The 227,063-nt window shown below is 40.4% G+C and overlaps 72 protein-coding genes across 72 annotated transcripts; 32 read left to right on the top strand and 40 right to left on the bottom strand.

The window, feature by feature from the left end:
- Positions 1-12,284: 12,284 nt before the first annotated feature.
- Positions 12,285-13,716, bottom strand: BGW36DRAFT_384747 (uncharacterized protein). The gene is made up of 4 exons (XM_046216837.1): positions 13,106-13,716; positions 12,817-13,028; positions 12,570-12,747; positions 12,285-12,474 (listed from the first exon to the last, which is right to left on the bottom strand). The coding sequence occupies exons 1-3, from the start codon at positions 13,515-13,517 to the stop codon at positions 12,577-12,579; spliced, it is 795 nt and encodes a 264-aa protein (XP_046069992.1). The 5' UTR covers positions 13,518-13,716; the 3' UTR covers positions 12,285-12,474; positions 12,570-12,576.
- A 3,125-nt stretch (positions 13,717-16,841) lies between these two features.
- BGW36DRAFT_430331 (uncharacterized protein) lies at positions 16,842-17,339 on the top strand (the record flags this gene model as incomplete). The annotated part of the gene is made up of 2 exons (XM_046220832.1): positions 16,842-16,929; positions 16,987-17,339. The coding sequence occupies 2 exons, from the start codon at positions 16,842-16,844 to the stop codon at positions 17,337-17,339; spliced, it is 441 nt and encodes a 146-aa protein (XP_046069991.1).
- Positions 17,340-17,387: 48 nt separating this feature from the next.
- BGW36DRAFT_384743 (uncharacterized protein) lies at positions 17,388-18,768 on the bottom strand. Its single transcript, XM_046216836.1, has one exon. The coding sequence runs from the start codon at positions 18,658-18,660 to the stop codon at positions 17,446-17,448; it is 1,215 nt and encodes a 404-aa protein (XP_046069990.1). The 5' UTR covers positions 18,661-18,768; the 3' UTR covers positions 17,388-17,445.
- Positions 18,769-32,757: 13,989 nt separating this feature from the next.
- BGW36DRAFT_454936 (putative serine peptidase) lies at positions 32,758-34,837 on the top strand (the record flags this gene model as incomplete). The annotated part of the gene is made up of 9 exons (XM_046221917.1): positions 32,758-32,976; positions 33,056-33,158; positions 33,214-33,368; positions 33,420-33,542; positions 33,594-33,763; positions 33,816-34,060; positions 34,109-34,268; positions 34,328-34,522; positions 34,576-34,837. The coding sequence occupies 9 exons, from the start codon at positions 32,758-32,760 to the stop codon at positions 34,835-34,837; spliced, it is 1,632 nt and encodes a 543-aa protein (XP_046069989.1).
- Positions 34,838-35,117: 280 nt separating this feature from the next.
- Positions 35,118-36,233, bottom strand: BGW36DRAFT_274303 (DOPA-like domain-containing protein; the record flags this gene model as incomplete). The annotated part of the gene is made up of 3 exons (XM_046210172.1): positions 35,118-35,251; positions 35,930-35,965; positions 36,044-36,233. Coding segments are annotated over 3 exons (360 nt in total), but the record flags the coding sequence as incomplete, so codon positions are not given.
- Positions 36,234-37,976: 1,743 nt separating this feature from the next.
- Positions 37,977-38,345, bottom strand: BGW36DRAFT_300480 (GPR1/FUN34/yaaH family-domain-containing protein; the record flags this gene model as incomplete). Its single annotated transcript, XM_046211631.1, has 2 exons — positions 37,977-38,211; positions 38,266-38,345. Coding segments are annotated over 2 exons (315 nt in total), but the record flags the coding sequence as incomplete, so codon positions are not given.
- A 1,341-nt stretch (positions 38,346-39,686) lies between these two features.
- BGW36DRAFT_346369 (putative MFS maltose transporter) lies at positions 39,687-41,559 on the bottom strand. Its single transcript, XM_046213221.1, has 4 exons — positions 41,335-41,559; positions 40,807-41,285; positions 40,414-40,751; positions 39,687-40,364 (listed from the first exon to the last, which is right to left on the bottom strand). Exons 1-4 carry the CDS (start codon positions 41,551-41,553, stop codon positions 39,784-39,786), a joined length of 1,617 nt encoding a protein of 538 aa, XP_046069986.1. The 5' UTR covers positions 41,554-41,559; the 3' UTR covers positions 39,687-39,783.
- A 4,056-nt stretch (positions 41,560-45,615) lies between these two features.
- Positions 45,616-46,142, top strand: BGW36DRAFT_346366 (uncharacterized protein). The gene is made up of 3 exons (XM_046213220.1): positions 45,616-45,798; positions 45,849-46,030; positions 46,105-46,142. Exons 1-2 carry the CDS (start codon positions 45,688-45,690, stop codon positions 46,002-46,004), a joined length of 267 nt encoding a protein of 88 aa, XP_046069985.1. The 5' UTR covers positions 45,616-45,687; the 3' UTR covers positions 46,005-46,030; positions 46,105-46,142.
- Positions 46,143-46,605: 463 nt separating this feature from the next.
- On the bottom strand, positions 46,606-47,869 carry BGW36DRAFT_454928 (putative disulfide oxidoreductase; the record flags this gene model as incomplete). The annotated part of the gene is made up of 1 exon (XM_046221916.1): positions 46,606-47,869. A coding segment is annotated over one exon (1,264 nt), but the record flags the coding sequence as incomplete, so codon positions are not given.
- Positions 47,870-48,433: 564 nt separating this feature from the next.
- Positions 48,434-51,044, top strand: BGW36DRAFT_324777 (3-hydroxyacyl-CoA dehydrogenase-like protein). The gene is made up of 6 exons (XM_046212709.1): positions 48,434-48,640; positions 48,707-49,214; positions 49,266-49,362; positions 49,441-50,145; positions 50,189-50,509; positions 50,579-51,044. The coding sequence occupies exons 1-6, from the start codon at positions 48,574-48,576 to the stop codon at positions 50,732-50,734; spliced, it is 1,854 nt and encodes a 617-aa protein (XP_046069983.1). The 5' UTR covers positions 48,434-48,573; the 3' UTR covers positions 50,735-51,044.
- Positions 51,045-64,947: 13,903 nt separating this feature from the next.
- Positions 64,948-66,800, bottom strand: BGW36DRAFT_399405 (membrane transporter; the record flags this gene model as incomplete). The annotated part of the gene is made up of 8 exons (XM_046218516.1): positions 64,948-65,170; positions 65,224-65,739; positions 65,793-65,912; positions 65,966-66,157; positions 66,220-66,356; positions 66,452-66,591; positions 66,641-66,711; positions 66,766-66,800. 8 exons carry the CDS (start codon positions 66,798-66,800, stop codon positions 64,948-64,950), a joined length of 1,434 nt encoding a protein of 477 aa, XP_046069982.1.
- A 421-nt stretch (positions 66,801-67,221) lies between these two features.
- On the bottom strand, positions 67,222-68,754 carry BGW36DRAFT_362118 (beta-lactamase/transpeptidase-like protein; the record flags this gene model as incomplete). Its single annotated transcript, XM_046214338.1, has 5 exons — positions 67,222-67,286; positions 67,353-67,670; positions 67,695-67,772; positions 67,835-68,272; positions 68,355-68,754. 5 exons carry the CDS (start codon positions 68,752-68,754, stop codon positions 67,222-67,224), a joined length of 1,299 nt encoding a protein of 432 aa, XP_046069981.1.
- A 779-nt stretch (positions 68,755-69,533) lies between these two features.
- On the bottom strand, positions 69,534-70,597 carry BGW36DRAFT_300515 (uncharacterized protein; the record flags this gene model as incomplete). The annotated part of the gene is made up of 5 exons (XM_046211638.1): positions 69,534-69,651; positions 69,706-69,774; positions 69,844-70,217; positions 70,291-70,419; positions 70,502-70,597. 5 exons carry the CDS (start codon positions 70,595-70,597, stop codon positions 69,534-69,536), a joined length of 786 nt encoding a protein of 261 aa, XP_046069980.1.
- A 662-nt stretch (positions 70,598-71,259) lies between these two features.
- BGW36DRAFT_430319 (uncharacterized protein) lies at positions 71,260-73,529 on the bottom strand (the record flags this gene model as incomplete). The annotated part of the gene is made up of 5 exons (XM_046220831.1): positions 71,260-72,043; positions 72,116-72,295; positions 72,359-72,984; positions 73,039-73,119; positions 73,179-73,529. The coding sequence occupies 5 exons, from the start codon at positions 73,527-73,529 to the stop codon at positions 71,260-71,262; spliced, it is 2,022 nt and encodes a 673-aa protein (XP_046069979.1).
- A 5,357-nt stretch (positions 73,530-78,886) lies between these two features.
- BGW36DRAFT_384726 (uncharacterized protein) lies at positions 78,887-80,887 on the bottom strand. The gene is made up of 2 exons (XM_046216835.1): positions 80,773-80,887; positions 78,887-80,676 (listed from the first exon to the last, which is right to left on the bottom strand). The coding sequence occupies exons 1-2, from the start codon at positions 80,800-80,802 to the stop codon at positions 78,979-78,981; spliced, it is 1,728 nt and encodes a 575-aa protein (XP_046069978.1). The 5' UTR covers positions 80,803-80,887; the 3' UTR covers positions 78,887-78,978.
- A 2,756-nt stretch (positions 80,888-83,643) lies between these two features.
- On the bottom strand, positions 83,644-85,668 carry BGW36DRAFT_384723 (uncharacterized protein). The gene is made up of 7 exons (XM_046216834.1): positions 85,362-85,668; positions 85,200-85,291; positions 84,895-85,144; positions 84,719-84,847; positions 84,633-84,669; positions 84,450-84,568; positions 83,644-84,396 (listed from the first exon to the last, which is right to left on the bottom strand). Exons 1-7 carry the CDS (start codon positions 85,533-85,535, stop codon positions 83,827-83,829), a joined length of 1,371 nt encoding a protein of 456 aa, XP_046069977.1. The 5' UTR covers positions 85,536-85,668; the 3' UTR covers positions 83,644-83,826.
- A 134-nt stretch (positions 85,669-85,802) lies between these two features.
- Positions 85,803-86,164, bottom strand: BGW36DRAFT_384722 (uncharacterized protein). Its single transcript, XM_046216833.1, has one exon. It carries the CDS (start codon positions 86,153-86,155, stop codon positions 85,928-85,930), a length of 228 nt encoding a protein of 75 aa, XP_046069976.1. The 5' UTR covers positions 86,156-86,164; the 3' UTR covers positions 85,803-85,927.
- A 15-nt stretch (positions 86,165-86,179) lies between these two features.
- BGW36DRAFT_409813 (allantoate permease) lies at positions 86,180-88,553 on the top strand. The gene is made up of 11 exons (XM_046219121.1): positions 86,180-86,459; positions 86,535-86,707; positions 86,769-87,031; positions 87,080-87,245; positions 87,316-87,526; positions 87,576-87,642; positions 87,700-87,902; positions 87,954-87,989; positions 88,051-88,253; positions 88,308-88,376; positions 88,435-88,553. Exons 1-10 carry the CDS (start codon positions 86,217-86,219, stop codon positions 88,321-88,323), a joined length of 1,581 nt encoding a protein of 526 aa, XP_046069975.1. The 5' UTR covers positions 86,180-86,216; the 3' UTR covers positions 88,324-88,376; positions 88,435-88,553.
- A 600-nt stretch (positions 88,554-89,153) lies between these two features.
- BGW36DRAFT_430315 (cytochrome P450) lies at positions 89,154-91,081 on the top strand (the record flags this gene model as incomplete). The annotated part of the gene is made up of 8 exons (XM_046220830.1): positions 89,154-89,207; positions 89,263-89,407; positions 89,463-89,613; positions 89,668-89,851; positions 89,906-90,022; positions 90,232-90,624; positions 90,677-90,849; positions 90,901-91,081. 8 exons carry the CDS (start codon positions 89,154-89,156, stop codon positions 91,079-91,081), a joined length of 1,398 nt encoding a protein of 465 aa, XP_046069974.1.
- A 1,189-nt stretch (positions 91,082-92,270) lies between these two features.
- Positions 92,271-93,264, top strand: BGW36DRAFT_384719 (uncharacterized protein). The gene is made up of 2 exons (XM_046216832.1): positions 92,271-92,661; positions 92,714-93,264. Exons 1-2 carry the CDS (start codon positions 92,493-92,495, stop codon positions 92,956-92,958), a joined length of 414 nt encoding a protein of 137 aa, XP_046069973.1. The 5' UTR covers positions 92,271-92,492; the 3' UTR covers positions 92,959-93,264.
- A 1,438-nt stretch (positions 93,265-94,702) lies between these two features.
- Positions 94,703-96,176, top strand: BGW36DRAFT_384715 (putative glycosyl hydrolase). Its single transcript, XM_046216831.1, has 3 exons — positions 94,703-95,192; positions 95,258-95,517; positions 95,590-96,176. Exons 1-3 carry the CDS (start codon positions 94,746-94,748, stop codon positions 95,999-96,001), a joined length of 1,119 nt encoding a protein of 372 aa, XP_046069972.1. The 5' UTR covers positions 94,703-94,745; the 3' UTR covers positions 96,002-96,176.
- A 1,529-nt stretch (positions 96,177-97,705) lies between these two features.
- BGW36DRAFT_454918 (putative endo-1,3(4)-beta-glucanase) lies at positions 97,706-98,885 on the top strand (the record flags this gene model as incomplete). Its single annotated transcript, XM_046221915.1, has 3 exons — positions 97,706-98,137; positions 98,206-98,629; positions 98,721-98,885. The coding sequence occupies exons 1-3, from the start codon at positions 97,941-97,943 to the stop codon at positions 98,883-98,885; spliced, it is 786 nt and encodes a 261-aa protein (XP_046069971.1). The 5' UTR covers positions 97,706-97,940.
- A 1,031-nt stretch (positions 98,886-99,916) lies between these two features.
- Positions 99,917-102,138, bottom strand: BGW36DRAFT_399398 (uncharacterized protein; the record flags this gene model as incomplete). The annotated part of the gene is made up of 9 exons (XM_046218515.1): positions 99,917-99,973; positions 100,654-100,869; positions 101,031-101,165; positions 101,202-101,310; positions 101,424-101,520; positions 101,571-101,630; positions 101,669-101,720; positions 101,810-101,995; positions 102,121-102,138. The coding sequence occupies 9 exons, from the start codon at positions 102,136-102,138 to the stop codon at positions 99,917-99,919; spliced, it is 930 nt and encodes a 309-aa protein (XP_046069970.1).
- Positions 102,139-103,207: 1,069 nt separating this feature from the next.
- Positions 103,208-105,801, bottom strand: BGW36DRAFT_454912 (putative MFS lactose permease; the record flags this gene model as incomplete). The annotated part of the gene is made up of 9 exons (XM_046221914.1): positions 105,361-105,801; positions 105,225-105,294; positions 105,107-105,154; positions 104,915-105,017; positions 104,610-104,851; positions 104,232-104,552; positions 103,918-104,175; positions 103,443-103,794; positions 103,208-103,349 (listed from the first exon to the last, which is right to left on the bottom strand). Exons 1-9 carry the CDS (start codon positions 105,493-105,495, stop codon positions 103,208-103,210), a joined length of 1,671 nt encoding a protein of 556 aa, XP_046069969.1. The 5' UTR covers positions 105,496-105,801.
- A 3,644-nt stretch (positions 105,802-109,445) lies between these two features.
- Positions 109,446-111,797, top strand: BGW36DRAFT_384708 (putative sugar transporter). The gene is made up of 4 exons (XM_046216830.1): positions 109,446-109,745; positions 109,803-109,864; positions 109,934-110,301; positions 110,364-111,797. Exons 1-4 carry the CDS (start codon positions 109,572-109,574, stop codon positions 111,398-111,400), a joined length of 1,641 nt encoding a protein of 546 aa, XP_046069968.1. The 5' UTR covers positions 109,446-109,571; the 3' UTR covers positions 111,401-111,797.
- A 389-nt stretch (positions 111,798-112,186) lies between these two features.
- BGW36DRAFT_430309 (fungal-specific transcription factor domain-containing protein) lies at positions 112,187-114,506 on the top strand (the record flags this gene model as incomplete). Its single annotated transcript, XM_046220829.1, has 3 exons — positions 112,187-112,326; positions 112,379-114,172; positions 114,230-114,506. 3 exons carry the CDS (start codon positions 112,187-112,189, stop codon positions 114,504-114,506), a joined length of 2,211 nt encoding a protein of 736 aa, XP_046069967.1.
- A 238-nt stretch (positions 114,507-114,744) lies between these two features.
- BGW36DRAFT_301557 (glycerol-3-phosphate dehydrogenase) lies at positions 114,745-116,699 on the bottom strand (the record flags this gene model as incomplete). Its single annotated transcript, XM_046211701.1, has 2 exons — positions 114,745-115,433; positions 115,490-116,699. The coding sequence occupies 2 exons, from the start codon at positions 116,697-116,699 to the stop codon at positions 114,745-114,747; spliced, it is 1,899 nt and encodes a 632-aa protein (XP_046069966.1).
- Positions 116,700-117,642: 943 nt separating this feature from the next.
- BGW36DRAFT_399393 (major facilitator superfamily domain-containing protein) lies at positions 117,643-119,367 on the bottom strand (the record flags this gene model as incomplete). The annotated part of the gene is made up of 7 exons (XM_046218514.1): positions 117,643-117,743; positions 117,812-117,943; positions 118,026-118,422; positions 118,473-118,714; positions 118,770-118,830; positions 118,879-119,274; positions 119,308-119,367. The coding sequence occupies 7 exons, from the start codon at positions 119,365-119,367 to the stop codon at positions 117,643-117,645; spliced, it is 1,389 nt and encodes a 462-aa protein (XP_046069965.1).
- Positions 119,368-119,938: 571 nt separating this feature from the next.
- Positions 119,939-122,383, bottom strand: BGW36DRAFT_430305 (putative phosphoketolase; the record flags this gene model as incomplete). The annotated part of the gene is made up of 1 exon (XM_046220828.1): positions 119,939-122,383. One exon carries the CDS (start codon positions 122,381-122,383, stop codon positions 119,939-119,941), a length of 2,445 nt encoding a protein of 814 aa, XP_046069964.1.
- Positions 122,384-124,175: 1,792 nt separating this feature from the next.
- Positions 124,176-126,880, bottom strand: BGW36DRAFT_300505 (diacylglycerol acyltransferase family; the record flags this gene model as incomplete). The annotated part of the gene is made up of 3 exons (XM_046211635.1): positions 124,176-125,562; positions 125,613-126,251; positions 126,330-126,880. 3 exons carry the CDS (start codon positions 126,878-126,880, stop codon positions 124,176-124,178), a joined length of 2,577 nt encoding a protein of 858 aa, XP_046069963.1.
- Positions 126,881-127,950: 1,070 nt separating this feature from the next.
- On the top strand, positions 127,951-129,820 carry BGW36DRAFT_324746 (benzoate 4-monooxygenase cytochrome P450). Its single transcript, XM_046212708.1, has 5 exons — positions 127,951-128,048; positions 128,117-128,212; positions 128,267-128,880; positions 128,933-129,314; positions 129,363-129,820. The coding sequence occupies exons 1-5, from the start codon at positions 127,980-127,982 to the stop codon at positions 129,684-129,686; spliced, it is 1,485 nt and encodes a 494-aa protein (XP_046069962.1). The 5' UTR covers positions 127,951-127,979; the 3' UTR covers positions 129,687-129,820.
- A 4,758-nt stretch (positions 129,821-134,578) lies between these two features.
- Positions 134,579-135,646, top strand: BGW36DRAFT_454900 (uncharacterized protein). Its single transcript, XM_046221913.1, has 4 exons — positions 134,579-134,973; positions 135,029-135,136; positions 135,225-135,354; positions 135,429-135,646. Exons 1-4 carry the CDS (start codon positions 134,663-134,665, stop codon positions 135,612-135,614), a joined length of 735 nt encoding a protein of 244 aa, XP_046069961.1. The 5' UTR covers positions 134,579-134,662; the 3' UTR covers positions 135,615-135,646.
- BGW36DRAFT_384678 (uncharacterized protein) lies at positions 135,249-137,751 on the bottom strand. The gene is made up of 6 exons (XM_046216829.1): positions 137,663-137,751; positions 137,402-137,609; positions 136,433-137,307; positions 136,234-136,368; positions 136,044-136,150; positions 135,249-135,987 (listed from the first exon to the last, which is right to left on the bottom strand). The coding sequence occupies exons 2-6, from the start codon at positions 137,484-137,486 to the stop codon at positions 135,678-135,680; spliced, it is 1,512 nt and encodes a 503-aa protein (XP_046069960.1). The 5' UTR covers positions 137,487-137,609; positions 137,663-137,751; the 3' UTR covers positions 135,249-135,677.
- A 19-nt stretch (positions 137,752-137,770) lies between these two features.
- Positions 137,771-138,847, bottom strand: BGW36DRAFT_454896 (uncharacterized protein; the record flags this gene model as incomplete). The annotated part of the gene is made up of 2 exons (XM_046221912.1): positions 137,771-138,797; positions 138,836-138,847. 2 exons carry the CDS (start codon positions 138,845-138,847, stop codon positions 137,988-137,990), a joined length of 822 nt encoding a protein of 273 aa, XP_046069959.1. The 3' UTR covers positions 137,771-137,987.
- Positions 138,848-141,683: 2,836 nt separating this feature from the next.
- BGW36DRAFT_384672 (uncharacterized protein) lies at positions 141,684-142,796 on the top strand. The gene is made up of 4 exons (XM_046216828.1): positions 141,684-141,885; positions 141,951-142,103; positions 142,163-142,243; positions 142,315-142,796. The coding sequence occupies exons 1-4, from the start codon at positions 141,724-141,726 to the stop codon at positions 142,726-142,728; spliced, it is 810 nt and encodes a 269-aa protein (XP_046069958.1). The 5' UTR covers positions 141,684-141,723; the 3' UTR covers positions 142,729-142,796.
- Positions 142,797-143,535, top strand: BGW36DRAFT_384666 (uncharacterized protein). Its single transcript, XM_046216827.1, has 2 exons — positions 142,797-142,933; positions 142,987-143,535. Exons 1-2 carry the CDS (start codon positions 142,821-142,823, stop codon positions 143,084-143,086), a joined length of 213 nt encoding a protein of 70 aa, XP_046069957.1. The 5' UTR covers positions 142,797-142,820; the 3' UTR covers positions 143,087-143,535.
- A 75-nt stretch (positions 143,536-143,610) lies between these two features.
- On the top strand, positions 143,611-145,582 carry BGW36DRAFT_324735 (Metallo-dependent phosphatase-like protein). The gene is made up of 2 exons (XM_046212707.1): positions 143,611-144,002; positions 144,061-145,582. Exons 1-2 carry the CDS (start codon positions 143,870-143,872, stop codon positions 145,419-145,421), a joined length of 1,494 nt encoding a protein of 497 aa, XP_046069956.1. The 5' UTR covers positions 143,611-143,869; the 3' UTR covers positions 145,422-145,582.
- Positions 145,583-145,630: 48 nt separating this feature from the next.
- BGW36DRAFT_384664 (SNARE domain protein) lies at positions 145,631-147,008 on the bottom strand. The gene is made up of 4 exons (XM_046216826.1): positions 146,823-147,008; positions 146,278-146,768; positions 145,943-146,225; positions 145,631-145,891 (listed from the first exon to the last, which is right to left on the bottom strand). Exons 1-4 carry the CDS (start codon positions 146,878-146,880, stop codon positions 145,818-145,820), a joined length of 906 nt encoding a protein of 301 aa, XP_046069955.1. The 5' UTR covers positions 146,881-147,008; the 3' UTR covers positions 145,631-145,817.
- A 269-nt stretch (positions 147,009-147,277) lies between these two features.
- BGW36DRAFT_362096 (uncharacterized protein) lies at positions 147,278-148,900 on the bottom strand (the record flags this gene model as incomplete). Its single annotated transcript, XM_046214337.1, has 1 exon — positions 147,278-148,900. The coding sequence occupies one exon, from the start codon at positions 148,898-148,900 to the stop codon at positions 147,278-147,280; it is 1,623 nt and encodes a 540-aa protein (XP_046069954.1).
- A 1,179-nt stretch (positions 148,901-150,079) lies between these two features.
- On the top strand, positions 150,080-150,726 carry BGW36DRAFT_430297 (putative ubiquinol-cytochrome c reductase complex ubiquinone-binding protein QP-C precursor; the record flags this gene model as incomplete). Its single annotated transcript, XM_046220827.1, has 4 exons — positions 150,080-150,111; positions 150,212-150,237; positions 150,408-150,585; positions 150,678-150,726. The coding sequence occupies 4 exons, from the start codon at positions 150,080-150,082 to the stop codon at positions 150,724-150,726; spliced, it is 285 nt and encodes a 94-aa protein (XP_046069953.1).
- A 511-nt stretch (positions 150,727-151,237) lies between these two features.
- On the bottom strand, positions 151,238-153,421 carry BGW36DRAFT_384658 (major facilitator superfamily). The gene has a single exon (XM_046216825.1). The coding sequence runs from the start codon at positions 152,924-152,926 to the stop codon at positions 151,421-151,423; it is 1,506 nt and encodes a 501-aa protein (XP_046069952.1). The 5' UTR covers positions 152,927-153,421; the 3' UTR covers positions 151,238-151,420.
- A 997-nt stretch (positions 153,422-154,418) lies between these two features.
- BGW36DRAFT_430295 (uncharacterized protein) lies at positions 154,419-156,707 on the bottom strand (the record flags this gene model as incomplete). The annotated part of the gene is made up of 2 exons (XM_046220826.1): positions 154,419-156,115; positions 156,188-156,707. 2 exons carry the CDS (start codon positions 156,705-156,707, stop codon positions 154,419-154,421), a joined length of 2,217 nt encoding a protein of 738 aa, XP_046069951.1.
- A 1,004-nt stretch (positions 156,708-157,711) lies between these two features.
- BGW36DRAFT_384655 (uncharacterized protein) lies at positions 157,712-159,343 on the top strand. Its single transcript, XM_046216824.1, has 3 exons — positions 157,712-158,059; positions 158,137-158,592; positions 158,654-159,343. Exons 1-3 carry the CDS (start codon positions 157,922-157,924, stop codon positions 159,080-159,082), a joined length of 1,023 nt encoding a protein of 340 aa, XP_046069950.1. The 5' UTR covers positions 157,712-157,921; the 3' UTR covers positions 159,083-159,343.
- A 570-nt stretch (positions 159,344-159,913) lies between these two features.
- Positions 159,914-161,880, top strand: BGW36DRAFT_384653 (putative methyltransferase). Its single transcript, XM_046216823.1, has 5 exons — positions 159,914-160,400; positions 160,459-160,521; positions 160,575-161,195; positions 161,245-161,520; positions 161,575-161,880. Exons 1-5 carry the CDS (start codon positions 160,182-160,184, stop codon positions 161,701-161,703), a joined length of 1,308 nt encoding a protein of 435 aa, XP_046069949.1. The 5' UTR covers positions 159,914-160,181; the 3' UTR covers positions 161,704-161,880.
- Positions 161,881-162,428: 548 nt separating this feature from the next.
- BGW36DRAFT_430292 (uncharacterized protein) lies at positions 162,429-162,923 on the top strand (the record flags this gene model as incomplete). Its single annotated transcript, XM_046220825.1, has 2 exons — positions 162,429-162,648; positions 162,709-162,923. The coding sequence occupies 2 exons, from the start codon at positions 162,429-162,431 to the stop codon at positions 162,921-162,923; spliced, it is 435 nt and encodes a 144-aa protein (XP_046069948.1).
- Positions 162,924-163,934: 1,011 nt separating this feature from the next.
- Positions 163,935-164,526, top strand: BGW36DRAFT_384651 (uncharacterized protein). Its single transcript, XM_046216822.1, has 2 exons — positions 163,935-164,045; positions 164,108-164,526. Exons 1-2 carry the CDS (start codon positions 164,004-164,006, stop codon positions 164,237-164,239), a joined length of 174 nt encoding a protein of 57 aa, XP_046069947.1. The 5' UTR covers positions 163,935-164,003; the 3' UTR covers positions 164,240-164,526.
- A 178-nt stretch (positions 164,527-164,704) lies between these two features.
- Positions 164,705-166,340, bottom strand: BGW36DRAFT_384650 (uncharacterized protein). Its single transcript, XM_046216821.1, has 2 exons — positions 166,145-166,340; positions 164,705-166,011 (listed from the first exon to the last, which is right to left on the bottom strand). The coding sequence occupies exons 1-2, from the start codon at positions 166,248-166,250 to the stop codon at positions 165,002-165,004; spliced, it is 1,116 nt and encodes a 371-aa protein (XP_046069946.1). The 5' UTR covers positions 166,251-166,340; the 3' UTR covers positions 164,705-165,001.
- Positions 166,341-166,486: 146 nt separating this feature from the next.
- Positions 166,487-168,015, bottom strand: BGW36DRAFT_218894 (Alpha/Beta hydrolase protein). Its single transcript, XM_046209993.1, has 2 exons — positions 167,481-168,015; positions 166,487-167,430 (listed from the first exon to the last, which is right to left on the bottom strand). Exons 1-2 carry the CDS (start codon positions 167,612-167,614, stop codon positions 166,677-166,679), a joined length of 888 nt encoding a protein of 295 aa, XP_046069945.1. The 5' UTR covers positions 167,615-168,015; the 3' UTR covers positions 166,487-166,676.
- Positions 168,016-168,516: 501 nt separating this feature from the next.
- On the bottom strand, positions 168,517-170,996 carry BGW36DRAFT_384637 (fungal-specific transcription factor domain-containing protein). Its single transcript, XM_046216820.1, has 7 exons — positions 170,772-170,996; positions 170,689-170,713; positions 170,555-170,637; positions 169,756-170,495; positions 169,568-169,697; positions 169,131-169,511; positions 168,517-169,080 (listed from the first exon to the last, which is right to left on the bottom strand). Exons 1-7 carry the CDS (start codon positions 170,831-170,833, stop codon positions 168,645-168,647), a joined length of 1,857 nt encoding a protein of 618 aa, XP_046069944.1. The 5' UTR covers positions 170,834-170,996; the 3' UTR covers positions 168,517-168,644.
- Positions 170,997-171,116: 120 nt separating this feature from the next.
- BGW36DRAFT_463828 (uncharacterized protein) lies at positions 171,117-174,236 on the top strand. Its single transcript, XM_046222234.1, has 7 exons — positions 171,117-171,492; positions 171,547-172,086; positions 172,146-172,661; positions 172,720-172,864; positions 172,915-172,991; positions 173,042-173,112; positions 173,166-174,236. Exons 1-7 carry the CDS (start codon positions 171,305-171,307, stop codon positions 173,942-173,944), a joined length of 2,316 nt encoding a protein of 771 aa, XP_046069943.1. The 5' UTR covers positions 171,117-171,304; the 3' UTR covers positions 173,945-174,236.
- A 4-nt stretch (positions 174,237-174,240) lies between these two features.
- On the top strand, positions 174,241-176,328 carry BGW36DRAFT_384633 (putative coenzyme A transferase). The gene is made up of 5 exons (XM_046216819.1): positions 174,241-175,102; positions 175,167-175,580; positions 175,627-175,744; positions 175,799-176,020; positions 176,076-176,328. Exons 1-5 carry the CDS (start codon positions 174,324-174,326, stop codon positions 176,208-176,210), a joined length of 1,668 nt encoding a protein of 555 aa, XP_046069942.1. The 5' UTR covers positions 174,241-174,323; the 3' UTR covers positions 176,211-176,328.
- A 140-nt stretch (positions 176,329-176,468) lies between these two features.
- On the top strand, positions 176,469-178,867 carry BGW36DRAFT_384631 (putative MFS transporter). Its single transcript, XM_046216818.1, has 8 exons — positions 176,469-176,913; positions 176,989-177,144; positions 177,197-177,371; positions 177,431-177,610; positions 177,664-177,800; positions 177,858-178,075; positions 178,146-178,500; positions 178,564-178,867. Exons 1-8 carry the CDS (start codon positions 176,789-176,791, stop codon positions 178,679-178,681), a joined length of 1,464 nt encoding a protein of 487 aa, XP_046069941.1. The 5' UTR covers positions 176,469-176,788; the 3' UTR covers positions 178,682-178,867.
- A 1,403-nt stretch (positions 178,868-180,270) lies between these two features.
- On the bottom strand, positions 180,271-182,541 carry BGW36DRAFT_218740 (putative benzoate 4-monooxygenase cytochrome P450). Its single transcript, XM_046209992.1, has 4 exons — positions 182,072-182,541; positions 181,399-181,937; positions 180,760-181,340; positions 180,271-180,707 (listed from the first exon to the last, which is right to left on the bottom strand). The coding sequence occupies exons 1-4, from the start codon at positions 182,268-182,270 to the stop codon at positions 180,539-180,541; spliced, it is 1,488 nt and encodes a 495-aa protein (XP_046069940.1). The 5' UTR covers positions 182,271-182,541; the 3' UTR covers positions 180,271-180,538.
- A 45-nt stretch (positions 182,542-182,586) lies between these two features.
- On the top strand, positions 182,587-184,117 carry BGW36DRAFT_218731 (S-adenosyl-L-methionine-dependent methyltransferase). The gene is made up of 4 exons (XM_046209991.1): positions 182,587-182,985; positions 183,041-183,734; positions 183,788-183,870; positions 183,928-184,117. Exons 1-4 carry the CDS (start codon positions 182,813-182,815, stop codon positions 183,974-183,976), a joined length of 999 nt encoding a protein of 332 aa, XP_046069939.1. The 5' UTR covers positions 182,587-182,812; the 3' UTR covers positions 183,977-184,117.
- A 141-nt stretch (positions 184,118-184,258) lies between these two features.
- Positions 184,259-186,131, bottom strand: BGW36DRAFT_301513 (FAD binding domain protein; the record flags this gene model as incomplete). Its single annotated transcript, XM_046211691.1, has 3 exons — positions 184,259-185,265; positions 185,317-185,740; positions 185,931-186,131. The coding sequence occupies 3 exons, from the start codon at positions 186,129-186,131 to the stop codon at positions 184,259-184,261; spliced, it is 1,632 nt and encodes a 543-aa protein (XP_046069938.1).
- A 1,327-nt stretch (positions 186,132-187,458) lies between these two features.
- Positions 187,459-189,220, top strand: BGW36DRAFT_384622 (uncharacterized protein). Its single transcript, XM_046216817.1, has 5 exons — positions 187,459-188,166; positions 188,238-188,304; positions 188,362-188,652; positions 188,706-188,941; positions 188,997-189,220. The coding sequence occupies exons 1-5, from the start codon at positions 187,732-187,734 to the stop codon at positions 189,063-189,065; spliced, it is 1,098 nt and encodes a 365-aa protein (XP_046069937.1). The 5' UTR covers positions 187,459-187,731; the 3' UTR covers positions 189,066-189,220.
- A 1,420-nt stretch (positions 189,221-190,640) lies between these two features.
- On the bottom strand, positions 190,641-192,667 carry BGW36DRAFT_430281 (ankyrin repeat-containing domain protein; the record flags this gene model as incomplete). The annotated part of the gene is made up of 2 exons (XM_046220824.1): positions 190,641-191,193; positions 191,247-192,667. 2 exons carry the CDS (start codon positions 192,665-192,667, stop codon positions 190,641-190,643), a joined length of 1,974 nt encoding a protein of 657 aa, XP_046069936.1.
- Positions 192,668-193,646: 979 nt separating this feature from the next.
- On the bottom strand, positions 193,647-195,185 carry BGW36DRAFT_463821 (uncharacterized protein; the record flags this gene model as incomplete). The annotated part of the gene is made up of 1 exon (XM_046222233.1): positions 193,647-195,185. The coding sequence occupies exon 1, from the start codon at positions 195,117-195,119 to the stop codon at positions 193,647-193,649; it is 1,473 nt and encodes a 490-aa protein (XP_046069935.1). The 5' UTR covers positions 195,120-195,185.
- A 545-nt stretch (positions 195,186-195,730) lies between these two features.
- On the bottom strand, positions 195,731-197,022 carry BGW36DRAFT_399373 (putative alcohol dehydrogenase; the record flags this gene model as incomplete). Its single annotated transcript, XM_046218513.1, has 4 exons — positions 195,731-196,500; positions 196,566-196,722; positions 196,804-196,852; positions 196,907-197,022. 4 exons carry the CDS (start codon positions 197,020-197,022, stop codon positions 195,731-195,733), a joined length of 1,092 nt encoding a protein of 363 aa, XP_046069934.1.
- A 1,590-nt stretch (positions 197,023-198,612) lies between these two features.
- On the bottom strand, positions 198,613-199,913 carry BGW36DRAFT_384618 (uncharacterized protein). Its single transcript, XM_046216816.1, has 4 exons — positions 199,750-199,913; positions 199,458-199,697; positions 199,202-199,404; positions 198,613-199,150 (listed from the first exon to the last, which is right to left on the bottom strand). Exons 1-4 carry the CDS (start codon positions 199,777-199,779, stop codon positions 198,751-198,753), a joined length of 873 nt encoding a protein of 290 aa, XP_046069933.1. The 5' UTR covers positions 199,780-199,913; the 3' UTR covers positions 198,613-198,750.
- Positions 199,914-202,333: 2,420 nt separating this feature from the next.
- Positions 202,334-203,992, top strand: BGW36DRAFT_430278 (fungal-specific transcription factor domain-containing protein; the record flags this gene model as incomplete). The annotated part of the gene is made up of 2 exons (XM_046220823.1): positions 202,334-203,020; positions 203,147-203,992. The coding sequence occupies 2 exons, from the start codon at positions 202,334-202,336 to the stop codon at positions 203,990-203,992; spliced, it is 1,533 nt and encodes a 510-aa protein (XP_046069932.1).
- A 211-nt stretch (positions 203,993-204,203) lies between these two features.
- BGW36DRAFT_301199 (putative amino acid transporter) lies at positions 204,204-205,785 on the bottom strand (the record flags this gene model as incomplete). Its single annotated transcript, XM_046211670.1, has 2 exons — positions 204,204-205,429; positions 205,491-205,785. 2 exons carry the CDS (start codon positions 205,783-205,785, stop codon positions 204,204-204,206), a joined length of 1,521 nt encoding a protein of 506 aa, XP_046069931.1.
- A 786-nt stretch (positions 205,786-206,571) lies between these two features.
- Positions 206,572-208,184, bottom strand: BGW36DRAFT_409780 (ergosterol biosynthesis ERG4/ERG24; the record flags this gene model as incomplete). The annotated part of the gene is made up of 4 exons (XM_046219120.1): positions 206,572-206,613; positions 206,668-206,809; positions 206,867-207,274; positions 207,331-208,184. 4 exons carry the CDS (start codon positions 208,182-208,184, stop codon positions 206,602-206,604), a joined length of 1,416 nt encoding a protein of 471 aa, XP_046069930.1. The 3' UTR covers positions 206,572-206,601.
- A 669-nt stretch (positions 208,185-208,853) lies between these two features.
- BGW36DRAFT_300741 (cytochrome P450 CYP52T1) lies at positions 208,854-210,505 on the top strand (the record flags this gene model as incomplete). The annotated part of the gene is made up of 2 exons (XM_046211648.1): positions 208,854-209,275; positions 209,329-210,505. The coding sequence occupies 2 exons, from the start codon at positions 208,854-208,856 to the stop codon at positions 210,503-210,505; spliced, it is 1,599 nt and encodes a 532-aa protein (XP_046069929.1).
- Positions 210,506-210,662: 157 nt separating this feature from the next.
- Positions 210,663-211,613, bottom strand: BGW36DRAFT_384614 (uncharacterized protein). The gene is made up of 3 exons (XM_046216815.1): positions 211,345-211,613; positions 211,182-211,282; positions 210,663-211,100 (listed from the first exon to the last, which is right to left on the bottom strand). The coding sequence occupies exon 1, from the start codon at positions 211,604-211,606 to the stop codon at positions 211,451-211,453; it is 156 nt and encodes a 51-aa protein (XP_046069928.1). The 5' UTR covers positions 211,607-211,613; the 3' UTR covers positions 210,663-211,100; positions 211,182-211,282; positions 211,345-211,450.
- A 31-nt stretch (positions 211,614-211,644) lies between these two features.
- BGW36DRAFT_384613 (phytanoyl-CoA dioxygenase) lies at positions 211,645-213,356 on the top strand. Its single transcript, XM_046216814.1, has one exon. The coding sequence runs from the start codon at positions 212,018-212,020 to the stop codon at positions 212,924-212,926; it is 909 nt and encodes a 302-aa protein (XP_046069927.1). The 5' UTR covers positions 211,645-212,017; the 3' UTR covers positions 212,927-213,356.
- Positions 213,357-213,402: 46 nt separating this feature from the next.
- BGW36DRAFT_384612 (D-amino-acid oxidase) lies at positions 213,403-214,803 on the bottom strand. Its single transcript, XM_046216813.1, has 5 exons — positions 214,771-214,803; positions 214,557-214,694; positions 214,392-214,495; positions 214,229-214,332; positions 213,403-214,159 (listed from the first exon to the last, which is right to left on the bottom strand). Exons 1-5 carry the CDS (start codon positions 214,797-214,799, stop codon positions 213,446-213,448), a joined length of 1,089 nt encoding a protein of 362 aa, XP_046069926.1. The 5' UTR covers positions 214,800-214,803; the 3' UTR covers positions 213,403-213,445.
- Positions 214,804-215,318: 515 nt separating this feature from the next.
- On the top strand, positions 215,319-216,299 carry BGW36DRAFT_301422 (aminotransferase; the record flags this gene model as incomplete). Its single annotated transcript, XM_046211684.1, has 1 exon — positions 215,319-216,299. The coding sequence occupies one exon, from the start codon at positions 215,319-215,321 to the stop codon at positions 216,297-216,299; it is 981 nt and encodes a 326-aa protein (XP_046069925.1).
- A 1,287-nt stretch (positions 216,300-217,586) lies between these two features.
- BGW36DRAFT_454869 (uncharacterized protein) lies at positions 217,587-218,096 on the top strand (the record flags this gene model as incomplete). The annotated part of the gene is made up of 1 exon (XM_046221911.1): positions 217,587-218,096. The coding sequence occupies one exon, from the start codon at positions 217,587-217,589 to the stop codon at positions 218,037-218,039; it is 453 nt and encodes a 150-aa protein (XP_046069924.1). The 3' UTR covers positions 218,040-218,096.
- A 2,283-nt stretch (positions 218,097-220,379) lies between these two features.
- Positions 220,380-220,873, top strand: BGW36DRAFT_384608 (uncharacterized protein). The gene has a single exon (XM_046216812.1). The coding sequence runs from the start codon at positions 220,406-220,408 to the stop codon at positions 220,715-220,717; it is 312 nt and encodes a 103-aa protein (XP_046069923.1). The 5' UTR covers positions 220,380-220,405; the 3' UTR covers positions 220,718-220,873.
- Positions 220,874-221,205: 332 nt separating this feature from the next.
- On the bottom strand, positions 221,206-223,278 carry BGW36DRAFT_463813 (putative MFS sugar transporter). Its single transcript, XM_046222232.1, has 2 exons — positions 222,680-223,278; positions 221,206-222,629 (listed from the first exon to the last, which is right to left on the bottom strand). Exons 1-2 carry the CDS (start codon positions 222,873-222,875, stop codon positions 221,302-221,304), a joined length of 1,524 nt encoding a protein of 507 aa, XP_046069922.1. The 5' UTR covers positions 222,876-223,278; the 3' UTR covers positions 221,206-221,301.
- On the bottom strand, positions 223,279-226,299 carry BGW36DRAFT_384604 (mycelial catalase Cat1). The gene is made up of 6 exons (XM_046216811.1): positions 225,943-226,299; positions 225,662-225,887; positions 225,196-225,611; positions 224,963-225,127; positions 224,767-224,910; positions 223,279-224,690 (listed from the first exon to the last, which is right to left on the bottom strand). Exons 1-6 carry the CDS (start codon positions 226,267-226,269, stop codon positions 223,779-223,781), a joined length of 2,190 nt encoding a protein of 729 aa, XP_046069921.1. The 5' UTR covers positions 226,270-226,299; the 3' UTR covers positions 223,279-223,778.
- Positions 226,300-227,063: the final 764 nt, after the last annotated feature.

Here is a 227,063-nt window from a genome sequence, read left to right as displayed (position 1 = left end):
TTTTATTTTTCTTATTAATATTTAAATTTTTAATTTAATTTTTTTTTTAATTTTTTATTTATTTTTATAATAAAGAATTCTTAATTTAATATTAGATTATAAAACTTGATAGAATTCTATATTTTAAATGTTAAAATATATATTTAAATTATATTAGTTTATTAATCATTCTATTAATTATACTATAAAGAATTTAGATTTATTTAAAATTAATAAATTTAGATAGATAGTAATTTAATATCTTTTAATTTTATTTTATTTTTTCTGACTTATAATATATATTATCTTTAAATATAATGGCATTAGAATTTATAGAGTATATATTATTAATTTTCTTATATTTTTTAAAAAAATTATTATATTAATATATAAATTTAGACATTTATTATCTATAAAATTTTATTTAATTATATTAAAGATAATAAAGCTTTTATTAGTAAAAAGAAAATAGATAGAATAATCTATTTATATCTATATTAATTGCTATTAAAATAAATTAAAATTCTACTATTAATCAATCTATTCTTTTTATAATATACTCTTTATTATTGCTATTATTTAGATTCTAGAAAAAAGCTATTAATATTTATAATAAAGATATAAATTAATAATAAATAAAATTAGATAAATTTATATTATTAAAATCTTATATTTATCTTTACTTATTATAAAAATTCTTATCTAATCTTTTAAACTGAATTATATAGATTTAATAACTTATTTAATTAACTAGATCATATTCTATAATTTTAAAATATTATTAAATTTAATCTAATATAAAAACTTCTATTTTATATTTATTAAAGAATTTTAAAATAATAAAGATCTATATAAATTAGAATTATATCTATTAACATATATATATAAAATTAATATTATATTTAAATAAAAACTAATTATAGCTTTATTTTATTAGCTTTTTATCTTTTAAATTTAAAGATTTCTATTTTTAATTTCTAAAAGAAAATTCTTATTAATTTTCTATTTTTATATTAATTATTTATAATATTCCTATAATACCTCTAAATAAAGTTAGAATAGAATCTTTATTTAATATAAATATAATTAAAGCTATTATATTTTAATTATATACTAATAATCTTTATATTATTAAGTTTTTTAAATTTTAAAAGAAGTTAATATAAAGATTAATCTATTATAAAAATTAGATTATTTTAATAATTTTAAATTAAAAGTTACTTTTATTCTAAAATATATTAATATAATAGATAAAGATTTTATTTTTAATAAAAATCTTAATTTTAATAAAGACTTTATAAGAAATTTATATAATAATAATAATCTAAATAATAAAAGATTTAAATTATCTAAAATAGATAATTATATTTTATTTTTATTATTATATATTATATATTAATAGAATTTTTAAAATTCTATATTAGTTACTATAAAGTATAAATTAATATTAATTTAAAGAAAATAAAACTATAATTTGATTTTATTATTTAAAGATATAATCATGATCTTAATTTATTTTATAATTATAAATTTGAAATATTTGATTTATTATAATTTATTAATATTATTAAAGGAAATATATTAGTATTCAGATTAGGCTGTCATTTGGTTCGGTTCGAACCGAACCAAAACCGATCTGAAACCCGAATGGTCCAGTTCTGGTCCTATATACAGTGAACTGATGTGTGTCAAAACATATTGCAACGATTCGTCTGAGATCGGAGAGAGTCACTCAGAATATTCTGCTAACATAGTAAAAAGATTATAAACAATGTTAATAGAGCTATTTTATTATAAGATAAAAATAGTAAAATAAATCATTAAGATACTAATAATAATATACTATTTAAATATAAATATAAAACACAATTAACTAAATACATAATAATAAACGAGTATCTATATATATTAATTAGAACATATCTATAAATATACCCTTTAGAGCCCTTAATATGAAATATCATATTAAAGAATATAACCATATTATATCTTAATTCTGATAGATTATATATTTAACATATACTAGAATAAAGCTTTATTATACAATACTTATATTACTACATCAATAACTAGGCTGTCATTTGGTTCGGTTCGAACCGAACCAAAACCGATCTGAAACCCGAATGGTCCGGTTCTGGTCCTATATACAGTGAACCAATGTGGTTCAGTTCACTAAGTCCAGGATCATATGGTTTTTTGGGCCCATTTAAGTCTGGTTCGATTTGGGTTTTTAATTTAATTTTATCTAAATATCTAAATACTAATGGATTTCCATTAATAATACTAAAACATTTAAGGCTAATCCTAATTCTTTATAATTATTATTGATTATATAATCATTTCCGAAACAGCTTTTTATGAATTAAATTCTTATTTTTTAAATTAGGATTTTATTTTAGATATTTTTATAAATATTATAATAAATTCTTAATATTTAGATTATAATCTAAAAATTATCTAGATGGTGATAATATCTTTTCTATTTTTATTTATATTTTTTAGATTATATTATATAGTTAATCTCTCTATTAAAGAAAAAATATATATATTTCTATATCTATTTTATAATATAATTGATATTCATCATTATCTATCTATTTTTTGAGTATATTTCAATAATTAGATAGAAAATTATAATTTAAATAATTAATTCTAATTTTTATATTATTTATCTATTAAATTCACTAAAATTTAGAAAGATTTTAATATATTTTTAAGGATAAAATTTAATTATAATTAAAAATTCTTTGATACAGTTTAGTTATCTAAATAAAAATCAGACTAGATTTGCACTAATCTAACTATAATTAGTAATTCTTTTTAGTATGGTTTGGTTTCAGTTTAAAAAGCTAGAACTGTTCGATTTTTGGTTCTGGTTCCAATATTAAAGACCAAACCGAACCGACCCACTTTTGGGTTTGGTCCAGAAACTCAGGACCAGAACCGAACCAAATGACAGCCTATCAATAACCATAGCTAAAGAAAAAACATAGCTGCTTTCAGCCTTGCTTTTACAATACCTAATTATATTATATAACAATCATGATTATTGCTATTCCAACCTCATTAAATACTTATATAATAGCGTCTGCCATAATATTCATTAGTTATGATTTATTAATTCTTATAATAATCCCCTCTTTTAAAGGCTAGCATCCCAACAGCACAATAAATAGTCAGCTGTGTCCATATTCTTAAATAAATATCTCTATTTCATAAATCCTCATACTTATAATGATAATCTAACCATATCTTCAAAGTCTTCAATAAAGAAAAATAAACTCTCACATCATATCAAGAAGAAAGATTTCATAATAATCATTCTTTACACTCACTATACTCATCTCAATAAATCATATATTAAATACAAAAATTCCAATCACTATAGCAAATATATTTATACTAAAAATTCAAAATATATCAATTCAAAAACATCCTTTTCCAATAAAGAATGAAAACGGCTTCTAGCCGTTTAAAACAAACTTTAAAAAAAGAAAAAAGTTATAATGACTAAAATCCTTCATCTTCAAAAATAGCAGCATCTTCTCCAGAAATATGCTGACAACTTTATTATTCATAATATAAAAAAAATAAAGGAGTTAGAGCGATTAAAAAAAAAAAAGATAAACAAAAAAAATCGAAGAAAGAGGAATAAAAAAGAATAGCTAATCAATAAACTAATAAAATAGCCATTATTACCTTCTAGGCTTATTCTAAATTATCTAAAAATAACCCTCTCAACCCCTTACTCTTTGAGTTCCTTAATAATAAAAAGCTTGAATTTTTCTAAATAATTTAAATATCTAACTAATTTCTATAAATCATACTTAGATTTATATTCTATCTATCTAATTAAATAAAAGATTCTTCTTTATTCTAATTTCTATTTCCTAATAAAATCAACTTTAAATTTATTATTATCTACTTTATCTTTATTATTCTTTAAATTTTCTATAAATTCTAATAATAAGATATAAAATACTGAATATATTTTTATTTTTATTAATAATTAAAATTTATAATTATTATTAATAAGTTTTTTTTTAATTTTAAAAGATCTATATTTAATTATATCAAGTTTATTACTTAATCTTTTATTTAAAATATTAAAATTCTTCTATTTTATGATTTATTATAAAAGATAAACTTTCTTTCTTTTTTTAAAGATTAATATATTTTTATATTTTTTATTATAATAAGTTTTTATTCTTTATTTTATCTATTTAATATTTTATAAGATTATTTAATAAAATATCTAAAGATTTTTAGTTTATATTATTATAATTTTTAATAATTTTTCTCTTAATATATCAGACCATATCATTCTTAAATAGTATTTAAGATTTATAAAATATGATACTTATTTTATAATTATATTTATTATATTATTCATTATAAACTATATCATTAATAGTATCTATATTTAATCATTCTATTTTCAATCTATATAGTTCTATAAATATTACTTAACCAATTAAATCATTCTTTTAAACTATTTATTAATCTATTAATAATTTACTATTAATAATTTATACTCTATTCTATATATTTTTATAATTATTTATTAATAGTTTATTATAAATAACTTATTTTAATCTATAATAATTTCTTTTAATAAACTAATCTATAAAAATATTTCTTATAATATAAGACTTATATATTACTTTACAATCATATTCTTTAATACTAATTATAAGATTATATATTTAATTAATCTATTAACTACTATTATAATATCAGTATAAATTATTCTAAAGATAAATTTCTTTAATTCTAATAATCCTTAAATAAAATCAATAATAATATTTTACCACACTTCCTTTAATACTTCAGATATTTATATTTTTCTATAAAATTTATATATTAATAATTTATTCTAATTACAATCTTTATAATATTTAATATAATCCTTAATCTTTTTCCTAAAATATAAAAAGTAATATAATTAATTTATTATTTTAACTATTTTATTAATTCCTTAATATCTTTAGCTAAATAAATTATAATATCTCATAATGACTTTTATAATCATTTTTTATAATATTCTAATTATACTATTTCATATTATAAATTCTTCTTACAGTATAACTATCTTATCTTATAGTTCTTATTAAATTTATTTATCTTTAATTATTTTATTCCTTAATCTATTTATAAATTCTAATTCTTTAATTCTAATAGTAACTATTAATACTGTTTTATAATTATATTATAACATATTAGATTTCTACTATAAAATATTTATTCTTAGTGCTTTAATATTAATTATATAATCTAGTCATTAACTTAATATATCTATAATAATATTTTACTTTCCTAATATATATTCAATTTTATAGATATATTATAATAGCTCTTTATATTATTATATTTATTTTTCTAATAATTCTTTAATGATTATAAAGTATTTTAGATTATAATAATTACTCTTTATAATTATTTTATATCTTAATCCTTAGAGATAATATCACTATTATTAAAATACTATAATAATAACTAATAGTTCCTTATCATATATATTATAATTGATTTCTATATTAATATATTTTCTTAAATAAAATATAATAATATACAATTCTTCTTTATTATTAATTTATTCTAAGATCACTCTTAATCTGTATTCTAATATATCCATTTATATAACATTCTATAGTTCTGAATTATATAATTTTAAAATTAGTATATATACAATAAATTCTTTAACTTTCTTAAATATTTATTACTATGCCATTATTCATTCAAATGATTCATCCTTCTTTATCAATTCTACTAATAGAATTATGATTTTTATATATCTTTTTATAAATCTTTAAACATAGCTGATGACTCTTAAAAATAATTATATAGCTATAACATCTATTAAAATAAGCTATATTAAGATAATATCTAATTTCTTATTTAATATCTTAAATCTGTCTAGCATATAAATCATTTCTAGATATTTAATTTATATTATATTAAATTTATATTTTTTAATTTTTAATATCAATTTTATTTTTATAAATTTTATTATAACTTTTCATACATATTCATCATATTAGTTAGAATCTTTAGAATATATAATAATATCATTAAAGTATACTACTATAAATTTATTTAAATATTCTTATAATATATATATAATATATCATATAAATTCTATAGATAATCTTTTTAATTCTATTAAAGCAATTAGCTATTTATATAGATCTAAATCTATCAAAAAAACTATTTTATAGATATCATCTTTATAAACTTATAAATTATAATATCTCTATTCAATATTAAACATTATTATATATTTTATTTCTTATAATAGATCTCTTTTCTATTCTTAATATAATACTTTATTTATATCATCCTCTATTTTTATATTTAAATCTTAATAATTAATTATTATTCATTTACTTTTATCTTTTTTATTAATAAATATATTAGCTATTGAATTTCTTATTTTTAACTTATAAATATATCTTATTTATAGAAATTTTTTAATAAATTCCTACTTAATTCTTAATTTATCTTACAATTTCTATTATTATTTAATTTATTTTAGAACTGCTCTTAATTTCAATAATATTCTAATTTTATATTTTTTTATATATATTAATAATTAATAAACTTTCTTTATAAATAATTCAATAAAATTATAATATCTTTTTAATAATTTCTTAAGTATCTCTTTAAGCTCCTATTCATAAACCTTCTTAAATTTTGATTAAACTTACTCAGTTTATTACTCTATTTTATTGATTTCTTTAGCAATTATTACTTTTAATTACTACTTCCTTATTTCTCTATCAATATATATTATACTATTATCTATAATTATCATTCTTTTTCTTCAATTAATTATTAAATTCTATATCTTTAACTATATCATTCTAAAGATTATATTATATTATCTATAGTTTAGTAATAAAACTCTAAATATAGTATTAGTAATATATTTTCTGATTATACAATTATATTTTTAACTATCTTCAAATATCCTTCATTAAATATTATTCTGTCTATTATAGATATAATTTATTATTATATAATCTACTTTATTAATATTTTATATTTTTATATATATTCTTTATTAATAAAATTTATAGATACTTTAAAATCAATAAATACTCTAGCTAATTTTCTATTAATTATTACTTACATTATCATTATTTCTTTTAACTAAAATTTTATAACTATAATAATAATTACTATAATCACTTCTATTTTATAATATATATAGTATTCTTTTTATATTTAATAATATTTTTATCATTTATTTTTAATTCATTATAATATTTTTTAATATATTAAATATTTAATAGCTTTATATTTCTTTTTCTTAAGATATTAATAGAATAGATATCATATTTCTTCATATAGATATTAACAATCCTTATCTTTAATTAAACACTTAAATATTAATTAATAAAAGATAGCTAATATTTTTAAAAACTATCTATAAATATTTTTATCTTTTCAATAATAGATATATATATCATTAAAATATAATATTCAGTATATTTCTAAGTGATTAAATCTATTTATCTTTAAATAATAATGATATATATAGTTCTATATATATTTAAATTATCCACTATATAATTACATTCCTTTACTATAAGATAATTATTCTATTTCTTCTATAATTATAAGATTTTTATAGTTATACATCAAACTAGGCTGTCATTTGGTTCGGTTCGAACCGAACCAAAACCGATCTGAAACCCGAATGGTCCGGTTCTGGTCCTATATACAGTGAACCGATGTGGTTCGGTTCACCAAGTCCAGGACCATATGGTTTTTTGGGGCCCATTTGGGTCTGGTTCGGTTTAGGTTTTCGGTTCGGTTTTATCTGAATATCTGAATACTAGTGGATTTCCATTAATAATACTAAAACATTTAGAGCTAACCCTAATTCTTTATAATTATTATTGATTATATAATCATTTCCGAAACAGCTTTTCATGAATTGAATTCTTATTTTTTGAATTAGGATTTTATTTTAGATATTTTTATAAATATTATAATAAATTCTTAATATTTAGATTATAATCTAAGAATTATCCGGATGGCGATAATATCTTTTCTATTTTTTATTTATATTTTTTAGATTATATTATACGGCCAATCTCTCTATTAGAGAAAAAATATATATATTTCTATACCCATTCTATGGTATAATTGGTATTCATCATTACCTATCTATTTTTTGAGTATATTTCAATAATTAGATAGAAAATTATAATTTAAATAATTAATTCTAATTTTTATATTATTTATCTATTAAATTCACTAAAATTTAGAAAGATTTTAATATATTTTTAAAGATAAAATCTAACTATAGTTAAAAATTCTTTGATACGGTTCGGTTATCTAAATGAAAACCAGATCAGACTCGCACCGATCTAACCATAATTAGTAATTCTTTTTTAGCGTGGTTCGGTTTCGGTTTGGAGAGCCAGAACCGTTCGGTTTTCAGTTCTGGTTCCAATATTAAAGACCAAACCGAACCGACCCACTTTTGGGTTTGGTCCAGAAACTCAGGACCAGAACTGAACCAAATGACAGCCTACATCAAACATATATAAAATATCTATTATTAATACTTTTTATATTTATTAATATAATCTTATTATATTTAATTAATAACTTCTTAATATATTATTTATAAAGATATATAACTATATAGTTTATCTTCTTTTTATTCATCTTTTATAGATTTATCTTAACTTTTTAGAATTTTATAGTTAACTTTTAAAAACTTTAAAATTATTTCTAAAATCTTATTTTTTATTTTTAAAATTTCTTATATTATTCTTAGATATTATTCTTATTTTTTTTTCTATATATAATAAATCTTTGTAAAAACCATTTTTAAAATAATTAATTGATAGATTCTGCTAATTTTAATTTTTAGAAAATATCTAATTCTTAATCTAAATCCTTATAAATTACCTTCTATTTATTATCTTAAAATATTAGATTATGTTGGATTTCACTTTCTAATAAAGAATTATTAATATTCTATTCAGCAGTATACTAATCTATTGATAATATCTTTTACTATTCTTCACTTTTCTAATAACTATGTATTTTTTCTAGTTTAACAATTTTTTCCTAAGCTATACCTTCCTTGAGCATCGTTCTAATACATCTATTAAATTTCTTAGAGCTTCCTTATTACATTATAACTAGTCTATATTTTCGTTTAAATCCTTATTCTATAATTCTGCTCTATACCTTTTTGAGATCTTCTTTTTCTTCATTATTATCTACTACAATAGTTTCCTGATATAGAATAGAAAGTTATAAATTAAAAGCTACTGCTTTATAATAGTTAATATTATTAAGTTTTTATCCTTATCAATAATCTTTTATAAAGTGTCTTTTTCAATTATACTAATAACAAACCTTTTCCTTATGTCTTCAGTCCCATTCTTTTTTATTAATAATAGCATTCATCTACATCCTAATATCATTATCTCAATCATATTGAGATTATTTTAACTATTAACTATATAATTATTTATAAATTATCAATCCTCTATATTATCACTAATATTAAATCTCTCTTTAATATTATCTAATCTTATAAAATTTGTTATTAATTTTAATTATCATTTTAATATACTTATTAATGTTTATTGATCAATCTAGTTTAATAAATTCAATCTATAGTTTAATTTTTAATATATTTTTAAATATTATAATTTATATATCATTGCTATATTTTAAAATTATAATGATTTACTTGAATTAAGTAGCTAACTGTTATATAGATTTAATTTATCTTATTTATTATAACTATCATTCTATAATTTATACTTTATTATAATCTTTAAATATTAGATTAAATTATTTCTTAAAGCTAATATAGTTTCAAAAAATTTCTTTTATAACTATATCTTAGTCTGCTTTTTATTCATTATAATAATCATTAAGAATTAATTGTATTCACTTTAATACTTTATTATAGAGACAGTTTAAGATATAAATAATCTTATTAATATCATTTCTAATCTTATTAATTTTTATCTATATATCTATATATATAAGGAAGTTTTTAATTTCTGAATAGTTCTTATTTTAAGTTATAAATATTAATATCTTTAATAACTTTAGTTTAGCACTTATAAGAAGCTAAGCTTTTAATTAATTAATATATTCTTATATAGATATTATAATATCATAAATACTTATTATTAATTTATTTATTGATAATTCAGCTATTATTAATACTAGATAGTATTACTTATCTAATAACTTCTAAACCTTCATTATAAGAGTGTTTTATTATCAAAATATATTACAATAATTTATCTAAGATTAGAAAGAGTCACTCAGAATATTCTATTAATATAGTGAAGAGATTATAAATAATATTAATAAAGCTATTTTATCATAAAATAAAAATAATAAAATAAGTTATTAAAATATTAATAATAATATACTATTTAAATATAAATATAAAATATAATCAACTAAATATATAATAATAAACAAGTATCTATATATATTAATTAGAATATATCTATAAATATGCCTCTTTAGAGCCTTTAATATAAAATATCATATTAAAAAGTATGACCATATCATACCCTAGCTTTGATAGATCATGTGTTTAGTATATACTGAAATAAGGCTTCATTACACAATACTCATATTACTACATCAATGGCCATGGCTAGAGAGAAAGTGTAGCCACTTTCAGCCTTACTTTCACAATACCTAATTATACTATATAACAATCACAATTACTGCCATTCCAACCTCATTGGATGCTTATGTAATAGCGTCCGCCATAACATTCATTGGTTGTGGTTTATCGATTCTTGTGACAATGTGGTTTAATTCACTAAGTCCAGGACTATATGGTTTTTTGAGATCTATTTAGATCTGGTTTGATTTGGATTTTCAATTCAGTTTTATCTGAATATCTAAATATTAGTAGATTTCTATTAATAATACTAATATATTTAGAGTTAATCCTAATTCTTTATAATTATTATTGATTATATAATTATTTCTGAAGCAGCTTTTCATAAATTGAATTCTTATTTTTTAAATTAGAACTTTATTTTGAATATTTTTATAAATATTATAATAAATTCTTAATATTTAAATTATAATATAAAAATTATCTAGATGATAATAATATCTTTTCTACTTTTTATTTATATTTTTTAGATTATATTATATAGAAGAAAATATATATATATATTTCTATATTTATTTTATAATATTCACTATTATCTATCTATTTTTTTAGTATATTTTAATAATTAGATAGAAAATTATAATTTAAATAATTAATTCTAATTTTTATATTATTTATCTATCTAATTTATTAAAATTTAGAGAGATTTTAATATATTTTTAAAGATAAAATCTAACTATAGTTAAAAATTCTTTAATATAATTTAATTATTTGAATGAAAATTAGATTAGACTTAGACTGATTTAATTATAATTAGTAATTCTTCTTTAATATGGTTCGATTTTAATTTAGAGAGCTAGAACTATTTAATTTTCAGTTCTAGTTTCAATATTAGGGACCAAACTGAACCGACCCACTTTTAGGTTTGGTTCAGAAACTCAGGACCAGAACCGAACCAAATGACAGCCTAATTCAGATATTTAGATAAAATTAAATTAAAAATCTAAATTAAATCAGAACTAAATGAGTCTTAAAAATCTATATGGTCCTAGACTTAGTGAATTGAACCACATTGGTTCACTGTATATAGGACCAGAACCGAACCATTTGGGTTTCAGATCAGTTTTGGTTCGGTCCGAACCGAACCAAATGACAGCCTAATTGATACTTTTTCTATTAATAATCTTATATAATTTTTTTATACTTATATATATATTGATATAATTAAAAAGATAATTAATATTACTATCCAAAAATGAAATTAATTAACTAGGAAATAACTTTTAATTAGATTAAAGGAATATCTTATTCTATAGGCTCTATAGAAAAATTCAATTAGTTATAAATCTTTTCAGTTATTTAATTACAAATAATACATAAAATATAATAATAAAAACATTATAAATAATCTTTAATCTTATAAACTTTCTTACCATGTTAGCAGAATATCCTGAGTGACTTTTTTTCTGATCTTAGACGAATCGTTGTATACGTTTTGACAGGTATTAGCTGTTTTAATAGGTGCTTGTCCTGAGGTAGTCTAAGTTATTCTAATCTGTTCTTAGCCTTGCATATGTTGGTTTTATAACATGGTAGCGTTGGATGCTATATATAGAAAGCTAATAATATGCTCTGTATCCATTGGCGCGCGAACTTTTTCATAAATACGTAGCTCGTCAGAGATCCGCTCTCTACCCACAGCCAATCAGATTAATTGACGAATTTAGCGTGAAACATCTAGAATCATTGATAGTATGATTCGTCAATTTTTCCGTTGCTGCCTATATTCTCCACCTGTACGGTTCTACATGGTAAGGCTCCTTGACATATTCTATTATTGCATCACTATATATAGTCATTATAATCTGCTTTTAAGTCAGAAAAGCATGAATGCTTATATCACTATTGTGATTAATTTTATTTTGAGGTCAGCAACAAGAACGATTTTTACGTCACTTACACATGGTCTAGGTGGTCACATACGGGCCTGGCGGTTGACGGTTGATTTCATGCAGATTATTTCCCGGCTCCGCCATTCGATCCTTAATAGTCCTGTGCCATTCCTGCAGGGCATCACGACATTCACGACGACGAAAATTATCCGGCCATCCGTGATCACGGTAAATTTGGCGGACCTCCTGTATAAGAGCATATATGGATTAGTATCTCACCTCACACGTAAGGCTTTTGGGAGGATCCAAACTTACATCCGTCGCATTGTCGTATCGTAACAGCATGCCCTCTTCGTCGTCGAATGGATCAACGGTCCATTCTAGAGTGCGGAACCGCTCTTCCCACAGGCTGAAAAACTCAGCCACAGGCCGAGTCTCTCTAGAGTGCCAGAAGTCGTCGGGGTTAGTTTCTGCATTAGTCTCGGAAGCTTTCGAAGGTCCTCCGGGCTGATAGTCGCTAAATGTGTCTACATAGTAAGATAAAGTTAGCAAGAATCTCCAATAATAGCCAAGACAGGAACAAAAGTTGAACTACAGCACTCACTTTTCTCCGTGTCTAGTAGAACTTGACTCCCGTAAGATCCTGGGCCGTCATCTGCGGTCAAGACAACAACATGAGGGGCGAATTCGAGGTTTCCATGGGGAATCCATCTGTTTTTGTCACCGACCGCAACCTCCGCGCCCCTGTAGTCAAGAGCTTCGGTTGCAAAAGCGATCTGAACATTGAACCCGTTGCTATATTTGATGTACGGTAGATGGCGTAGAACGTCAACGACTTCCTTGGTTTTTTCCAGACCAGCAAGCGACTCCTCGGAAATGTTTGACCAGCCTTCCTCCGGAGGGTATTCCACACAGTCCGCTGGAATGGCTCCCAGTTCCTCGACTAAGAAATTGTAGTATTTCCGCACAGCATCGACAGCCGGCTTCCAGGATGGTTCGTCAGTACTGCCACTCATTTTGCTTAATGGTTGTTTCCACTGCGATGAGCTGTACGGAAATTGGTAACGAAAAATGCACAGAACTTGTCCTGAGAGAACAAAGAACGATGTCTGACAAGCAACCTGGTCAAGTTGGAGCTCGTCTTGGCAAGCCCTTTGCGTCAATTGCAATCGATTGATTGAGGGGAGGGGGGCCCTGGCGCACTGGAAGGCCCAGATAATGAATCGTAACCGTAGAAGTGGCCAACTTGTAGAATTGCATAAAAGAATGTACCTCACCTAGAATAGCTTAGTGCAGCATAATAAAATGGGTAATCCGAATTTAGCGGCACCAGACCCCTGCGTGCAATGTAAATTGAATTGAATTGAATTGAACAACAGCGGCTCAGAGCAAATTTTTTAAATCGCGTAACTTTTGTCAATTTGATTTGATTGATTGATTGATTTTATTTAACGTCTATGGAGGAGCCCTGGTTTAGGCAAAAAGACGCGCCAGTTGACCGTCAACAACAGGTTCTATTCTAGCAAGGTCAAGTATGCCGGCCTAAGCTCGGTGGCCTAACCACGGTTTTATCAGTGACCGCCTTCTAGAGTTCCCATAGAATCAGTCTCGTGGAAGTGGCAGCTGCGCGTTGACCCATCTAGAGTGCACTATACTGATCAACAGAAAAGTCGTAGGAACAGCTTCCGTCAGCGGATAGCTGCTGTGCTATAGAAATAGCTTGCTTGTATGGTTTTCCCTAGTCAGAATTCTCTTACCTCTCATTTTTAACCTAGCCTGCCCTCCAGTAACCAAGAAGCAGAAATAACAAGAGGCAGTGGTTGGGAAAAAACCTTTGGAAAGAATCAGAGGCTCCGAAAAGCTTACTTTTAAGGTGAAAAAGCCCCTCACAACTAGCCATATAGAAATCAGTGCGTCCCCGGTTCCGAAAGACACATTGATTTTATAGTAATATCAATAATCAAAGGCCTTGCACTCCCTTGATCGTTGATACTGTTTGCCTTCGTGGTTCGCAACATGAGGTCAACTCTCCCAAATTCCTGAAGTTAGCGCAAAACTACCGTGTTCGCCAAAATTCTTAGGTGCGGGGAAACGTCGGTTAACAGGACCCGGCGGTGAAGAATTTTTACAGGAGAGAGTTGGCTTAACGTATTCCACGGGCATTTGGAACACATGGGTATTTGAAACACCCCACTAAATTTAATCAACTTTTCAACTTTAAAATATATTTAATAAATTAATAAAGTCTTATATAGTTAGAAGATATTAATTATTGATATTAAATAGGTATAACAGTTATTTAATATCTAAATAAGATTAATATTATTACAATAATGATATTATCTTTATATATATATATCTCTATATTTTTTATATCTATTATAATCACTTAGGCTGTCATTTGGTTCAGTTCTGATCCTGAGTTTCTGGACCAAACCCAAAAGTGGGTCAGTTCGATTTAGTCTTTTAATATTAGAATTAGAATTAAAAATTAAATAGTTCTAGCTTTCTAAATTAAAACTAAATTATATTAAAAAAGAATTACTAATTTATAATTAAATCAATCTAGGTCTAATCTAGTTTTCATTTAAATAATTAAATTATATAAAAGAATTTTTAATTATAATTAAATTTTATTCTTAAAAATATATTAAAATCTTTTTAAATTTTAATAAATTAGATAGATAAATAGAGGCTGTCATTTGGTTCGGTTCGAACCGAACCAAAATCGATCTAAAACCTGAATGGTCTAGTTCTGGTTCTATATACAGTGAACCGAAGCGGTTCAGTTTATTAAGTCTAAGATCATATAGTTTTTTGAGACCTATTTAGATCTGATTCAATTTAGATTTTTAGTTCAGTTTTATCTGAATATTTGAATACTAATAGATTTCTATTAATAATATTAATATATTTAGAGTTAATATTAATCTTTTATAATTATTATTAATTATATAATCATTTTTAAAGCAGCTTTTTATAAATTAAATTTATATTTTTTAAATTAGGATTTTATTTTAGATATTTTTATAAATATTATAATAAATTCTTAATATTTAGATTATAATTTAAGAATTATTTAGATAGTGATAATATCTTTTCTATTTTTTATTTATATTTTTAGATTATATTATATAGCTATAGCTAATAATCAATCTATTTATTAGAGAAAATATATATATATATTTCTATATCTATTTTATAATATTTATTATTATCTATTTATTTTTTTAGTATATTTCAATAATCAGATAGAAAATTATAATTTAAATAATTAATTCTAATTTTTATATTATTTATCTATCTAATTTACTAAAATTTAGAGAGATTTTAATATATTTTTAAGAATAAAATCTAATTATAATTAAAAATTCTTTGATATAGTTTAGTTATCTGAATAAAAATCAGACTAGATTTGAATTAATCTAATTATAATTAGTAATTCTTCTTTAGCATAATTTGATTTCAGTTTAAAGAGTTAGAATTATTCATTTTTTAGTTCTAGTTCCAATATTAGGGACCAAACCGAACTAATCCACTTTTGGGTTTGGTTTAGAAACTCAGGACCAGAACCGAACCAAATGACAGCCTAGATAAATAATATAAAAATTAGAATTAATTATTTAAATTATAATTTTCTATCTAATTATTAAGATATATTAAAAAAGAAATAAATAATAATAAATATATAAAATAAATAAGAATTTAATTTATAAAAAGTTGCTTTAGAAATAATTATAAAGAATTAGAATTAACTTTAAATATATTAATATTATTACTGGAAATCTATTAATATTTAGATATTTAGATAAAAATTGAATTAAAAATCTAAACTGAATTAGATCTAAATGAGCCTTAAAAAATCATATAATTCTGGGCTTAATAAACTAAACCACTTCAGTTCACTGGATATAGGACCAGAACCAGACCATTCAGGTTTCAGTTCGGTTTTGGTTCGGTTCGAACCGAACCAAATGACAGCCTAATCTGATATCTCTTGCCGAAATCGTCCTGCCAAACCCTAACATGTTGCTGGTTCCCGAGAAAGAGAAGCTGCCTTTGTTGGGGGATACATGTTGCAGGTTGATTGATCCCGGGGGAAAAAATGAGGTCTACAAGTTTCGGGGACAGCCTCGGGATAGGTATAAGGCGGAGATTCGCCGTGATTGGCCCGGTGTATGGCCGATAAAACCGGGGCCTTATAATGCCAGCCTGGCATCGATTTTAATAAATGAAGAGATCCCACTGTCTATTCAATCATAGTCCTTGTTCCCCTTTTCACTTTAACTGTTTTAGATCGGACGAACAAGAGCAAAAGTTTTGTAAGCAAGCCTGTCAAAATGGCACATCGGATCCCTATCATCCTATGCGGCAAGACGGTAAATATTGGCGCGCATGTCACGCATCTGCTAAAACCTGAATTTGAAGGTACGCACCACGCCTTTTAAATTTATTTCCTATAGCCCCTATTAACCATGGCTACAGTTATTCATTTCATCACATCAACCGAGGCTGCAAAGGCTGAATTGGCGGACCTTCTCACTGGTCAGGCGCCTAAGATACCAAATACTAACAACGTCGGTACCAATGACTACAGCAAGCCACCGCAAGCCATCGTATTTGGCCGAGGGTATCTGCATACCGAAATTGTGGAGCTCAACAAGGAACATCGTGGAATAAGCAGTTCTCCCGTGGCGTGGATAGTCGGGGATCCAGATGTTCGAGCTCCAGCTCCACTCCCGCCAGATTATGCGGTACAGGCAGCGCACAATGTTAAGAGAGCATTCGAAAGGTGGAAAGCCGCGGGAGGTACAAGCGAAATCATTGTTCTATATTGAAGAATGGTGTCGATAGTGACCATACGATTTGGTACATTTAATGTATGTCCTTGAGAAGAGCTTGATTTTCTGCAGTATAAATATACAAGCCATTTGAGCACTAGCGTTATTGAATTTCCTTGACAACTTGTATCACATCCTGTAGCTGCTTTGAAATTTGCGGGATACCAGCAAGGGATACTTTCACAATTCCTCGTACGCTCTCATCTGCTTTCTCCTCTATAACCTTGCGATCCACTTCCATGAGCTCGTGAATTGCCTTTTCTGTCCTACGTAAGTCACGAAGTAAGAGAACACGCCGCAAGCTAGCCTGGTCTTCAGGGTCCAGGTTCAATACCCCAACCTGTACCGTCGTCGGTTCAACACCGAATTTTTCAAACATCGACCTTTCACCAGAAGAATGTTCCATCGTATTGTCGCCGCTGCTTGGGGTACTATGGGACTCTTTTACATCTGCTAACGCAGACGGAACCTTCTCCATCGCGGCTATACGGTACCAAAAGAGTATCTTGCACAATATTGACATATAGAGAAGCGTAAGATGAGGACATTGCGCGCAAGAACACTTCATGAGCGAGGCCCAGTCACTGAGAGCTGCTTTATTGACAGCAAGCACGCGGTCAAATCCTGGTGTGAAGTCTAGGTCCGCAAATACACGTGTCGGGTCAGTCGAGCACGTTGTCAGTCCTTCACACAATTCTCCGTGCTGCAGTGAGCTTAGAATAGAGATGGCGCGAGCTTCACAGTCGTGCGTGCTATTTGTCGTGGCCGATGATATGATATTTTGAGTTCCTGCGGATCTCGATTCTTCTGATGTAGCATCGCCACGGCTTGGTCCCTGTGTGGATAGGTTGTTGTTTTGCGGAGAAGCAGTTGGTGCTAAATTGGTCATATCCCAGTTTGCACAGTTACCAATGTCCATATCAGTGCCCAGTCCATCGCCAGCCAACCACGAGGGCAGAAGAGCTGTGGGCTCCTGTTGCCCATAATTTTCCAATGGAGAATTCCAATCTTGGTTCCCCGTCAGCTGTGTTGGCGTCAAGGTCAACAAGGATTCATCCCATGTCACTCCTTGGACGGGCGGAACCGTTGCTGTCGATGTAGTGGTAGCTTCTATCGTTGCTAAAGGTAAAGCTACACGCCCGGCAGTCTTATGCCGCTTCTGGGAAATTCTCTTTCGCCACAATTGCTCTCCGTGTTTACGTGACGCGCTATAACAACAATGCAATTTCATCTGTAGGCATCGGCCACATGATGGGTGTGTCTTGTCGCACCGGACTTTGGCCTTGGAACATGGGTCGCATGCTGTGCGAAGGTGCATGTTCCCAGGTTAGGGCTAGTGCAAATACAGATATCGACTTAATCTGGGTATATTCGATCTTTGTATCCGCCTGTCCAGATCATGGCGAATGATATCGCCAGAGATACCGGCGATATTCGTATCCGCTGCGGATATCGTCTGTCGGAATTTTTAATGCTAAGATCATTTAGGCATCGCCTCAACACTATGCCAAAACCGACCAAACGATCAGATACTAACTAATTACCCCTGAGAACAAATTAGTGCGGATTTGCCATATAAATAAGTCTTAATAGATAAGTTATTTAGATAGTAAGCTTGTTTTTGAAAAAGTTCAATCAGATTTATACTGGAGCTTAATTTGTTTGTTGAGTAATCTCATTAGTATATATAAAGTCTGACATTTTTCTAGTGGCATGTGATTGCTGGAAAAATGTCAGATCTGGTAATACAATCCACATGCGAGCTACTACCACAAGCGAACTGCCACTTCCGCTGAAAATGCGTCTTCTAACAATTCCCTATAATTCAACGCGCCAATATGCCGCCAATTCGCGATAAAAACCATAAGAATTCTTAAGAACAACAAGGCCGAACCTTATTAGCGATTTTCGATTAAAAAATGGAAAAATTCCAAATATTGGATGAGCTGCAAAGATCTACAATGTTCCTCGAACAACTCTACGAGATCGACTAAGGGCACCCAATAAAGATCTTAAACACGCGCTAATAATCATAAATTAACTAAATATAAAGAGGAATCGCTTATTAAAGAGATCTTAGATCTAGATAAATAAGGATTATCTCCCCAATCATCTCTTATATAAGAAATAGCTAACTATCTTCTATCTCAATATTGAAATCAATAGATTAAAAATAATTAGATATATAGTCTAGTTTGATATAATCTAAAGCTTAAATCATAATTTTTATAGAGATACAACTATAAATATGCTAAATATAAAGATTTAAAGATAATAAGAAAAATATTTTAATTATATATAAGAAGGTATTATTGATTTAGAGAGATTTAGGAACTATAAGAAAGCCTTAGATACTGTTAAATAGTGTTTGTTATATTTTAAAAGGTTGATTTTTGATTTTCTAGGCGGATATAGGCTGTCATTTGGTTTGGTTCAGTCTGAACCAAACCCAAACTGAAATCCAATGGTTTAGTTCTGGTTCTAATATAGTGAACTGAAATAATTTAATTTACTAAATTTAGAACTATATGGTTTTTTTAAAATCTATTTAGATCTAATTTAATTTAGATTTTTAGTTTAATTCTATCTAAATATTTAAATATTAATAAACTTAAGATTAATCTTAATCTTTTATAATTTTATATCTATATAATTAATTATTTCTAAAGCAATTTTTTATAAGTTAAATTTTTATTTTTAAAATTAAAACTTTAGGGTTATTAGGGTTAAAAATAAAAAAAATAAAAAAAAATACATATTATAATAAATATTTAATATTTAAATTATATTATTGTCAAACCGTACTCAACGATTCGTCTGAGATCGAGAGTCACTCAGGATATTCTGCTAATAAAGTAGAAGGAGGGCTGTAGGCAATATACGATCAAGGGCTATTTATCGTGAAGATAATAATAGTAAAAGAGTAAGTAGTTTGAATACTGAATAGTAGTATGCTATTCTGAGATGAAAATAAAACACGATCAATTAAGTACATGATGGTAAATAAGTGTCTATATATACTAGAGATATTGAAGCCTATGCTTCAATATCTAGAATCGCTTGCTTTGTTATATAGAAGTGTATGCTTCTATATCTAGAAGCACCCGCTTCATTTGGTCACGTGCTGAGGTGTAGGTGTTACGAAATCAACATATGCGAAGCTAAGGACAGAGTAAAATTAGGCTGTCATTTTCGGTTCTTTGGTTCTGAAATGGTTCTGATATGCGATGTTTTTAAATTAATATTGCTCTATAATTATATAATATTTCTAGATTATTATTATTTAATATAGTAATTTATTAATTAAATTTTAGTTTTCTATTTTTATAATTTCCTAATTAGGCTTAGTTACTTTATTATTTAAGATATAAGTCAAGTTTTTAAATGGTTCAGTTCTGGTTCCATGTCATGCACCAGGACCCACTCTAGTTGTCACTGGCTGTATCAAGAAGCGATATGATGGATTGAACCACACAGAGGTTTCTTAAGGATTGTCAGGGTGCGGCAGGCGGATGGGATCGAGGATTGACCATTGACTGGTCGGACCAGGCGGACGGGCAGACAGACAGGGCTGGGTGCAGAATTAAGGATAAGACGTAGCTCAAAGAGCTACAATAAGATTCTTATAGCTAGATAGCTTTTATTGGAGTCGCACTAAAATGCAACTATGGTTACATTTAGTTAGACCAGGGGAGTAGGGCGGCAGGTTGGACAGGCGAGCTGGCACCGTAACAAGGATAACTAATAACAATATATAAAAATTACTAAAAGATTAAATAAAAATAATATTACAAAATACTATAATATTTTAAATAAGATTATCTTACTAACCTTTATAATATAACTAATAATAATAATTATAATAACTTATATTAAAGAATTATATTAAAATAAACTAGATATCGTGAGGCCTGGCAGCAGCGAGAGCGCTACATGCTTATAGAGGCTTATAAGTATGCTAATCCTGGGATTAGGCAATGACCTAATTACCTTAGTATTACTTTTTGATATTTAGAGATTAACAGTGTTAAGGAGCCTTATAATATAATTAGACTATTAAGGAATATTAAAGACTCTTAATTCAATTTCTATAGATATAGGATTACATAATAGAGTTTAGGCTGTCATTTGGTTTGGTTCTGGTCCTGAGTTTCTGAACCAAACCCAAAAGTGGGTCAGTTCAGTTTAATCTCTAATATTGGAAATAGAATCAAAAATTGAATAATTCTAGCTCTCTAAATTAAAATTGAATTATATTAAAAAAGAATTATTAATTATAATTAGATTAGTTTAAGTTTAATCTAGTTTTTATTTAGATAATTAAATTATATAAAAGAATTTTTAATTATAGTTAAATTTTTGTGAGGCCTGGCAGCGGTGAGACGTACTGCAGGCTCACAGAGGCTTATAAGTGTGCCAACCCTGGAATTAAACAATGGCCCAATTACTTTAGTATTACTTTTTGGCATTTAGAGGTTGGCAGTATTAAGGAGCCTTACAGTGTAATTAAGCTATTAAGGACGTTAGAGGCCCCTAATTCGATTCTCACAAGTGTGAAACTACGCGATAGGGTTGTTAAAGCTTAATCTTGCTCAATAAGTCTAGCACTTTTGCCCTCTATAAAAGACAGTTCTAAGGAAACATATAAAGCAGTGTTCCTAGAGAGAGGCGCCTCTTAAGAGAAGAGCCTTTTAGGGAGGGTAGAGTGTGAGGCCTAGCAGTGGTGAGACGCATTATAGGCTCATAGAGGCTTATAGGTGTGCCAACCCTGGAATTAGGCAATGGCCTAATTAGGCTGTCATTTGGTTCGGTTCGAACCGAACCAAAACCGATCTGAAACCTGAATGGTCCAGTTCTGGTCCTATATATAGTGAACTGATGTGGTTCGATTTATCAAGTCTAGAATCATATAGTTTTTTAAGGCCTATTTAGATCTAATTCAGTTTAGATTTTTAATTCAGTTTTATCTAAATATCTAAATACTAATAGATTTCCATTAATAATACTAAAATATTTAGGATTAACCTTAATTCTTTATAATTATTATTAATTATATAATTATTTTCAAAACACCTTTTTATAAATTAAATTTTTATTTTTTGAATTAGGACTTTATTTTAGATATTTTTATAAATATTATAATAAATTCTTAATATTTAGATTATAATTTAAGAATTATTTAGATAGTGATAATATCTTTTCTATTTTTTATTTATATTTTTAGATTATATTATATAGCTAATCTATTTATTAAAAAAAATATATATATATTTCTATATTTATTCTATAATATTTATTATTATCTATTTATTTTTTAAGTATATTTTAATAATTAGATAAAAAATTATAATTTAAATAATTAATTTTAATTTTTATATTATTTATCTATTAAATTCATTAAAATTTAGAAAGATTTTAATATATTTTTAAAGATAAAATCTAACTATAGTTAAAAATTCTTTGATATAATTTGATTATTTAAATGAAAATTGGATTAGACTTACATTGATCTAATTATAATCAGTAATTCTTTTTTAATATAATTTAGTTTTAATTTAGAGAGCTAGAATTATTCAGTTTTCAGTTCTAATTCTAATATTAAAGATCAAACCGAACCAACCCACTTTTGGGTTTAGTCCAGAAACTCAGGACCAGAACCGAACCAAATGACAGCCTAGGCCTAATTACCTCAGTATTACTTTTTGGCATTTAGAGGTTGGCAGTGTCAAGGAGCCTTACAATTTTATCTTTAAAAATATAGAAATATATATATATATATATTTTTAATAAATAGATTAGTTATATAATATAATTAAAAAATATAAATAAAAAATAAAAAAGATATTATTATTATTTAAATAATTCTTAAATTATAATCTATATATTAAGAATTTATTATAATACTAATAAAAATATTACAAAATAAAATTCTAATTTAAAAAAATAAGAACTTAATTTATAAAAAACTGCTTTAGAAATAATTATCTAATCAGTAAAAACTATTAATAATAAGAGTTAATTCTAAATTTATTAATATTATTAATAGTAATCTATTAATATTCAAATATTCAAATAAAATTAAATTAAAAATCTAAATTAAATTAGACTTAAATAGGTCTCAAAAAACTATATAGTCCTAGATTTAGTAAATCAAACTACTTCAGTTCACTGTATATAGGACCAGAACCGGACCATTCGGGTTTCAGTTTGGGTTTGGTTCGGTCCGAACCGAACCAAATGACAGCCTAATAGAGTTATTAAAGTCTAATCTTATTTAGTAAATTTAATATTTCTATTTCTTATAAAAGACAGTTTTAAAGAATCTTTTAAGTATAAGCTTATAAGATCTTTTTCTAGGAAGTTTTAAAATATAGTTCACTTTTGTCAAAAGTTGTCAACAACTCGTCTCAAGATTGGAGATCTTAGAGGATATTCTGCTAACACAAGATAAAAGAATAATATAAGATCAATATTAGATAGCTACCTATCAAGAATAATAATAATAGTAAAAAGATTTATTAAATATTAAATAGTAATATACTATTTAAAATAAAGATAAAAGATAATTAATTAAATATATAATAATAAATAAGTATCTATATATATTAAAAGATATTAAAACTATACTTTAATATCTAAAATCATTATTTCATTATATAAAAATTATATTTCTATATATTGAAATCCTGCTTTATTAGATTATATATTTAATATATACTAGAATAAGGTATTAATATATAATAATTATATTACTATATCAATAACTATAGCTAAACTAAAAGCATAGCTATTTTTAGCATTATTTCTATAATACATAATTATACTTAATAATAATTTTGCTTATTATTATTTAAATCTTATTAAATACTTATATAATAGTATCCACTATAATATTCATTAACTATAATTTATCAATTCTTATAATAATCTTCTTTTCTAAAGGCTAATATTCTAATAATACAATAAATAGTTAGCTGTGTCCACATTCTTAAATAAATATTCTTATTTTATAATTTTTTATGCTTATAGTGATGATCTAACCATATCTTCAAAGAAATCTTTTTATATCTGAAAATCGAAATTTGCTAATCATTTAAAGGATAAAGATTTTAAGATAATCATTCTCTGTATTCATTATACAAATTTAAACAAGTTTTATACAATGGTTGAAGGATCTTCTTATTATAATAAATATACTCATTCAAATTAGAAATATACTAAATTAAAAACTTCTTTTTCTAATAAAAAGTAGTAGTGGCTTATAACTGTCCAAAATCAAATTTATATTCAGAAAAAAAAGGTCTTTAAGAAACTTTATTATTTAAAGCTATAAGATAATCTTTTTTAGAAATATGCTAGTAATTTTATAGTAAAAGATATACAGAATATTGCTGAGCTAGAAAGATTAGAGAAAGAAGAGCAAAAAAAAGAAGAAAAAAAAAAATAGAAAGAAAAATAAAAATTGATTAAATAGTAAACCAATAAAATAGCTACTGTTATCTTTTAGGCTTATTCTAAGTTATTTAAAAATAATTCTTTTAATCTTTTACTCTTTAAGTTTCTTAATGATAGAAGGCTTAAATCTTTTTTAGATAATTTAAATGCCTGACTGATTTCTATAAATTATAATTAGATCTATATTCTATCTATCTAATTAAATAAAAGATTCTTCTCTATTCTATCTTCTATTTTTTAATGAAGTTAACTTTGAATTTATTATTATTAGCTTTATTTTTATTATTTTTTAGATTTTTTATAAATTCTAATAATAAGATATAAAATACTGAATATATTTTTATTCTTACTGATAATTAGAGTTTATAATTATTATTAATAAATTTTTTCTTAATTTTAAAAGATTTATATTTAACTATATTAAGTTTATTACTTAATCTTTTATTTAGAATATTAAAATTCTTTTATTTTATAGTTTATTATAAAAAGTAAACTTTTTCTCTTTTTTAAAGATTAGTGTATCTTTATGCTTTCTATTATAATAGATTTTTATTCTTTATTCTGTCTATTCAATATCTTATAAGATTGTCTGATAAAGTGTTTAAAGATTCTTAGCTTATATTATCATTATCTTTAATAATCTTTCTCTTAATATATTAGACTATATTATTCTTAAGTAATATCTAAGATTTATAAAATATAGTACTTATTTCATGATTATATTTATTATATTATTCATTATAAATTATATTATTGATAATATCTATATCTAATCATTTTATTCTTAATCTATATAGTTCTATAAGTATTATTTAACTAATTAAATCATTCTTTTAGACTGATTATTAGTCTATTAATGATTTATTATTAATAATTTATACTTTATTCTATATGCTTTTATAATTATTTACTAATAGTTTATTATAAATAGCTTATTTCAGTCTATAATAATTTCCTTTAGTAAATCAGTCTATAAAAATATTTCTTATAATATAAAGCTTATATATTATTTTATAGTTATATTTTTTAATACTAATTATAAGATTATATATTTAGTTAGTTTATTAATAATTATTATAATATTAGTATAGATTATTCTAAAGATAGATTTTTTTAATTCTAGTAATCCTTAAATAAAATCAATAGTAATATTTTATTATACTTTCTTTAATACTTTAGATATCTGTATCTTTCTATAAGATTTATATATTGATAGTTTATTCTAATTATAGTCTTTATAATGTTTAATATAATTTTTAATTTTTTTTCTAAGATATAAGAAGTAATATAATTAATTTATTATTTTAACTATTTTATTAATTCTTTGATGTTTTTAGCTGAATAGATTATGATATTATTTAATAATTTTTATAATTATTATCTATAGTATTCTAATTATATTATTCTATATTGTTAATCTATCTTATGGTATTATTACTCTATTATATAGTTTCTATTAAATTTATTCATTATTTTTTATTTTTTTTTTTAGTTATTTTTTAAATTCTGATTCTTTAATTCTAATAGCTACTATTAGAATAGTATTATAGTTATATTATAATACTTTTAAATTCTATTTTAGAATATTTATCTTTAATATTTTAATACTAATTATATAGTCTGATTATCTACTTAATATATCTATAATGATATTCTATTTTCTTAATATATATTTAATTGCATACTTATATTATAATAATTCTTTATATCATTATATCTATCTCTCTAATAATTCCTTAGTTATTATAAAGTATTTTAGATTCTTATAGTTAGTTTTTATAATAATTTTATATTTAGATTCTTAAAAATAATATCATTATTATTAAAATATTTTAATAATTATTAATAGTTCTCTATTATATATATTATAATTAAATTTAATCTTTATACATTTTTTTAAGTAGAATACGACAGTATATATTTCTTTATTATCAATCTATTCTAGAATTACTCTGATTGCATATCCTAATATATCTATTTATATAATATTCTATAATTCTGGATTGTATAATTTTAAAATTAGTATATGCTTAATAAATTCTTTAATTTTTTTAAATACTTACTAATATGTTATTATCTATTTAAATAATTTATTCTTTTTTATTAATTCTATTAATAAGATTATAATAACAGTATATTTTTTTATAAATCTTTATATATAGTTAATAACTTCTAGAAATAATTATATATCTATAATATTCATTAGAACTAGCTATTTTAGAATAATATCTAGCTTTTCTTTTAGTATCTTAAGCCTATTTAGTATATAAATTATTCCTAAATATTTGACTTATATTATATCAAATTTATATTTCTTAATTTCTAGGATGAGTTCTATATTCTTAAATCTTATTATGATCTTTCAAATATATTCATTATATTGATAAGAATCCTTTAAAAATACTATTATATCATTAAAATATACTATGATAAAATTATTTAGATATTTTTTAAATATATATGTTATATACTACATAAACTATACTAATAGATTTTTTAGTCTTATTAGAATGATAATCTATTCATAGAGTTCTTTATCTATTAAGAATACCATTTTATAGATATTTTTTTCATATATTCTTAGATTGTAATATCTTTATTTAATATTAAATATTATTATAATTTTTATTCTTTATAATAAATTCTTTTTCTATTTTTAATATAATACTTTGTTTATATTATTTATTATTTGATTATTAACTGATCAATAATTATATATTATCTATAATATTAAATCTTTCTTTAATATAAAGAGATTTAATACTGAATTTACTATTTTAAATTCTTAAATATATCTAGCTAAATAAAATTTATTAATAAATTTATCTTTAACTTTAAGTTTCTATATTAATTTCTATTTTTATTTAACTTGCTTTAATATTAATCCTAGCTTTAGATCTATTATTACTTTATATTTAAATAGATATATTAGTAATTAATATTCTTTTTTTATAAATAATTCAATATAATTATAATACTTCTTTAATAACTTTTTAAATATTTTTATAAGTTCTTTTTTATATATTTTTTTTAGCTTTAATTAAATTAATATTATTCTTTATTCTATTTTATTAATTTCAGTAATATTTATCTTAAATTGCTTTTCTATATCTCTATTTATTTGTAATATTATATTGTTAATCTTTAATATTTATCTTTTTTAGTTAATAATTAGATTCTATTTTTATAATTAGATTATTCTAAGAATTGTGTTATAATAACTATGATTTAAAGATAAGATTTTAAATATTGTGTTTATAATATATTTTTCTAACTTTAAGATTATATTCTTAATTATCCATAGATATCCTTTATTAAAAATAATTTCATTTACAGTAATAGTTATCTGCCATCATTATATTTATTTTATTAGTACCTTATATTTCTTAATGAATTCTTCATTAATGAAGTTTATTAATATTCTAAAATCAATAAACACTCTTACTAACTTTCTATAAATTATAACTTATATAATAGATATATATTCTACTAATTCATTATTAATAGCTATTATAATAATAACTTTCTCTATATATTATAAATAATATCTTTTTTATACTTCTTAAAATTACATCTATTTTTCTTCAGTTATCTTTATCTTTTCTTAATATATATAATAATTGTCTGTTCTATATTTAATACTCTTAAAATAATTATGATTTAAATATCTTATCTCTTTATATATATATTAGCAATCTTTATATTCTTTAAAATATTTAAATATTAATTAATAGAAAACTTTTAATAATATAGAAAACCATCTATATAAGTTTTTATTCATTTAATGATATATATATATTTTATTAAAATATAACATTTAATATATTTCTAAATAGTTAAATCTACTTAATTTAGAATAATAATAATAAATATAATTATATATATATTCTAATATTCTACTATATAAATATATTCCTTTTAAATAAAATAACTATTCTATTTCTTTAGTTAATTTAAAGTTATCTTTACTATAAATTAGATATTCCTTAAATATTTATTCTTAATATCTTTTATATATATCAATATATTATTATTATATCTAAAATGATTCTTTTTAATATATTATCTTAAAAGATATATAATAATATAATTCTTTATCTTTTATATCTTTTATAAATTTATCTTAAGTTTCTATAATCTTATATTTTATTTCTAGAAACTTCTTTAAGATTTCTAAAATCTTTTTTTTTATTTCTAAAATTTCTTAATTTAATTCTAGATTTATTATTCTATTTTCTAGAATCTTTTTCTAGTCTTTTCTACTAATATTGATAGATCTCTATATTAGCCATTTTTAAAATAATTAATTAATAGATTTTACTAATTTTAATTTCTATAAGATATCTAATTCTTAATCTAAATCCTTATAGTTTATCATTTTTTAATTATTATTTTAAAATATTAGATTATATTAGATTTTATTTTTTAATAAAAAATTATTAGTATTCTAATTTATATTATATTATTCTATTAATAGCTTTTATCTATAGATAGATTAATATCTAGTTTTACTTTTCTAATAAGAATATACTTCTTCTAGATTAATATCTTCTTTCTAAGTTATACTTTCTTTAAATATCTTTTTAATATATCTATTAGATTTTTTAAAGCTTCTTTATTACTTTATAATCAATTTATATTTCTATTTAAATCTCTATTTAATTAACTTTTTTTATATTTTCTTAAAATCCTCTCTTTCTTTTTTACTATCTATTTTAGTAATTTCTTAATATAGAATAAAGAATTATAAATTGATAGCTATTACTTTCTAATAGCTAACATTATTAAATTTTTATCTTTATCAACATTCTTTTATAAAGTATTCTTTTTATTTATATTTATAGTAAGCCCTTTCTTTATATCTTTATTCTTTCTCTTTTTTATTAATTACAATATTAAGCTGCATTTTAATATCTCTATTATAATTATAATAAGGTTTTCTTAATTATAGAATATTTACTTATTAATTTCTTCAATATTAATCTTTCTTTTCTATAAGCTAATTATATTATTAAAAATCAATCTATAATATTATTTTTATTATTTCATAAAAGGTCTTTGATTAAGAATTTATCATTAAAATCATATCTTTGATATTTTTCTTAAGTTTATTATAGTATTAATTATAATATATTTAATCTTTATAATAAAGATTATTTATAATTTAAAAATATATTAATATATATTCTTCTATAGATTAAATTTATTGAATATTTTAAATTTTATAGATTATTATAAGCTCTTCATTAATAATTTTATAAAATTATTTAAATTTAATAATAAAATATCTATAATTTATAAATATTAAAATTATTTTTAGATTCTTTTATTTAATACTTATTTTAAGTTAATTTTTAATATATAGTATAAATCATTTTATAATATCTTTAATTAAGAAATTAGATATTATTAATACTTTTATTTCTTTAATATTAATCTTTATAGTATTATTAAAAAAGTAGATTTTTATTTAAATAAAAAATATATTAAATATTCTAAATTTTTCTAAGAATAGTTCTACTTTATTAATCTTTAATCTTTATTTTAAGCTATTAATATATTATTAAATTATAATATTTTTAAGTTTAATAATTTTAATAAAAGTATCTCTAAGCTTAGTTATTAAAATTTATTTAATTTTATTAGAAAATGAATAACTATTATCTATTATTATTAAAGATAATATTATTTATTTATAATTCTTTAAATATTATAAAGATCTTTTATTATTAAAAATTGTCAATAACTTATCTTAAGATTAAAAATCTTAGAGAATATTCTGTTAATATAAGATAAAAGAATAATATAAAATTAATATTAGATAATTATCTATTAAGAATAATAGTAGTAGTAAGAGAATTTATTAAATACTAAATAATAATATATTATTTAAGATGAAGATAAAAGATAATCAATTAAATATATAATAATAAACAAATATCTATATATATTAAAGGATATTGAAGCCATACTTCAATATCTAAAATTATTATTTTATTATATAGAAGCTATGCTTCTATATATTAAAATCTTACTTTGTTAGATCATATGCTTAATGTATGCTAGAATAAAGCATTAATACACAATAATCATATTATTATATCAATAGCTGTAGCTAGACTGAAAGCATAGCTATTTTTAACATCGTTCTCATAATACATAATTGTACTCAATAACAATTTCATTCATTATTGCTTAAATCTCGTTGGGTGCTTATATAATAGCGTCCGCTATAACATTCATTGGCTGTGACTTATCGATTCTTATGACAACTTTGTGGAAGTAATCTCTAGAAAGCATATAAAATAATGTTCAGAAAGGATATCTTTTAAGAAAAAGAGTCTTTTAGGGAGGGTAGAATGTAAGATCTGACAGTAGTAAGAGCTCTGTAGGAGACTTATAAATGTGCCAATTCTGGGATTAGGCAATGGCCTAATTACCTCAGTATTACTTTTTAGCATTTAGAGGTTGGCAGTGTCAAGAAGCCTTATAGACATATAAAACTAAATATATTTATATAAATAAATATTTTTATAATTCCTCTATAATCTATATATATTTAATATATATTAATTATCTATTATTTATATATTTAGTCATTCTATTCTCTATACTTTATTATATACTAAGTATAGATACTTATATAAGATATAATTCTATATAAATAGTATATTAACAGTGTCTAGTCGTAGTAATTGATTAATTATAGTATTACCTGCTTTAAGAGCTACTTATCTTAAAGTAGCTTAAGACATCCTAATCTGTATCTAGCTTCGCATATATTGGTTTCGTAACACCCTGTTACAATGTCTTTATTTGTACATGATTTTCCGGGAGGATCTTCCAACTGGCGCAAGGCCCACGTGGCGTACTATAGGACTTGTATTATGAATACAAGAAATGAAACGCACTTAGTCATGAAACACTTTGTAACTACTACCTCGTTACTGAAATCTAAGACAGGGCATCTCGGCATTGTAAATATTACAATCATGGATGCATTATTTAGTATGACTTGGCAGGGCAGTTTTGGTTCCTATGTTATTTCTTGCTCTCTCGTTTCTAACTGTGAGAGAAGATGCATTTGAGCAAAGAGCCTCATGGCAATAATAATAACAATTAAATAAATAATTTACCACCACTTTGGTTGATTATTAAATGCAAACAATGCTCTGCTCTCTCCCGCTTTAGAAATAGCAATTACTTCAAACAGGCCGCGCTGGACTTTACCTTTCAAAAATAGATAAAAACGGGGGCTTTCAATTACACGTTGCGAGCATTGATGATTTTGATCGGCACTTTTCGTGAAGCCCCATGGATCTTCCTTGTTGGGATAGCGGGTTGATATCATTGATTTTCGCTGGTGCCTAAAACACGCGACAATATTAAATTAATAATATGTTTGGTTGACAGTCTTTTCTCTGAGAACTACTATTATATACTGTAGCAAGATGAATTTAGATGCGTAAACACAGAGAACTAAGGCATCTTTCCATCATGAGCTTGGATAAGCGATCTTCTTTTAGCTGGTCGTTTATCAGGAATACCCGTGATTGGTCCTATCCACTACGACCCCGCGATATTACGCCAAGTGACATCTGTATCCTTGCTGATCAGCGGAGATACAGATGAGGCCTGTTCTGGACCGCTTGTTTGGACAGTTTAATTAGAGTACCTTTATGCAAATTGGCTAAGCCGCGCCACCATGTGCTCTTATCTTTGTGCTAGCCTTTAAGCTTCCTGCGATATGTGGAGCAAGTATTGATGAAACAACCAGGGGCACGAGTTTCAGATGGCTACTAGCTGCGGTTATGGTGTATCTCGCCGGCGATACCCTAGTGATGTTGTACTCGATCATTTATAAAGTAGCTAAGAATCAGCCTCCTTGTCGCTAGGTGGTCATTGATCGTCTGCTATTTTCTCTCATTTGTTGGTGGACAATTGCTTCGCCCGTTCAAAAATGCTCTCCATTCTGTCTCTTGCAACTATTTGCGCCTCATGGACCTCAGTCGCAACTGCTCTGCCGAAGATTCCCTTGGCTCGAGAAGCGTTGTCTGATGATGTCAACCTGGGATCAAGTTTTTTTACGCAGTTGCTTGACCATGATCATCCCGAGTTGGGAACGTTCTCCCAGCGCTGGTGGTGGAATGACCAGTACTGGAAGGGTCCTGGGTCGCCGGTAAGCTCAAAAACAAAACCAATTCCCATGATACTTGGCACGGGCTAATTCAGGCTGGGTGTAGATCATCGTCTTTCAGATTGGAGAAAGTGACGCTTCTAAGAATACGGGATACTTGACCAATGAAACCTTAAGCGGTCTTTACGCACAGGAAATGGGAGGTGCTGTTCTTATGCTTGAGCGTGGGTAACCCTCCCCTTTCTGATGGAACTTCATACTAACGTCTTAAACATGCAGACCGTTACTATGGGGAATCTTCTCCTGTTCAGGAGTTAACCCCGAAGACAATGCAACACCTCACTTTTAAGAATGCGCTCGCTGATACCGTGAATTTTGCGAAAAATGTTAAATTACCTTTCGACAAGACAACTGGAAGCTCACCAGAGAATGCTGTATGACAATTCCATCATCAATTAGGTCTATAAATTAATAATGTATTCCAGCCTTGGATTCTTGTCGGCGGTTCATACAGTGGCGCTCAAGCTGGCTGGACTGCAGCAACCTTGCCAGGTACCTTTTGGGCCTACCACGCCTCGAGCGCGCCAGTTGAGGCGATCTGGGATTACGTATATTGCCCTTAATCTACCATGGAAAAAAAATCTTGCTGATATTTTCAGTGGCAATACTTTGTTCCTATCCAGGAGCGTCTGCCCAAGAACTGCAGTACCGATTTAGTCAATGTCATTGATTACATCGATAGCGTGCTTTTAGGATCCGATGAAGCCGCTAAACTAAGCTTGAAGAACAAATTCCAACTGGGCGATCTACATGACGATGATTTTGCTCAGTATGCTAATGAAAGAGAAGAACTGTGCTGTGGAAAATTAACATTTCACTAGGGCTATTGCCAGCGGCGGACCTTCCTATGGACAGAGCACAACATGGGACGAATCGGCCGCATTGTACAGCTTCTGTGACTACATTGAAGTATGGAATATGAAATGTCAATCCTTGAATTCACCTAGACTGACTGTATCTCAGAACGTATACGCGAGTCCCCCAGCGAATGCCAGTGCCCATGGTGTCGGTGTGCAAAAAGCTCTCGCAGGCTATGCACAATGGTGGAACTTCATTTTCCCTGGATGTCAGTATAGCCTTAATAAATCTTACCATGAAAACTGACCATCCATAGCCTGCGCATCCAGAGGATACTGGAGCTCCAATTACACAACAGAGTGCTACAACTCGTACAACTCATCGAACCCCTGGTATGCCGACAAAACTATTGGTAACAGGGCCAATAAACAGTGGGAGTGGCTATGTTGCAATGAGCCTTTTGGGGCTTGGCACAAGTAAGATTTTCTTTCTCAGAAAGTTTGAATAGACGAATTATGCTAAAATTCAATAATAGTGGTGCTCCCAAAGGGACCAAGTCCATAGTATCACGCCTTGTGACTTCCGACTACTCCGTCCGTACCTGTGGGACATACTTCCAACCAGATGATGGGTATACCTATGCTAGTGCTAAAGGCAAGCGTTCTGATGCTGTGAACGCCTGGTCTAAGGGCTGGTTTGGAACAACTGAACGAGTTATTTGGACTCAAGGGTATTTTCTTTTCTCTCTTCATGAAGGAATTTGGCATTAACGTTTTTCTCTAGACAATACGACCCCTGGCGTGAAGAAACTGTGTCGTCTGACTTCCGTCCTGGGGGTCCTTTATCCTCTTCCGACCCCAACCCCATCTTTGTCATGGAGAATGCTAGCCATTGCTATGATTTGTTGCTCGAAAACGCCCGAAGTAATGCTGGCATCCAGCAAGTAGTCAATGAAGCGATTAAGCAGATGAAGACCTGGATTGCCGAGTTCAAGCCCAATGGAAATGGCACTTCGATTGTGCGCCGCAGGTTGCGGCAATATTAGAAAAACATTGTCAATTTTGCTAAAATCACTATACTTTTATGTTTGAACTTACGGTAGCTCAAATAAATCTTAAATCTGCTTATGACCACAATTTGACCACCAATCAGTCATCAAGAAGTACCATCCTCGTCAAATATCGAACCATATTTTCTGAAAAGGAAAAAAAAAAGGATACCGATTATAACCCCTTTAACAGCTCCGAATTCAACGAAAACCTTTCCCCAATTCATATCGCTCTTTGCGAATGATTTCTCAATTATTCACCTTTATTTACTATTTTTGGATGAATTAACACACTCAATAGGCCCCTATTGATCACCAACCACGGAACAAAAGCACCAAGCTCAGTAGGACTAAGTATATTTACTTCAAACATGACGACTGGATGGGGGCTAACAGGCTTATTGTTATAATCTAAGGCATGTGTGCATTCTGAGTGTGTGTGGAAGATTGTTCTATCGTAAATAAAAGGGATCTAAGGCTCATATATATAGCTAAAAATATATAAAGAATATCTATCTATAACTTGAAGGGTTTTACTATAATAAAAGCTTGTCAATTATAATATTACTACTCTTTTTTTAAAAGTTAATATCCTTATTAATATATATAATAAGTGATTAAAGATTAAAATTAATTAATAAATATAGAGCTTTTAAATTAATAGTAATCTATAAATAAAATTAATTATTATATTTATAGAGATAAAAAAATATTTTAATAAAGTTATTAAAACTTAATAAAGCCTTAAAAAAGTATTAAAAAAGAAAAAAGAAAAAAAGAAAGGAAAAAAGATAGAAAAAAACTAAAAATAATAAAATAAATAAAGATCTTTTAATCTAAAAGATTTAATAATTAATTAATTATATAGTAGTTAAACTACTATAAAATATCAATATCTTTTAAGACTAAATATTGGATATATTATTAATGTTATAATCTAAGGTATATATGTATTCTGAGTATATATGAAAAATTGTTCTATTGTATATAAGAAAGATCTAGGGCTCATATATATAGTTAAAGGTATACAAAGAGCATCTATCTATATCCTGAAGGGTTTCACTATGGTGAAAGCCCTTTGATCATGACACTTGTCCCAGAGCGGATATATGCGTAGTTCAGGAACTTTTTCATTAATATTAGCATTAAAACATCATTATGGTTCGTATAGATAAGTTGATCAATATGGAGAAATGTACATACACTCCCGATGAATCCGTTCATGGAGCTCTCTGGCAAAGTTGGTTTGTCCAGCATTGTTTTGCATATAGTATATATGCACATCGAAGCCACCGCGGCGGCTGTTGTCGAGCGGTTTAGGGAAAGAGGTATATGCGGAAGATTTCGTACCGGTTTGCGGGTTTACGAGTGACTTGCCATCTGCTGATTTCTCCCTTTGAACAAGATGTTACTGTAGGTACGCAGATTGTATACTTTTCGTCTAACACACACATCCTACCCCCACCTGGGTTCTACGATCCGTACCGCGCCAAAACCTACGACTCCAACCACACTGGAGCAGGAAACCGTCAAGAGCCTCAATCCAGGCTCTTCGACTTGGTGCATGTGCACCGAGCGTATTTGCTGTTGAAGATCCTGGTGGCTGTGCGTGTGGCTGATGATATTGGGATGTAGGTCTGTACATCTGTGGGTATATAAACAGTCCACCTACCCCTAATTTTAATTCGTAAGTTTATTGAATGCTCTTTTTGAAACACCAATAAAATGCTTTGTTAAGAGATCTACTACCATAACAAACAGCTCACTAGACAGAATTATGACATCTTATCGCTAATCTATAAGAGATATCACAATTGATCATGGAATATATCATGGCTTCTATTTACAAAGTTGAAGCAATGATTTTGTGAACCATAGTAGAATTAAGAGTATTCATTTTACCTATAATCCTGATTACTTCTTCTTAAAAATTCACTGATCTTTAACAATATGAAAGGCGAACACTTCAAAGATAAAGCAGCATTATCTAGATCTAATATAGATCAGAAGACATCTACCTCCAAAGCTCTAAAGAATAAGAGAAAATAAAGAAGATAATACTGAGACCAACACAGTCAAACCCTTATTAGAAAAGCGTATGAAAATAAGTCATCTCAGTAATGCTGATTAGGCTGTCATTTGGTTCGGTTCTGGTCCTGAGTTTCTGAACCAAACCCAAAAGCGGGTTAGTTTGGTTTGATCTTTAATATTAAAATTAAAACTGAAAATTAAATAACTTTAACTCTTTAAATTAAAAATAAATTATATAAAAATTTTTTTAATTATAATTAGATTTAGGCTGTCATTTGGTTCGGTTCGGACTGAACCAAACCTGAACTGAAACCCGAATGGTCCAGTTCTAGTCCTATATGCAGTGAACCGAAGTGATTCAGTTTATTAAGTCCAGAATTATATAGTTTTTTAGAGCCTATTTAAATCTAGTTCAGTTTGATTTTTTAATTCAGTTTTATCTGAATATCTAAATACTAATAGATTTCCATTAATAATATTAATAAATTTAAGATTACTTCTAACTCTTTATAGTTTTCATTGATTAGATAATCATTTCTAAAGCAGCTTTTTATAAATTAAATTTATATTTTTTTTAATTAAGACTTTGTTTTTAATAATTTTATAAATATTATAATAAATTCTCAATATTTAAGTTATAATCTAAAAATTATCTAAATAATAATAATATCTTTTCTATTTTTATATATATTTTAATAATCAAATAAAAAATTATAATTTAAATAATTAATTCTAATTTTCATATTATCTATCTATCTATTTCATTAAAATTTAGAGAGATTTTAATACATTTTTAAAAAGAAAATCTAACTATAGTTAAAAATTCTTTTATATAATTCAGTTATCTGAATGAAAATCGGATTAGACTCAGATTGATCTAACTATAATTAGTAATTCTCTATTAACATGATTCAGTTTTAGTTTAAAAAGTCAGAATTGTTTAGTTTTTGGTTCTGATTTCAATATTAAAGATCAAACCAAACCAACCCACTTTTAGGTTTAGTCCAGAAACTCAGAACCAGAACCGAACCAAACCCGATCTGAAACCCGAATGGTGCGGTTCTGGTCCTAATACAATGAACTGAAGTGGTTCAATTCGAGTCAACTACTCACCGAATGAGGCTTGAAATCCACCAGTTTGCAGCCCTGCCGCCGGATTGTTCTCGTCTTGGGGAGCATAATATGCATATGCTGCAAAGGAAGGGACTAACGTGCCGGCAAAGGACAGCCAAAATCCGCCATATGTAGCAAACACTACATAATTGAACGCGTTACCCATAACCCACTCGAGTACGGCCGCTAGGATCATGAGCAGCCCTCCCATGAAGAAGTAAACCCCTCTTTTGTCACTATGTCAGCGCTATTCGTTTCCCATAGGATCCAAAAGAACATACATTGTGGCAGCCCCAAGAGCTCCCGATCCTCGCCAACCCATCAAAGAGCAAGAAAGAGGGGAAAGTGACAAGATAAATCCGATTACTCCACTGGAAAGGGATAAATTTCAATTTTTGCGGCATGCGGATAGAGGAAGCTCTTACATAGCAGTTGCACTGCCGGACGTCTTTATGTACGTAAGCGACTGATGTGGCGACATCCATGACGCTCCATAGAGGTTATTGCCCGAAGGACAATGTGACGCACCTGAAGTTTCACTATGATCAGGGATACCTGCTCCCCGTGGCTGGTATGTGGGTGACTGGAGAGACATCTCTTTGTGGGCTTTAGTTATATTGAAATGCAGAAGTGAGAACGATTATATTGCGTAGAAAAACACGGAGACCATTTTAAGGGTGAAGCCACATACTTATATTGCAAGTGTTAGATTAAGGAACATTCTCTACAATGAACGGAAATGCTTTAGAGTGCGTTTGCAGCAGGAGAATGTAGTAACAAAGTTCCTAACGAAGCATGAAAACGGAGGATCCATTACAAAATGCGATTTAACTTTATACATACTGTGGTGCTAACATTTCTTTATCAATTCTGACAGCACCTTAGAACAATCTAAAATACTAATTATGCTTAACCGTGTGGGTACGTACCGGTATGTGGGGCGTCAATCTCTAATTGATTCGCTTAAAACGGATTTTATTACTTCTGAGACATAGAACGATTGTTTGGATGATGCGTAGCATAGTTACAGTAGTAACAGTAAGCCATCCCAATACCCAGCAATATTTAGGTGGAGATATTGAGCTTGATGGTAAGTTAGGGTATATTGACGAGTTAATTATATATGCTGCTGTGTGTGAATGCCGCGAAGTGACCCAACTACATGTACAGTATCTAATCTTATCGATGTCACTCAGAAGCAATAGATTAAGGGAAACCAGTGGGTACGAAAGTTTATATTCATTGTTGATGCCCATAAGAACCAGAACCACGAAACGATGTGGACAAAGATAGGACTCAATCTAGCTGAGCACCAAGCATACCTATAGATAAAGACAGCTGAGGTAGAGAGCATGGAAGAGGATATATTTTTTTTAAAACATATAGACACCATACTAGATACCTTTGAATTCATTGATACAGTTGACTATAAAACCAATGTACGCTTTTACTCAGTCCATTTTATTTAATATGTTTCATTCTAATCTATATCTGGTAAATCTCCGGAATAACGATATTCTAAATGTTTTACTTGATTGTAATTTACTGTTAAATAACACAAAGCCCCAATACTAAAGAGGTTAGGCAGAGTAGGCATAGTCTCTGACTGAAAAATGCTCTATAATATGGAATCATAATAATCATAATAATAATATATACTTAGTTAAGTATTAGGGATAGGGAGGAGTATATCATTGATTAGCTATTTTGTATTAAAAATATCCAGTAAGAAACTCATCCCTACCAACCATTCCTGCACAAGCAGTGCCACTCAGGCTTCTCCGAACAGCAATTTCCATCTACTCGTCGTCGTTGATATCGATGACCGTTTTCTTCCATTTGCGAGCCGGAACACCTCGCCGGAATAGAATGTCGATCTCACGGAAGGACCTGTTCTTCATCTCTGGAATCCAGATCCAAGCCATTAAGGTGCAGATAAAGGCGGTGCCAGCCCAGACATAGCCGCTCTTGCCGCCAAGCTTCCACTTATCATCGTTGAGCATGTAGCTGGAAAGGAAGATGCAAGGAATATTGACCACGTAGTAGGCACCTCGTCCAATACCGGTTGTCAGTGGCCTGAGACGAACGGAGGATGTCTCGCCAATGATAACCCATGAGGCAGGGGCGGGTCCCAAGCAGAACAGGACGGAGACGATCAAGCCAAGTGATGCTTGCGCATTGCTAGCCGCATTACTAAGGCCAACCGAACCCGCAATACCGAGCGCGATCAAGAATGCACAGTTGATGAATTGACCATAGACATAGATGGTGCGTCGGCCGAGGTATGTGGTGAGGATCCAAGAGAGCATGACCATGATGCACTGGAGGCCAGAAGTGATGAGACCAAGTGCAAATGCGGTGTTGTCTGCCATACCGGCCTCTGAGCTGGTGTTAGTCTGCTATAAATTGCAAGAAATGGTTGGACTCACGTTTGAAGAAGTAAACCGCTTGGTTAGCGATCAGATTGCCCGTCAGATTCTGAGATGCGTACACACCGCACACAATCAATGTGCGGTAGCGATCGGTACCTTTCCACAGTTCAACAAGACTGGGCTTCTTCTGGGTCTCCTCAAGCTCGATCGTGCGACGCATCATTGCGACTGCGTCAGCGGGATTATCATTTGCACTCGCGCGTCCAAGGCGTTTGACAGCCTTCTCTGCCGCAGCCAGACGGCCCTTTCGTACGAGCCACCAGGGTGATTCAGGCGCAAAGAAGAGTAGGATAGCGAGAGGAGTAGGAAACATCCACTGGAGTGCAATGGGAATTCTGGTATGACTGTTAGTACAGTGCTCCTCGGTGGCATCTATGGGAGCGGACGAACCTGTACGCTGTGGAGTTAGGCTTGGATTGGTAGTGGTAAGTGATACCGCCGACAATGATGGACCCAATACCCCAGAACATCTGTAACATCTGCGTCGCTGGAGCTCTTAATCTCATTGGCACAATTTCGGCACAGTAGGCGGGTGCATTGGCGATAAAAATGCCCCACGGGATGCCTTCCAGGATCTGAGCCGCGAAAAACATCCCCTGGCTGTTGCCGAAATAAAAAATGAAGATGAAGCCGTTCAGGAACATGAGACCGCCAATGGTTGCCCATCGATATCCAATCCAACTGGTAATGGGACCTGCGATGAATACACCGATGAAGGCACCGACTGGTCCGCTACACTGGAATGCTGACTGCCATGAAGCTTCGATAATATAATCGTTTTTTATGTTGCTCCATACACCAAAATCCTTGGCGAATTCATGTGTGGCTATGAACTGTCCCATCAAGAAAACGCAGTATGACTCCATGATCTATCGCAGCGTTAGAGTAATGATCTGCCTATCGAGGGCAAGAGCTTACAATGGTGCATGACATGACGAATGCCCACCAACTGGCAGCGGGATAGGCCTTGACAGCCTGGAGCACAGTCATCTTATGTTCGATATCCTCAGCATTGATGGCGCCCGCTCTGTCAAAGTTGACCTTCTCGCCGACATCGTAGACAGGTCCGCCATTGGAGGTGGGCTGCTCCTCGAGCTCCAACGCGGAGGTCGGCTTCTCTGTGACGACGTTATTCATGTTCACGATCTTTGAGAGAAATGTGAGAGCAAAAAAGAAGAAGGCATGACTGGGCTTTCAGCTCCTTATCCCTGCGACAACAGGCTCGTGATGGTAATCCTGATCTAAGCTCAATTGAGTGAAGCTTGCTCCGGACTGTGACCTCCACAACCCAACATCTCCACTCATTAGGGCCATTTTTCCGGGCGCCAAGGTAGCAGCGTTGCATTCGCGTCGCCGTGGCTTCGATCAACCCTTTTTATTAGCCGTAGCGGACGTCGGTGCATCTTCTCCCGAGTTGCTCTAGGGCCCGCGTGTAATGGTGTGGTTTTAATTATGGTGGATGGCTCGTTTGTTCAGCGGAGTAATCTGACACTAGTCGGGAGTAGATGCACCGATCCTACACGCCATGTTTCCCCCGCAATGTCAGTTGCGGGGCGATTTCCTGTCGGTTTTCCTCACCCAGTTAGTTCCCCAGTGTGCAGGGGTCCGACCCCTTGGGCTACCTCCTATTAGCCGGAGATAGTGGTGCACAGTCCTGCCTTCGCACGGCGCGGCTACACTGTAATATGCCGGGGTAAAGCGGGGGAAGGGCCACCAGCATCGCCTTGCGTCTTCTCCGCTTCCTCTTTATCTGGGGCCTTGGACTTCTGGAGGCCCTTGCCTTGCTCGTATCCTATCCTATTGTATCCGCCTCTCAGGTCTAAGCCGCTATTGGTATCCCTTGTATAGCCTGATCGCATCGCCAGCAGCGCTGCCTCTTGCCCCTGATTCTAATCTTGGCCATAGTCCTGCCTTCCTATCTGACGTTGCAGGAGGACCTAAGGACGTAGCTATATTTTTGGAGCAAGGAAGTGCTAGTGGGCGCCACTAAGCGCTACGGTCACCTTCGGTTAATTAACCTCAAGGTTCGGTTAATTGAGACTATAGATAAGATGCACTAAATGTGACGGTTGAGAGCTTACTGGCTAGGCTTAGCGCTGCTCAGTGCAGGATTCAGCAAGAAGGAACACGCCTTGTAAAGCTAGAATAGGGTTAAGATTGCAAGATCATAGAATCATGGGTAAATAGTAGGTCCTGTGAAGGTGCTCATTCCTATCTAAGGGTAGCTAATCGACAAAAAACTAAGCATGGAGAGAAGAAGGAAAGGAACTATATTATATAGCTTGCTACAACGCTTCTTATACGTGTCTAGTTGCCTGGGCAGTTCCATATTAGAAGATTATAAAAATAAAGAGGATATCTCTATTAATAGTATCTAGCTGAGAATTTTAAGAATATATTATAATAGCTCTATGAATTCTATGATAAGTATCTATCAAAGGATAAACTGCTTGAATAACTAGAGGATTGGCTTTATGAAGGTGCTAAATCTAGTATGTAAGAGTAAATGCCTAGTAAAGAGGGAAGTAATATAATAGTTATAAGTAGGCTGTCATTTGGTTCAGTTCTGGTCCTGAGTTTCTGGACCAAACCCAAAAGTAGACCAATTCGATCTAATCCTTAAATTAAAACTAAAAACTGAATAGTTCTAACTCTCTAAATTAAAAATGAATTATGCTAATAAAGAACTACTAATTATAATTAAATTAGTATAAGTTTAATCCAGTTTTTATTTAGATAATTAAATTTTATGAAAGAATTTTTTAATTATAATTAGATTTTATCTTTAAAAATATATTAAAATTTCTCTAAATTTTAATAAAATAGATAGATAAATAATTTTTAAATTATAATTTAAATATTAAGAATTTATTATAATATTTATAAAAATATCTAAAATGAAGTTGTAATTCAAAAAATAAGAATTTAATTTATGAAAAGCTGCTTTATTGAAATAGCTTTGGAAATAATTATCTAAGCAATAATACACACGGGTCAACTGTGCATCCGCGTATCCAGGCATATATTGAAGTAATTTGGATTTGTACTTAATAATAAAAATCACTCATATTTCTATATATAGAACTATTCCTATATAATATATATTTATATCTTATTTATCTATAATTTATATATTTAGATAATATATACTTATAAAGCTAAAAAAATCTTAGCTTAATTAATTAATTAATTAACTAAATTATCTTCTTGAAGTGCTATCAATAATTAGATTAACTCAGTGATCTGCTAGGAATAATAATATTTAATAGATTAGTGTCAAATGTTGTCAACAACTCGTCTCAAGATCAGAGATCTTAGAGGATATTCTATTAATACAAGATAAAAGAGTACTTGCAAGATCAATATTAGAGAGTTATCTATTAAAAATAATAGTAATAGTAAGAAGTTTATTAAATATTAAATAGTAATATATTATTTAATATAAAGATAAAAGATAATTAACTAAATATATAATAGTAAATAAGTGTTTATATATATTAAAGGATATTGAAATAATACTTTAATATCTAGAATTATTATTTTGTTATATAGAAGTTATAGTTTTATATATTAAAGCTTTACTTTATTAAGTTATGTATTTAATATATACTAGAATAAGGTATTAATTCATAATACTAATTATTCTTATATTAATAGTTATGGTATACTGAAAGTATAGCTATTTTCAGCTTTGTTTTTATAATATCTAATTATACTTTATAATAATTATGATCACTGTTATTCTTTAAGTAGTCTTCACTTAGTATCTATCTTCTATACTAGGCTGTCATTTGGTTCGGTTCGGACCGAACCAAAACCGATCTGAAACCTGAATGGTCTGGTTCTGATCCTATATACAGCGAACTGAAGCGGTTTAATTTATCAAGTCCAGGACCATATGATTTTTTGGAGCCTATTTGGGTCTGATTTGATTTGGATTTTTGATTCAGTTTTATCTAAATATCTGAATACTAATAGATTTCTATTAATAATACTAATATATTTAGAGTTAATCTTAATTCTTTATAATTATTATTAATTATATAATCATTTCTGAAACAGCTTTTCATGAATTAAATTCTTATTTTTTGAATTAGAACTTTATTTTAAATATTTTTATAAAGATTATAATAAATTCTTAATATTTAAATTATAATTTAAGAATTATTTAGATAGTGATAATATCTTTTCTATTTTTTATTTATATTTTTTAGTAATCTATTTATCAGAGAAAATATATATATATATTTCTATATCTATTTCTTAGTATTTATCATTATCTATCTATTTTTTCAGTATATTTCAATAATTAAATAGAAAATTATAATTTAAATAATTAATTCTAATTTTTATATTATTTATCTATCTAATTTACTAAAATTTAGAAAGATTTTAATATATTTTTATAGATAAAATCTAACTATAATTAAAAATTCTTTGATATAGTTTAATTATTTAAATAAAAATTGGATCAAACTTATATCAATCTAATTATAATTAGTAATTCTTCTTTAATATGATTTAGTTTCGATTTATAAAGCTAGAATTATTCAATTTTTAGTTCTGATTCCAATATTAGGGATCAAACCGAACCAATCCATTTTTGGGTTTGGTTCAGAAACTCAGAACCAGAACTGAACCAAATGACAGCCTAGTTGAATCTATATATAAAGTGATTCTTCTTTAATAAATGATAATTTTTATTGATTTTAAGTAATAAATAATCTTTTAATATTTTTATTAACTTGCTTATAAAGTATTAACTCAGACATATTATAAAGGTATGCTGCTTTACAAAAATTTATAAAATTTTATTTTTTAATATATTAATAATAAGTAGAAGTCGCCTATTATAATTTGAAAATTTTTTCTATGATTTTAGACCATTTTTGGATGATAACGATGTTTTGAAGTGAGCGGTGGATTGAAAAATTGAAGGAATTTGGTGGGGTGCGCAGTTGACCTGGTGCGCGCTTGACCCGTGAATACGTTAATTATATAGATATTAAACTATAATAGATTAGGATTAACTTGAAATTTATTGATATTATTAAAGGAAATCTACTGGTATGTAGATATTTAGATAAAATTAAATTAAAAAATTAAATTAAACTAGATCCAAATGGGCTCTAAAAAATTATATGGTTCTAGATTATTCGAATTGGTTCGAGGTCGAGAGATGTTTGATGGTGGAAAGGCTTCTGGCTACTCTTTATAGGCCTCATCAGCTTGCTATTTGCTATTTGCGCCGCGAGGACAAATTTCGTATTCATGATCTTGTTCTCCGGCGTAACGCTTGCATTCCTTCTCTTGACTGGTGCTTTCTGGGCGGTTGCCGAGGATTTCACAGGAAATGCTCGCGTGGCTCATCGCTGCGAAGTAGTACGTAATAAGCTATCCCACCAAGTCCAGGCGTGCTAATAGAAATATAGGCTGCTGGAGCATGTGTCTTTGTATCTTCAATAGCTGGATGGTATCTTCTAACTTCGATTACACTTGAGACGGTCGATTTCCCAATAGCTCTTCCGCTTGGCGATCTTAGCATGCTCATCAGAGGAAGGAACTGGCAGAACCAGAACAAGATTTAAAGAGGGCTAGCAAGAACATGGCAATTGTAAGTGAAATGATGACGTCATTTTTGACATATCTTGTTTTTTCTGGTCGGGCATTGAGATGTTCTGTAAATAGGCATTCGTAAATTAAAGGACTTTTAAGCCTATATAACCCAGCATGGTTGGTTAAATGGATCACAACATCGGTAATCTACACTAATTTCTTGCCTAAAAACGGTTCCAATTGTATGAGAAGCTTGAGATCCAGCCTAACTTACCTTGAGCCTTTACTCTTTTTTCATAAATGCTATGTAACGTGCGCTTCATGATTTGAATTACTTGCATCATGTGCGCAAGGCTGCAGATTATATTTGTCTATGTAAAGACTGATCAGACCTGTCCACCAGACCTTTATGACCAGTATCCACTCTGCCTATCCCAGATGTGCCGGATATAGCATACACCTCATATCATATATAGTATTTTAAATGATCAAAGGGCCCAGCTAGTTGAAATGGGACATTGTCCCTTCGACCAGCTGTTAGTTTTTTTTCCCTTATGTTAATAAGGTAACATAAGGAAAAAACTGAAAAATACTTCATCTTTTACAGTGGCTATATGACCAGTACGGAAATCATTAAAAACGAGCCAACTCACGTCCATCAATCCAATCCATGAACCACGCCAAACAAATCATGAATTTCCGCTTCCAGGACCGCGTCCAGAAGAAATTGCCTGACCGCCAACTCAACCAAGCCCCATGCCCGGTATACTCATCGCCACGTTTTCCAGCCATGACACCGTCTCCTGCCCCAGTGTACGTGACGAGCGCACGCTGCTGGTACTGAAACGGCTTAGTGCGACAACTAGCGTTCAATTGCCGAGACAAATACATAGCTTTCTGGACGGCGACCTCAGCTGTAGTGGGCAGACTCGCACCATCGATATCAGCCGCATCGCCAATAGCATATACATCTGGGATGGCGGTGCCGTTGATATCTAGGACCTGAAGTCCGTCATCGGTGAGAATTCGCTTCAGACCGTGGTTGGTCTTCATCACGTTCATCGTGTCCACAATCGGACGATTCTTATTTCCTGTTGCCCAGATCAGAATACCATAGGCGATCTTGCCGTCTTCTCGTGTCTCAATGATATCGCTCGTGACGTTCGTAATATGTGAGTTTGTCTTGATCTCGACTTTGTGCTTCTGAAGGGAATCCTTAGCGTATTCGGAGAGCTTACGGTCAAAAGGTGCTAATATTTGTGGTGCAACATCGTGGACCGTCACTGAAGCCTTTCCCTGGAGATTCGGGTATAATTTCATCAGATCACCCTGGAACAAATCCGTCAATTCGGCGGCGATTTCGATACCTGTAGGTCCACCGCCAACAATGGCAATATGCAGGAGCTGCCGTTGCTGCTCTTCCGCGGTGCACGGCAACGAAGCCATCTCCAGGTTTTGATTGATCTTGTCACGGATAGCATCAGCATCGTTGACGTTCTTCACCATGAAGGCGTACTCGTCCACACCGGGGGTATTAAAGGTGTTAGTGGAGCACCCGGGAGAGATGACCACCTTGTCGTAGGAAATCTTAAACTGCTTGTCCTTGAGGGAATCAAACGCTGGCTGACACAACAGGGTCTTGTCACTAAATTCAATGCCCAGCACATTGGCCTTGATATATTGGACTTCAAGATTTTTGCGTCGGATAGGCTCCTGAGCCAATTGCGAATAGAAAAGACCACATGCTGCACTGGCTAGTAGTGGCGTAATGGAAGAAGTGGCTTCAGGCGAGATTACTAACACGTTATATTTACGGGTATCGAGAGCATGTGCCAGGTTATAACCGCCCCAGCCACTGCCAATAATGGCGACTGTTTGTTTTGAATTCTGAGACATGTCCGTAATAATGCAAGGAACTTTTTTCTGGAAAAAAGAAAATTCAATTAGGTATGAGAACTTAAAGAGAGAAGTAATTGATGTCGATTTATGTCTCTGGCTTAAGCACCCTTTCTAGCCTTTCCTCCCCGCAATATATACTACAGCCCAAAGTTCTTATGACCAATCGACTGTCTTGAGAAACCTTTGCCACTGAATGCGGACTCCTGGGCTTGTTCTATTCATGACATCATGACGTTGACTTTAATTAAAATCCGCTACCAGGGCATAGTGTATTATTAGAGTGGTAAAATTAAATAAGCTAAACTGAATGGGGTGTTCGTTTACAATAGTAATAGAGTGAGAAACATTGACTGTACTGTGGGCGAAGAGTAAAGATGCCGGAAGAGAACCCTTTACTAACGTCTTCTGGAAATCTGTCCGATCGAGGATCGATGATCGTCGATCGATTTGGCCCGGATCCATCAAATAGGGTTCTTAATTTTATGCCTACTCCTGCTTTCATAACTAATACATACCTGATGACGTAGTCTGTTGACCTCTATCCGGATTTCCCGATTGCGGCCAATTATAGGTTGTAAGATCACCGTTCTCGTCATCCGTATTATTTCTATTATATAAAGCCACTCAAGGAACTATTGATTGTATTGTTAAGAAACACCTCAATTCAAATTTCCTGAAGAAACCCCAAAAGAACATTCCGTAATGACTTGGCAACCACCTGTTATTGATTCAAAACGCACTGTTGCAGTTCTGGGAGCTGGCGTGCTCGGTAGGGAATTTTCTTGATGAATGAACGAATGAGTTCTGACAACCATATACTCATCTCTTGCTCTAGGCCGTCGAATTGCCTGCGTTTGGGCGGCAGGAGGATACAATGTTGCGATCCGAGACCCAAGTGCGGATCAGCGTAATGCGGCGATTCATTTCATCGACAATAACATTGCGGCTTTTGCCAAAGAGTTTAAGAATACCAATCCCCGACCGGGGGATTATGCCGCATATGAGGACCTGGATTCGGCCGTCAAAAATGCCTGGTTTGTCGTCGAGGCCGTTCCAGAAAAGCTCGACCTCAAGATCTCAACCTTTGCCGAGCTGGCACAAAAGGCACCAAAAGATTGCATCCTCGGCTCCAATTCATCTTCATACAAATCGCGCTTGATGGTGGGGAAGCTGGACGAACAGGCCAAGGAGCGCGTCTTGAATGTCCATTATACCATGCCCCCCGTCCGTGTCGTAGAACTCATGACGAGCACTTTTACTCATCCGGAGATTTTCCCCTTCCTAGAGAACAAGCATCGCGAAGTTGGATTACTACCCGGCACGGCACGCGTGGAGTCTACTGGGTAAGCCTTTTCTTGACAGAACACGTCTATTTAAATGGTTAACCTGTATAGCTTCATCATTAACCGCCTTTGGGCGGCCATGAAGAGGGAGACGATGATGATTTTGGCAGAGGGCGTCACGACTCCGCAGGAGATCGACATGTTATTTGTACTGCTTTATTCTCTCAAATCTTCTTTCTTTTCCTTTTTTTTTGCAGGACTTCCGCTGAATTATACATGTGAATAGGTCGAGCTGTTTGGCGCTAGAGCAGGGCCCTGTGCTGCAATGGATGCCGTTGGTCTAGATACCGTTGCCTTCATTGAGGACAATTATATTAAGGAGCGTCACTTAGACGGAAAAAACACAGTTGATTGGCTGCGAGAAAACTACGTTAATAAAGGACTTCTGGGGGCCAAGTCTGGAAAAGGCGGTCTTTATCCAGCGGGCTACACCACCAAACCCTCGACCGACAATCCTAGCCAGCTTGACAACCTGGCTGCTCCGACCCTATATGTCCTGGATATTGGGGTGGGTGAGAATGTGACCAGCAACTTCCTCTCGTCTGGAACGATCTACACCGCATCCGGAAATGGAGAGAACGTGAGAAAGCTCGTGGATGGCCTTCACTTTCCGGATGGCATTGATATCAGTGTACCTCAAGGTCGCATATTCTGGACGAACATGGGCGTTCCATCTGAAAATAACGGATCCATCCAGTCGGCTAATCTTGATGGCTCAGACCTTAGGACCATAGTCCCTCTGGGTGCTGTGCACACCCCCAAGCAGCTATGTATAGATCATATAAACAAGAAGATCTACTTCTCTGACCGGGAGGGTATGCGAGTACACCGGACCAACTTCGATGGAAGTCAGCATGAGATCCTGGTTAAGACTGGCGACTTTGATAAACCTACCGATAAGGACGATCAGACCAAACATGCAAGTCCCCAAGTTCCTTTCCATTAGAATAAACATGTTAACTTGCAAATGCTAGTGTGTCGGAATTGCCGTCGACCCGAAGCATGGTCGATTCTACTGGACTCAGAAGGGTGCCAGCAAAGCCGGTCAAGGACGTATCTTCCGTGCCAATATCGAGGCACCCGCCGGCGCAACACCCTCCACTCGCTCGGACATCGAGCTGCTCTTTCAAAACCTGCCTGAACCCATCGATCTGGAAATTGACCCTGAGACTGAACTTCTTTACTGGACGGACCGTGGCGAACATCCCGTCGGCAACTCGGTCAATCGTGGCTATGTCGGAAGTGACAGCAAAGCGGTTGGTAAATTCGACATTTTGACCCGGCACTTACATGAGGTATGTATCCATCAAATTTGAGAGAACGGTATGTATGGATGCGTAAATTAACCGACGTACCATGAATAGGCTATTGGCATCCGCTTAGACAAAGTGAACAAGCACATCTATTTCGTTGATATGGGCGGGTCGTTGTACCGGTCCGATCTTGACGGACATAACAAGACCGTCATCTACAGTGGCAAGGCAGCTCTCACCGGTCTGGCTTTGGCTTACATCAACTGAGAGCTTCATCTCGGTTAGCAAAGAGGAGTCAGATGACGATGATATCATTTAATCCAAATCTTACAATTCCCTGCTGTTTGATATCTAGGAGTGAATATCGGGAAGTCATGGCAGAGAATTCAACAACACTGTAGACAGGGTATGGAAGTTGCAGCGAAGCGCCGTTCAGAAAATATGGTCACTTGAGTCGATTCATCAGGTTATCTTTGCCAAGTAGTGAATTTTCTGGTAAGAACTCTACTAGAAGACATCTGGAAGGTATCATCATCTAGTTTACTATTTAGTAGAAACTTTTGGGTATATGTATTTTGATAGCAAGAATAAATATAATTAGCCGTATCTTATATAAGAGAAAGCTGAGAACTGCTTTGTATCTTGTATGTTTTAAGAACGCATTCACTATATTGTCACAAGAATCGATAACTAACAGCCAATGAATGAAATAGCAGACGCTATTATATAAACGCTCATTGAATATATATAGACACCATATGCAGAATGGATATATGCGGGAAATAAGCACTAAGGACTTTTTATAGAATAATATTGAGCTACAACTATTAGTACAATAATAGTTAATACTGTAAAATAATGCTTAATTTCAGTATATATCTTAATATATGATTCAGTAAAGTAGGATTTCAGTATATAAAAGTATAGCTTCTATATAATAAAATAGTTTTATATTGATATTGCTTATAGCCTTTCTTATTTTATTAGTAGAATATTCTAAATAATTATCAATCTCAGATGAATTGTTGATTATATTTTAATAAAAATATTTTTATAATGAAGATTTAGAAGTTACTAGATAAATAATAATGTTTAATATTAATAATAGCTGAATTATTAGTAAATGAATTAGCATTAAGTGTTTATAAAGTTATAATAGCTATATAAGAATATATTAATTAACTAGAGACTTAACTCTTTATAAGTGCTAAGTTAAAGATATTAAAGATATTAATATCTATAATCTAAAATAGCATTTGATTAGAGATTAAGGATTTCTTTATATATATAGATATATAGATAAAAATCAATAAAATTTAAAATAATATTAATAAAATTATCTTTATAATAAAATATTACAGTAAATATAATTAATTCTTAATGATTATTATAATAAAAACTAGGAGGTTAAGATATAATTATAAAGAAAACCTTTTAAAACTATATTAACTTTAAGAAATAACTTAATCTAGTATTTAAAGACTATGATAAGATATAAATTATAGAATAATAATTATGATAAATAAAATAAACTAGATTTATATAATAATTAGTTATATAATTCAAGCAAATCATTATAATTTTAAAATATAATAAATTATAAATAATTATATAGTTACTAGCTAAGATAACTATAATATGATTGAGATAGAGATATTAAGATGTAAATAAATGCTATTATTAGTAAAGAAAAATGAGATTAGAGATGTAAGAAAAAGACTTATTATGAATATAGAAGAAAAGGATACTTTGTAAAAGACTGCTGATAAGAATAAAAAACTGGTAATATTAATCAGTAGGCTGTCATTTGGTTCGGTTCTGGTCCTAAATTTCTGAACCAAACCCAAAAGTAGGTCGGTTCGGTTTGGTCCCTAATATTGAAACCAGAACCAAAAATTAAATAATTCTAACTCTCTAAATCAAAACTAAACCATGCTAAAGAAGAATTACTAATTATAATTAAATTAGTCCAAGTCTGATCCAGTTTTCATTCAGATAACCGAACCATATTAAAGAATTTTTAACTATAGTTAGATTTTATTCTTAAAAATATATTAAAATCTTTCTAAATTTTAGTGAATTAGATAGATAAATAATATTAAAATTAAAATTAATTATTTAAATTATAATTTTCTATCTAATTGTTAAAATATACTGAAAAAATAAATAGATAATAGTGAATACTATAGAATGGGTATAGAAATATATATATATATTTTTTTTAATAGATAGATTGACCGTTGGCCGTACAATATAATCTAAAAAATATAAATAAAAAATAGAAAAGGTATCATCGCTATCCGGATAATTCTTAGATAATGATCTAAATATTAAGAATTTATTATAATATTTATAAAAATATCCAAAACAAAGTCCTAATTCAAAAAATATGAATTCAGTTCATGAAGAAAAGCTGCTTCGGAAATGATTATATAATCAATAATAATTAACATATTCCACAAGCACCCTGCGCACTCTACCAAATTTCTTAACTTTCTTAATTTATCACTCGCTTCAAAACATCATTTACATCCCAAAATGCTTAAAACATATATAAAAAAGGGCCCTAAATATAAAAGAAGACTTATACTTATTATAGACACGTTAAAAAATTAAAAAATCATGAGTATTCACAAAACAGCGTATCTTTATAAAGTGATAGAGTTAACGCTCTATAATCATCTCAATGATTATATTGAGATCTCAGTAATAGACTTAAAATATTAAAAATTAATCTTTATTAAGAAGAAATCACTTTATATATGAATATTTTTAATAGAATTATATGGATATTCTATTTGATTTTAAATGCTTCAAGTTATAACTAATATTTTATTTTTAAAATAAGAAAATATAACTATATTAATTACTATTAATATAAATTAGATAAACGATTTTTAAAACATTAATCTAATCTTAAAATATAATTCATATATTAATTAATATATTTCTATACTAAATATAAAGATCTAAAGCTTATAAATAAATATTTTATTAATTTATAGTATATTTAAAGCGAATATAATATTATAAATAAAGATATTTATAACTTTAATAAGATTAGATTTACTTTAGAGATTATTATTATAGCAAAAGTTATATATAGTTATAATTGATTAAATAAATTAAGCTTTATTTAATCTAAAATTATAAATAGGTTACTATAATAGAGTATATAAATATTTAAAGCTTTATTTTATCTTTATTAATTATATTTAAATCTAGCATCAAATAGGCTAATTAATATATATATCTAAGTTTATTATTAAATTAATTAATAATATAATCATTAAATAACTAAATATTAAATGAAATTAGCTTACTTTAACTTTAAAATATATTTAATAAATTAATAAAGTCTTATATAGTTAAAAGATATTAATTATTGATATTAGATAATTGTAATAACTATTTAATATTTAAATAAAATCAATATTATTATAATAATAATATTGTCTTTATATGTATATTTCTATATTCTTTATATCTATTATAATTATTTAATATAGATATTTTTACTGTTTTTAAATGCTGTTTTGAATATATTATTAAGAATTAGATGTACTATAATATTAATTATATTAATAAATATGATTTTTTATTATGTTATTAATAATATGTATAGAGATCTATTTTATAGAAAATATTATAAATAACTTCTTTTATATAAATATTTTACTATTTAACTCTAAATCTATTCTATTTTAATTAAAAATTATTATTAAAATCTCTACTTTAAAGATTATAAGGCTAGATATTTTATTAATAAATAATACTTTGCTTACAATATCTTATAATATTTAAAATTTATAATGTTAAATTAAATTAATAAAATAATTTTTAAAATTATATATTATAAGCTCTTTTTTATCTATAAATTAGATTTTTAATCAATTAATAAAAGGATATTTATTAGTAATACACTCTATAATAATTTTAATAAAAAAAAATCATAATCTATAAGCTGTAAATAAATATAAAATTAAGAAAAAAAATATTGATTAAAACTACTTTATAATGAGAATATTTTAATAATTATTAAAAACTAGAAGCTTGCTGTAGCACTTCTAGAAGCCAATTTATCTAATAAAGTGATTAATTAAGCTAAGGCTTCTCAGCCTTATAAGTGTGCATTATCTAAGTATACAAATTACAAGCAAATAGAGTATAATTGTACATTATATAGAAATAATTCTATATAGAAATATAAGCGATTTTTTGGTATTAAATAGAAATCTGAAATGCTTCAAATTGTATGAAATGGTGGAATGCACAGGGTGCTTATATGCGCAGAGCGCTTGTGGAATACATTATAAAGGATTAGGATTAACCCTAAATATATTAATATTATTAATAGAAATCCACTAGTATTCAGATATTCAGATAAAACCGAACTAAAAATCTAAATTGAATCAGATCTAAATGGGCCTCAAAAAACCATATGGTTCTGGACTTGATGAATCAAACCGCTTCGGTTCGCTGTATATAGGACCAGAACCGGACCATTTGGGTTTCAGATCGGTTTTGGTTCGGTTCTGGTCCTCAGTTTCTAGACCAAACCCAAAAGTGGGTCAGTTCAGTTTAATCTTTAATATTAGAATCAGAACTGAAAATTAAACAATTCTAGCTTTTTAAACTAAAATCAAATCATACTAAAAAGAATTACTAATTATAATTAGATTAGTTTAAATTTAATTCAATTTTTATTTAGATAATCAAATTATATTAAAGAATTTTTAATTATAGTTAGATTTTATCTATAAAAATATATTAAAATCTTTCTAAATTTTAATAAATTTAATAAATAAATAATATAAAAATTAGAATTAATTATTTAAATTAGAATTTTCTATCTAATTATTGAAATATGTTTAAAAAATGAATAAGTAATAATAAATATTATAAAATAGATATAGAAATATATATATATATTTTTTAATAGATAGATTAATTATATAATATAATCCAAAAAATAGAAAAGATATTATTACTATCTAGATAATTCTTAAATTATAATCTAAATATTAAGAATTCATTATAATGTTTATAAAAATATCTAAAATAAAGTCCTAATTCAAAAAGTAAGAATTTAATTTATAAAAAACTATTTTAGAAATGATTATATAATCAATAATAATTATAAAGAATTAGAATTAACTCTAAATATTTTAGTATTATTAATGGAAATCTATTAGTATTCAGATATTCAGATAAAACTGAACTAAAAATCTAAATCGAACTAGACCCAAATGGGCCCCAAAAAACCATATGGTCCTGGACTTGGTGAACTGAACCATATTGGTTCACTGTATATAGGACCAGAACTGGACCATTCGGGTTTCAGATCGGTTTTGGTTCGGTCCGAACCGAACCAAATGACAGCCTATATACTCTAATCTAATTTATTATAAGTTTATTATATATATCTTAATCACTTCAATTTAGTTTAAAATTACTTCAAAATCGAAGAATTAAAAATTTCTATAGGAGCCAAACAGCGACCAAATTTATTAGTATTTTACTAAGAAAATTGATTTCCAGCTAGACTCAAAAAAATTAGTTCGGGTGTACACTGTAAAAATCGGGAGCACGAATCAACTCCCTTCCTTATTGATATAATTTAATTTCAGTTTAGAGAGTTAAAATTATTTAATTTTCAGTTCTAATTTCAATATTAAGGACTAAACTGAATCGATCCACTTTTGGATTTGGTCTAGAAACTCAGGACCAGAACTGCACCAAATGATAGCCTAGAAAAGAGATTAAAGCCTTGTTAGCTTTATAAGATTTCTAGATTATCCTATATATATAAGTAACTTAAAATAAAGAATTTCATTATACATTGAAATATTAGGTACTTGTCTGGGATAGGTAATAGAAAGAATTAGGAATCTAGACTTCTATAATGCCTCTTAGTGTCCACTGAATTGAGATCTTCATAGTTTATATCTAAGTAAAGTCTTTGAATATGAATAAATTAATAAATAAATATAGGAAATTGTAACGCCCCTATTCGAATGTACAGAGGTTGATGTTGATTCTATATAGTGCACGTGACGCGGGCGCTAGTGAGTCACATGTCTAAAGACATCGCTCATAAACACTAGACCGAATCCTCATAGTAAAAAGAGGTAGTGAATAGCTATCTATACACAGGGCATATACTAGTGAAGCCTCATTCAACATAAAAATCAATATATTCATGCTCTACCAATCCTAGCCTTTACAGTCTATTCGCTCGCATATTAGAAAGGGCCTATTTATATTGATTACTATATCTAAACGTCAACTTTGGTCTCATTCAACTCGCCTAAATCCTCTATCTCAAATTAGCAATTTAATCGATATATTTATAGCTAAAGAAAGATCTACTAAGACTTAGAAGATGAGGGATAGCAAGATTAAATAAGATAATCTTATAAATATATATCTAGCTAATATTGTCAAGAGTATAACTAGATAATCAATTGAACTCAAATAAGACTTTAATAAGTATATACCGGATAAATTGTCCATTATAATATCTGAATAACTAGATCAACTGGAAGCAGACCTCGTAGTTTAAAAAACATAATAAGTGAAACAACTATGTATTAAAGCTCTTCTTCGGAGAGCTAAAACACTAAGAAATACCCTAAACAGTGACTCTTTGAAGCAGAAAGAACAACTTATAGGGATAAAATTAGTTCCTTAAGAACTGTCAGATGCCCCAAGCGTAGATCAAAAAAGACCCCATATAAAGACATACAGTGATGATAAGCCCCTAAAAGCGGATCTTCTAATCTTTAAGAAGAAATCGCACCACAAATAATAGATATTCAAGAACTGTCTAAACATATATTTCTAAAGAAATCATTAGTTCTTTAATAGAGAAAATATCTATAAATAAAAGATTCTAACAGCTATCAGTACTTTTAAAGATAATATATTAAAAAAGTAGACTATTTACTAAAAGAATAATATAAAACTTGAAGACATAATATGGGAACAATTCTAAAGGTTTATAACAAACTTAGTCAAACCCATGATCTTAATTTAACAAAAGACGAATTCCAAATTCCTAATGGCTTAATAATAGAAGAATCAGATAGTAGCTAAATTTAATACTATCCTTTATAGATAAGAGAATTATTTAGATTAGCAATATACTAAATTCCAAAGATAAATGCATCTTCATAATAAAATTCTCCCAGTGATTCATAGAGAATTAGATAAACACCTAAATACTTCAAAGAATTATGAAGACTTCGTACTCTATATTCAGGCCATTAAAGATGGCATACTAAAAAAGTAAGTAGCTCTAAAATAGAATAAAAAAAAGGATAAGTTATTTAAATAAAGATATAATTTATTAGACTGTAATGTAAGCTCAAAGCTAGTATGAAAGAAGTGGTGTAAAAAAGAAAAAGTATCTTCTTTAAACTAAAGAAGATCTTTAGAGTAATAAAGATCTTATAAAAAGTCTAAAAAAAAAGGTACTAATCTAAAGAAAAAAGAAGTCAAATATAATCATTACTATAGAAAAAAACATTTAAAGGATAAATGCTAGACTAAAAATCTACATCTAAGACTGAAGCACTAGAAATAACTCTTTAAACCAATACTACTAGCTGTTACAGTGTTAAGCATTTATAGAAGTCAGATTAAAGTAGAGCTCTATATCAAAATATACATATATATAAAGATGACAAAGGGGACCTAACAAGTGTTAGTCTTAATAGATAGTAGTACATAAAAGAACTTTATAAGCTAAGAATAGGCTGCGAAGCATTCATATCATAATATTAAAGGCGCAGTCTAGACATAAGTAATTGACAGTTATACAATTAATATCTTCAATAAGACACTATTAAACATCATTATCCTCAATTTAAAAGATAGAATGAAGTCTTTTATACAAACATTTAATATTATAAATATAAAGAAATATAACTTTATACTAGGAATACCCTAGCATGAAGAGGTGGATCTAGACATTCAATACATAATTAAATAGTAATACTATTGTCAGCATAATTCAGACAGTAAAAATTCTATATATCACTATCATATTTTAAGGGATAAGATCCAAAAATGGAGTTTAAAGATAATCTCACCTCTAAACCTAATAAAGATCAAACTACCAAGACTAAAGATCAAAAAGATCTTAGCCCAGAAAGCAATATAAGAAATCAAAATAGAATACTCAGCATTCATAGTATATATATTGCTTAGAAGATCATAAAGAGAATTAATTCTATTAGTTTCAGCCTAGGATTCAGAACTACCGTCTTACATATAACAATATTCGAACATCTTTTCAAAAGAAGCCATAGGCACACTGCTATCAAATGCAGAACATAATCATACTATCAATCTTATTAATAGAAAGAAGCTATCTTACCATTTGATATACCGACTCAGTCTAAAGAAATAAGAAATTCTACAAGAATATCTCATAACGAATATCACCAAAAGATGGATTTAAGAGTTAAAGAACCCAGCTGGAGCCTTAATTCTTTTCATATCTAAGAAAGATAGGACTCTAAGGCTATACATAGATTATAAAGATCTTAATATAATTACTATTAAGAATCAGTACCCATTACCTCTTATAGAAGAAATACTAGATCAATTAATAGGTATAAGAGTCTTCACCTAGCTAGACCTACGCAATATATATTATTGAATTCGTATCAAGCAGAGGGATGAATGAAAAATAGTCTTTTATATCTATTATGGATATTATAAATATATTATAATGCCATTTGGCCTAGTAAATGCCCCCATAATATTCCAATCCTATATTAATAAGGCGCTTAACAATCTACTAAATATATATTGTATGGCTTATCTTAATGATATTATTATCTACTTGCAAGACCTAAATAAATATGGAAAACATGTCTCAGAGGTCCTAAGCCATCTATATTAATATAAGTTATATACTAAACTGAGCAAGTGCGCATTCAAAGTACAGACCATTTCATTCCTAGAATTCATAGTGAGCCCTAAAAAGGTTAGTATAGAGAAAGACTATATAAGGATCATCAAAAAATAGCCCAAACCAATAAATGTAAAAGAGATATTCCAATTCCTAGGGTTTACCAACTTTTATCGGAGATTTATTGAAGGATATTTAAAGATAATAGCACCTTTTACAAACCTAACAAAAAAGATTAAATAGAAGAAAAAGAATTCAATAATAGACCAAAAGATGAATAAAAACTTCATTTTTAATAGTAAAGCTAAGGCTGCATTCAAACACCTAAAGAAGCTCTTTTACACTACACCAATATTATACTATTATAATCCAGATCTATTAATTTAGATAGAGACTAATACATCAAATTTTACAATTAGGGCTATTCTATATTAGCTTTAAGAGCACGATAAACAATAATATCCAATCACATTCTTCTTCCAAAAGCTAACAGGAGCTAAAGCTAACTATAAAACTTATAATAGCGAATTATTAGCTATTATAGAGGCATTTATGCACTGGCAATACTATTTAAAAGATAGTAAAAAGCCAGCGCTTATTCTTTCAGATTATAAAAATCTAAAGTACTTTATAACTATAAAGATTCTTAACCAAAGACAAACATGTTAAGCTAAAAAGCTTTCAGCATTCAATTTTAATATTAAACACCAGCTTAGAGTATAAAATTTCATAGATGCATTGAGCTGTAGATCTAATTATGCAAATAGAACTATAAACCCATGCACCCTACTACTAATCTTACAGGAGAAGCTTAGACACGGACTCTTTATAAATCAAAATCATACCTTAGAAAAGAATATTGGACCCAAATTAATAGCTAGTATCATATATCTAAAAAAGTAAATAAGAGCTTTTCATATTAATAAAAAAAAGACTTAAAGCGTTTGAAACACCACTTTAAAGAATAAATGAGTTACTAATAATATAGAAGGTCGAGAACTCTTAGTATCATAGATCATATTAATAGTAGCCACATGGTCCAAGACAGCCTATTCAGATATAAATGAAGATCTCACAACTATTATCTATTGCTGCCAGCTTTCAGACGTGCAAGTAATAGCTATTAAAAAATAATTAATTAATCTGAATTCAAAGATTAATCATTCAGAATAGTCAGTTAGAGAAGACGATCTTTTTAGATTCAGAGATATAATTCATATCCTTTCTAATTATACTTTAAAGCAAGAAATACTACATATAAATCATAATAATGCCCAAGGTGGTCATTTTAGGATTAAATAAATCCATAAAGTAGTACGACACAAATATACATAAAGTAGAATATATACTAACATTAAGTACTATGTTCGCATATATAAAATATATTAACACATATATATCCCCCAACATCAGGAATTCAGATACATGGTATCCCTCCTAAAGATCAAGGTTCTATAAGAAATTACCACTATGGATTTTATCACCAGTCTACTAAATTTGGTATGAAAAGGTCAGACATATAATGCTATCCTAATAATAATTAATCCATTGACAAAATATATTATCTATAAATCTATAAAGATTAAGACTTCAATAGAGGATTTAGCAACCTTACTATATAATAATTTAATTTGTTATTTCACTATACTAAAGCATATAATAACTGACCAAAGCACTATTTTCATCTCTTAATTCTAGAAAATACTTTATTAGTATCTAAGGATTTAAAGAAGACTTTCAATGGCCTATTATCCCTAAACAGATGGACAGACTGAATGATAAAATCAGATCTTAGAGTGTTATCTTCGTACCTATATTAACTTTGACCAGAATGATTAAGCGAGATAGCTTCCTATAGCACAGCATATTTATAATAACAATATGTATAGTATAACAGGCATCACTTTAAACAAAGCCTTTATAGGATTTTGAGGAGACGTTCAGATCAATGTAGATGATTATTCAAATCTTATAGAGAGTGAGGCTTCAAAAGATCTAAAGAAAATAGCTATAGTTAAAGAATGCACTTCAAAAATAATAAATAAGCACAAACTTCTTTAGGATATACTAAAGAAGGCTTTTAAGGCTTAAATGGATTAATTTAATAAAACGCGAATTAATATAGTCTTCAGAATTAGGGACTAGGTTATATTTTGTACCAAGAATCTGCAACCCATTCAAGAGAAACAAAAGCTGGATAATAAGTAGATTAGCCCCTTCTAGATTATTATAATCTGAGGTACAAATACATATAAATTATATCTACCCTTATAATTTCAGAAGCTATATCCTATCTTTTATATCTCCCTACTCGAACCATATCAAGGTACAGCTAGAAACGTCACACCCCTAAATATAGTCCTCGTAGATGACAAAGAAGAGTACAAAGTAGAAAAGATTCAATAGAAGAGAAAACCTTCAAATAGAAAAAAGTATTATATTAAATAGACCAATTATCTTAAAGAAAACTACATTTAAGAACCATTTAATAATATACAAGATATTATTACTTTCAAGCGATACTTACAAAAATCTATAAAAGAACCCCAAAAGTGAATAAGAAAATAACTATTTTTTATTTCTATCTAAACCTATCTTAATATAGGGCCTAACGCATCTATTCATACCAATAAACTGAGACAAATAAGGACTGAAGCCACTTTCATACTCAAAAAAAAAGAGATTCAATAGACTAATCAGTTTTCATAATAGGATTATTAGAAAGAACCTAGCCTATTACCATATAAATCCAACCTATAATCATAGAATCTGAAAGAGCAGACTCAGAAATAAAACTTATAATAAGATTAAGAGTTGGATTCACCAAGGCCAAAGACATAGAAGAAATAGAATCCAAAGAAGGTTTCAAGAAGATAGTAATCACCACTACCAGATAAAATAAATAAAAAGCTCTATAAGAATTATTATTATCATCTAACTCTAATGAATTCATACTGTGACGAGCCTTTTTTCATTCTTTTAAAGGAGTAGCATTACTATCAGAGGAATAAGAGCAATAATATACACAGTACTTACTCTTCTTAACCTTTAACTTATTAGTCTTTACAGCTTCCAACTCAGAGGAACTATTCTTAGAGATATTATTAATCTTTATATTTTACATCTCTAGATCAAGTCTTCCAATCATCTGAAGGCTAGTAGTCATATTATTAAAAAAATATAGCTAAACAGCCTTCTAAGCATGAATCACGAACTAAAAAAAACCTTTAATACATTAATATAAAATACTATATAAATATAAGAATCTACTCTTAGACATTAACAACACTTTTATTTACATAGAATACACATCTTCTATACTGTATTATCAGAGTAGAGATTATTAATACAAAATTTAAAAGCTTTAGTCGCCAAACTTTAAATATAGATTTAACACTAGATAAGACATTCAGGCATCTTATTACATTCGTAAGAAGGCTAGATATGAACAGAGAAAGATTTAATACTATTAAATATATCATAGGAATATCAATCATAGAAGGATAAACCTCTACAGCTGCTAGTCAGAATACGCTTCGTATAAATAACTTTAGTGAGTGAGAAAATATAAAAGATAACGCGAGAAAATAGTACATCTGAATTTAAAAGATCTTTAAACTTTAAAAAACATTCATCAAACCCCTAAAGGCTAAATATGTCTCAATAAATCTGATTAACGCACTTTTTCTCTTTATTCTCTAATAAAAGCTTCACACCTTTCAAAGATTCATCTATAAGAATAAAAGCAGTTAGTATATTAACAGAAGTAAATACATGAATTGAAATCTTGAGATTCGCTAGTATATTGGGATAGTCAGAAAGATAAGGCTGATAATCAGTAGCTATAAGAGCTTGCTCAACAGTATATGTGATATATTCTGAATCAATATATAACATCGATTTAGACCCAAGAGTGGCAGCCTATGAATTATCAGTTTATCCCAGCATTCAAGGCCAAATATTCCTTTTAGAGGAGAATAGAGGCATAAAAGAAAGATTCTGAACCACAAAGAAAGATTCAGGGGATGAATCTAATATTAAAATAAACAAAACTTCTAAAACATCATGAACTAATGCCAAAATCAAAACACCCTTAAATATCATTCTAAAGCTCATTCGAATCCATTCAAACGTGAGGAACAATAGCCTAAGTATTGATATATCGAATACTCTGGGTAATAAACAAAGCAGACGTGGCAGAGGTGCAGAGGATAGCCAGAGGGATAAAGCAACATATAGCAACCGCCCACAAGCGCTTTAAAACACTAATACCCCCAAATATCGCCCAAAAATGGCGCTGAAAACGTAAGGAACGTAATAAATAGCTGCTTAGAGATCAAAAATTAAGAAAATCCACTTATAACAGTAGTAACAACCCCAGAAAGGCCGGGAGGCGAGGATATAAAATTCAAAGCCATATTAGAAGAGGAAAATTATGAGACAGTAGAAAGGCAAGATTTATACGCTGTCTAATAGGATGCAAACGCATCAAATCATACTTTCCACTATCAGAGGAAGCAAATTCGATATCATAGAGTATATCACTTCGCATACAAATATCTTCATCACTATACCGAATTAACATCTGCAATTTGTACAGACTATAGCAGCTAAAGAGGTCTATCTAATGATACTAAGCAAGGCGTGAGGCCACGCCCTTTAGAGAAGAGAGATAGCTGTAACGCCTCTATTCAAATGTATAGAGATTGGTGTTGATTCTATATAGTACACGTGACGCGGGCGCTAGTGAGTTATGTGTCTAAAGACACCACTCATAAACACTGGACCGAATCCTTATAGTAAAAGGGGGTAGCGAATAGCTACCCATACGCAGGGCACATACTAGTGAAGCCTCATTCGACATAGGAATCAATATATTCACGCTCTACCAACCCTAGCCCTTACAGAAATTTAATTATTAAGAAAGAAATTCAAAGTTAATATATTATATTAATAATTTTAATCTTATTTTTGTTAATACGCAATAGTTTAATCTCATATATAGGGGCTTAACTCACTCCCCTGTCTAGAGTTAGGATTAATTAGCCTCAGAGGAGTGCGAGGCATCACCGCGGGGCGAGATTGAAAAAGATGAAGAAATTGAGCGTGTCGCGCGGGTGCGGGGAAAAACGCGAATATTTTTTTAGCTCGACTGTACTCATTCAGATACTTTATCCCCGTTCATTTTTGCCTGTTAGTTCCCGATAGCTCAATCTGTGGGCATCTAGACTACTGATGTGCTTCTTACCGTAAGTATAGGAGAGATTAAGAGAAGAACGCAGTATTAGCACTACCCACATGAAGGAAGACATGGATTAGATTAATATCCCACTGGTCCTATTAGCACACAGTGAAAATTAAGTCATACTCATTATAATCTTTTCTCAATGCCATATAACGTGCACATTCTTAATTCCTGCCTTCATTTTGACTAACATGACAACAAGATCACGTATTTCTAAGAACCGACAAAGGCTATGTATTTTGACAGTAATGGACCACCATTCCGGAGAACCGCAGCAGCCCTCTACTTTCGGCGGTTCAAATTCTCCGAGCCCTAGTCCAGGTTGATTACTTCGTCGTCAGCTTTTCCCTCCGAGTGAGTTCTGTGGTCCAAGTTCTCATTATTCAGTATTTGGGCTTTCTCACTTCCCACATGCTGGGGTGGGATAACATTATCCTCGCTGAAGTAGTTAGTATCAGGAACACATTTCATGACAATATAATACAGAATCGGGAAGGAAATAATCATCAAAACACTCTGGGTAATTGTTTGGTTCCTAGTCGGCCGGTCAACAAAGTAAAGTAGCAAGATATGGGGTAGAAGACATACAGGTAAGAAACCTTTCCAGACTCCATTCCAAAGGCAATACACAAACCTGCGCTCAACATTCCCTTGAAAAATCCACCATACCTAGCAAGCAATCTAGGCTCATTACTGAAAGCGCTAATGACCCACATGACGACCATTTGATCAATCGCATACGCAATTCCGGTGAATATGACCATGATACTGAATTCCACGAAGGCGGAGTCTGTCCAGTCCCAAGCAGGAGAAGGGAGGTCACGTTTCAGATGGTATTTTACCTGAATAATGAATGACAATGTCCAGCTGATAATAACCATGACCAGGGCAATACTGAGTGCTGTCAAGCCCCGGACACGTCTTCGAAACCGTGAATTGTCTAACACAAGCCCGTAGAGAAAGGTTGCCGGTATTTGAATGGCCCAGAAAAGGACACCATTCAATGATCGCGTGCGGAGGTTAAAGGAATAAGCGCTCAGCGTGGGAATCAATGCTGAAGACATCTCCGTAGCTATCATCGGGACAATAAGAGCAACAATCCTCCTGTATATCCAATCAGTGTCCATTCCTCTCTGTACCTAGGGTGAAGCACACACCAGTCTTTCAATAACTTAACACATCCTTTAAATTCGGATCTGAATTCAGTCGCAGTGAATATCGCAAGATGAGTTCCATCGTCTCGGATAATCTTCCGAGGCGATACAATCATTGTAGCCCTAGTATGCTAAGTCTTAAACGAGGATTCAAGGGTTCCAGTGGCTAAACTCACGAGACAAGAATGGCTGAGGACATAATAATGATAAATGTCAGGTAGACAGAAGTTGGTACTCCTGTTAAACCAGCCTCGTCAACACTGATTCCAAATGCTACGAGTGCGCCCACTGTTGATCCGAGGGCAAGAAGGAACAGCTGCCATGCAATATATGTTCCCTTGTCTTGTTCCTCTGCATAGGCAAACTGTCTATGTTCAAAAGAGCATTAGTCTTGAAGTAAATAGTTGGAAACTTTGTTCTTCAGTCTTACATGAAACCAGAAACTGTCCAGAGGAGGCCGGCACCAGCACCTCCGAGTATGCCAGCCATAAGTGGAAACCATTCATTCCCGGTTACATCATAGTACCAAAGACTCGCGATGTAGAGAGGATATCCCAGTGAACCTATCTATCAATCGGTTAGATTATACCCTATAGGGTGTACAACAACGGAATTTGCACAAGGGTTCATCAATATAAGATAATCCGGAACATGGCACTAACCGTCATTGTCCATCTCGGTCCGAGCGTGTTCATAATACTGCCACCAAAGAAGCCGGTAACAGCAAAGATGGCGTATATGGAAGTATATGTAATGGTTGCAACATGAGCGGAACTTGGTTTCCCTCCTCCTGCGCCGAGACCTATTACAAGTTAAAATTTTTGGCAAGCAGTGGTTCGCTTTTAACATACCAATGACCGCCAGATAGATGCCGACAGTGAGAAACAGGATAACACCAGAGATAAAATTCTGGGTCCATGGGCTAAATAATATTTTAAACGACAGTTGGCTTATGGTTTAGAATTAGTGTACGTACTTATTCAGCCGTAATTTTTCTTTCAATGACAGCATGGTGAATGGTGCTGTAGGTTTTTCAACAGGTTGATTTTGAAACTTCTCAATTTGGGATTTCTACTCAGATGTTACACTTGACCTTTTAAAAGGCCTTGAACTTTTTAAACTCCATGCGTATTCCGCGTCTATAGGCCTTTCCCCAACTAAAGAATCCCCAGATTATCAGCATGTGCAAGAAGCCGGGGGTTCTCGGCGTACTTGTCGCGCTAAACCTTAAAGCACGCCTGAGCCGAAAAACTTCGGCTTGAAGTGTCCTCGGTTCCAATGATGCAGGTCTAGACCCGCGCTAGACTTGAAATATACGCTCTGACCTCGGATCCTCAAAACAAAAAAGAGTATTCTTGGCGTTCTTGTAGGTACATTTTAATGATTTACTAGGTTTGCTTGCCGGCCATGCTATTGCTTCCCGGCTCCTTTCTCAGTGAGATAGATTTTGGTACAAAATATGCTCCACCTCTGATTCACATTTCCAAACGTCATGATCTGTTATGAGTTAAGACTACACGGGGCGATTCGAGGGGATATCCCATGGTAGATTAAATGACTTACCACCAAAAGGCAGCATCTGACTAGCTATCAAGCCCCCAACGCCTTGTGTCCTGTCGACCCACCAGATGAGATTGGCGAGGCCACTCCAAAATCCCGACCCAGCCGACCGACCGGTGGGAGATGAGTGAACTAAATAGAAAAATGAGAGACCCCAGCCCTGTGGTTGCTGATGGGGTTGAGGATATAGCTCTGCTTCGGCGTGTGTGAGATATGGCTTTGGAGATGAGATGGGTAGTGCTCGTCCAAAGTCAGGGAATTGAGGTATCTGGTTTGAGAACATCTCTAAATGACAGCCCTCGTCAGAATATAGCATGGCGTCTACGGAAGTACAAGCAGACTTACCATCAACCGTACCCGACCGAAGAATGCGATTTCCCGTTTTATGGTGGAAGCCATCATTGATAAGAGTAGCTATGATCTCTAATAAAAGCGTTAGTATCAGATGGGTTAATTTGGTGTTTGGGATTTTCAATATTGTATACCACAGAAATCCTCTGGATTGCTGAATAGCCCAGCTCCCCCTGAGTTTACAATATCTTTCATGTCCTCCTTCCCTTGAGCAACTAATGGGCGACGGTAAAGATGCCCATCTTGACGAATATCCACTTTCCCATCCGACAACCGGTCGTGTAGGTATACTAGCTTTTCCTTCATAGCTGTAGTGGGAAAAAAGCCAATATTTTGAATTCCAAGAGGATCAAAAATGAACTTTCGAAAGTAATCGCCCAGAGACATTCGAGTCACTCGCTCAACCAGGAGGCCGACCCAATCCAAGTTAACACCATATTCCCAGCGCTCACCAGGATGATTCACTAGCGGTTGTGTGAAAATATCATAATTTAAACAAGAATATTCTGCAAGGCCAATAGGCTCACTCCATTTCTTCAACTTAGGATTCAGGAAACTGTATCCAAACCCAGCTGAAGGACACAATCAGCATCATGCTCCCCATTCATTCATTCCTCTTCCACTATGCTTCATCACCCAAAAGCTCTAACATACCAGTATGAGTTAAAAGCATTCGCAGCGTAATTCTTCCCCTCTTCTCGACTAGGTGCAGGGACCCATCTAGTGTCAACTCTAACACTTGAATTTTTTTGAGCTCCGGTGCAATGGTTTCCACGATGTCGGCGTCATCCAAAGAAAGCTTCTTTGCTTCAACAAGTTGCATTGCGGCAATACTTGTGACCAATTTCGTACATGATGCCATCCAGAACGTAGAATCCGTGGTCATAGATTCAACACTTCCTAACCCTCGCAATCCCGATGCATGATTGACCAAGCGCTCGCCGTTTCGATTCACTGCTATGAAAACCAATCCTGGGATTCCATTTTCTTTCGTTGTATAGGAGTCAATCTTTGTCTCAATTAATGAGAGGCCAGCTGCAGATAGAGAAGCCATTGTTGGATTCGGAACTATTTCGTAGTAATCTAAACTCACTTTTGCAAAAGAGTAGCGGAGAAATAGTATCAGTTTGATAGCACCGTAAAGGATAAATGTATACGGTCAACATCCCGAGTATAAATATTAATTATCTTGTTTAGCTCCGTCCTTCAAACCTCGGTTAACTGTATTACTACCTTCCCTCGCTTCTAGCACTTGAACCTGGTCATGCTTCCAACCTTACTCGCCGTTGGAATGTGCCCCACTTTCAGGATTCGGCATTCGTCTTAACCTTCCGGAATCTACAGAGTGGAATATAATAGCAGGTCTGAACGGGAGAAAGGGATAGATTCTTATTATCCGCAGACAGCAAGACAGCTCTGAAGAGAAGGAGGCCAACATTGGCAAACAGAATGAGGTCAACTATAATAAATATAAACACGCCGGACTTTTCAACCATCCTACAAAAGAGAAAAGGTCCTAACCAAATTAGGATTATTAACTGAGTATATTCGTCTAGTAGCCCAAATCCTTTAAGTCAATATCCTGTGTATCTTCTGATCGTGAAAGAGTGATAAGACTATCCCTAATATGGCTGGAACCACTGCATCTACTTTCCGAGCCCCGTTTTCACTGTAATATATAGTCGTGGTTTGTATATGGTGAACTTTGGGTTGGGTAACAATTGATTCATGAGCTCCTGCATCATCGGCACGACTTCTAACTATGCCAGGAATCTGAGACATTGTAATGGTCCTCCAATTGTAGTCATTCATTTCTTGATTCCTATGATTTCTTCAGTTTGTGTTAAGGCTTAAGGCCGCTCGAAAGCATGGCCTAAGAGTAGCAATGCAACCAGCGGAGATTTCGAGTCCTACTTTCACCTTAGACCAGATTGCTATTCCAGCCGTTGAACTCATCAGACAACTGAAACAAGAACTTATTGTTCCGAGAGATATGGGAGCATACAGAGGAAGTCTGGCTGGCTGGCGAAACCTAGCGACGTAAGGTATCCGGCCAATAACGGCCACGCTTGCTCTAGACTTTGTGAGTATCATATAATTGATCTCAAGGGCAGAACATCATGATAACACAGAGGATACTCACATACAAGCTAGTCCTATAATGCACATGAGAGCAATCTTCTCCATTCGTTTCATCTGACACTTGCGGAGAATGAAGAGCTGGAGAAGTCCCGTGGTGAAATCGCTTATGGTACTAAATACGCTGCAGGCATATGTTACAGCAATAGTGATCTCGATATCTATACAATGGGCCATCACCTGCTTATTCCAAAACTTTGATGGCGGTGAACATTGGATGAGAACGACAACCAGCCCTATAAATCCGGCGGCCAGCGATATTGCCATACAGACATAGGGCGTCCAGATGTGGAGGTTCTCCGTTGTGATCTGTAGCAACAACACACCAGCTGCTAATTTTGTCAATGGTATCGAGAGGCCATACATCAATTCACAAAGCTAAAAGTACTATACGCTCCTCGATAGTTAGAAAGAGGCAAGAAGTACCATAAATCTAAGTGGTTTGCATTACTTTGAGCGCCACTGCTTCGTCAAACTTTTTGGTAGGCGTCCTCTGTGCCACCCCATAGAGCATCCCTGTAATGGGGCAGGTACAGAAGGCGCAATAAACCATCTGTGATATGGACTGATTAAGTTTAAACTTCCTTATTCCCATAGGGATTTGAGACATGCTAGTGCTAGAATAGAGAGAAAGCCATCCCACTAGAACTTTTAATAATGACTAGACGCCGATAACAGCGTAGGGAAACGCTAATGAAGGTAAAGGCAAAGAAAACTGCGCTCATAGCTTGGATATATGAGCTCCGATTATCCGCCATCAGGGCTATAACTTCAAGTGCGTATCGAATGCTCAGCAAAACTGCAAGGTCTAATACCATGAGCTCTAGAGGGATTCATATAACTTAACAACTAGATTTGTTTGCTCAGCTAGGTTCAGATACAAAAGGCCGATTTGATGCCTCGCATTCTCGGTTCGGCACTGACAAGCTAAATTCTGTGGAGGGTTCACGAGAATGACGCCTCCATTACGGTTTAGGTTGGTACACAAATGTAAACAAGACTTTGGCGGTTCAAGGTGACGCTATTGACTAATGGCAAGTCAAATGAATTTGAGTTGCCGATGAATTTCGGCTATTGGCCCCACTAAGGAGCAAATGTGCCGAATTATATCCACCAAACCGTCCAGTTATACATACTCCATACTCCATACTCCATACATATAAATATATATATATATTTTTTTGCTTGTTTTTCGGTCGAATTTAATTTGATTCTGGAGAAGAATCTGAGATGCCAAGGCTGGCCGTGATGTCCTTAGAACGGCAGAAAAACTAAGGCCGAGATGAACGACACGTAGACTGTCTCAGTAACAATAGAGCATTGATCTCAATCAGGGGTAGATAAAATATGACAGGTGTGCAATGGGAGAGCCAAGTCCACTAGTGAAGGGCTCTGATCAGCCGATTGGATATTTTCAATGTCAAATATGTACATCATCCCAAATATTCGAGACAATAGGTGGAAAATCCGAAGTACAATTGTCCAGGGATGTTTGTGACTGCAAGAGGTCATTTGTCATGATATTAGAAGGGGAGATGCAACCAGTCTCCGAAAATTCAATGTCTAAGGGGCGGAGGCTCAACCAATCAGAGTTCTGAGGGACTCTCTCAAGCTCTAATACCGAGTTCATAGGTCGGGGAGCCTGCGTTGTCACAGATTCTGTTTGATTGGTGCTCAAGCTGCTGGATGACTTGTCTGGTAAAATAGTGCCAACAGGCATGTCAGACACCTGCGGGGTGTCAGACAGTCGTAGTCTCTTCCAGAGGCGTTCGATGTCATCTTGCCGAGGGTATTGACCTCTAGAGAGGGCATGATCTAGAAGTAGAGCTAGACGGAGATATGAGCGAGGCTGGCGAAAGAAAAACTCGCAAATGGTCTTCATTCGTCGTCCTGGTACTTGATATCGCTCGCGCAACCTAGAGGCGATATCGCTATTCCTATTAAAGTTGTGTAAAGACTTGTTATCGACACCAGAGCCAGTGACCATCCAAGTAGAGTTCAAGTCGAGTTTTAATTTAGAATAGGAAATAATATCGTCGACGAACGAACAAACCTTATCAGCAGCTTCATAGCGTGATTGAAGGACTCGCATTATTTGTTTATAAAAATGCAGCCGGCGTTGCCGTGCTACTAGTTGCAGTCTAGTTGAGGAGAGTTCTGAGTCGAGGGCGCTAAGCACGAGCGGAAGGGCGGCATGCGCAATACTAGGGTAAAAGAGTGAATAATTCGCTTAAAGGCATATAAAACGACCGGCAAGGCGTTGATAAATGACTTACGCGCTGATCGGAAGATAGCATGCCAGCCCCTGAGTGATTAACTCTTCAACATTCTGATTCATGTTTAACATCACTTCTTCGATTTCTGCCTTGATGGGTTGTATGCTACTTGGGTAATGGTACCCGTATTGTGTCTCCCATATTAGCGCTTCATAATGATATACTGCAAGTCGGGCAGAGCTGTGACAGGAAGAGTTAGTTTTGAGAGGAATGAATACACAAATCACCACTATCCCAACTTACTCATAGTACATGTATGTTAATTTAGTAAACATGATAGCACTGGCAGATGTGGATGATGTTTCCAGGGTCTTCGCAGCTACTTCAGCCCATTTTTGGAGGGAATACTTCATTTGGTCAATTTCATTTTGAGTGTTGATAGCATTTTTTGCCGAAATATATTCCGGATGAGTGCTCCAAAGGGGAGAATATACAATTGTGATGAGGTCAGTAATAGTGACAGCTAATTGGCACTGGAGGCGGAAGATATGAACCAATTGTCGTTTCTCATCGGCACTGTAGACTTTTGAATGTTCAATCTCATCCTCCATATCTGTTTCGTGCAAATATTCACAAGTAATGTGAGCTTGGTCTGGCCGGAGCTGAATTGGTCGTCTGAGGGCCAGAGAATGTATTCTATCACGAAGGATGATACACCACCACAGCCTTTTCTTTGCTAGAGTCTCTGGGTTTTTATCTCCCAATTCATAATCAGAGATGTCAGCCTCTGCTGACTTGGCCAATTGGATTGCTACTGACAGCCAGTGCGTTCCAGAAAAGAGGTCTGAAGCTGTAGTTTGGAATGTTAACAGAATGGCTCCTTGGCCACGTGATAAAATATCTGTCTCTGCGTCTAGGTTAAACAAGAGCTGTAATACCAGATTAACACCGTCTCAGCAAGAAGTAGATAGCATAGCTCCTACCTTTGTTCGATGATACAAGGCGGTTCGAGCACTCCTTGCATCGCGGAATCCCATGTCGGTGAGCGTTTTCAAAGGAACAAACTACTCATTTAGCTTTTGTGAATATGTCCTTAAGAAAATTTGAGCATGTGGAGACGTACAACACTGCTAGCAAAGAATATAGCTTGTAGAACCAAGAGCGACAGCTTCTGTGGAGACCTGTTTTGAGAATAGTTACCGTCGTACATCCGCCAGATTTCTGCTTCATCTAACACCGGAAGACAAGGATGAACATGTAAGAAATATCTCCTAAGCAGCACATCTAGAATTGGTCGATTCGGAACATGAAGGCACCCTTTCAGCTCTAAGAAGCTGATATCCTCGGGAGGTAGCCGGTTGAGGCTGTCCAAGGATACGAAGTCATATGATGAGAAAGGGATATTTGTTGTAGAGATAAGATGGTCTGGGTATGAAAACGAAAACGTTGACGGTAGCCTATTGTCTTCGACCATTGTTAGTACCTCCAGTTGAAAGTGAGCAGCAGTGAAAATACGCGAAATAAAGGTCACTCACCAGTTTCCCATGGATAGGTAAGATGGCTGTCAAATGTTGGAAAACTCGGTATATTGCAGAATCGTTGAGTGGCCACCAATTCCGGGCCACCAAGGTTGGTAGGTTCAATAGCTATGCTCTGTTCGCTTGTATTTCCACGCGTCGGTGATGTCAAGGCTCTACTTTGAGGCGATAGAGAGCGAGCAGCACTATCATGCAGTATCGGGATCAGGGCCGATTTCAGGGGGAATTATAAATGAAATGCTTACCTTCTATATCGCTTTGTGTTAACTGAACATTCATGACAGTCAAGCAAGCAGTTTGTACAGGGAATTCCTTGAACTGAGACATCACATCGTATCTTGCGATCATGGCACCATGAGCAGGCAACACGTGCCCTTTTGTGAGATTGCCGCCTTTTTGCGACACTGTGACTCATCGTAGTGGAAGGGCTATAAGAATCTAATATTTTCAATAATATTATAGGTGATGGAATCTTGTGAGGTTGCTGAAATTCTATCTCAGCTATGCCCAGGCAAATGAAGAGGTTTGAAATGCGGAGGAAATAAAGTACTTTAAGCGCGGATTGGGCGGTGAACCTGGGGTTCTGGTGGATACTCATTAACCTAAACGGGCTACTAATACACGTACAAAACTGGCAATTTTAGCTTTCAATATTTCACTAATTGTATAAAAAAATATTATCTAAAGTTAAGTTTATATTATACCTCATTTTTAGATAATATTCTCCAATGAAAATGACGAAATATTGAGGGCCTAAAAATGCCCTGTTTTATACGTATATCGAAGGTGGCTGACCCACTTAGGGCCCGTTCACAGATGAAATACGTTACTCACTAATCGGTCCTGCTTACCGTGTGAGATTACTATTGGCGACGAAGTTAGCGTGGAGGCGCCAGGGACAATTATTTTAGGCGCTGATTCAGCCAAAAGACCCTACGGTTGTTCAGCTTTATCTCAGGAGCTCAGACCCAAGACGAGGAACGCTTTCACCGCCTTTACTGCCGCCTACGCTAAGTCTTCTAATGTCTTATTGATCAATAAGATCACATAGCTTCGTTCCTTATTAAAAGATCTGAACATCTAATACTAACATTTATAAGTAACTCCTTTCTTTTCTATATAAATATCAACAATTAAATTTTTAAGATTATATTTTATCTTTTAATATATATTTTTTATCTTTAATATAATCTTAATTAATTTAGAAATTATTAACTTTATCTATTTATTTATACGCAATTTTATCTAAATATTAATAAATCTTATTATATATAATATTATAAAATTAGTAATTAAAATAAATTAAAATTACTTTAAGATATAACTAAGCTTAAAAAATTAACTTAATAACTCGTAAGAATTCAGTATAATGAGGTCTTTTGGTGGCCAATGAGAGTGGCAGTATGTTTTCTGCCGCTTTGGCATTTCTCGCGGAGCAGTCTGAGCCTGCTGAGATAAGTTCAGCTACAAAATCCGATTCCGAGCAGCTCAACGCTACCTCTTCCTCACCAAATTGTCTTCATTTCATTACAGAATTAGATTTTGCAGGTTATAGTATTTGCTAGCCGCCCACCGCGGAGATCCAGGTCTAATAGCACCAAGGTAATTTTGGAATGTCTTAGATTTCTCACTAAGACCTTTCGTGATAGAATCGCAGTACTAGGCTTGAAGTTTGATAATTTATTTCATCTGAAAATTGCAAATAATAGTAGGGACACAGGCTTTTACGTCAACTAGTTGTTAGAAGGGGAAATTATGTTCATCTGAGAGAAACAGTTCTATTCTGTGATCATCATCTTAAGGAATAAGAGTATATTGAATTATTTATTCGACAATAATTTACAAAAGCCAGCCAAGATTTTCCGTCACCCAAATTCGTCCTCCCAAGTGACATTCTATTGCCCTTGCACTCTTAGCCGGGCAGCCCACTAACAACGAGGGTAAACTATAAGCTGAACCAATAAAAAGCACGAAAATGCTTGACACGCCAGTCACATTTAACTGTGCTATATAAGGGTTCGGAGTAGATATAGGATATTTGAATGTGATGACTGCACAATTAGCTATATCACTTAGCTATTTTTTAAATAGTTCTCTTTGATGTCTGTAATATTAAAGGTCAAGCATTCTGTACTAGTTGTAATTGTTAATAGGACGAGTAGTAGGCGAGGATAGTGATGATGGTAAATATTGACGAGGCTGTTATTGAAGGGTCTAGGCTCTCCAGGGAAGTATAATCGCACTCACCCCCATTCTGCTTACTATTTACTCCGACTATCAGTCCCATAGCCAGGTAGTGCTAACCTCAACCTCATTGCTTCCGAAATGAGCTGTCTAGAGCGAGGGCATCTTCCGCATCTCGGGAATTATTTAGAAATGCTAGATTTGTGGGTACTGTAATTCGCGTCCAGTTATCGCGATAGTGTAGTAGTGCATACCCATTTAAAATAACTCGGGTACTTGTTGGACTTGAGGGTTGCTCTCAATCGACACACACCACCTATTATGTTCGTTTGCGATAGAAATAGGATCAAGTTTTTTATCTATTAACTCGGCCATCTTATAAAACCAAGCGTGACTTTTTGAGAGGTGTCACAGTATGTTGGGAGGACAATCTACCGTAAATTCTATATACAAAGATAAATCATAACCTGGGGGATTGCCATTATTGCCAATCTAACCTCCAATATAAGATATAATTCCAGATCCAGCTCCGATTGGCAGATAGGCAAGCGGCAAAAACTGTACATTGCATCACAAGTGCCTTATGATCGTTATAATCATGATTGTATAGGGTCTTTATTCGATGGACCGCAGACCGAAGACGATGATGTTATGGTCACCAATTACGTTCACCTCGTGACTTATATATAATGTTGACTCATCTCAAATTTAGATTGAAAGTCCCGTCTGTCGTGCACAGAGAGGCTGATATAGTTTATTTTGCCGCCAGGGGGATGAGAGACTGACCAATTAGAAATTGAATTTCGACAAATCGAGCCATGCGTGAGCTCTATAGAGAAGGAAGTACCAGATATCGAGAAAAGCACAGATGTGTAGTTATCTTCGTCTATTGATGATGGAAACGAAGTGTCATTGTCTTGAATCTTCCCACTATGCATACCCATAGCTCTGATTTCCTTTCTGGTCTGGGTGGATGAGGCTATCCTGCTACGGCTATCGCAAAAGTTTCTAACGAGTTCGACTCTTTTAGCCTAATTAGATAGTATGGCCCGGCAAATGTCTTCAATCTATGTACCTGCCAGTTACTGTTCAGTTGGTTTCACAAGGACTTTCCACCGCGGGCCACGTACCTAGCCTCCCTCCTTATTTTCGAAGCTGTATACACTTTGCAGGCTGCAGCACCACTATCAGCGACATTCATTGTTGGCTGCGTGTTTGCGGGAATCGGTGGCTGAAGTGTGCTTTCTGGAAGACTTACACTCTTCTCTGAGGAAATCCCGAAATCAAGACTCCTGTATGTAATGGGACCTTTTAGCTGGATTCATATAGTAGGCGCTATAACAACCACTTCCACGACATGGAGATGGTACAACTTGTGTTTACTACTTTATTTGCAGAGATACTGAATTTTACAGGTGCTTTAATTTAAACCCAATCACATCCGCGGCAGTAATTGTCCCCGGTATCATTCTCTGAAGAAAGAGATTGACAAAAATGACCAAGCACAAAAGAGACGTTCAGACCATCTCAAGCCTGACAGGGGCGCATGTGTAGACTGATTTCCTCGGTATGATTGTATTTCTAGAGCAGTCACTGCCCTATTACTCAGAATGCAATTCGGTGGATTAGTTTACTCCTAGTCTGATGGAAGGACTATCACATTTGTAGCAATTGGAATCATTTTACTGGCTTTATGGTGATTGAGTGGTGAATAGGGGATTGTCTCAGAAGGTTATTAAAGATTGGATTGTAATTCTTGCGTCTATCTTCCCAATACTAAGCTTATTTCATCGTAACTTACCTAGTATCCTCCTCCCACAGTCGTATGCTATTAAATCGCCCAAAATATTGTTAACCTTTCACCCTAAACAATATTCGTAACTTGCAGTAAAGTGACATGGAACCTATAGTTCAAAGAATGTGTTCAGTAGAACATCTTGAATTAAAAAAAGGAATAAGTAGGAGAGAGATACTTACATTTCACGAGCATGGCACACGAGCATGGCACACGGTAGTCTCAACGCATGTGTTAGTGGTCAAACCTGCCGAGACAATATAAGTGATATCTCGCAGCTAGAACTGATATTCCAGGTCGGTATTTAAGAAAGGACTGTTATTTTATATGTCAGCATTCAGAAATAATGTAGAATTAGTGCTTAATTCGGATTTATATTTAGTACTAACCTGTTTTTCCAGTGTCAGGAGATAACTACCTCGCCATTCCTAGGCTGAGATGCAAATTCTCTTAAAATCTGCCTATCAAATGCTTCGTCAAATGATCTATTATCTTTAATCCAAATATGCGACGCATTCATGTGGTTTGTGCCAGAATAAGTTCCATCTTTAGTGGTGTAATGCAGACCATAGAAGATAAAAATATGAGTTTGTCTCGCCTCTGCAACTAGCTCTTTCAGGTGTATGAAAGAATTAGAAAACTTAAGCAAGCCTTCATACGGTGATACAACCACAATGTGCGGTTTATTTGATCATATTAGTGGCTTTACTTGGCCCTGCCACCCTGAGCTCTAGACACGGATCGTTAATGCTCAGAATAGGAAACCTCGAACACTGGAATTAGGAATACCTGTGATATTCGTAGAACTGAAAAGCAACTACTACCTAGCAAATTACACTTACAGCTTGAATTCTGATATCATTCAGACTTCCTATTGGTCTATACTGTTTTACCTGATAATGAATAAATGAAATATCGCGGGGTACACTCATGAACGTTTCGCAAATTCTCTGAAATGCTGGGAGAAAGAAAGAGGGACAGTCTGGGATTTACGCCTTCCAACAGCATATATAGCATCATACACACCCTTGAGAACAAAGGGAAATTTTCTGTTATGTTGAGTTCTTTGGGGCAATCTGCGCGGACAGGATAATAGCCCAATTCCGACAGACGCTGTTCCCGCTGCTACATTAGTCTGTTACCGATCCATGTCTACGTTTGACTCCGTTATTCCCTTTCTTATTTCATACGTCGATTCATAGGCAGATTATATGATTTTAATATGTTAATGGTATTTTCTTACTCTATATAATGACAATATTATCTTAAGGGGGCCATTTACTTAGGAAAATGGCTATGAAGTTTAGAAATGCCTTCCATATGACATCTATTGCTGGGGATTTGCTTGATGACGTACTAGAGGTAGGTTTATCACAACTGTCAATTTAATAGTTAATCCACTACATCTATTCATATTGTCTCCAACAGGCCCCTAATTGTGACATCTCTGCCATATCACCGGTGGGAGCAATATTCATGTTCAGTGCCTGCTGAAACTGCATTGCACCCTGTGCGCCTGCAGCTGTTGCCCAATGATATCCAATCTGCGAATTGCCGTAGTCATGCGTACGATGGGACTGTGACGCCGATACAATATTATCAGCTCCTTGTAGCAAAGTCGAGGACATAAAGAGCGTTGCTTGAGTATTCATTCGCATTTTAGCCATTTCCAGAATCATCCTCATCCGAGGCATAGTTGCCTGGTAGACTTGCCTGCGTTCACGAAGCGCAACGTTGAAGGATTGGATGTTATTTTTGGCACAAGCTTCATCCCATAGGCGGCGCATGCGGGGCGAGTACGCATCACAGATAAATTCCTCTGTGCGTTTTTGCAATGTTAAAGTACCGGCCAGGCTAGTGTTTCGAATTGCTTCTTCATAGCAGCTTTCGCAAATAGTGGCTTCTTCACCGCAATACCATAGACGATTTGTCCATGGGCCGTCTTTTGGACATGGAGGAAGAGGGGCCAGCCTCGCGACGAAGTTGTGGAATATGGAAAAATCATTGACCCCTACTGCTTCATCTATCTTTAAGAAATAGCTCTGTGCCCTTGGAAACCCGGGGAAGAGGTCGCAGATGTATGCTGAACCGTCTGCAGGACCACCAGTGTGTTGGAAATACCTACCGAGTCCGAAGGGTTGTATGATTCCCACAAAACAGCGACCACAGATTTTGAAATCAGGGCAGCCACTGAGTGTATACCAGACCCCATTAGTAATGCCATCTTTTGTGCAGGGTGGCAAGTTTTGAATTATTGATGCCGCATTATGCCAAAGAGCAACGTTTTTCTTATCGCATGCCTCGTTCCAAGCCACGACCATACCCAATACCGTGTTTGAGTTTGCGCAATCCCAAATTTCGCCTTTTCTATTTTCCGGTACCTGAACTTGTGAGAAACTCGGTGCCATTGGAGTTAGATCAGCCCCATCATGAAAACAAGCACCACAAATAAGTATCCGATTCATGGGTGGATTCGGCATGTACCAAAGCGTAGAGGAACATGGCGCACCTTTTAAAGAATTACAGGCCGGAATTCTCATTCTTGCAGCTGCTGATTGGATGAACAAAGGCCAGTTTTGTGTGATAGAGTTATCTAAAAGACTCTTTTTTATGAAACTGATAGCCATATCGCAGGTGACCGATTGACCATTGACACCACCGTTTTCGAGGACAAATTTGTCCGCGAAAGCTGTTGCGCGGACTGTATCACTGTAACATGCTTCACAGCAGACGAAACCAGAAATTTCCTTGTTTCTAAGACTATACCAGGAATACCCACCAGTTGCTGTAGACGCCGTTAAACCAATAGTTGGTCCTGTACAATTCTGAATTTTTCCTCGGTCAATCATATATTGGCGGATCAATTCCCAGGCACGGTCATTCAGGGTAGCCGCTCCCAAGCGATTCATTTTCTCACTATTCCAGAGACAGAATCTTCTTGGATCTGCTGAAAACCTTTCCGCTTGGAACTGTCCGGCGAATTGTGTAGTCCGAATTTTATCCTCCCAGCATTTTGAGCAGACGGTGAAGGCTGGACTGTTGATGGGGACATACCATGTCGTCGTAAACACCACGGCAGAAGTTTTAGGGCATTGGACCAGAATCTAGATAATTATGAAATGCAATAAGAAAATGGCATTTCCATGAGCTTGCGCTGGCTCTTCGATAACAATATATAGGTAAATTAAGGAACAACCCACATTGTGTGTATTGCTTGAGTTATAGCTCATCTCGATTTTTTTTCCTTTTTTTGGCTGGATTCAATTATATTGCTTTTTCACCAAACACATCAGCCGAAGCTTAATTACTTATACCATTTATACCATTAAAATTCTGGGGACTCTCAATGCGACGAAATTTGCGGCTCTCAGTCCGCCGCTCGTTTATGATTACCCGATCTGGACATTAGGCTGCTAGCACTGCCACAAAGAAGAGTGAGGCTTTGCGTCCTCAGCGTGTACCCTCTTCGGTCCAATACTATTAACTAACTTTACCTAGACTCTGTCTGCTCTAAGACTAAGCATAAAAGGCAGAAACTGAAGATATTTATAACATTACAGATATTATTTCATTTGTGAATTGAAGGCCTTAATTCTCTTTAAGTTTGACTAAAAAGTATCTGCTTAACTAGTTTCCAACCAGGTAATTCACTTACTAATCCTGCATTTACCACACTAGCCCGGCTCAAGTTAATTAATAGACCCTGCGCACCGATAGGCTAACTCGTTATATATTAGACTTTTGCCCATATAACTAACAGTCAATATATAATTCGCCAGGCGCCCTACGAATGTCAAGTCTCTGGTACATATAAGATTTATGGATCAAGTTCATGTATGTCAATTGATGTGATGCACCAGATAATTGATGCTCTACTATTCAATAATAATATTATTATGGATGGTCGCAAACTACTCTCCGGATTGTCCGATCGATTGCAAAAATCATTTTTATTATACTCGCTTATTTAATCACTGGTAGCTTGCGAAATTTATTGACGACTTGAACGGTTGCATAGTAGCGGAAAGCGATGTGAGGCTGCAAACCAAAATCCGAAATTAATGCTCGCTGTGGCGAACAAGGCTATTGGGATAGCTTGAACCCCTAAAGAGGCAGCCACACCTGCCATTTTATTAACTCTCAGCAAGGAGCTATATTAGATCTAATCCCTGGAGGAATTAGACAAGCTTCCTATACACTAATAGATATAGTTCTTGGCCATGGAAAGACGTACCTGTTCAAACATATAAGCATGTACTGTAAATACATTCCAATAAAAACAAAAAAAAAAAAAACAAAACAGATTTATGCACCAGGTTTAATACCAGCCTAATATCAATTGATATCAATCTTGATTATAAAATACACTACCCGAATCTATATTATATGTATATTATACTATTAGGCATTGTAAAAATAGTTATCTAAACTCTTCAATTACTATGTTATAATACGACGACGAAGATATTAACAAGCTAGATTGTCATAGTACCTATACATGTAGTAGCAGATAGAAAACGTCTTGATACATATATTCGAATAATGAATGCTTCCCTAAGTGTATTTCCAGATATATTTACGCGCAGATAAGATACCAAACGGCGGTGTAAATAACAATATAAATTTGATACATGCCAGTTGCAACATTGTCTGAATTTCTGTCAGATGATTGATTCCTCTCTGCGCTTGAATTGCAGTGCTGTCATTACGCTGCACCCTCTCTAGGTTCGAAAAAACAAACACCAAAACAGGCCTACATACTGTATTGCCATAAATCTACGACAGGTTTGGCACCCGGCTGCCTCTTTCTTTGGAACGTTATGATTGATAGCGAGTGGGATGGAACCACTAATCAAATTACCCATGTTGCTGAATGAAACCATATCACAATGTAACTCCCTTTTTTATGCTACTCTAGATACCCAGTCACGGTTACCCCATCAACAGACCAGGAGAACCCCGCTGATACATCTCATGCGATGGCGCCCACGTATACTATCCAAGTTGTCCCGAATCTGTTGTTTATGTACAGATTCACTGCATATAACGGATATTCAACCAATGGGAGAGCGACAGTCAATTGAAACCCTAACTTATTGGTGATGAAAGGACTAGTAAAACAGGTTTCTGGTATAAAAGCGTATGACTGTGTTGGGAGCGTTGACAAGATTGGGGCTTTGCGAGCCGTCTACGCCGAGTCCGCTCATTGCTAACCAAAGCGCCAAGGCGTACTACCAGCAGTCGAAACAAGGTTGAACGGAAAAATTGTGTTTTGCTTCTTCTTGTTGCGTGACGGGGTTGTTATCCTTCGGCGCATATATTGTTAGAGCCACAAAATCTCCATTGATTTCATTAGATGTAGACATCTTAAGCCAACGCGATAACCCGAGCCCCTGCCACGGAGAAACTATCTGCACCACATCCAACTCTCGGCCACGCAATATCAACCTATCAAATCTTTTCAAATAAAACATGGCGGATGATCACAGTTAACCAGCCACTTCTGGCACCTAATGTTGCCTCGGTCAATAAGGCGCCTAAGGATGTGGTCATATCTAACCATGACAAATCTCCACAGGTTCCTCATCCCTCAGAATATATATTCTTCTATGCTCACAAGGTCACTACAAAGGATAACGGCGGCGATAGCGATATCTTCAAGTCTTAAATCGTTCAATCGCACCACTAGAGAAATGCCTTATTTCATCAACCAGCTAGCTCGGAAAGGCACTTCAAGCCAGGTAGCATGTAAGGCAGAGAAGCGGAACAATAGTGGTTCTACTCTAGGTCGGGCTTTTGGAAAGGAAATCATGGATAGAGATAGTTTCATGTTACAGAAGGAGAAGATGGAGAGCCAGATAAGGCGATATGGAAGGGGCGAATATACAAGTTGGAACCGGGAAGATAATGATCAAACATTGGTTGCAGAGCATCGTCTACTAGCGATTGGTGCTCACAACAAACATGTCTCCATTGGCTAGTCGGTTGACTGGGAGTTTTGATAGGAGATTAGAAGTGCTCTATTATTAGGGTGTTATCAAGGCATTCTGCCGGCGATCTATGTTGCAGCGTCAAATAGTAGCCAGTTTATTGCTATACAGAAAGATTGAATACTTGACTAAATATGCATATGATATATCCGGTCTTCAATCAAGGCCTGGTAACAATAAACATCAATGGACGTCATTATTGTGAAACCGTCACTCCCCCTAGCCTCATTCGATTGAAGGCATTAGCATCACTCTAAAATGGAGTCATAGTTTTTCTCTAAGACCAATACTGTCATTCCGCCCCCCCACCTTTTTTCGACCATTTGTCCTGTTGGCCTGGGAAGCGTCGACGGCGAATTCTTGTGAAGCGGCGACAATGGCAAATGCCTTCTCAACATCATGCTCGGTCATCCATTCTGTATTCGGTCTGTTCTTTAATCTGGATATCAGAACCGTCTCCCCTACCTCCGGCGCTATGGATAAAGGTGTTTGGTTGTTGAGTTGATGATGTACGATACTCAACAACTCTTCGGTATGCTGTCTTCTTGTACGATCATATAAGCTGAGAGACCTGCGAATATTCGAGGCTGAAAACGGGATATTGGATTCAGGCGATGCAAAGGTATGCTTAAATCCCAGCGCAAGTGCGAGACTATCGTCAAGAGCCAACGAACCTCCAGCTGCGAACGCTCCTCCATGGGCATGCGCCGCATCGCCTATTAGTGTCACCCGCGATGCGAGAACCCACGTTGGAAGGGGATCACCGACATAGTTAGGGTATAGGCGAGAGTATGGGGTCAGCTCAGATAGTGCTTTGACAACCGGGTTCCAGTTCTTTTTACCGGAGTTACTTAACTGCCAGGGTTTGGAAGCAAATGGGACAATACCTTATATTTTTCTTTCAAAAATTGAACGTCGCCAGGCTGGTCCCAAGAAATGCTCTTCTCCAATTCCTCCAGACTCCGTCCATCTTCATATGCCCCTACCGTAGTGTACTGACCTTTGCCTTTGTCTATTAGCCCAAGATTCACGTCCAATCGACGGATCAATTTGAATTAATTGAAACATACCCAGCTTGGAAGCGAAGAAATTGTCTTTAGGACCCCACTGTGGCAATTTGTCAATATTTCTCTATAAATGACTATGATATTCATACCCAGTGTGTTGAATCTGCTGGCAAGTTCGGAACTTTGCCCTCAACCAAGTTGGCGTCGAACGTTGCCCTCATGAAAATCTTGCCACCAAATCTAAGTCTATAGTTAGGGAAGTACGCTTGCCGCACTTTCTATTAGGATATTAGCAACGGGGCTCGGAAGAGACTAATCAACGCACTGATTTTATTCCGTCTGCCCCTATTAGAACGTCACCATAGGTGCTAGTACCATCAATGAAGTGCAGCGATACTCTATCCTCGGTTGCTTCTGCATGTGAAACCCTTTTACCCAAGTGAATTGCTTCTCTTGGAACATGTTTCAATAGTGCAGCGTGAAGATGGCCACGATGGAAACGTGTTGTCTGGTGACGACGGTCCGGAACATTGATATGTGTATCCACAGAGACGACTTGGTTGGACTTCCAATGCCTTTCCCCGTCATTAAGCATACTACAGGGGTGTAGTGGTCACTCTCAGAGCTTACCGGAAAATATGTGGTATGTCACTAGGTCCTCGAAACCCGATCTCGTCGCTAAGGGCATTATCTACACCAAGCTTTTCCAGAGTTCGCATTCCCTGGATTTGAAAATTCGGTACACTGATCAGGCCTAAGTCCAAACATGATTTCTGTGCTAAGGGTGGATACATTTGGACTCAACGCAATACTAGCCCCAATCTCAAGCAGCTCCGGGGCCTGCTCGTAAAGCTGAATATCCAGATTTGATATGCCAGAGATGCGTGTCAACGCGATTGCTGTCGCGAGGCCTGCAATTCCAGCTCCGGCAATGAGGACGCGTAGTTGGGCGTCTTGTACTGCCATACTTGCGATCAAGTCGAGAATATCCACCTACTGTCAATAATTGATTTTTTTGCGAGGCAAGGTATAATCTCTCCGGGCTTATAGCTCGTAGTATTATACTGTTATATCTTCGGTATAGTTAGTTCATAAATTCGGATGGCATATCATGATTAACAGTTGATACGAAGACTTAGTTGACAATCGGCATGGTGCGGGACACCTTGGCCCTTATCTATAAATCGTGATTGGCCGCTTCCGACAGCACGTCAAACTCGCATGCTTGACGTGAGGCGATGATGGCAGAAATGGCGAATAAGACACCATCAGCAGACAGCCCAGAGTTTGCCTTCTGCTATTCACCATAAGTTTTTGTGAGGGCTGATTTTGATTCCCAAGAACCTTCAAGATCTGTATTACACATATGTTGTCCGCTCACGTCCAATTAGCAGACCCAGTGGGCAATGCGCCGTACTACCACCTGGGTTATCCCCTAATTCGGTAATATCAATCGGTACAAGGCCGACGTCCATCAGACTATGTATGCACCTAGGACTACAACCCGGACAATAGTTATAGTATTGCGCCATAGCTGGCTCAACATGGAGAAGGATCATCAGAGGAGAACGTCTTAAATAACGCATCAATCTTCAGGCAAATCGTGGATACGCCGCCCCTGTTGGTGTTCAATAAAAAACGCGGAAAATGGCGACGACACAGCAGACAGCTGTTGTGGCAACCGCGACCGGACCGGAAAGCGATGAAGAGCTCGCCCTCGCCGCAAAACTGCCAGATCGATTCGCTGACGAGAGCTACAAACTATTCTCCAGAGTCGACGTTAAGGAGCCAACAGATGATGAAGCCAGGCGAATCCGAAACAAATGTCTCTGGCGCATTTTGCCATTTTTGTGCATTGGATACCACCTAATGTACGTGGATAAGCAAACGGTATGGACATTCTATGCAGGAGTACCAGGACATGATGGCCTCATTTCTAATATCTCTGTGTCTCATGGTAATTAGTTGGGCAGTTCTGCAATTCTTGGTATCATGGAGGATGCCCGTCTAAGTTCCAACCAGTACAACTGGCTATCCTCGGTATTCTATTTCGGCTACCTTGTCGCAGAGTGGCCTCAAAATTGGGCGCTACAGAAGTTCCCTGTGGCTAAATGGTTGGCAGGTAACCTTGTGATTTGGTATGTTCCGTTGAAATCTTTATTTCGACGGGGCTTTGTTTGACCTTTCTGTTTCGTACAGGGGCGGTATAACTCTTCTTCACATCCCATGTCAAAGCTTTGGTTCTCTCTTTGCCGTTCGTCTGTTGCTTGGATTGGCAGAAGCAAGCATTGTGCCTGCGTTTCTTCTCTCCATGTCAATGTTCTTCACATATCAAGAACAGGCGGTTCTCATGCCGATCATGTGGTCGATTGGAAATGCAAGCCCGATAACTTCGGGCCTTTTGTCATACGGTGTTCTATGGATAGAGACCGGTAGCTTTGCTCCATGGAAATGGTTTATGGGTTCGTGTCTCTTCCCGTAGAAGGATGACTGCTAACGGCATTCAAAAGTCGTTACCGGTATTATCACTATTATCTTCGGGGGCTTGGTATACCTTTTCTTTCCTGACAGCCCTTTGAATGCGACTTTCTTGACATACGAAGAACGGGGACAGGCGATCTTACGAATCAAGGAGAATAATTCCGGCATTGAACAAAAACAATTTAAAAAATACCAGTATGTCATCTTGCAATCCTCTCATTTGGCTTCGGTATATTAGTGAACAGTGACATATTGATTATTTCAGATTCATTGAAGCTATCAAGGACCCAAAATCATGGCTATTCGCTTTGCATGCTTGGGCCCAGGAAATGGCTAATGGCATCACAAATCAGTACTCATTGATTATAAACTCGTTCGGCTTTACAGTTTTGCAAACAACACTATTAGGCACGGTCACGGGAGCAGTTTCATTTGTGTCTCTTATAACAGCTGCATTTGCATTAAATAGGACAAAGGTAAACTACTCACCGAGCTCTTTGCTGAATTCCCATACTGACGAGCCAGAACTGCCGTGCATGGATATCTGTACTTGCCTATATTCCTGCCAGTCTCTCGAGTATCATTTTACTGGGTAGACTCTCTTCCGCAGATCACGTATCTAGAGGCTATCGCTGATTCGTTCTACCAGCTCTCCCTTGGTCAAACCGTTGGGGCCTCATCATAGGTATATGGATTCGTTCCACAACGGGAATATCTTACGCCATTGTCATGATTTGGGCCGCAAATGTTTCCGCTGGCCACACCAAGAAAACCACCGTTATTGCTCTCTATCACATTGGGTACGGGTTAGGAAATATCATTTCCCCTCAACTTTTTCGACCGCAATGGAAAGTAAGTGATTAGTCGTTGACTTCTTTCTTGACAGGGGCTAAAACCTCATAGCCACGTTATCGACCCACCTGGATTATTTTACTTGTGGTATGTTTATTAAGAACAACATCATATGCGGGAATATTTATTGAGATCAGCATATTTGTAGGTTGCCGCAATACTCCCTGCAACAATAGTATTGTTTTTAAGATTCTACCTTAATCAGGAGAACAATCGTCGGGACAGCCTCCAATCAGAAAGTCAAGTCATTGACAACGGACTCGTTGAAACGGTCAAAGAAGACGGGACTGTGGAGACCCATATCGTCGATAATAATCAATTAGATTTGACAGACAGAGAAAACCTCAAATTGTAAGTCCAATTGAACATCGACCATCCTAGCCGTATTAATTAATGATGATTTAGCCGATATGTTCTCTGAGATACCAATTCAAAGTATGAGCGACGAACTGCTTCAGACCATAACCGGAAAAAGTAAGATCATTGACGTGTCTCAATTTTTGTTCGTCATGTTGTTAACTATTCAACATAGTCAGTAATACCTAGCTCAGATATAATAGCCCGTAGTAGCCTGTGCAATTGGAGTGGAGGAGAGTATTTCGTAGTCTGCGGTCCTTCAATGTTGAATTTCTTCCATATCTAGTTCCAATATTTATACAACCATATTCCTATACAGATACACTATGCTTTCATATTGACTTCCTCACCTTTGACATAATCAGGAAAGTTGAAGAATTTTCAAACAGTGAATTGATACGGCGGAACAATGCTTTGTTCAACGTGTCATCAAAGTATTTCGAATATAAATGGAAAAGTTCCGCCGGCACACCCATTCAGTGTTGATGCTGTCCAACCAAAGGTTTTTTTGGGGTGTCGCACATTAAGTCGTAAACTACAGTAAAACTACTCTATGCGGCATCCAATTATATATGGATATGAATTTTTTACGTTTATCTAATCATGAAAAGTACATAATAACCAATTGATGCCCCGAAATCCTGTGTCATTTAATCTCATGGCTCATAAAATGGCGTATGGCATCATGCGGGACCAATTTGAGCAATCATGGCGTGACTCACTTGTCTAGATCTGAGACGCAAGGTCCAGCCGAGTAACCCTAATTTCGAGGAACACTGACGGAGAAATTCTCAATTACGTATTAATCTGAGAGTGACATCTGTTGTCATCAACCTCATTCCCATACGTTAAAGTTCTATTTTACAAGATCTCGGAATTCAGAACACAATAAAAATGACGACTTTTGCAGCTATTTGTCTTTGGGTTATATTCTTCACTGTTTCTTGGGTATGTTAATACCATCAAGCTTTCGACTGATAAATAAGTTAATATAGTACTCAAGATAGTTTACACCTACCTCTTTTCCCCTCTTGCTTCTATCCCCAATGCCGGAGTTCTATCACCAATATCACGTCTATTGTGGGAGTTTCCCATGGAGTATCGCGGAAGGATTAGTCTTGTGCTACCTGAACTTCATAAAAAGCATGGTAGGGACAGGAAATGGAAAAATGCACATTTAGGGAATTAACATGGTCCTACTAGGTCCTTTGGTAAGAATAGGACCGAACCAAGTCTCTTTTTACTCATTAGAGGCGTACAAGGCCATTCATTCCCCAACAAGCCTCTTTGTCAAGGATCCAAGAGTGTACAATCATTTCGTGCAGGATGGACACCCAGCACTATTTTCTATTATGTGCGCCCCCTTTCATAACGAACATATATTTTTAGGCTTAACCTTTCTGGTTAGAGACCCCAAGAAACATGCATTACGTCGCCGTAAGATGGGAATCTTATTCAACAGAAGTAAAGTCCCTAGCCAGACACCCATGATGCTTGAGAAAATATCGGAATTCTGTACTGTCCTGCATCACTTAGGTCAGAAAGGGCCGATCAATCTAATATCTTCGTGCCGTGCCTTGGAGGCTGACATAGTTGGTGACAAGCCTCTTTGCTAATGTTACAATATAATATGCTAACCATTAAAGTTAACAGCACGATTTGCGTTCGGCAATGAAATTGGCGCAATTGAGTCATTAAGACAATCCGGAGACTTACTGAGTGTTGTGCATAACAATGACTTGAAGTCTTCTATGATGCCAATTGTGAGTGCTAATGGTTCATCGTCAACAGCTAAAAGACTAAGCTTTTAGTACGTAAATTTTCCCACTGCTGTCATTATTTGGGAATATATCGAAAGCCTCCTTTTTTCAATTTTACGTCTGCAGTCCAGTTCTACAGCAAACACAAAACTCTTTAACAAGGCACATCTCTTGGTACCATGTATTCATCGATCTATGCTAATACCTCACAGTGGGCGGATAAACAACTCCAACCTCTTGTAAATAAAGAGATGGCTGCGGGATGCAACCATTCCTTTATGAGTACCATGGTCAAATTCCAAATGCCTCCGCAATCGGCGCTATCGGAAGCAAAAGAAATGCTAGGCCCCGGGACCGATACTACTTCATCCACACTCGCACATATCCTGTGGGCATTATCTGTTCTTCAATCATTCCAGAAAGAGCTAGTGCTAGATTTGACGAAGGCAGGATGGCCCACTGAGCTGGATCAACTTGAAGCCATTCCCAAACTAAAGGCTTGCGTTAAAGAAGGCATCAGATGGACCGGTGCCGCGGCGGCCATGCTCCCTAGAATCGTACCATCCGGGGGATCAATTGTCGCAGGGAAAAAAATTCCAGGCGGGGTACGTGCCAATTACTATTCATCGGACATCTGCTAAGACATTATTCGTTTAGACTATGGTTTGCAGTTCCCCTATCTGGTATCTGCGGGATGAGAATGCCTTCTCGGATCCAGATACCTACCGACCTAGTCGGTGGCTTGACGATACCAGTGGCCAGTCAACAGCACAACGAGATGACTACTACATTCCGTTCTCCAAAGGATCATCGACATGTATAGGCATACAGTAAGTTTCAGTCGGTTCGGTTTTCCTTTATTAATATCTAATGGAAGCCAGTTTCTCATATCTAGAGCTTTACCTCTCATTGATTCAAATTTTGAAAAACTTTGTTTTGAAACCCAGCTGTCATACTTCTACCGATATTGACATCGAACCTATACTCCCACCACGATTGGAGTGGGTGGCGGCCGTGCCTAAATTAAAGATGGAAATACATATGGAGAGCAGAGTATACTGAGTACATATTCCTGATCACGAATACTCGCATGTTTCTTGGTAAATGACGATAAAATATACAATTACCCATTAATATCTGTTGATTGAACCTTGTTGCTGCACCTTGGACCGTTGGTTTTGATCTATAGCAAAGACTTCGAGATGACATTTTTAGGATGTAGATTATTCGATTTTTACCATGTCTCCGTCGTCTCTTCCTTTTCACGGTGTTAACTCAGTCTCTAGCCTCCCCGTATTTTAATTGAACCCAGCGATTGCTAACAACACTACATGAGTGTTGCATTGCAATGCAACCAAGGTAGCATCTTCCAACCTATCAACAGCATTCCTCGTGCTCAGCAGCCAAGCTAAACAAAATATCACTAGTGCATACTTCAATCTAGACAAGTTCATAGTCCGCCCCGAACATTTCTTGTTTTGCTTATTTTCCTCCTCTTTGCGGGCTCGGTGCTGATCAAAAACGTTTGACCAGGATAGACACAGTGACCCGCGCCAGTATTCAATGCGGCCATATACCGGATTCAAATGACATTAACCAACGTTTTTTTATAATTGCCATTTCTTCATAATGTGGTGTGCATAGTCTGTTGAAACTCTACGTCGTATTTCCAGTGTTTTGACTTTATTACATATAAGGAAGTCTCCATTATCCTTATCAATCGATATCAAAGGAACTCCGATTAAGGGGCTAGGGTTACCAATTTCTTTCTGTTTGCAATTGGAAAACTTTACATTGCCAGACATATCCAATCATGTATTGGGTCATCATTAAACCAACATATTTGCCTTTTTTGTTTTCGTTTACTTACTTTTAATGGATCATGGGTATGTCAGCATTTGAAATAGTCTTTTTTAGAAGCCATTATTGGCAGAAACAATTGAACATGTACTACTAGTGTTACATTGATTCTAATTTGATGTTTGTCGGGGATGGACACATTCAGCATTTCAGCTGTGGGTGATTGGCTATGGCTCTGATTCTGGACTGTGAGTGGGCCGCTAAACATACTACTCAATATGCATGGCCCATTTACTGGCCATTAATAGGATGATAAGGGATCAGATCGCTTATCCCGTTATCGTATGGTGGAACTCTCAGGTTGGTTGGTCCAAGCGGAGAGGCTTGTCACAAACAAGCTTCACGCTATCTTAGCCAACCTTTTCCACGATACGATTTCAAAAATGAGATCAAGCCTACTCCACCCATCGCAGCCAACGACGCCACTCCATCGAGACATGGGAGGGGTAGATTTGCCAGGCATAAATAGAGCCGTTCCTCCGTCGCTGTTTGCCCGGTCAGAGTAAACCGCTTTTTCCCTTGTACTGAGTGGAAGCACAATTCTTTTCACTAACCGATCACTTCTTCACCCTTCCTTGAAACACATATACTGGAAGCTATCTTATTGATCACTATGAGCTTCAACAACAAAGACAACGATTTCAGTGGAAATCAAGGCAATGATGGGCTTGGAGGTAACCAAAATTACGACCAAGGCCAGGGTAACAACAACAACGACTACTCGGGTGGATCGGGTGCAACCGGATCTGGAGGAATTGGTGGCCTATTAAATAAAGCAGAAGGCATATGAATTGTTCTATCATCCGCGATTACTGTCGCTAATAGATACAACAGGCTTCCTCAACCAGGGTGGTTTTGACGGTACGAGTAACAACAACAACAACAACAACAACAACAACAACAACAACCAGCAGCAGCAGCAGCAGGGTGGTTCGGGAAACTCCAACAGCGCCTTTGACCAGGGAATTGACAACGCTGTGGATAAGTTCGCCGATCAGTATGCTCCACAAGGCACCGACGGAATTTTGGATAAGAGCCTGAACGATGCTGTCAACAATGAGGTGAACAAATTTATTTAGACCAGACACTTCGTTTGGTTTTTCGGGGAGTCCTTAACATTGGGGCATAGTCCAATTCTAGGGTTACGGTTTTGTGGCTGTGATTTTGCGTGTGGTGAATGAATTAAGCTGCAATCATACATAACTTTACTCAAATCATAAGAAACTTTTGTTTGACCGATTAAAAAGAATATTACATTAATCACTATAGCTTTCCGGCTGTATGCATGATCATTCTCGTCTATTTGATATTGGTATTGATCACGGTCTTAACAAAACAACACAATGAATCTTAGCGAATCTTAGAATGGTTAAAAATGCATGCATTCCTTGAATGATATCTATACATACTCCTTCGGATCTCCTAATAATCCGGCGATTTGAATGCGGATAACATAAATCGCTGATTTATCGACCCACTCCGAAGGATTTTAGCATCAAAGGGACATATGGATAGTTTTAATATTATTGAATATTAAAAATGCCTTCCCAAGATATATCTTGAATAGATTTAGTCGCATTGCTGTGCCTCATCTAAAACATCTGAATCTTAGAACAATGTACGAGGACGATCAAAGACACAATTCGATCTAACGCATCGATCCGTATAGAAAATACCGTTTTAAAGGTCAATCTCAGTCGACTCTTGAATTTTACTGTAAAGCTGGGAGATTCGCCGCGAGATGACGTGAGTAGAAGAAACTCCTCTTCTATAAAATAAAGGTCATTAGGGGCTCAATAATTCGTGTCCTAACTTAAACTCCAACTTATTTATTAATGCCACAAGGTGACGCCCACGTGTTTGACCTCCAGGAGGGTGGCCGGGGTTGGGGCCCTGCCGGCCCCTATAAGGCCCCCAAATCGCCCTCCCCATATAAGTGGCGTGGGGCAAGGCATTTGTAAGGGCATTTGAATGTTTCGACACCAGTTCGGGATAGGTGGCGGAGGATAGGGAGCTTAGGCCCCAAAGGAATCCCCTAGTGCCCACCAAAAAGAGACCTTCATAGCGTGAAGTCGGGTAAGGTCGTTAAAATTGACTATAATAATAATAATAATTCTGCATCGGGCCGAATAATAAAGCCAAATTATTAGCACAAGAATCCGTCTTTCAGTGGACGCCTTTATGTAGTACTCCGGGGTCCTGTTGGGGGCCTTGTTCTGGCATGAGGGAGATCCACAAGGAACTGTAGGGCTTTCGGGGGGTGTAGAAAACACTCACCCAGTTTCATATAGAGACTTTTCTTCTTTTTTTTAGTTTTTAATAATTCCTCATGTCGTACTTAGATAATGCACTTAATAATTAACATTTCAAATATTTGATGAAATGCAAAGCAACCATTCTCTTAAACACGGTCACAATAGCATCTAACAACTCTTACAGCTTACCGCTCAAGGGTTAATGAAATCAAGTAACTATTCCCATCACGCGACAGAGCCGCGAATGCTTATATATTATTGCAATAGAATTTCCCTCTCACATAAAATAAATACGATAAATACTGAATCCCAATTCCAACCATGTGGCCCATCAATGCATTCTTTTTATTTGGTGTACTCCGTAGTGGCCTGTAGGTGGATGTAACCTGGTGACTAGTTCCAACTATCGCCGTTGCTGACAATGCGCTGTCAGCAGTGGCGTTGAATGCACTATGAGACAGCTAGTAGAAGCCATGGCGGCCTTCGTAGTATAAATATGATTATGACCCAACATATAATTTTCTAATGATAATCGAATAGGTTTTTGTACACTCGCTAACTTCAGATACTCCTCAAGTCTTCCCACTTTTTGTCTTTCATTTGACTACGAGATGATTTTAAAAGCTGCTCTAGTCAACTCGGCACTGCTTCTCGCTGCAGGAAGCTCTGCACAGATCACTAATGTCAAGCAAGCTTTCTACACCCTTCAAAGTTGGTATAACCCAGGCTCTGGTATTTGGGACGGAGATGGATGGTGGAATGGTGCAAATGCCTTCACCGTCGTGGCTGAGCTTGCACTAGCTGCACAAACCAAGAATGACTCGTCTATCCTTCAATCAGCAACAAACATATTTGCAAACACGTGGATTGTCGGTCCCTCATCGAACGGAAACATACCCCAACAATCTGGTGGTAACTATGACTCGAGTAATGCAACGGCTTGGGGTGGCCCTGCGTATGACGACAACGGATGGTGGGCTCTAGCATGGATTGCCGCATATGATGCTACTAAAAATGATACCTATTTGCAATTGGCTCAAGGAATGTTCGACGATCTCGTAAGTTCTTTTTTTGCGTTGGTTATATATCGCAATTCAGGTGATTAACGGCAGTCATCGCGCAGGTTACTGATGCTTGGGGAACGAGATGTGGCAATGGTGGAGTGTATTGGAACTCCGATCATTCATACGTAAACGCAATCACCAACGAGCTTTTCCTTTCCATTGCTGCCCATCTGGCCAATCGTGTATCCGATAACTCGTCGTACTACATCTCATGGGCTGAGAAGGAATGGAATTGGTTCGCTACCAGTGGCATGATTAACGAGAACAACACCATCAACGATGGACTTACCGATCCTTGCACAAACAATGGCCAGACAGCGTAAGTATTGAATGTCTTTCAAAATTCTCAAATGTAGATTGACCGATAGGTAATGCTAACACTATTCATTAGCTGGTCATATAATCAGGGCGTTGTTCTTGGTGGCCTTGTTGAACTAAACAAAGCCTCTCCCAATCAATCCTACATTGACTCAGCCAATACGATTGCTCAAGCTGCCATAAAACTTCTTGCGGACTCAAATAACATCATTCACGAGACCTGCGAATCATCCGGCGACTGCTTTCCTAATGCTACTCAGTTCAAGGGAATTTTTATGCGCAACTTGTTGCTTTTACAACAAGCTTCGCCAAATGATCTATACGCGAAGGTGATTCAGTCATGCGCTCAGAGCATATGGGCCAATGACCGGGATAATACTACGAACCAGTTAAGCATTAACTGGGCAGGTCCATTTGTTAGCCCGGCCAATTCGTCTACGCACAGCTCAGCAATGGACGCGCTGGTGGCTGCAATCTACCTATAGATGTTTACCACATTTTCTAGTGTTTGGGCAACAGACAACTTTTTTTTAGCTATATACAGGACTCTCACCACCCCATACCTCTTTTATTTGTATGTACATGTTTTCCCGAGCTGTGCTCGGTTGAATATGTAAAAGCTATATACCTTAAGTGCTGTACTGGCCATTGATTCGAATCTATGCACTGGTGTTTCATAGTGGCTGAGCCTTCTTCCACAAGCAAAGGCTTGCGTCGTCGACATCTTGTAAAGTGGGAATTATTGTAGAAATAAGGTATACGACGCACATGGCCAACGCGTTTCAGATAGAATGGTACTCAAAATATCGATCTATTCTCGGTTTTCTTACACCATGCTATTAAAATGTTACAGTAGTAGCGAAATGATATTGCAGACAGCTGGCCCCTCTAGGGCGCGATGAATAATTACCCAGGATCATGTAGCATTGGCGCACCGATGACCGATAAATACCAACAATTTTAGTGGGGGGACTAGTAGGGTTGTGCTCATCAGACCCTTTTTGATGCAAGATCGCCGAGCTCTCCAGCCGCCTTTCCAAATTAGTAGGTCAGCAACCAGTTTGCTAATCATCACTTGCGCGTTCAGGTATATCAATAGCAAAAACCTACGATCAGGCGGTAAGTGACACGAAAACAAGTACTACAACTGCCATTGAGGGGTTAGTAGCATTAGATGGCACTGTAATCCGTACTTTGTTTTCTGTAAAAAGGAGGTGCGGCCCCCAACATCAAAGTCAAACGCATCAATTGATAGGTCAGCCCGCAATCAATGTCGGTGGAGTTAGAAATCTATATTTACAGCCACTAGCAAAAGTTTCAGCCCAAAACTCACAACGCGACGCGTACGCGTTTTTACCCTCACCTTTTAACCACTTCTCAATGCCTCTACGAACACCTCTACAGGCGATATCTATTAATTTTAAAGTTAGAAAAGAGCTGTCTTCATTTTTTTGAGATTATTATTCTTTCATAAATTAGCTTAGAAAATTATAAGATATTATAATAAGTACGAATTCTTCATAAAACCATCCAGTATATAGTTGTGGTTATTGCCCTTTATAACTCTCAAAGTAATCAACCATTCTTCCAGGACCAAGAGTCACTCAGGATATTCTGCTAACAAGAGGAAAGCTGTAAGGCAATAGACAATAAAGGGCTATTTATCACAGTGAAAATAGTAAAGAATAATCATTGGAGTATAAATAGTAGTATGCTATTTAATATGAAAATATAACACAATCTTCTAAATATATGATGGTAAATAAGTATCTATACACTCTCCGCAGAAAGTCTCAGCCTAAATGCCTTTTGTAAAAACTAACCCTTAATTATCAATGTAAATATTCTACTGTAACAATATAATATTTAAATAAAAATAAGATTGTAACTTTTGTACTAAATCAGCATTAGGCCGAAGCTTTCGCTAGTGGCTGTATGGAAAGTTATATAGCTTGTATAGAAGTCACCCAGCTATCAGGGAAGAATTGTGCTTTTGAATGTTAATACCATACAAGACGTCCAAGTTGGAATGTTGAAATGATGGATGTACCTTACACACGTAACTGATAATAGGCAATTTACCAAACACTGGTTGAAGGGTTATTCTATTTTTCTCCGGCCCCATACCTCGGCTGAATTTGAGTGTCGGAAAAATGAGAAATTCCACGGTACGACAATAGCGGAATAATAAATTCTACATAGCAAAATACAGTGGTTGGTCACGAGGCATCTCGCAGATTGTATTTTGGAGCTGCACGCCTGTTACACGTGAGTTTTGCCTCACACCACACCACATGGCCATAAGAACCGATCGAACTCCATTCGCGATCACAAGAGTGCCAAAAGGCAAGCGAATGAAACTCGAAATTGAAGGCAAATTAGGGGAATGCAAAGGGTAAAAACAGTAGCGACTTGCAATAAACAATGCAATATGAAAGTGCTGGTCTTATCTCTGCTGGTAGCGATGATTCCACATACATCGGAGTAGACACTAAAAATAACGCTGAGGGGACTGGTCGTCAAAGTGTGCGTCTTACTAGCACTGCGAGCTACACACACGGCTTATTTATCCTCAACTTAGCTCATATGCCAGGTTCTATATGTGGAACCTGGCCGGCTTTGTATGTATCACGATCGTTACATTATTGATATTTTTAATGTTTTTATTTCTTTTGAACTAATTGTACAGCTGGACTCTTGGCTCGGACTGGCCAAATCACGGTAAGATTGACATCATTGAAGGCGTTAATCTACAGACAAACGATGCTATGACACTTCATACTAGCAACGATTGTACTGTCAGAGATTCGGGGTTTACGGGGACGCTCTCGATATCTAACTGTTACGTTAATGCAACCGGTCAAAGTAGCAACGCTGGTTGCGCCATAACGTCGGCATCAGCCTCTTCATACGGAACCGGATTCAACAACGCTAGTGGAGGCGTGTATGCAATGGAATGGACCAGAAGCTATATCCGAACTTTTTTCTTCTCTCGCGACAGTGTTCCTGCTGATATTTCCGGTGGAGGCCCCAATCCAAGTGGGTGGGGAACGCCTGCTGCACTCTTCGAAGGGGACTGCCATATTGATAGTCACTTTGGTTCTCATCAGATCGTAAGCATTTGCTTTTTATTAGAGTCTTCATTCCTTCTTTTGCACCTTTATTCGATGGAGAAACCATAATATTGACATATGTCATCTTTAGGTTTTCGACATTACATTTTGCGGTTATTGGACTGGTAGCGTTTGGGAATCAAGTGGCTGCTCTAGTAAGGCTAGTACTTGTATCACTTACGTTCAAAATAACCCTTTTGCCTTTGCCGATACATACTGGCGGGTGAACTCACTGAAGATATATGAGAGTAATTAAATTTGGCTATGATACCACACTCAACTAGCTAGGTTTCATGAGAAGGGTCTTTTCTTTTATTCTTCTTGTTCAGTTTGTCACCGATATTCAAAATGTAGAGATACTCCGACCTTTGCTTTTGTCTAGTTTTAAGAGATACATTGAAAAACCATTATTTAACTATCAAGCATGTCATGGTTCATTCCGTTTCTTGTATTCTCCGAAAGCTTGGATGCTATGTTAGGTCTTCTAGGTCATTGGTGATAGATGCAGCTAGTTGTGAAATAGGTCTCTTTTGGCAAGTGATGGGAGTAACACGATAAATCGGATCCAAAGAGACTCGTATTGGTGGGGTATCATGCCGCGACAACAAGGAAACAAACATTAACGAAGATAATCAACTACCATTCAGATAAGAATAACGAACGGCGGGACATTGAATAGTAAATTAGCCCAACGAGAAGTATAGGTAACTGGAAATTGTTGCAATCTTTATGGAAAGTTCGATTTCAGGCATACATGACCTTCGTCGTTGCGCCTAGGAACTGTATTTTACCTAAGTTGTTGCTACCTTTTGAATCAGAGTACATATACGTACCAATGATAGGACTCATAAATCTAAGAAGTCAAGCTTGGACCTATCAAATTTTACGCCCGGCAAATATAGTACGACGACCATGGTCACACAGAGATTGAGATGTTTTGACACAAACCTCTCTAAAAAGTTTGAACATTTCATGCACTAGTATAAAAACACATGGCCATTGGTAGGTTAGATTTATGTGAATATTCGATTAAGTATGTCAGAAATATTGATAAATGTACTATTATTACAGATTTAATGCTAGCGGATGGTTATCCAAAAGATAGTATTGATCGGTTACGATATCACGAAGTATACAGATCTCCAAATGGAATTGTACATGGTGGCAAATCTAATGTATTTTTAACATGCCGCCTTTTAGGCAATTCTCCCCTAGGTATTAAAACTTTCTAGGTTCACACATACTTCTTGCCTGATAGACTTGATCCGGGTAAACAGCGCACCCAATTCAAGCTTCGCGTACAATACGGGCAGATGCAGGGACGTGGAAACGGTTGTACAAGCACTGCCAGTATGAAAATTGTTAAATAACATTTCGTAATGGTTGCAAGCCGTAATTTGGTGTTGCCACATTCAGAATGTTTGAAATATTATTATCAAAGTTATGTTTCCAAATCATCTACTAAAATCTTTGTTGACACTGGGTAATAAGAGAAATATTTCTAAATCTTAAACCATTTCTATACTTATATAACTATATAGATATGTGTCTTTCTAATTAAGCGCCGACAAGGTTTGTTTATCTACGGGTATAATAGCTCTCTTACACTCCCTCTCATGCTTTCTTATATATATATAATTAGGTGTGCATTTAACTTTATACTACTCATCGCACTACTGACCTCCAACGCTCAGGAACGCACTCAGGCAGACAAGGCAGTGAGGAAGCAAGGCGCATTGGCACACATTCATATAAATAGCTTCAATAATAACAAAACACTTTGGAAACATGCCGCAAATAATTGATGCGCTTGTAACCTTTGACAAACTTGTAACAGTACTACAACGTTGCCGCAGCATTGCCAATTTAGGAAATATTTCTAAATTTGACAACATATCATTAATGTTTGGTAATGGCGGGATGTGTATAAGTTTTTGCAAAACATCTCAAACTAGAAACGTTACACAATAGTTCACAACGGTTGCAAGGCAGTTTTCGGGACCCAGCATTTTCCCATATTGTACAGTAAAAGCATACGACCAAATTATATACAAAATAGTCGTGGAGAAGAAACCGAGCAACCCACTGAACTGGTATGGACAAGCACCGACGCCAACATCAACAGGAATTCTCACTGAGTTGATTAAACCAGGTAGGCTACTCGCAATACCAACGCCAAATGATATCCAAGCGCACCAGTTGACTCTCCATTCCGAGTGTTTATAGATGCCATTAGGCTGCTATAATGCCAAGGAATCATACTTGACTTTTTTTATCAGCCAAACTCTAATAATATGATTGCGGCGACGGAGCCTAGAAATATTGTGTAGGTGGACATAAAGCCCAAAAAGCTACCAGCAGATTCCAGGATTTTCCATGGTACAAGAGTCTAGGCAAAGACGGTGCACGGTATTAAGCTACGTCGAATATTGAGATATTGCGGTGCAAGACCGGCAGAATCATTGGCGGCTGAGAGAAAATTTGCAGATATGTATACTCCCAAAGATGCTAGAGCGAATGTTGGCGCCCCGAAGCACTGGCATGTATGGCTACCCTAGAAACCAATTAGGACGTTGTGGTCCCCCGGGATTTCTTCAAGGGGATAGACATTATTCCCTGCCGAAGATGACGCGACACCGATGAAAGCAATGAAAGTAAAGGAAAATAGGCAACATGAGAATCTACACTAGCCGCCACTTCACATTCATGCGGGAGTATCGAGAGAAGTCAGACCGTTTGAAACGTTAAAAATTCACATTTCAAAAGGTCTTTTTGCGGCGCTTTGGCACGTTACTTAGTTGCCATTGACTGATGGTTTCTGGTCAAATAGCGTCCTATCCCGGTTGATTTGAATGCCCAAATAAAAATGGTGATCCAGGCAACTGGAAAGACTATAGATTTTGCCCCAAATAGGCACCGAGTTTTATTAGGGTTTATACACAAAAAGGAAATTGCACCACTGAAAATACGCAGAAACTGATCAATTCATTGGTCTTGATGCCTGAGAAGCTAGTATATAGTTTAGTAGTCTCGCATAACTAGGCCAGACATTGGTAACCATAACGGTCACGAATTTGCTGCCGTTGTAAATCTGAATCACAAACCAGAATTCAGTTAGAATTATTCGAACACAATTGCAATATATAATCCGCAGAATCCTCAGCTAGCGCGAGCTAGGACAGGAAATGGAGAGTGATACAATACACCGATAGCTCCATTAGCTGAGATGACCACGGGTATAATCAGGAATGTGGTGGCAACAATAGCTAGAGACTCTCTGTAGGTCATGCCAACTGCAATCATACAGCTTACAAACTTCCATGTCGCTTCATGGAATGCATCCGATATCCAGTATGCTGCCACGTGCTATCATTGGCTTCGAAATTAGGGTTATGCGCTCTCAGACAAAACTAGCAATACCCCACTTTCGTAGTTGAAGAGGAATTAGATCCAAGTTACGAGTAGTCCGCCGTCCAGTATTTTCAGCGAACAGGGAGGGCGGATTTCATGCTACTTACCTATTAAAGCATAGATATCAATAGATATATGATAGCTATAAATGCTTGTCGCTCTATATTAAAAAGACACTTTACATCATTTTGCGAAGTAGAAATCAAAATGAACGATAAATTATTAGCAAATGAACAAGTTAGGATAAAACAACAAGTTACGGCGGACGCGTGGCGATCATGCTTGTCAAGTTAGCCTATCACCACAGAATCAGGATGATAAGGGGATGATAACCACCCTCTTAGAAATATGCCGACTGCAGATAGGTCTCCTTCCAGCATCGCAAAGGTGCCGCTAAAAAAAGAGTACTAAATAGATTCTGCATATAGCCGGAAGTACAGTGCAACTCAAGAATGTGAGCCGGCATAAGCCACGACATTTTGACGCCGCGTCGCGTGCTACCCGACCGTCAAAGGCTGGAGCTCGGTACAGTCGTTAGACGATAATAATCATCATCATTAACCTTTCCGCCTAAGTGTCTAATGATATTACTGTAAATCTGACGGCTGGTATGTGCACGTGAATAATTCCATGATGGTACAAACCTATTGAGGTGGTGCTCAAAACACAATATGTTCCTATGTTTCTCTCGGAAACCCCTCGGTTTTACTGAACCAAATGATAAATTATATAACATAATGATGCAATATCATCATTTTCAGTAAAAGATAGATGAAATTCGAACAACTATTCGTTTTGGAAAGCATACCTTAGAAGCGGTTTCTCAACACTTGGGTGGACTCCAGTAATTACGAAGCCTTCTCATTGTATCAGTTGCAGTTATACGCCAACACATTCACGGCACGGTTCAAATTTGCTATTGTAAATGAAGTTAATACATATAGAAAATCACACCAGTATCAAATCGATTTTCTGGAGAAGATCAATAAACTAGCGAGAAGATACACGCTCGCTAAATTCGCAATAATACTACCTCCACCTCTTATCAGCATTTAGGACGAACAAGTAAACGAGGAATATCTCTTGGCTTTCAATGTTAATACTTGTAATGTGATATAGAGAAAGGCGCATCGCACGTGACGATGTTCCTGGTTGGATTGGTAGAAATTAATTCTCATCATCGATTTTCTCCGTCACACGGCCATCCGATTGAACGACAACTCTATCCAGGTTCTGAGACGCCTTGACTGGGTTTGGCTGCTGATAGATCCACTCTAATTCTTCAAGGGTACGACCCTGGGCTTCCACACTATACCGTTATATTAGCACAATCAATAATAAGAAAAATTGAAGAATCCAAAACAAGGTAACAGAAAACAGAAGGGTAGTTGTTATATCTTACCCAAATAAATACCAACACAGCGCTTCGAAAACATCCCAACCAACGAAAATCCAGAAATAATTCGTGGAAATATTTGCCAAGCCAATTGGCGAGGCAAACTGGCTAATAAAGCCAATGCAGTTGACCATAAAACCAGACAGAGCCAAACCTTTGGCACGAGTTGTTGTTTCAAGGGCCTCGGCGGGAATGACACCCTGCAGTGGAGTATACGTAAAAGAGAAAACTACGTTGAAGAGGTAGTAAAATGCCAGTGCTACCTGGCCGTAGGTGTTGTTGATAGTTCCCGTGGTCGCCTTTTCGGAGATCAATGGTTCAGAGACACCGGCGTTGATTGCCATTGTCACTGCGCAGGCTATTTATTTTTAATGTGTTAGTTCATACTGACTAAATTGCTAAATAATCACAAATTTCGTAAACTTTTTGACGGGGAAGGAAAATGGGGAAGGATATGTAGAATGCAAGTTGCGACACTTACCCAAGGTGCCCCAGACTAAAACTGGACGACGTGGCATGCGATCTGTAAAGTACACAGCAGTAAGAGCCCCTATGGCCGACACAATAGAGTTCACCAAATTCAACAATAGTTGCATGGAGCTTGATGTATAACCGAGTGACTCATATATCGTTGGGTTAAAGTATCCAAGACCATTTCCAGACCACTGCCCAAAAACAGAGATCATAATTACTTGTAGAAAGCGCCAACGACCGCTGTGGCTAAAGATGAATGGCCGGTCTGTTGTATTAATATCAGCATCGGTCTTTTAAGCCACAAAGAGAGTGTCAACATACAGTCCCACCATCTCTTATCAATGCCATCAATTCTAATACCTTCGCGCATTTCCTCAACTTCAAGACGTACAAGTCTGGCGTTGGGGTCGCCGTTTCCGTGATACTTTACCAAGAAGGCAACGGCCTCATCATGGCGGTCATGGGCCATTAACCAACGAGGCGATTCAGGAATAAACCAAACAGCAAATATGACAATGACACACGCGAAGCATTGACAAATGAAAGGTATTCTCCATGACCAGTTACTGTCGATATAATTTGTTCCAAATGTAATCGCAGCAGCAGGAATTGAGCCCCCAAACCAGCCGCAGTTGTAAAATCCTGCCTAGGTCAGTGCTCCCTCTATGTCCATAAGGTTCTTTTAGTTAGAAGACCTACCCACAGCACGGCCACGCCAGTGAGGTGGAGCTATCTCAACAGCGTATGCAGGGGCTGAGACAATCATAACTTGAATACCCACGCCGAGGACCCAGCGGCCTACAACGAACTGCGCAAGAGAGTGGGAACTGGCGACAAGGATAGAACCAATAATGATCACCCATGCACCAACAAACATACATTTACGCCGCCCCAGTTTGTCCGATACCACGGCACTTAGTGGTGCAGCAACCATAGAACCACTAGAATGATAAATGTGGTGTGAGCTGGGTTATATCGTACGGCCAGATATGATAGATACGTACACCGTATATAGTGCAGTCACCACGGAGACTTTCTCTCCTGACAGACCAGTATGAAATGTGTTCTGAAAATATTTCATGGCCAACGCCGCTCCCATAAGTGAGCCTAGATAGTGGTATCAACAGCCATTTAACTCCTGGGGATATAATAGAGATACGGAAACACGGAAACTCTGCAAGTAAATGAAGACTCACCATCATAGCCATTGGCGCAGGCACAACAGAAGGAAACGAAAATGGCAACTATTTTTAATAATACTCATTAGGCTTCATCGAATCCGTGTGAGATATAGTACTCTTCGAGTACACTTACAGTACAGGTGAATTGAGGTCTTGCTCCATCGCTCGATATCTGTCTCCTCGATTGCGGCATAGAGTAAAGCCTAGTATGGAGATAAAGACCCATATCAGTAATTCTTGAATCACGATAAACAGGAGAATAAACGAACGTTGAAGACTTTCTTAGTCTTAGCACCCTCAGGCTTTGCAGTCTCGCCGTATCCAGGGACGACGTATGTCGTATCTTCGCCAACACCGTGAACGCCTTCCTCATGAGTGGTAGTTAGATCTTGTTTCTCTACCATTTTTGGTACCTTGGCGCCAGCTTATTGTCAAGTGTTTCTGGCTCAGTGTGAACTGTGTCTGTTTGTTGGTGCTAAAGATTGCAATGCAAAGGAAACATCGGGTTGGGAAACACGGTTACATAGGAGTTATTATACTTATTTGCGGTTCTCAAAAGGATTTCCCTAGTCTTGCACATATCCTTCTTTAGTAGCTCGCTTGAATTCTCCACAAAGGAGTGCAACAGATGGCTGCACGGTCCTTGGTAACGCCAGGTTTGACAATCTCCAATAAGAACGAGACACTATAATGCTGTAGGCTATTTCGCCTCCGAGAAAGGTGCTGAATCTTGACAAAACGAACCAGGATACCCATCCCCGCTCTCTTCTTCGGCATCTAGTCACCGAACTAATTCATGGGAAATGCAAGTTCCAGCTTGAGTAAGATGGGGTTCCACTTTAAGTTTCGCGTATAGTATCTCGCCTTTGACAGTGCTGGGCGATATTCCGCTGCCGCTGGATGGCTGCGGCTCCCCTGAGTGGCCCGCGCTAATTCAACATTGACACCCTTGTTCTTAGTCGTGGTATTAAAAGTCCTTTTTAATCGCCTATTTCATACTTATCGTTCTTCCGCCATTCCAGATGCCTCCATTCCCCGCGCTTTCTCCACAGTTCCAACTACTTACATAAAGGCAAAGATAGTTAATGAAATGTGTGAGAACAAAAACAAAAACATGGATAATTGTGGAATTGATGACTGGGTTGAACCGTTTCTCTTTCGCTTTGTCCCTCAGTTCTATTCCCTTTTTCTTCCTTTTTCTCAGTAGATATGACTCTCGTAGTGTACGCCTAGAACAACTTCGACTGTAACATTGTACATTGGAATGGAAATTGCTCTGCGTCTGAATATACGCAATTGCGATGGAACTGAAAAAATACTTGGGATTCCCTATATGTATATTTATGAATTAGACTCGAGACTCATTCAGCTTGAATGTCGTCGCAAGGCTTAGGTCAATCGTGGTCAGCTTCTCCGCGGTTCATTATTCTACTAATACAAACGGCGAAGCAGGCTTCAATAATATCTAGTGATGCGCCAACACCATGTGTACAGCCAAGTGGTAGCTAATTAGTCAGTCGGTGCTGGTGGATAAAAAAACTAATATCTATTACCGTTTTTTAAACGTAAACGATATCGACGGTTGAAAATGTTAGCGAATCAAGAATGCCAACTCGTATAGAGAAGGCATGGTAGACTAAAAGTCAATATCTATCAATCTTTTCATAGATATGGAAAATGCAGGAATTCGGATTCGCCACGTAAAGTATAATTCGTCACTGTCCGGCGTATCGGTTCTAGTGCATACGAGTTACAGTGTGACTAGCTTAATTAGCTAACCTCACGGGAGACATTTACTTATTCGAAAAAAACGAATCAATAACCATGAAATGATAGGATATGAGACGTTGGGCATACGGAACGGTGCCGAAACTTTCTGTTGCATGATATTTGACCACGCATATGACCAAGATTCCAATTAAATTGTCAAATCATTATTCTGGAGTCAGTACTAGCCTAGCCTGGGCCCTTTGGGGTGTGAGCAGATTTTAGCCAACAGATGCATGCGCAAACTCTCGGCCGTGGCGACCCTCCTTGGCAATTTGGGCACGGAGACGTCGCCCGAAGCAGGCAAGTGACATTCCAGTGTCAGCTCCCTTGTAGTCACTATTGACCATTCCAATATCTGCGCTGCTAACCTGTTTCAACAATGAGCACAGACAGTCCCAAAATTCTTAGCAACGCAAGCAAAAGTTGTAATTACAGAGTGAAAAACTCGAGGCCGAGGATCATAATGAGCATGTGTTATGAGATCTAAGATTCCGTCGTAAAATTGCTATTAGTGTGTTAGTAGCAACTAGCAATGATTGCTGGGAAACTGAACCTCAGTTGATTGTGTGCAGTTAACGAATGTCAATAAATGAATCAAAAGCGTTGATAGAAGGATTCTATGTTCGGTGATTGGGTGCAATAATGTCAATCCGCTGGCATTCTTTTGCTTGTTAATAAAGGCTACATTTATGTATGGTATAAGTGTTTACAAGAGATATACTTGAGGCAGTCTGGTGCATTCATGTTTCCGTTTCTCCATGACTCTTTGAATTCTCTACATACTGTTCGAGGCTTCTTATCAAGTGCTTTAAGCATTTTCTTGATCCCCTCTTTACCTCAATTCCAATATAATTGTTTGTCTTGTGTGTCAACTACAGTTCGATCCTGATGGGGTACATAATTATTGTATCGAAGAACTCTCTCTATTCTGGAAATATTAGGTCATTTTATCTTCATGGAGATCTCGATATTTGATTTTCATACAACAACGGGAAAGGGGTTGAAAGATGAGGCATTTGAAAGGTAAACTACTTCTTGCAGGATACAGTCGGTGCGGTCTAGTGTTTGCGAGATATATCTAACACAGCTAATTCTAACGTGCTGCATCCAATGGCCAAAAACTTCATGGGCGGGTCCATTTGTGAAATATGAAAGGTGCTCACCAGCGGTATTCAGCTGCAAATTTGGCTGAATATTTGTCATTTAGGTATCACCCGACATCCTTAAACGCCTACGTGAAGTAAATAGAGAATATTGACGGCCAGTGTCTCCTTCGTCTTATCGGGTGCATGTTTCTCTGCTGTAATCAATAAGAAGGGCCACCATGGCCATGTAAGGGTCTCAGCCTACTTACCCATAATATGTATCAAGGATGAATCCATGTCATTCATCCGGTTCTACTAAAATACAGCCATGTATTTAGTTTTACGAAGTTTCTGTGATCTTGAACTCAGTGTCTTAAGGGATTGAGGTTTCAAATGTTAGTAAAAGATTGTCAGCTATAGCAGGCTCTACGTAATCTCGTGGATACTTTAGGTGGTGATAGATCTGTTATCTATATATTATCTCCTGGTTAGGGAATCATGGCTGTCTTACTTGACTACTTTCGTTGGAACCTCTTCAAAAATGGCCTTCGATCAGTAGAATAGTGGGATATAATGATAATGATGATGGTGATTTTTGATTGAGATGTCAACTTCACTCTTTGTTGAATATCCATGTCTACAAACATTCAATGTTAGCACCATACAAGAGCCTGCATATGTAGTTACCAGGCACAAGGCATTGCTGTTGGCAGAAAATGATGAAACAGAGGTTTTGGGCAGGTTGACAGCGGTATTTTATCGGTAGCTCACCCATCAAATTATTGATATTGAACTTCCAATACCTCCTCCAGATCGGTTCAGGGCGAATTCTCTGACGTGAAGTTTGTTTATATATCTACAACCGGTCGCTTTTGACCACACTGATACTGATACGACATCGATTTTATTGACCCATTCTACCCCAATGCTCTTGAACTATTCCCAGCCCAATACGGTGCCAAAGCTGCTTAGTTCATCTAAAGATGCAGGTAGCATTTACCATGTCCAGCAAAATGGCACGCCAGGCAATTAAGGGTTTGGACCCGTGCTTAAGATTTAGGCTGACAATGCCATCTTTTCCAGCAGTAATGCCAACATACGACGAACAATGATCATCATCATTTTATATTTAATCCTAATTTTATTTGCTACTGGCTGTTAGGGCCTCAGGCACGGATTGTGTGCCTTCCATGCGCCTTCATACCCCACCTTCTTACTACCAACCAATAGAATAGCTTTGATTGTGCTGTGGAGGAATGTAGCCCATTGCGCTAGTGGGAAATAGGCAGTGCCGCCACCCACTCAGCCAATAGTTTTGGCCATGGCCGGCACGCGACAGCTCAGACTCCACCTCAGCAATTCAGTGGGGCGAAACTTTCCTGAGGGTGACAACCAATTGCGGCCTTGGTAAGGCCACTAGTGCCTGGGCTAAGGCGAATTCGGAAGGAACTGTCTATCTCTGCATGCGAGCGATACTCGCAAACGAGAGAAAGCGCAGGCCGCCCTCCTGATGCTACGCAGTCAAATTATGAAATAATGGCAACGTCGCACACTCGCCATGTCACTATGCCTCTTCCCCCCACGCAGGCCCTGTTTGCAGAACTCAATCCGATCGAAAACAAGCCATGGAGGATTTGTCCGCCCCTGCCATCCTCGAGAACCCCTCTGTCGATTTCCAGACTGTCAAAAAGGACGGCGATGACGGCGAGGTGCGCTCCGTGCATCACGGAGAAAATGACCTCCTTCGCGGTGAGGTAGTCGATCAGGTTTTGGCAGCCAAAATGAATTTGATCAATGATGTAAGTTATGTGGAGGTGTTTGTCGCAAAGGTCTAAAATATTGATACCAACCGCAAGGCGATTGACGAAATTGGTTTTACGCCATATCACTGGAAGCTTTTCTGCCTCAATGGATTTGGGTATGTCCACCATCCTGTTGCGAGTGTTACGGGGTAGCTGATGATGATGATGGTTTTTCCGCCCTTTAGTTATGCGGTTGATTCGTTAATTCTGCTCCTACAATCAATTATTGCGACTCAAGCCGTTCTCGAGTTCCACCCGTCGTATTCTACGGGACTCACTATCGCCGTATACGTGGGAATGCTTGTCGGCGCCCTATTCTGGGGTCTCTCTGCCGACATAATCGGTCGTCGCTTCGCCTTCAACGTCTCGCTATTTATCTCCTCAATCTTTGCAATCGTTGCAGGTGCGTCGCCAAACTGGGTTGTCTTGGGTTTGTTCATTTGCCTCAGTGCATTTGGCGCCGGTGGAAATCTAGTTTTAGACACAGCCGTATTCTTGGAGTACCTGCCTAGTCAAGACCAATGGCTGATTACGCTTATGGCTGCTTGGTGGGGTTCGTCAATCACATTCGAGGTCCTGCCGAAGGAAAACGGGAACTGATATTTTGGTATATAGGAATCGGCCAGCTCATAGCTGGTCTGTTTGCATGGGCATATATTCCAGCTCATCATTGCTCCGACACAGGTCCCTGCACGTATGACAATAACATAGGCTGGCGCTATGTATGGTACACTTCTGGCGCTTTTGTCTTCTTCCTGTCGGTGCTCCGTATTACAATCATTCGTTTGCAGGAAACGCCCAAATTCTTAGTCGCAGAGGGCCGTGATGAGCAGGCAGTTCGCGTTCTTCAGGATATTGCAAAAAAATATAACCGACCCTGCAGGCTCAGTTTGCAAATGCTGGAACGCCTCGGTGCAACACAGCGACCGAACCAAGATGGCAAGAAATATCGCGTCTCCTTTACCGAGTTAACTTTTCACTTCAAGGGTCTGTTTGCAACCCGCAAGATGGGCCTATCAACTACGCTTGTTTGGTTTTCATGGCTGCTTATTGGCCTAGCCTATCCTCTATACAATGTCTTTCTACCTACTTATCTCTACTCGCGTGGTGCCAGTTTTGGAGTTTTGAGTGAATACATTACTTGGCGCAACTATGCGCTGGTGAACGTGTCTGGGATCCCAGGGCCTATAGTAGCCGGCTTTATGTGTCGGTCGCAGTGGTTCTGGGGTCGCCGTGGGACAATGGTTATCGGTGCGCTTGTTACTATGGTCTTCTTCTTTTGCTACACCCAGGTACGAACTGAAAGCCAGAATATTGGCTTCTCCTGCACCGTCAACTTCTGTCTGAATATATACTACGGAACACTTTATGCGTACACACCTGAAGTCTTCCCGTCCGCGCACCGTGGAACTGGCAACGGGGTAGCCATCGGATTAAATCGAATCATGGGTATCGTAAGCGCCGTGGTCGGCAAGGCTGCCAATGTTCGTTCTCTTGTGGCGTCGATTTTTGTGATACATAAAACGAGAAATACTGATAAGTTGACTTCAGACGAATACACCGGTTCCCATCTACATATGCGCAGCTCTCTACGCCGTTATGGCCATTGTTGCAGCCATCTTCCCCTTCGAGCCCTATGGCAAACGAAGTAGTTAGGTCGACGATGGGCCGTAGCCATCCTCCAGTATACACAAGCTCATGTGCATCTTCAATTCAATGTTCTAAAGATCGGCGCTAAACGCTAGGGAGCGTGCAGAGTACATTTCGTATCACCCTTTGATGCAGTCAGTGTATGGGTCCGAGATACGTGCAAGGAATGGCATGTGCGAAACCTGTGGCGGCCTCGAATAAATAGCCGTTCATGGCGCTTCTCAGAGCTGTTGTGTGCTGCTGTTCAGTTAACTGGAATCTTGGAGGCATATGCCGAACACTTCGGAATAGATCTCAAATTAGATGACGAACAATTAGACAGGAAACAATATAGGAATAAGGAGAATGTTGAGAAGCTTACGAGGGTGAATGTCCCCCCATTGAGCACGAACACGTGACATCGGTTGCCAAGTCTGGGTCAAAGCCTAATCATGCCCTAGTACGTAAATGGTAAAGGACCGAGAATGCAACTGCCAACCCCACTTCCGACAGAGGGATAACCACAGCCAACCAATCAACGCGGTACCTGGCAAGACTTGGTTTCCCCCCAGCTTACTCACCCTCTCTTTGGATCTCTTCAAGCCAAGGACTTAGAGGCGTCTGAGGGAGCAGCTGGGAAGAGTGACCATCGATTCTGTATTCAACACACACAGTTTTGTCCAGATCTATCCGGGGTTGAGTGCGCCCCTTGATTTCCGCCTCCTAGTTTTCCAATGTGGCATGCAGACCTAGCGATATACTCGGCGTAATAATTGCTGATGGCCTAGGCGAGCGATCATCGAATAACAATGGAAGAGAATGCAGAAAGTGCCGCAGAAAGTGAACAGTCGCCACTTCATGGCACCCACGCAGAAGAGAATACGAATGGGTCAGTCGAATTTGGGCAAACACGACGAACAGAGTCCAGGAAGCTTCCCGCGATCACTGCGTGCGTCATCCTCTCTTTATTCTATATCATTCATTGACGATTGTCCATATAGGTGTGAGCTGTGCAAAACCAGAAAAGTACGATGTGATCGTGTAGAGCCCTCGTGTGGATGGTGTTCTAGAAATGGGCGATTGTGTGTTTACAGAGATCGACAAAAGCCAGGTTTTCGTGCCGGGTATGTGCGTGAGCTTGAGACAAAAGTCAGTCGTCTCGAATCGATTCTGCAGACGCTAGGTCATGGAGGGGAAATCTATTTAAATGTACACGACTCTGGCAGAGAACTAGCTGGTCCGACGGCCTCCAAATTATTGAGAGCCGATGACGATCACCAAGCGCCACAGTCATCCAAAAAGATGATAAGAACTGAGATGCAGGACGCCAGTTTTGGAAAATATGACCGAGTTCGTTCCGACCGTACATCGGAGCTGATGTCCGTTCAGTCGATGATGAACACGATCAGGCCTGTTACAGCACCGAAAGCGATGCCCGACTTACCATCAGGCGAGTTACTATATAGCCTTGTCGATCTATACTTTAAGCATGTCAACACATGGTGTCCGATATTAGATCGCAAGATTACTGTCGACAGCTTCTTTGGGCCCTCCGTTCCAGACGAGGCTGATCGTATTATCCTGTATGCGATTGTGGCAATTGCACTGCGGTTCAGTCATGATCCATCACTGACACCCGAGTCCCGCAAGCAGTATCATTCTACAGCGAAGGATAATGTATTGCTCTATAGTTTACAGTATCCATCCATTAAATCACTACAGGCTCTCGTTATTCTCACCTGGGATTTCTTAGGCTCGTCTGATGGCCCACCAAGTGTCAACATACTAGCAATAATTGTTCGCACTGTTTTACAGCTGAATCTGCAGGTTGAGTCTGGCTTATCTCTGTCAACTACTGATCGCTCAAATGCGCCTCATGGCCGTTTGCGGGACAGTATTCTTCCTAAACCTAACTCTTGGATTGAGGAAGAAGGTCGCCGGCGACTTTTCTGGATGGTTTACATTATTGAGCGCTATACTGTCGTAGCCACGGCTACAGACCCTACTCTAAATGAAGATTATATTGACCGTTCTCTTCCATGTCGCTACGACCTATTCTCAAAGAATGAGGCTGTCGAGACGCGATGGTTCTCGGGACCAGGACAGTCGATGATTATTGATCAGCCGGAAAATCTTGGAAGTTTCTCATACCACTGTGAAGTGATGCGTACTCTGAGTCGTGTTCAAATCTTTCTCCAGAACCCCATTGACATCTGCTCTCTGGTAGAAGTAGAGCGGTGGCAACTGACATATCGTGAACTTGACGATGAGTTGAATTCCTGGCTTAGCCGTCTTCCTGATGATTATGGTAGGGTTTCTCAACTCTGTCACTCAGATCCTACCAGTAAGATTTCGAATTGGATAATCCTACATGCCGCATTTGTTACCTCAGTTTTGCGCTTACACTCCTGCGCCGCGTATCCCCCTGTTAGGTCTCACATCTTTACCCCTTCCTTCAATGCCTCCCAACGATGTCTTGCCGCAGTACAAAGCCTTCGAGAAATCGCTCAGGACGTTTTAAACACGGGAATGCTCGATCTTCTTGGCCCTCACTTTGCTTTTTCTTTGTATGTTGCAGCCAGACTCCTGCTTGTTGATTCGGCTTGCACCGGCGTCGAAATGGACCCAAATTGCCGCTTTTTCATATATATACTCGACAAGATGGGCCATTATTGGGGAATCGCTAGCCAATATGCTCAGACATTGGATCGAATTTGTAAACAATCGCACATGGGCTGGCCATATAGCAACGGAGCAGCGTCATCTGCTCCAAGAGCCCTCGCCACGATGAGAAGGTAAAATAGCCTTTTCTTTTGTTTTTCAAACCTTCTACTAATCTGTTAAATTTGTAGAAGAGCGTATGAAATCCATATCTCAGCTACTCATCGTCCTTCTACCGCAACCAAACCCCTACCCACCAAGTCTGTGACCGCAGACGATCTCGAGTACCTTGAAGTATTTCACTTTTTCAACTATCCACGCCTTCCAACTGCCATGATTAGTAGCCCGGGCCTTTACCATCCTTTCTTGAACTTAGATGGGGACATGATAGGAAAGAATTATTTTATGGCGGAAACAGGCTTTTCTACTAGGGCCATGAATACAAGATGGTCGTACGGCCCAACATGACACTGTCGAATCTCTTGGTATGAATTATACATCTATTTCTATATGAGATATTTTACAAGAACATACAGTTTGAGAGTATTGACCGGGCGTTGTTCTCCAGTCCTTAAAAATAATAACACTGGCAATAGTCTATAACAATTCATGCGATGCAATGCAAAGAAGGAAGGAAGGAAAGTAAAAAGAGGACCAAGAGACCCATCGCATGCCAGCAGCAGAAGATATACAATGTCAAACCATCTTACACGGCTACTTCTTCTCGCAATCCCATAGATCGCAAGAATCTGACTCCTTCTTTAAACTCCTGCTGTTTCCTCTTTTCATTCCACCTCAATTCATCTCCCATGATGGAAATCACAGTAGGAAGGGCCTTCAGCGCCGCCTGCACATCTATGAAAGCTAGACGCATGCGTCGGCCTATAATATCCGCTGCCGTCATTGCGTACTCGTTGCGGATTGCGTAGCGCACCTCACCATCTACAAACGGGAGGTCGTCCCCTGCAATGCGTTGGGTCAAATTAGATGATGATGAGAGTGATGCAACTTCCCAGGCACGGTCTCCATAAGAGTGTGCCAGATGATCAGCTACATCGGAAGTTAATTCAAAACGCTGGAGTAAATCATCACGAAGTTTCGGGGAATAGCCGTGAGCACCAATGACTCGCAGATGTTGAGTCTGGCAAGAACCATCTAGAATCTTTTCAGCAGTCGCTTCAAATCCACCAACGTGAGGAACTGAGCCTAGTCCTTGCGGCCTTAGTCCAAATGCTTTGATAGCGGTATCGACGGCGTCTTCGGCCATTTCGCGGTATGTTGTCCATTTTCCGCCTACACAGGTCAACAAACCGGAGTCAGAGACGGTAATCAGATGGCTACGGGTAAGGGACTCCGTATTTTTTGCCGTAGGATCGCGAACAAGGGGGCGAATTCCTGAAGGTTCATTAAAATCAACGATGTCTCGTATACGCAATAGTATCACGACTCACCTGACCATGTAGCTAGCACGTCGGACCGTTTGAGGGTAACACCTGGAGCTAAAAGTCGGTTGACCTCCCCGACAATCCAGTTTACTTCCTCCTCCTCGGGAATTGGCTCTTGCTCGATCTTGCACGCCTGGTCGGTGGTTCCAGCCACCATTTTTCCCTGCCATGGCAATAAGAATATGACACGCCCATCTGACGAAGGATCAATGAGCCCGAGACTTTTGGGTCCAACCCAGTCAGGTAGCACAATATGCACGCCACTGCTAGGCATAATTATCTCCTTCATGGAGGGCTGGTCTTTCTGTAGGATTGAATCTGCAAACGGCCCAGTAGCGTTGATGACGCCTCGTGCTTTGACCAGAAACTCCTCGTCATCAGAAAGACAGTCTTTCACCTTAACACCACATATAATTCCATCTGCATCCTTCTCCAAAGCAGTCACCTCCATATGATTGGCCACCGTCGCGCCGTACACGGCAGCCGTCATTGCTAGTGATACGTTCATCCGCGAATCATTATGCTGGCCGTCGTAATAAATCAGACCCCCTACAATCCTACTCGCATCTAGCGTGGGAAACTCCTGGATGGCTTTCCCACGTGGCATGAAATACGAGGAGTGCAATCCTTCAGAGCCGGCCAACAGATCATACAGCTGCGTCCCGATCCAAAGATACGGTGCCTCCCACCAGTGTTTGATTGGTAGTAGCATTGGCAGAGATTGCGATAGATGTGGTGCAATATCGAGGAAGTACCGCCGCTCTTTGAGTGCCGTACAAACCAGCTTATACTGTTCATAGTCCAGGTCTTTGACGGCCTTCTCCAAGTACCTCACGCCACCATGCACAAGTTTTGTGCTCTTGCTGCTCGTACCACTGCTGAAATCATCGCGCTCAACCAAAGCGACTTTGAAGCCACGGGTTGCTGCATCTAGAGCAATACCTGTCCCGGTAGCACCGCCGCCAATCACTAATAAATCGTAAACAGCATCCGGATTAGCACTGCTGCTCTTTTTCAGGGCCGCGATCTGCTCGTTCCGAGGTGTTATTTTCGGGAATCGCGGCGGATTTGCGAGGAAGGATGGCACGATGGAATAATCTATCTCGAGCGGTCGCCGGCTCCGGAAGTTGTACAATGCCACTGACCCAACAACCGTGACCGCGGAGGCAGTGGCAGCGTATCGCAGAAACCGATGCGATGTCGACCGGGACGCCATGCTATTTTATTTTAAATTTTTTCTTTTGCCCTTTTCTATAGAGTGGAAAATTCTCCTGTTTGACTGTCTTAGAATCAAAGTGAATACGCTGCTGCAGCGCGTTGGAGGAGAGGGGTTTTGTGAGTGTCCTGGGACTCGAGGAAAAATCAGACAATCACGAGGCAGGGTGTATTATTTATTTTGAGATTCGTTATCGGCCATGAATCAATAATTAATGACTATTATTTTCACCGCGAACTAACGGGGCCAAGTGACCCCTGCAGTAATTCCACCAGTCGTGGTGTGCTCTGGGCCGGCGTGTCCACTCCTTGTTAAAGTTGTTCATCGCTGACTGTCGCATACTTTCGAATCGGGACGGCAGCAGTGGGCATTCGGTGCATGTCTGAGCCGAGTCTAGTCCATATCGGGCATCTCAGACCCAAATCTTCGGACTTGCCGCCGAGGCTAGTCCCTAGACGTCTAATTTCAGAGCTTACGGTGGCTACGTCATAGCAAAGGGTGCGCTTGGGGTTGGAAAAGCCATTATTGAGCCTGTGAATAATATCAGAACATCCCTCGTATCGCTATATTAATGATGCTAGATACTAGTGGAATGTTCTACCAGCCATAGCTCTCTGAGGTCTGTAGCACAGCTAACGACATTTTGGACTTTTGTGGATTGTGGTCGTGTGTTTTCTGTTTCTGATTATGCATGACTGGTCAACCAGCTGGCACATATACATGTGCATTTAGCAGCAATCTTATGAATAAAATGGCTCTGTCCCGTATCCGTTTGGTCAGTATTCAGGTACATCCATCAAATGTTGATAATATATTTACAATGAATTGAATGCTTCATAGCGCCCCAACTCTAGATCCGCTTATTTCAAACAGTGCTTGGCACTTGCAGTCATCAATAAGAGTTAACACCCTCCCATGCAAATACTAAACTATACCAAGCGCATCAATCCTTTCCTAATTTACGAACCGCCCATTCTTGCATGTCTATACCTTTCCGACTTATGAGAAGAGTAAGAATACCACCAAACATGCACATAATCATTGCTGCGTCGATGAATAGTTATTAATTGTATCTTTATCAAGTATGAACACAAACTTCTAGGAATACATACATATAGTGAACGTCCAACCGACCCCAATTGCGTTTATGAGAGGTACAATAGTACCAGTCGTACCTGCACCAAAGAGATACTGCACTAGGTATTTGCTGCTAATGACTTCGGTCTTTTCTGCTGGGAGCACCTCTGTATAACATTAGATCGATGCTTCTACCCCTTTCCTTTCACCAGGCACTATTTTGGAATCTGCAGATACAGTTGTACCTACCTGCTGTGTATGTGTTCAAACTATTGAATATCCCCATCAAGCCAAGCCCTGCAAAAAATGCACTGATGATTGGAACTGCCATACCACCGATTTCTTTCTGCAATGTCCATGCATATATGAGCGTCGACAAAGGTAAGACGCCTAAGATCATGAACAGCCCACTGTTTAGTCGGTCCTGCGGAAGTCGCAGCCCATCGCGACGTTTGATGTACCTTTTGACAGTACGGTCAGAGAGTCTCCCTCCGGCAACGCTTCCGACCAAAAAGCCGGTGCCTGGTGCAATATAAAACAATCCACTAACGAGAGCTGTGGTCAAGTGAAAGCGAGGGTTGAAAATGCTGCGAGCTGAGGTCAACAGGCCGTACTGAAACCAAGCTAACAGACCGCAAGTCAAGTCCTACCTCGTTAGCTTTGGATTTTCTTGGGACCAGAGGGAACTTTTCTTACAGCAAGAAAGACATTTGGATAAACCAAGAGCACGAATACTCGAAAAGGATTGAATTGACAATTGATTGATTCCTTTTGTTTCAACCTGTTTTCCGGTCCAGATGCAGAAGAGCTATTCATCTTGTCCAAATTGGGAATGAAGAGCAATGATGTCACGAGTCCAATGGCACCCATCCCAACTTGCACCCAGAATATGTAGCGCCAATGAGTGAAAGTGACGAGAATTCCACCGATACATGGTGCTATCATCAAATTAACTTTCATTTTTAAGGTTTCTTTTCCTATTTAAAACCATACCGAATGCTGGACCACTGACTGATCCGACCATGAAAAACCCGACTGCTCTACCTCGCACAACCTTTTGCTTGTTAGAATCGAAAAGCTCATAATGTTATAGGAAACTGACGGGCTCAAAGATATCAGCTAACATTGTCTGCCCAGCCACCATAAAATAAGTCCCGGTCAAGCCAGCTAACACACGCATAGTTGTGAAAATTGCCATTTTCGTTGCAACAGCTGCTCCGCATGAACAACCACACAGAATGAAGATGGCAAGATTGTACGCTCGTTGCCGCCCGATTAAGTGACCGACGGGGATCCAGATAAAGGATGAAAAGCCCATGGCAAGGAAAACGCCTGCATTAGTAATGGCGATAGACTCCTGCGTGGTTGATAGTTCATTGCTGATCTCGGGAAGTGCTGGAAGCAACGCGGTGCTTGAATATGTTATTACGAGGGTCATCCAACTGACGGAGAAGAGAATTAAGTTTTTGCGCCATGCAGGTAGAGACAAAGAGGGTCTCTGAATTATTTTATCATGATTGCTGTGTTGCACGGGTTGGTCAAGTCCAGCGGGTTGTTCGGTCGAAGCTAATTTGGCCTTTGTCTGCGCCATAGTTGATATAGAAATATGTGTAACCAGTGGCAGTACAAATACAACCCGCGGTTTAGCATCCTCATCACCTGCGACCAGGAACTGCGCATTACTGATGATCGTTTTAATTATAAGGTGCATCGGGCAAATGCCCGGATACCGATTAAATTATTCTCGGTGTTTCTTGTGGTAGCAATTAAAACAATCGACGGCATTTTGCCTAGTGCCCAATGCAGAGAAATGGGCTGCGTGCATTAGCCAGCCCCACAGAAATCGGGAAACGGACTTTTCGCCGAAGTCTAGGCGAGTCACGACACTGTCTGGTCAATATTTGTTGCAACACCTATCATTAGCATGTAGGAGCAGTTGATCTACAAACTAAATTACGGCTTGTATATGATGTCCACGTCCAACGGAATAAAAGGTTTCACACAGCGAGGCTGCCCGTGTCGATTGGTAGCAGGTTTGTGAAACCTCCAGGCACTCTTTTTGTAACGTAATAATTCGTCTGAAATGATTCCCCGGGTTATATTTGCCATTTGAACTATAAAAAGCTGAGACTATATTAGAAAAGAAAGAAGAAAAGAAAGGTCTAGCTTTTGCTCGGAAAAGCCCATCGCCAATTTCGAATGTGTTCTGGGTCGATTCCCTTGTCATATGCTACAGAAATAGCTGATAATTGGAGCTTAATGAACCTTTCTCGAACTGCGGAGGCAGTATTTCCCAGAGATTCGATGCGATCGATAGCTTCGATTGCAAGGCTATATCTGTCAGTTTGGTTCCGAACAGCCAGCTCGAACGGCGTATCAATGTTCCCTTTCTCTTTGTAGCCTCTCACGTGCAGATTGTATTGACCAGGTCGTTTGTAGGTAAGGCGGTGTACGAGCCAAGGATACGAATGGAAGTTGAAGATGATGGGTTTGTCCACAGTAAAAATGGCACCCCACTCTTTATCGGACATTCCGTGAGGATGCTCGGTTCCAGATATAAGTCTGAATAAATCTACCACGTTAACAAATCGGATCTTCAAATTCGGCAAGTATTCTCGAAGAAGGGCGGTCGCTGCTAGAGCTTCATTTGTGGCCACGTCACCGCATCCAGCCAATACCACGTCCGGTTCCTTGCCCTGGTCATTGCTTGCCCAGTCCCAGATGCCCACACCCTTAGCACAGTGTTCGATGGCATCTTGTGGGCCAAGGAATTGAATATGCTCCTGTTTGTCGGCTACTATGACATTGACGTAGTTCATACTTCGAAGGCAATGGTCCATAACGGACAAGAGACAGTTACCATCAGGCGGTAGGTAGATGCGGACGACCTCGGGACTTTTGTTTGCGATAACATCCAAAAATCCGGGATCTTGATGAGTAAAGCCATTGTGATCTTGTCTCCAAACGGTCGCAGTAAGTAAAATATTGAGGGACGCCACTTTAGCGCGCCACTCAATTTCGAGACATTTTTCAAGCCATTTGCAATGTTGGTTCACCATAGAATCAATAATATGAATGAAAGGTTCGTAACTATTCAGCAACCCATGACGTCCGGAGAGAATGTATCCTTCCAGCCACCCCTCGACCGTGTGTTCGCTGAGCATTTCCATAACACGTCCCGATGTAGCCAAATTTCCTCCGTCTTTATCCTCCTCAAAATACTGACCAAGCCACACTTTCTGGGTTGCCTTGTAGACTTCACCGAGTTTGTTAGACTCTGTCTCATCGGGCCCAAAAAGCCGAAAATTAGTCATGTTCGCTGAAATCACATCTCGCAAAAACTTTGCCATATTAGTCATGCTGCCAGCGACTGAGATTCCAGCCTCAATATCTGGAAGCATATATTTGCGGAAGTCAGGCAGATTCAGTGGTTTGCGTAGAATACCGCCATTCCCGACCGGGTTTGCACTGATACGTGCATTGCCAATTGGTGCCAGCGCCTTGAGCTCAGAATTCAGCTCACCACTCTCATCAAAAAGTTTCTCTGGGTTGTAACTTCGCATCCACGATTCTAGTATTTTCAAATGGTTGGGATTGACAGCGACATCTGGTATAGGCACCTGATGTGCCCTCCAGAAGCCTTCAAGTTTTTTGCCATCAAGATCATGCGGGGCAGTCCATCCTTTGAGGGTTCTCAGGACAATCATCGGCCAGAGAGGCCGGAATGGGGTTTGAGATTCTCGTGCTTGCTTCTGGAATTTCCTGATCTGCAAAATACAGTGCTCAACGGTTGCAGCCATTGCTTGGTGCATGCTATGACGATCGCTACCTTCCACAAAATACGGTGTCCAGCCATATCCTTTGAACAAAGATGCCAGTTCTTCATGGCTAATCCGAGCTAGGATAGTTGGGTTGTTAATCTTGTACCCATTTAAATGCAATACCGGAAGAACAGCGCCATCTGTTATGGGATTCAGAAACTTCGTACTATGCCAGCTTGTAGCTAATGGCCCTGTCTCGGCCTCGCCATCGCCCACAACAGCAATAGTTATGAGGTCTGGACGGTCAAAGACGGATCCAAAAGCATGAGAAATTGAATATCCCAGCTCGCCACCTTCATGAATGCTCCCGGGTGTCTCTGGAGTAGCGTGGCTACCGATTCCTCCGGGAAACGAGAATTGTTTGAAAAATCTCCGCATTCCATCCTCATCCTGGGTCTTATCTGGGTACACTTCTGTATATACTCCCTCAAGATATGACTGTGACAGAATTCCAGGGGCTCCATGCCCAGGACCTGATATATAAAGAATTTCGAGGCCATACTTGATTATCACGCGGTTCAGGTGAATCCACGTGAAAGATTGGCCTGCATCAGACCCCCAGTGCCCCAGAACTCTAGCTTTGATATGCTCTTTTTTGAGTGGCTCCTTGAGCAAGGGATTGTCACGCAAATAGAGCATGCCGAGGCACAAGTATAAACTTGCCTGGAAATAAGCGTCTATCTTGCGAATTTCATCCTGATCAAGTAGCTTTTCTGGCTTGATAGTCGACCGAGCTACGCCGTAGGCGGAGATGCTCTTGGCCTCAGGACTATCACTAGGCGCCATGGTTGACCAACTAATATAAGCTGATGATAGGAAATAAAGAAACCTCTTCCAAACTCAAGTCTAGCTTAATCGCGAAGTGGATAAATCTAGGATGAGAGGCACAGGTACGTGAAGCGCGTCAGCGTCTGGGGTATAAATACTGTGTAAGGTTTATACATCAATCTCAAATTGATGTAGGAAAGTCAGGTGCAAGAGTCACATTTTCAATATTCTTTTATCTTTCAGAAACTAGACGGTTGCGTCGTGCAATGCGAAACCCAAGAGACTATCCGTTGTCGGTGCGTCATGCCACCTTCAGACGGATGCATGCGGAAGCCTGTTCCAGAACGACTGTGACGTCGTTGACTTAGAACTAAGTTAGTGACGTTATTTTCAGCAAGAAACAACAACAACAATAATAATAACAATTAATTGCCTGCATTCTTGAACTAAGCAAGTATTTGAACACATAACATGAATAAGGTATACCCTTTCTCAATCACCGGTCGCTCGATAGGCGCATCGGCAAGTTTGCCTGGGCGGCGAGAGGCGCACCGATTCATTGTGAAACATGCAATTTGATGCAAGCTCATGCAACGCAATGTCCGAGAAAATGCCGTCGCAGTTTACAAGCTTATACGTGTGGCGCAGAAACGCCAAACAGGACGGGGAGCGAATTTTCAAGCCCAATGTTCAAATTACATAATCGGCCTTTGTTTGGACGGAAGCTCCTAAATGCTTCCTAAGCAGGGTTTATGTCAGGGCCGATTTTTATGAGACAAAATCTATATGATTAGCGCAGAATAAACAGAACCGGAAAATTAATAAGCCAAATAAAACTAACCTAAAATGAAAATTACACAAACTTGGCATTTTCAGCAGCCAACCAGGCCGTTTTAATTTTTTCCGCTAGGTCGTGTATCAGTTTGCTTATAATCGTGGAGCCCTCTGCTCAACAAAATGTCGCTAGAACACGCACTTGACCATTATTCTAAAAACAACCTAAAAATCACCCATCGCCCACCCCTCGTTACTTTATCGCTGTGATATGTGTAACGTTTCTACTGGGGTAGTGTTTGGAGCTTGTTTTATACACTATGCATCATACATGTATTCGATGGACTATTATTGTTTACATATAAACCACACATGGCAATTTGTTTATACGGGTGTTTTGATCACATGAGTTGGAACTGCTTTCCCACCATTCGGCACAGATGATGTCTCACCGTTTTTGAATAAAACCTCTAGAGCAAGAAGAAAGCAATATTAGAAGGTAAGTCATATATTTCTTCGCGGAAATCAGCTTTATTATGTTGTACCTTTAGCGGTATCCGGCAAGTCAAGAAAAATATTGACCTGTCAAATAATCTCTGGCTGGTTGAGAGGAATGAAAGGATGGATTAAACAATAAATTCGCTGTGATTCCAGGGCATGGATATACATTCCGGCCGGAAGAACAGATCAAGGCTTCAATGTTTCCGTTCCACCTTCGTTTCCCTAAAAGATCTGGAATAGGCCTTCCCGAACTAAAATTCAACTCATCCCAAATAAAGAGAATCGGGGACATCATTCTAGTTTGTATGAGGGCTATCACACACGAAAAAACTGCGTTTATGTTGGATTTTATACCTAGGAAAGTGCTTGCATAATACAATTGTACGTCTAGATCTCGAGCCGTTACTAAACTTTTATAAATTCAGTTATATCACACTTCTACGTTACATGAGTGGTATTAACTTTATAAACGGCCATAAATCTCATTGCACTTGTATTGAAATCGTTGATCACTACATGCAAACAATACTCGGGTCTATTGAACAATTTCGAACTTCACGGAATTGCTAGGCTCAAACATCTCTTTCCAGTCAGCCCAAAGTTTGGTCAGCCCTTCCACATATTGAGTATGTAGCTGATCTATGTATTTTTCATCGGGGTCTCGTCGTTGTTGCTTCACTGGAATTGGATTTCCTACCACGACGTGCAAGGGTTTGCGATACGGGCAGAAGATATTGAAGCGCCCAGTGGAAAATGACACTTTGTGTTGAACGAACCACTCCCATACACGCGTTACAATTTTGTTGACCGTTGAACCATTGACATTCACCCGGTCAAATAGTTCATTTTCACCAAACGCAATGACAGGCACGAGGTCTGCTCCAGTCTCCACGGCAACGCGAACGAAGCCCTTGCGTATCTTGACGACTACTTCCATTGTTCCTGGTCGTGAAATATCGTATTCTCTGCTACCGCCAATGGTAATAGTAATTGCCTGACCCATGCCTCGACCATCATGCCCTCCCGTTGAGAGTCGCTTGATGCATGACTGACGCGATACACCGCTCAATCCCACCATCAACAGATACTCTCGTAGAAGCGGAACTCGAAATGCGTCATCCTTCATAAGTAAAGTATTTGTGATACCAGGGAACAGTTCAGAGAAGCCTGCACCGTCGGCTGCTAAGGAGCCAGCTGCTCCGCGGAACGCAACGCCGTGTGGATGATATCCAAAGATATATTTGCGCTGGGGAGAAAGAGGGGCGGAACGATATAGAGTTAATGGAAAGTACATTGCAAAGCGCTTCCAAACCCATGATTTACGAAAGCGGTCATTTCGAAACCACGTTGATCCACTTTGGTGGGCTTTGGCGAAGAATTTGATGTAAAGGATATAAACAAAAGCAAAGACTCGCACACGAGGAATTAGAAGTAATGAGTAACCGAATAACGGAAGGAGAAACCACGAGTTGCTAGACAGGGTCACAATGAAGGTTTCAGTAATCTGATCTAGAAGCGGTCTTGAGGCCGTTTTCCCTTCCATTTTGATCTGTTTCATTGGAGTTTCGAGTATTTGCCCTGATCTATTCCTGATTTTCTGGAAATTACCATTTAGATCGTCAACAGTGACACCTGGTACCTCTAGTCTTATTTTCTCAGGGTTCTTTGCCAAGTCGACTATTTTTTCCGCGCCAATGATGCGACCTTCTTTCTTCTGACAGAGCTCTGCCAGCCTTGCAGCCTTTTTGACATACGAGGGTCGATTGCTCATTACCTTTCTAATTGATTTAGCGAGTTCTTTCGATTCGACATTAGGAGCGGCAGTTTTGTTTCCATAGACGCCTATACCTAGCCATTCCGCCCTGGCCGCGTTTTCATAGCAATCCTGCCATGCAGGTAGCACAATATGGGGAACCCCAGTTCTATCTGCTTTTAGCCATGTTCCATACTGTTTTAAAAGAAATGCACCTACTGTATTGCCTCATACCACGAATTGGCGCCACCATGATGAACGGAAAGAACGATTCGTCCTGTCTCAAGCATAGCCATGGGCTCGACCTCAAACCACGGTCTTATTCTCACGCGATCTGTCTTTATTTCCTCGCTTAGCGACTCAGTAGAGCTCGTATACACGTCGTCGACATCATTAGGATGTTTGGGGAGTTTCCATAGAATTTGTATTGCTTTGTCACTCCACGAGTCAAGGAAAAGTTTAAGTCCAGTGGAGATTTTTTCAGCCACCTTTGGGTCAGGCGCGTAAAGCGTTCCAAGATTAACCAGAATAGTCGGTGCTTTCTTAAACCAGTCATTCAATTCCGGGTCTTGCTTTTCCACGGATGCACAAGGTAGTAATATAGGACCACAGGGTATAACATTGTCTGGTACGTCGAATGGCCAGTCGAGCTCTCTTAGAGCTGGAGATAAGTGGACTCGGTCCGGCCGCCAGGCGTCTGCAAAAGGGAACCGACCTTGAATCTTGTTTCGAATTCTCCATTCGCGGATTTCACGGCGTCGCCCGCTGCCATGGTATATTTTCGCTGTTTTCAAGACCGCCATAGTATTCCAAGGAATAAGATGCCAAGGAAGAGGGTATGGAAAGCCAGTACCTGGTCTGACGCGATTAGGTTAGTATTAGCACAAGCAGTCCAAAGTGGAAGACAGGCAAGATGACGAGGGTTTGCGCACTTACAATGGATATTTCCAGGCCCAGGCAGCGTTCTTCTGTAGTCCTAGCACTATATGGCTGAGGGCTGTAGTATTCATCAAAATAGCTGTATGACCAGCATTGTACGCCGCATCGCGCCCCTGGAGAAAGAAAAAATCCACTACGATCACGGAAGGATTGGCCTCCTCAATAATATCGAGACAGCTCCGATAGACATCAACGTATTCCTCTTCATTCCAGCCCCAGATATCTTCAATTAAGGACTTGAAGCCCAGGATTGAGCCCTCGTACCCAGGAGGATGAAATGCTCCTCTTTTCCCGGTGCGGATGAAGACATCAGTGTTGGATGGTCCGTGCACTGGATGAAAATGAATGCGTGAGGAGTAACGTGAATCATACAATCCAGCGTTGTCATGAAGGAGCTTGTCCACCCTTTTCTTGAGGGCAGGAAAGGACCCAATGTGTACATCAATATCACCACGCAGAAGGAGCTCATGAGAAAGGGCTAAAATGATGTTGGTCTGACCATGTTCACTGTTCGCTAGGAACAATACTCGAGTGTTAGCCCCCGTCATGACGAAACTATGATTCCTTTGTTTGAGTCTGTTTCATATATATAGATGTTGACAAACAAAATAGTTGGAAGACGGACAGCTGGCCGGAATCTGTGATAAGTGTAAAAGAGGGCGAAGCCCATATATGTCATGAACAAAAAAGTTCAACTAGGAATGAAAAGGAATGCGGAGTGAGCCAGGTGTTGTATGCCTTAGGGTATTAGCTATCTTGTGATCCACATGCACTATGGTTTTAAAAATTAAACTCAATGCACCCCTTAGGCTCTCCATACGACGCCACGGGAGGCTAAAATTACATTGTTGGCCGAAAACCACTACACCAAAAAGGGGTTCCCCTCCTTGGGAGGGCTAGTAATTTTGGCTCTTATTCTGGTTGACACACCTCCCCAGATAATATAGGGCTCCGGCATATATAATCTGCATTTTTCGTCTCTGTATTCGGTCTAATCCATTTCTTCGGTCATTGTCTCCGTTTTTTCGGCTAAGCTGGTTTCTTGGCCAATTGCCTTGGTTTCTTTGGCCCGCCTCGGCCTTTACCATGGATTTTTGTCACTTTACACATATATTGCATCGACATTTTTTAGTATTGCTCGTTTGAACCAGGTTATGTGTTCTCAGTGGAAGTTGCTGGTTGGTTAAACCTCCTGAGCTCATAACTGTTGGCCCAAAAACCAGTACGCCAAAAAGTGGTCCCCCTCCTTGAGAGGGCTAGTAATTTTGGCTCTTATTCTGGCTACACATTGGTATTAACCAATTTATATGAAGGATCGTCGCTATTTGCGTGGTCCGAGGGCCGTGGCTGATCGTCATATGCCATATGGAGACGGGAAGACTCAATCTTACGGACACATGCAGATTTTCCGAGGCTGGTATTAATAACGCTTCCCTGTGCTTATAGGGGCAAAAAGACTAAGGGTTTTGTTGTATTATTGGTTCATTCGAAGGGGGCAAGATAATTTCGCCGACTATGAATGGACTAGGAAATTCTAGAGCGCCAAAGAGAGTCGCACATATATATATGCATTACTGTGGTCATTGGGAAACTAGTTAATCACTTGTAGCCGTTGATTCGTATGTACGACATTTCAACCCTGCAGCCATGGCGACACAAGGTAGAATGTTGACACTGGCGGCTTCGGCCATTTCCCCTTTCTTGATCGTTATCTTGGTAATGTTTCTCTGATTTATGCCCCAAAAGCCAAGCTATCTCCGTTACTAAGAGCTTTACCTGAATAGACTCCCATTGTATTTCTCCTGTTTATGTTGTTGAGGTCTAAGGGGCCAGTGATTGAGAACGTCCCAGGGCCCCTAATTGGTCGATTCTTCGCTGGAGTATGCCCTGTTTGACTTCTTTGAATGGAAGAAACAGTGATTGACCTTTTGCAGATTGACACAAAGTATGCCTTCATCTCTGGTCGGAGTGCCTCTAGTTTCCATGCATTGCACAAATCTTACGGCGATATCGTGCGATTCGCGCCAGGCCAAGTGACAACGAATACAGTGAAAGCTTTTCGGAACATATACGGCTCGGGCGCATTTCTCAAAACCGACTTCTATAAAGGAATTTCAAGAAGGAATATTTTCACTGCTACTGAACCAGCATACCATACACCTGTCAGGAAATTGTTCAGTCCATCGTTTAGCCCTGGATGCTTAAAATCACATGAGGGTGTTATTAGGGACTGTATTTTGAAGTTGCATGGAGTATACAAGGAGAAACTAAGGACGAGTGGTGACACCTTGTCCTTGAACAATCTCTTATACTGTCATTCTGTCGACACAGTGGCCGAGGTTCTGTTAGGCAAGTCTTTAGGGTGCCTTGATCGAGGGCGACCCTACTTCTGGACTGAACAACTACCACGTATTTTCTACTGGGCAACTATTCGGAACCAGTTTCAAGGATCTGGTGTTCCAACTCTGCTGAAGTGGATGTTACGTCGTTTCCTTGCTAAGGGTGTACGACTGCGCAATGAAGAAGCACGGATGCGGCTGATTTACGAGTATGTGCCCTGACTCAGTTTCCTACACTCTCGATAACAGATGGATCGATAGACAGCTGAAGACCGTCCATACCCGGCGAGATATAATGGTGGAAGTGCTCGAGCGAGCTGAACTTGGTAGCGAATTGCCAGAATCGGAAATCGCCGAAAACTTTTCGGCGATTATGCTAGCGGGATTTCATACAACACAAAACGCACTATGCGCAACGATATACTTTGTTCTCACCAACCCCAGTGTGCATTCCAAGTTAGTGGCGGAACTCCAATCTACGTTCTCATGTGCGGGAGATATCTCATGCGATTTGGCGGCGGGTCTTCCTTATTTAAACGCGGTCATCACAGAGTCCTTGAGGGTACACTCACCTGTTCCTATAGGTTCACCACGAGTTTCTCAGGAGGGTATGGTTGTAGATGGCGTCTTTATTCCACCTGGGGTAGGTTTCCCTTCTGATTTCACAATCTTCCTATCTCACCATTCTCAGGTCGAGATTTGTACCACCCTTTATGCCTTGCACCGTAACCCGGACTACTTTGGCGAACCCGACACTTTCTGTCCAGAGCGATGGACCGAAGGATTATTCAAGGCTAAGAGAGACGCTGTCCAGCCATTTCTCATTGGCAGCCGATCTTGCATTGCCAAATACTTTGCCCAGCAGATGCTGCAGCTGACATTGGCTGCCTTCTTCTTAGAATTCGACGCTACATATGTGGGTCAGGTGAAGGACTGGCAGCGCGAGACCAAATGCTATGCGTTCTGGGAGCTCCCTGACTTGACCGTGCAAATGCGGACACGCTTTGACGCTTGAGTTCCGTCTATTTCAACACCTAAGCTCTCACAGTCTGCGGCGCGTTTCTTACCCCAAGCAAGCCCGACTTCCCCACTTCTGAGTAATACATATATTTCCTTTTATGGTTTCACTTTCTGGCATTTGCTATTCGTAGTCAGTCCATATAGGCACGACCGTACTTGTATGAATGAAACACCTTGCAAGTCCCCCAATAGTGGGTCACAATATTGTTAGGGTTCCTAGCGCCGGCATTAATAGGTTAGAACTTAAAGCTATGTATTATTAGATCATCGGTGCTAACTTCGTCTGCTCCACCGAGCTGCGACCTGGGCCTGCCTCGTGGAAGAGATGTGATTTCCATTGGGGGACCGTGGCCCTAGTCGGACTATTTTTCCATGGCTCTGGCGGCAAATGAATAGTGGCTGAAGGGGGTTGTCTCGTATGGGTTCTGCTTGAAAGCCAATTAATGAGTCGATCTCCTGGCGAAATTCTTTGTCTGTTTAGACAATTAGAGTTCTGGCCAGGGAATAAACACGGCTGAGATTGGCGTTGAGAATCCACTGCTGCCGATCCTCCCAGTCATTTTCAATGCCCTTCTCCAGCTACTGATAAGTGAACCTGGGTTAGTAGGTCACTAGATGATGGTGCAAGTAATAAGCTACTCCTAAGATTCCACTCTAACTGTATTAACGTGAAAATTGGATTAAATGGCGTAAAAACACGCAAAAATGGGGGCCTTATAACAACGCCTCAGTCAATTCAGTCCTAGGCTGTTCCTCCCGGCGTGAAATAGTTCACGTGCAAGCTCGGCTCTTATCGCAGTGGTAATTAACGGATTCAACCTTGATTGACTATCACTTATACAGGATTGCAGAGCAAGCAAGGGAAAAATGGTGGGGAGTAAAAATGACCCTAGTACTGTGAGAATCGCGGGATTGCTTCCTTCCCTCTTCTTGGTATCTGGGGATCTAAGATATCATATGAAATACGTCGCTCGTGATCACGCTAAAGCATTGGCACGAATTAGCAAACCTAGTAAACGAAAAAGACCCCCAGAAATAAGGAACTGGTCTGTCCTCTTTGTTCTCGACAGTGGACGGACGGGCTAATTAGATGTTGAGTAACGGTCATCCAGGTACGAGAAGATAGCCGATAATCCATTCAATTGTTCGCTAATCAAGTGTGGTTGAACACTGCTCGGGATGATGTCGATCGGGAATTGTCAAAGGAAACCAGCCGAAAGAATTTATCACGTCGTCGCAGTGTCGCATTATTAGACCGACTGAATGATAACTGCTCCTCGCCTTACTCGGCCATCAACGATGCACTTGCTACGAAGCGCGGGATGAGTGAAACTTCAGGTCCATGGTGGATATCCACATACGTTATCGTGGGCGGGTAAGATCATGTGGCATTCACCTGAAGGTCCTGAACATATGGATATTCGCTCTTATTCAACGTGATTGTAACTTGAGGCGTAAGAACATAACGACTAGATCGGTTGCTGCCAATCAAAGCACTCTCTGAAACACGCCACCTTCAGGGTTCAGTTGTCGATCATTTGACAGTCAGATTTACCGTTTCAATGCGACATAGGGTTCCCAGGTCTCTTGCATGAGGTGGGCTAGATTAATATGATACGATGCGCTAATCACATCTTTCCCTTACGGTGTACGGCTTTCCCTCATTGGTTCTGCTTGTAATTCAGTGGTTATGGATGCCAACAGAAAATACGATCAAGCCAAATCCTCACAAACGTGATTCAGCTAATTGACTTAGGCGTCAGGAATGCGGATTAGTATTTTATCTGAAACCTTCCTACCTCGGCCTTTCGGTGAGATTAGACCAAAGTCAAGGATCTGCGCAGCCACCGCTCTGCAAAGCCGTAGGCAATCGAAAATTTGGGTGCGACATCATGCTTTCAAGCTTGAAAGTGAGATCATGGATAAGTTGTCCGTCCGTAAGTTTGTCTGGAGAATAAGCGAAGACTAGGATGTATCACAACTAATTATAGGAAGCGAAAAGCGAGAAGAACAGAAAGATTAGATTGTTACAGCCGTCAAATGGTAATTTCATAGTCCCCCCCAAACCTCTGGCTTATTAGAGAATGCGTATTACGAGATACTGAAACAAATGAAATTCCGAAGTTTGACTTTAAACATCAATCCCCCCTCAATCACAAGGAGAACGTTGAATCTTTACGTCGCCGTTGGGACGGTAATTAGTAACTCTCGTTGGAAACGATTATGGAAACTGACACGTGCACCCTATCTAATTTCTTTTAGATATAGCGTGTAATCAGCTTTGCTAATAATTTACTAGTAAAATTTACTTTAAAATGGAAGCATTAAAAAATTTTATAGAAGCCAAAAAATATCAATTTTAAATTAATATTTTATTAAGAAAATTAATTTCAAGCTAGATTAAAAAAATGAATTGGATGTATGCAGTAAGTATTGGGGTGCATATATCAGTTCCCAAGATTACAGTAGGATGAATTATGTTTGAGGATATCACTAAAAAGATGGTAATAAAAGTAAGCACTAAAGATTTAACTAAACTGAAAACTGACAAAATCTCTTGTATAATTTTCTGTTCTTTTCAAATTTTGGATTAACTGAGTCATAGCCATCTCCCCCGCCTACTAAACTCCATGTGAAAGTCCAACCGTTGCGATGTTCACGTGTATTTCAAGTGTAAACCGGGGTATATGTCGCAGATTAAATTCTTACATGTGCTCCCATTGGACGGTCTAGGCGGGCAAAAGCCGTTTTGAATGATCGACCACTTATGAATCAAAATAGGCAAGGCTACCTACCCATGTGAAAACACTTTCGTCCAATTGCACTGCATCACCAGATTGATTGTAAATACTTGATTCATATTTACTACTCTCACATGATTAATTGAGACAGTTTCCTCCGACTAATTACGTAAATTATTTTGAGTGTTAATTCTCGCTTGCAGATCGCATCTCAGTACCGAATCCACACAGTAGCCCGTAGATGGGCCCATACGATACAAGAGCACCCTCTAACATCATAGGGCTAAAAGTATGTAGATAAATGGAACAGTATTAGATCCTGGACATTTTTTTATGTAGTCCCAAGCCTAGATGTACAGTCGTGACATATGGAGGTTAAATTTTCTAAACGAATACCCTAAACGAAACGGTGGATTATAGAGCGCTTATCGACATAATTCGTAATCTATCAGTAAGCTTTATTAATACATGTAACTTTAATATTTCCATGTATTCAAAACTAAGACATAGTATTATTATATGGCAGAACGCTGCACAGCATTTATATAGCAGCATCAACTTTTGTATAGCAGGGCCGATTTTGATGAGACAAGCCGCTATGTAGCGTTTATATGGTGGTGCTGATTTATATTGCAGGTCGATCCTTCAAATGTTATGGCAGGGTGGATGTTTATGAAGCAGGCCGCTACGCAGAGTTAGATAGCAGCACCTATTATTAGTAGATAAAGTAATTACTTCAATAAATCCATAAATTAATTTTACAAAGCCCACCCAGTACTATATCTTATCGATTGATATAAAAATTACGTAGCTCCATTATATAAAAATAGACCTACTATATATATATATGTAAACGCTGGGTGGCGGCCTGCCTCATATAAATCGATACTCCCATATAAAACCGCAATATACACTGTGCGACTATGTAAGGGTGTAAAATACCGAATTATGTCATTAAGGCCGATATAGTCCACCGTAAACGAGCGCTTAACAGCAAGAGTTATTGAAGCTCAGAAACCTGGTGATGGACGAGTAGGCGACTGCGATATCTGGCTCCTAATCATTCAATGTTGTCCTTCGGATAAGAATATTTTCAGTTAGGCTTTGACTTTCGCACGTAGTCGAAAAGCCATGGAATCTATAGATCTCTCTTCTCTTTTTCTACCATTCATTTTACTTCTTGGGTTAACTTGCCTAAAACTAAATCGCATAACAGCACAATTAGGCGACCCTAAATGAATTCGGTATGAGAGCGTTATAGCATGATGTGATGTGTTTGATACTATGAATAAAAACTTTTATTCTATATCTTGGCTTAGTTATCCTTCTTATAAGAGCTGATATGAGGTGCTGTCATGTACATCATTTATAACTTGATGTTCTCTCTGAGAGAAGGTAATGAATAAAAAGTGGAAGAAGAAAGACTAGTTATCAATGATTTAAATGCCTTGAGATTGTCAATTATCACAAGGAAACATATGTTTATTTTAAACGGCCATGATATCATTTACGAATTGTTTAATGTCTGAGAGATTTATCACGAAGAGATGTAATTCAAGGATGGGCTGTCTGTTTTACGTGTCTTTTAATGTTTCAATCCGAATGTGATACAGCAACTAGTCTTTCTCTGACATCCAATATGGAAAGACGCAATAACGTGAAAATAGATTTGCATAATCAAGACATAGGAGGCATACAGCATTTGTATCGATTTTATTCGATTTTATGTAGCAATGACAATTGGCAATCTTTGTAGATTGCTAATTGTGATTACAGTTTTGCCGATCCCTCTAGAATTCCCCACATGATCTTGCTTGTTGTGGGGGAAGATGGCCAATTTTGCCGGTGTTGGAATACTGGCAGCCATTCACATAACATGCTGGGATTTGGCTGTAGCTTTTATCTCCGGTGATTTCTAAATTATACGTGCCTACCTCAAAAAATCATTATTAAGCCTTAGCAAGTATATCTGATAGATGATATGTGGGCTCGGCGTTATTCGGTTTTGTGGCCGGCCCTTATGTGTAGTATTCTTAATCCCCAAAACAAGCTGCATTTGTAAGCCAGTAGTGGAAAAGTGTACAAAGTAATACCTATATAAGATCAATTGATGAGACCTGGGATAGCAAAAGTTCAATCTTGCAACCAGGACACCGCATCAATTAGGCTGACCTTGCCTATCTCAGCAATCCTCGTATAGTATACGGTACCCTAAAGACAAACTAAACAAATGGCAACGTATTTGATCACAGGCGCTTCTCGTGGTATCGGCCTTTCACTGGTGGCTCTTTTGGCGTCCTTTCCTTCTTCACAAGTTGGAAAGGTGTTTGCCACCGCAAGGCAAGACAACTCACCTAAGCTTAGGGAAATTATAAAACAACATCCCGGCCGAATTCAATTTGTCAAACTCGATGTAACCGACAACGAGACCTTAAAACAGGCCACGGCACAAGTTGAGAGAGACTTGCACGGCAAGGGGCTCGATATTCTCATTAACAATGCAGGGGTGATGCCATGGACACCTGGTGGTGTGACCTCTATGTAAGTTGTTACCGACTGTCAGTTTGACTCTTGTTCACTAATGTGCTTGCTGTAGGGATGACCTCGGAGAAGTGTTCAATGTGAATGTCACTAGTGTTCATAATATCACACGGGCCTTCCTACCGCTACTTAGAAAAGGGAAAACCAAAAAGATTGTAAATATGTAGGTTGATATAATGCCATAACCATCGCTCCGCCACTTTCTGACAAACTGTGAAATACAGCTCGACTTCTGTGGGATCTATCACTAGTTCGGGCAATTATATGCATCTGTTGACGCCAGCCTACAAAATCACCAAAGCGGCATTGAATATGTTGACAATGCAGTATGCACTTGAGCATGGCAAGGATGGGTTTATCTTCATTGCAGTTAGCCCAGGTGTGAGTATTTCGTTATTTTATCAATGAAAATCAAACATGAATAATAACGTCTGACCAGTTGAATTACTATATAGTGGTTAAAGACGGAGCTGGGCGGCGAGGCAGCAGACCTCCCTGTTGAGGTCGGAGCCAGGGCAACCTTGAATATTGTACACAACAAGACCGAAAAGGATAACGGTAAATTCTTCAATATCCACGTTGAGGGATGGGAGCAAAAAGAAGGCCCTAATCAATATAATGGGGCAGAATTACCATGGTAGTCGTAATATTTCTTTGGATTTGACGTGATTATAGCATAGCTTTAAATCATTATTTTTATATCTTCACCTTTGCGCTACCACATGGAGAGCAAGGTTTAGAAGGATCCCTAGATTATCAATACCAGCATTCCAGCTATTCAATTTCGCAATATCACCAATCTCATACGCACTTAATAAATCGGCGAATCGACTTAGTTGAGATCTTCGTGCTTCGGCCGATTTGTACTCTGCCTGCCATTGGGTTTCGTTACTCGCCTCCCATTCTGTCTTTGTTGACGGAAGAGCCATTTCTCGAAAGGCGCTTGTCATATGACATGGAATCCCAGCTTGAACACAGAATACTAGGCTGATGGCGAACCATACACATACAACCCTGTGTCATATTTCAATAACTTGGAATAGGTATGTCAGGATCAAGACAATACTCACCTTCGGCAGGACTCCCTGAAAATCCATTCTTTCCATTTACGGTTGGCCATTGCCATTTCTGTAGTGTTAAATCCATCGGATAGCTCAATAGCTCGCTTGCAAATAGTCTTTAGAGTTCATTAGCTTATACTCATTCTAGTTCCTTTAGACATATTGGGTTGGGAAGGCTCTGGGTTCTAAATTAACTTACCTGATGAATAAGGATCATTTCAGTATCTTCCATTGAGTCCTGCGCTGCACTACCTCGCGACGTTGCTCGCATGATGAGATACATCAGGGATGCTTCCAAAGCGGCGAGTGCCTCGTTCTTTGACAAGACTGCAAACTACGATGTAATTGTCAACGATTTATGTAAGAATAATGAATTAGAACAAGGATAAGCAAATTACCTTGTTGATGAAACTATTCATCTCAGTCAGAACGATCGACCAAGGAAATGACTGACTTTCCGTATCTCTCAACGCAAATAGGTGGGAAATGCCCATACAATTCTCCAGGGGAAATGGTAATCCTTCACCATGTGCATCATTTTCTAAGTGAGGATGCACAAAAGGTGGGAATGTCTCTCGCCGAATCATCATCTGAGGATATGTGCGAATCATATCAATGATCATATTGGCATAAAGTTGGCTGGTTGAGCTGAATCTGTTCTTTGTGAAGTTGCGACCAACAATTTCTGTCGAGGCCAAGAAGGGTGATAACTCATTAAAAACAGAAGCAGTGTTTCCGAGATATAATGCCTCCATGTTCCGTTGTTGGTTGCTAAAGAACTCATGCTGAGATATTTCTGGATATACCTCATCAGAAACCAACCAGTCGGTTTCGCCCAAAACATCATTCCCAGCTCTCCTTGCGAACTTATCAAACGTAAATAGATTTGTGGGGCGCTTTTTATGGAGAATGTCTCCGTGAAATCCACCTCGAAGGACTTCACTAGTTGTTTCTACTGGCAATATGCCGGAGTTAGAATGGCTTGAGAAAGGCTCTAAGTCTGAGAAAGCCAACTCTAATGGGGCTCGTCCAGGATCAGGGCTGCGGACGTGGTCAAGATTAGCTTCGTCATTGACACCTTTCTTGCATTTTTGCTGGGCTTTTTTCGTGCTATTCTGATCGTATATGCACTGAATACCCTTGCGCTTGCATTGGTTGCACCGAGGCTGGAAATCACATTTTATTTTTGATTGGTTACACGCGCGACACGATCGCGGACGCGTCCGCCCAGTCGCTTTTCGGCAATATGCGATATGTCGTTTCCATTGCGCTTCTATTCTCTATCCAAGTCAATCTACCTTGATACAATCTTTCCTCTTTCATGCAGGCTTGCAGATGCGACGTTGGAAGGGAGATTGAGCACACACCCTTGGAGAAAGGCTTGTCACATATCGAGCAGAACAAAATGGCCGGCAATTCGGCTTTAGAATTCGGCATTTCCATCTGGTTCATTTCGCCAGGGGTACAAAAAGCCACGACCGCGGAAGTTTGACTTGGAGAAAATCAATGGTTGGCATGAAACTAATAATAATATGGCCGTGAGATATTCCTGGCTTAGCTTCGGCCAAATTTGCCGTAGGTTTTGCCTTGTCCTTACTAGTTGGAAAATTAGTAATAATGGTTTCAAGTTTTCGACCAATGGAGTTCTGGCCCAAGAGATAGTATGATGCGAGTATGTTAAATGAGTAATTGACCCATGCCACAGGACTGTCACAAATACTAGTGGAATAGGCGCAAAATCTCCTACACCGGTATACTTATTACTACCGGGATTTCATGAATGTGCCAGTAAATTCCCAATAATTTTCCCCAATAATTTTCCTTTCGGCCTTTCAATTAATTTCATTCCTGGTTCACCACTCACTTGAAAAACGGATATCCCGTAGTTTATTTTTGAAGCTACACTGAGACCGTCTAACATTAGGCTTTAACTGACACTGGCACTGAAGTTGACTATGGAAAAAGCCAACTACCAACCCACGTCCTCTCAACTTCTGTGACCTCATGGTATAGGCCAGCCCACTCTAGATTCCTCCACCGTTGAGGATTTTCCAATGCATCCGAGAAGTGTTTTAGTGCAAGCACAAGCTGTTTCGCCCACCTTTCCGTACTCACACCACCTGTCCCGGTTGCGAGGGGAGTCATTAATATTCTATTGATTTTTCCATCTCTTGTGAGTCGGTCATCGGTATTATTACTATTCCATCGATCAACCTCACACAGCAAACTCCATATACTCTCATATACCACATCACGGTTCCAGTTTGCAGCACTAGGACTCCTCATAGTAGGACAGAGCGCTAGATATTTGCAAACCCGTTGATTCGTGGCTTGCAACTCAGGAGGTAGTGTCACTATTGTGTATGTACCTGGCGGTGAAAATCCACGCCATTGATCGTACATTTTGCGCTGTGCAGCGTCAGTTAGGGACCGGTAATCATGTTTGGGAAGACAAAAGGTGCGGGATATGGCATCGTCGAATCCTCCACCTAAAATCCAGTTAGAATTAGCGATAGACACGATCAAATCGAATTGATGCTCTTTAGGAAGACTTCTCAGATTCTCGTTGATAGTGTTGGTTCTAAAAGATTGCGCATGTATGGGCCACGTAGTGTGAAGAGCTTGCTCGAGTGTTTGATGTCTCTTTCCTCCATGCAAAGAAGTAGTATTTTTGGCAGCGTGCTTGGAGGCATGGTTGATGATGACAAAGTTTTTTTTATTCTTCTTCTCTTTGAATAGTAAGCGGATTTCCGAGTATTGTGGCTGTCTAAGATAAAATATACGTGTCAATCCAGATCTACATATGTAGGCATCACTAATCCTAGAAAGCAGACAGAGAGGGATTGAGAGCCCCGCTCGATCGGACCTAACTACTCAACAACAAAACGGGATAAGGTAGATTGGAAGACAACCCTGAGTTTTCCCAGACATATTTACAGGCGACTTTATACATCGATTTGTCATCAAAGGGTTAGGCACCAGAATTTTTGAATATTTCGCTTGCCAGTTTGGTTGTCGCGTTGTTGATGGTAATTCCGTTGTTTGGGATCGCCGAAATCATCGGTAGTCAGTTATTCTGACACTTATTGAAGGTCTCCAGTGGTCCATCCTTTGGAAGGGTCTCAGAATGCCACAAATACGTGTACGTAAGTGCCAAGGTTATTCTAGGAGGTATTGACATTGGTTTGATCACGTTAATCGAGTGGAGGTTCTGGTAGTTTAGCCACATTTTCCACTTCCCTCTGTTCAATCATCTTCTCATTAAATGCCTCCTCAGCATGTTGATGAGTGGTAACAGTTCTGCTTTTGGACGAAAGCACACCTCGTTCAGTCCTCAGCAAAAAGAAGAATGTCTTCTTGCTCGATATTCGTTTCAAAGTAGAAGCAATACACAATTGGAATGAAAGCAGCATTAAGAACTGCGAAGATTATACAGAAGTGTGCGCCAACCAATGTTTTCTGCGTCGGAAAGCATTGGTTAATGGTCTCTATTGAGAGGCTCAGACACTCAGCTGCACAACATCCGCTTGCAAAGCCCACATATGCTTCACTTAGATAATCCTTTACCTAGCACTCAATGCCATCATTTTGATCAGTATACTAAAGCACCCATAGTTGTTCTACGGCTTACCAGTTACAATGACCGTGCCTTGTAATGTTAACAAGGCACCACGGTTGATTGCAAGCGAACATTAGCTCTGATAAACCAGAGCTATTGAGAAGTTCATGCCATTTCCAATACGATTAGCTGCGCTACTGTTTAGGTGGACGATAATATAACGATGCCTATGATCATTATAGAACCTCTAGCTATAAACATTGTCCGTCGACCGCTATTCTCGCCAATGTGTAGCATATTACTGAACCAACCACACAGTCAATAGCATAAAATGCTGTTATTTTACCCTGCATGTCAGGACCCAGATGACTGAGGTCCTGACCAAATCCATTATTCGCCCCAATTATCCCGGGCATGACACCTGTAAACTAAGAGAAGTGAATTAAAAATAAGCTACGAATCTTTTGTCTATAGACAGTAATCCTACCCTGGTCGTAACCGAGTAGCAGAAAGGCCTGACATGTAGCGGCTGTAGTTGCGGCTACCAATACCTCACCTCAAAATCCGTGAATAAGACCCGTTTCCGGCACTAATTTTTGAATTTATTCTCTCATTCACTATGCTCTACAATATCGTACATACATCTGCATGTTGTCGATCACTACCGAATACTAAAGGGTATCTAATAGTAAAGGGCTAATCAGACGACTAACTAAACAGAACGTAACCCTGTGGGGCTGTTTGCCTTTGACCTCAAACTCCACACGTATTTTTGTTTAAGTAACTCACTACGTTATTACGTGCAATGTATCCGCATAATGGGATCATGATGGCCTAGGAGAGAGACCGAGAGCCCACCTTATAATCGCTCTCCGAACCGACCAAACCACCCAATCCGAAACGGTTCTCTGTGTTTATCCGATATGTTACTGCAACTCCTCTGAAGATTACACAATCAAGACTATCTAAACAATAATACAGATTTCCAAGTTACTGGATGAGGTTACGAGGACCGCCGCAATTCCGGGATGCTTCAGGTTTACCTTTGTTTGAAGTTCGTTGCGGTACACTCAATGTAAGGCAGACACTGGAGAATGGTGCTGCCAGGTGGCGATACTATGGAGATGCTAGAGATTTCTCTCAGGTCCTGGACTTGTCAATTTGAGATTCGGTTGCAAAACGTCGCTGCTGTCGAGGGCAAGAACGGGAGCAAGAAAAATCTTACCCTCAACGTCTCCAAAAATTCAAACACGACGCTGATCTATAAGATCATATCAGACGATAAGAAGCTTGTTGATATACGAGAGTGTGTTGAAAAATCAAGTTTTTTTAATACCATAATCAACACGGGAACGGACCGCACCGTGAATACATCTTCCCAAGTGCCGAGGCCTGTGTGGGACGTGGGGGTTACAGCAGGGCTTGATCTGTCATTGGTAAGACTGCTTTTGGATATTTGGATATTGCTTGCCTTCCTACCTTTGTTAAAACCGGTACTGTTTTCATTGCTGTCCCTTTCCCCCTTTCCTCTTCTTCCTCTTTTGGCATCTCATTACACCCCAAATCTACTAAAAAGAGCAGGGAAGCTTGATTGCGGTAATTCTTTCCGATAGATATTCGAGTCAAAGAGTGAGAGCTGAGAGAACATAATTATTATGATTAAAATCTTATTCCAAACAGTCGAGATGTTCAATGCAGTCAGTATTCTTCTCCAGTCGAACCTTTTGCCTGTTGCAGCCAAGTACTGCAAGTAAATGAGTTTGACAAGGCCATTTGAAAGCAATTTCTCTCAATGACAAAATTTCTCCTCGTGTTAACCGCCAAGCTTGCCTACAAATAGTTCTAGTACTTTGACAGTAGACAGGTATGTCCGGATTTTCGCCATATCGCATGGCCATTATCCAGATAAAGAACTCTGAGTTGATTGACAAAGACTGAAGCATCAATACATCAGGTTGTCACTGTTCAGCTATATATGGGTGTGTAGAGTTATGCGGGAGTAATTATACTGCGATCTCGGAGTGATCACATGACATGGAACGAGATCGGGCTATAATAAGGCGCAATCGCCCCGTCGACCTTCTCCTACAGCTTACTCTTCTTCCTTCAGCTCGAGTCTACCGGTAGAGCATGAGCACAGTTGAAATTAATCATATGGAAAGCTTCTCCACGGTCCCGACCGTGGACTTTGCACGGCTTAAGAACCCGGCAACGAAGAAAGAGGAATTGGCCAGGCTGAGGGAGGCCATTTTTGTAGTGGGGTTTCTCTATCTAGTGAATACGGGCTTAGAGGCACGGATCTCCATCTAAAAGGTGCATTAGAGAATTGAGTCGTGGTTAACGATGGGATCACATAGCAATTGATTCGCCTCACTCATTCGCGCTTGCCAGAGTTTTTTGACTTGCCAGTCAAGGCCAAAGAGAAATGCAACATGATCAATTCAGAGTCCTTCCTAGGATACACGCGCTTAGGAGCGGAAAAGACCGCCTCGAAGCAAGACTATCGCGAGGTACGCTGATATGACGTTAACTAGACCTGTAGGACCTCACTCCTACTGATGCCTCCTAGCAATATGACTTTGGTACTCCTGGAATAACACGCTCCGCCAACGGTAATGGGTCCTGGGAGCGATTAGAAGGTCCAAATCAGGTCAGTATTTATTGGAACTTCTGAAATATATATGGTCGTATATGAAAGAGAGAGTAACAGCTTGAGTACAGTATCCGGATATTGCCGGAGCCGAAGATATCATCGAGGAGTATATCCGTGAAATCACAGTCTTGGCTAATGAGTTTGTACATCTTGTCGCAGAATGTCTCGATCTGCCTCGTGGTACATTCGACGGGTTTAAAGGAAATATGAGTCGGTTGAAATTTGTCAAATATCCCCCAGTCGCTCCCCATTCCCAGGGGGTTGGACCGCACAAAGATTCTGCGGGACTCTTCACTTTTCTTTCCCAGGATGACACTGGCGGATTGCAGGTCCTTAATAAGAACGGCGAGTGGATCGATGCTCCCCCAGTTGATGGAAGTCTAGTAGTCAATATCCAGCAGGGCTTCGAGGCAATCACTGGTGGCGCTTGCCCAGCAACCACACACCGCGTCCTTGTGAGTTGCGAAGAGCTCGTCGTTTAGTTTGGCATATTAAAGATAGCTTCAGGCACCCACGCACAAGACCCGATACAGCATTCCCTTCTTTCTCGGGGTACGCTTAGACCTCACGTTAGATGAACTTGAACGTTCTGCTTCGCACATTGTTCGCAGCATCCCCATCTCGGACGACACACGCAAACGAGCAGTTGATGTTCCTAGTGAATTCCTTTCTCCTCTCTATTCGTGTGTGAGTTGACCAACAGCATCTCAAGCATGATGACCAATTAACATAACGCACAGTTTGGGGAGGCTCATTTGCGGAACCGAGTCCTCAGCCATCCCGATGTGGGACAACGATGGTATCCCGATTTGTACGCGAAGTATTCCCATCAGGTCTTAAAATAGAGCGTTCGGTGGCGTTACCATGCATACAATAGAGATAAACCGTTGGTCACTACAGGTTCTTCCACGCATTTGACCGCATTTCACTGTATGCCTGGCTATTAGCACAGAGTCATCTAGACATGGGCCAATGACGTCGAGACAGCCGCCAAATCCAGGCCACGGCAGGTCATAAGCCATGTAATAATAATAATAAATAGAGTCCGATAATGTTATGTAGGCCAAGATCAGACGCAGATCCGGCAAAGGTTAAATGATGCAGTCTTAACCCTATCCGTGCCACACTCCGGGCCTAGTTACTACTAAGCTTCGGCTCTCGGGGCGTATTAATTCACTTGAGACCTGTACACGATCTCGGGATTGGTTTCGGGATTGGCTTCAAGGCCTTCCAGAACGACCCTGCTGTCGCACGTGCAGGCCTGCCGCCAGTTAAGCCGCCGAAGTTGGGGGCCAGCAGCCCGGAGCCCCGCCTGGAAAGCTCTTTGACCTGCCTAAATCATCCATCGCACCCCTGGTTGGCCGCGTATTAGAAATGCACCAATGCTACTTCATTACTATACTACTTCCCCTTAGGCAGTGTTAATTAGACGACGGATCACACTGTTTTAGTGCAATCGCCGCGACGATCAGTCGTGGAAGCTCAGCCCACGTGCTGGACATTTTTTGCTGCTCTTGTCATATTTCTAGAGGCGTCCCCCGCCCTCAAGCATCAGTCCATGTATACGATCAGACTGCCTGGCAATAAATTGCGCTCTGACTGATTAGCATCGAATCTGTTGCTATGATCAGCTCCTTTGCCTTGGTCACGGCTCTGCCGGCGCTGGCTGCGAGCGTGCTAGCCTATCAATATCCAACTATTCCGAAAGACTTGACCACTCCCTACCAACAGCGCCTTGCAGTGGTCGGTCCCACTGGTGAGTACTCCATGTGCCTCGGCCTTTCGTTTTGACAAGTTGAGCTAATTAGAAAAAGCTGTCTCGGTCGGTTGGAACACATACACCCAGCTTAATCAATCTTGTGTTGAATATGGCACGTCTGCCGATAGCCTAGATTCACAAGTGTGTTCGACCATTTCTACCACGTACGCGACGTCGCGCACATACTCGAACGCTGTCACGCTCACCGGCCTGACCCCGGCGACAACCTATTACTACAAAATCGTATCGGGGAACTCTACCATTGACCATTTCTTCAGCCCACGCACACCAGGCGACAAGACCTCGTTCAGCTTGGATGTTGTGATTGACTTGGGTGTGTACGGACCCGACGGATTCACGGTTTCGGATAATGCCTCGAAGAAGGACAAAATCCCATCGGTCAATCCAGTTTTGAATCATACAACCATCTATCGTCTTGCCCAGACTGTGGATGACTACGAGCTCATCATCCACCCGGGTGACTTTGCTTATGCTGATGACTGGGAGCTCAAGATTCAAAACCTTTTGGACGGCAAGAATGCCTACCAGGCCATTCTTGAGCAATTCTATGACCAGCTAGCCCCGATCTCCGGCCTCAAGCCCTATATGGCCAGCCCGGGAAACCATGAAGCTGCTTGTGAGGAAATCCCCTACACTGCAGGGCTCTGTCCTGAGGGCCAGAAGAATTTCACCGATTTTCTCCACCGATTTGGAAACACGATGCCCACCTCATTTGCTTCATCATCCTCCAACAAAACCGCCCAGACACTTGCACAGCAGGCTAAGTCACTAGCCCAACCACCATTCTGGTATTCCTTTGAATACGGAATGGTACACATCACCATGATCAATACCGAGACCGACTTTCCTAATGCCCCAGATACACAAAGCGGCTCATCGCACCTGGGTGGCGGACCCTTCGGTCAGCCCAATCAACAGCTGGATTTTCTGGAAGCGGATCTTGCTAGTGTTGATCGCAGTGTAACACCCTGGGTCATCGTCGCTGGCCATCGCCCCTGGTACACCACCGGTACAGGCGCATGCACATCTTGTCAAACGGCATTTGAAGGCCTGTTCAATAAGTACGGTGTGGACCTCGGCGTTTTCGGTCACCAACACAACTCTCAGCGCTTTCAACCAGTGTACAATAACACTGCCGATCCCAAGGGGTTGAATGATCCCACAGCTCCCATGTACATCGTCGCTGGAGGCGCTGGAAATATCGAAGGTCCTACGTCTGTGGGATCAGAGCCTTCGTATACTGCATTTGCATATGCGGAAGATTTCAGCTACGCAACAATCAAGTTCATTGACTTGCAGCACTTGCAAATTGATTTCATTCGCTCCTCAACTGGTGAGGTTCTGGATTCTAGTAAACTGTATAAAAGTCATTCAGAATCGTTTGTCGTTCAGTAGTGGTTCATGTGGAGAATTGCTGTTCTAAAGGTTTCCGATACTTGAATATACTGGAAATGAGTGCATGTAAATACCTTCCACCAATAGTCTTGTTTCATATCTAGCTATTTAATGATCTATCAATGAAGCAACGATAGAATATAAGTGCCTTTACTCTTCTATCTTCACTCTTCCGTTGCAGATATGCAGTAATGTATAAAAGAAAATTTCTCTAGAGTTTTCTACTCCATTATCAAGCATTAAGCATTAAGCATTAAGCAAAAGTATAGTATTATGGTCGTCAAAGGATCATGGTAACATGACAGTTCCACTCCAAAAAGGTGTATCAAATAGTGCAAAAAGATAAATAACATGATCAAAGTCGGGTTGAATAGCCGATTAATTCGTCACGAATGGTTACTTTGCACCGCAAGCATGGTTGACCTCACACCAGGCGACTGGCACTGCTATAACAACTGCCAGGATTGTCACTACAACAGTCAGTCTTTCCTTCAGAAGTCAAAGGAAAAGAGCAAACTTACGGCAAACCAAAAGTATGTACCACTTATACCTCCTCGCATTCTTTGCACTGAAAATCGCTTTGATAAGGTTGTCATTGGCTTTTACTATGTTTTCCTGGGTGACCTGCGCATTCTTGTCGATTTCCTCGATCATAGGCTCTTGTCGCTGGACAAGCTCGGAAACTTCTTGCGAAACATGGCTTAGAGAAATCAAATCATCTTCAATTTTTCGAATAGCTGCCGATCTGTCGACCACTGCTAGATGTGTGCCCATTGCCCCCTGTCTTCGGCCACCCTGGGTTGACTAGACGCATTATTAGCTTCTTGGTCAACAAAAATCATATCACCATTCATACCTGGAATACTTGAATCTGGCCACTCATGACATTTTCAACACTGGAATCAATCTCTTGACTCGTTGCTGTCGAATTGGCAATCTCGTATCGTCTACGCACTTGGTCCCTCAGCGTACGATCAAATTCAACTTGTGACTTCCGTAACTGCTGAACCTCTTCCTCCAAATTCCGGCCCACCAAGCCGACTTGAGGATAAGTCAAAGTTGACACGCCTGCCATAGTAGAAGAATCGTGGTTCCGTTGCAGATTCTCCTTCAAATCATTCAAAAAACTCCTAGTCTGCTGCAGCATCTGCATTATTTCGCTTTCTATGATGTCTAGACTACGACGAGTTTGACGGTCGGTGGCACCGTTGCTAGAGTCGAGCACCGCTTGTTGTGCAGTGTGAAGCTGTCTTTCGCGCTTCTGGCGCAGCTTCGCAATCTCCGTATTGATTCGTCGACATTGGTCTAAAATCTCCCTTGTGGTGGAATTATAGTTCTCTTTCAACTCTGTATCTGTGGTCAGAAAAATCCAGTAGTGGGGACTGACTCCTTCGGCCTTACCATAGCTATCCTGTCCTCGTTCTAGGTCGGCATCGCCGTATTTATTGTTTCCGTTCATGTTTCAAACGGATTGCGAGATAAACTGTTAAGAAGTTGATTCGAACTGACGATTGACGTAAATAGACAATAATTGCAGAATTTTTATTGAATGTTCGGAGGAAACTACCGGAGCATGCGGAACTAAATAAATGCGAAAATAAATAGCAGCCTGAAGCAGGTTCAATGCAAGCAAGCAATAGGCATCCCCGCAAGGGTGGCTAAGCCTGGAGCCGCACGCAAAAATAGCAAGCGCCGCTTAAGCTTGCCGATGCCGCCCAATGAGCTGCAATTACATATATATGATTGACACACCCCGAAATAGAATATGGATGCCTAGGATGTTCAACACGATCGTCTCTAACACTGAGTCCAAGACATGCTTCCCTGATTAATTATTGATTGAATGAATTTCACGTCTACGTGAATCTATCTAGCTTCCCTTCCAAACCACCGTCATCAAGGAGACTTCCAAACATGGCAGCCTCGAAAAGATAATTGACTTGCCATGCGTGCTGACTCGCATGGGCTAGAAACCAAACCAGGTCGTCCACCATTCCGCCTGCGTATGCTCTCGCCATTGAAATTCTTGAACCCTCCGCAAGTTGGCCCTCCTTAATGGCATCCACGACCCCTGAAGAAGCGTACTGCAATGGTCCTTCGCTGAGATAGAACCACAGCTCTTTCAGTAACGGGTTTCCGCCAGACTTCTGGAACTGTTCATGGACATGATCACAAATTACATCACCATTGCAGGCATTGACAAGAGGTCGACTGAACCCTGTTGTATGTAGTTCTTCGTCGAAAACTTCGTCAATGTCGGCTTCCCTCTGACCAAGGGTATGTTCGCTACGCACTTTAGGGTAACCAAGGACAGCCCGCCGAAGAAACTCGTGCCGGTTGTTTTGGATGTGCCATGTAAATAGCATAGAACACATCTTTGCTCCTGGATCCGACCACCGCTCTGTAAACATGCGGGCACAACTATGCGCGTAAGCGTCGTATACCCGCCTCAGAGATTCCTCTGTGACAACCCCGCTGCTCGTAACATCTCCTGTATTAAGAAAGCTGTTGAACAGTTCAGAGTTGTGAATATCGGACCCAACGTCAATCACATCAGTACCGGGCGACCCAAATGCAAAATCATTAATAATAGTTCCTTTATCGTGGCCCTGTGCTATCATGTCGGCAGCCATTCCAAGAAGACTGCACTCGCAGACATTGACTGCTATTGCTTCTTTCCTCGTCATTTTGGCCGTCTTGTTGGACAGGTTTCTTACAGAGCCATCTTCTAACGAGATCTTTTTCCGTATGTATTCGAGTCCCATCTCCGCTGCAACTCTGCGCTCCGTACCGCCAGCGGTTGCCATGGCGTAACGATCTGTTGCTGCCCATCTAATAATAGGCTCATACTCTGGAAAGACTTTATCGTAGCCATGCTCATAAAAGAATCCCATGTCAACGCAGTAATTCGACAGTAACACCTTGGAATCAATTGCGCCAATAAGGAAATTCGCAATCCCTGACCCGAATAGAGCAGCATTCGTAAGGAGTGGTGGTGGCAAGTCCCCAATACCGAGAGCTTCAATTACTGTATTTGAGGTTCGCGTCAATCCATATCCTTTAGAAGGAAGGATCCGACCCGCCCTATGTTGCTCTTCACGCCAGACCTGAAGATCAGGCGAAAGCACAATGCCAGCAACTGCACTCCTGGAGGTTACAGCGGTCGGATCCTCGACCTCCTTAAAAACTGTGTTGAGTTTGTCAACCCCAATTTCCAAGATATGTTCCCAGCTGGTTTTGGTCTGATCCGGTAGTAAAGTGCGAGCTTCCGCGTATCCGGAATAAGGTGTTGCACGTATATCTTGTTGCTGTTTGACTGGTAACCTTAGACTCCAGAAGCCAATCTTTTCGGGTAGCTTTTCGGGATATGGTTCTTTGTCATCGTATGGTCCGCCATCGGCAGGTGAGTTCGCATTTCCCCTCGCTTTGATAGTAGCGACAACAGGGTTTATCTGTGTTTCTAATAGGCAGGCTGACATTGTGTTGATATTCCTGAGATATACACATGGATCCTGGTGAGGGTCTTTTGTCGGGTTCTCGGGGCAGCTTTATACCCATAAAATCATTCACAGAATCTCAACATTACCTAGACTGCGCAAGCCACAATACACCTGTTCACACCATCTATTTCGTACGATATCAACATGTTCTTGCCAGCTGACACATGCCTGCCACCTCAGCAGTGCATTATCCCACTAGCAATCAGCCGTCTTTACTGAATATCCATATACCTTAGCATCACCCACTAGTAAGTGCCGTTATTACTGTGTAATGTACTTCATTTCTGTATTAGAACACATTCTGTGTTGTCATAGGCTGTTGTTTCATTGCTTAGTGAAGCACAGCCCCAGTATGAAATATCTGCTCACTCTGCTATGCGGGAGAAAGGAGGGAAGAGAAAATTTGTACAGGCGAAAATACAAGTAGAGTCAGGTGGCTGGCTGATTTGCTCACATGAGTCGCTGTTCATATGCATATGCATGCATCTACACTTAGTATGTGCCTCGACTCTTTACTTCAGTGCGAGTGCATCATTGGCCATGCAGGGCAGACGCGCAACACTAATGCCGGTCTCGCCGACGAGACCGTCGGGCCGACATACAAAAACCACAGGTTATTTCCTGCTTACTGGTTCATGCATTCTCCGATGTACATTTACCAGCTAGCGTGTGGCGCGTTGTCCAGATCTCAGTCATCAAGTTTCCGAGACGATCTCAATTCACAACGCCATTCTTCAGCCGGCCCTGCAGGTCATCAACAGAAAAACCCGAGTGCAAGGCGTATTTTTCACTACCGTGAAACCCTGGGCTATACGCGCGATGCTCGCTAGTTATCTCGTTATGAATAATTAATTGCATTCTTGTGGAAGACCATAAACAATAATCAATAATGCAGCGGATGTTTGCACTGTTTGCCCCTTCGAACAAACTAAGCTGGCCAGCCAAGCGGTTCCTACATTTCCCGATAGCCGGCCAATCAGCAGCGGTCCATTGCAGTACTATCACGTGATGCACCTCTTGACCCCCGAACGCGGTTAGGCTGCTGGACTGGCGAACACCGGCAAGTGACAACAGTCGTCGAGAGAGAAAGACGTTCGCTTCGACTCGTCGCATTTTCTATTCCCTTGCAATTGATCTCTATATCACAGCCTCTTCGCAATGGGTGGCGGTCTCGATCCCAAACACGGACAGTATGTCTCCCCTCTCTCATCGTCCACTTCTACCAGTGCCGATGAAAATCTGTGCGATTCGGGATATGAATATGCTAATCTGACTTCTTTTACTCGGTAGCTGGGTTGGTACATGGGGTGATGCCAGTATGTTTCTCTTGCTCCTCTGTCATAGTAGAAAGAGCTCCTGTTCTTTCGACTGTTGGAATGTTAAATGAGCGCCGCCGACTCCATGACGACTCGCAACGGATGCTGTTGCGGCTGCGGTTACCGACTTGCAACACTGAACAACGCTAACACGCTATGGCTACTCCTAGACTACTTCCCTCAAAAGGGTATTGCATCCTACACCTTGTCGCCTAACCGCCAACGTTTGTTCCCTAACTTCTGGCACACCGCCATCTTCAACACCTTCCGCCGCTTCCGTCACCAAGTACTCTACGTTGTACCCCCCTTCGTCGTTGCGTACTCCCTCATGGACTGGGCCATTGAACGGTATGGTCCCCTAGAATACATTGCATACCCGGCCATTTATGCGTCAAATATATGGCTGCTGGAATAACTTTGATGCTGACTGTTACGCTCAGAAATGAGTATTTGAACTCCAAGGCCGGTCGCGCCGAGGCTACCGACTAGATGTACAGTCTCTAAGCGATTTCAAAAGTGGAAGGATTAGACGTAATGGGATTTTTTTGTGTATGCATGTGTGTCGGGTTGTGTATACTATTGGAGCGAGGACGAGGTATTCGACAAATAGACACTATCTATATTTAGCCCTTGAGCTGAAATCAAACTTTCCTTTGTGACTGAATATCCATCATCTTCTTCCTCTTCAACTGTTCAATGGATGATTAAACGTGATTTATCTACATAGATATCGTCGGCGTTCCCTGGCTCTAGCATTTGCACCACCATGGACGACATCTGGGGGAAAGGCTGGAGCCCATGGCTCCATATATATCACGTGACTTCTCACAATCGCCTGTCGTTCACAATTCGTACGTTTTACCACCGTTATTGATTTTGGCTACTTTTTTGTATCAAGTTTTTACTTCTTACGGCTAATGGGGGCGATCAAGCAACTTGCTAGCCCTCATATTGGCGCCGACAATTTATTACATTCAAACAAGCAATGATATATCATGGCTCGTATTCTGAGCTTTCAACTTTGACGGTTCGGCATCCATATTTGGAGCCTAAAGCACGACTTCGTGTTCATCTATTGAGATCTGCATTATAATTAAAATTAAAATTACACACAATATCGATAATATGGAAATACCGTCCAAATGGGCGTGAGATTCTGATATACAGGGTCATCATGGCAAGCCTATTTCACCAGGCTGGGACGTCTAGCACTTTTCACCAGATACACTAAACTAAGCACTATCCCGAGAACACCGAGTCCAATGCCCATGTAAGATGCCCCGCGATATCCCTTGAGGGTGTCGTTGAATGTCTGGCCTCCACTATTGACGTGAACTTCAACCGTTCCAGCAAATCCGAGGCCAATGGATATACTATAATTCACAACAGTTGTCACCAAAGATGCTGCTATCCCTTGATGCCGCCGCCCGACTGCGTCAGACAGTATTACAGTTGCTGCAGGAAAGGACATGTCCATTCCCCACGGCATAATCAAAATGCAAACAAATGTAAGTGCCCAGTATGTCTGGTCAATCGGTGAAATCGCGAAAAGAATACTTCCTACGGTGAACCCCGTCATGGCGAAAAGCATTATCCATCCTGGTCGCATTTTACTCATCAGAAAACCGGTCACAAAGGCAGCGGTCAATCCGGATGGTGCTGCTGGCACGAATTGGGCGGATACAAGTAGCGGTGTCAGGCCACGGATCTTCTCCAAAAACCGCCACAAGTAGAAAATCCAAATCCCAAAACTGGCCCAGCCGCAGGCCACGCATCCGAGGATGAAAGATACGTCGGGATTCAGCGCATGAAATGGAATGAGCGGTTTGGGAGCCAGTTTCATTTCGTAGAAGATGAATCCGACAAGGAGAAGAGCGCCAACAATGAGGAGTACGTAGACATAGGCGGTTGACCATCCCACAACTGGCGCTTGATTCCATGCGATGTTTATCAGCACCAGGCCAGCAACACCCAAGACCGCACCAATTACATCTAACTCAATAAACATATCCCGAGCTTGCAAGTGCTTGGGTACACTGTGTGTAAAAGGGAGCACGGCGACGGCAGCGATGGCCAAAATCAGGCAATAAATTGCCATGCACCAAAATGTCCACGGCCACCAGGCCTGTTCCGACAGGAGAGCCGCGAATACAGCACCTACAACGGCGCCACTTGGTGCCATCCCGCCGAATAAAGAAAATACCATGCGTTTCTTCATACCTGGAGGATATGTGGATCCTAGCAAAGCTAAGGCATTGGGGAACAGCATGGCTGGACCGAGGCCTTGTAGCGCGCGAGCGAAGATGAAAAGCATATAGTTTGAATAAACACTGAGACCGGCAACCATGGACCAGAGCGAGAACCAGAAGAAGCCGAGAATGAACATAGTACGGTATCCAAACAAGTCACCACACCGGCCAAAGAAGAGAATAAATGTGCCAGCGGTGAGGGAGTAGCCGGCAATGAGCCAACTCAGAATTCCAGGGTCGCTAACGTGAAGATTATCACCGATGATGGTCAATGGTGATAAACAGGCGCCGAGAGCGGCTTGCGTCATGAACTGGGCCAAACACACGACAGCGATAAAAAAGAACTCGTGAGTACGGCTAAAAGATTGGACTTGAGATTTTATTGAATCGGTTCGGGTGATTTGTGCCTCGAGAACGCTGCTGTCGTCTGAATCGTCCATCGTGATTGCAAAACGATCTGGATCAAGGTAGAAAAGAGAACGCGGGTTATCGATGTCTTTTCTAAAAGAACGGAAGTAGCGCACCCCTCTTCCTTCTTTTCTTCTAGCTGTACCAATTGGCTCTAGATAAGTTTTTTGGTTATATCTGAGGATCCCTCACATTTCAAAGTTGAGAAGCCAGCCCATCCCCATTTATTAAAGCATTGACGTTACAGACAGGATAACGCATCCTGATGATGGGGCGGCCTAGAGATTCTCACCCCAATTATCTACCATTATTAAGTCTCCTTTTCAGTGCTGATTGATACTGACGGCGGCGGAACCGGCATCGATCGATGAGTATATCCGCTGGCAACGGATATATCCGGGATGTCTGCACGATCTCAGAAAACATCGGCCTCTCTGGGCCTTTGAAACCATTGACGATCCGCAACTTTTAACATCTATCGACAGCAATGAGCAAGATTTTCCTTCGCTGTTTGCTAGGATTCCCTGGCGCTTTAGGTATTTAACGCCAATGAAATTAAGGCCAGGCCGCGTGAACTATCCGGATGCAGGACGGCACTAATTCAGCATGACGCCATCCGGACCACTTTAATTCCGCCACACTCATGCATTGTTAAAGATTTATCCGAGCATCGATTCATCACACCAGCGTGTTACACGTCTAGAAAACTTTTTTTGGCATAATTATTAATAGAATCCCAGATTGTAATTAGTCAGTTCATAAACTCCATACGTAATGGAACACCAACACTGAGAAAACATAAGAAACCAGTTGACCCTCAAGCCTATTTAATCTAGATTCATATGTTGATTTTAACAAAGATCACCACGAGTGCATATATCTATGTGTACGTAACTAAATATACAAATTGAAATAGGACCTGTTTGCGGCTTGATTCAGTTTTCGGGTTCCTTCAACCTTGCAACTGATAGCAGTTGATACATTGACATCTAGCCCTATTAATTGCTCATATTCATGTAGTACATTGATGTATGTGATGTGGTGTTCACGTCGAGATATATACACGGGACTTGGAGTCTTGTAGTCTGCATCAATTGATATGTAGACGTGTCACGTTTTAATGGTAGTTAACTGACTTCATCAAGTCGTCACCTCAAATTCTCGGCATCCTTGCACGAAAATACCAGTCCAGCAGACAGTTAGTGTTGCACCGATAATATAAGAAATAATGTTTAATGAAAGATGTATAACAGGATACAATATTCATATACCAAGAAGAAGCAATCGTCACATTGAGACACCATATGCATAGGACGGGAATATTTGAAATTGGGTCCCATTAAATACTACAAATTTGTAAAATCATGCGCTTTTGAGAGACCCTGAGAGCAAGATGTTCTGAAATAATAGAAATCGCTAATTCAGTACCTAGATGCTCCTAAACTGACGAAAGATGCCATGGAAACCAGAAAATAATATCATGAAAGAAATCTATGTACAACCTCTGATCATTTATTGATAAACTCAGTCCATACCTGATCCAAGAGCTAACAACAACCCAAGAGCAGTGTGCGTTCCAGGAGAGGACACACTGTCGTTCTCGCTGTTAGAACTGACATTGTCATCGAAACTCTGCGAGCCAATACTGTTGCCCGCCTGAATGCCACCGACGCAAGATCCGGAGCCCCAAGTTGCATTGGCAGCCTGCGCCCAAGTGACCGCAGGATTTACCAAAGTCTGAGCAGTATAGAACAAGTGACATGTCGCAAGTTCGTATACAAATTGAGTTGGAGTGGTTTCATCAGTTTTAGTGTACGTATTTCGGTAATTGATGCTATTCCTGTCACCAGCTGCTAGCGGTAATGGAAAGTTCTCCAGAGGGATAGGCATGACTTTCTCAAATCGTGTCATGTTTTCTGTGGTGAGAAGGGGTGTCCCGGCTGTAATCGAACCGTTAAGGAGGGACACAGCAAGTTGAGAACCGGTGTCGATATTTGATAGAACTTCAACTTGAGATCCTTTAATTCCACCGATAGCCTGCATGGGATTGGAACTGGGCCGACCGCCCATAGCAACAGTTTTAACTCCTTTTGAGATCATATGGTCGGTGAATATGGTGCAAGTAGAAGAACACCGGCCATCAGTCAAGACGATGATATCCTCTGGAGCGAATGGGGGCGTCATTGAGTTCAAGTCACCACCTAGTCCGTCGGTGTTGATTGGGTTTGTAGAAGGATTAGCCTCAACGCCGAAATTGAACTCGGCTACTAGGGAAGTAGATGGAATTCCATCCGCATCGTAAGGGCCGAAGAAATCATTCCAATTGCCGAATGTAGACTCTTGATTGGGATTATCCATGAGTTGAACAACAAGTCCACTACTACTAAGACCTTCTTGGATAGTTTCACTGACATTGTCTGGGTTAATACCATTGAAAATGGTACCCATAAAGTCCAATGCGTCGTGGGCTCGGAAACGTGTCGCCGAATAGAGAGTCTCGTTCGGAAAGAAGACGCTGAAGAGGGCAAATCCTGAATCAACGACGCCACCGCCGTTATTTTGAACGTCCACGATAATTCTCTTTTTCCCATCTAAAGTTGCGTTTCCAACAAAGTATTGAGCAATCTCGGCAAAGGGAGCGAGAGCATCCAGGCCCGTGGCGTCTGCGGTCTCAAAAGTGGGAACGCTGAGAACAGCGACGTCTTCAAGACCGGGTTCATCGGGATAGTAGCCTACCACTAAATTGTGCTCCTCTCTCATTACCGGGGTTGGGTAAGTGGTTGGCGGGGGAGTGGATGTGCTGCTAGGAACCGCTGGCGCAGAAGCGGATGCAGATGTCGATGGTGTTCCCGATGGTGATGTTGTTGGCGATGTTGTCGTACCACACAAGCCTTCAAAAAGATCAGAACCAGACTTGTAGCTAAAGCCGCCAGGGGCAGTAACTACAGCTAGCACGTCGTAAGACTGAGAACTCTGGTTGGCAAATGTCAAGTAGTAGCTGCTGGTCTCGCGCCAGACAGTCTCAGCTGCGAATGGCTCGCTGTTAGAAACACCTTGTCCGTTATATGGAAGGTTGCTGAGCATCATGTTATATCTGGCATCCGGGTCCTGCAATCGCTGAAACCGGGATTGGTATTCAATCAACGCGGCGGCGCCGACGCCGTTGATATACGTAACCGGGGATATATCGTTCAGCCCGGCAGCAAGCAGCTTTGCATCATCTACGGTGAATCATGTTAGTTTGGGATCGACTTCAATGGAAACAAGAACGAAAAAAGGGTTTCTAGACGTACGTTGTGTATAGACTTGTGGAGAAGATACCCCATCAACCGAAATAGAAACAAGCACAAGATCGGAAGCCATAAACGTGAAGGCAGTGGAGGAGCAGGGTGTAATAAGCAGGTGGCCATCATTGGCGGAGTTTATAAGGTCCATTAAGTCAGAGTCAAAGTGAAACTGGTTGGAATAAAGGCCTCGAGACGCGTAGCTTCGGATGCTTTGCAAACCGGCACGCAGGTCAACCCTGTTCGACAAAGATGAAGGAGGGGGGTTGGCTAGGAGCTCTAGATCCGACTGGAATTCAAGATACTTTGAATATTCATCAATGAAAGATACCCCTTTCTCGGAATCAAAGGGCATTGATGTCAAGCAGTCCACAGCCAGTTGTGCTGGGACATGGACCCTTTTTTGACTGCTGGACTCTCGTGCGTAGCTGTTGCTTATCTCAGTACAAGGGTCCTCAGAGGCGCCGAGGACGCCTGTTGCCAGTATGACTACAAGCCCACTCGCTATTGCTTGAAAATTGGAATGCATGGTTACCGAAAGTGTCTTGTGGTTGTCAATGACAATTGGTAATTGTCTAACTTGTTGGACGCCGTGAACGGCACCCTTTTAACTATTCAACCTTTGACTATACTAATACCCCTAGTCGCAAAGTTGGCCCCATTCTATCAGTCACTACTGCAACTGACAGAATTGCTATTACACGGTCCTTGTGGAGAAGTTTCTAATTGATAAATAAACCAAAATTAGCAACAGGAAGGCTAGACTTCCTCACAGACTGAAGGCTCACGCCGCCACGCATCACACACCGAACACGGTAATCAGAACAACACGAAGAGTTAGGAGAAGCCGCTAAGCTGCGGCTGTAGTCTGTGAGACCACGTTGTTTTAAAATTGGATTATTAATTACGATGTAGCCAATGCAAGCCGGCTAAATGTTAGTACCAGCTCTCGAAAGCACAGGTTCCTAGCTGTGAAATCTTAAGGATTTTTAATCAGCCCAACAGCTTGTTTGAGCTGTTTTAGTAGCCCATGGCGAAATCCTTTACCAATAGAAGCCGTCTAGTTCCAGCCATGAACCGTCACGAACGGAGCCCCATGTCGCAGACCCGCAAGCTGAACCTGAACGCTAGACAACACGTTGGGTGACAACATGCTTGAGCCTCCATGCTAGTCCGCTGATCGGATGTTAATTGTCGCCGCTATTTTGCGAAAACATTTCTACTTTCGACTCTAGACCTAAAGGCCAATATGATCATGCATAAGAGCTAAGCCTTATTCCGCTATTTCGCGAGAGTATTTCTAATTTTGACTCTGGCTCTAAACTTAAAGTGCCATATGATCATGCATAAGGGCTAAGTATTATTGAAATTGTCCCATATAGCCAATGAGACAACCACTTTTTCTTCAGCTAAGATAGAACCCGGCAGCCATGTTGGGCTCTATCCCTGACTAAAAATTGGAAGCAGAGTTAGTTTAATTAAATGCCGATCTGATTGCAGCTGCCACTAAGTGACATGGGTGCGATCTAAATGCTCCGCCCCGTAGAAAGCTATTTCTGTTCCATGCCAACTAGCTCCCGTTCTACATCAGTACATAATGTTCATTGAGCTCACTTTAAGACACTCCTTGACACTCTAATCCCAAGCCATTTCGTGGTCACGGTTGCAGCAACCATTGTTTATTTCCGTTGGCCAATCCCAAAATCTCGGTCAACTGGTGAATTTCGAACAAAGTTGCCCTTCATGGGGAAAATTGGCCGAGTTGCATGCATTGTCCTGCCTTATATTTTGACTATCGGCGCACTCATTTGCCTCATTGTCGTTGGCATCGGCTCAACAAATTCGAGTAGTGAAGCAGTAAATGAGCTCTATTTCATAAGGGTAATGCCTCTCCAAATCCTTCAACAATCCTTCAACAATTATTCAACAAGGGCGAAATGAATAACATCTGCCATCAGGTCGATTTATCTAGTTTAACTAATGCTACAACATCATCGACATTAGCCGATCTCGCTGAGTCAGCCATCAAAAATGATACCAGAGCAAAGGAGCTAGGCGAAGCTCTTGAAAAAGCCGACAAAGATGCCGAAGTCCGTGATTTTTACGACGTCGGTCTCTGGGGGTACTGCACTGGCAACAAGACTACCAATGGTGACTTTAAGGTTGATCACTGCTCCTCCAGTAAAGCGATGTTCTGGTTCAATCCCAGTGAGGTGTGGGGGCTCAATGATACTGGTGTTGACACCCTATTTCCGGAATCGTTGCAAAAGGGGTTGAGCGCATATGAGAAAGCCTCCAAGTGGATGTTCATCGCATACGTTATCGCAGTTGTTTCAGTTGTGGCGGAGCTGCTCGTTGGGATATCAGCTATATTCAGCAGATTGGGTAGCTGCATAACAAGTTTCGTATCCGGGGTAAGTGTCTTCATGCTTCATGGGAGAGAAAAATTCCGCTGCTAACAACTTGTTGACAAAGATCGCGACATTTTTCACCATTGCCGCCGCTATCACATCAACCGCCCTATACGCCGCACTTGTCGGTCTTTTCAATACGTCACTCAAGGATTATCAAATCCACGCAAGTGTGGGCGGGCGTATGATTGCAGTCACTTGGCTGGCTGCCGCTTTCTCAATCGCCAGCGGTTTGTTTTGGGCATTTAGTTCGTGCTGCTGCTCAGGCCAATCCCGCAGTGGCCGTCGCGGTCTTGTTGCAGAAAAGGTACCTTACACTTACGAAAGAGTCGCTTCTCCATATATGGGAATGTCTGCAGTTGATCCTACTGCGATGTACAACAATAATCACGAGTCAACACCGATGTTTCCTGCTCTACCTCAGCCCGTTTCGCATGCCGCACAAGATGGATACGAACCATTTCGCCACAATCGGGGCGCTAGTGGTGCATAAATGGCTGTCATAAAATGGATGAAATGCGCTTTGGGTCCTGAGAATGAGCGACGACCCACCCTATCGACATATATCTGTGTATTTACCATTAAATCTAATTTTTATATTGAATACACGAAATCGATTATGCTTGAGGTTAAATATCCCGAGTCGGTGTTGATCTACTCCATTATGGTTCCTCGCTGTACGTATTTAATTGCGGCTTGGTCCATTGCGGATATCCTAGTCCCCGCAGCCCTTTGGGAAGTCTACTGCGATCTGCACCCTAGCTATTCTACAGAGCTAGAGTATATATTCTCATTGGAGTTTATCTGCGCCACAAAATACCATAGATACGGCTAATGAGTTTCAATATTTATTATGCTTTCAATGAAACATTCCTACGCTAAATCACGCGCAGAGTATGCGCAAACCTATAAGGTCCGAGGATTTCCTCAAGGGTTATATTAGGGGACGCCATATTGGCCGAATCGAGCAAACTTCAAGGCAACAAGCAGTGCATGTTGCAACACCGGGTGATCAGGGAATACTTTATCGCACTAGCTAGTTGCCAGAAATAATCGTTTAATACCGTGAAAAAGGTTCCAGCGCATGTCCGATTATTCAGGCCTCTGCGACAATTGGGTTCCAGGCAGAAAGACTAAACAACCAGTTCTCCTACTCGCCATTGAGAACCGTGGCTGCATGCGGGGAAGCTTTCAATGACTGCCGTAGTGACGTGGTCGGGCTACACGGCTACAACAAGAAGGTCTAGATCCTATGTCGGTACTGGTAATATGGTCTTTTACAGTATCCGTTTCATCCGCATTCGTACATTGTCTTACCGGCAAAGGGAGGCAGCCTATCGGGTGCCATGGGAAATATGTAACAAGCTCACAAATACCAGCGCATAATCTTGCGTCAAGCAAACTGGATCAGCTGCATTTTCTTGATGTGGGAAGCCGACACCATCAATTGATTGGATTTCTTCCGCCGAACATGACCAACTCATACGTACAGTTGGAGTTACGGGGTTGACCATCCCCTAAAGTTAAATAAGTCACTCAGAACATAGTTTTTTGTTCCAAAAAGCGCTCTGAGGTAAAACAACAAAATACAAATGACTGGCATCACTCCATCTTTGGCGCAGTCTTATGCGCAGCACATTGTTGTCAAAAGACTGGGTTCTATAACTAAAGGAAGACTGATATTTATTCTACGGTACCACAGCGATGAGCGAATCACAACTGGTGATTCAGCCAGGGGAGGGACACCAGAGGCAATAATACACGTAAACAACCCTCGGTTCTGGATTCGAATATGCACCGCATTCGACCTGGTATGTCAAATATCGACTTCATAGAAAAAGAATTTTAGTAATCTTGTGGCCATGGTAGGGGTTTTCCGAAGCTTTCATGCTGCAAGAGATCGACTGCGAGAATTTGAGTGCTGTTTTCGACGTAGGAGTCGCAATCAAAAGCTATAAGCACACTATACAGCTAATCCAACATAGATTTATCTTATGAACAAAGAGTCTTTGAGATTTGGCAATCCGTTGCTTGTTCTCGCCCAGACAGCGTTGCGGATTTTCCTTAAGCCCACAAACAATGTCGAGCAAGCCAGGCTCAACGCATCGGCGCACTATGATACATCAAATCAACTATTCGCAGCATTTCTATCGGCCGATATGAACTACAGCTGTGCACACTGGTCTGCGGATCAGGCTGAGAAGCTACAAACAGCTCAAGACCGCAAAGTTGAGTTTCTCTTGAAAAGGCTCGACCTGTCACCAAACCATCACTTGCTCGAAATTGGATGCGGATGGGGAGATGTCATGATCAAGGCAACACAAAAATATGGCTGCAGGGTAACAGGGTTGACACTTGCTAAGGAACAGCAACTTCTTGCAGAAAGAAGAATCCAAGACGCAGGCGTGCAGGATAAGGTTTCTGTTCTTCTTTGTGACTATAGGAAAGCCCCTGTGCCAGAAACAGGATACGACCGGATTATCTCAATTGGGATGTTTGAACACGTCGGAAAGAGGTATTTCAACAAGTATTTTGCGACTATTTCCCGATTGTTAAACTCGGAAACGGGTCTCTTGGTCATTGACGGGATTACTATGACAAGCAAGGTTTGCACTCATTCACCCTATCTGTAGGTGCAATTCACTGACATTTAAGAATAATAAATCGCCTGTTGACACATTCATTGACCGATACATCTTCCCTGGTGGCTATCTCCCTTCTATCCATCTACTAACGCATTCTCTACATGAGGGATCCAAGGGAACAATGGAAATTACTTACGCACAAGACATTGGCCCGCATTACGGAAGGACCCTACTGGCCTGGAAAAATAATTTTGAACAAAACTGGAAGCAAATTCGAGAGGACTACGTAGCCACTCATCCAGTTGCGTCAAAAGAAGATGTGGAGGCTTTTCGACGGATGTGGATTGTGAGTCTCGATCTTTTTATTCAATTCCAGCGATGCCACTGACAGCGACATTAGTATTATTTTGTATATTGTGAGGCTGGGTTCCGCTCACGTATCCTTGGAAATTATATCATCCGTGCAGCAAAGACCCCAGAACCTCGTGTGTCGTATGATAGTACTAAGTTTGAGGATATGTGGAAGTGATTGTGACATAAATAAATGCCTTTTTAATTCAAAACCTTGACAATGTATAGCTGGTAGCTATATAAAGGAATCCAGCCATTGATCCAATAAATGGTACATTGCTGGAAATGTATCGGGACTGTAATATCGCATTCCCCCAGCATTAATAGTTATTATGAATCTTTCTACTAGTCTCAGCATATTTTGCGCTTAACTTTTACGTTAGACTTTTCAGACTATTTTAAAAATATTTAAATTAGTATTTACTGAGGCATCATTTTATATTACTATAATAGTTATATTTGCTGATATCTAAGTAGCTAAGATAAAAGGCGTTAATGGCCACTGTTGATCTTTCCGCTAGTCTCATCTCAGCATTTTTTGCATTTGGCTTTTACGCTTGACTAGTCACTGTTAGTTTACCCGTGGTGTCTAGTTGGTTATTTCTTTTGGTGACATGTTGGTCCATGAACTGTTCTCATTGGATACGGGGGATATTCAGCCCTTGTAGAGCATGGATCAATTGTAAAGCTTGTAGAGTCGAGACTAACAGCTCAGAAATTATATAAAGGCGAGATCTTTCTACCAAATTATCATTGTCTAGATTTAGTGTTGAAGTCTTACACGCTTCGGTTGCGTCCATTCAAGCCGGACTAGTTCAAGTCAATTAGCACTGGTATATTGGTGTAACACGAGGAAAACTACGCAAACAAAACGACAAATAAAAACGAAAAACAGGCAACAAAATGAAAGGCACACCCGGTTTTTATTTCCTAGGCTTACTAGGCTTGTGCCTCACCATTCTCACTTCAGTAACGGGAAGGGATACAACCAACGTGCCTCCTGAATTGGCAGTGATAGGTAGTCCAAACTGGATATTACCTACGACGTTCTCATCGTCATTGGGAGACTGCGAGGCTGGCCATGATGTAGTTGTATCTCCTGGGGAATATTTGAAACCCGATGGTATGCTTCCTGTTTTGCAATCAACGCAGTGACCTGATGCTGAGAAGGAAATATGAATAGAAACACAAAAGCTACCCCATATCTCCATTGCTAACCTTATGATGTCTTACGAATCCAACACAAACTCAAAATCAAAGTATGTCGTCCTGATGGTCGACCCAGATTATAACACCACCTCCCCAACCTACGTGATACTCCACACGCTATACGCCAATGTTACGGCACAAGGCCAGCTCGACACCTCTGCTGAAATCGCCAAATACCTTGCTCCCTAACCACAGCCAGTCGGATCGACACACAATTATACCTATTACTTTTTCGTCAACCGGATATCAACTTTGAAATTCCGGCGAAATATGCTTCTTACATCGCTACCAATGCCGATACCCCTTACAACAGAATTAACTTCCCACTCCCCCAGTTCCTAAACGACACCAGCTTAGGGAAGCCGATAGTGGTAAACTGGTTTAAAGAAAAGGCTATTAATTCAACGGGAACGTCAATTAGCCATCCTGTTACAAGTTCAGCAGCTGTAAAGAGCTGCTCCAGTCCATCTACGTCAGTAATTGCGTCGTCGACGAAACCGACAACTAGAATTAGCGCAACACAAACTGCCAGTGCGACAGTTTCAGCGACAAGTGTCCATACCGGCCTCACTATATCGTTACACAACGCAAGAAGCGTCGGTTTTCTCACTGCATTCGGGTTTGTTGCTACACTCATAAATGCACTATAACAGAGAAGACTTGATTAACTAGTGCCAAACAGTTGGCCGTTGACGTTTCTCCATCGATATTTTCGCTCGAGAATACAAATAACTACATAACTCATTGAGAATCATAGTTGCACTTCGTGAGGTTTTCGAAGATAATTAAGTTTTCTGTGAATGGAAACGACGAATAATCGAGGCCCTTTGATTCCTCCCGAAAAATCTGAAATAACAAATTTGAGTAGGAGATGGGCTCTCGGTCGGCTATTTGTTTCTTAAATCAATTTTTAAAACTGTTTGAGCTTTTGAGCCTTAACTTAGGCTAGGAGAGTCCTGAGTCTGTGGCCACCGTGGGGGCCATATAGTTGTTAAGGCCCCCTTAAATCCCCGTTAGCCTTTAGGTGCCAAGGATGAAATAGTCGTTCGTTTTGCTTTGCCATCGGCGCTATCTGTGCTCGACGCTTAGGGGGTTCATATCCCATCTCATCTCCTAATCAGGTTAGCAAACAGCGGCTAAGGTAACCGTTAATGCTAAAGCGGAAAATGCTTGAGTACATATATACACTAAGCTCTTAAAGCTTTTTATTCCAAAGCTCAATCAGACACTATTGTGTCCACCCACTTTCTATCCAGATACAAAAGTGCAATGAACATCAAGGAGAGCCGGCTATGGTTTGCTATCGGTCAAGTTAGTTCAACATTTGGTTCTACCCATCATATTCGGTGATCTCGGCTCACAAGAATTTTTAGGCGCCTTGGGCTAAAGCTTACTCTACCTGGTCCCACCAATACATCGCCTACCCCATTCAGGCTTTGACTGCTGCTATTACTCTCTGCGAATATACCTTCATCGACCGAGGAACGTATCTATGCATCAACTAGACTGGCATTTACACGGCCGCTACTGACAACGCAACCGATACTCTTCTCAATCCAGCTCATATCTTGATCGGGGCCAATACAACAAATGTCAAAGTTGCACAGAACTTTACCCTTTGGGCAATCAATGATGCCGCCCAAAATGTTATTAGGAACTTCAAGAAGGAGGGTCAGTATTTGTGTAGCGTGGTGCCTGCTAATAAGACCGCTCAGTTTAATCAAAAGTCGCCGCAAGTGAATGTGAAGCCCAGAAATTGTAATTTTTTAATGTCGGATGAAGAAAAATAAACATCTAATATGCAAATAAACTCAATGCGTTCAAGTAGATGCGCCCGATGTTAAATCCATGTGTGTCTAAACATTGCTCCTCGCGTGAATAGTAGAAGGTATATATTTCGACAACGCATGAGCTCATTAAATATTAAACTAGATTTATGACAGTAAAGTCAGGCTGTTTCTTTAATTTTGCTTTATTCCTGCCTTCAAAGGAATCCGTTCCATTTTCATATATTCGGTTTAGAAGCTAATTTGACATCTTATAAGGACATGATCCTCCTGGGGAATAACATTACCACTAACGGCTAACATGTTAATAGCAATAAGTTGTTGTGGTATCCGATAACAAAATTGACATAAAGTCGCGTATACTAAAGTATTTATTACTTACGACTATATATGTACATTCAGATTGATTGAGCAAGCCATCGTGGAGAATCAAGTTTCATCTAGTTCTATGTAACAATATGAATCATCAAAAAAGGTAACTTAAGGTCCAAGTGGCGGGCGACTGGCGGATAGGTTGCATTGCCTAAATAGCCTCACTTCGTCCTTGTCGAATGCTCCAACAACAGAATGTAGCACACCATGATTGTTGAACAAAACCAGATCACCCTCCTCCCAATCATGCGCATAGACATACTCTGGGCTAATAGCTGGCCGCTGCAGACGATAGACTATGTTCCGAACCTCCTCGACATCGTCAATTACTTTGCCATCCTTGAGGTGGATGCGACGGATTGCGGAGGGATGAATCTGGACGGCAAGTTGGCCAGTGACCGGATTCTTCCAGACCATAGGAAAAACTTTAATTTTAGCTGGGTCGATGGGCGGAAGCTCGGATTGATCCAGCTCGAGATTCTCGGAGTACAGGCCAAGACCAGTAGGAAGAGATCGCGCTTTACTCATCCAAATATATGGATGAGGTGCGTACTCGATCTTGCTAGTCCGAACAAATTCCTTGTCCACCTCCGACAATCGGTCAAACATCTGGTACCCACTGACAAATGCAGTGGTACCGAGTGAGACATCCAGCTCGTCCCCAGTTCCGTCGTCATAACGAACAGTTTGTTGGCGTTTAGAAGGCAGCGACACTGCCAAGAGTGTGGTTACCAAGGGAGGGTTCAGATCATACAACGCCGCGTCAATGTGCCATCTGTAGTAGCGTGTGAACTGCAGGTCGTCGGCATCGGGGATGGCATCCCGATGGAACGTGCGGTGGTGAGGATGGCGCAAGGTAAAGTCTTGAAGGCCTTCATATTCTTTCACAAATCCATTTCCGATAATCTGAACCTGAGGTTGGTGCGGAACAGTCTTGAGGTCCGGGTGCAAAATACTGCGCTTGGCATCAAGTGTCTTTCCATGACCATACGCTGTCGATGAAGGATCGAAGCGCCGCGTAAGCTCGTATTGGGCTTTGGCCGAGATGTCTGGTTTGGACTTGATCACGACGACATTTGTGCGATAGAGGGTTTCATAGATGAGTTGAAAGTTTTCGTCTATACAACAGACATTAGCGAGGAAGGACTTTAAGCGCCTTAAATTGGAGACAACCTTACCCTAGGAGGTTACCGATCCACGGAGTGCTCCCTTACGCTTTACGCTTTGTGTTCTCTCATCGGTTAGACTCACCAGACAGATTCTCCACATCCAGACCAGTAATTATGGAACCGAAGTTGATGGCTGATCCGTCGGGAGTGGGGAGAGGCTGGACAGATGCAGTGGCCGCCATTGCCATGTAATGCTTCTAGAATGAGTTCTTTTGATACGTACGTGAATGCGGAGGAATGACGAAAAGGACGAACAAACTGCGGGAGGTAGCTTTCTTATATAGAAGACGGGCAGTAGCCGGAAAGCGCCGGTCGGAGCTCTGCGATCCCGAGATAAGGAAATAGCCTAATTACACACTGTGTAGGAGGGGAAACGATAAGAGATCAGACATCGGTAATTGGCGGGGTGTACATCTCACGCTATCGACGATTCGACATGGTTACTCTGATCCGTTCGATTTTGATTTTTTTTGCTAATTAGCCCGAGTCGGAGGTTTTGCTATTCGGTGTGAGTGCTAATGGATTTCTTCAATGTTGTCTTTCTCTGGATGCTAATATGAGTCCTATTATCGGAGATAAACTATCAGTCGTCTATCTGAGTACATATGTAAGGTCTATAAATGCCGCATCATGAACGAGTAGAGCGCATTGTTTTGATAGTCTTCTCCATTGTCCAGGAAGTGGTCTTCGCCATGAGGGCGTTCGTATTCGACGGTTAAGCCTAATCCCACCATCGCGCCCGCCACCTCATCCGACTGCTCGACACTCACGGCCGTGTCTACATCTCCGTGCAAAATATATGTCGGAGGCAATCCATATTCGTAAATCCTACGAGATATTCTATATGGGGCTGCACTCTTATCATCCGGAACACCCCAAAGCTTGGCTAGATTGGCGCATCTCAGCATGTAGACGTACATATGACTTCGAGGATCCCCTGGAACTTTGCCGCAGTTAGCCATCGGTGGCGCCTTGATATCGAGATAATCAGCCATTTCTTCTTGTGATGCCGAGTATCGTCCGTTTGGCGCTGGCTGTGAGTTTGTGAAAAAAACACCCAAAGGATCGGTAATTGGGTAGATAGGTATGATTACTTGAGGCTTTGGCTCGATGTAAAGTCCGGCAAGAAGCGTTAGAAAGCCGCCTGCAGAGCTTCCAGACACCGCCAGGCGAGTTGGGTCCATGACACCCTCTCCAAGACGGGTCGGAAGCTCATCCCTTATGAAACTGATACAATCTTTGACATCTTCAAAAATCTCATCGACAGTGGCTTGCGGAGCCAAACGATAGTCTGCTGAGATACATACGTAGCCGTAGGTCTGTACGCCATTACGCATATGAGGAGCAAGCAGATCGCGACGTCCCTGTCTGGCTGGTGTCAAATGTAAAGTCACGTCTGCCTATTCCTGGAGACTTACAGCAGTCCACCTCCATGAAACCAAAGCAGAACTGGTGCATTTTTGGCACTTTTTGGCAAATAGATATCCATTGGGATCTGAAGAGACCCTATCTTTTTATAGGTGATTGTTTGATCGGGTTGTATAGATGACATCTTTACAATGCAAACCGAATATCAGTTGATTTTTTCACTGTGTGCTCAAATGCGAGGTAAATTGTAATGAACGAAGAATAATCCTGATGCTGATGATTTTTCGACTGGAATACTGGAGTAGTAGTTGAGCTTTATAGCTAGCGTTCCCGCATATGTATTCCAACCAGTTGGCGCTAGGAAAAGTATTTCGGGTTTCCAACCCCGTCGACTATGACACAACTGTTGGAAGTTTTCTATGGAACCATGAATATACATTAGTGGCTGCGGATAATTAAATGAATGACATACCATATCTATGGTAGTTATAGAGTTTAACATCTAGTCCCACTCCATGAATCGTCGACAGTGGCAAATTGAAGATAGCACCTTCGGGCCGAGACAACTTTGGACACTTTATACCACACTTTATACCCACGGAATGGCGATTGATAGCTGTAGTTACTGCACCTACATGTACGCTGCACCAATTATTCGCCTCCGAAATCGTTAGCGGCGTAGACAGTATCTTATTGATGATAGATTGCGAGGCGTCGGACTTTGTGGGATGAGCTTAATAAAAAGCCTAACGAGTCGGTAAACTGTAAATGAGTGTAGTTACAGTAATTCAAAAGTATAAATTGAGGCACATCAATCTTATACATCAACATTTTGTCTGTAGTTTCTCGGGGTCGTGACAGGAGAAACGTAATTTCCCTGAAATATCAAGATGGTGATGGAAGCCATGCAACTAGTGGTAGCCTTCCTTATCACAGTAATAATTCGTTTATGACTCTTTCCCCTATTGCATTTGATACGGCATAGAATCAAACTGGCCGAAACAAGAACTCATGGGATGGGACGATTGTTGCTTCGCTCATACTGGTTGGGTCCCACATAAAATCAGTATCAAGATCACCGCTTGCCTGTGGGCTCGACTGTGGCGGCCTGTGTAGGGATTTATTGTTAGCAAAACCGTTTAACCAGATATCCAATGCCATAGATCAGTCGTGTAGGTTTTCATGTAACTAGTTGATAAAGTAAGTGAGAGGGATCAATGATGGACATACCAATTCAACGTCATGGGGTCTTCCAGGTTCAAAAAAGCTGATTCGTCTAATGCATCATTTTGGACAATTTCTTGCCGAAAATTATTGATTGCATTTTGGATATGCACCGCAGATTTCCATGTTTTGGCCATATTATCAACAACGTTTGAAACTAGGTCGAGCTGGCGCAGTGTTTCACTGGATGAGCCTTGCACGCGCAGCTTCAGGAGTACAAAACTGGCTGCGCTCGCCACGGTGTGGACCATTGTCATTGGAAGATGCTGTAAGCCCCATTCTCTTGAGTATGTCGTAAGAATTTGGGTAATAATACTCAACGATTGGTCACAAATTTCAAACCCCTCGCGAAAATCAGGGAGATACCCTGACATTAACTTCCGTGGGGGTCGAAATAAAATAATCAATACCGTTTGATAGAATATGCTAGGTCCTTGAGTTTTTATTATTGATTGTTACGAGGAAGGAATTCTTACTGGAGTTGGAGGACGTATGGTGGGATGGAATCCTTCAGCCATTGGTTCCAGCGAAGTTTCGCAGGAAGATCGTTCAACCATTTGATAAGATCCACATGGACTGATTTTATTGATGCCGCCAAAATACTGGATTCGGTATTCTGACGATTCTCGAATACCTCTGTGATCATGCGATGGACAATTTTAGACAGATTTGCCAGCTGAGTAAAGCAACTCGTAAATGCAACACCATCCTCATACTCAGTTCTTGATATATCTTTCTTGATATACTCGTCTAGTAGTACATCCCAATCAACGGGATATGCAATTCGAATCGAATTTTGAACATCGGCTTCGCTAGAATGTAGCGCCGGCGGCCTGCCAAAGTAAAGAGCCAATTGTCTGCACATAGTCAGTATGAATTCAACAGGTGTGGTTCAGCAAAGGGCTAGACATACTTATCTGCGATAAAGCATGACCAGTATACCCGTCTGAGGACTTCCCGATCTACTTCCGAGTCGTGACCGGTTTTCCAGTGGTTCGGGTCAATATGCAGGCCCATCTCGCTCACCAGTCTGAAAGCAATGCCTGATGGATAATATTCGTAAGATAAGAAGGTGAAAAGTAGATGGAATATTAAAATTACCCGTGAGGAGCCATCCTTTTGTGTTTTGGCCACGTCCAACATCAAATTGGCCTAGTAACAAAAGGGCTTGTATTGTGGTAATATTAGGTGAATCTAATGCCCCGGAATAAAGAAGCTTCTCGGCTCGTTTATAGAATATTTCGGATAAATTCTGAGCGGAATTATCCTGACTGCTAAGCGCCCCTATTGCAAGTATTGCATATAAGAGCAAGTCCGAGTAATATTGACCTTTGCCAGTTTTATAATCGCGAAGAAAATATTCGCGATAAAGCACCATGTGGTAATAGTAAAAATGTTGGAAAAATAGAGAAATGAGGTTTCGGCAGGCTGGGCTATGTGGTGTGAATTCACTGTCAATATCTGAGCTTTGTTCCAGTCCACTTGTTTGTACTAGTAGATAAGATTCTTTGACAGGAACGATAGGAAGGCTGGGGGAGGGGCGGAGGTCTTCGTCAACACCCTCGTCAAGGGACGTAACAATAGGGTAGAAACTTGTCTCCCCATAGAGCTGGGTTGCAATTCCTTCCTTCATCCTTACCAAGCGGCCCTTTGGCGGACAGTGATATCCAGGCTCTTCGGGTTCGCTGACCGATCGAGAGAGAGAGTTGGTTCTTGATTGTTGAAAATTCAAAAGCATGCGATCTCGCTCTATATGGCTCGCAGATGCTAGACTCGCAATGAAAGTCTCGAGGGACATAATCTTCTCTTCAAGTGCCTCGGCGTATGACCGCGAAACTGGTCTGGAAATATCCACAGTTGTCAGTGCCCTCCGTACCCCAAAGACATTTAGGGACTAGACCTTTTTCTCACAGAGTCAGAACTCGTGCACTCTACTTTTGCGAGCCTACATTGCATGCATGGTCGAGCGCGGTCACATTTGACCTATAGATATGAGTTATAGGTTGATGGAATCTAGGGAATCAATCAAAGCACCTTGCGTTTCCGACACCTTTCGCATCTAGAAATCGAGGTTACCAATGAATGGATACCAACGGCTCAACTATTACCGAACTCACGAGATGTAGCTTGGGCCTCGACTCGAGCCTGTAGTTGTGCGATTTGACGATCTTTCCGGCATGGCTCTACAGATAGCTATTTGAATTCACGTTGTACACACGAGAAAGGACTGCAATGGCAAGGACGCAACAGAAGACGCCATGCGTATAGAAACCGAGGCAAAGCGCAAGTAATATCAAGCACCCATATAGTGGGACGGATGAGTCATGCTGTCCCAATTTGTGTGGCCAATTGGACGCGGGATATCACCTGACTCGCTTAGAGCTGCTCCCTAGGATTCATCACGTGCGCGTGCGCGTGGCGCAGCAGCCAGCCGAACGAGCCGAGCTTCTCCAGATCAGCCGCGCTGATCCCCGCATGATTATTGATTATTGACGGTTGATTATTGACTGTTGTGACCATCTTGCAGATTGCTGGGTCTCTGGCTTCGTGTCAATGTCGTTGTCTGAGGGCCAACTGTGCGGCTCATGTACAGCTGTACAGCAACGCACAATAGATCCCGCCCTGCAACGCTGAGTAACGTGTGCGCGGCATGGAGAGCGTCCAGCCGGACCACCACCAGCTGCGGGCCCCCAAGCAGGCTGCCTGCACGGTGTGTCATGGCAAGAAACTGAAATGCAAGCGAGCCCCAGGCCAGGCTCGCTGCGAGAGGTGCGCCCAACACGGGACGGAGTGCATCGTACCGAATCACCCTGTTGGACGGCAAAAAGGTGTCAAAAAGTGTGTTAAAACTAGTAAATCTTAGGGTACCAATCCTTCTAATCATGCATGCAGTAAGCGGAAGGGCGTTGACAAGGCCCTTCATCAAATTGAGCAGGCAATTAAGAAATCGAAAATCCACAGGAGTGAGGAGGCAGGCAATGAGGTGTCAAAGGTGATTGTAAATCTACAGCATCTTCTGGACAAAGCACAGCAACAGGCGCTTGGTCGCATGTCATCTCATGAATCAGCGTCAAACTCGCGTTTAGATGATGAGACGCGCTCAGAGTCCACGGATTCGAGCGAGGTGCAGACCAATGCGAATAATACATTAACGACAAGCACCGAGGACAGCCTGGCGCTGGATGATGCAGAAAATCCACTACAGCTACTTGCTCGCGCCTCAGATCTCCAGTTGTTGCCGTCCTCAACCCAGAACGCATCGAGTTTACCCCTACAACTGGCTGGAGGTGTGGCAGCAAATATTAACCTTTCGTCTCGCGTGTCCGACTCATTTTTTGTACCGGTCAAGGCAAGTCCCGATGTTAGCCCGGACCTTGACCCTGTGAATTTAGGCCTCGTTACATTTGATGAAGCATCCATGCTCTTTAACTTGTATGCAAAAGTATTTCGATTATATAGAGTAGGCCGGCTGATGATGAGTTACAATTTAGCTTCTATGACAATCTATCGCACACGCGATGGGGCTTTGATCCTGCTATACATACGGCTGTTTTTGTACGAGCGCAATCTGCGTTTCTGTTCACCTCTATTCTATCTGCATCGGCGCTATTCATCTCCTCCACGGCGGCTTTGTCCAAACGACTATCTTCCCATGTCAAAAAGTTGGCTCAAAACGTCATTGCACATCGCCATCGGTCTGTTGAGATCGTGCTTGCTTTCATGGCGAATGTGCCTTGGATGGACCCTGGCAAACAGCTTGGCGATGACGACACCTGTCTTTACATTGCCATGGCTTTGAACATTGCATTAGACTTGTCACTAAACAAAGTCACCACGCTATCACAAACCGCAGACGGACGGAAATTCGCTCGCGCCGATTGCTTGGAAGCGCGAAGGGCACTCCTCATGGATGGATTCGGTGATGTTGACCCGCAATCAGAATGGGGTCGCAGGCTATTGCGTCGCAGAGAGAGGACTTGGATTGCGCTATTTGTTGTTGAGAGAGGGTATAGTTATCCCCCTTTCGCTTTTTGTTTTTATTTTATTGTTCACTAAGTAGTTTAGGGTGTGTTTGGCCCGTGGGAGGAGCTATTCTGTTCCTGTAACTGCACTTCTAGAGAATTGCGACCGATGGCATTTGGTGGACAGAGATATCGCCGACCCGCGGGATGGACAAATGAACTCGATGGCCGTGCTGAGACGGGATCTCGTCAGTTTCTCTACCATTCAAAGCCTTGAAGGTAAATTAACATTATGTAGGACGAGTTATTTAGAAAAGTCAGGCATGCGTGTGACGACTACCGCGATAAGAAAACTGGAATGGAGGTCGCTCGGTTGTAAGTCATTAGGAAATACTCAAAAGGCTTGCTACTAACGAGTATATTAGAATACAATCCATGATCGAAAACTTTTATGACGGTTGGTACGCTATCTGGGCTAAATCTATTGGCGGTGAATGTAAGTAACACCGTGAATCTCTCTCCACTTCAAGGCTGAGACAAGTATCGCAGTCCGGTCGCTTCCACCGTACGTTGAAATTCTCGTCACGCATACCAGGCTTTCAACCTACAGCGGGGTGATCAACCATCCGACCGCTCCCTTCGAAGTGAAGCGTTTTTTCCGCTCCGAAGCTCTATCTTCCTCTCTAAACGTCATGCGGGCTGCTATCCAGGGCGAGTCACGATTGAAATCCATGCCCAATAATACTGTTATCATGATTGCATTCGCAGCTTGCTCGGCACTAAGTCTCAGCCTGACGGGAGCTCCTAGTCGAAAAAATAGGAATAGCAATCGACTCGCACCCAGCGTCTTGAATCTCATCAAAGAGACTGCGGACGTCCTAGAGCGAATTGGTGCGACACCGAGCCATCGAAACGGCGCCTCGGTGCTATACGGAAAACTTATGCGCGATCTTGTAGGTCGTGTATATAACTACACTGCAGATGATCGTTCCCTTGACCCAGAGTCTTTGCACACGATCACTCCTTCATATACATCTAGAGAAAAAAGCAGCAACAACTATGCAGCTCCCGAGTCTATAAGCTCACCTCCGATGCCATACGTACCGTACCAAGGCCACTATTCAACATCATTGGAATCGGCTGGTATCGTAGCATCAATGGCAGAAACTCTCCAGTTTTCAACCATGTCAAATGATCAGATCGTTGACGCGGTCAACAGTGTAGGGCTGTCGCTAGATGACACAATCTCAGATCATCGGGGGTTTCCGTTGAATGAAATGATGCCATGGGAGTGGTTCGATTATCTGGATACAACATATATCAATTGATATGCAAAGATGTCGTTGATGAGCAATTAAATCGAGAAACAGACGCCAGCCATTCAAATGTTATGCAGTCACGAGAAGCTGGAAATATCAAAACAATTTGCTCTAATATTACTTTCCTAGACATTCAAATCTTAGTCTATATATAATTATATAGTTATATAGAGATATTAGTTATAATTACGTACATGCAGTTCAATGTTGAGGCGATGCCGGGCCTCGGCAGCAAAAGTAGCCCCGAGCGATCAATTGATGTTGTCACCGGCGGAGACAGACTGCCGAGTACTTATTCCACGATAATTATTAATTGTCTCTTTTTCCCTCCTGTTCTCCCTCGGCTTGTATAGAATATATCGTCCTTCAATTATCATACCCAGTCAGAATGGCCGCACGCCTTGCGTCGCGCAGGGTCGCCTGCCCTGCGGTTGTTGTATCGCGATCGCGCCAATACCTCCCAGCCCCAACTCCGATAGCAGCAGCAGCAACAACAACAACAACATCAATTCTACGCAAATCCTGGTCTCTCGCACAGCGCACATACATCACCACCACGCCTCTATTTTCCCAACCGCTTGCCCCCAAGATCGTTCGCGGTGAATCAAAGCTCTGGCCATCTGCCGACGATGCGGTCGCCGACCTCCAATCTGGATCGACAATTCTCTCAGCGGGGTTTGGGCTCTGCGGCGTCGCCGAAACGCTCATACAGGCGATTGTTCGTCGCAGCCCCAACCTACACTCATTAACAGCAGTATCCAACAACGCAGGCATCGCCAATGTCGGCGGCCTAGCTTTGCTGGCCGATGCGGGTCAAATCTCACGACTAATTATCTCGTACCTGGGGGGCAACAAAACGCTCGAGAAGAATTATCTATCTGGGAAAATCGCCATTGAGCTATGCCCTCAGGGCACCATCGCTGAACGCCTTCGTGCTGGAGGAGCTGGAATTCCGGCATTTTATACGCCCACGGGAGCCTCGACGTTGTTACAAGAGGGGCAGATCCCGGTGCGCCTGAGCCCAGATGGCACAGTACTTGAGCACGGGAAGAAGAGGGAAGTGAGGGAATTCAAGGGAAGGAAATTCCTTATGGAGGAGGCGATAACCGGGGATGTGGCCATTTTACGGGCATGGAAGGTTGATGAAGCTGGGAATTGTGTCTTCAGGTTGGTTGGCACTGACAATTCGTCGAATCAACTTGTTATTTACTGAAATAATGATGTCCTACAGATATACAACCAAAGCCTTTGGCCCGATCGTAGCCAAAGCTGCAACATTGACTATCGTCGAAGCAGAGGAGATCGTGCCCGTTGGGTCTATTGACCCCAACGACGTTGACTTGCCTGGGATTTTCGTCGATAGAATTGTGCCCGCGACGGCCGAGAAAAATATTGAAATTAGGAAGATACGGACCCCAGATGACAACGCGTCTGCCCAGAAAGAGACTTCCCCTGCGATTGTGGCCAGAAACAGAATTGCCAAGCGCGCTGCTAAGGAGCTCAAGCAGGGATATTACGTTAATTTGGGAGTGGGCATTCCCACTTTGGCGCCTTCTTATTTACCAGAAGGGCAGCAGGTTTGGGTACAGAGTGAAAATGGTATTTTGGGGATGGGGCCATATCCCACTGAAGACGAGGTTGATGCGTATGTTAAAGTCAATCCGCCAACGATGCTTTTCTAACAGATGCAGTGATATCATTAACGCCGGCAAGGAAACCGTAACGCTTATCCCCGGGGCATCAACCTTTGACAGTTCCGAGTCCTTTGGCATGATTCGTGGAGGCCATGTAGATGTTTCTATTCTAGGGGTATGTCGACCCTCTCCACCTCAAATTCCGCCTGGCACTGACTGACGTTTGTAGGCGCTCCAAGTCGCGGCTAATGGCGACCTCGCAAACTACATGATCCCCGGCAAAGTATTCAAAGGCATGGGCGGCGCGATGGATCTTGTCTCGAACCCAACCAACACCAAAGTCGTGGTCGCGACGAGCCACGTTGCCAAAGATGGATCGTCGAAGATCGTGCAAAAGTGCACTTTGCCATTGACGGGAGCAAACTGTGTGAGCACTATCATCACTGATCTGGTAAGTTTAACGCGCTTCTTTGTTTCATTGACAGATGGCAGGCTGACAGCCACAGTGCGTGTTTGAAGTAGACAGGGAACATGGCGAGTTGACTCTGACGGAGCTGGCACCGGGCGTCGATGTCGCCGAGATTAGGGCAAAGACTGATGCTGATTTCCACATTGCCGAACAGCTGGGGACCATGGAGTAGATATGTTCTAACTATAGATATATACTGTATATTAAGAGACGACAAACAAGTCCCAGTCTAACGCTCGGCTGTAAAAACAGCGCCGAATACAAACGCCACAGGCCTCTTTTTTGTTTTTCCTTGTTCCCTCGCCAAAGACAACAACTAATTAAAAGGATGTAGCTTTATCCTTAGTGGCGGCTGATCACCGGGGTTCTTCCCTGATTGTTCTATTTGCGGCGCAGCTACCAGCCGAGTAGCCCCAATCACGCATAGACTATTTGTCCAGGCGTTACGACTGTTCAATCGGAACACGTTATTGAACCTTGCTGGGATACACCCTCGCAGCTGTATTGCCAGGATGCACCGGCTCGGCTGGAATTTTGACGCCGAGACTGACACTAACACATGAATGATGGAAAAGGGTGCCTGCACCGTTCAGATTCACACCCCGGATTGCTCTGGCAGCTAAATTGTCACTCAAGCCCGTTCTCCCCGCATCTCGCCATCGTTGGTTTTCCATCCGCTCGCTCAGTTAATGTAGACCAAACACCAACCCCCTACGAATCGTCGCTCTTGGGATCCTTTGCTTCGAAAATATGGCGGCATCGGTCGACAAGACATGGCCGGAGGAGCAATTCGAAGCCGCCGCTTCGCGAGAGGCGATTTCGCAACATGAAGGCACTCCCCAGGTTCGGAAGATACTCTTGAAGCTCGACGTCCAGTTAGTTTTTCTCGGTTTCTATTTCTTTAATTGAAAAAACATTATTCCGAATGCGACTTTTGCTGACAGCCTCAGAATTCTGCCCATCCTCGCACTAATGTTCCTATGCTCCTTTCTCGATCGCACAAATGTCGGAAATGCGAAAATCATTGGCCTCGAAGCTGATACGGGAATGAACGATCAGCAATATGACGTTGGGCTGGCAGTGTTTTATTTGTTTTACGTGTGCAGGTATTCTCCCGCCTTTTCCACACCATCTATCGATACACTGACAATTGCACAGCGAGGTGCCGAGTAATCTAATGCTAAAGAAAGCGTCGCCGAGAATCTGGCTTCCACTTTTGACCGTCACATGGGGTATAATCACTATGTGTTTGGGGTTTGTGAGGGGCTTTGGTAGCTTCGTAGCCGTTCGAGCGTTGCTTGGCGTGGCTGAAGGCGGTCTTTTGCCTGGAATGGTATTTATATGTCGCGATTTGCCGCTTATTTCGTGTTCTTACACTGAATTTATGAATAGGTGCTCTACCTTTCGTCGTTTTATAGACGGTCGGACCTCGCCATCCGAATCGGGCTGTTTTATACCGCAGCCTCACTATCCGGCGCGTTCGGTGGTCTGTTGGCGAGAGGACTGGTTGAAATTGGCCCGCGAGGCGGCTTGGAGGGCTGGAGATGGATTTTCATCATCGAGGGATTACTGGTATTATGCCCTTATCAGTTTTGAAAATTTCATTTTCTCATGGTAGTTATTAGACTGTTCTCTGCGGCATAATTGCAGCTATTGCCCTGCCCAATGGTATCGCAACAGCCAGGTACCTTACCCCTGAAGAGCGTGAAATCGCGCTGGACAGACTTTTATTAGACAAACCATCTCTGGGGGATGCTGTTAAGTATGCTTACGACTAAGTGTGCCCCAATTCGTCTTGATATTATACTGACAATCCAAGCTCCGAGAACGAGTCCCTCAAATGGTCCGAAGTCTTCCGCGGGTTAACCGATGTTAGTATGTGGCTTACGGCTGTCGCATATTTTGGAATTCTTGCTGGCCTGTATTCATTTGGTCTCTTTTTGCCCACGATCATTCAGGGATTGAAAATTGCCTCAAGCGCGAATCAGGTCCAACTATGGTCCGTCATTCCGTACGCCGTAGCGACTGTTTCGACCGGTTAGTAATTCTTCTACGGTTCAAAGAGAGTTGAATATACAAAGAGAAGCGTCTTGCTAATACCGTACAGTTCTCGTTGCATTCTTATCCGATCGCCTGAAACTTCGTGGTGTTATAATGCTATTCACTCTTCCCATCGCTATCGTCGGCTACGCTGTCATCGCAAATGTTTCTAACCAACACGTTCAATATGGAATGACCTTTTTAATGGCCACCGGAATGTACGCCAGTATTCCATGTATCCTCGTCTGGAATTCAAACAACTCTGCGGGTCATTATAAACGCGCCACTACGTCCGGCATGCAGCTCGCAATTGCCAATTGTGGTGGTTTTGTGTCAACATTTATCTATCCCACCAAAGATGGACCGCGATTCCACAAAGGACATACAGTTGTCCTGGGCCTTTTGGTATTTTCTTGGTTTATGTATGCTCTCTCTTACCACTCTTTCTCGCTGACACTTCCTTTCTGACAATTGATTTCTTGCAGGATATTATTCAATGTACTCTGGTGCCACAGAGTTAATAAGGACAAGGCCAACGGCAAGTATAATAAGTATGCTGGCTACAATGATGATCGGGACCCAGATTTCGTCTTTGTGCTGTAAGGGTATCTTCGAGTGCGATGCTAGTTAATATTTCGTTTGATGGACGTCTATATACACATGTATCCATTGATGGTTTCTAATACCTGTATGCGGTCACCTGCTCGTCCGATTTGTGCGCATCATTGATAGCGATCGTAACTATACAGCCACATATCAATTGATCAATTGATACGGATTGAACTACGAGAGGCTTTCTTCAATTAATTAACAGTGTAACATTACCGCACATCTTGGAAAATACCACTTGATGCGCATTACAAATGTACTACACTGCTAGTCGCTAGTCCGGCATAGTGGGTGGCCGTCACTAGCCCAAGCAACAGCGTATGTGCTGTCTGTCAAGTTTGGTATCTTGAATAGTGACCACTATATCTTCACCAGGTTCTAACTCATTGCTGTACAACTGGGATATGTAGGTGGCACTGTCAGATGACTTAAAAGGTATGCTTAGTATAGCATAGAAATCTGAAGCGTAACGAAAGACTACACGAATCATCACCGCATTCCCACCATCAATAATAGGGGAGAGAGTTTTCTTTTCGTCTTGATGAGATATCCATATCTGAATCGCATCTACAGCACATACCGTCAGGAAGACGTCAGGAGTACAGTGTTTCAGCACCAGCCAGAGAGATGGCCCTTGCGAAACCATGGGAACAATACCATATCGCACTCCAGCGAGATGGAGTTTGATGTCGAGACTACCCAGGTTATCCTGAGGGATATTCGATTCCTTATGAGGTATAACCCATTGTGAGCATTCCTCGACATTGCGGAGGACGGCATTTGCAATAGCTTCGGGGCTATGGTGTCCATCCCGCTAGCTCTTGTAGAGACCAGAGATGACCAGGCACTTGATCTTGGTTAGGGGCTTCGTTCTGGCTTATAGGCTGCGCTGGTAGTGATTTTTGCCCGATCTCGGTGGGTGCAGTTTTCCCAGTGCGCCGCAGACCGGTTTGTTTTCAGCCTATAGGCTCTTGCTTTTTCTCTAGATTTTGCGGTTTCTTGCCATGCTGCAAGCTTCCTCCACGAGGTGATACAGTCTTACCCATAGGTCGCAAACCAGTGAGACATTTTTGAGAGTTGACACCTAAATCGGGCGCGGCTTTGTTTCGACTGCCGAAAGGCATGGTGCACGATTTTTGATGTTTATTATAGTTCCTGGTCATGGTCAAGAGCCACTTCGGTAGTATATATGTAATAGAAGTTGTCGAGAGGTGACACGTGCTGATCATATATTTCTGCAAAATACATGCACCCATGGAAGCGCCATATTCGTCGATTCATGATCTGTGTTGACGTTTCCTTTCCAAAGGGATGGCATAAATCAACATCCGGGATTTGATGGTGGTGCTTTAATAGTAGACGCTTCTAATGACTATCATCTGGAGTATACACGCAAGTGCACGAGTCATAGACGGCATGAATCCTGCACCGTAGCATGACCATTGCGGGATATGCTAATGATTTTTGGTCATGGTTTGTGTCTGCACAGAATGACCATTATGACGATGTGTCTGTGCGACTCGTTTAATAACATGGAGTGTCCGACCCAAGCCCCTGAAACGACGACTTTCTGCCAGTATGATGTCGATGACACGTAAGATATAATTCTGTCGATATATAGTTTGAAATACTAACTACATAGCTAAATGCTAAAACTGCTCGTATATGAAAGATAAAAATGCATTGAATAGAGAATGATATACAGAATACCGCAAGGTAGGTCATGAATATCAACCCATGCTCTTGAGCATCCCCTGCTATACAAATCACGTTACAATTACACACGCCTGTCTTTGGCCGCGTGATTACATGTAATAGACGGTAGGGGGTTTCACAATTCAGAAATTAGTGTTAAGAAATCGATTTAACCTTCACCCTGACGCCCTTGGATTCCCATTTCGTGTATGGCACGAGATACGCATGTTTCATTTCCACATCAGACAAATCTGAGTTGTACAGATCAAAGTCGAACTGGCTGAAAATAGTAGCGATGGCAACGTATAGCTCAGCCTGAGCGAGACTGTTGATGTTAATTACTTATAATGAGGTTGGCAACGGGACAGTTCACTTACTTCAGACCAAGGCACATTCTCGAGCCTTTGCCAAAGGGAACAAAATACCGGTCCAGATTTTGATTATTAAGCCAGCGCTCAGGTCTGAACTCTTTGGGGCTGGGGAAGATGTCTTCATTCATCAAAACATCGACACTGGTCAAAGAGACAGGAGTATTTCTTGGGATCACCCATTCACCGTACGTCAGCTCCACGTCTGGCAGGAGGCGAGGGTTTCGCGTAACAACACCGTGCGCTAGACGAATTCCTTCCTTGACGCAACCGTGCAGATAGTCAATCTTTTCGAGCGCATGCCAATCGGCATCTGCGATTGCAGCACCCGCACCGCGTAGCTCGCGTCGCAGCTTCCCAGCCACGTCGGGGTTGTTGATGATGTGAAAACTTGCAACACTCAGGGCCCACGAGGTCGTAATAAGGCCGGCGGCAATGATCAGTTGAGCCTCGTCACCCAGTCGCGCATCTGACTTTTCCTCTTCTGGGAGGTCGCTATTCAGTAATTCGTGGAAAATGGTTGGATGCTCGACTTTCTTATGAAGGTCGTTCAACCCATTTCTAATTTCGCCGACTCGGCGACCCAGGTCCTATTCTTCTGCGTTAGCCCTGCCGTCTCGATCTCACCACGTATTAGCAGCGACAGACCTTGCGTAGACCGACGACGGGCAAAAGACGCGGCTCCATCTTGGTGACTAGCCAGTCCGGCAAGGCGTCCAGAATGGGAAAGACGATGGGGAAATGTAGGGCAAAGTGCCCGGTGGTGTAGATGGCAACCAAGGCATCATGCAGAGTGTCCTGGAAGTCGGGCGACTCCAGCTGGTCGTAGGACTTGGCAAATGCATACTCGGTGATGATATCGGTGGTCAGAGCCATGAAAGCGCGACTGAGCGCAAGCACGCGACCATCTTCGGCGTAACCGGCTAGCTTCTGGCATAATTTGGAGACATGGGCGCGAATGACGGGCTGGAACTCGACGATCCTTTTTGCGGAGAAGAATGGGCTCAGCGGTTTCCGGCGTAGCTGATGCAGTTCGTGCTGGATGGTGGAGAAGCTGTCACTTGCATAGCCAAATCGGCCGGAGAAATAAGCGTACTTGTTGCGACGGCCGTCGCGCGCATACAGCACGTCGAAGAAGTCGGGATCGTCGATGTGCAGCTCGGTGGGCGTGATGCGAATAATGGGGCCTGGGCGGTGTCAGCGATTAATAATGATTCTACTGTTGGCAGTGCTTCTTTTTGTTCTATTTTCAATGCCTCAAAAATGAGACGCGCACGGCACCCAATCAGTCCTCAGTAGGGCATGCAGCAGAGCGACCCACCGTAACGTCGATGCAGGCGCTGGATATGGGCTGTAAACTGGCCCTGCAGAACGACATCGTAGTAGAATTCATACCAGTTGCTCAGCGCAGCCAGCCTGGGGCCAGGGAAGCCGGCGAGGGGGCTCAGCAGCAGTCGTGCGACGGCGAGATAGGCGAGGTACACGCAGAGCGCCGCAGCAGCTCCCCCCAGCAGCGCCATCAATGGGTTGCGGGTTGTTACTCTGCAGGCTGGATCGTAGATGGAGTCAGGTCAACCTGCAGGGGCCGTTCGATCGGCGGCAGCAGCTAGGTTACATGTAAGACGCCGAGCAACGGCCAATTGTCGATATCGGCTCTGATAACTGCGCCGAGAAGATGATGTTCAGCAAGAAGCAATACTGTTTCAGCAGGTGTGAAGAATAACAATGCCATTGTCAGGGAAGGCCAGCCACGTGGAGCGCCGACACTACTCGCACTAGGCGGGCACTAGCTCTCACCATCGCATTGTTTCTTCCATAGCTCCTCTGTTATTATCGGACCATTATTACTGTGCCATCCCTCTGCCCTCTCCCCCCCTCGCTGTCGTGATTAATCAAATCCTTTAATCGCTGCTGCGTGCTCTGAGTCGTTCGTGAGTCTCCGTCTATTCTTACTCTCCACTGTTGTTCTAGGGTATTTGTATTATTTATAACCGCCATCCACCTCGCATCATCATCTGATTGCTTTTTTTCGTCTTATCTTCGGCTTCATGCCTCGGTCGCCATGTACGACCCCGAAGCCGCCATCCTGCTAGAAGAGACGCTGGGCGAGGCCGACTCGTCATATGGCGACGACAGCGACCGCGAGTCGCAGACCACCTCGTTGAAGTCGTCCGTCACCAACTACATCTATGAAAACGGCCGCCGATATCACGCCTTTAGACAGGGCGCATACTGGTACGCTTGTGACCTTGGTGTATGCATAAGCCCGCGCTCACTGGAATCTGCGTAGGGGCCCCAATGACGACCAGGCCTGCGACAACCTCGACCTATTCCACCACCTCTTCGGCCTGACCCTCGGCGGCAACCTCTTTCTCGCGCCGATCGCGCAGTCGCCAAATCGCGTGCTCGATCTCGGGACAGGCACTGGCCTGTGGGCGATAGACTTCGCCGACATGTACCCTGCAACAGCCGTGATCGCGACCGACCTCTCCCCCGTCCAACCGACCCTCATACCGCCGAACCTCGAATTCCAAATCGACGATTTCTGCCTCCCGTGGACCTTTACCAAAGAGAGCTTCGACTTCATCCATGCGCGGTCGATTTACGGCTGTGTGGCCGATTTGCCTGCATTTTACGGCCAAGTGATGGAACACCTCCAGCCCGGTGGCTGGTTCGAGCAGGCCGAGATCAGTGTTGTGGCCCGGTCGGAAGATGGCTCTCTCGCCGGCACCTCCATGGAACAATGGGGCCCCCTTGCTTTAGAATGCGGAACCAAGTTCGGCAAATCCTTCAGCGTTGCCGAAGATACGGGCAAATTGTTCCAGGAAGCTGGCTTTGAAAATATCACATATCGCACCTTCAAGTGGCCGATCGGCCCGTGGCCCAGGGATCGACGTTTCAAGGAGATCGGCGCGTACAACCGAATAGGCTGGGAAGAGGGTCTTGAGGGCTGGGCTATGTTCCTCTTCACCAATTACTTAGGGGTGAGTTCGTTATTCTATAGCGGTCCGTCACCTGTGCTTATCAATCTCGCTAGTGGAAACCAGAGGAAGTTCAAGTCTTGATTGCCAAAATCAGGTCAGAGTTGCGAGATAAGTCGATCCACGGCTACCAAAATATGTGAGTGGGCTTTCCTCATCTATTCTATTCCCTAGTTATACTCATTCTTCTCTTCAGCTCCATATGCTATGGGCAGAAACCCAAGCCGTCTGCCGTTGACAGATAAATGTATTTTCCCATCCATAATGATTCTATTGTATATGTTTATGTTACTTTTACTTTGTTGGAAAGCCTGGCAGATGACTGAACTTGCCGCCATTTATGATTGCATATGATGCTACGACTGTGATTTCTTAGACCATCTTGTCTGAATTTGAGACAATATATTATATTTAAATCTCTATGACAATCAATTATACAAGTTTGGATTATATTAACTGCGCGAGCCTAGCTCTATTTACACAATGAATGTAGTGTACATTTTTGCAAAAGAAAAAGCACTATTATTTCAAGAGGAAGAAGGGTATGTCGCGTTTGGCGGTTGCTCCGTCAGCTTGAAATATCCCGGCTCTAACCTCTGGAAGACCTGCAAGGGGTCGTACTTTTTCGACACGCTCTGCAATCGAGCAAAGTTGGCGCTTCCATATGATGGTAACACGGCCTGGTACTGACTGGCGTAGTTCATGTACAGGTACTCCTTGTACAGCCCATTGGCCTTGCCATACGCAATCGCCTTGCTGGTAATGGAGCCGAGGATATCAAGGATCAGGTTGTCATCTGCGATGTCTCCCCACATGAAGGAGAGATTGAGTAGGAGGAGAGTTCCGTCGGACGGCGAGAGGCCGAGGGCATTCCCGCCGTTCTTTTGCATTTGCGTCAAGACATCGGTGGATATAATTTGCAAAACAAGAGCAGGCGTGTAGCCAGTCGCATTGACAGCACGGCTTGACTCCTCTTCAAAAGTGTTGACCAAGAAAGTAATCATGTCCTTAGTCAGAGTGAATGTTGCAGTCCAGTAGCTCTCCCGTAGTCCATTCGGGTTGGACTGCTTGAACATCTCAGTTACCTCGGGTAGAGTCCTGACAGCCATCGTATTCTCAAGGGTAGAGACATTGGTGAAATTCTGGAAAATCGGTGGGTTGACAGTCGAATCCGCGTACTCAAGATCAGCCACGCTAAGGAATAATCCCTCAGCATAAGCCCAGTTCATGATAACGGCCGATTTGGGGTCGCTAGCAGCGTTCACACCGTAGTTGTAAAAGATGTCGATCATCTGGGTGCTCTTATCGGGGGTATAGATCAGTGAACCACTCCAAAGCGAGCCCTGAGAGTGAGTGCTCAAGTCAAAGCGAGTCACGATAGCAAAATTGTTGCCGCCACCGCGGAGAGCCCAGTATAGGTCCGGGTTCGACGACGGGTTAACATTAACGACAGCACCAGAGGCGAGGACAACCTGGTAGTTGACGACATTATCGCAGGCCCAGCCGTAGATCTGAGAGAAAAAGGATATTCCTCCTGTAGGAATGTTAGCAGCCATAATTATTTTGTATAAATCCGGAACAGTACCTCCTGTGGTCAGCCCTCCGACACCGATATCTGAGACCCTACCACCAACCACGGAAATGTTATACGGCTGGAGATAATTGTAGACATCAACCCAACGATTTCCAGCGCCGATCGATGCCACGCTATGGTCTTTGTTGAGGGTAATGGCATTCAACTTGCTCAAGTCAATGTTAAGCCCGTTCTGGACGCTGGACGAGCCCGAAAAGGCGGCATGGCCACCACTTTTGATGGCAAACGGACAGGTAAAAAGCTGAGCAAGTAGCAGGCCCGACGATACCTCTATAGAAGAACTGGGCTGAAAGATGCACCGAGGGGTGGTCGCCTCTTGCTGCTGCGACCAGAAAGACCCTGTCCAGTTGGCGAATAGTTGGGATTCCTGGGACGTGATGGTCTGGTCGGGGAAAAAGCCGGCAAGAACAGAACACTATTATGCAAGAAATCAACACTCAATAATCAGAGAACGGCAGTTGAACGTGTTACGCCTGAAGACATGTGGGGTTGGCATCAAGATGGTGTGCACTACAGTCTAGGTGTGTCGCACGCTTGTAGGGACAGCACCAATCAAAGGCCGCAAGAGCGATGAGGAATTGAGATAGAGATGATCAACAACCTACCAGAACATTGCAGTGCTGCGGGGCGGCGTTGATGCCGCTGGCAGCAGCTATTCCATTCTGCGAGGTGGAAGGCAGTTTAGATACATCCAATCCATTTGCCTGCAGGGCCTGCTTGATTTCTGCCGCTGTGGTCAGTTGTGCATCAACTCCATTGAAAAGGCCGAGGCCGAGCACAATGGCTGCAGCGAGTGCCGAAACCATAATTCCCGAGATGCAGTTGGCCCCCAAAACCAAAACCTGCTTTACAAGAGATATTCCGATAACCAGAGCGGTGGCTTTTCAAAGGCTGGCTGGGGAGGCTTGGGCTGGAGATGCAAGGCAAATGCGAAACAAGGGGAAGAAAAATCAGCGGAACGAAAGTGGTGGCAGACACTCCAAGGATAGCGGGAACGTTGGCCTCTAGAAAAAAAGACGGACACGGGTGAACGAGCGAATACGATTGTAATAACAATAATAAAGGCACGCACCCAACAGCAGAAAGAAAAAAGACAGGAGAAGTAATGCGAGTCAAGACAAAAACCTAGCCAGCCAGGTACGTACCCTTTTCTGTATATCATTCTACTCTACGCTGGCACGCGGATGGCATGCTGCGGTCTCTGGCCAGATTCGATTGAATCTAAGCTCTATGTAGAGAGTTGGCCGGGTTGAGGGTCATGTCGGTTACATCGGCTGTGCTAAAATCTCCCTATCCGGGAATAATCGTGTCGGACATATTCAGACCGGCGGGTGAAGGCAATAGTATCGCTAGGTGGCCAATGGCAGCCGATACTAACCTCGAGGCTTTGCTGAAGCGAGATTGGAGGCTGCGGATGCTTATAACACTTAGTCTTTATGAATGGATAGTGCCGGATTGAAGCTAGGTGCAACGCTTAGCAGCTTGGTCTTGGTCGAAGGGACGGCGGTTGAAATGATAGACCGATGCTCGGAAGGTCCGTCTCAACTCTATATGCGCTTGGGCCTCAGACTATTAGCTTTTCCAAAGTGGGCTTCTGGCTGCGCGTATATTCTTCACACCGGTTTAACCTAGCTCGTCAGAACACATTTTAGAGTCAGCTTTGAACGAGTTACGCTACACCATGAAAGTGAGAAAGACTCGGGGTTATGTGTTTGACAGCTGACTTGGCAAGACAGCGCTCCAAGAATCAAGCCTTGTTCACATGCAAGGGGCGCTTGGTCAACATCATTGATAACTGCCAATGCAACACACAATGAACTTGCTGGTTATTGGCTAAATCTCCGCCGTCCCTTGTTCCTTGTCTGGTAGGGGCGGTAATAATACGGCCGAGGCTGCGAGAAGCGAAGTCCGCGAGCGGCGACAATACAATATGCTCCACTGTCTCAGTCTCTACCAACGGTTATCCATAATTAGTTAATTATGTACGGGACTCAAGTAAATTCCGCGGCCTTTCAAGCGGGGCCATTCATGCGATTTGGCGGTAATTAGGTGCTCTGCGTGTGAGATAGTCTCAACCTAAAATGTAGAATACGAGAGGCCGTTCTATTGCATTCTGGCGCCTATGCCGATTTTGGCACTTCCAATTCTCCGTCTAGATCCATCGCCCAGCAAATAATAAACTACTCTATTAAGGGGAAGATCTGCTACTCTGGATAATGCTCACTGCAACACCAACTTTGAGGAGGGGTATGCATCCCGGATCAGTGGAATAATGCAATTGCGACGCTGTAATCGACTCTATAATCCGTGAAGAGGGAACCGACGATTGAAATAAGGAACGAGTGAAATAGAGGAACGGAGGCAGGTGGGAGGGAAGAGAGGAAGAATCTCAGAGAACACGACACAATGAGTTCCGGGGCGGCGTTATTGCTGGTGTCAGAGCACCAGTTGCTCTCCACGGCCTATGCGATGATTTCAATCGCTACAGTTTTCACGGTAGTTCGCACCGTGCTACGTTTCACACATCGGAAAGGGGGCATCCAAATTGAGGACTACTTCGCGATGTTCTCTTGGGCGTCCTTTATCGTCCTTTGCGTCCTGTACATAGTTGTCACTCCGCCGTTATACCGAGTAGACACGGCCATAAGCACTGGCCAGCTTTATCCGACAATGGAAGCCGACGCAATGCTGATGGTAAAGATTTTCTTCGCCAATACGATGATTTTCTGGATAGTTCTGTGGTCGGTTAAATTGAGTTTGTTGTTTTTATATCGGCGGCTGTTCGAGGGATTGCCAGGACAAATGAGATGGTGGTGGGCAGTGTTTGTCTTCACAATTATGGTAAGCCTTGGCTTAGCATCGACCTTGGACCGACCTTGGACGAGTTGAAAACTTTGCGCTAACTTGCATAGACATTGATTGGATGTATCATCTCGAATTTCACCTCCTGCGCAAGTATGCACGAATGGTTTACACCTGGTGAGTTGGCATGTAGACATTGGTTGGGAATATCTCTGACGTGGAATTTTGCATCAGGTCTATGCTCATCCCACCGCGATGTAATTGCTCAAGTGGCCAGCCTTTACTTCGCCTTCGCCGTGGATGTCATCACGGACATCATGATCATGCTCCTCCCAATCAAACTCATATGGGCTTTACGCCTCCCATTGGGTCAAAAGTTTGCCATTGGCGGTTTGTTTAGTATCGGTATCATTTGTGTCGTCATGGCTGTCGTCCGTACCGTACAAATTGGATCACAAGCGAAGAGCAACAGTACTCCCTCTAGTTCGTGGTTATCTTTCTGGGCAATGATTGAAGCAGGCATTGGTAAGCAATTTCCTCTTTTGTTTCATTTTACCGAATGATGCTGATCAATACAGCCGTGGTCATTGGTACATTGCCAGTCTTCGCCATATTCTTCCGCAGACAACATGCTTCTCGCCGCGGCTATAACGATTACCGATACCGAGATGGAAGCGGGTTCTCAAATATAAACAGCAGCAAGGTCAATTCTCGTGGAATACCACTGTCGGATCGCTCGCATACTTCTCAGTCCTATGCAGGTACACCTATCAAGGGGAGAGCGGGAGGTATCAATATTACGAGCACGCTAGAGGTATATTTCTCGACATTTTATACTCTTTGTAGGCCTTTACTGATTTGTCTGACAGGTGACACGATCATCTAATGATCTTTACCCTTTGCGTAATTCATACCCAGAGTCGACATATTCAAGGTGATCAAGAGATATAGTACTTGCTAGACGTTATGAGGTTTAAAATTATATTTTATAGAGATAGAATTTATCAATGGATGACGTGAATGAGCCATGTAGGAATGTCTTTTGAGAATGGTGTTAGTTTATGCTCTAAATACAATATTAATATCAGGTTACCACACTGCTACCGCTCAATTCTGTAACTGATGCTGTCAATACGCCTTAGAATTTCTTCATGTCTTTATTTGTCACTTTTTATTTAGTATATATCTAGACATGTGGAGTCTAATTTCCACATCTTAACACTAGATCGCATTTTATGCTTAGCTGATACTAAGAGTAATCTTAATACAGTTGGCTTAATTTATTACAAATAGCCTAAACCTTCATTCTCATACCATGAGCCTTTTATATCATACAAAAACCTGAGAGTTACAACCTTAGTATGTCGTGCCCAGGCAATGGATTAGTCGACAGCATAAATCCTTCCTATCCTAAATTTGAACATTACAATCAATAATTAGACTATATATGTAAAGCATTGCCATCAGCCGCCAAAGGCCTCTGTAAGTTTTGCCATACTGATACATGTCAAACTGCTTCCAATCGAAACAGCAGCTGCATGATCAAGCTCAAACGCTGCATTAACTTGCGCAGATGCACATATGAACCTGTAAAGTGACGGCAACTCCGGCACGTTCTGAAGAATGATAAGCAGAATATCTAGGGGAAAACGAGAAAATGCGCTGGCCATGCTGAGGTAAGAGCAGAGCTGCATCGGAACAGATTATAAGAGTGTAACCTGATTTTTTATCGTTTTTGTTAAATACAACTTTAGAATAGTGCCCCACCCTGGCTGCTCCTTGCCGCTGCTTGAGGCAACTAGATTAGGATGTGCATCTACCATCTCGCATGTAAATATCTGTTAGATTGTAAATTGGTCGGAATTCACCTCAATATTTGGCAAGAAAATTGAGGCGTCGCTTTTTACCCTAGGGGTAAATTCGAACAAGAAGCATGTATTCGTACCCCTACCCATAGTTAGGCGCCGCCGGCCATGAAATAATTAATTAATCAATACTAACAATATTTCAACTCTTCATTATCTATGGGCTGACCCCTAAGAACTCTAAATTTAATCGGTGGCGTAAATATAGATGAAAGTTAGAAATTCAGAAACTCTTAATACTATATTCAAACCTCTGTCATATCAGTGTATAATCTCTATGCTGTCATCTTAGCAAGCTCAGACACCTCTACGAGCATATCAATTGCCTAATATACACTAGACTAATATAACAAGAGGTTGAAAATAGTATTAAAATTTTGTACCTGTCCTTCATCTGCATCTACACCAATTTATGTTAGATTAATTTAGGCTTCTTGAGCGGCGGCCTGTAAATAACCTAAAAAGTTCAAATATTTTTAGCATTTGATATGGGGAGCGCTCCTATACCCAATCCACTTTTGTGGTGCTAAATTCAAAAGGGGTTATTCTGTGGTAATTTTACACACTGTATATTAATCTGACGCTGGAAAAGACGGCGTTCTACGTAACCCAGTTGCTTTAAAGACCTCTCGCCTTTGTCACCTCAGCCTATTCAAAGAACAAATCGTCCAAATTCACTGTAGGAATGAATACTTCATCTGGCATCCAAGGATTCACTTCTTTCTCTCGTAGGTAGTGGCAATTCTTGAATAGGTATTCCCAATCTACGGCAGGTGTCATCAAACCCAACAGATCAAAAGCAGAATGTCCTGCATTGTTCTTCTTGAACACAAACTCCTCTCGGCATTCGTCCCTGCTAAGCATTTCCGCAATATGTAGATAATTGCGAATTGGGCGACCGTCGTCCGTGTAGTTGGTACCATGAAAGTTCTCATCCCAGTCAGGCGACATGTTATAGCCAAGCAAGCGGTATCCGACCGTAACCGCGTAGCCAGTTGCTCCCATAGTGGAAACCCCAAGAGCAAGGGCATGATAAAGTGTATCACCAGTTTCTGTAATTGTGCAGATTGATAGGTTTGTGCCACAGTTCAACAGTTGGTCAAAGATCTCAAAAAAACCATACTTCACTGAGGCAAAGAGGCCTTCTTCAAGGTATTTCTCTGTCCTAAGAGCCATAATTTTGTCCATCTTTTTTGGCTTTCTTGAAGCTTTTTAATACCCACCATGATAAGCAGAAGTGCGGTTGGAATAAACCCACGACTGATAGCTTCTACCATAGCTGTTGTTGGCTTGGTCATATCGTCTCGCCTGCCACACAGCATGATGTTATGATTATAGTGGAGAAGCACGCGTGCTTTCTGGACGGGAAGGCCAATATCCAAATACTCCCTTGGAGCATTGCCATAGCTAGGAATCTGTGAAGAAATGCAATGAAGTGCTGCTTGCCCAAGGTGGTTTCGCGCATTCACGTCATTGTTCCTTTCTAGAAGCAACTCCAAACAGTCAAGCGTACCTTCACTATAAGAGGAGGCAGCCATGTGTAATGGAGTGTTTCCTAGGCTATCTCTGGAGTGCAATAGCTCTGGCTTTTGGTTCAATACTTCTCGGACTGCACTGATATGACCGTATTCAACAGCAAAAAAGAGAATGTTCCTGTCCCAGGAGTCTCTAGCAATAAAAAGTTCCGCCCCATTCTTGACGAGAGTAGCAGTTAATTCGGACTGAGCATGTCGGTCCACTTCATCCAGCCTACCTTGTTCTCGGAAATCAGGGTAAGAATTTGTGTACATCCACTCTAAAGGTGTCTTTCTTTTGATGGAATCGAGGGCATTGGCGATTCCCGGCATTTCCTTCACCAGGACAGACGCGACACTAGCTCGAGTAGTAACGTGAAGCACTGTAAGGCCGTCGCTACCAGTCATATTTGCCCGGAAGCCACACCTTACTAGTAGTCTAATTCCTAAAAGAGGAGCGCCAGGTTCCTTGCCACAAGCGCGGCAAAATAGATCGTATGTTGGTATGGCTCCCGCTTCTATCAAACACTTCGCAGGGGCGGTAAAGTCATCCAGAGATACAATGGCTTCCCTGAGAGCGTCATCGAGCACATCTTGATCAAACTTACAAACATTAAGTAGAACTCGCAAACCGCCCACCCAACTTCGTGCTTGCATAAGGATGCTGAAGTTATCACCCATCATGTGCTTTGGATTCGCACCAGCTCTAATAAGAAGTCGCACAGCACCCATTCTTCGTTGGCTCACGGCTATGTGCAAGGGAGTCCATGCATCCTCATCAGTAGAAACTTCCGGGCGGCAATCGTTTACATCTGCCCCGAAGTCGATAAGAGCTTGTAAGATCGATGTATCTCCACGTATCGCTGCCCACTTAATAGGCGGCATACTGTCCCGGGAGTTCTTTATGCCTAGCAAATTGGGATTGCCTCCATGTTCTAGTATCCGTCGAACATAGTATGCATCGCAGGACAAAATACCAATAATGAGTGCCGTCACCAAATTTATATGCTCTCCATTTTCCTTAGGATCGGGATTCATGTTCAAAATGTTGAGACTTTTGACCTTGGTTTTGGACAGAATTCTCTCGAAAACCGGGCTATTCTGCTTCAATGCAGCCCGCATTAGATGGTGAGGTCTATCGTATATCTGCACATCCTCCATAGCTGCGTGAGTAGAGATATGTAAATACAGAGCGTAGTAGAATTGACGCTGTGACCGCATCCAAGAACTAATATCACAGACTTTAAGGAAGTCTGCAATATACCAAAAGAGTTCGCCTGGTAGGCGACTGATATGACATCTAAGATGGCGCGGCTCCCAGTATTTCGAATCGCAGATTATTTTACCGCCACGACGGCCCCTGGCCGAGGATTTGAAACTCATTATGTGTAAGCTCGACGAGCTGAACGAGGGAAGTTGATATTTGAGTGGGTCGACTTGGAGCAACATAGACTTATCTGGCCGTATAGTAACTGACAAACCAGGAACGCAGACCAATATCAAAATCGAGGATGACTGCAATCTACGAAAATTTCAGTGTTAAATTGTATATAGAAACCACTATTGTCTGTATATGTCCATAAATAATTGGTGGTAGTCGGGTATTCCCTTGTCTATCTGGTCTTTCCGTTCAAAAATGAGAGGTTTAAAGTAAACTTGCGATTTTGTTGAACGATTTAACAATATCTTTTATATTTCACATTAACTACACATACACCAATTGACAACCAAAAGCCACTTGTGACGTTCTTTCAAGGGGTTTCCCCATTCATTTATACATACTTCCTTGTTTGATTCATAGTTGATGTAAAACAATACTCGGAAGATAAATGACAGTGGCAAGAGATTATTTGACATCAGTCCTCTACATAATTCCAGTACTTTAGAGCACCGTGGTTCTGATTGTAGGTGACGGACACGTGTTAGACATCGTCAAAGTTTCAAATCACTAAATTTGAGGCAGTACTAATTTCGAGAAAGTGATTTACCTGTTCTAGTTTCGAGATCCATGTTTCTCGTCAGTCAAAGCTTTGTTTGTTACTTCGCAAACACAAGGCGTCACAGGATTAAGATATTCTCAAGTGTCAGGTCATAACTTCATATATCTTTGTTTATGATACTACTATTCTTTGTTCATGCGCTAGATCCCAAGCGATCGAGTATTTCCAAACCTTTCGTCTCGTACTCTTTGTAGCTTCTCCAAATGCTTTCGCGTTTCTTCAAACTCATAATTTAGCTCTGTTTGGGAAGCGACTCGGTATTTCATTTTCAACACAGCTGCCGAAATAAGGAGCAGTCCAATAGAAAGCAAGTAGGCCCATTGGCCAACCTGACGTGGACTTTCCTGTGACGGACCATCGTTACGAATGTACCATTCTATCCACACGACAAACGCGATGACCGTGAAGGGACTAATAATGATGCTAAATAGCAAACCGATTAAGATAGCGACATCGCCAAAAAAACGAAACCATAATTTTGCAAATCGAACACTGAATACTGCACAAATGTAGTCTCGTATTTTGAATTTCTGGCCAGCATTGTTCGTGGCGGTGGTGCTGGTTGAGTTTTCCTCGTCCCGAGAGCGATCAACGGGTTTTGATGACGCGACTGCCTCCCAAAAATTGTCTTTCAAGTCATTCAAAATTTCCTTTCTATTTCTCCATATTGCTACCGGCTGTACGGAGCGAATATGTGAACGATAAGGTAATACTTTCAGAGTCATCAAAACGCAATTCAAAATAACACAAAGAACAATCAAGGTATAGATGTATCGTCTCGAGTAGATGACTCTATCCCAAAAATTGTTATCGTTCCCCACAGCTTGCCGATTGTATGAATCTGATACTACTGCTGAAGCCAAGGATGTCTGCTGCCTCAAGATTTGGGTTGTGTTGAAACACGGATTGTAGCAAATATCACCCAGCTGATCAAATTTCGTCATGTTGGAGAAGGTACTCCAAACACTTTCGTTCCAAGTCGAAGTTCTCCAAGTGTCCTGCCATCCATCACTAGTTGTCGTCTCAAAGGGCGGAATATCTGGATAGCAAAACATGTACTGCTTCGGAGTTCGTTGTAAGGTTGGCCAATATACTAATGCGCAAATCGAGCCGGCTAACATTAAAGCATTCCATAGACAGAAAAGAATATTCCGAGCACGATTGTGACTTAATACCCGAGACCAACATTGCAATGGCAGGAAGACTAGGTACCCGGTCACCACGATAGCGAGAATAGCGTCAGCATCGAGCTCGAGAGCCGCCGGCTGGACCATCACCTGGTCCGCATTGATGACAAGCGCTGGAAAGTCATCTGATGAAAGTCTGGTATCATTTTGCTGCATCGCAGAAGAAATATAGGGAATGGTGACTGGGCCGGGATAGTGTTGCTTGGCAGGACTTGCAACTAGGATGAAGGACTGGAATGCAGCCGTGCCTGCGTATGTAGCTGCGGTGCCTAGAAACACATCTGCTAACCACCCTGTCCATCTTGTGACGCAGCTCGCCAAGAGAAGAGAGTAGAAAAGATACCTCGGGCAGGAATCGTAAATGGTACTTATCGGGTAGTAGCACAAGGCTTCCTGCGCAACGAACAGAGGTACATTGTCCGTCATTGGTATACTTGATCAGAGAGAGCCTCGTTATAGCCAAACCAACATCTGGACCAATGGCAAAGCACTTAATGGACAGAACAACAGTATTTTCTCTTTTTTTCTTTTAATTTTTTGACTTTTCGTAGGCTACCTAATCCGGTTGGGCTAATCCATATTTAGATACAGACTAGCCTTTATAGGGTTAGTGCATAGGAGAACAAGAGACATTCAAATGCATCGTTTTGCTTACCAGGCCCTGTTTTGATAGTAATATGATTGAATGAACGATGCTCAGTATTCTGAATTTATGCGTCTTATACCACACTGGCAAAAACAGGGCTAATCGAAGCTCTATTCGAATATAGATTCGAGTTTACTTTTGTGGACAATGACGTCAACCACGATTTAGAGATTTAAGCTTGTTTGCTGAACCGAACCATTTGTAAGTCAATCGAGTATCCATGGTGTATTGCTTTTCACCGACCCGAAATTAGAAGTATTATGTGGAGCATGGAAGTCAGATTTGTTTATCAATCGATATGCGAAGTGATGGTGGTTGTGGATATGTGACAGAAAGCAAAGCACAAATCCAGAGTAGTACTTCACATTGCTAACATGTTTGGGAAAAATCTCTATCGCAGGTCGAGCACAACTCTTCCTTGCAATTTCCCCTCATCCATCTCCTGGAAAACTTTTGTCAATGAATGCATTCCTTCAATGCGTACATGAGCCTTGATGATTCCACGAGCTGCAAACTCAAGCACTTCGTTGGCATCCTGGCGATTGCCAACTGCCGAGCCGATAATGTTGCATTGTTTGGCAATTATCGCTGCAGGACTGGAAGAGGCAATAGGGTCCGTTCCGTGCTCTGGCAACCCAACGCACACTAGAGTGCCGTTGAAACGCAGGAATCGTAGGGCATGAGCATAAGCTTCGTTAGAAGAAGTGCAGACAATAGCAGCATGAGCACCGAGTCCGCCTGCCAGTGCCGCAACGTGGGAAGATAAAGCAGTGTCCTCGACGTCCTTTGGAAACTGCGTGACGTCGACAAAGTGCTCTGCGCCCGATGATAGGACAAGTTCAGCCTTACTCGGGTGATCGATGCCAATAACACGCAACCCCATGCCGCGGCTAGCGAGCTGCACTCCCAAATGGCCCAGACCGCCACCAGCACCAGCAATCACTATCCATTGCCCTGGTCGAGCATTGCTACGTTTGATAGCAGCATACATAGTAGTTCCTGCGCAAAGCATGGGGGCTGCTTCGGCAGAATCGAGATTGTCGGGAATTGGCGACACATAGTTTGCTGGGCTAACCACATATTGCTGGAAGGTTCCCGGTGTGAAGTATCCAGAAATCTTCTGGTTAAAACACAGACCGTCTGATCCAGCTTGACAGGGTTCTGCACGGATCGAAAGAGTGAGATACAACGGCGAACAAACCAGATGGAAGGGAAGAGAGACGAACGACAAATGCCGCAGGTGCTCGACACCCACTTGACTCCAACACGGTCTCCGATCTTCACTCCATCTACGTCGGCTCCTGGGCCAAGTTTAACTATGTGACCGACGCCTTCATGTCCACCCACTTGGCCCTTTGGTGTTGGGGCAGGCAGTGTGCTCCACTACGAGCAAAGTGAGCAAACGATAGAGACCACAGTTTGAAATCCATGTCAACTTAAACGGTATAATTTGGATGAACATACCGAGCTCATCATGACGCCGAAATCAGAATGGCAAACGCCGGAGTGAGTACTACATCCTATGTTAAAACTTTCCTGTAAATCTGAAAGAAGGGCTTGACCGTACAGACGGATAAGCACCTCTCCAGAGCCCGGTTCAGGCACCGAGTGCTCGACAACCCGAGTCGAGATCGTGCCAGGCTCATCGTAGATGATTGACTCCTGGACGGATGGTATATTCATTGCGCCTTTTGTATAAATTGCAAGTATATAATAGCTGTTTCACGCTTGTTCAGGGCAGGAGTCAACCTTGAGGTTCCTTCGACTTTATATGATCAACTTCTAGTGGTGTTCTGGTCAGGTTTGACGCGAGCGAGCTTTCTTATAGAATCATCAGGTCCTATCATGCTGCTCAAGAATCAGAGATTAGTCTTGAAAATTTTTGTGCGATCTTTCAGTAACCAAAACCGGAAACACCGACGCTGGGAAGGCGTTTAGATAGCCAAAATTGACTGGTTCGATGTTCAACATTAGTGGGGTGTTTTCGAGTCTGATAAGCCCTTCACTTTTTCTTTTTTTTTCCTTCTTCTTTTCTTTTTTGCTGTCGCCCAACATACTTCTCCTCGGAATCACGTGTCACCCCTTAAAAGCCGAGATTCAAGGACCGATGGATTTGGGAAGTCTCTTACCTAGCTACCAGCTGGACAATAGGCTTTGGGATCTTGCGGCAACAGCCGCGTAGTCGAAGTCGGTTAGATAAGACCTAAGGCGGGAAAACGAAATATAACTAGCCGACGATAAAAGTTTAAACGAACAGGCAGGGCGTTGGAGGCTCGCAAAGAATTCCTCAGCCACCATGCGGGGAACTTTGCGATTATTACGGACCTTGTAAACACAGTGACGGTCCTTCCTATAGTGCATCTACATTAGTAGGTATTTTAAACATATTTAGAGTTAACTCGTGTTGTAAGGGTGGTCTACATATGAGTACTAGTGTGTAAACTGACGGCATCTTAATTCTAGACCATCAAGAGAAAGGTGAACTCGTTAGAAGAGACCTGACCGTGTGAGCCAACCTCCTGACATCGTTGCTCTCGGGATGGAAATGCACCATATTTATCCAGCTTTGATCCGTGCCTATCTGGGGCAGCATCGAATTCGAGACCTGGTCTGTCCGCAATCGAGCTGTCACCATCTTCCCAAATGTGTACCGGACCCTCTCCAGGCGAGAGAAGGGAAGGCATGATCGATTTACTCTGATCTGTGTTATTTGTTGCGAAGTCTCTATTACCGCCTTCCCGGGACAGATCAACTTGGCAGGCAGCTTTGTTCAGAGCACAATTTGTGCATGTGTCTCCTTGAACCTGCACGTCGCAGCGCACCCTCCGTCGTCAGCAGTTGATACAAGCAAACCCAGCACGTGATTTTTTCCTAGGTTTGGCCCCTTTATGGAGAAACAGAGCGCCGGCCTCCTCTAGGTGACCTTCAGGTTCGTGTACCATTTTCTCGATGTAGATAAAGCGATCGTTGTGCAGCTGGAGACTTTCGTGCAATTTGCATAAAAGTTTTTTGCCTAGCACAAAATCATTTACGTAGACTAGAATCTAGAGCACCACATAGTGTGAACTTTTGGGATTTGATTACTGAAGGTTTGAATAGAGGTTGGACATAATTAAGTTGTCTTTCTATTGGCCACTCTAATGACCGGTTCAAAATTACCCCCAACAGAACATTACCTATCCAGGATAGCCACATCATTCAGCTGAATAACTTGAGGGAAATGATGGAGTAATTATGTGGAAGTATATAAATATTATAACTACGGGTATAATGTCAGTATATACATACATTGACTAAGCTTAAAAGAATCAAATATATGAACACATTAAGCCCAAGAAATTGAGCTATAATATCACCTTATCTCTTTCCGACAAGAGACCTCAAGTATATAGTAAGTCAACAATTTAATCTTCAAGATGTACCAAGGAAATGCCATTTCCGCGAGTCGGCGCTAGGACGGGGGTGTTGTGAAGTGACATGCTTCAGGTTAAGATATGGTCGGAGGGATGGAAGACATGCAACCACGATGCCAACATAAGAATCAATAGCACATAAAAGCTCGGTGGTTGTGGCTGACACGTTTGGATATGTCAATAAAACAATTAAAAAGCGCAGAAGGCAGGCGGTTATGCTTAATAGACCGAATCCAAACGTAATGCAAAGCCCAATTCTTTTCTTCCAGTTGAGCCGGAGGTTGCGCAGTATAAGAAAGGGCAAGACGAAAACGAATACATCCGAAGAGAAGTGAAGCACCCAGGTGGCAACCCAAAAGGTAAAGTAAGAGTGAGCGTTGCAGAAAGGAAAATTAGGCCTAATGATCATTAGAACTAGGAAAGATCGTTTCATAATTAACTCCACTTACTCCTGTGTCTTGCTTAGGAGACAAGCTAGGGACACGAATAAGATAGATGCAAAATAAGATAGCCCGGAATAGATTGTAACTATCCACAAAGAATAGTATATCGTCCGGAAAACGGATGGGAAAAGATGGAAGAAAAGGCTAAGGAGGGCCATTTTGTTTAGATAAAGTGTCGTTAGGAGAGGAAACCATGAAATAAATAGTAGCTATTGAAGCTTAGCATACAATCCAGAAATTTAAGATATCCGCTCATACTGACCTTTTGCGTTAGATGACGTCTGTTTGCGATGGATTCGAACTTGAGCCAAGTAGTTGATGGATTCAACCACCCTAGTTTTTTTAGCTCGATGTCGAGAGCTGCTCCCCATATTCCGCTTAGCCACGCAAGGCATATGAAATAGTCGCTTAGAAACAGCCGTTTCCGCTGCAGGAGCAACTGAAGGTAGAGGCGTGCCAGTATCAAAGCGAGACAAAAGCCAAGCACTGTCCATTCGACAGCCTTATGAGGAGTGAGTGGAGAAGATATACAAGGGTTAGGTTCATTTACTCACGATGACTGTCGCTGTAGATACAGCACGCATGGTTCTGTATTGTGCTGCTAAGAAATGAGATTGAAGCTCAGTACCGCTGTATGATCTGCCGTGGCTCAATCAGACAGTAGCTTTCGATGCTTAGCATTGCTGCAAATTGGGGTGCACAGCCACGAACGTTGCTGCGGACAACAGCCTACTACGGTGACCTGGAGCAACTGGTGCTTTTAAGGTTTTGATTTACCGTGATCACGCGATGCTGGATGAGCCACACATTTTTTACTTTGGGTCGAACTATGGGAAGTGGAAACCGCGTACCAATAATCTTCGCAGCTTTTCAAACCTGGTTCAAAGCAGTGTACGAGGCAAAAAAGTAATATTTCTCGAGTTGGCTGTGTCCATGATACATGAGTCATAAACGGCACTTGCACTTATACTGTCATTGTTGGTAAGACAAAAAGGCGGGCAGAAAAATAGTAATCTAAGAGGACTACTTCAACCCCCCTTCCCCTCCCCATCTATTGGCTTCACGAGAGCTATGGGCTCTAACCTCAGCCGTTACACCAGCGGGAAAATGGAAATAGTGCTCACCTTTCCATTGGACAACGGCAGACTTGGCTCATAAAACAGAAACTATTCTCAGATAATTGATTGCAAGTCAAGCACAACTCGTCCTTGCAGTTTTCTCTCGCTCATCCCTCGGAAGGGCCTTGTCAGTGAGTCCATTTTTTGATGCGTACGCGAGCTTTGATGTCCCACGAGCTGCAAACCTTAGGACTTCGAGAACGTCTTGGCGATTGCCAACTGCTGAACCAAGAATATGATAGTGATTGGCGATTATGGCGCTAGGATCGGCGCAGGCGATAGTCTTTGATTCCTTCGCTGGCAATCCGACTCACACCAAGGTACCGTTCAAACGCATAAAGCGCAGGGTGCGCGTATACGCTTCGTTGGAAGCAGCGCAGACTATAGTAGTATGAGCCTCGGATCCGTCTGCTAGCGATATGATGTAGGAAGAAATAGCATTGCCTTGATCGTTATTCGGTAACTGGATAGCATCGACAAAGTTCTCTGCGCCAGAGGAGAGGACACTTGCTGTACTCCGTACAGATGGATGAGAGCCTGCCCCGTCTCTGACTCAAACATCGAGAGTTCAGCAATTTGGGCCGATACCTGACCCGGCTCATTGTAGACGATTTGGTTGCAAGAGCCGGGTGCAGTTTTGCTTGCGGCTATCTAAGCGCTTATCGCTCTCTTCACCATCTTAACTCCTGTCGAGCACAGAAGCTACTCAACTTTTGCCACCATAAGACCGGAAGGTCCCTGTTTCCAGGATGCCTCGATAAGTTAGTGCATAGAATCTCGTGTGGTACGGCCTAACCTGCTTGTGTTCTCACGTGCTGTCCTGGGACACCGCTTCTAGGAATCGATGGCTAGGCGGCTTCGCTAGTCAAGTGATGACCTCAAATCCAGAGTTCGGGTTATCATCACAGCATTTACCTATTTTGTATCTCAATTGGTGGGCCCAAATCACAGTGAATAGACCGATATTCTGGGAAGTCCTGACTATCCAATGTATAATACAAAATCAACCACACACGGAAAGAACATACAATCCAAAAGGTCAAAAAGATCAAGAGTACTAGGTGCAGAGCTTCCCCTTAGTTACGGGAATTGATAGGCACAGCACACCTCAACTTAGTCATCAATTCCCCTTCGTTAACTAATAACGTAATCCACAGGCGAGCCGGCCACCCCAAAACACCATACTTAATGCCATATTTTAATCCCTCTATATTTCAACCTGCAATACTTTTCTTCCGTTTAAATTACAGGTCCTGCATATTTCTAGGCATAGCAATAGTATATCTATATTTTAAGCCATTCAGAGTATTGTTTCGACAATTTACTATTAAATACTGTGTATTTTTTACATTTGGATATAAAGTTACATATCTGGGTTCATACTGAAACCAATCCCTTATACTTCAACTGTAGATTGAAAGTACTATACAGATTATATATGCCTAATATCTTATTCTAAATAGATATGGTTGTTAGAAGCGTAACGGTAATGGGCTTGGTGATCAGAGTTCTAAAACTGCATCCGTCGTTACTTCTCACATTGGCAGCTAGCTCGGGAATGTTGAAAATACGATGTACTATAAAAATTTAAACACGCGGCCACACTTCTGATATTTAATAACATTCTGCCGGGCAAATTCCGTGTGATTTATGACGGTGTCAGTAATAGGGCTCGATTATTTCGAGAAAATTTATCACGTTCTAAATCTCATCATTGAAGGCGAGATAATAAAGTCGGCCGTATCTGTTGTACACAAAATTAAAAGGTGCGTCCAGAGTGTGTGAAACTTACTGATACAGATGCGCTGTACTAAAGACCTCTTACTGTATTTACGGGATACGTAATGGTATGTAAAACGCAAAATCCCCACAATCAATTACGGATCTGCCCCGCTTTCCGGCATGTCCGTTTTAGCTTTATCGTCGGCTAGTTATATTCCGCTTCCCCGCCTCCAGGTCTTATCTAGCCGTCTCCTCATCCCCTCAGTCGGACTGCCTTCAGGAATCAGCCATTCAAGCTATGTCGCCTGATTCTGGGAGAAATGCAGTCAGATTTCCTCGGCAGAGGGTACGGTTACCCTACCCTCGTTCAAGATCTGGATGCCTAGTTTGTCGACGTCAGCACAAGAAATGTGATGAACGTCGTCCAGCATGTTCTCGCTGTTTGGCAAAGGGGAAGGATTGCCAATGGCCAGGTGCTGTTCGGCGTGAGGCTGATCTCGAAAAATCGCCGTCCGTCCATGACGCTCCGTCTCCAATCCGGGAAGTCCCTTCTGATCCAAGCCCCTGCAGGGAGGAACCGTTCTCCTCAACCTCCACCTCCAACGATGTTGTAGAGTTGGAGGAAGAGCTTTTGCGTCTGCTTGCACCACCAGGTTGCTCCTTGGGCTCTGTGTCCTCCATGTTTTTAGCCCACTTTGTCGGCGAGACCAGCAGATACATGACTACCGTGAGCCCGGAGAAGAATCCGTTCCTAACGCACATTCTCCCCCTGGCTTTCTCTGAGGAGTTGGTACTCCATTCATTACTGGCTCTTGGAGGGGCCCACTTGGAAAGTAGACAATCCTCTCCCGAAATCAATACATGGGTATGCCGACACTATGGACGAGTCATACATCTACTACAAGACATCATTTCGCAAAAATCAGACCAGCCAATTGACTGGCTTCGAGCTTCTCTTGCTCTGTTGATGCTGTACCTTTTTGGAGTATGTTCATTGCCTTTTACTTAATCAATCTCCTCCGAAACCCTTACTGCGCATGTAACAACCGCAGACTGGCGCTGATTGCCATATTAAGGCTTGATATTACAGACCTGACTCTTTATTCACTAGGTTTTCAATTCCATGCAATCTGGAGGTGCAATTGTACATATTCGAGCCGGGAAGAAAGTTATCCCAAAACTGTTGAGTGCTGCTTCGTCGAAAACGAATAGTATGCGAACACTATGCGGTATAACATTCGAGTTATACACCTACCTGTCCCTTATAACCACCCCTACCCCTTATGACAATGGGACACCATCCGAGCTGGATACTCGCAACTCCCTTTTGCTGTCCTGGGAACTTCTCAAATCCCATGGAGGTTTTGGCGTCATTGTTTCTCCAATACATCGATACTTGGAGATTATCCCGCGTGTGGTTGCCCTTTGCACACGCCGCCAATCAGAATTGACCTTCAACGAATGTTCTTCGGAAAGCTTGATGGTTTTCAATGAGCTGATGGCTATCATTAATACTATAGGCTGTGAGGATGACTCGGGATCCGCGCTAAATCTCGAAGCCCGCCATAGTCTCTCGATCTCAGCAGTTTATCGTCATGCCTTGACAATCTTTGCATACGATGCTATGTGGTGTGGTACCATTGCCAGTGACGAGTCCCGTCTATTGATCGTTCGTCAGCATGCTCTTGGTGCGCTGACATTATTACCAACCTTAATGAAAACGCATTACCGGAACTTACTTCTGTGGCCAACTATCGTGATTGGATCTTGTCTTCTCAACGAAGAAGAACTCGATATAATTCGATCGGTATTGTCTACTACCCAGCCAATATTTGTGATTATGAAGATGAGAATGATGCTTGAAAGACTTTGGGCTGAGAATGACCCTGTCTACTTTGGACCCTATGGATTGCAAAAACACATGATGGTACATGACACTGTTATCTATCTTGCATAATGCGGTACTTTGGGTCTATTATGTCGACACATGTATTATAACACAGTGTGAGATTTCAACAGAATGGCAATTATGGCTCCACCTATGGAGAGACGATGCACCATGCAGTATTTGTATGCCGTTATCAGACTGATCCCTAATTCCATACTTTGCAGCCCACCTATACCCACGTTTCAATTCCATTGAAGTCAAATTGCGATTGAACAGATTCTCAATCTGACTGTTCAGGTAAAAGACCGCGGGGACACCGAAAAGTGGCTCTAACCCTGAACCAATTCGCAAAGACAATTGACAAAACGACACCAAAGATCACTGGTGCCCAGTTCATAGTATCCAACGTCACAGGCACATATTGGGGGAAGCAAACAAATAAGGCACTGATAATCATCCAGCATATTGCGATAATATTGATGACAGGACCAGCGGCTCTGAGGTTAAAGTATCTATTCGAAGGGAGAGTTTGGAAATTAGCCAGACGCAGGCAGGTTGGCATAGCGTAGGAGGTGGTAAAGCAGACTACCGATGCGCCGAATAGTCCATTTAACACTGTGAGAGGCGCAAAGCAAAGGATAGAGAAGAGCGCACATGCCCCACATGATGCAAGTACAGCGTTGAAGGGTGTCTGGAAGCGATCATTGACTGCCGAGAGCAAATTTTCGAACGGCAAGCCTCCCACTTTCGCGAAAGACCAAATAACCCTGCTGCAACCTGTGATAATGCTTATGAGGCCGTTAAGTGTCATGGTCCAATATATCAGGCAGACAACAATAACGAATGCTTTTGATGGCAAGGCGTCCCAGCATATCTGAAGAATAGGCATACCCGCCAATGGTTGGAGAAGGTTTTCCGGATGGGTGGTACAGAAAATTAAGGAAATGACCATTATCAAACTGCCGATAGCAGAGAGACTTGCATTCGCCAGCATGACAATTGGCACCTGTCTCTGTGGTTGGGGAAGTTCTTCTGCCATGTGGGCTGCTGTATCAAACAAGCAGACAGTCATCATGCCGGGAAGGAGACCAAGAAAGAATACCAGTCCGTCTGATGACCAGCCAGTCTCATTGACAACATCAATAAATGCTGTCTTTGCAGAGGCTTTTGGGTTCACGGTAGCGAGTAGGGTAATGCAGATAAACAAGGCTGCAATATTCAAAAAAACAACCATAAAAGCTGTCAAATTTGGCACCATACTGATGAGCAGCGTGTTCAATATGAATGCGACAATTAAGACAGCGATGACGAGAAGAAAGATTTGCCACGAAGTAGGCTCGTATGTGTCTGAAACAAGCTGGCCAAAGCTGACAAAAAAATCAGCCGAGAAGACCGCGGTTCCAGCTGAAGCGAAGATCCATCCAAATGTTGTCATCATGCCATTCAAGTAGCTGAGAAAGCGCGCATAATGAGGCGGACTTAAAGTGGCAGTCCAATATACTTGCCCTTAAAATGGCGAAGATAAGATTAGCAAGATCACAGAATTTGAACGTGGATGGAACCTTACCAGAAGTATGCGGATAGGCACTCGACAGTTCGGCCAAGCTCAATGCTACCAGAAGTTGCCCGATTACAGCAACTAGGAAGCCCCAGAAGTAGAAAGGGCTACCCCCAACCCCGGTTATGAGAGTGGTATAGCCAGCGATTCCAAGAGGCGCTGCGGTAACTGAAAACTGAATACCTATGGTACTCCACAGGTTGAACCGATTCTTGTCAAGCTGTGTCACCTCATAGACTTGGCCCTCCCGCCTTGTCTCCACAGTATCGAGAGCTGGGTGAGGTGGGGCTTTTTCGTCAAGCATCGCGGCGGTCGTGATCTGTTTGTTATATCTTGGGCTCCTATCACACTTGGGAGGAAGGTTTTTGTTGTCTAAGGAAATTCGATAAAGTGGTGAGGGTAGGAGGATTCACAGACTATCTAGAGAGCGGTAACATATATACTCTACGAGATAGATTGAAATGTACAGAGGGTTGGCCTTATTCAGTCGACTTTTGGTGAATGTACCCCGCGTCTGAACCAGTAGGCTTATCTACGCGCCAGAACCTTATTACCGATACTCTCTAGAATTTCTATCTCTAGGAGCTCTAGTGCTTCAACGATAATGTTCCGCATTTATCAGGTCACCTGACAGCTGCCTCTATCTGCCACAGCCCCCTAGTGGCTTCTGGGCACCAATAGCAGTGCCCTTTGGAGCGCGTAGACAAAGCTTCTGTTATCATAATGGTAATTACCATGATTAGCAGATGTATCATAAGCGAACTAGAACCCGATTCCTTTAATTTCCATCTACGAGGGGCTTGTTCCTTTCAAGATATTTATAATATTTAATTTGCTATGTTCAGGACTCATGAACATAAACTAGAGTTCTTTCAGTTTGCGCTCCAATTTTCCAGCATGAATAGTGTTGACTTGAATTCGAGACATTATGTAATGCAAATATCTCTATTTAGCATTGAGAATGAGCTCACTTAGGTATGAATTCTAAACTGTGCCAAGTCTTCACAATATAATCTCGCGTTATTTGGCTTGGGACAAGCGTGGCTATAGGAAATTCAAGTAGCGTCCCGCTTCAGAAAATGTGCGACCCTTTAACTCCCGTATTATGGCCGTACACAAACTAAATCACATACTTCAAAGATATTAATAGCTTTTCCCCGCCAGGAATTGACATTATGGAACTTACTGGGATAAACAGATAGGGGACTTCTCTCTCATAGCGAGTCCAGGCCTCTCCATACTTTCTTCGACACTTGTTAATATCCCTCTTGGTGCGATGGATAATCATAACCATGAAGAAAAGGAAATAAAACCAAGGAAACGGGCTTCTAATAACGGAACATTAGCTATCACCGCTGATACTTTTATGACAGAGAAATACATACCTGAAACCGGTGATTAAACCCCAGGACATAGAGAAAAACATATCAGGAATATAGTTCGGTTTCCGGACTATTCCAAACCAGCCATCAACCATTATGCTATCGCCTGTGTCGGTCTTAATCGTTTTTGGGTTTTCGATCGCCTGCCATGGCACCTGAGGAAATGTATTCCGTTTGACGAGCTGTCCCTTTTCCTTGTGGCGAAATGCGTTTTTCTGACCATTTGCGCTGTCCCACATCCAGTAGAAGAAGAGATACATGGCAGATAATAGTGCAAGGTTGTAAAGGTTCCATCGATATTCGGATGGGTCATGGTTGGCCAGGTAAAGGGCGCAATGACAATAGGTGAAAGGCACGCCAGCCATATTCCAGAATGTGAGCAAAAACCCCAATTTTTCGAAATACATATCCCTTTTCCATACTTAGCTAAGAGAACCTTTTGAATTGCAATATTGTGGTATGCTCACCAGCTTGTAATAATCATTTGCTCAGCTTTGGCGCACGCATTGACGTACAGGTAATGTGCTCCAGCCAAGAAGATAACTTCGGCGGGGACATAGCCATAAGTTTCGTAAAGGCGAGCCGCGGCGGAGCAGGTAATGAGGAACAAGATAAACCACGGGATTCTCACCTCATAAAACATCTTGAAGTCCAGGATACCAATGCGAGGATTCAGTTCCGCGCCCATGAAGAAATCATAAATAACAGAGCCTGACAGCCTGTGGGTGCGCCCACGCACTATAGCTCGAATATATACGATAAAGCTGTTCAAGAAACCTGACAAGATAGCAACACTCATAATGGGTCCAAACTCGTCAATCAACGTGTACATGGGAAATACACGAGTAAAATGGAGCACAATGGTGATAGCAAGGGTCGCATAGAAGCTGCAATAGGCGGAGCAGTAGTATAGAAGCCTTTTCCCACCTGCATGCTGCAGGGGCCGACCCAAGTTCCAAACACCAGGCATATAACAGTACATAACTGCCTCCATGATGAAAAATGTCCAGTAGATAGCCCATGCTTTCGCGGATGGGTAGGCTCCCTCATAGACCAATTGGCTCAAGTAACAGATGAAGTCAGGCCAGGACTGGTCGGGGTCAGGGAAAGGAAGCATACCATCATAGTATGTTGCACCAATCCACATATACCACATCAAGAGAGGAAACCCCGTCATCAGCAGCGCAGCACCCACTGGACCACCAAACTCAAATTCATCGGATGCACCATCTGTGAATTTGTTTGTGATTTTTGACGCACTTTCTTTCGCCCATTGAGCAGGTAGATCAGCGGCATTAGAGTTTCTTTGCCACACGGCCATTTGGAGCAATTGACTCGATATCAGAGTTGGACTGTGCGCTGGCGGTGATCACAAATCCTTGAAGGTTTATTTTCAAGGGCGCAGCTCTTCAAGGGTACGATTTAAATCTTATTATATGAATGCAGAGTTCATCTCAGGTGGATCCATTGGCCTCGCAGGGCCGAGGAACCTCGGTTCCTTCTTGCCCTGAGACTGAGACGGACAGCAATACCCTGAGGCCTGAATGCCCCATACTTTGACCGATGATCCGTTTGATTTGGACCCAAGTTTCAGTCGTGTATAATTGCCGGGAATTAAGCGAATCCCACTAACCTTGCGTCTAGATAGTATGGGAGTGTCAATGGTGATGAAGAGAATGTCGGTTCGAGTAGGTGGCGAGTTGAACAAATTTGACGTGAGGCGATCTGTTTCGGCGTACTTTGTACGGGGTAGGATCGAGCGACTAGATAAGAGATGATAGCCGCCACCGCAAGGAAGCTTATACAGTCGGGTGGGTCATCATCCGTGTTGAGAAGAACGACCAAGAAGGTAATGCTATTATCGTTTACCTCTAGTCAATAAGTGTATTCCAAGTTATATATACTGTGATCAAATCCAACGAATAAGCGATTTTGCGGTTTTGTTCAAGATACTTTGATCACCACCACTGAGGTTAAAGTATTTGCGGCGATGATCAGTCTTCAACAATTATCATTCTCGACTGCCCTCGAGGCTGTTCTTCTCATTTATGTTGTTAAATGGGCCCTGGTCTCATTGATGCATGCCCAGCGAGCTCGGCGAATGGGTTGTAAGCCCGCCTTTGTCCGACCGAGCAAGCTTCCGCTGGGTATTGATATTGTGAAACGATATATGGATACGATGGAGGAGCATATCCTTCAGAATGATGATTTGGTGCTATACGAAGAGTTAGGCCGCCGCCCGACGTGGAATCAAAATCTCCTTGGTTCTTGGCACCACATAACAACAGACCCAAAGAATGTGCAGGCTATGCTTGCGACGCAATTCAAGGATTTTGAGCTTGGCCCTTTTCGGCGTGCTATGTTCAACCCGGTCATTGGGAAGGGCATCTTTACTACTGATGGGACGGATTGGTATGTTACACCTTGATGATCTCAGAGGTCATGTATATTGATGTGGAATATAGGCAACACTCTCGCTCTCTTCTTCGCCCACAATTCACTCGAGGCCAAGTTGCTAATCTGCAGCTGGAGGAACAGCACTTCCAGCACCTCCTCGGTCGTCTCCCAGTTAAATCTGACTCGTGGACGTGCACTGTGGATTTGGCGCCCTTGTTTTTCAATCTGACTCTAGACTCTGCAACCGAATTTCTCTTTGGACAGTGTGTGAATTCTCAGATTACTTCATTGAAGAAAACTCAGGGGCTCAAGCCTGCGGAGCCCACACAAGATGGTCTACCCGACGGATACTCCTTTGGTCAGGCTTTTGACCGAGCCAATGGAGTGGTCGCGTACCGAAGTAGGCTGATGAGTCTGTACTTTCTCTACAATCCTGCGCAATTTCGCAAAGACTGTGCAGAAATCCAAAACTTTGCCCGTTTTTATGTCAACCTTGCTCTTACTGGGGGCCTGCAGCCTGGGGAGAACAAATCTGTCCCAGGGGACCAAAATGACTCTGGCTACGTTTTTCTCCGGGAACTTGCCAAGGAAACACAAGATCCCGAAGAGCTTCGTACTCAGCTTCTCAACATTCTACTGGCCGGTAGAGACACAACGGCAGGTCTTTTAGGATGGACGTTTTATCTACTCTCACGTCATGTGGATGTTTACGAAAAGCTACGTACCGCTGTCATTGAAGCATTTGGGGAATTTTCCAGTACCAATACTATTACCTTCGAGTCCCTGAAGTCATGTTCCTATCTGCAGCATGTTTTGTCTGAAGTTCTACGACTTCATCCAGTTGTTCCTGAGAATGGTCGCCGCGCGGTCCGAAACACTACACTCCCTCGTGGGGGCGGCCCAGATGGTACATCGCCAATCTATATCCGCGCTGGGGAGGATGTTGGCTACAACGTGCATGTTATGCATCGCCGGAAGGATATCTGGGGTGATGATGCTGACCAGTTTCGTCCTGAACGGTGGATAGGACTCAGACCAGGATGGGAATACTTGCCCTTTAATGGTGGTCCAAGGATCTGCTTGGGACAGCAATTTGCCCTCACTGAGGCTGGATATGTGGTCGTGCGGATGCTTCAGCGATTTGACAAAGTGGAAAACATGGACCCGTCAACAGTGGTCAAACATAAATACACGTCGACCACTGCCCCCGTTCAGGTCCTTGTGCGACTACATGGCAGTTCCTAATGGATAGTAGATAGATGCGCGTGGGTAAATTGACCAAGCGTTTTCAGATTTCTATAGAATGGAGAATTTCATGTCTTAAACAGAAACACTGCGAGAGAATCCTTGCAATTTAGAAAGTCCACCAAAGCTTACCTAGATAATTGGACTAAATGAGTCTGTGAACCGGGAACGCCTACAGCTTGATCTGGATGGTCCAAATCAATTCTTAGGTCCGAATCAGTACGCACGTACCAACGTGTAAACATGGTGGCGACTGAAGACTGCCGAAACTATCAGAACATGCCATTGATTCACCTCAACCCGGGGTCGATCACCTTCGCGAATTCAACGACAATGGGAGGGGAATTAGGTATAGATCTCTGTCGAGATACGGTGCGGTAAGTTACCACCTAGACAGGGATTATACCAAGTGACCCACTTTTCCCTATTGTTTCGTATAGTAATTTGGTATCTATAGTATTTCGGTCGTCGTAACACCGAGTACTAGCGCCATTCTCAGCATATTCATTTTCTCTTCAATCAATCAACCTTTGGCATCCAAGATTGGTTCCGCTTGGTCCTATCCACGATCCCATTCGCCTACGAGGATTACTAGCTTATACTGTGTCAGCTTGCTCTGACAATCTCTTTTGATGTGAAATCTTTGTAAAAGATTAAGCGAAAGGACATCACGAACCACTTTAGCGTCTCTAGCCGATGGCTAATCGTTCTCGTACTCACATACAGTGACTAAGCAAATTTTTGGACATCCCACACTTTGACTTGATTACATAAATTCTGCACGTCGTAAGCCTGGATTAACTCTTCATGATATTGATAACGATCTTGAAAAACCTAACTCGTGCAACTAAGAGGCTCCCTGGTAGACACCAAAGTGGGTTGGTTATCAACCACTCATGATTATATCGCACTGTATACAATTCCGAGTGTTCCTACCACCGGAATTTAGAAAGAGTATGTTGCTATCCTAGGCGGCCTGGAAGTGGGTCTCTGTCCAAACTTTTGCGTAGTCACTGGAACTGTGGGAGCCAATTTCAACCAAGACAGGCGAATATGCAGATTCCAAAAAGTGTTCCCAGAAGTTAAGGGGTAGTTCGGCATTGGAATGATGGCAAGGCAGCAAGGACGATCCCTAGGAAAATCCAAAGCAGCGGCTAGATAAGAAAACGAACTAAGGCATGTGGGGTGAGATGACGTACAGCAGCGATAACAGACCAGCTGGAAAGGAGTGCGGTTAGCGATTAGATTGGAGACCCGAGACTACCGTCCATAATCAAAACATGCCCGCTCTCACGGCTCAACGACGAAAGCAGGAGAAGCCTTTGTGTTGGGCTGAGGGAGAGGGCGCTGGAAAGCCTTTTCTTGTTGCCTGATGAATCTTGGCTAAAATCATGATGTCCGCTATAAATAACCTGTGCTCAATGACGGAATTTCCTATCCACAAGTCTCACTTGTCGGGCTGTTGACATAAAGCATTATTTGACAATCCTGGATCATCGAAATTCATTCACCATGACTCCAATCTCTGTTCCTCGCGTGTCGCCAACAGACAATCCAGAATCAATCACCCAAACCCTACGCGAATCCGGTGTCCTGATTATCAAAGGACTTCTGTCGAGAGACCAGTTGCAGGAGTTGAATCACGAACTTGACAAACCGTTGGAGGCCATCCAGTCGGGCTCCAAACACAAGGTCGACAAGATCCAAGACTTTCACGGCAGTAATACAAAGCGCCTCACAAATGTTACAACCCACAGCAAGATATTCCGTCATCAAGTGCTTGAGAACGAATTGGTCCACGCCGTGGCTGAGAGGGTCTTCCACCAAGACTCTGGGACGTACTGGATGGGTGCCGCTCAAGTGATCCAAATCGGACCTGGCAACAAAGCTCAAGTGCTTCACCGGGATCAAGGCCAGTATCCAATCTTCAATCTTTTGGGCGCGAAGGCACCGGAGGCGACTATCAATTTCCTCATCGCCCTGACAGACTTCACCGAAGAAAATGGCGCCACCAGAATCATTCCTGGATCTCATATGTGGGAAGACTATTCCAACATGGGGTCACCCGACCAAACGATTCCTGCCATTATGAAGGCTGGCGATGCTGTCCTGATGAGTGGCAAGACAGTTCATGGTGGTGGTGCCAACAAAACTAAAGATGAGAACCGTCGTGGCTTAGCTTTCACACTACAGTGTAGCTATCTGACGCCAGAAGAAGCGAATCCATTCATTATCGGATTGGATACCATCAAGCAACTATCCCCTAGAGCGCAGCGGATATTGGGATTCCGTTCGCAATTCCCGAAATTTTCGCCCGGTCTCTGGCAATCCGACTACTCCGAAATTGCAGACGTTATCGGTCTCTCGGGAGAGGATGCCGCCCTTGAACGCTTGAAACGGGAAAACAAAGTGACATTCTAAGTCATAAATTGGCTATGCGCCTTTGCCGGCGCATGGAACGTCTCATGGAGACTTCAGTCCTTTCTGCAAAGGTATCATTCCATATATTTTGTCCGTCAATCTCGGCCATCATACCACGTGTTGACTGCATGGTGATGCATGTCAATTGTACGATAATCTCCTCTATTAAGCTATGGACGTATTGAATCAATTTAAGTCTGTTTTAAATGGCCACAATCGTTCAACAGTATACTTCCCAACAAGCTGTTTCCTAGAGCGATGTATTGCATTTGTATTGTTAAATTTACCGTCGCAGTGCCTAATTTCTCTAGATAACGTCAACTGAGCTGAATCAGCAGCTGTGGCATTAATTCCTGCTTTAAATTGATATACCACTTCAATGACAATATTCGCACATCTCTTTCATCTAGATTCTTGAAACTGAGAGCACTACATAACTTGGACAAAACATGTTTCTCTTCATCATTCATATCGTATGATAATTTGCTCTCGAGCTACTCTCGTTACAACTTTCGCAACCTATAGTTTTGCGGTCGTATGTAACGCTTCCTCCACCAGGTCTACGGCAGATTGAGCACACCCAAATGATGACTGATAACCAGCTCCACCGGCGCCGTAATTGTGGACTACCCATGTGTCACCGATGCGTTCCTTCTCCACCCTTGTTCCCCCTTCGCGTACTGGTCTCAACCCAACGCCGTGTCTTATAATATCAAGATGTTCAATGCCTTTTCCACCAGTAAGAGATGGGCACAGCTCAACCGCCCTCTTCATAATTCTGACAGCAAGGCTTGGGTCAACCTGGGAATCCCAGTTACCCTTCTGGTAGGACCCACCAAGGACAGTACCACCGCCTGCGGCCCTGGTCATGACATAGCAGACTTCGTCACCTCCATCGTTAGTCCCGGATATACCAACCATTTTGCCCGCATCATTACGAACAACCACAATCTGCCCGCGAACAGGTACCACTGACTTGTCTTCGACACCACCCAGCCGGGAGGCCATTAGACCAGTACAATTGACTATTAAGTCGATTGAGTCTCCCAATTGATCACCGACGGAGCGGGCTTCCAGCACATGTTTGAAATCAGCACGTGTGAAACTAACGCCGTTTTTCAGGCATTCAGATACGAGCCAAGGAAGATATAAAGCGGTGTTAATACAGACGGAGGTAAAACTAGTGCCAGCGTCCACTCCAGGGCTGAGTTTGTCTTTGGAAATGCTTCGGAACTTTCACCGGGTTAGTGATCGTTCTCAATACAAGGCATTGCACCCAAGGAAAACAGAACTACAACTCACGTTGGGAATGATCTCCTTAAACCAGGGATTCGGAGCAAGCAACTCAGAAAACCATTCTGCTGTGGCGGAGCCTTTATCTTTGGATCGGCTATAAATCTCGCATTCTGTTCATACGTTTAGCAAACTGTCTTGAAAGGAAAGACCTGGACCAGCACTTGCGCACCTTGTATGTGTATGCCTGATTCCGGCCGGTTGAGTGCTAGGTCTAGCAGCCGTGCCCATGTCTTTTTGTCCCATTCTGCTGCTTGCGTTCCACGCATTGAGACCCTAGCCATTCCTCTTATGAGTCCATGACTATTAAAGATGTATGTATTAGAGTTCGACTAACGGCATGTAATTGGCACCAGCCCATGGTGAGGCATATTCGATGTCATAGTCGCCGGGCATATGCTTAGCAGCTACAATGATTCGGTATCCGCTACGCTCAGATAGGAGGAGCGCCGTAGTAAGTCCTGCAACCCCAGCTCTGTAAAGAATGAGCTTCTTTCTTTCTTTCTTTTCTTTGGATATCGGTTATTGTCACTGCTGAATTACCAACTTACCCAATGACGACGACGTTCTTTTGTGGCATACTTCAACTTTGGCGGTAGCTGAATTGTAAGCAGACGATCGATCCGGATATTATTGCGATGGAGGAATTCAAGAGTAAGATCAGGCAGTCTTCAATTTTAAATACGTTAGGTATCTTTGGGTACTAGGAACGAAGATACATCTAAGTCGTGCATATACTTGGTTATATGTCTACCTTGGCTCAGACGGATATTGCTGAAATTTGTGGGGTCTGAGCTCCTGAGATAAGTTGCCCCAGGCGTTATCTAGTCGCTCCTACCAGTAGCCGCCCCTTATCTATGCGGCGTTACTATTTACATCCAGGACATCTGCACAGCCGAGTTTGATGGTGAGTCGCGTGTGACTATGTGGCTTAAAGAATCTGGCGTCGTATGTCAAAGAAATATATAATCATTCCCACGGCTTCTATCCAATTCTTGAACACAGCATCTGTCAAAGTATTGCCGTGGAGTGAAAGCAGTTCTCCCCCAACCAACTAGTCATTATCTTCTTTAAACTTTTTGACACATTTCACTTCAATATGGCCTCTATGGATGCAGTTCTAGGAGGGTATGAAACCCGACAAGCCACACTTGAGGCAAGCAACAACCCTTTCTCTCAAGGAATTGCCTGGGTCGAAGGCGACCTATTTCCGCTGGGGGAGGCACGCATTCCACTACTCGATCAAGGTTTTCTACATAGTGACCTTACATATGACGTTCCAGCTGTCTGGGATGGACGTTTCTTCCGCCTCGACGATCATATCGATCGATTGGAGGCAAGCTGCAAGAAATTGCGTCTCCAGCTCCCTTTGTCGAAGCCAGAAATTAAACGCACCTTGGTGGATATGGTGGCTAAATCTGGCATTCGCGATGCCTATGTGGAACTTATCGTTACCCGGGGCCTCAAATTTGTTCGCCAAGCCGACCCGAAAGATATCGTCAACAGAATATACATGTTTGTGCAGCCTTACGTCTGGGCCATGCCGCCTGTTTTGCAACGGACCGGTGGGAAAGCTATTATTGCGAGAACGGTCCGCCGTGTCCCTCCTGGATCGATGGATCCGACGATCAAAAATCTGCAATGGGGCGACTTGATACGCGGACTGCTGGAGGCCGTCGATCGGGGTGCTAACTATCCTTTATTAACGGACGGGGACGCAAACTTGACTGAAGGGCCGGGCTATAATATCGTGCTTGTTAAAGATGGTGCCTTATATACCCCTGATCGAGGCGTGCTTGAGGGCGTTACTCGCAAAACTGTCCTAGAACTTGCACAAAAGAACGGCATAAGTGCCCACGTTCAGGTTGTCCCGGTTGAGATGGCCTTCCAAGCGGATGAGATATTCATTTGCACCACTGCCGGAGGAATTATGCCTATTACATCAATTGATGGTCAAAATATCAAACAGGGCGAAATCGGGCCTGTCACTAAGCTAATCTGGGATGGATATTGGGACCTGCATTATAGCCCTTCCCACAGCTTTGCAATCGCTTATGGAGACATGCAAGAGAGACTGTAAATGTTTCTTCAATGCCATTTTTGCATAAAACATGCCTCGATCTCAACATTCTCTATCAGCCGGCACATCTGCTTTTGTTTGAAATGCCGCAGAGCTTTCGAAGTGTCTCTCCCATTTCCATTCATGTACACTGAAAGTCTATTACGATCATGGCTGAGCACTTATTTTCTGAACAAGTGTTTGACTTAAATCCTTGTCTGTTAATCGTATAAAGAAAAGTCTACGAGCTGTGCATTGACTAAATAGCGATGTAACACACCCACAACCACAACATGAAGGGGCCGTCCCATCGTGGCCATATTGACAGCTCTCTCCCTGTAGCTTTGATCACCTAGTCTCTTCAGATAATCACACTATTTAGTTATTATGGGATTGAAACAATCTTACGGATAGCATGCACGGCGACGTAACGTGGTCTGTCTAATGCGTTCGGGTCCAGTCGAATAGAGGTGGCTGCGTCCGTGGCGCTTGTGCATAATTTTCTAGCTTCCGACGGAGGAAGCAACTACATGGCCATTGAACTTTAACTGTACTGTACTGTAAATGAAAAAAATTGTCGCTTTGGATTGAAAGATAGGATGCGATCTTGCTAGCGGTATTGTTAAGTTTTCGGGTTCCGCGGATGCCTAGGTCCAGGGTCAAATGCTTGGATGCTTTGATTTGTCTTCCCCTTTTAAATAAATTGTTTCATGATTTAACTTTTTTTGTTATGACCAAGGCTATATCCAGATCTATTTCATGCTATACCCTTTCGAAAACCGCACCAGTGTCTATTTATCCTCCTTGAATGTGCAACTTTCACTTCAATTTCTCGTTAACGCACCCGAATATAGGTGAGTTGGTATGGTTGTATCATTTTCCAAATCAATAACCCTCATCTCGGCACGGCTGATCTTGAGAATAGAGTGTGACGTCCGAAAACCAGGATATGGGATTCAAAAATCCTTTGATATGGAGTCCAAATCTTGCGATCAATCTGGAAGAAGGGAGCTAGTGGAACATATGCAAAGAAAAACAATGAGACCATGTAGAAACTGTCAACGATCACATCAACGCTGCGGTAAGATACTTTGGCCTAGCAGCTCCAATAAAATCCTATTTCACTTAATACATTACAGAGAAAAGCTATTAACTTGGTTTCTAGACAGCTTACTGCCATGCAAGCGGTGTATCAAGCGGGGAATATCGCATACATGCGTTGAAGGAACCCGCAAAAGGCTTCGGTTTATTCAATACTTGGTCAAAAAACCCAGGTCTATCTCAGGCGACTGCCAAAAACGCGATGTTATGACTGGCGAGGAACACAAATCAAATTCTTCCCAATCGAAGCCTGCTGGTGGGCTATCTAGCCCTGATCGAATTGTGCTTGATAAATCGGTGTTATATGGCCCTGAATATAACCATGCCCTCTCAGAAGATGCGAAAAAACAACCTAGCTCTGCTGTGCTAGGAAATAAGCCAATGGCCTCCGATACGCAGTGCCCTAATTTGGATACTCGGTTACACAGATGTCGCTCTCTGAGTTGCTATGCTCGCACATCTGAAGTTTCTGACCGCGGAGTGCAATACTGCGAACAGACTTTTCCAACCAGGTCGACAATTCATGAGATGGAAACTTGTGAGAACACTAGGCCATTATTTTTGCAACCCGGATATTTGCACATGTTTCCTGACCAAACATTGCCTCGCGGATTCACTATCCCAAGCGGTTGGGCGAATACGTTTTTGTACCCGGACTGAAAGTGCTAGGTGCTGACAGAATGCAGAATCTCATTATTTGATTGGTGTGGCCTCGCAGTAATGAATTTAGGATGTTCGCCGCAGTTTCCTGCTCGCACGTAGTCAGGAGTGAGTAAGGAGTTTGAGCATGCGAGGGCCACGTTCTCATTTCACATTTGAGCGCAACAGGACCGTGACCTATTTGCGGTGTCTAAGTGTCAACCTACTAAAAATAAGACTATATCGCATACCCAAGGGGGGGCTCAAATGGTGACTGAATAATCTGAGCCTGCTATTAAGGGGTTCTCAGGCGAATTTAGCCTTCTCACCTTGCTAAATGAGGTGTAAACAAAGCTCTATGTCATGAAACACATACTCCGCGCTATAGAAGGCGAAGATTCCGGTTTCTCCATCCAAGTCGTCTCTGCGATTACTACTAAAGAGTCTGGGGAGGGCAGACTGGTCCATATCGCCATTCTAGAGGATACTGTTGGCAGCCGCCGTGCGGTGCCATAACATCCGTGAACACATCTTTTTATGAACGGCGTGATGGCCCCATCCATCAAACCCGCCCGAAGACCATCCCCACTAGGAAATTCGTCCAGTAATACAATCAGGCCGACAGTTAACCATTGGGGATGCTCCAACGGTCACTATATTCAAAGAGCTTATTCGTCGTGAATGGTCGCTGCGTTTCATTACCCCTGCTTTGACTAGGAGGGAAAGATATTTCCCGCTCCCTCTCTTTTCACCACCTCCTGTGCTACAATAAGAAGCTTGGATAACCATATGTTTCCGGGATACAGGGTCTGCAGCTGCAACCGCCCATAGTTGGACCGGAAACATTATAGCGGGGAGCACGACGGCTGTAGGACAGAGTGCAGGGGCAGGAGGAAATGGTTTGGTCATCTTTAACGGAGCTGCACAGTTAGGAGGCCCTGTGATGACTGCGGGAAGTGCCGGTCTAGCTTGGATCAAAGCCCATTCATGAGCGCCACATGTTTCAATATCCTTCCTTTAAACTAATTGTTCTGAGTCGTAAACTCTGCGCCTCTAATTCTGTATGTCAAAAGTGGTTCTGGCGATCCGTTCCCTTGCTCGCCTTGTATTGATGCAAAATTTGAGAAACACAACAAACCTCTGGTCTTCTTCAAGGCCAGAACAGACTTTGATAAAATTTGGTTATGACGGCCCACGGCGACGTTGTCGTAGATGATCACTTCTGGGCGCTTGCTATCGTAAGCTCGCAGTTGCGTACTGCATTGTCTTTCTATCGCCTACTTTCACTTGCGCACATTTTCACATTTTGCTCAACTTCTTTGATGCTTTAGTCTTTTCTATAATTTACTCACTGAGCCTGAGCCTGATCGCCCTCATTAAAGCGGCGGCAGCCCAGACAGGAAAGCCTCACCCGGCGGCCAAAATCCGGTGTATATAGGTGCATATACAAACTGCCCATAAGGCACATTGCCAAGACCGAATAACTAGCAGCAACGATGTGTGCTTGAATTTAATCCGCGTTTGCTAATGCTGCATGGATACTTCTCCTCTGAATTCGTTTCTCTTCTGGCTCGCTCTTTCTCTTGTAATATATGGTATCGCGAACCGGTTCCTAGACTCGCTGTTCAACGCATCAACAGACGCAAAACATTGACGACTATCTATCCAGCGAATTACCGATATGCCAGGTAAAGTAACACTTCAAATTGCATGCCGGATGACCCAGTGAAGAAACAGGTAAACTCGCAAAAGGCCAAACGGGGGGTGCTTTCCTAACGACCACGACCCCGCTTTCCCTTCACTTCTCAAAGCAAATTTACCCTCTTCTAACTTCTTTACTGTCACCGAGGGCCTCTGGATATTATTTACAATCCATCAGCGCTGCAAGCAATCATGTCAGATAGCCTTCATATGGCTGCAACAAAGCGAATCGCAGACATCAGCTCTGATGATTCTTCCGTCCCCAAGCGTGTCTGCTTGGAAGAGGAAAAAATCACAGAACACATTGAGTTGGGCCTCGCCTCTGCATCTACTCAAGAACTCGATAATAGAAGCCTTGGCAGCGACGCACCAATCGAGCCTGAGCAAAACAGCTTCACCGAAACAACCACAGTAAAGCTCACAGACACCATCACCGCTCGTGGTATGTCTCCTCATTAGTGGTTTATTACACGTCTAACACACAAACAGACGATCACAAATCTGATACTCCGTCAGCAAATGAATGCAGCACTCCAAAGGTATTTCGCGATGACAGGCCAACCAAGTCTACCAGTCCGAAAGCAGAACCCTTCAAAGGTATAGCACCAGTAACATGATCCTTATCCATGACTAATTCTTTCATAGTGTCATTACCCAAGCCAGTTCCCTATTTCCTGCCCGAATTTATGAAAAAGCATATCACAACAGTCAAAGAGAGAATAGACGAGGCTGTCGACGATGGCTTTTCATCTATCGAGGAACAGATTGGCACAGCTTTGATTTCTAATCATATGGCCAACTCCGATTTACGGGTAGCTCGTGTCTTGGTTCACTCCTTGAGAGAAGAAATTCGCGCCCTTGAGGCGCAGAATGAGAACCTACGGAATGAGCTCCAGCGATGCGAAGAGCGCTTGTATCAACACGGCAGAGAGACGGAGGAATGGGTTGACAGAATGAAGGAGATGCTCAGACGTATTCCAGGGCATGGTGATGCCTAGGGGCCAGAGTCTTCAATCACAATCCGAATTCATGATTTCGGTGTAGTTCGATTTACTTTTGAGGACTACTTTAAGAGATGGTGTTAATTTGGACTATTTGTGACGCGTCTAGGGCACTAGGAGTAGTTCGCCCATAAATAATTAACATGTTTTAAGGTACGGACTTTTGTGACTGCATAATATTATACAAGCATTGCCATCTCTTCTGTCCCACAATTTTTATTGCATCCAGTGATCTGTTCTCGGGAAAATCCAGTACATTGAAATGTATCTTGTGATTCTTTCGCTCGCTACTATAATTTACAAACATTATCTATTACAGTAAGGTGACAAAAGTTCGAATATAGCACTACAAAGTGGATTGACTATAGGAGTCCTCCCCATATCAGTATTAATAATATTTCAACTTTTTCCATTATCTACGGGTGTCCCCTTAAGAAGCCTAAGTTAATAATATAAATTGGCGTAAATGCAGATGAAAGACAGATAGAAATCTTGATACTATATTCAAACTTTTATCACATTGCTGTAGGATTGTTCTAAATTTATATTTCTAGCCAGTCTAACGATAAAGCTTTCGATATTTAACTCTTCGCCTCGTCGTACCTAGTATCCCCGCCTGCTTCAACACTCAGGTGGTCCTTTCGAGGCAGTGATCGAGCAACACGCATTGATTCAAAAATGTTGTTAGATAGCATGAAGATCTCATCCATCTCCTCCAGCGATCGCCCATTTGTCTCGGGGAACAAAAAGTACACCGTGATGACGATGGCAAAGTTGATCACTGCCCAGATGATGTAATACCGATAATTGATGGTTTGAAAGCCCGTGGGTGTAACCTCAACAACGACAAAATTGAATAGCCATGTCATGCAGTTAGACACGCCGCTAATCTTCGCGCGCAAATGCGGAGGTGCTACTTCGGTGGAATAGAGGAAAGGGAGACCCAAAAATCCAAAGGGGTAGAACATGTTGAAAGCGAATAAGCTAATGACAGCAACGATCAGAGCGGCCTGGTTGTGAGATGTCGATGTGGTACCAGCGAGCACAGCCATAGACATACACATGCCCGCTGCGCTCGTCAGCATGAGCGGGCGTCTTCCTAGACGGTCGATGGTAAGGACAGCTGCTAGCGCTCCGACAATTTGAATAGTCGTCATTGCGGCGCCGAGAACACGAGAGTCGGTACCACCGAGCCCTAGGCGCTGCTCAAAAATAATGGTGGCGTAAAAGGTAAGCGAGTTGATGCCACAGAGCTGTCCAAACGACTGCCCTGTCATACCGAGCGCCAGCCGATGAAAGTTGCGTTTTTCGCCAAGTGTGAACAGCTCCCACTTATTGACAGTGCCGAGTAATTCCAGCGACTTTTCGATATCGGCTACTTCGCTTTGCACGATGTCCGAATTGCTGTCGACGTCACGGAGAATCCCAAGAATCTCCCGCGCTTCCTCCGATCGACCTTTCCCTAGCAGCCATCTAGGAGATTCGGGAAGTTGAAAAATGAAAATCATGACGAGAATCGCTAGCGGAACTTGGACTACTAGAGGAACGCGCCATGACACAGAACTTGTGCCGATGAACGAGAAGCCCAGATCGATCCATAGCGATGCAGCAATGCCCGTGGAAATAAAAAGCCCCTCAGTTACAACATGGGACCCACGGTGCGACGAGCCAGATATCTCCGACTGCCAAACCGGCACTGTTGCGGTTGTAGCGCCTGTGCCAATGCCCTGAACCAAGCGAGCGACAATGAATTGGCCGAACGAGTATGATGAAGACATGAGCAGAGCGCCAATAATCACGAGTGCGGAGCCCAGGAAAACAACGCGTCGCCGGCCGAGACGATCGCCTATGAAGATAGTCGACAAGGCGCCTAGAACGCCTCCTACAGTGAACAAAGCAACAACGGTTCCTGTTGGCTGCGTCAGTGTAGAACAGCAAATCGCGCGCATGCAGACATACCCTGGACATTAGAATTGAATTTACTCGTGTTATGCACGGTGTCCATCTTTGGGAACTGCTCTATGAAGGACGGCAGAGTGAGCAGACCGCCAGACACAGCCAGGTTGTATCCGAAACACATATAAGCTGGGAATACAACCAGTAGGATGGTGGCCACATTGAGGCGATGGCCTCGGAAGCCTAGAAACCGAGCCATGTTCTGCACTGCGAGCGGTTCGAGAAGTATAGCGAAAGGGAGAGGGGGGGACGGGGAAGGGGGAAATATTAAACCCCCTCGGAGAAAAATTGCTACGACATTAGACTCCAGTTAAGTCCGGGCGAGGGGAAACTCGAGGACATGCCGATCGAGCCGATGTGTGTCATTTTCTGAGTGAGCGAGTGTGTGCGTGCGTGGGCAGCAGGAGAAATCGAGTTGGGGCTCCGCAAAAAGACTCCATCGCGACGAGGCATATGGAGAAGAAAGAGAAGAAAAGGAAGTTGTAGACATGATTGGACGCTTTCGGCCCGGCTTGGGTCGGCTTGGGCGGGTCGCTCGGCATGCTTTTCGGCCAACTTCCGGCATGATTTCACTGATATTGTTATTCTGTTGTTATGCTAGCAGTGTGTTGCCAGTGCAATTGATGGAAACAATGATGAACATATATATATATATATTGAGACGACAGTTTGCACCAGTGCGAAATCATGCTGGAGCCGCAAAGGTGTTTAATAGGTCGAGGATTTACGTCAGTAATAGCTTAGAAAAGCTTGTCTCCGGCGCGGCCAAGTATTGAGCCGGCGTTGAGCAATGCACGGGCTGCCATTGGCGGGTTGTGCTTGCTGGGGACGCGTTGAAATCGTTGAGGCAATGAACTATTTGTTATTATTACGAGATGGCTAGAATATGGACAGACCATGCTTCGGGCGTGTTTACGGCTGGCTCCATCGACGCAGTAAGTGGTCTGGAGCCTAATGTGTATTTGCATCTCAGAACGGCTCAATTTTCAATACTATATAACGAATTGTCGGCATATTAGAGGCGCTATTTGGGTACATTAAAGGAGTGATTGCAGGAGCATCGGTTCGCATAGGCAGATCGACATGGTTCGTCGACAACTTCCTAGTGGTCCAACGCGAACCTATCCAGAAACTTAAATGTCAAGAGGCCATTCTTCAAATCATTCACGAAATTATCATCAATGGTGCCGCTTGTGAACACGCCCGATCGATGAGGATCAATACCAACGTCCTCCAATGCAGTGTTTGAACTTCCCAACGCTCCAACCGGCTTACCGAAGCGGAATGCATCTACCAAAATCTCCGAGGGGCGCCCGGCTGGGTACAATGTTGTTGTAACAGTGTTAGCCGTAGAATTCTTGTTAAACAGAACGTCAGCGCCAGAGGCCACAATGACGGCGTCAAAACTTGTTGCATCAGATTGGGAATAGGTCGCAGACACGCCGTCCGCCAGGCGTTCAGCAACGACGACCACACTGACGTTTGAGGCTGCCAGCTTTTGTCCGAGGGTTTGGCCTGCCGTGATACTGCTGTTATCGTTGACAGTCGCTAATATCCCCACGCTGTGGCCATCAATCTTTTTTAAAGGAGTGCCGAACGTCCCAACGTTTGTTGTTCGGCGATGATGGTAAAAGGTCGGATCGGGATGGGGTGGCGTGATCCCAATGGCTTCGGCAATGCGACTTGCTAGTGTGTTGTTAACCCGATTGATCTGAATGATGAAGTTGTTTTTAACAATATCGCTATTGACATGAGCTAGTTCAAATCGAAGACCATTGATCAGGAATTGTTGTTCAGTTGGGTTCAGTGAGTTAAAAAATAGTCCGGCCTGCGACCACACATCCGCAAACGTTGGGCTAGTTGCACGACTAAGACCTCCATTCACGGTCCGTTTGGGGTCAGTGAAGAAACCTTTGCCTTGGGTCTGGTTGGCCTGTTTTGGAGAACCACTATTCAAAGTATTCGGCGAGTAAGCTGCTGGATTGAGTGGGATGAACATTTGGCCTATGGAAAGTTAGTGCGCAGGTCTGAAATTCCAAGCAGAAGAATAGAGACTAACCTGCTCCATCGCGATTATTATTGTGAAAAGGCACTCGCGGTCGGTTGATTGGTATCTGCTCGAAATTCGGTCCACCATTGCGATTGAGTTGCGTGTCGAGATACGAGAAAATGCGGCCTTGGAGAAGAGGGTCTTCGGTGAAGTCAATGCCGCGCACAATGTGGCCAGGTTGGAACTGTCACTTATTCAGCAAGCAATATCATAGCTTTGGACAATAAGGCACCTACCATTACTTGCTCGGTTTCAGCAAAGTAATTGAGTGGGTTTCGGTTCAATTGCATCTTTCCTAGAGGGGTGATCGGGACATCCTCTACTGGTAAGATCTTGGTAGGATCGAGCAGATCAAAACCGTACTTAAGTTGGTCTGCCTCGTTGATAATCTGAACTCCGAGCTTTACACTGGTGTTAGTATCATCGCAAAGCATCTGCGAAGTTGATACGGAAGCCGGTATGAACTTACCTCCCATTCTGGGAAATAGCCTGACTCGATGCTGTCGTAAAGATCTTGACGTAAATAATCTGCATTTTTTCCTGCGGTGGCCTGCGCTTCTTCCCATACTAGACTGGCACGACCCTGCTGAGATGTCCAATGGAACTTGACTAATTTCGAGGCGCCGTCAGCCGTTACGAATCGGTATGTATGAACGCCGAATCCATCAACATGGCGGAAAGAACGTGGGATTCCATGACCCGCCATTGCCCAAAAGAGCGTGTGCAAGGAGCTAGGTTGTTGGCTGAAAAAGTCGTAGGCGGTGTCATGTGCAGTGGCAGCCTGGGGAATTTCGTTGGTAGGATTGGGCTTGACGGCGTGAATTAGGTCGGGAAAGAGTATAGCGTCTTGAATGAAGAAAACAGGAATGTTATTTCCCACGATATCTACCTGATCTTAGCGAAGGCGTGCTATATGAAATGGAGTCATTACATACCGTAGTTGCCCTCGTCAGTATAAAATCGAGTAGCAAATCCGTGTACATCGCGCGCAGTATCGGCACTGCCACGACTTCCTGCAACCGTCGAGAACCGCACAAACATTGGTGTTTCTTTCCCAGCTGCCCCTAGGAAAGAGGCAGCTGTGATGTTAGACCAATCTGCATACGAAGTAAACACGCCATGAGCGCCTGCTCCTCGGGCATGGACAGCTCGTTCCGGTACCTTGTAATGTCAATTAAGATTAATCCATCACATTCGATCAAGCTTCAAGACTCACTCTCTCGTGGTCAAAGTGTTGGATTTTCTGCCTGAAAATAAAATCCTCCAAGAGTGTAGGGCCACGATTACCTGCTTTCAAGCTGTTTTGATCGGGTATTGGGCCGCCTACATCGGTCGTTAGGAAACTATTGTTGTCATTGAGATAGAACTGCGATAGGAAGTCTTCAGTCTCGCTGGTGGCACTAGAGGAAGATTGCCGGGCCTGGATATCATGAGGGTTATCCACAATTTCGCGTCCATTGAGCTCTCCAGTGAGCATGGGACATGCCGCTTCTGCTGCTGTTAGGAGGCTGGCAGCGCCGAAAAGAAACTGTGTGGGCCGCATCCTGAGGGGATTCGTCTACGTAATGTCTAGCCACTCGACAGCTTCGTAGAATGAGAAAACAGACCGATTATATATTCAGTACTTCAGCTGATACGCCAAGCACTTGCTAACCTAGTATGATAGCTAGCTGATATTGGCCATTATTGGGCTAGTATTGAGCCAACAGCATCCCATGCAATACCAAGATGCAAGAAACAACATGGTGAAATGCTAGTTCTATCTTTAGCGTCACCGTAATCATGTTGTGATCCACTGTTAGGCAATCAGAATGAAACATTGATCGTCGAGTTGCATGGTACTAAGATGTATTCGGTATACTGTGGAAATTGTGTGACGCGAACTACAAGTCAATAGACGAAAGTCAATAGACGGAAGCTTAAAATTTGATAAATGAATAAGCATCGTACGACAAGACAGCATTCACGTAATCGACGAATCAATGGATCATGATTGGCAATAAACCGTAAAACGCTGGGTGTACTAGGAGAGAAAACTGCTGGAGCATGACAGGCTAGGTCCAGTAGGGAGAGGGGCTCTGGAGCGGTGTGGAATCCATAGATGCTATGAACCATTGAGGTTAACGATCGCTGTGGAGCTATTTGGAATCGGACAGAGCTGGTCTGGGCAGACTCAGATTATCAACAAGGGATAGCCTTCCGAGGAGCTTAGTGATTATGTGATAAGGCACTATCACACCAATGCACCGGTGGTTCCGACGACGGTCGAGCCCGGAGTGCTTAGTAAGAATATTTGAGGTTATATTGCGGCGTGAAAAACAGGCCTTCCAGACCGAG

This window comes from Talaromyces proteolyticus (assembly GCF_021365285.1).
Source record: "Talaromyces proteolyticus strain PMI_201 chromosome Unknown BGW36scaffold_9, whole genome shotgun sequence".
Taxonomy (NCBI): Eukaryota; Fungi; Ascomycota; class Eurotiomycetes; order Eurotiales; family Trichocomaceae; genus Talaromyces; species Talaromyces proteolyticus.
The sequence above is the reverse complement of the archived record's forward strand: the minus strand, read 5'-3'. Positions and strand labels throughout refer to the sequence as shown.

What these genes read in the sequence shown, in the direction of transcription:
- BGW36DRAFT_384747 (XM_046216837.1), bottom strand. Translation starts at nt 13,517, where the DNA reads ATGAGTGGCAGTACTGACGAACCATCCTGGAAGCCGGCTGTCGATGCT. An exon ending in TCTACTAGACACGGAGAAAA is followed by an intron (nt 13,029 to 13,105) that starts GTGAGTGCTGTA and finishes CTTACTATGTAG; the next exon opens with ACACATTTAGCGACTATCAG. An exon ending in GATACGACAATGCGACGGAT is followed by an intron (nt 12,748 to 12,816) that starts GTAAGTTTGGAT and finishes GCTCTTATACAG; the next exon opens with GAGGTCCGCCAAATTTACCG.
- BGW36DRAFT_384743 (XM_046216836.1), bottom strand. Translation starts at nt 18,660, where the DNA reads ATGCACCTTCGCACAGCATGCGACCCATGTTCCAAGGCCAAAGTCCGG.
- BGW36DRAFT_346369 (XM_046213221.1), bottom strand. Translation starts at nt 41,553, where the DNA reads ATGAATAACGTCGTCACAGAGAAGCCGACCTCCGCGTTGGAGCTCGAG. An exon ending in TCGTCATGTCATGCACCATT is followed by an intron (nt 41,286 to 41,334) that starts GTAAGCTCTTGC and finishes ACGCTGCGATAG; the next exon opens with ATCATGGAGTCATACTGCGT. An exon ending in AGCGGTTTACTTCTTCAAAC is followed by an intron (nt 40,365 to 40,413) that starts GTGAGTCCAACC and finishes ACACCAGCTCAG; the next exon opens with AGGCCGGTATGGCAGACAAC.
- BGW36DRAFT_346366 (XM_046213220.1), top strand. Translation starts at nt 45,688, where the DNA reads ATGATCTTGTTCTCCGGCGTAACGCTTGCATTCCTTCTCTTGACTGGT. An exon ending in TGGCTCATCGCTGCGAAGTA is followed by an intron (nt 45,799 to 45,848) that starts GTACGTAATAAG and finishes ATAGAAATATAG; the next exon opens with GCTGCTGGAGCATGTGTCTT.
- BGW36DRAFT_324777 (XM_046212709.1), top strand. Translation starts at nt 48,574, where the DNA reads ATGACTTGGCAACCACCTGTTATTGATTCAAAACGCACTGTTGCAGTT. An exon ending in GCACGCGTGGAGTCTACTGG is followed by an intron (nt 49,215 to 49,265) that starts GTAAGCCTTTTC and finishes TAACCTGTATAG; the next exon opens with CTTCATCATTAACCGCCTTT. An exon ending in CCAAACATGCAAGTCCCCAA is followed by an intron (nt 50,146 to 50,188) that starts GTTCCTTTCCAT and finishes TGCAAATGCTAG; the next exon opens with TGTGTCGGAATTGCCGTCGA.
- BGW36DRAFT_384726 (XM_046216835.1), bottom strand. Translation starts at nt 80,802, where the DNA reads ATGAGCTATAACTCAAGCAATACACACAAT. An exon ending in ACTCAAGCAATACACACAAT is followed by an intron (nt 80,677 to 80,772) that starts GTGGGTTGTTCC and finishes ATAATTATCTAG; the next exon opens with ATTCTGGTCCAATGCCCTAA.
- BGW36DRAFT_384723 (XM_046216834.1), bottom strand. Translation starts at nt 85,535, where the DNA reads ATGGCAGTACAAGACGCCCAACTACGCGTCCTCATTGCCGGAGCTGGA. An exon ending in GGGCAGACGGAATAAAATCA is followed by an intron (nt 84,848 to 84,894) that starts GTGCGTTGATTA and finishes ATATCCTAATAG; the next exon opens with AAAGTGCGGCAAGCGTACTT. An exon ending in CAGCAGATTCAACACACTGG is followed by an intron (nt 84,670 to 84,718) that starts GTATGAATATCA and finishes AAATTGCCACAG; the next exon opens with TGGGGTCCTAAAGACAATTT.
- BGW36DRAFT_384722 (XM_046216833.1), bottom strand. Translation starts at nt 86,155, where the DNA reads ATGCGTTATTTAAGACGTTCTCCTCTGATGATCCTTCTCCATGTTGAG.
- BGW36DRAFT_409813 (XM_046219121.1), top strand. Translation starts at nt 86,217, where the DNA reads ATGGCGACGACACAGCAGACAGCTGTTGTGGCAACCGCGACCGGACCG. An exon ending in AAACAATTTAAAAAATACCA is followed by an intron (nt 87,246 to 87,315) that starts GTATGTCATCTT and finishes TGATTATTTCAG; the next exon opens with ATTCATTGAAGCTATCAAGG. An exon ending in CTCGAGTATCATTTTACTGG is followed by an intron (nt 87,643 to 87,699) that starts GTAGACTCTCTT and finishes TCGTTCTACCAG; the next exon opens with CTCTCCCTTGGTCAAACCGT.
- BGW36DRAFT_384719 (XM_046216832.1), top strand. Translation starts at nt 92,493, where the DNA reads ATGAGCTTCAACAACAAAGACAACGATTTCAGTGGAAATCAAGGCAAT. An exon ending in CCTATTAAATAAAGCAGAAG is followed by an intron (nt 92,662 to 92,713) that starts GCATATGAATTG and finishes TAGATACAACAG; the next exon opens with GCTTCCTCAACCAGGGTGGT.
- BGW36DRAFT_384715 (XM_046216831.1), top strand. Translation starts at nt 94,746, where the DNA reads ATGATTTTAAAAGCTGCTCTAGTCAACTCGGCACTGCTTCTCGCTGCA. An exon ending in AAGGAATGTTCGACGATCTC is followed by an intron (nt 95,193 to 95,257) that starts GTAAGTTCTTTT and finishes GTCATCGCGCAG; the next exon opens with GTTACTGATGCTTGGGGAAC. An exon ending in ACAAACAATGGCCAGACAGC is followed by an intron (nt 95,518 to 95,589) that starts GTAAGTATTGAA and finishes ACTATTCATTAG; the next exon opens with CTGGTCATATAATCAGGGCG.
- BGW36DRAFT_384708 (XM_046216830.1), top strand. Translation starts at nt 109,572, where the DNA reads ATGGAGGATTTGTCCGCCCCTGCCATCCTCGAGAACCCCTCTGTCGAT. An exon ending in AAATGAATTTGATCAATGAT is followed by an intron (nt 109,746 to 109,802) that starts GTAAGTTATGTG and finishes ACCAACCGCAAG; the next exon opens with GCGATTGACGAAATTGGTTT. An exon ending in TTCTGCCTCAATGGATTTGG is followed by an intron (nt 109,865 to 109,933) that starts GTATGTCCACCA and finishes TCCGCCCTTTAG; the next exon opens with TTATGCGGTTGATTCGTTAA.
- BGW36DRAFT_324746 (XM_046212708.1), top strand. Translation starts at nt 127,980, where the DNA reads ATGGCGACACAAGGTAGAATGTTGACACTGGCGGCTTCGGCCATTTCC. An exon ending in CTTTCTTGATCGTTATCTTG is followed by an intron (nt 128,049 to 128,116) that starts GTAATGTTTCTC and finishes TTACCTGAATAG; the next exon opens with ACTCCCATTGTATTTCTCCT. An exon ending in GCGTCTTTATTCCACCTGGG is followed by an intron (nt 129,315 to 129,362) that starts GTAGGTTTCCCT and finishes CACCATTCTCAG; the next exon opens with GTCGAGATTTGTACCACCCT.
- BGW36DRAFT_454900 (XM_046221913.1), top strand. Translation starts at nt 134,663, where the DNA reads ATGGCAACGTATTTGATCACAGGCGCTTCTCGTGGTATCGGCCTTTCA. An exon ending in CCTGGTGGTGTGACCTCTAT is followed by an intron (nt 134,974 to 135,028) that starts GTAAGTTGTTAC and finishes TGCTTGCTGTAG; the next exon opens with GGATGACCTCGGAGAAGTGT. An exon ending in TCATTGCAGTTAGCCCAGGT is followed by an intron (nt 135,355 to 135,428) that starts GTGAGTATTTCG and finishes ATTACTATATAG; the next exon opens with TGGTTAAAGACGGAGCTGGG.
- BGW36DRAFT_384678 (XM_046216829.1), bottom strand. Translation starts at nt 137,486, where the DNA reads ATGAACCAGATGGAAATGCCGAATTCTAAAGCCGAATTGCCGGCCATT. An exon ending in TGACAAGCCTTTCTCCAAGG is followed by an intron (nt 137,308 to 137,401) that starts GTGTGTGCTCAA and finishes GATAGAGAATAG; the next exon opens with AAGCGCAATGGAAACGACAT. An exon ending in TTCAGGGAGTCCTGCCGAAG is followed by an intron (nt 135,988 to 136,043) that starts GTGAGTATTGTC and finishes AATATGACACAG; the next exon opens with GGTTGTATGTGTATGGTTCG.
- BGW36DRAFT_384672 (XM_046216828.1), top strand. Translation starts at nt 141,724, where the DNA reads ATGAGCACAGTTGAAATTAATCATATGGAAAGCTTCTCCACGGTCCCG. An exon ending in TAGTGAATACGGGCTTAGAG is followed by an intron (nt 141,886 to 141,950) that starts GCACGGATCTCC and finishes GGGATCACATAG; the next exon opens with CAATTGATTCGCCTCACTCA. An exon ending in GATTAGAAGGTCCAAATCAG is followed by an intron (nt 142,244 to 142,314) that starts GTCAGTATTTAT and finishes GCTTGAGTACAG; the next exon opens with TATCCGGATATTGCCGGAGC.
- BGW36DRAFT_384666 (XM_046216827.1), top strand. Translation starts at nt 142,821, where the DNA reads ATGAACTTGAACGTTCTGCTTCGCACATTGTTCGCAGCATCCCCATCT. An exon ending in TTTCTCCTCTCTATTCGTGT is followed by an intron (nt 142,934 to 142,986) that starts GTGAGTTGACCA and finishes CATAACGCACAG; the next exon opens with TTTGGGGAGGCTCATTTGCG.
- BGW36DRAFT_324735 (XM_046212707.1), top strand. Translation starts at nt 143,870, where the DNA reads ATGATCAGCTCCTTTGCCTTGGTCACGGCTCTGCCGGCGCTGGCTGCG. An exon ending in TGCAGTGGTCGGTCCCACTG is followed by an intron (nt 144,003 to 144,060) that starts GTGAGTACTCCA and finishes AATTAGAAAAAG; the next exon opens with CTGTCTCGGTCGGTTGGAAC.
- BGW36DRAFT_384664 (XM_046216826.1), bottom strand. Translation starts at nt 146,880, where the DNA reads ATGAACGGAAACAATAAATACGGCGATGCCGACCTAGAACGAGGACAG. An exon ending in ACGAGGACAGGATAGCTATG is followed by an intron (nt 146,769 to 146,822) that starts GTAAGGCCGAAG and finishes CCACAGATACAG; the next exon opens with AGTTGAAAGAGAACTATAAT. An exon ending in GCCAGATTCAAGTATTCCAG is followed by an intron (nt 146,226 to 146,277) that starts GTATGAATGGTG and finishes TAATGCGTCTAG; the next exon opens with TCAACCCAGGGTGGCCGAAG.
- BGW36DRAFT_384658 (XM_046216825.1), bottom strand. Translation starts at nt 152,926, where the DNA reads ATGGACGATTCAGACGACAGCAGCGTTCTCGAGGCACAAATCACCCGA.
- BGW36DRAFT_384655 (XM_046216824.1), top strand. Translation starts at nt 157,922, where the DNA reads ATGGGGAAAATTGGCCGAGTTGCATGCATTGTCCTGCCTTATATTTTG. An exon ending in ATGAGCTCTATTTCATAAGG is followed by an intron (nt 158,060 to 158,136) that starts GTAATGCCTCTC and finishes ATCTGCCATCAG; the next exon opens with GTCGATTTATCTAGTTTAAC. An exon ending in TAACAAGTTTCGTATCCGGG is followed by an intron (nt 158,593 to 158,653) that starts GTAAGTGTCTTC and finishes TTGTTGACAAAG; the next exon opens with ATCGCGACATTTTTCACCAT.
- BGW36DRAFT_384653 (XM_046216823.1), top strand. Translation starts at nt 160,182, where the DNA reads ATGACTGGCATCACTCCATCTTTGGCGCAGTCTTATGCGCAGCACATT. An exon ending in TATGCACCGCATTCGACCTG is followed by an intron (nt 160,401 to 160,458) that starts GTATGTCAAATA and finishes TGGCCATGGTAG; the next exon opens with GGGTTTTCCGAAGCTTTCAT. An exon ending in GGATTACTATGACAAGCAAG is followed by an intron (nt 161,196 to 161,244) that starts GTTTGCACTCAT and finishes CTGACATTTAAG; the next exon opens with AATAATAAATCGCCTGTTGA.
- BGW36DRAFT_384651 (XM_046216822.1), top strand. Translation starts at nt 164,004, where the DNA reads ATGAACATCAAGGAGAGCCGGCTATGGTTTGCTATCGGTCAA. An exon ending in TATGGTTTGCTATCGGTCAA is followed by an intron (nt 164,046 to 164,107) that starts GTTAGTTCAACA and finishes AAGAATTTTTAG; the next exon opens with GCGCCTTGGGCTAAAGCTTA.
- BGW36DRAFT_384650 (XM_046216821.1), bottom strand. Translation starts at nt 166,250, where the DNA reads ATGGCAATGGCGGCCACTGCATCTGTCCAGCCTCTCCCCACTCCCGAC. An exon ending in GGATGTGGAGAATCTGTCTG is followed by an intron (nt 166,012 to 166,144) that starts GTGAGTCTAACC and finishes TCTGTTGTATAG; the next exon opens with ACGAAAACTTTCAACTCATC.
- BGW36DRAFT_218894 (XM_046209993.1), bottom strand. Translation starts at nt 167,614, where the DNA reads ATGTCATCTATACAACCCGATCAAACAATCACCTATAAAAAGATAGGG. An exon ending in TTTCATGGAGGTGGACTGCT is followed by an intron (nt 167,431 to 167,480) that starts GTAAGTCTCCAG and finishes GACACCAGCCAG; the next exon opens with ACAGGGACGTCGCGATCTGC.
- BGW36DRAFT_384637 (XM_046216820.1), bottom strand. Translation starts at nt 170,833, where the DNA reads ATGCCGGAAAGATCGTCAAATCGCACAACTACAGGCTCGAGTCGAGGC. An exon ending in AAAGGTGTCGGAAACGCAAG is followed by an intron (nt 170,638 to 170,688) that starts GTGCTTTGATTG and finishes TCATATCTATAG; the next exon opens with GTCAAATGTGACCGCGCTCG. An exon ending in TCTGACTCTGTGAGAAAAAG is followed by an intron (nt 170,496 to 170,554) that starts GTCTAGTCCCTA and finishes GGATATTTCCAG; the next exon opens with ACCAGTTTCGCGGTCATACG.
- BGW36DRAFT_463828 (XM_046222234.1), top strand. Translation starts at nt 171,305, where the DNA reads ATGGAGAGCGTCCAGCCGGACCACCACCAGCTGCGGGCCCCCAAGCAG. An exon ending in CCGTGCTGAGACGGGATCTC is followed by an intron (nt 172,865 to 172,914) that starts GTCAGTTTCTCT and finishes AACATTATGTAG; the next exon opens with GACGAGTTATTTAGAAAAGT. An exon ending in TAAATCTATTGGCGGTGAAT is followed by an intron (nt 173,113 to 173,165) that starts GTAAGTAACACC and finishes CAAGTATCGCAG; the next exon opens with TCCGGTCGCTTCCACCGTAC.
- BGW36DRAFT_384633 (XM_046216819.1), top strand. Translation starts at nt 174,324, where the DNA reads ATGGCCGCACGCCTTGCGTCGCGCAGGGTCGCCTGCCCTGCGGTTGTT. An exon ending in GCTGGGAATTGTGTCTTCAG is followed by an intron (nt 175,103 to 175,166) that starts GTTGGTTGGCAC and finishes GATGTCCTACAG; the next exon opens with ATATACAACCAAAGCCTTTG. An exon ending in ACTGAAGACGAGGTTGATGC is followed by an intron (nt 175,581 to 175,626) that starts GTATGTTAAAGT and finishes TAACAGATGCAG; the next exon opens with TGATATCATTAACGCCGGCA.
- BGW36DRAFT_384631 (XM_046216818.1), top strand. Translation starts at nt 176,789, where the DNA reads ATGGCGGCATCGGTCGACAAGACATGGCCGGAGGAGCAATTCGAAGCC. An exon ending in GCGGTCTTTTGCCTGGAATG is followed by an intron (nt 177,372 to 177,430) that starts GTATTTATATGT and finishes ATTTATGAATAG; the next exon opens with GTGCTCTACCTTTCGTCGTT. An exon ending in TTGGTATTTTCTTGGTTTAT is followed by an intron (nt 178,501 to 178,563) that starts GTATGCTCTCTC and finishes GATTTCTTGCAG; the next exon opens with GATATTATTCAATGTACTCT.
- BGW36DRAFT_218740 (XM_046209992.1), bottom strand. Translation starts at nt 182,270, where the DNA reads ATGGCGCTGCTGGGGGGAGCTGCTGCGGCGCTCTGCGTGTACCTCGCC. An exon ending in GCGCCTGCATCGACGTTACG is followed by an intron (nt 181,938 to 182,071) that starts GTGGGTCGCTCT and finishes GACACCGCCCAG; the next exon opens with GCCCCATTATTCGCATCACG. An exon ending in CCGTCGTCGGTCTACGCAAG is followed by an intron (nt 181,341 to 181,398) that starts GTCTGTCGCTGC and finishes GCAGAAGAATAG; the next exon opens with GACCTGGGTCGCCGAGTCGG.
- BGW36DRAFT_218731 (XM_046209991.1), top strand. Translation starts at nt 182,813, where the DNA reads ATGTACGACCCCGAAGCCGCCATCCTGCTAGAAGAGACGCTGGGCGAG. An exon ending in TCTTCACCAATTACTTAGGG is followed by an intron (nt 183,735 to 183,787) that starts GTGAGTTCGTTA and finishes CAATCTCGCTAG; the next exon opens with TGGAAACCAGAGGAAGTTCA. An exon ending in ATCCACGGCTACCAAAATAT is followed by an intron (nt 183,871 to 183,927) that starts GTGAGTGGGCTT and finishes TCTTCTCTTCAG; the next exon opens with CTCCATATGCTATGGGCAGA.
- BGW36DRAFT_384622 (XM_046216817.1), top strand. Translation starts at nt 187,732, where the DNA reads ATGAGTTCCGGGGCGGCGTTATTGCTGGTGTCAGAGCACCAGTTGCTC. An exon ending in GCACGAATGGTTTACACCTG is followed by an intron (nt 188,305 to 188,361) that starts GTGAGTTGGCAT and finishes ATTTTGCATCAG; the next exon opens with GTCTATGCTCATCCCACCGC. An exon ending in ATATTACGAGCACGCTAGAG is followed by an intron (nt 188,942 to 188,996) that starts GTATATTTCTCG and finishes TTTGTCTGACAG; the next exon opens with GTGACACGATCATCTAATGA.
- BGW36DRAFT_384618 (XM_046216816.1), bottom strand. Translation starts at nt 199,779, where the DNA reads ATGCGTGCTGTATCTACAGCGACAGTCATC. An exon ending in TATCTACAGCGACAGTCATC is followed by an intron (nt 199,698 to 199,749) that starts GTGAGTAAATGA and finishes ACTCCTCATAAG; the next exon opens with GCTGTCGAATGGACAGTGCT. An exon ending in GACGTCATCTAACGCAAAAG is followed by an intron (nt 199,405 to 199,457) that starts GTCAGTATGAGC and finishes AAGCTTCAATAG; the next exon opens with CTACTATTTATTTCATGGTT.
- BGW36DRAFT_384614 (XM_046216815.1), bottom strand. Translation starts at nt 211,606, where the DNA reads ATGCCGAACTACCCCTTAACTTCTGGGAACACTTTTTGGAATCTGCAT.
- BGW36DRAFT_384613 (XM_046216814.1), top strand. Translation starts at nt 212,018, where the DNA reads ATGACTCCAATCTCTGTTCCTCGCGTGTCGCCAACAGACAATCCAGAA.
- BGW36DRAFT_384612 (XM_046216813.1), bottom strand. Translation starts at nt 214,799, where the DNA reads ATGCCACAAAAGAACGTCGTCGTCATTGG. An exon ending in ATCAGGCATACACATACAAG is followed by an intron (nt 214,333 to 214,391) that starts GTGCGCAAGTGC and finishes ACGTATGAACAG; the next exon opens with AATGCGAGATTTATAGCCGA. An exon ending in TTAAGGAGATCATTCCCAAC is followed by an intron (nt 214,160 to 214,228) that starts GTGAGTTGTAGT and finishes ACCCGGTGAAAG; the next exon opens with TTCCGAAGCATTTCCAAAGA.
- BGW36DRAFT_384608 (XM_046216812.1), top strand. Translation starts at nt 220,406, where the DNA reads ATGAAAAAGCATATCACAACAGTCAAAGAGAGAATAGACGAGGCTGTC.
- BGW36DRAFT_463813 (XM_046222232.1), bottom strand. Translation starts at nt 222,875, where the DNA reads ATGGCTCGGTTTCTAGGCTTCCGAGGCCATCGCCTCAATGTGGCCACC. An exon ending in ATTCAATTCTAATGTCCAGG is followed by an intron (nt 222,630 to 222,679) that starts GTATGTCTGCAT and finishes CGCAGCCAACAG; the next exon opens with GAACCGTTGTTGCTTTGTTC.
- BGW36DRAFT_384604 (XM_046216811.1), bottom strand. Translation starts at nt 226,269, where the DNA reads ATGCGGCCCACACAGTTTCTTTTCGGCGCTGCCAGCCTCCTAACAGCA. An exon ending in AACACTTTGACCACGAGAGA is followed by an intron (nt 225,888 to 225,942) that starts GTGAGTCTTGAA and finishes TGACATTACAAG; the next exon opens with GTACCGGAACGAGCTGTCCA. An exon ending in GCTATTTCCCAGAATGGGAG is followed by an intron (nt 225,128 to 225,195) that starts GTAAGTTCATAC and finishes ACCAGTGTAAAG; the next exon opens with CTCGGAGTTCAGATTATCAA.